This window comes from Odocoileus virginianus, chromosome 20 (genome assembly GCF_023699985.2).
Source record: "Odocoileus virginianus isolate 20LAN1187 ecotype Illinois chromosome 20, Ovbor_1.2, whole genome shotgun sequence".
Lineage (NCBI taxonomy): Eukaryota > Metazoa > Chordata > Mammalia > Artiodactyla > Cervidae > Odocoileus > Odocoileus virginianus.
This window is the reverse complement of record NC_069693.1, coordinates 10,489,650-10,727,715: the sequence shown is the minus strand read 5'-3', so window position 1 is coordinate 10,727,715 and position 238,066 is coordinate 10,489,650. Positions and strand designations below refer to the sequence as shown.

General features: G+C 53.9%; 6 protein-coding genes and 1 non-coding gene across 34 annotated transcripts; 6 read left to right on the top strand and 1 right to left on the bottom strand.

Moving 5' to 3' along the window:
• The first annotated feature begins 1,460 nt into the window (after positions 1-1,460).
• On the top strand, positions 1,461-16,707 carry DEDD2 (death effector domain containing 2). The gene is made up of 5 exons (XM_020871147.2): positions 1,461-1,594; positions 2,199-2,565; positions 4,380-4,502; positions 7,568-7,708; positions 15,494-16,707. Exons 2-5 carry the CDS (start codon positions 2,238-2,240, stop codon positions 15,883-15,885), a joined length of 984 nt encoding a protein of 327 aa, XP_020726806.1. The 5' UTR covers positions 1,461-1,594; positions 2,199-2,237; the 3' UTR covers positions 15,886-16,707.
• A 16,066-nt stretch (positions 16,708-32,773) lies between these two features.
• On the top strand, positions 32,774-32,876 carry LOC139030147 (U6 spliceosomal RNA). The gene has a single exon (XR_011482453.1). It is a non-coding gene; the product is annotated as a U6 spliceosomal RNA (small nuclear RNA).
• Positions 32,877-39,131: 6,255 nt separating this feature from the next.
• On the top strand, positions 39,132-119,428 carry POU2F2 (POU class 2 homeobox 2). Of its 21 annotated transcripts, XM_070450783.1 has the most exons (18): positions 39,132-39,236; positions 57,883-57,943; positions 93,539-93,604; positions 93,721-93,755; positions 93,890-93,946; positions 96,697-96,879; positions 97,129-97,398; positions 108,868-108,973; positions 109,067-109,158; positions 111,126-111,287; positions 111,543-111,684; positions 111,767-111,915; positions 111,998-112,174; positions 113,344-113,410; positions 113,890-114,018; positions 114,718-114,919; positions 115,051-115,124; positions 115,376-119,428. In XM_070450783.1, exons 3-18 carry the CDS (start codon positions 93,547-93,549, stop codon positions 115,708-115,710), a joined length of 2,238 nt encoding a protein of 745 aa, XP_070306884.1. In that variant the 5' UTR covers positions 39,132-39,236; positions 57,883-57,943; positions 93,539-93,546; the 3' UTR covers positions 115,711-119,428. The 21 variants fall into 21 exon arrangements, with proteins under 21 accessions (XP_070306884.1, XP_070306887.1, XP_070306883.1 ...); XM_070450786.1 differs by lacking the exons at positions 39,132-39,236; positions 57,883-57,943 and adding an exon at positions 83,373-83,396; XM_070450782.1 differs by lacking the exons at positions 39,132-39,236; positions 57,883-57,943 and adding an exon at positions 83,960-84,061 and having other exon boundaries at positions 96,763-96,879.
• A 4,775-nt stretch (positions 119,429-124,203) lies between these two features.
• ZNF574 (zinc finger protein 574) lies at positions 124,204-129,722 on the bottom strand. 6 transcript variants are annotated; one of them, XM_020871179.2, is made up of 2 exons: positions 129,549-129,722; positions 124,204-127,164 (listed from the first exon to the last, which is right to left on the bottom strand). In XM_020871179.2, the coding sequence occupies exon 2, from the start codon at positions 127,142-127,144 to the stop codon at positions 124,454-124,456; it is 2,691 nt and encodes an 896-aa protein (XP_020726838.2). In that variant the 5' UTR covers positions 127,145-127,164; positions 129,549-129,722; the 3' UTR covers positions 124,204-124,453. The 6 variants fall into 6 exon arrangements, with proteins under 6 accessions (XP_020726838.2, XP_020726839.2, XP_020726834.2 ...); XM_020871180.2 differs by having other exon boundaries at positions 129,660-129,709; XM_020871175.2 differs by lacking the exon at positions 129,549-129,722 and adding an exon at positions 129,404-129,483.
• A 5,428-nt stretch (positions 129,723-135,150) lies between these two features.
• On the top strand, positions 135,151-197,538 carry GRIK5 (glutamate ionotropic receptor kainate type subunit 5). 2 transcript variants are annotated; one of them, XM_070450777.1, is made up of 20 exons: positions 135,151-136,272; positions 139,914-140,042; positions 140,349-140,513; positions 143,176-143,273; positions 143,367-143,532; positions 146,205-146,383; positions 148,351-148,404; positions 148,484-148,645; positions 150,404-150,556; positions 150,849-150,953; positions 151,087-151,194; positions 161,580-161,783; positions 177,040-177,156; positions 177,322-177,431; positions 177,830-178,003; positions 188,257-188,422; positions 188,967-189,192; positions 191,778-191,906; positions 192,009-192,130; positions 196,540-197,538. In XM_070450777.1, exons 2-20 carry the CDS (start codon positions 139,964-139,966, stop codon positions 196,960-196,962), a joined length of 2,940 nt encoding a protein of 979 aa, XP_070306878.1. In that variant the 5' UTR covers positions 135,151-136,272; positions 139,914-139,963; the 3' UTR covers positions 196,963-197,538. The 2 variants fall into 2 exon arrangements, with proteins under 2 accessions (XP_070306878.1, XP_070306879.1); XM_070450778.1 differs by having other exon boundaries at positions 135,153-136,272; positions 177,043-177,156.
• A 4,062-nt stretch (positions 197,539-201,600) lies between these two features.
• ATP1A3 (ATPase Na+/K+ transporting subunit alpha 3) lies at positions 201,601-221,881 on the top strand. Of its 2 annotated transcripts, none has more exons than XM_070450776.1 (23): positions 201,601-201,780; positions 205,787-205,876; positions 205,992-206,051; positions 206,189-206,392; positions 207,807-207,920; positions 208,034-208,168; positions 208,718-208,835; positions 208,966-209,234; positions 210,641-210,839; positions 210,922-211,031; positions 211,118-211,252; positions 213,401-213,593; positions 213,835-214,010; positions 214,098-214,234; positions 214,865-215,015; positions 215,134-215,302; positions 218,048-218,202; positions 218,281-218,404; positions 219,546-219,691; positions 220,251-220,381; positions 220,814-220,915; positions 221,143-221,234; positions 221,488-221,881. In XM_070450776.1, the coding sequence occupies exons 1-23, from the start codon at positions 201,775-201,777 to the stop codon at positions 221,514-221,516; spliced, it is 3,045 nt and encodes a 1,014-aa protein (XP_070306877.1). In that variant the 5' UTR covers positions 201,601-201,774; the 3' UTR covers positions 221,517-221,881. The 2 variants fall into 2 exon arrangements, with proteins under 2 accessions (XP_070306877.1, XP_070306876.1); XM_070450775.1 differs by having other exon boundaries at positions 205,748-205,876.
• A 3,832-nt stretch (positions 221,882-225,713) lies between these two features.
• Positions 225,714-228,680, top strand: RABAC1 (Rab acceptor 1). The gene is made up of 5 exons (XM_020871124.2): positions 225,714-225,908; positions 226,186-226,398; positions 226,715-226,812; positions 228,252-228,353; positions 228,436-228,680. The coding sequence occupies exons 1-5, from the start codon at positions 225,853-225,855 to the stop codon at positions 228,522-228,524; spliced, it is 558 nt and encodes a 185-aa protein (XP_020726783.2). The 5' UTR covers positions 225,714-225,852; the 3' UTR covers positions 228,525-228,680.
• Positions 228,681-238,066: the final 9,386 nt, after the last annotated feature.

The following is a 238,066-nucleotide window of genomic DNA, read 5'->3' as shown; positions in this document are numbered from 1 at the left end:
CTCTGTGGGCCTCACTTTTACTCCTTAATAAAATGGGCTTGAATCACAACTACCTCAAAGGCTGTTGAGGGGGTTGGATGAAATCAATCAGGTAGAAATACTCAACACAGGGCCTGAGACAACGCGGATGCTCACTGTAGACCATCTAACCTGGACATAGTCCTTCCCAGTTTGTAAAATTGCTTTCCCTTCCCTCCCACTCTTCGGTCAATTTAATGATATTCACTTATTGGACGCCTACTGTGTGTCTGGTCCAGGACTGGGTTTCAAGAGGTGACAATTGCCATAAAAGAGGGGATTCCCTGGTGATTCAGAGGGTAAAGAGTCTGCCTGCAATGCGGGAGACCTGAGTTCGATCCCTGGGTTGGCAAGATCCCGTGGAGAAGAAAATGACAACCCACTCCAGTGTTCTTGCCTGGAAAATCCCATTGACAGAGGATCCTGTCAGGTTACAGTCCATAGGGTGGCAAAGAGCCATAAGAGAGAAGGGAAGGAACTCTTCCGAGGTCACAGCTACAGTCAGTGCCAGGCAGGACCCAGGAGTCCCAAGGGGATGGGAACCAGTCCCAGAACCTGTCCCAAGACACTTGAAGGGCCTCACCTTGAGTCACCCAAGTGGGGAGGGGGAAGGATGGCCACAACGCCCAGGGCTCTGCCGCAGGGTTGGGGGGTGGGGTGGTAGTGCTTAGACATGCAGCCTTGACACCAACTCTCTTGATAGAGACCTGCTTTTGCCAGACTGAAATTGGTAGGTGCAGATTAGAGAGGAGAGTATTGAGAGTTCCCTGTGACCTTGGAGGTCAGAGATTTTAAAGGGTTATGGGGGCAGGGCGTTAGAGTTCCTGGAGGGGATTCTGACTGTAATGGGGGAGTCATGACGGACACCATCTGGAGGTGCACAATCAAGATGTAAGGGCCTATTGCAATCAAGGAGGAGGTATTGGTTCCTAAAATGAGATGGGGAGTCCTGGTCTTGATTGAGGAAGGAATTTATAGATGGGGAATTTCTGTTCGATGAGGTGGGATTCCAGTCAGGATCATGAGCTGGCACAGATGGGGCATAGGTTGCCAGTAGAAGTAAGGGGCAGTCTAATGGAGGGAAGTCCAAGTCCTGATCATAAGGGGTCTTGGCACTACCCAGAGCCAGGACGGTCGTGATTATGATCCTTTGCCACGGGCAGGTGAAAGCAGTGGTAACGTGGGCTTCTAGGTCGTGATTAGGAGGGGTTGTAGTCCATGACGAGTAGTTTCAGCAGGTCGTGATGTGGGGCAACAAGGACACTGGGGCTCGAGTCATAGACCGAAGCGACCCTGCAAAAGGATACCACCAGCTCCAGCCCAGATGCGGCGCCACTCTCGCTCTGCGCAGGCGCAGCACAGGCCTGCCAGACACTACAGTTGGGGGCGGGCCCAGGGGAGGGGCTTGGAAGCTCACTCTGCGCTTGCGCCCAAGGGGCGTGGCGGTCGCACCTGCGTGAGTTGGGCGGAGGAGGAGGGGCGAGGTGACGCAGGCGTAATAATAGAGAAGGTGCCAGAAAGATCCAAAACAAGTGGCTGCGGCCGTCGCCTGGGAGTCGTGAGACGCCGGAATTCGGTAAGGCTATAGAGAGGCCTACAAGCGACTAGTGGTGGGTAGACGGGACCACCTGGGTGCTGGGGAGAGGGAGGTAGCGCCCTTCCAGGGCAAGGGGGTCGGATTCGGACAGCGCCACCTGTGTGGAGCGAAGGGCGGCTTTGATCGGTCTCATTGTAGGGGACAGAGGGTCACTTTCGGGCGGTACCACTCAGGTTGAGCTGTATGGCCGATCGGACAGTACCTCTGGACGGAGCCAAGGAACATGTCCGGACAGTATTGCCCACAAAGGGCGATTGGCGGGGTGCCCTGCGTTGGGCCCCCAGGCTTGTTCCGACTGAGTCACTTGATCGGGTGGGAGGCTTGTTCGGAACATTACCACCGGGGCCCTCGGGTTTGGCCAGTCCGAGTGGTAGGAGGATGAGCGGGGTCTGGCGTCTGGACCTGTTACTAGGGGACCTCGGGCGATACCATTCTCTTGTGGCAGAAGGGGGAGGCTCCAAGGGCTGGGACGTGAATGTGGCCCTGCCCGGCGGGACGCGGCTAGGGACACGCACTGGCGGGGGTTGAGGTCTGGGTCCCCGCGTCGCTGACCGCTGCCTCCTGCTCGCTGTGTGGGTTCTAGGCCCTGGTTCTGAGCTTGTTCTGCCCCGCTCCCCCGGGTATGGCGCTGTCCGGGTCGACCCCGGCCCCGAGCTGGGAGGAGGATGAGTGTCTGGACTACTACGGGATGCTATCGCTTCACCGTATGTTCGAGGTGGTGGGCGGGCAGCTGACCGAGTGCGAGCTGGAGCTGCTAGCCTTCCTGCTGGACGAGGTCCCCGGTGCCCCAGGCGGCCTGGCCCACGCCCGCAGTGGCCTGGAGCTGCTGCTGGAGCTGGAGCGCCGCGGGCAATGCGACGAGAGCAACCTGAGGCTGCTGGGGCAACTCCTGCGCCTACTGTCCCGCCACGACTTGCTGCCGCACCTGGCGCGCAAGCGGCGTCGGCCAGGTATGGTGGGAATGGGAGGGCGAGCGACTTCCGCTGGGGAGAGGGCCTTGCCTTCGCTGGGCCTCCCCGGTGCCTGATATGAAGAGAACCGTATCAGAGAGTATGTGTCTCATCGCACTCTTTCCTCCTCCCAGGGTATCAATGAGAAACACAAGAGGGAGGAGGCATGGCTTTGGGAGGGGTGAGCTTGTGAAATTTGGCCACGTCAGTAGTGATGTTTGTGGCTACTGTTGATGGAGGGCTTACTTCATGCCGGGCATAGCAGTAAGACGTACTTCATGTGTACTATCACCTTATGATCTCCCCTCCCGAGTAATCCTAAGAGGAAGTCCTGTCACTGTCCCCACTGTACAGAGAAAGCACAGTAGGTTCAGAGAAGTTAAGCAGCTTGCCCACATGTAACAGTTGAATCCTGTGTGTCCCTGGGAAATAGGGAATAAGAAGTACAGCTTGATGAGACTGACAAGGTGTTTGTTCCCCGAGACTTTCATTTAGTGGGGGTATCAGACTATAGAGGGCTTCCCTGGTGGCTCAGTGGTAAAGAATCCGCCTGCCAATGCAGGAGACACAGATTCGATATTCCTGGCTCAGGAATATCCCCTGAAGAAGGAAATGGCAACCCACTTTAGTATTCTTGTCTGGGGAATCCATGGACAGAGAAGCCTGGAGGGCCACAGTCCACGGGGTCACACAAGAGTTGGAAGTGACCAGTGACTAAGTGATATCAGACTATGAGACAGTGAATGACTATTATTACTGTTATTTTAGTATATGAATATGATTTTATTTGAATGATTTACTTTTAGATGTGGTTATGAAAAGTCTGAAACAGAGTAGTGAAGCAGAGAGAGTAGGAAGTGTGGAATGTTTCAGGGTGAAAGGTGGCCCCCTTAAGTTTTTATAACCAGTTAAGTCCTTTCTGAGAAGGTGACATTTGAACTGAGGCTGCTGTACTGCCCGAGTGTCTAGATCTCAAGAGGAAAACATTCCAGGAATAGGGAAAAACAGACTGTCTAGTCCTCAGGTAGGACTGAGTTTGGCACTATCAGAGGCCAATGTGTCAGCAGCAGAGATCGAAGTAAGGGCAGAGAGTAGGTGAGAAGCGGTGTCACACAGGAGCTTGCAGATAACATAGCTGGAAAGTGGGAGCTAGGATTCAAATGCTGCTAGTGTATCTCTAGAGTTAATGCCCTTAACCCTTGGAAGGACTCCTAGAGCAGTCCCAAGCAGGTGAGGAGTCCCTTGTGTGCTGAGGCTGTGAGCTGTTTAGCCCTTGGCTGGGTTACTAGAGGTGCTGTGGCTAGTTTGGGGAGGGTGTTTGTGAGCTTCCCTGTCCAGGGTAAGTCCATGGGGTTTGGATAACCAGGAGAAGGGTATCCTTAGGGCAGAACTGACAGCATTTTGGGAAAAATGTGTCTGAAGGTCAGGCTCTGAAAGAGAAGATTTGGGGAGCTTGCAGGGGCCTGCCTACTCCTTGGGGCCTCAGGGAGACCCGGGGTGGTTGGGGGTGGGGAGTGGTAGGCAGCATTGCCTGAATCCTGACCGTAACTCAGCTTACAGAATAGCTCTGACAGTTGGTGCTGCTGTAGGTGTGGATTGGGTGGCCCCAGGAGGTGATGAGTCTTATTTCCTGGGAGGCAGTTACTGGGCTGGAGGTGTTTGAGGAGTGGCTGTCTGGGCTTTGACCTCTGGGGAACTCGGGCACCCTGTGGGGCAGGCTTTCATCTTTGGGGGGAGGGGTGAGACTTGGAGGCTGGGCCTGGGAGAGGCTGGAGGGTTCGAATACTTTTTTCCGTCCCCTGCCCCATCCCCAGTGTCTCCAGAGCGCTACAGCTATGGCTCATCCGACTCTTCTTCGAGGAGGTTGGAGGGCAGCTGCCGTCGCCGTCGCCAGTCAAGCAGTTCGTCGAATGCTGAGCAGGGTCAGTGGGAGACAGGTGGGTGTCCCTCTCTGGCCCTTCTGAACTCTCATGAACCTACCTCATCCTGACCCATCAAGAAAGGAGCCTGAGGGGTGATTTTGTCTGTCTCTCTTTTAAATGTATATATTTATTTTATTTTTGGTTGTGCCTGGTCCTCACTGCTGCACTCGGGCCTTCTCTAGTGGCGAGTGCGGACTACTCTCTAATCGGGGTGTGTAGGCTTCTCATCGCGGTGGCTTCTCTTGTTGCAGAGCATGGACTCCAGGGTGCATGGGCTTCAGTGGGTGCAGCTCACGGGCTCTAGAGCACAGTCTCAATAGTTGTGGTGCATGGGCTTAGTTGCCTCAAGGCCTGTGGGATCTTCCCAGATCAGGGATTGAAGCACTGTCCCCTACATTGTCAGACGGATTGTTAGCCAGTGGACCACCAGGGAAGTCCCAGTTCGGTCTCATTTTTGCTTTGTGTTTGTATGTTTATTGCTGCCAAAGCCTGGGTCCAGAAGCAACCTGTGCAATTGTTTCTTGTGGTTTTATGTCATTTAAATGGCATCACATTGTAGGTGTTATCCTTCACATGTCTGTCTTTATTGGATGTGTTTCTGAGATTTATTCATGTTGGGTTTCTAACTGGTTTTGTTACATTGCCGTGGCAGTGAATTTATTTATTCTCCTCCCCTCTCCCCAGTTTTTAATCATTCAAATGTAGTTTCAAACATACAGAGAAGTTGAAAGATTAGTACAGTGAACTTGTTCATATCTTTCACCTCGATTCAGTAATTTTAACGTTTTGCCAGTTTTATGTGTGTGTGTGTGTATGTAACTCTGGGGTTTTTTACTGAACTCTTTGAAAGTAAATTATAGGCATCAGGACACTTTACCCCTAAATTAGCAGGCATCTCCTGAGAATCAGGAGATTGTCTGATACCACTTCAAGACCATTATCATACCTGAGAAAGGGCATGAGCACTAATCCTCTGGTATCCTAATGATCGTGTTTCAGATCTTCTCAATGCTGTCTGGACTTTCAGGATCCACTCATAGATGTGTTGCTGTGCACTCAGTTATTAGTCACCTTAATCTCTACTATAGAACCCCCCCACCCCCGTCACAGTGTACCGATTTCTTTAGTTCCCCATGACATTGACCAGACCACTTATTTTTTAGTGTCCTGATTGTTTCTGGATGTATCTGATGATTTCCTGAGAGTATCTTTTAACTTATCCCTCTGTCCTCTATATTTTGGGAATGATGTTTAGAGAGTTTGTTAGATTCAGGTTATGTGGATTTGGCCAGGATTTTCCTTGGTTGATGCCGTCAGCTTCACATTGGAGCACATGAGGAGGCCTGATTTTCTTGTTGTGAGCGAGCAAGTTTGTTCACCTGTTTATCTGCTGGATTTTCCCTTTGTACAGAGGTGTTTTTCCCTTCGTGGTTAGTAGATAGTCTGTGGGATGACATTTTCACCTATCCTGTTCCCCAGCAGCATCCCCAGTGGGTTTAGCAGCCATTGGAAATCTTTGCCTGAACCAGTTGTTATACTGGTGTTCTCACAGTGATGATTTTCGGATTCTCTGCTGTGTCTGTTACCTGGCATTTTCTCAAGAGAAGTTTTACTTTTCTCTTTGCTTCCATCCATCCCTCCCTCTCTTTTTTAAGTGAGGAGTGTCACCATGGATTCATGTATTCTTGTGTGTTTAATGTGTTAGAATCAGTTATTCTTGCTGATGTTCAAATTGGCTAGCTCCTTTTTGATGTCTGCCTCATTCTTTGAGTGCCTCTTGCTTTGTAGGTAGGACTGCAGGATGTCCTGGGTTCCCTCATATTTTCCTTCCCCAGCCCTGGAATCAACTGTTTGCAGAAGCCTTGCTTCTCTTAGAGGCAATGGTATTTAGATTCCAAGATTCAGGGGCTGAGTAGGCGCATTGTTTCTAGGCTCTTACAATGAACCAAACTAGAAACTGTGCCTTTAAATAAAAATTCACGTTAGTATTTTCAGTTCAAAATTAACATTACAAGGACCTTTTTTGTTTTGTTTTGTTTTCCTGACTGCACTGCTCAAGCTTGTGGGGATTTTAGTTCCCTGACTAGGAATTGAACCTGCATCATTGGCAGTGAAATCACAGAGTCCTAACCACTGGACTGCCAAGGAAGTCCTTACAAGGATGTTTTTAACTCGCGCTGATAATCTTGGTTTTGGTAACATTAAGACATGGACTTATTTGCTTTATTTTGCAACAATAATAAAACAATTTCAAACTTACAAAGTGCTAACCATGTCTGTTGAATGAAACAAGATTTTTTTTGTGTGATTTTTAATTGTTTTCAGAGTATATCCTACTAAGAGTTTATGGTCAGAATATTCTTCCTAGTTACTTAAAATCCTTTTCTCCTGCTGTGTGTTGCCTATTCTATATATGTGTAGATTCATTTATTTCTGTTTAATTTTATGCTTTATTTTGCTTCCTTAATTTTTTGAGTATGTCATAAAACAGTTACATGATTCCAAAGTCATATCTAAAGTATGCAGAAAAGATGTTCTTAGAAGTATCATTTCTTTTGTTGTCTCTTTCCCTCCCAGTAGATAATCAATTTCATTTCCTGTAGAGCCTAACTGTATTTCATCTTGCAGAAATAGCAAATAATGTATACATTCTTATTTCCTCTCCCTTTTTTATACAGAATGTAGCAAAATGTAGATACTTGCTTTCTTTCACTAAGCAGTCTATTTGGAAACTACTGTATGCACTTTTTGTCAGGCATTTACATTGTTTTCAGTTTACATGGTTATAACCTATAAACAAAGCTCCAGGCTACTGTAGCTGTTGTCTTGCCTTTTTCCTGGTGTGAGTAGTCAGGGTTTCTCTAGAGTCACACCTGAGGGTTGAACTGCCAGGTGGGGTGTGCTCACCTGTCCTACATGATGCTCACTTGTCCATACTCTCCATCTTCTGGTCCAGGAAGCAGAGGGGCTCACCCAGGGTCTCCCAGCCCAGAGTCCAGAGTTGAGTGCTTCCTTGGGCTCCCATCTTGGTGCTCCACCTGTCATCTGGTCCTCAGCCTACCTCATCTTTCTCTCCTCAGGTTCTCCCCTAACGAAGCGGCAGCGGCGGAGTCGGGGTCGTCCCAGTGGTGGTGCCAGACGGCGGCGCAGGGCGGGTACCACCGCCCCCCAGCAGCAGCAGGAGCCAGCCCGGCCCACCTCAGAAGGCAAAGTGACCTGTGGTAGGTGTCTGTATGTGCCTCGGGGTGCGCATGTGCAGTGTAGAGCTGGAGGGGGTAAAGCAGCCCCCTGTCTGACACCCGGGGGTGGGCAGCAGCTCGGGCACCTATTCAGCACAGCAAAATTCTTGCCCTTTCTGTAGCCGTCTTGGTGGTCTACCTCCCACCCATAGTCAAAGGATTATGTTGTGTGGAGCCTTCTCCAGGAGGCCTTTCCTGACAACCCCTTACCTTCATTTTCATTTTTTTTTGGAAGAGCCAGGCAGAGCCTCAGAGGTTGGGCCTGGCAGGCCTCAGAGCAGATGGGAGTTAGACTTTATACTAGAGGTCAAGTTTTTCCAAGGGATTTTTTTCTTTTAGCGTGGCAGTGAAGTGAACTCTGATTCCATCTAGAAAATCAGTCAGTAAATGAGTTACACTTTGCACAGTGTTTAGCACAGTGCTGGACAGGTAGCACATGCTCTGTCAGGTGCATGGAAAATAAATGCAACAGAGTGGAATCAGGGACCTGAGTGGAGGGGCTTCAGGTCTAACACGGATGGGGCTGAGGTCTGGCCTGGGCTAGTGGCGTGGGAGAGGCGAGAAGTAGGGGAAGCTACGGAAATAAACCACAGGGGTGACTGGACCTGCCGACCGGGGTTGGGTGGGGTAGGGTAGGGACTCTGCTGTGCAGACTCATGAAGACCTTCCCGTTGGAAAGTTCTCACTGGTCGCAAGGGGAGGACTCACTCTCTCACACTCCCACACGCTGCTCTGGTACCCCTTCCTCTAAGTGGGACAAGGCGTGGTCACAGAGGGTATCAGCTAGTGAGAGGCTCAGGCTGGACTGGGTGGGGGTGGGATCACAGGCGGGAAGATTGAGGGGGAGTGGCAGCAGCTCTGCATTCCCCAGGAGACCTCAGCCTCCTGGGAGGGCCTTCTTCCTTACCTGCAGAGCCTCCACCCCTCAGAGCGCATGCTCTGCCTCTTCCCAGTGCCCATTTCGGCCCCCCAGGCCCTGGACAGCAAAGCCGCCCCATAGCTGAGGCTGCAGATACCTGTCCTGGGCGCTATCGGGAGGAGCAGACCAGTAGTACCAGCCGTGACCGCAGACAGCCCCCACTCGAGGGGGTGGCTGCTTGGTGTGACTCTTCCCTAGTCAGGTGGTATTAGGGCCCCTCCTGGCTGGGGGCCCAGAGAGCCTCTGCCTCCTGGGGGAGTAGGCCAAGCTGAGGCCAGGGAGGGGTCCTGCTGGTGGAGGCTTCAGCGTCTCGGTGGAGGGTGGGGAGGTGGTTAACCTGGGTGTGGCCGGTTCCTGATGTGGGGATGAGTGAGCAGGTCTGACTGCTGACTCACCAGGCCGGGTGGGGCTGGCGTGAGGCTCTCCCCTGTGGGGCCCAGGTTTTCTCCCCGAAAATGGAGATGGCTTAGTCCTGGGGTCGGAAGGAGGCTCCTCCAGACCTGAGGAAGGGGGGCCCCTTCTCACCTGTGCTACCCATGGGGTTGGACCCCCCCCAGTCAATTGCGCTCCGCTGAGGGATAGAATCAAACTGAACTCCTGAGGGCCCCAGAGTGTGAGGAGTGGGACCTGGGGGATCCTGGACTCAGACACGGGACCTCTGAGTTTCCTCATCCCTCTCAGGCATCCACTGTGCTCTGTGCTGAGTGTGCTGCTCCTGGACCTTGAGTCCTCAAGACAGCCCCGAAGTAGAGATGTCATCCGCCATCGTGTGGAGTGGGCGGGCTGGGCCAAAGCTTGGGTTTGTCCATTTGGTTGTCGCACACGTGTTTATAGAGCACTGTGACTGTGTGCTCACATCCCACAGACGGGACGGGAGGCCCTGCCCTCATGGGGCTTGTATTCTGGTGGGAGGAGAAAGCTAAGAGAAGGAAGAGAGAGACTGACGATATCAGCTGTGGAGAGAAACCAGCAGGGGCAGGGCGCAGAGAATGATGGAAAATGCAGTTCTGGGTGGATTTTCAGGGTAGGGTGGTCTAGGAATGCCTCTCAGAAGACAGGGAGAGAGGTAGGAGGATGTGGATGGCTGAGGAAGGGTGTTTCAGGCTGAGGGGACAGCGGGAGCAAAGTCCCGAGTGTGGACATGTCAGGGGTGGAGTGGAAGCTGGCGAGCCTGGAGCAGGGGGGTGTGCAGGGGCGGTCAGGAGGCCAGGGCAGGAGAGTGACCAGGGTCCTGTCCTGCAGAGCCCGTGAGCCTCAGGCCAGGGCTTTGCGTCTTTTAAATGATGGGAAGCAATTGGAGGGCTTGAATGACAGGCTTTGCTTTGCTTCCCTCCCACCCCCCACCCCCAACTGTTTGCTCCTCCCCCCATCTGTTTCTGGATAAGAAACGGAAGCAGACAGACTAGCATTAAGAACCTCGACCCTCGGCTCCCCAGCACCCAACCCCTGCCACTCTCAGGTCGTGATTTCATTAGCCACGTTGTTTTGGAGTCAGTTCCAGGTGTCCTGTTGTTTCACGGGTAGATTTTTCAGTGTGTATCTCGAGAAGATAAGAATTGAGTTCCTTGGTGGCCCAGTGGTTAGGACTCAGACTTGGCGCTTTCTCTGCGGTGGCCCAGGCTCAATCTCTGGTCAGGAAACTAAGATCCTGCAACCTGTGCAGCTCAGCACCTGCCCCCCACCTTCCCCCTGCCAAAAAAAAAACCTCAGAAAAAGCCTGTAACTTCTTACTCTCAAATGTCTTCTCGGTGCCTAAATGTCTAATTTGTCTAGATATTGGTGCTCTTGAGTCTCTTCTAGTCTTATCCAGTCCACTCCCCCAACCCCCGTCTTGTTTCTCCCCCACCCGCCTTGCATTCTATATGTTGAAGGGAGTTGTGTGGTTGTGTTTCCCAAAGACTGGATTTTGCCGATTACATTCTGCGATAGGGTTGACTGACCATGTTCCTCTGTTGTTTGTTTTTCCTAAAAATTGATAGTTGGGCTTGGAGAGGCCTGATCAGATTCTGGTTTGGTGTTTTTTTAAAAAAAATTTTGGCTGTGCTGTTTGACTTGCAGGATCTTAGTTCCCCGACCAGGGATCAAATCCCCCGCCCTCAGCAGTGAACGCACAGAGTCCTAAACATTGTCTCTTTTTTTTTTTTCAAGTGCACTTCCTAGGTATGGTGCGCTCTTCCTTCAGGAAGCAGGCAGAGGTTGTCACTGCCTCGGTGGCCGTGTGTACTCACTGTCCCTCCCTGTCCATTAGTCCAGGACAAGTTGAAGGACTTCTGCCTATGCCTTGGGGAAGAACCTGGAGCCGAGGCGGGGCGAGCTGTCGTCCAGAGGAGGTGCTGGCATTGGGGAGCAGAGTCTGTCCCTTAGTGCTGGCTGGCGGCTGCTCTTCACTGGGCACCCATCCTGTTGCTCCCCAGCCTTTTCTGTTAGTAACTCCCAGAGGGGAGACCTGAGTGAGAGTCGTTCCTGGCCTCCAGCCACATGCAGCACAGGGTCTGGCATGCATGGTGGCTCACCTGCTCTCCCGGGGCCTGTGTCCCTCAAACCTTCCCTGATTCCCCACTGGAAAGCCCCTCCCATTCCCCTCTGGGGCCCATTCTGCCCCAGGAGAGAGACTGATGAGGTGTGGGGTAGGGGAGCCAAGGGGGTGCTGGCGCCCACCTGAGTGCAGGAGGCAGGAGCAGCTCTCTTCTCCAAGAAAACCTGGCACCGGCCTCCACCCGGGGGGGAGGCAGCATTTCCTATCAGTGGAGAGGGACTGCAGACAAAAGCTCGGTATTCCTGGCTATTAAGCTGCCTCCCGCCTTCCCCAAGTGCTCCCTGGCTCTGTTCCTGACGCCCCTGCTGCTTGGTTCCCTGAGGCCACTTCCTTCCTGCTGCTTGCAGAGGATTCATTACCTGCCAGGCACTGACCTCAGTCTGCCCTTTACCTGCATCCAGCCTTGTCATCCTCACAGTGGCCCCATGAGAACAGATGCTGAGTGAGGCGGTTTTATGGAGGAGGCCACCGAGGTGCGGAGACATGCAGTCAGCTCGGAAGACCCCAGACTTGCTGCCTCCCTGGCCTGCCAGGGCGCAGTCAGTCTGGCCCCTCTAGGTGTCCCCTTGTGCCCTTCTCCAGTATGACCTGGCCATGCTGGCCCCCGGCCTGTGAGTGCCCTGAGTTCATGCTCTGCCTCTGGGCTTTGACACTGATCTCTCTTCTGGGAGAGTTGCTGTTCTCTCTTCACCGCTTGCTTGCCTCGACCTCCTTGTCCTCCTTCACGTTGCACCTCCAGTGTCATTTCCTGGAGAGGTTTTCTCTGATGATTTCGATCTAAATTACAGCTCGCGCTCTATAATTTTCTCTCCTGACCCTTGGAATGTCTTTTAATTATAGACTTCTGAGTATGGTTGTGTGAGAGGCAGCACACAGTTTACGGATTGTTGAGAGCTTGGGCTCTGGAGGTAAGCGTCTAGGTTGGAATTCCAGCTCTGCCATTTCCTGCCTGTGTGGCCTGGGGCAGGTGACTCACCCTTTCTGCCTTAGTTTCCTCATCTACAAAAAGGGGACAGCAGCACAGCCTCATAAGGTTGCAGGCATCATCAAAAGGGTCAACAGGTGTGAATGGTGCAGTAAGTACTAAGTGTCACCTGTGTGCTGTAGGCTTCCCAGGTGGTGCAGTGGTAAAGAATCTGCCAGGCAGTGCAGGAGACGCAAGAGATGCGGGTTCGATCCCTGGGTTGGGAAAATCCCCTGGAGTAGAAATGGCAATCTGCTGCAGTATTCTTGCCGGGAAAATTTCATGGACCGAGGAGGCTGGCGGGCTACGGTTAATGGGGTTGTGAAGAGTCAGACATGACGGATCACAGCACAGCACACAGGGTGTGACGCACAGAGTGCTCCTTGGTTGCGGCTCACAGGTCTTCCAGTCCCACGTGTGTCTCCCCAGCGCTCCTGGCACTTAGTAAATATCTGTCAAACGGAAGAATGGATGGGACATGCGGGTCCCCCTGGTCCAGTCCTCCTTCCACCCCACCATGCCCGGTGGGCTGTGTGAGTAGACAGGCTCCACCACAGGTCTAGTAGCCGGCTGTGCTGAGGAGAAATATAAGCTGGGCAGCCGCAGGCCCCAGTGCAGGTGAGCCAGGCCTTGGTGGCTGAGGGGCATTCTGGGCAGAGGAGATGGCCAGGTCATTCTGTGAGTAAGGCTTGTGCTGGGAGCACTTCCCTTGTGACTGAGGGCAGGGTATGGGAGGATGGAGCTGGGATTGAAGGAGGAGACGAGGGAGGACATTGGCTCGGGCCCAGGTGAGAGGGCGCAAGGCCTAGGCAGGGGCCGTGGGGTAGAGAGGGGAGTGTCGAAATCACAGTTCCTGTTTTTGGGGTGCCTTCTGTGCCTAGGCTCTGGGTCGAATGCTTCATGCGTTGCCTAATTTGATCCTCATGACCCCGTCGTGCAGCAGGGACCTCTTGTTTGTCTGTTTATGTTTTTCAGATGGGGAAACTGAGGCTCAGAGAGGTGAGGTCACATGCCCAAGGCCCCACAGCTAGAGAGTGGCAGAGCCGGGACTCGCCTCAAGGTCTGTCATTCTCCGCCACCTGGCTCTGTGCCTCTGCTGCTGAGCACCCCCGTGTGGCCTTGGACAGGTGCTGCTCCCCCCAGTCCCCTGCTTCCCAGCTCACGCCTGTTGAGGGTCTGGTCAGACGCTCAGAAGCGTTAAGGATGTGGGCCCAGAGGTCTTGACTGATCCTAGGATGGAGGGAGCCAGTCCTGAGTGTTGTGGGAAGTCCTGGGGGCCGAGGCTGAGCAGGTTTTTCTGGGCCTCGAGCAGAGAGGGTGAGCTTCCCCTTGAGGCAGAAAGAGGAAGCGTTTGGGGTTTGGGGTGGGAGGAGGAAGTGGGTGGTGCTGAGAAGTTGCCTGGGGAAGTGGGGACCTGCCTGCTGCTTTCTGCTCTGCGGCTGACACAGTCTTTGAAAGGTGAAAGGAGTCAGGGGCCTGACACTCCCCTCTCAGAGTTTCAGCGGCCTCATCTGTCAAAGAGGGTGAACGTGCCCCCGCATCCGAGTTGCTGGTGGCTGCTATTCTGTAGCACCCACTGGTGGACAGTCATCTGAACTCTCCCCAGGAGGGACATTCCCCTGGTTTAGGCAAGACCCTGGGCTGAAGAGAGGTGGTGACTCATTCCAGGTCACATAGCTAGTGCCTGAAGGCTCTTGGGGTGGGATCAGCTTCAGGTCAAGGATCCATTGACCTGAAGCTGCTGTCTGGGGCATGGGAGGGTCACTGCCATCTGACCCTCACACTGTTACGCACTGCCATCCCCTGCCCGTGGGACCTTGGACAGGTCACTTCTCCTTGCTTCATTTGTTGTTCAGTTGCTAAGTCATGTCTGACTCTTTGAGACCCCATGAACTGCAGCAGGCCAGGCTTCCCTGTTCTTCACCATCTCCTGGAGTTTGCTCAAACTCATGTCCATGAAGTAAGTGATGCCATCCCACCGTCTCATCCTCTGTTGTCCCCCTGTTGTCCCCTTTTTCTCATCTGCCTTCATTTCCTTATCTGTACATTGGGGTGCTACTAGGGCCTGCCTCACAGGGTCGTTTGAGGATTAAATGAGTTTATGAGTGCTGCTTGTCATTTCCAGCTTACAGCTGGTCCTAGGGCAGCCCATGTTGTATCAGTAGTCAGCAGTCAGATTCACAGGTAGGGAGTTCAGTCATCCCACTGAACTGAGTGGAAGTGATACGCCTGAGGTCACATTTACAGGGATGGCCTTGGAAGTCTCATGTCCCACCCCCTGCCCAGAGCTGCCACCTCATTTGGGTAGATGTGGACAGGGTTATAAGTGACAGACACACCTCAGACTGGCTTAAGCAGAAAGGAAATTGATCAGAGCTGAAAATCCAGGTGCTCCACGCACACCTGATGAACTCAGGAGTCTTTTCCTGTCTGTGCCTGGCCTTGTGTAGGTTTCATTCTCCCCGTTCCTGGTGGCAGAAGAGCCCCCAGCAGGCCTGGGCTCAGAGCCCACCTTCTGGGCAGCCTTTGTGGAATGAGAGCGCCTGCTTCCAGTAGAGCCAGCCCAGTTCAGCCTTGAGTCTCCTGGGCCTGGTGCCTTCCTGGTGGGTGGGGGGCTGAGGATATGGTTGGCCCCACATGACTCTCACTGTTTCGGGGCAGAAGAGGGGGACGGCTGGTTACCTAAAAGCCAATCCATTCATTCATGTGTTGGTTCTTTCACAAATGGGTATTGAGTACCTACCATATGCCACGGGGCTACCTGTACAAGTGAACAAGAAACAAAAGTCCCTTCAGGGAGCTCACACTGTGGAGAGATAGGTGATTAGCTTGCCAGTGAATAAAAGCTCGGGGTGGGTTAGAAGATGCTAAGTGCCGGGGGAAGAAATGGAGCAGAAATGGAATGGGGCCTGGGAAGTGCAGAGACCTGGGGGCGATGGTAAATTGGATGGTCAGAGTAGGATCATTGGGAAGGCGGCATTTGAATCTGAAGGAAATGAGAGAGTAAGTTCTGCAGGCACTGGGGAGAGACCATCCCTAGCTGGAGGATGGGAGGGCCAGGGCCAGGCGGAACCTGCCAGGTGTTGTGGGGAGGAGCATGGAGTTGGTGAGGCTGGAGGGCACGTGAGGGGAAGCACAGGGCCAGCAGGTCAGGAGGTAACAAGTCAGACCACAAGAGAGAAGCCGAGTGAGGGTGTCAGCCGTACTTGGGTGTGGTTACCGGAAGGAGGAAGGATGTGGGGCTGGTGCAGTGCAACTCACGCTGAGGGGCAGTGGGGAAGGGAGGGTGGGTGGCGGTCCCCTTGCTGGGTGTCGGCCCTTCCCTGACCAGCCCCTCCTTCTCCGCAGACATCCGGCTCAGGGTGAGAGCAGAGTACTGTGAGCACGGGCCAGCCTTGGAGCAGGGCGTGGCCTCGCGGCGGCCCCAAGCACTGGCCCGGCAGTTGGATGTGTTTGGGCAGGCCACCGCGGTGCTGCGCTCCCGGGACCTGGGCTCCGTGGTGTGTGACATCAAGTTCTCTGAGCTCTCCTACCTGGACGCCTTCTGGGGCGACTACCTGAGCGGTGCCCTGCTGCAGGCCCTGCGGGGCGTGTTCCTGACTGAGGCGCTGCGTGAGGCGGTGGGCCGGGAGGCCGTCCGCCTGCTGGTCAGTGTGGACGAGGCCGACTACGAGGCTGGCCGGCGCCGCCTGCTACTGATGGAGGAGGAGGGGGGACGGCGCTCGCCCGAGGCCTCCTGATCCTGGATGCGGCAGGACTGACCCTGCCTCCTCGCCTCTCGGCCACCTTCTCCCTGGGAGGATGTCGACCATCTCTGCCCCTAGAGGACTGTCACTCCAGCGGTGCCGAGGACTGCGACAGACACCAGGCCCCTCGCTAGACCCTCCCACAGGATGTGGGCTCTGAGGCCTAAACCACTTCCAGCTGAGTTTCCTTCCCAGCCTTCCCCCATCCCCTACCCCACCCTTAGGTGTGTTTCTTCAGCTTCAGGAGGCCAGGGGCTCAGGCATGCAGATCTGAAAGGAAGGCAGGTATAGCCCCGCACTCACCAAAGGCCCCTTGCACATTGTCTCCCAACCCTGGGCTGTGTGTGTGCATCCACACTACCCTCTCTGAAACCACCCCTGGGCGCCTGCCCTGGCGTGCTCCACTTACTTTGGCCTTCGGGCTTCTCTCTCAGGATCTCCGATTATACGGCCCCTCAGCCCTGAGCTTCAGCCACACCAGTGGGCACTGGAGCTGAGGTGCACCTGGGGCCTGCTCACCTTGCCCACACATCTCTACAGCCAGCTGGGGCTCCACCCAGCTTCCACCCACCAACCTGGCCTCCACTCTCTCCTGCTCCCTGGAGCTGGACACAGACTTGTACACAGATCTGTGCCCAGAGTGTCACATGTGTGTTGCAGCCACATCAGACCAAATGTGCTGTTTCCTAGGAGGCCAGGCCGAGGATCCAGCTTCCTTCTTAGAAAGGGGGGAGGCAAAGGCTTGGGGCTATTGGGCAAGGCCTTGTACCAGTGGCACCAATAAAACTGCCCTGGACAGGGCACAGGTGGGCACCAGAGCTGTACTCTTTCTTCATGGGCTGGAAGAAGGAGCTGGTGAGAGCCAGGGGCGGGTATCAGTCCTGGAGTTCCTGGCCTGGTGTTGGGCTGGAGGGTGGGCAGGATGCTGGACCATCACGTGCTGGCTGCTGGCCCAGGCTTGCCCTCCTCTTGGCTTCAGTTTCCTCATCTATCAAAGGAGGAGATACTCACACGCTTCGCTCATGTATGTTCTGGGGAGTGCTGGCATTTTTAACCCTCAGTGAGGTGGGCCAGCTTCTTATCTCCCAGTGCCAACAGAGTTCAAGGGTTTTGGAAACCAAAGGGCTCAGCAGCCGGTGCTCTCTGCCTAGAAAGCGTCTCCAAGTGGCTCTCCACCCCTCACACCTTCTGGGCAGTTATCTTAAAACCTGGATCTCTTCTTCCTCCTGAGGCCAAGCATTTCTTCCTGGTATCCTATGGCTACAGCTGAGGTTGTGGCCTCTTGCTCTTTACCCACTCCTTGTTTAAGACAGTAGGAACTCAAGTTTCTTACACAATATCCAGGGTTTTCCTTCTTGGGGGAGAAGAGGCCCAGGGCTGGGGATGGGGTGGGCAGGGGTTCCAAACTGCTGGCTTTTCTTGGGGGAAAGGATGCGCTACCTATACCTGAAAGTCCCTTGGACTGCAGGGAGATCAAATCCTAAAGGAAATCAGTCCTGAATATTCATTGGAAGGACTGATGCTGAAGCTGAAGCTCCAATACTTTGGCCACCTGATGCGAAGCATTGACTCACTGGAAAGACCCTGATGGTGGGAAAGGTTGAAGGCAGGAAGAGAAGGGGATGGCATAGGATGAGATGGTTGGATGGCATCACCACCTGGATGGACATGAGTTTGAGCAAGCTCTGGGCGTGAAGGACAGGGAAACCTGGCGTGCTGCATTCCACGGGTGGGAAAGAGTTGGGACATGACTGAGAGACTGGACTGAACTGAAAACCTGCACCTGGGAACCTGTCCTGGACCCCTGACCTGTGAGGGATACAGTGGCAAGTCCAGGAGTTGAATCCTGCCCAGGAGTCAAGACGTGGTCCATCCCAGACTGTCTCCATTTATCTTCTCTGGGCACCTAAATAAGATCTATTTAATACTTTGCACTCTGTGTAAGGTAGGGATTTTACCCCCATTTTTGACAAGAAATGGGTTCAGAGAGTGAAAGTGACTTGCCTGAGGAGTAGAGAAGTACTGAGATGGAAAACAGCTCTCTCCTTGCCGATGCAGGCAGGTTGGGGAGGCAAGTTTGGGCTTCCACGAGCTTTCCCTTTCCCTTAGCTAGAGGGCTCTTGACTGGGGTGGGAATAGGCTTTGTTTTCACGACCTTTCGAGGTTTGGGGCCCCTGTGGTAGTCGGGTGGGAGCTGCTGTTTGTCCTCGCCTCCCCTGAGCTAAATTTTCGGCATTTCACCTCTCCCTAAGGCCCCGAGGAGTCTCCCTTCCCACCCCCAATTTAGGAATGGTGGGCCCCACCCCATACTGGACAAGATTCAGGCCCTGGCCCTGCCCCAACCTCTACTCCCAGACCCACTTCAGTTCGTTGTTAAAGCTCAGCCCCGATCCATTCGTTAGGCCATCCCTACAGGCCCCGCCTCGTTATTTAGGCCCCGCCCACTCCACTTTTTTCAGGGGAGCCGTTGGGAGGGAGGTCCGTATTTTGTGGCACGTGCACACAAGAAGTAAGTGAGCCTGACCTCGAGGCCACGCGAGCCTGAGGACTCTGGAGCCTGCGCAGGCGCAGTGCATGCCGGGAGTCCATGGTGGCGGGAACCTCGAGGCAGTGTCTCGCGCTTCCAGAACGTCCCTGAGCGCTGGCCTGGGCTTGCTGGAACCCGCGTCTGGTGTTTCCCAGAGTCCTGAGGCTGAGAAGTGGGTCAGACTCAGGTTCTGAGAACAACCCTGGTAGTTCAGAGAGCTTCGGAATTCTAGAAAGATTCTTTGGAGCAGGACGTAGACAGGCTGCAGTCAAGGGAAATAGGGGCCTGTGGGGGCTCAGAGGAAGGCGGGCCATGATTTCACAGAGGAGATGAACGGGGAGCTGGCTCTTTAAGGACGAGTAGGAGTTCAGCAGACTGACAGAGAAGGGCCATTTCAGGGAGAGCCCGTTCCTCGAGGAGGCCTTAGGGAACGTTCCTGAATGGGATGTGAAGAGACAGAGTCAAAGGTAAGTGGCAATGCAGCCCCACCCTCTTTCGGTCAGCAGTCATCTGCTACCACAGTGCCGGCAGACACCCAGGGGCCCCGACGGTGACCCCAACGGTGTGAGGTGGTTAGGGAGGCAAAGACGTCTTGGTGTGCCTGGAGCTGGGCCTCACATGTTCCCCGAGTCCTAAGGGGGCCCGGCCCTGGGACTGACTGACCCCTGCTGGGGACCCTGAGAGGACTCTAGCCCCAGGGTGCTGGCTCTGTACCCCTCCTGTTCTGGTGGGGGAGCCAGACAGGACACCGTGGGTCAGAGCCCAGAGTGGCCAGTGACTCAGATGACCCTTGGTGGAGGGACCCAGGAAGGCTTCATGGATTAGGAAGCTCCCTGTTCATTTGATTAAAAGTTACCAGGACTTCCCTGGTGGTCCAGCAGCTAAGATTTCAGGTTCCCAATGCAGGGGGCCCAAATTCCATCCCTGGTCAGGGAACTAGATCCCACATACCACAACTAAAGATCCCACATGCTACAACTAAAATCCAGTGCAGTCAAATAAATAAAATGTTTTAAAAAAAACTACTGCCACCACCACCAAGATACTTTTTAATTGTGAAATATAACATTCAGAAAAGTGCATACAACATAAATGTACAGTTAATAAGCTGTTGTAAAACACCTTGAGAAGACATCCATTAGCAGCACCCCAGTAGTCCCCACCCCCTCCTGATCACATCCCTCCTGTTTCCCTAGCTAGGAATATTATTCTGGCTCTTACAGTAATAATTCCCTGCTTTTCTTTAAGTTTTTAGCTTTGTGTCACTCAATGAAATAGTTAATTTTCTTATTTTTAACTTGACATAAATAGAATTGAACAATTATATGTCCTGTTGTCTTTGGTTTCTTTTGTTCAATGTTGTGTTTGTGATATTCTTCCATGTTTTGTTTATTTGTAGTTGACTCATCTTTATTGCTGTGTAGTATTCATTGTGAGCTTCCCAGGTGGCTCAGTGGTAAAGAATCTGCCTACCAATTCAGGAGATGAGGGTTTGATCCCTGGGTCAGGAAGATCCCCTGGAGGAGGGCATGACAACCCACTCCAGTATTCTTGCTTGGGAATTCCTGTGGATAGAGGAGCCTGGCGGGCTATAGTCCATGGGGTCAAAAAGAGTTGTATACAACTTAGTGACTAAATAGCTGCAGCAGTATTCGCTGGATGATTATCCCACAGGTAGTTCTTGCATTGCACTGTGGGTGAACATTGGGTTTTTAGCAGTTTGGAGCTGTAATAAATAATGCTGCTGTGAACATCTTTACAGTTCTTTTTTTTTTTTTTTTTTTGGTGAACAAATGCTTGCATTTCTGTTGGGATATACTTAGAAGAATTGGAGAATTCCTGGGTATGGACAAGGGGTTGGTTGATACTGCCTATTAGTTTCCTCTGACTGCTGTAACAAAGTATCACAAGCCTAGTGGACTAAATGTAACTGTGTTCTCTCACAGTTCCCGAGGCAAGAAGTCTAACAGTCAAGGTGTTGGCAGGTCCATACTCCCTCTGGAGTCTCTAGGTGAGAATTTGTTCCATGCCTCCTCCAGCTTCTGGTGGTTTCCAGCATCCCTTGGTTTGTGGCTGCATTACTGCAATTTCTGCCTCTGTAGTTACACTGCCCCCTGTTCTGTCAGTGTTAAATCCCTCTTTGCCTCTCTCTTATAAGGATACATGTGATTGCAGTTAGGACTCATGAGAATAATCCAGAATACCAGAATAGTCTATCTCAAAACCTTTAATCACGTTAACAAAGTCCTTTTTGCCACATAAAATAACATTCACACGCTCCAGGGATTAAGCCACAGACCTTTTTTCCTTTCTTTCTTTTTTTTTTTTTTAAATTTTGTGGCCCTGCTGAGAGACATGCAGGATCTTAGTTCCCTGAGCAGGGTTCGAACCTGTTTCTCCTGCAGTGAAAGGGCAGAGTCCTGGGACTTTCCTGGTGGCCCAGTGGTTAAGAACCCACCTGCAAACACAGGGGACATGGGTTCAGTCTTTGGTCTGGGAAAATTCTACATGTCTCAAGGCAACTAAGCCTGTGTGCCATAACTGCTTATCTCACACTCTTCGCCCAAGAACTGCGACTGCTGAAGTCGGGAAGCCTAGAGCCCGTGCTCCACAACAAGAGAAGCCACTGCACTGAAACTAGAGTGTAGCTCCCACTCGCTGCAACTAGAGAAAGCCCAGGCATAGCAAAGAAGACCCAACACAGCCAAAAAAATAAGGGCAGATTCCTAACCACTGAACAACAAGGGAATTCCCTTGAGGGATGTTTTTCAGCCTGCTACACTAAAAAACTTCTTTTCTAATCTGTTTATAGCAATTTACTATCCCACCAGCACAGAGTTAGAATGGATTGCTTCACATCTTTGCCAATAACTGGTACTATCAGATACTGAAAAAAAATTTTAATTTATTAATTTTTAATTGGAGGATAATTGCTTTACAATATTGTATTGTATCAGGAGAAGGAAGTGGCAACCCACTCCAGTACTCTTGCCTGCAAAATCTGATGGACGGAGGAGCCTGGTAGGCAACAGTCCATAGGGTCAAAAAGAGTCGGACATGACTGAGCGACTTCACTTTCACTTTTCACTTATGCATTGGAGAAGGAAATGGCAACCCACTCCAGTGCTCTTGCCTGGAAAATCCCAGGGACAGGGGAGCCTGGTGGGCTGCCGTCTATGGAGTTACACAGTCGGACACGACTGAAGCGACTTAGCAGCAGCAGCATTGTATTGTATAGACAGTATATCAACATGAATCAGTCATAGGTATACATATGTTCCCTCTTGAACCTCCCTCCCACCTGTCAGACACTTTGAACTTTGCTAATCTGACAGACATGTGGTAGTATGTCATTGTGGTTATCTTTCTCCTCCCTGATAATTAATTTCTGCTTATTCTTGAATGAGGAGTAGTAGATATTTGGGTGCATAGAATGGGCTATTCCAGACAGGTGGAATATCGTGTATGAAAGTCTCAGTAGTCATTTGCTTAAATTGAGTAAGAGGTTGCTTTTTTTTTTTCCTAAGCATTAAATTATTAAAAGCAAAAAAGTATGCAGAGAGATAAATGGAACAGAATCAAAGATAAATAAGATGGTCCAGTATGAGGCTCTGACTGGGCTGGTCAGAAAGAGGAACCAGGAAGGGGTCTGGCCAGATGGCAGAAAACAGAGGGATCAAGGGAGCGGAGCTGTCTCTGTGAACTGATGCTACAGGTGTGATGACAGCAGAGGCCTGCCAGACCTGGAAGGCAGGTGCTGGGATCAGAGCCCAGGGTACTGGATTTTGAACATGGAAGACAGTACTGTAGCTCAAACCAGGGATTTTTGAATTTATTTTTTAATTGAAGTGTAGTTGATTTACAGTATCATTTTAACTTCTGCTATATAGCAAATGGTTCAGTTATACATATATATACATTCTTTTTTATGTTCTTTTCTATTATGGTGTAACAGAATATTGAATAGAGTTCCCTGTGCTATACAGTAGGACCTTGTTGCTTATCCATTCTATATATAATAGTTTTCATCTGCTAATCTCAGACTCCCAGTCCTCCCCATATGTCTTTGAGTCTGCTTCTGTAAAACCAGGGGCTTTTAATTTGGGATCCAGAGAGACCTGTGTTACTATCGTGGCTCTGTCCCTTTATTAAATGTCACCCATGACTTTTCTCCTTCCCTCATCCCCGAAGTCATTCAACAGTCATTTACCAACATGTACTTCTGTTGTAGGGCAATACCAAAGAATGTTCAAACTACCGTACAATTATGCTCATTTCACATGCTAGTAAGGTTATGCTCAAAATCCTTCAAGCTAGGCTTCAGCAGTGCGTGAACTGAGAACTTCCAGATGTATGAGCTGGGCTTAGAAAAGGCAGAGGAACCAGATATCAAATTGTCAGCATTCGTTGGATCAAAGAGAAAGCAAGGAAATTCCAGAAAAACATCTACTTCTGCTTCATTGACTCTGCTAAAGCCTTTGTGTGGATCATAACAAACTGAAAATTTCTTAAAGCAATGGGAATACCATACCACATTACCTGCCTCTTGGGAAACTTGTATGCAGGTCAAGAAGCAACAGTTAGAACCTTACATGGAAAAAGTGACTGGTTCAAATTGGGAAAGGAGTAAGACAAGGCTGTATATTGTTACCCTGCTTATTTAACTTCTGTGCAGAGTACATCATTCGAAATGCCAGGCTGGATGAATCACAGGCTGGAATCAAGACTGTCAGGAGAAATATCAACAACCTCAGATATGCAGATGATATGACTCTAATGGCAGAAAGTGAAGAGGAACTAAAGAGTCTCTTGATGAGGGTGAAAGAGGACAGTGAAAAAACTGGCTTAAAACGAAGCATTCAAAAAACTATGCATTCATGGCATCGGGTCCCATAAGTTCATGGTAAATAGAAAGGGGAGAAGTGGAAACAGGGACAGATTTTCTTTTCTTGGGCTCCAAAATCACTGTGGATGGTGACTGCAGCCATGAAATTAAAAGATACTTACTCTTTGGAAGGAAAGCTGTGACAAACCTAGACAGCATATTAAAAATCAGACATCACTTTGCTGACAAAGGTACATGTATTCAAAGCTATGGTTTTTCCAGTAGTCATGTATGGATGTGAGAGTTGGATCATAAAGAAGGCTGAGTGTCGAAGAATCGATGCTTTTGAACTGTGGAGTTGGAGAAGACTCTTGATAGTCCCTTGGACTACAAGGAGATCAAACTAGTCAATCCTAAAGGAAATCAACCATGAATATTCATTGGAAGGACTGAATGTTGAGACTGAAGCGCCAATACTTTCGCTACCTTATGTGAAGAGCCGATTCACTGTAAAAGACCTTGATGCTAGGAAAGATTGAGGGCAAAAGGAGAAGGAGGTGGCAGAGGATAAGATGGTTAGATAGCATCATTTACTTGATGTATGTGAATGTGAGCAAGCTCTGGGAGATAGTGAAGGACAGGAAAGCCTAGCATGCTGCAGTTCATGGGGTCGCAAAGAGTTGGACACGACTGAGCAAATGAACAACAACTTCTGTTGTAGCTACTACAGGATGGGTCAGATCCTGTCCCTTTGTTGACATGCTCTGGCTTTGTGGGGGGTGTGATCACTGAGGGCATTTACTTTTCTTTTTAATGATTTAAAACATTTATTTATTTATTTGGCTGCATCAAGTCTTAGTTGTGTCATGCAAGATCTTTCGTGGAGGGGCACAGACTGTGATTGTCGGGGGCAGACGTCCATGGCTTCCAAGCCTGGGCTATGGAGCACAGGGACTCAGTAGTTGCATTGTGCAGGCTTAGCTGCCCCATGACGTGTGGGGTCTTAGTTCCCTGACCTACGTCCCCTGCATTGCAAAAGCAATTCGTAACCACTGGGCCACCAGGGAAGTCCCAAGGGCATCTGAAAGGGACATTCAAGGGGCCATGGGAACTCAGATGAGGCAGACACTGACTCTAATCTGGCTTCACAGAACCCAAGCTTCCTTGGGCCTTATGTCATCGGGTTCTACCACCCTCTGTTCCACCTCCTCATTGACATCTGTGGACTCCTCGGTTCCTTCTCCTTCCTGAAGACTATAGCACATCATCACAGACCTCCTTTCCACCCCAGTTCCTGCCGTTCTGCTGGGATCCTTAACCTCTGTGTGATGACCCATCCTTCTAATTATCTGGTCTCTTGGTCTCTCCCACCTCATCCTCAGTGACCTTCTTCCCACGCCAGCCACCACTCCCATGACCACACCTTGGCCTTAGTCATTACCCGGAAGTGCAGGGCACATAGTGAGCGTTTGCCATGCACTTATACCACATGCCAGGCACTGTGCCAAATGGTTTACATGTTTACTCCTCACGAAAACCTGTAGGGTTGGTATTTGAAAGATGAGGATACATGCTCAGAAAGGTGAAGTCACTTATCTGGGTGACACATTTAGTAAAGGGCTGAGCCAAGATTGTATTACTAACACAGAACTCTCTGGGTCCCAAATTAAAAATCCCTGGGTATTAACCACAACCCTGTTCTGTCTTCCATGTTCAAAATCCAGTACTCTGGGCTCTGATCCCAGCACCTGCCTTCCAGGTCTGGCAGGGCTCCACTGCCATCACACCTGTAGCACTGACTCATAGAGAGAGCACCACTGCCTTGATCCCTCTGTTTCCTGCCAGTTGGCCAGATACCTCCTGGCTCCTCTCCCTTCTCTGCTCAGCCAGGACCTCACATTGGACCATCTGATTTCTCTGGCTAGCTCTCTAGCTGTCGGGCCCCAGAGGGAAACAGAGGGCTCCTACAGCTGGGATTTTGAAGATAATTTAACGAAGGAACTTTTGCAGAGAGTGTGGGTCAGGTTGAGAGAACCAACAAGGGAGGTGAAGGCAGTAGGACGTTGGGACCCCTCTGTGGTCTGCAGGGTTGAAGAAAGGAAATGACATTACTGGAGTATGGTGAGACTGTGGAACATACCTGAATGCTGTGGAGGGTACGGCCACTCCCAGAACCACGGTTCTGATCCAGAGCTGGGAGCAGGAGATGAAATATCCAGAACAGTGCTCCTCCCCGCCACCGCCCCACTCTCTAATGTCCTGCTGGTGCTGTACCTGAAGGACCCAGTTAGAAGTCAGGGGGTAAGGGACCCCAGATAATGCCGTCCATATGGGCCAAGAAGGGTGGAGGTGGACCTGGAGGGGGCAAAGGGGAAATGGCCAGCATGCTCTTGATTCTCATATGCCCTGGCCTCTGCCTCATCTATCAGCATGCCCCTACCCTTGGTTTGAGATTGGGTCAGAGGAGAATGGTGGCACATCCAGTGGTTAAGAACCTGCCTTCTGATGCAGGGGACACGGGTTCAGTCCCTCGTCTGAGAAGATTCCACATGCTGTGCAGCAGTAAGCTTGTGCGCCACAAGCACGGAGCTGAGCTCTGGAGCTCATGCACCGCACCTCGCGCCCCCTCTCCACCTCGAGAGAGCCTGGGAGCAGCAACAAAGACTGCAGCCAAGAAAAAAAAGAATGGTGACAAGTTATACATACAGGTGCCACTCTGACTTCTTGGTCAGCCTCCTCTCTCAGTCGCCACTCTCCCATGAGCATCCCCCAGCACTCCCCTTTCAGTCTCAACACATAAAAGTAAGGCTAATCAGTCATGCATTTCCTTTAGCTTCCTATATACACCTACAGGAATTCACACCCAGATTTACTTCACTTCTCCATGCTCTGTGCAAGTGCAGCCTCTCCACCCATGCATCACCTGTCATCATGACTCCCAGAATATCACTCCATCGTTCTTCCCTTCTCAGCTTCAACAGTCCCTCCTTCCCTCTCCTCCTTCTTAGCTATAAATATGTGCAAATTTTTACCATGTAAAAAAAACGAACTGAAAACCTCTCCCTCCCTTTATTTGTGCTCCCTCTAGTGCCTGTCCTTTGTGTTTCTCTTCATCCCACCCAGAATTATTCTTCTTTTTAAAAATATGTATTTGGCTGCTTCGTGTCCTAGTTGCAGTATGAGGGAGTCGTAGTTTCAGCATGTGAACTCTTAGTTGCGGCAGGTGGGATCTAGTTCCCTGACCAGGGATTGAACCTGGGTCCCCTGCAATGGGAGCCTTAACCACTGGACCACCAGGGAAGTCCCCTGCTAAATTTCTTAAAAGAACAAATGTGAGTTAGGGTTCTTTGGCTATAAACAGTAGAGACTGACTTGCTAATTTAAGCAAACAAGGAATTTTTTAGAAGGAAATGAAGGTGACACACACAATGGAGGAAAGACGGAAAAAACAGGCTTTGGAAAAGACTGGAACCAGGGCAGGGGCAGGAATCAAGAAAGCAGGAAAGAATGGCTGAATGATTCAGCTCCAACCAGGTTCAGGCATCCTGTCACGTCAGCTCACAATTCAAAATCCGGGGAGAGCTTCTGATTGGTACAATTTGAGTCATGTGGCCCTCTTTGGCCTGTGGAGGGCTGGGCACCCTGACGGACACAGCCTCATGAAATCCTATCCCGTAGGCCATGGCTGGTTACTCAGAGAAAAATCAGGGAGCTGTTGTAACCAATGGGGAAATGGATGCTGGGCAGGCAGAATTGACAGATGTCCACTGCTCACCAGCCCCAGCTTTCACCTCCCATTTGAGTCTCCACTCATGGAAACCATTTGCACTAAGCGTGTTAATGACCTTCTCTTGCCAAACCCAAGGACATTTTTCAGTTTTTATCTGCAGTTTTTAATTCCTTGACCAATGCTTCTCTTTTGAAAATTTTTCCTCCCTTGGCTTCAGCATAAGAAATCAACCCGAAACTTAGCTTCTCAAAAGAACAAACATTTGAGGACTTCCCTGGTGGTCCAGTGGTTAAGAATCTGCCTTGCAATGCAGGGATGTGGGTTTGATCCCTGGTTGGGGATCCACATGTCTAGTGGTAGCTACTGAGCCCACATGCTGTAGAGCCCATGCTCTGTAACAAGATAAGCCTGTGAACCACAACTGGAGAAGCCCCGGGGCACTGCAAGAAAGACCCAGCACAGCTCCCCACCACCAAAAAAAAAAAAAAAAAAAAAAAAAAAGCCCCAAGCATTTATTATCTCATAGTTTGAGCAGGTCAGAAATCCATGAACAACCTAGCTGAAGGGTTGTTGTCTCTTCTGAAGGCTTGGGTTGTGTGAGTGTGGATGGATAGTGTGACCTAGGAGAGAAGGGGAAAAATAAAGACATGCACACATGCCAGGAAGCTGTGCATGCTAAGTCGCTTCAGTCATGTCCGACTCTTTGCAACCCCTTGGACTGTAGCTTGCCAGGCTCTTCTGTCCATGGGATTCTCCAGGCAAGAGTACTGAAGTGGGTTGCCATGCTCTTCTCCAGGGGATCTTCCTGACCCAGAGATCAAACCTGCATTTCTTATGTCTTCTGCCTTGGCAGGTGGGTTCTTTATCATTAGCTCCACCTGGGAAGCCCACAAGGAAGCTGTGGTCCTCTTTTTTTTGGGGGGGGGGGCTTGCAGGCTTTTAGTTCCCCAATCAGGGATTGAACCCCAGGCCCTCAGCAGTGAGAACAGAGAGTCCTAACCACTGGACCACCAAGGAATTCCCAGTGTGATCTTTTTTTGTAGCCTAATCTTGGAAGTGACACCCCATCACTTCTGCCATATTCTATTTATTAGAAGTGAATCAGGGGACTTCCTTGGTGGTCCAGTGGTTAAGACTCTGCACTCCCAAGGGTCCCATGTCTAATGCCTGGTCAGGGAACTAGATCCCACATAACAAAAGTAAGAGTTAGTATGCCACAACTAAAGATCCTGCATGCTGCAAAAAAGATAGAAGATCCTGTGTGCCACAGATAAGACCCAGAACAGCCAAATAAACAAATGAAAATAAATATTAAATGAGAAGAAGTGAGTCATTAGGTCCATCTCACACTCACAGGGAAAGGATCACGGAAGTGCATGAACACCAGGAGGTGGGGGTCACTGGGGGCCTCTTGGGGGCTGCCTACCGTAGTTCCCCTGGTGCCTCAGATGGTAGAGAACCCACTTGTGATGCAGGAGATGCAGGTTCGATCCCTGGGTTGGGAAGATCCCCTGGAGAAGGGAATGGCTACCCACTCAGTATTCTTGCCTGGAGAGTTCCATCCACAGAGTAGTCAGGCGGGCTACAGTCCAGGGGTGGGGGACGCAAAGAGACGGACACAACCTTCACTTTTCACTGTAGCTTTCACGATGTAATGGTTCTCCTTCCTTCCCAACAGCTTTTCTAGTCCAGGTAGGGGTTCCTCTTACTCTGCCCACCTTTGAAATATGGCTCTTCCCCTGGGCTCCTTCCTTGGTCCATAGCTCTCTCAGTCTACATATTCTTCCTGAGAGGTATCATCCATCCTCATGAGTTCAGCTATCACTTGTCTGCTGCCGATGCCCAAATCTTCAGTGCCGACCTGTCTCTGTGATACGGCACGTAAATATATTCTAATATTGGCTGCAGAGCCAACACAGACTCATATCCCATGAGCACCTCAGACATAGGGAGTTCCGTAAGAACTTGATTGAATAAGTTCCGTGCCACCTTCCATTTTCTCCCCAGTCAGCAAAGGGACCTCCACACACTCAGGCATCTAGCTGAAGAGTGTGGCCCTGGCACCATCTCCCCCTCACCCTCACATCAAACACGAAGCCTGGCTGATTTGGTTTACTTCAGGGTTTTTCCAGCCTGTGCCCTCTTCTGTGTCCTTGGTACTATTGTCGTAATACCAGCTTTTAGCACCTCTCGCCTGGGCTATTGCAACAACTTCCTGATTTTTCAGGCTTCTTCCTGCTTATGGTTGCCCCCTCTGAAAAACGCAAAGCTGCCCTTGAAACAAACTCCGTGGCCTCTGAGATCAAAAGATGCTTAATGCCCAGGCCCCCTCCAGGCTTTCCAACAGCCATCTTTCCTTCACAGCTCGTGCTTTAGTGATAGCCCTGACTGCCTGCACACGGCCTGCTCTGCTTCGTGTGTCTTTTTGTTGTTGTTGTTGTTCATACTGCCTCTCTGAGTTTAACGCCACCTCCAATTCAGGAGAACAATTTCCCCTTGAAAACTGAAGAGAATTTGAACTCTTTAAAAAAATATATTTATTTATTTTTTATTTGTCTGAGCTGGGTCTTAGTTGCAACATGTGAACTTTTACATTACATGGAATCTGATTCCCTGACCAGGGATCAAACCTGGGTCCCCTGCTTTGGGAACACGGAGTCTTAGTCACTGGACCACCAGGGAATTCCCAAGAATTTGAGCTCTTGGGGGCAGGAATTATATTCTCTCCCGCTTTGCGTCCCTAGCAGCTTCCATGGAAGTCACATATAGGCCCCTCACCTTGTGTATTGAATGAAAGAATGTATAAACTGGAGATGTACAGTTGCATAGGATATGGGAGCTGGCTCTTCAGGTCTAGTAGGTTAGCCAGTGGGGGGAAGAGTTGGAAGGACATTCTTTTTTTTTTTTTAATATTTATTTATTTGACTGCACCAGATAATTTTTAATATATTTTAAAAAATTAATTAACTAGTTATTTTTGGCCGTGCTAGGTCTTCATCGCTGCTTACAGGTTTTCTCTAGTTGCAGCGAGCAGGGGCTGCTCTCTGCTGCTTTCTAGGTGTGGTGCTTGGGCTTCTCACTGTGGTGGCTTCTTGTGTTGAGGAGCACAGGCTCAGCAGTTGTGGTGTGTGGGCTCAGTTGCTCTGTGGCATGTGGGGTCTTCCCAGACCAGGGATCAAACCGATGTCCCCTGCATTGGCCAGTGAACTCTTAACCCCTGGACCACCAGGGAAACCCTTTGCCACATCTTAGTTTCAAAGGTCTTTGATTTTTGTTGTGGCATCTGGGCTCTCTTAGCTGTGGTGTGCAGGGTCTTTTTCTTTGCATGTGTGTGTGTGTGTGTGTGTGTATAAACATGTATATTTGACTGCATGGGATCTTAATTGTGGCACATAGGATCTTTGTTGCATTATGCAGGATCTTCCATTGTGGCGCACGGACTCTAGTTGTGGTACATGGGCTCAGTATTTGCGGCCCTTGGGCTTAGTTGCTCCAAAGCCTGTGGGAACTTAGTTCCCGGGGATCGAACCCGTGTCCTGTGCACTGCAAGGTGGATCCTTAATCACTGGACCAAGGAAGCTCTGGGAAGGGCATTCTAGTCACAGGGAACTGCAGGACCAAGGTCGAGAGGTGAGAGGAGGCAGGTTCAAGGAGTGGTGGTGGTCTGCTGTGGTTGATAGGATATGTGGTAGGAACTAGAAGGGGACAGGAGCCAGATATTGCAAAGGTCGTGGAAAGCTGGCTAAGGGGGTTGGCTTTTGTCCTGTTTTCAACGGGGAGCCCTGAAAGAGTCTGACTCAGGGAGCGGTTTCATCAGAGCCATGTTGTAGAAAGATCACCCCCGGGGTCAGACCGGACACTGGGAGACCAGGTAGGAAGTGGTGCTCCAAACTGAGCAGGAGAGTGGAGGCCTGAGCCGGGACACTTGGGAAAAGGAAGAGCAGGGGAGACGGATTTGAGAAATACCAGGTTGAAGTCTATGAAGCTGCTCATTTGTAAGAAAAAGCTGATGGATGATTGGTAATTTTCATGTGGTTCATCTTTTTCTTCTTTTTAGATTTACTTTTAATTGGAGGATAATTGCTTTACAATGCTGTGCTGGTTTCTGCTGTGCAGCAAGGTAAATCAGCCATAAGTACACATATGTTCCCTCCCTCTTGAGCCTCTCTCAACCCCCATGTTTTTTTTAAAGTTATTTTATTTTTTTCAGTTGGTTAATACATTGTATTTATTTATTTTATATTGGAGTCTAGTTGATTAACAATGTTGTGTTAGTTTCAGGTGTACAGTGAAGTGATTCAGTTATACATATCCATGTATCTATTCTTTTTCAAATTCTTTCCCCATTTAGGTTATTGTAGAATATTGAACAGTGTTCCCTGTGCTATACAGTAGATCCCTGTTGGTTATCTGTTTTAAATATGGCAGTGTGTACATGTCAGTCCCAAACTCCCAATCTATCCCTCCCCTGCCCCCTCAGTTTATCTTAATATTAAGGAGGTAAGTGAATCAAATTGGATTTTGAGTCTGATTTGGATATGAGCATGAGGAAGAGACTGTCAGACCTGGGGGACATTTTTCTTGATTTGGTTGCCAGATTGGATGGAGGTGCTAATACGGGGAGAGGGAATCCAGGTGTGTGTGTGTGTGCATGTGTGTGTGGGGGGGCATGATAGGGAAGAAGCATTTCAGCTTGGACTTGTTGATTTTGAGGTGCCTTTGGGACCCCCAGGAGGTGGCTTGATATGAAGCTTAGGAGAGAGCAATAAGCTGGGGACAAATTTGGGGTTACAAGCAGAGAGAAGACAGTTTCTGGGAGAAGAGCCCGGACAGCAGGAAAACCAAAGGAGTGGACTTTCTTAGCTGTGAAGAGGAGGATTTTTAAAAGATAGTTGTGTGCTGCAGAGAAGGCAAATCCCCTAGGATTGAAAAGCGCCTGTTGGATTTAGCAAGGAGGAGGCGGTTTGCGAGGGGGGACACTGATGGGAATGACCTGGACTGGGCAGAGATGAGGACCTGGCCTGGGCACTGTCCCTTCATCCTCAGTAATGCATGGCTCCAGCCACCAGGGGGCAGTGGCCACACAGAATCCAGGTTGGAGGGATCCACTGGGACCCGCAAGCTTGCGGAGAGATGTGGACTGTGGGCACAGATAGTGGGGGGGTGCTGCTGGCCCACTGCGAGGGCTGTTGCCTGGTAGGGAGGGACGTTCCCACGTGAAGGAAGCAGGGAAGAAGTTCCAGAAGGGCAGGGGAAGGAACCCTTTTTTTGTGGGGTGGCCACAGGCAGATTACTAATTCCCAGTTCTGTCTTGCATGCAGTGGGTCTCTGGGGGTGCAGGTGGGGTTTATTCCACCTGGCACACCGGGGGTCATGGGGCTTGCGTTTTGGACTCTAATTCTCTCTACCCTCATTACTTGATGGTCCTGCTTTGCATTCTGTGTTTGAGACACACTGAACTTTTTTTCGGTTCTCACCTGCTTCCATGTGAAAGTCCTGCTTCCATGGAAATGTCTTACCCCCACCCCCATCCTTAAGGTCTTATCTCAGTCATCACCTCTTCCTGGAAGCCCCCCTCCACTGCCCCTTCTTCATCTTTTTGGTTCCTCCAGAGCACAGTTCTCACTATCTTCAGCCTTAATATTCTGGTGCATAATTTTTTGTTTATGTATGTACTTTTGGTCAGCTTTTTTGCAGTATAGTTTTTTTTTTGGCCACACTGTGTGGCATGTGGAACTTCTCTGACCAGGGGATGAATCTGTGTCCCCTGCAATGGAAGCATAGAATTTTAACCACTGGTGCTCGCTTCAGCAGCACATACTAAAATTGGAATGATACAGAGAAGATTAGCATGGCCCTTGCGCAAGGATGACATGCAAATTCGTGAAGCATTCCATATTTTAAAAAAAAAAGAATTTTAACCACTGGACTGCCTGGGAAGTCTTACTGCAGTATAAATACAATAAAGTGTTAAGTCGCTCAGTTGTGTCCAACTCTTTGCAACCCCATCGACTGGACTAGAGCCTATCAGGTTCCTCTATCCATGGAATTCTCAGGCAAGAATACTGGAGTGGGCTGCCATTCCCTTTGCCAGGAAATCTTCCCTACCCAGGGATAAAACCCTGGTCTCCTGCATTTTAGGCAGATTCCTTACTGTCTGAGCCACCAGGGAAGCCCCCAGAATATGGGAGCGGGTGACAATAACATTTACCAATTTCAAGTTTACAGTGTGATGGGTCTTCACACACACAGGGCAGAGTCATATAACTACCACCACACTCATGATGCCAAACCTTCTCATGACCCCCTAAAGTTCCCTCCTGTCCCTTTGCTACAGTCTCTCCTCGCAGTCCAAGCTCTTTTCCACCATGGAGCTGCCTTCCTGTCACTACAGTTTCACTCTGTCTAGAATTTTGTGTAAATGGAATCTTACTGCATTTAGTCTCCTGTGACAAGCCTTGTTCACTTTGCTTTTCGGGTTCATCTGTGCTACTGTGTGTATCAGTAGCCACGTATTTTTTGTCTGTTTCTGCCCCAGACCAGGGTCTCTATGAGCGTCATGTCCATGCCTTCACACCACCCTCCAGCTGCTCCTCCACCTGCCTTGGCCATTTCAAGCCAGCAGGCTCTCTCTCCTTGCCCCTTTCTAAGCTTCTTCCCCCTGCCTGGCTCCTGGTTCCCCACACCTGCCTGCTGGTCTTTGGACGCCTCTGTACCCCTGAGCCTGGGCCTCCTTGAGTCCACCAGCTCCTCCTGCCATCATCTCCAGGACCTGTCTGCTGCAGCTGCCTCCACACCTCAGGCTGGCTCTGGGTACCTTTCTCTGTGCCCCGGGAGCCCTTCTCTCTGAGCTCCTCTGAGCTGCCCCATCCTAGAACACTGCATTATTTAATTTCTCTTTCCTCCTGTCTTCTGCTTCCTGCCATCCCCTTTGTGCCCCACTCAAACATTTTCCCATGGGGACTGTGGGGGAATCTCTAAATTTTGTACAGGCCAGAAAAACCTCTATCTCTCTGGTTTCCTTCCCTCTCCTTCTTCCCTCCATCTCCCATTTCCTTTCTCCTCTCCCCAGTCTGTGTCCCTCTTCTTGATGCCCTCAGCCTGCTCACTTCTGTCTTGTCTCCCGTTCGTCCCACTTCCCTCCTTTCTCCTCTGGCCTCCCCTCCATTCTCATCCATCAACTGCTGTCCTAGTGTTCCCCCTTCCTCGTCCACTGTCTCCCATCTGCTTCTGTCCTCAGGGCCTCCTTCCTTCCTTCCCTAGGTCCCATTCCACTTCCACTTCTCTTTTCCCTCCCTTCTTTTTTTTGACTGTGCTGTGTAGCATCAGTTCAGTTCAGTTCAGTCGCTCAGTCATGTTCAACTCTTTGCGACCCCGTGAACCACAGCACTCCAGGCCTCTCTGTCTATCACTAACTCCCGGAGTCCACCTAAACCCATGTCCATCAAGTCGGTGATGCCATCCAACCATCTCATCCTCTGTCGTCCTCTTCTCCTCCTGCCCTCAATCTTTCCAAGCATCAGGGTCTTTTCAAATGAGTCAGCTCTTCGCATCAGGTGGCCAAAGTATTGGAGTTTCAGCTTCAAAATCAGTCCTACCAATGAACACTCAGGACTGATCTCCTTTAGGATGGACTGGTTGGATCTCCTTGCAGTCCAAGGGATTCTCAAGAGTCTTCTACAACACCACAGTTCAAAAGCATCAATTCTTCAGCACTCAGCTTTCTTTACAGTCCAACTTTCACATCCATACATAACTACTGGAAAAACCATAGCCTTGACTAGACAGGCAGCATAGGGGATCTTAGTTCCCCAACTAGGAATTGAACCCATGCCCCTGCAGTGGAAGCGTGGAGTCCTAACCACTAGACTGCTAGGGAAGCCCCCCCCCCCCACTGTCTGCTTCTTCTTGTACCACTTCCCTCCTCCTTCTCCCAGCTTTCTTCCCTTTCCCTGTGCTCCCATTTTCCATATCTTACCCCCTTTACCCTCAGGGGTATAAGGGAGATCCAAGACTTGTGACCCAGACACAAAGATACACACACATGCGTGCGCACACACAGGTGGCCACAGATGCATGAATAGATACGTTGCATTAATGAGCATGTGCCTCTGTCCAGAGGTACATTCTGATACTCAGACACAATGACAAGTACCAACAGCTTACAACGTAGTGCATTTAGTATACACCAGGTACTGTTATTTTTACACGTTTTTGTAATATGAATGAACAGGCCAAGGAGGGGTGAGAGCTAAGCATCCAAGTTGACTCACCCAGGAAGGGCCACATGCATGCACATCTGTACCTGGATGTGGCCCTCATTCAGACCCACATGCACACACTCCTCAGAGGAATCCAGAACTTCTGGAATTGCGGTTCTTTCAGAAGAAAAACGCGCACACATTTTCCCAGCGTTGTGTGCCATGCCCTGCATGCATCTTTGCATGTGCCTGGTGGCTGCCTCAACCCGCCACCAGGATGACTCAGGATGGGGTGGAGCCCTCGAGAGCATTTAGGACCACCTGCACTCAAGGCTCTCCTCCTGGCTGAGGCATGTCAGCTTCTGCTTAGGGTGGATATTCTGGATAATCAGGGGTTATGACTCAGCTTACCACCCAGCAGCCTGTCCAGCAAGCATCTGAAAGGGTCCCCATGTAACAGATCTGTGTTTCTGGGCCCTCAACACAGGGCCTTGTGTCTTTAGTGTGTATTCATCAGTCGCTAGTCCAGGGGACCTTCCCAGTTCAGGGATCGAACCCAGATCTCCCGCATGGCAGGCAGATTCTTTACCATCTGAGCCACCAGGGAAGCCCATATCCATCATACACATAAGTATCGCAGACTTGGTCATTCTTGGGAGGGATGAGCCCCCACCACGTGCATCCTTTTAGGATGCTGGGGGCAAGGCAGAGCACAGCCTGTCCTTGTCCTTGGCCCCAGCCCTGGCCCGGAACCTCCCTTCCAGCAGTCGCCCTCTGTCTTTTGTACACACACCAGGGTCAGTCGGGTATGTTCATTGCAGGTTCCTTCTTGCTCCTTCCAGGGTGGGCAGTTCCTGTGTTGTCATTGTTGTTGTTGAGTTGCTCCGTTGTGTCCGACTCTTTTGCAACCCCATGGACTGTAGCCGTCCAGGCTCCTCCTCTGTCCATGGGATTTCCCAGGCAAGAGTACTGGAGAAGATTGCCATTTCCTCCTCCAGGGGATCTTCCCAACCCAGGGGTGGAACCTGCATCTCCTGCATTGATCGGCAGGGGGATTCTTTAAGACTGAGCCACCTGGGAAGCCCATGTTGCCATTACACACATCCTTTTGGGGGGTTTCCTTCTTACTAGTGGGACCCATGTGCCTTGGTATGCAAGTCGAGTGGGGGTTTCTTATAGTAACCTGTGATATGCTGTGGGATGCCAAAACCTGCTTGTGGGCGTCTACCATGTTCACACTAGGGAGGCCCATTGACTCCTGTGCCTGCTTTATAGGCCGGGGCCATCTGGTACCCCTGCATTCATCTGTGCTGTGCATACGCTGTGTGGGCTCTGATAAGCTGCTTGGTAGGTGGTTCCCTGTCCTTGATGCTCATGCCTTGTAGGTCTTGTGTGCCTAGTCTGTGTGCAGGTGCGGCCCGCAGTTTCCTGTATTTGCGTCCTGAACAGGTAGTGTGGGGGCTGGGGGCCTCTGCTGTGAGTGGGTATTAAGTCTCTCATGCAGGGGCTGTGAGAGTCACTGTACCTACTTGGTATGCGGGGGGGGGGGGGGCGTATTTCTTGCATTTGTTTGTGTTGTACACACAGAGTGGGTCCCAAGAGACTGCTGCACACGGGGCGGGGGGTTGGGGGGCCATAGGTAGTTCCGTGTCTGTTAAGCGCGCTGCGCAGTCCCGCGTACTTACTTTGTACGCCCGCGGGGTAGGTGTTTCCTGTATTTATTTCTGTTACGCACTGGCAGTGTAGGTCCCGGGAGCCCTCTCGGTACACGTGGGCAGTTGGTGATTCTCCTGTTTCTCTCACTCACCCTACGCGAGGGTCCTGTGTGCCCATTCGGTCCGCGCGGGGCAGCCGGACGGGTAACAAAGCGTCGGGCGGCAGCTGAGCCCAGATCGCGCGGCGCGCGCCCGCGCTCTCCTCCCCCAAACCGCCTCCCGGCCTGGGTACCACTCGCAGCGCCATCCTCCTCTCGGCGCCGCAGCGCCCCCACCGGCCGGGGCCGGCAGACACGTGTCCTCCTCAGACCGTGCGCAGGCTGGCCCAGGGCCCAGGGTGCCCTCCTCCTCAACCTCCCCAGCCTTACTGTGTCCCGCACAGCGGAGATGTTCAGTGACCAGACCCTGCCCTCCTTGCTCCCCTCCCCAACCTGCTCTCTCCCCTTGCTGCTCCCTTGCCACGCTCCTGGTCTCTGTTCTCACCGAAGCCTGCACCTTTCTGCTTTCCCTAGGCTCTGTCTCTTTGTCCCCGCCCCCCACCTTTTCCAGTTCCCATTCTCTCTTTCGGACTCTCCATTTATCTCTTGGTGTCTCTGTCGTGGATCTCCCTGAGGATCTCTGCTCACCAGGGAGCTAGTTCCAGTATCTGTCTGTTCCCATCCATCATTTCTCTCTCTGTCTCTTTAATGTCTCCTCCATCTCTTGCAGTCTCTGTGTATGTTTCTGTCTGTATCTGTGTTTCTCTGCATCACCACTTTGACTCTTTCAGTCTGTCTTTGCTTTCCATCTCTCACTGCCTGTATTTCTTCTTGTTCCTTTTTCTTTCTTGGTCTCTGTGTCTCCTTTTGCACATTTCTGTCTTTCTGTCTCTTAGGTACCCTCTCAGAATCCTGGTTTCTGTCTGCATCTCACTAGCCCCCTGCCCCTCTCTCTCTGCTCCCCTCTCTCTGTCTCTGTCCCCGTCTCTTTCTTTTGGTCTCTGTCAGTGTCTTTCTGGTATTGCCTCTCTGCTCTGTCTTCATATCTCTGACTCTGGATGTCTGTCTTATCTCTGTGTCCATCTCTCCATGCCTGTCTCTCTCTGTGTGTCTTCCTATCTCTGTATCTCTCCAACTTCTGTCTTGCCTCTTCCTCTTTCTCTGAGTGTGGCTCTTTCTTCTCTGATTCTTGCATGTCTCTCTCTCTTATCTGTGTCTCTGACTCTATATGACTATTCATATCTGCTGTCTGTGCGTCTGCTTCTTTGTGGCTATTTTTCTGGCTCTTCATCTCGCTTTGTCTCTGCCTGGATCTCTTCTCTTTATCTCTTTGTCTCTGAGTGTCTCTGGTCCTTAGTGCCTCTCTCTGCTTTCATGTTCCCATCTGCTCTCCCCACTTCTCTCCCCCCTCCCCATGCCTGTGTCTCCATGTCTCTCTGCATCTCTGGCATCCCTGCCTCCACATCCCCTGTACTCCCGTCCTTTCCCTTTCCTCCCTGTGTTCTGTGTCTCTGGTGTCTCTCTGAGTCTCTGGCTCTTCGGGCCTCTCCCTGCCCTTGAGTCCCCTCCTGCTTCTCACCCCCCTCTGTCTCTGTGTTCATATGTTTCTGTGTCTCTCTGTGTCTCTCTGTGTCTCTCTGACTCTGTGACTCTGTCTCTGGGCATCTCTTTGTCTCTATGAGTCTTTCCCTGCCTGAGTCCTCTGTGCTCCCTGCCTTATTCCCTCTCCCTTTCCCCCCCCTTTCTCTGTCTCTGGATGTCTCTGCGTCTCAGGGTGTCTCTGTGAATCTCTGAGCCTCAGGGTGTCTTCCTGCTCTTGCATCCACCTCTCTTTCCCTGCCCCCCCTTTCCCCTCTGTCTCTTTCTCTGTGTCTCTGTGTATCTCTGTGTGTCTCTGTAGGTCTCTGTTGGCTTCTTGTCTCTGTGTCCCCCTCTACTCCCCGCCCCACTCTCCTCTCTCTGTTACTACATCTCTGTTTCAGCCTGTCTCTGTGTGTCTCTGCGTGTCTCTGTGTCTCTGAGTCTCGGGCTTCTCCCTGCCTCCGTGTCCCCTGCGCTCCCCGCCCTCTCCCTCTCCCTCTCTCCCCCCTCGCTCTCTCGCTCGCGCTCTCTCTCTGAGCATCCTTGGGCCCGGGGTTGCCATGGGGACAAGGTGGGAGCCGGGGATGGCGCGCGCCTGGGCTCGCGCCGGCAGCTCAGGCGAGGAGCAGCGGCCAGAGCAGCGCCAGCAGCAGGCAGCGAGCGGGCGCGGGAGCGGGAGCGGGAGCGGGGGTAGCGTTGGCGGCGGCGGCTCCTCCTCGGCCATCCCCTCGGAGCCGTGCAGCTGACGCGCATGGCGAAGACAGCGGCGCCTACCGATGGGAGCAGCGGTAAGGCAAGGCGGCGCGGCGCAGCCGGGCGGGCGGGCGGCGGGCAGCCTCCTCCTCTCCCCAGCTCGCCTGCGCGCCGCCCGCCCGCCCTCCCTTCCTCCCTCTCCCCTCGCAGCCCCTGCCTGCCCGCCCGCGCCGCGCTCTCCCTTCCATTTAAAAATCTTTAAAACTTTGCATATTAATATCTGCGCTTTGCATAATCTGACCCGCGCTTTATTGATTGCAAGAAGCTTAATGCAGCCGGCTCGGCCTATTGCAGAGAGCTCTCCGGGCGGGAGCCGGGCGGGCGCCGCTCGCACCGCACCGCGCTCCGGCTGCCCACCGCCGCTGCGGCCCCGGCCCTCTCGCCTCCCTCCCGGCGCCCGGCGTCGGGGCTTTGCCCCCTGGCTGGGTATCTTTATTATTTGGGGGCGAGGTGTGTGTGTGTGTGGTGGGGGTCGACGTACTGTCTGGCAGCTTGGGAACCGAAGGGGAGATGTGCGTGGTGAGGGGGTGGGGAGGGATGGGAAGAAATGGGGACGAAGAGGAGGTGAAGAGGGAGAGAAAAAAGGGGAGAAGGGGCAAGAAAGAAGGGGAAAGGAGAGGCGTGGAAGAGGCGGCCGTAGAGAGAGGAGAGAGCAGTCGGCTGAGGACGGAGCTGAAAGGACGGAGGAGCCGAGCGGAGACAGAGAAGAGAAAGGAGGGAGGCAGAGGAGCGCAGACTAGAGAAAGAGCGACCTGCCCGGAGCCGGTGGAGGAGACCGGGCGGTGGGCGCTTTCATCGCTGCCGCCCCCAGGCCAAAAAATAAGGAAAAAGAAGAGAAAAAATAACACCAATAAAAAGACGAAAATAAAACACACTGCGGCTGGGGCCATCATATACAAAGAGGAGAGAGCGCAGAGAGGAGAGACAAGGCGGCATGGGTGCCCGGCCGGCTTGGGCGCTTTGGACAGGCTCCCCGGGCTGGGCGGGATCCCCATTTTGGACCCTGTATCTGGGGAAGGGGCGACTGTGGAGAAAATGAGGCGCGAGGGGGTCATGGCTGGTGGCGGTGCCGCCTGTTGTCGTTTTCCCTTTGCTAGGGGTGTGGGGGCCGCTGTAGTGTGATGGTGGTGAGGATGTCTGGTGGTGATGCTGTCTGAAGCTCGCAAGCAAGCAGGGCGCGTGGGGGGGCGAGGTAAGAGGGCAGGGGGAAGCAGGAAGGGCTGGGGGTGGGAATGAGGGCAAGAAACGGGGTGCCTCAGACTGCCGGAAGGGTGGGAGCTGAGATGGGGAGCAGCTGGGATGGGATTCTGAGAGGTGGTGGCGTTTCTGGCCCGAGAGGTGGGCGGCGGGGCTCCAGGGCCCGGGAGCGACGCTGGGGAGCCGGGTGCGCCCCTCAGCTCTCTGGGCAAAGTCTGTAACTTGGGGAACCCCCTGGGCTGTCTCCTCCTGCTTCTCTGCTCCCTACTCTTTTCTTCCTCTTGTGTCCTTCCTTGGGCTCCTTTTTCTCCATCTCCTTTGCTGGTTTCTCTTTCTCCTGTTTTCCAGTCTCTCTGTCTCTTCCTTCTCTCCATAAAAACTATCCCCCACCCACTCAGGTTTTCTTTCTTTTTTTTCATCTTCCCTTTCTCCACCCCTCCCTTTCTTTTTCCGTCTTTCTCGTTTCCCCCTTTCTCCTTTTCTCACATTCCTCCTCCCTGCCACTCATTTCCCCTGTTACCCTGTCCCTTCTGCCCCCTCCCTCAGTTTCATTTATTCTTCACTTTTGTATCATTTGCCCTGAACAGCATGACAGGGAAAGGGTCTCTGTGCAGAGACAGGACTCCCCCAAGTTCCCACCAGAGCCTAACCCCTATTCCACATCCCTGTTTATTCCTACCCTCTTTTTTCCCAGCTGGGGGCCTAGGTCTGCCCTGGGGAGGGGGGCTACAGAGCCACCCTCCTGTTTCCCTGGCCTCCTGGAGAAGTCCCGGTAGATGCTCACTGGGGCCATGGGAGGGGGAGGGGAAGACTTTGAGTGAGGGCTCAGGGCTCTGGACTCAGCCCCACTGAGAGAGAAGGGTGTGGACGAAGGAGAGAATGACACGAATCGCTAGTGGGAGTGGAAAGGGGAGGCAGTCGGGGCGGGGGTCCATCTGAGAGGGTCCTCAGAGCTCTTGCGCCCCAGGTTAAAGATCTAAAGAGAAAGCCTCTGGCCTGCCAACCACTCCCTGCTTTCTCCCTCCATCCTGGGGCCTGCGGAGTTCGGGAGTAGGTCTTGGATTTCAAAAAAACCCCAATGAGATGCTTAACTCAGTAGATTTTAGTCTCTTACCATCCTGCCAGGGGAATTTGCCCCCTCCCTCAGGGCAGGAAGGGATAGCGTGGCGTCAGTGGGTGGTGGGGGAGCTGGTGTGTAGAGTCAGACCATGGCGGCTGTGTGCGTGTGTACATGGCTTGCGTGCATTGCAAGAGGCGTGCTGGACAGACTGACTGTGTGCAGGGCTTAGAAGCCTTGGCAAAGTGAAGAACCAAAGGGGTAGAATTGTGACACGTGTGTCCAGTGAGGGGCCGGGTACGGGGGCTTCCCATTGTGGGTGAAGCGCGTGCAGGAAGGAGTCGGTGCGGGTATTTATCCTGTGAGGTCCTTCCCTTGTCTCGATGTTCATGGAGCCCTGGCTGCGTGTGCACTTGGGAGGCACTCTCTGGCTCCGTGCAAGGCGGCCGTCAGCGCGTGTGCAGGTCTGTGTGCCAAGTCCGGCATCAGCGGTGGGTGCATCCATCTGGATGGGCAGCGTGGTTGGCATAGAGACTCTGCGTGCAGGTACTAGGTCTGACTGTGGTGTGTGCCCCGAGAATACACATGAAATAAAGTCACATATGTGAAAGTACCGTGTCGACACAACTGTTATTACTGTTGTGGTGGTTATTCTCCTTAGGTGTCTCTGGGTCTCTGTGACCTGGGTCAGAGGGAGGCTGGGTTTGTGAAGCCGAGTCCGGGTGCAGTGATGAGAAATGTGCTCAGAGGTTGCGGGCGTAGGGGTGAGCTTAACAGCATGCTTGCACAGCAACCTTGAAGCTGGGTTCAAGAAAACAAAACAAGAAGATTCCCCCCTCCCTGAAGTCTGCCAGCCCACAGAAACCTTCCCTGGCTCCTCCGTGGTAATAAAGCGTCGTCCCATGTCAGGGGGTGGCAGGCTGGCCAGGAGGGAAGCAGATCAAGGCCACGGGCAGCATCTTCAGTTGCTGGTAATGTGATTCCGCATCTCCTTCCTGATTCCTGGGTGATGGTGGACAGAGGCCCATCCATGTCCATCGGGAAGGTCCAGATCCCCGGTCCTCTAGGCTGCTGGCCCACCCTGTGGCTGGTGGCAGTGCCATCCTTGGGGGTCTTAGTCGCCCTCACTTCTGTCTGTCAGTCTTTGCAGGGAAAATGGAGGGTGTCTGTTTCAGGGACCATGATATGAAAAGAACGCAGCCCCAGTGTGTGTGTGTGTGTGTGAGTGTGTATGTGTGTGCACGTGCACCCACACCCATGCTGAGTGTGTGATGGAGGTTAGCTTGTACATCTTTAACAGCATGCTAGCCAGATTTTTTTCCCAGCAGATCCATCAGTGGTCACCCCAGGACACCTGCATTCTGGTTCACACACTCTTGCTCCTTGCATGCAGGGGCCACAGGCCAGAGGCCCTTCCCCCACCATTGAGACAGCCACACCAGGAGCCCCAAGCTCAGCACCCCTTGGGTAGAGCCTGTCACAGCCCTGGTGGTGTTCCTAGTGTGTAGGCACATGACCCTGGACGGGGAAACAGATGGGCATGCCAGAGGCTACTTGGACTTCTATGCAGACCAGGAAGCAGTTTCCCCATCTAGCAAGTTCTGGTTAATTTCCAGTATTTTTTTCAGGATTGAAATGGTTGAAAATCCTGGGTGTGGGGAATTGTTGGGAGGAGAGAGTTAGGTGTGGGGGTCTCCTCAGACTGGGGTCTGTTCTTCTAAATATACAGTACTCATTGTTATTCCCATGGGCCCAGCACCTCCTGATCTAATTATAATAATAATAATATTGGCGATGATGATGCCCCTTCCATCCACCTAGCTCATAGGGCAGCCCTGATGGTGCCTCTTTCACAGATGAGGGTTTGAGGTCCATACGGTTCTCTCAGCCTATGAGTAACCAAGCAGTGCTAGGACTGAGGTCTTTGGGCTCCTGGTACCAAGCCTGGCCTGTGTCTGGAGGTTTGTCTGTCCCTCTCCCCGTAGCTGTCCCAGCGCTGTTCCTTTTCTCTGGCTCAGCCCCTTCCCCCCTTCCTCCCTCCCCCCGAGATGTCCGTCCAGAGGCCCGTATCCCAGGGCCTGTCAGGTGGATGGATGCCTTATGGGTCTCAGCACGGGCTTGGAGGGCCTGGGCTTCGCATTGTGTCCTGAAGAGAAAGCCAGCAAATGAGAGAGGTCGAGAGCCCACTCTGTGGCTGACAGTTTGGCGCTGGGCCTCTTCAAAGGCAGGATTACTGATGAGCTTCCATCCCCTCCACAACCTCTGCTGGTGAGCCCCGTGCTGCACAGCCAACTGGAAAGCCGGCGGTGGGCTTGGGAGGCAGGACCCCCTTCCCTCACTCACCATAGCCCCACCTTCTTTAGCTCCTCGGGACAGGCAGTTTCCCCAGCTCTGGAGGCTGGGGGTGGTGGCCCCACGTCCCAGGTCCCTGAATTCAATAGGCATTTATTGAGTGGTGTGAGTCACCCCCGGGAATGAAGTACAGTTAGTTTCCTGAGGAAGTCAGGCGATGGTAGCATGATCACTCCTTACCTGAAAATGATTGTCACAGGCTCTGAAGTGAAACCAGGCTTACACAAGATTCCGGGGTGCTGGGAGCACAAAGGGAGCTTCTGGGTCCTGGGGAATCTGGAGGAGGGAGGTGCTGGTTTAAACAGGGAAGTGGGTCTTTGAGGATCCTCAGGCGCTGAGGAAGGGGCAGAGTAGGAGGACGGAAAGATGGGTGAGGGAAAGCGGGGAAGAAGCGCCTCAGTTGGGGGCATGGCCCTTAGAGCAGAGATGTGCTTGGTGCTCCGGCCCACCTATGGAGGTTCTGAGAAGTTTGGACTTGGTCTCTCTGTGGTCCTGGGGAGCTACCACGTGTGTGGTCTGGCACACCCATGTGCATCTCGCGACAGTGTGCCTTGGACAACATGGAATGCTGTGCGAGTGTGAGTGAGCGCTCATGTGCGCTCATACACACACACACAGCCCTTCATCCTGGCGTCCGTTCGGACACACTCTCCTTCAAAGGAGCTGGAATGTGGTACTTTAGTCGTCATCCCCAGGACCCTATACTGTTGAAGGCTGTGGCCCACAAACGTGAGTGTCAGTGCAGGCCGGGGACCCTCCCCCACCGGGGTGTGGACTCATGTGGCATTCACAGACTTAATCCGCCGCAGTGAGGCCAGGGAGGCAGCATCTGTCACTTTCACAAACACAGGCAACGGAGTCTGGGAGAGACACACTCCAGTTGCTCACAACCGCCTGAAAAGCAGACGCCTGTACCATGCCTACCACCATGGCCGAGACAGAAATAGCCCCTCATGGCCCCCCTGCCCCAAGGCCAGACCTGTACACCTAGTGCCCCCTGCATTCAAGCATGCACACATGTGCACATGCACACACATACGTGTGAAGCACGTCCCAACATCCTAATTCCCCACAGGCACTATCACACACTCAGATACTCCTTGACTTTAAGCACAGCTGCTGACACTCTAACCCCTTATTCACACGCGCGCGCGCGCACACACACACACACACACATGCACATACAGTCCTTTTGACTTAAAGCACAGCTGTAGCCACCCCACCAGCCATACACACATGCCTCCAAGCGGACTCACACACACACATGCTCAAACACACAGGCTTGAGACCCACCAGAACCACTGTGGCCAGCGGTCATTGAAGGATGACCGCCTGAGCGTCGTGCCGAGGGGAGGGGGTCATCCCAAGGCCTGGGCTGAGGGGCACACGACAGGGGACCTCGGAATCCCTTGGGGAAAGGGTCAGGCAGACCCTGAAAGGGCTCCGTGGGTTTGGACGGTTCTGCCAGGTAAGGGAGACTCAACGAACACAGGCCAGAGGCGGGAGCCGACTAATGGCCGAGGCCGCCGATGGCCGAGCTGGCTGGTCAGTGAGGAGGGAGGCTCGACAATTGATGTGACTCGGGGATGGACAAATGGTGGCGCATTTGGCTGGGGCTGGCTGTGGGGCCAGGGACCAGTGACTGGGGGGGCCCTTCTCACCTCAGTGGGGAGAGGGCTGGAGCTGGCTGGATTGCGGCAGGATGCGTTTCCCAGCCCGGCTTGGCCAGCATCCTGCCTGGTGTGCGTGTCTCGGGGTCTTTGTATGTGTGAATGTGCGCGTGTGCATATGGATGTGTGTATATGTCAGTGTGCACCTGTCTTCATAGAACTTTGTGTCCTGGGGACTCTCGTGTGTATCTTTGTGTGTGTACTTGCATGTGTGTGTATATATAAACACGCCCACCAACAAGGTGTTCAGGGACCCTTCTTATTGCGCCCCGTGTACCTTTGTGCTCACATGTGCATGTGTGTATTGAGTGTGTAAGAATGTTTCTTTTTGTGAGATGCTATGCACTCTTGTGTGCTTGTGGGTTTTGTGTGTGTGTGTGTGTTGTGTGAAGGCTGGGGTGAGGGAGAAGGGGTGTCTCTGGACTCTGGCTGTCCAGCATCCGGTGGCCTGCAAGGCCGTCTTTGTGCGTCCGTCAGAGCCTGTCTGGGCGTCAGCGGGTGTGGGCTTGTGTGCCTGCCTGCTCCAGAGTCCGAATACCCGTGCGTCCACAACAGCAGCTCCCTCTGCGCATGGCTGTGGGTGGGGTGGGTCAGGCTGGACGAGGGGGACAGCCCCCTGAATCTGTGTCTCATCCCTCCGGAGCAGGTCACACGACCCCGCTGGGGCCTGGCTGGGACCCAGCGGCTCTGCGCTTGGTGCAGACCACCCCTCCTCCTCCTCTCCCCCTTGACCTTTGAGCACAGCAGCCCCAAATACATATTTATCAGAGGGGCTATGGGGACCAGCCCCGCCCCCACCACTCCCCTCAGGGCCCAGCCTGCCTGGCTGCAGAGAAATTAACCTTGTGACACAGGAGCTCGCGGACACCCCGGCCCCTCCCCCCCGCACGGCACACATGAGCACGGGTGGGTGTGAGTGACAAGGTGGAGAAGAGAATAGGTCCTCGTCCAGGCTGGAAAGGCAGCCGCAGCCGGGGGAAGGGAGGTAGGGAGGTGCATAGGTGTACACATGTCCGTGTCAGTCCTCACACACACACACACACACACACACACACACACACTCAAAACTACAGAGTATAGTTGGAGACTTTGAGATTTTGAAACACATCTACATGTAGACACATGCAGTGGTTCTAAAATAGACACACACACAGATTCTCATGTCCACGATAGATTCATGCACCTGTGGGTCCCCAGACCCAGTTACAGATACCCTCGGTCAGAGATTCTCTTAGGAAATGCGCAGCTACTAAAGCCTCCGGATTCATGCAGACATTTCTGTCCACGTCTCCGGACACCAGATATAGAAACAAGGATAGGCACGCACTCACACACAGGTGTGATACTCCAGACAGCCACACAGGCACATGGGCACCGAGATATCACAGGGCAAGATAGATACTGGAACGCCAGGGTGCTCCTCACGTGGAGAGTGTTTCCAGCAGCAAAGGTGCAGACACAGATAGTAACTGTGGCCGCACCCCAGTCCACATGCCCATGGGAGCACACAGGCCACGTTCAGATGTCCCGGGGGAAGCCACATGCAGTGACCAGAAGGGATGTGGCCTGAGTCGTTGCACACACACAGCCCCCCCCTGTAGACTTGTCACCTTCCAGCAAAATGGACATAGGTAGATGCTCAGGTCTGAAAACATTCAGGGGATGAGTTTATTTGTCACATGGGAACTGGGCCCGACATGAGCCAGGCCCGTCTTAGAAGTTGGAAAACTGACTTATAAGGCAGACCTGGGCTGTGCTCTTGGAGAGCTCTTGGGGCCAACTGGATGGCCACTGGTTGGACCTCTGTGTGTAGGTAGTTATAAACAGAGACAATGTCTTGGAAGGAGAGGAACAAGGGGCCGGGGAAGGGGTCATGAGAGAACCCAGTTTAGATTGGTGGGTCAGCTGTTCCACCTCTGCGGAAGTGACATTTAAGCTGAGTGTCAGACATGACACATCGATTCTAAATGTGCGCTCACAACCCTCTCCAAACTCTCTGAGGCTGCACAGGCATGGATCGTGCAGGACCCAGAGGCCCCACCCCACTCCTCTGTGCCTTAGTGACCCTCTAGAAAACTCCTCTGGTGGGAAATGGGGTCCCCCTGGCTGGGGCCCAGATGTCCAGGCTCTGACAGCTGCCAGGGAGGGTCCGGGGGCTTCACTGAGGTGGTGACGTGGAGAATGGGGGCAGGGTCTGGAGAAAAAGGGGCGGCGGGGAGCTGTTCAGGCAGGGCACTTCCAAGGGACTCCCCTCGTGGCCCAGTGGTTAAGACTGTGTCCCTGGTGGCTCAGACAATAAAGAATCTGCCTGCAGTGCAGAAGACTCGGATTCAATACCCGGGTCGGGAGCATCCCCTGGAGAAGGGAATGGCTATCCACTCCAGTTTTCTTGCCTGGAAAATTGCGTGGACTGAGGAGCCTCGTGGGCTACAGTCCATGGGGTTGCAGAGTCAGCCATGACTGAGCGACTAACACTAACACTTTCCACTGCAGGCGGCGCAGGTTTGATCCCTGGTTGGGGAACTAAGATCCCATGTACTGCATAGCGCGGCCAGAAAAACAAATAAGTAAAAATAAAGAAACAAACAGAGGCATTCCTTGTGCACAAGCATGGAGGTGTGAGCAAGTGTGGACGTCACTGGACCTGCGGGTGTGTAGGGGCAAGAAACACGGCTTGACACCACTGGGAACAGCTAGGAGGCTCGGATTTATTCCTGGCGCACCGCACAGACAGAAGGGTTTTGAGGAGGGACTTGACAGGATGTGAGCTGGGTACTAAGTCAGGGATCTCAGAGTCTGCTGCGGAGGAGGGATGGGAGGAGGACGGGGAGGCCCTGGAGGGAGTGAACTCCTGCCCTGCTGGTCCATGCTGGGAACCCGGGACAAGACCTGACCGGGGGAGGGGGCTGCCATGTCTGCCTTCCCCTTGCTCCAGCCCCTTCTCTCTCCCACTGGACAGAGTTGAACAAGCTACAACTTGCTCCCACAGGGAGATTTGCTGAGGGGTAGAAGTCAGGGGTTACAGTTCCTCTTAGTAACCATTGACACCCTGCTGTTTTCTGAGGCCTCCTATGGCTGGGCCTGAGCTGGGTGCCAAGGGGCGTGGATGAGCCAGTCCCTCCCGTGACTCACCCACTCCAGTGTTCTTGCCTGGGGTGGCACAGAGTCGGACACGACTGAAGCGACTTAGCAGCAGCAGCAGCAGCTCCTGTGACCCAGAGGAGTCCCCAGGTAGCGGAGTTCAACCCTTGAAGGCCTTGTCCAGGACTAGGGGTTCACTGAAGGCATCTGGAGCTTGTTCTTAGAGAATGAATGGGTCATACATGGTTTACAGGGAAGCGATGAGGATGGAGCTTGGTTTTTGAAGGTGAGACCAACTTTCAGAGAGGCCAAGTGACTTACCCACAGTGTTTTGACCACCATTATCTTCTGCTCCATAGAATCTGCCACAGTGAGGGAAAGCCTGTCATTCCCCCATCACACTTAGAGCATCCTCTTTAGCCCGGAAGCCCTGCAGGAACAGGAACCCACCTGCTTGTTCAGTTTCCACTCCTTTCCTCCTGCCTCCAGAGGCTCAGGCCACTCTGGCCTTCCTCAAACACATCGACCTTGTTCCTACCTTGGGGCCTTTGCCCCTGCTGTTTCTTTTGCCAGGAAAGCTCTTGCCTCCAACACTTCATTCAGGCTGCTGCTGCTCAAAACCCACCTTCCCCGACTGGTCTTTCCTGACTTTGCAGTCTAAAATGATATCATCTTGTAACCCACTCCTTCACCTGCTTTATTGTCTTTCTTAGCTCCGAAGTATGTATTCTCATCTATTGTGTCCCTTTCTCCACTAAAAGGTCAACATTGTGAGGGTGGGGACATGGTCTTGCTTGCAGCTGTATCCCCCGCCCCGCCCCCGGCCTGGAACGATGCTCAGCACACTGTAGGTGCTCAGAGGATGTTTGTCAGGTGAATAGGAGTTGGGCCCTTGTCATCCTATTGCCCAGCATAATGGTGGAGCTGGATGTTGGAGGTGCTGAGCAAGGGTGGAGGGATCTCACCTTCTGGGAGAGAGAGAGGGGGCACACCTACCAGTGTAGGGGCATCAGCAAGCCAGGCCACCTCCTGCCTGAGCCTCGATGCAGCCGGACTCCAGGCTCCTCATCCGGGGCCTATCCACTCCACTCCATCTTCCTGACAGTGCTCTCCTCGCAGTAGCCAGTGCATCCTTGCCACCCGCCCCGCCCTGACATCATCACCCCTGCTTTCCCCCCTACTGTTTCTCTTCCCCCACTCCCAGGCCCTGGCTCCTCCCCCCAACCCCGCCACCACAGGAAAAGCAGACCCCAGACTGTGGGGTCGCACACACCCCGCTTTGACTCCCAACCATGGCTGTGGGCAAATCACATCATTCCTTTTAAATCTCAACTTTCCTCGTCGGCAAAATAAGGTTTTTGTGGGGATCAAGAGTGATCTGGTGTGTGATGATGATGCTAATAATAGCTGCTATTTATTGAGGACCCTGCCAGGTGTTTGGCATTGTGCTCAGCGCTTTGAACATTTCTTTCTTCATTAAAAAAAAAAAAAAAACAGAGGAAAAAAAATGGAGCCCGGCTTGTCCCCAGAGTGTCAGGCTTGGTGCATGCGACTGTGAAACACAGAGGTGGACACAGCCGTGTGCACAGAGCTTGCTGCCCTTCTGTGTGTGAGCACACATCCCTGAGCTACACCCCGGGCTCACACTCCTGCGCGGCCCCTTTCAGCCGAAGCCTCGAGGGACAGTTTGGAGGCCTCTGAGGAAGCAGCTCTCACAGATGAGAGAGCAGCCGGGCCACCCCCAATTCCTCTTCACTATCTCAGTCAGTGGGAACTTCCATTGTTCACATCCGGATTGCAAGGCTTGGCACAGGGTCTAACCTAGAACTGGCCTCAGGAAATGTTTACTGAATGAATGAATGAATGAACAAAGGAATATCTTTTTTGGCCACGCCAGTCGGTATGTGGGAATCTCAGTTCCCCCATAGGGGATTGAACTCGTGCCCCCTGCAGTGGAAGCACAGAGTGTTAGCCACTGGACCACCAGGGAAGTCACCAGAGGAACATACTGAGCCAGGTGTCTTCACTGCATTTGTTCACCCCAAGTCAGAGTACCAGGACACACCTTCCTTCTTCCCGCTTCCCACTGCATTCATGCCCTCACCCTGCACATTCTACTCATACACATCACTTGTGGCTGATAATCGTAGTATCATTTCCACCATTCACTTGCCCCTTTCTCTGTCAGCTCTCTCCTAAGTTCATTATTAGCATGGTCTTGTTGACTTCTCTCACTGGCTTTGTGAGGCAGGGGTTATTATTATTTTCATTTTGTGTTTGAGTAAACTGAGGCTTCCCCACCTGCAATGCAGGAGACCCCGGTTCGATTCCTGGGTCAGAAAGATCCACTGGAGAAGGGATCGGCTACCCACTCCAGTATTCTTGGGCTTCCCTTGTGGCTCAGCTGGTGAAGAATCCACCTGTAATGTGGGAGACCTGGATTCGATCCCTGGGTTGGGAAGATCCCCTGGAGAAGGGAAAGGCTACCCAACTCCAGTATTCTGGCCTGGAGGGTTCCATGAACTATATAGTCCATGGGGTCACAAAGAGTTGGACACGACTGAGCAACTTTCACTTTCCCTTTCCAACTGAGGCTCAGAGAGGTGAAGTGACTTGCACAAGGTCACACAGGTTTTGGACCACCATGCTCTTCTGCTCTGTAGAATTGCATACCCTTGCACTAGTCCTTGGCCTGCATGCACATTTAATCTTTCAGGTTTTTCTCATCTCAGAGGTGGGATAGTGCGACCCAGGAGCCAGCTTTGGTCCTAGCTCCGTCACAAGCAGCTGTGTGATGATTTGAAAATCTGTTCCCTCCCTCTGGACCTTGGCTTCCCCTCCAACCGTCCCCCCTGCCTGTGATCCCTCAGTCAGATTCCTGAAGCAGGGACAGGGCACGGAATTCGGCTTGGTCCTACCAAATGCTGGAGCAAGTATTTCTGTACTGGGCAGATTTCAGATTCATTCATGTTCTGAGGGGCTCTGGGCTTGGCTGGGCTTGGACACAGGGGGAGCTTATGCTGGGACATAAGCCAACCAGCCAAGCCTAGCTAGGAGAGGGAAGGGGCTCAGAGAAACATCACCCATTGTGTGTTTGCTGAGAACCTCGCCACAGTCCCACCAATGCAGGACTCGTTAGCCCCACCTTTTGCTGTTGTAAGCAAAAGTCAACTCATGTGACGCATGTTCACTGTGAAAAAGTAGAAAATGCAGATACTCAAAGAGATGAAAGAAACCCCATCACGATCATCTAGATACATGAGGAAAAAAAAGTTTTTTGATGCCTATCTTTCTAGATAGCTTTTTCTCAAACGGGAGTATGTCTACGAGTTTACCCAAAGATGGCCCAGCCCTGAAGAATCTGCCTGCAATGCAGGAGACACAGGAGCCTCAGGTTCGATTCCTGGGTTAGGAAGATCCCCTGGAGAAGGGAGTGGCTACTCACTGCAGTATTCTTGCCTGGAGAATCCTCATGGACAAAGGAGCCTGGTGGGCTACAGTCCATATGGGTCTCAAAGAGTCAGATATGACCAAGCATGAGCACAATTTCACCCAAAGAATATATTAAGATTCAGAAACCTGGAACCAGATTCAGAATTTTGACTTCTGGGAATTCCCTGGCAGTCCAGTTGTTAGGACTCTGTGCTTTCACTGCTGGGGTCCAGGAATAGAACCCAGGTTTGATCCCTAGTCGGGGAACTAAGGTCCTGCAAGCTGTGTGGGGCAGCCAAAAAAAAAAAAAAAAAAGAATTCTGCCTTCTGCTCTAAACCTTTTTCTTTAGGGTAGAAAAAGTGTGTGTGTGTGTATTTCATAAAAATGAAACCGTCACCTACATACCAGTTTGTAATCTGTCTTTTATTCCTTTCTAACAATGGATTATGAATGTCGCTCCCTTGTCAATGAATTTATTTCAAGCATATTTTCTACAACTCTGCAGCCCTCCTTTATCAGGCTGTTACACCATCACGTATTGTCCCAGTCCCCAGTCGTCAGATATCTAGGTTGTCTCCTGGCATTTCCTATTATAATTATCACCAGTTTGCAGAACAGGACATTGAGACTCAGAGGAGAAGTCCCTCCCATGTGTGAGAAGCTAAAGTACAAGCCCAGGGGACCTGGGGGTGGCCTGGGGGGCTGGGGACGGTTCCCAGCCTCACGAGCCTGAGGAGCCCTGACCAGAGGAGAGGCCCCCACATACGGGACTTTCCTGTGGTCCAGCTGCCAGTGGTTAGGAATCCACCTTCCAATGTGGGGGACGTGGGTTCGATCCCTGGTTGGGGAACTAAGATCCCACATGCCACAGAGTGGCTAAGCCTGCATGCCACAGTGAAGACCCAGCACAGTCAAGGGTAAATAAATCATTCTTGTTTTTTTTAAAAGAAGCCCCTGCAGAGAAGACACATGGCTTATCAGAGGGGTGGCGGGTAGGGGCGCCTGAGCAGGAGACTGCCCTCTCTTAGGCCCCCAGACCCGGCCCACTGCCCATCCGGCCTCCCCCAGCCCTCTCCCTGCCTTCCTCCCCGAGCCCACTCGCCTCCTGCTCCATCCTTGCCAGCTTATCGATAGGTTAAGTGGTCAGGTCAGCGATATTGACCATTTGATTAGGACCTTGTCAGATCAATCCCTGGCTCATCTCACGGGCCTCCTCACCGGCCCACACACCCGCCTTGCTGCCGTGCTGGGAGCCGGTGGCTGCGGAAGGCTCCCCCTGCCCCCACGTGGCACCCCAGAACCCGGAGCCCTCAGGCAAGTTCAAAGAAGGTGAGAGCCAGCGCTGGCCTCCCGGCGTTGTATCCTTGTCCTGCCAGGTCAGGAGCTCCCAGTGTGTCTCCAGGTCTGCCTCTGCCCTGCCCGCCCCACCCCTGCCTCCTGGGCCTGTGCAGAGCCTCTCCTGGTCCCCATCCAGGCGCTGGGTTCCTGTACGCCCTACTTGTATGCACCCTCTTGCTTGCAGTCATTGGATCTTGCTTGCCCTGTGTCCTTCACCCCTCAGAGTCTGGTCAGACTGAGCTATCCAACCCCGCTCTTGGCTGTGTGACCCCGGGCAAGTGGCTTCACCTCTCTGAGTTTCCATTTCCTCATCTGTATCGTGAGAATGATACTCACCAAACGGTTGAGACTGCAAGATCACACCCGCAGAGCAGCTAACCACACCTGACACGTAGCTAGCACCCAGGAAATCCCGGTTGCTCTCACTCAGGGCCGCTCCGCTGGACTAATCCGAGCTGATGTGTTTGTAGGGGACAATGGTTCTACTGCATGTTCCTCAGCGAAAATGTTTGTGGACAGTCTTCTGTGAGGCCAGTGGGCACTGTCATCCTCACTTGTCTAAGCTCAGGTCATACTCTGGCCTGGGCAGTGTTGGGGACCCCCAGAGAAGCCAGACCCCAGCCTGCCTGCAGGAGAGTCATCCTGGCTTCAAGGAGAGCTGAGGGGCCAGGACTTCCTTTCCTTCTCCTGTGAACATCAGACACTTCCTTCCCCTTGTCTGTGGTGCAGCTCCAAGGAATAGACAACTCTGGAATCAGAGAAGTCACGGTCCTAGTCCTGGCTCCTTAGCGTTCTCTGCCAGGCCACTACAGGCCACCTGCTTTTCCCCTCTGTTCCTCAAAGTTCCCGTCTGTGAAATGGGGAGAAGGCATCTTCTACACAGCTCCCATTCCTATCTTCCAGGCTCAAGGCCCTGCTGGGAATATGGCTGCAATTCCCACAGGGCTGCCTGCCTCTCCTGAGGGGAGAGGCTGTTTACCTGGGAGAGGGGCCTGTCAGGCAGGGGATGGGGGCATGGGGCCCAGGGAGATGCCACAGGAGGAGAATTGAGGCAGACAGGCTGGGGTGGGGAGGGGGGCACTGCTGGAGGGAAATCCTAACTAGAGGTGCTGCCTTGAGGGGAGACCCCAGCCCGAAGGCGCCGTCTGACTCTGGGCCTCTGAGAGGCCCGGGGATTCCCCCGCCCGCCCGCCATCACTTACACCAATATTGACGGTTAATGCCGTGTCGCCACCGTGTTCAACACTCAGCGCGGCTAATTGTTTTGACTGGGAATCGGCAAGGCGATTAAACGCCATCGATTTTGCCCTGCGCGCTGCATCGATTTTTAAATTTCCTATTGATCCCAGCCCTAAATCTCCTTAACCAAGACCTCACGGTGGAGATGACAGCCGCTGATTAGCTCTGGGGGCGGGGGCGGGGGTGGGGAGCAGCCCCTGAGTGGGGGGAGAAACCCTAGCCCCTCCCTCCCCACAGGGATGGAGGGTCCTGGTCCCCTCTGCCCCGAAAGATGGGGGCCCAGATGGAGAGAGGGGGAGGGGGAGGAGTTGGTCAGACCCCTTGTTCCTTTGACACCCCTTTATTCATTCCCATTTGGGCTTTTTCCTGGTCTCTCTGCTTGTGTCTCCTTCCACTCCTCACCTCTGTGTGTCTGGGTCTCCCCAACTCTTTCCCTTCTATCTATCCATCTATCTCAGTTCATCGTTTTCACCTTCTGAACTCCAGTCCTGCCTTCACCAATCCCTTGTGTCCTTGACTGGTCCTGGGCCTCAGTTTCCCCATCTGTACCGGCAGACTTGCCATGAGATAGCCACATAGCCTGCCAGACATCCAGGCCCATGGTCATCTTTCCCGTCCCCCTGAAGCTCCCCCTCTGGAGACACACAGGTGTTAGGTGGATGTGGGCCTCCTGGCTCTGTGAACCCCCTACCCAGAGCTCTCCCTCTATGAGCCCCAACTTCTGAAGTTGCCCACTGTCCACTCATGGGGACCCACCTGGGAGGAAGGTCTCCCTGAAACCCTGTCTCCTTCCCCCTGTCCTACAGTCCCCACCCCTTCTCTGACCACCTGCAACGAGGGTGGTCTTTGTGCAGGTTCAAGCAACTTTTTCAAGAAGACCACTTTCCCAGAAGGCAGGAAACCTGGGTTTCAGTAGAAGGCATGCAGGCCTGACCTTTATAACCAGCTCCGCCCCTCACTCAGCTCTGCAGGATCCTGGGAAAGTCGTCTGCTCACAGCCTCGCCTGCCCCATCTGTAAAGTGGGGTTGACATCAGCCGTCGCTTTGCCTTCCTGCAGGGCTGCAGAGAGGCTCAGCCAGCACTCCTTGGAGAGGGTCTCCCCGTTTCCTCTATCTTCCTATCTCTTAGGCAGCAGGCAGTGGGACTTTCCCTGAAGACAGACAGCATCATGTCCCTCCCTCCAGCTGTGTGGACTGGGTGCTGCCGGCTGCAGCCCCAGTCATCTTTCCCAGCTCTCTCACTGAAGCCTGGGGGACCGAAGGCCTGACATTCTCTTTCCTCCCGCCCAGCCCCTCCACCTGGCTAAAGTGGGTTTGTTGCCAGGCTTGGCTCGGAGGCCACATCCCCCCTGAGTCTTCCCTGACCTCCACTAGGATTCCTCCCTGCAACCTCTGCTTACACCAGTGTGTGGGCATTGGCTTTTTTTTTCCCCCCTTAAATTGGGGTATAATTGCTTTGGCTTCCCTGATGGCTCAGTGGTAAAGAACTTGCCTGCCAATGCAGGAGACACAGGAGATTCGAGTTCCATCCCTGGGTCGGGAAGATCCCCTGGAGGAGGAAATGGCAACCACCTACAGTACTCTTGCCTGAGAAATCCCATGGATAGAGGAGCCTGGTGGGTTACAGTCCATAGGTTCGCAAGGAGTTGGACACTGAGCTACTAAACAACAGTTATTGCTTTACAATTGTTGTGTTAGTTTCTGCTCCACAGCAAAGTGAATCAGCTATATACATACATACATTCATCCCCTCCCTCTTGGACCTCCCCCACCATCCCACCCATCTAGGTCATCACAGAGCCCTGAGCTGAACTCCCCGCTCTATACAGCAGCTTCCCACTGGTTGTTTTTCCATAGCAGTGTACACACGTCAGTCCAAGTCTCCCAGTTCACCCCACCCTTCCACCCCTCTCCATGTCCCTATGTCTGTATTCGTTCCCTATGTCTGCGTCTCTGTTCCTACCCTGAAGATAGGTTCATCTGCGCTATTTTTCTAGATTCCACATATGTGTGTTAATATACGATGTTTATTTTTCTCTTCCTGACTTACTTCAGTCTCTGGCATCAGCTATTCATTTGGTCTCCCTGAGTAAACAGGGCAGAGACCTGGTTTGATCCATCTCCGCATCTCCCACACTTGATCCAGAGCCCAGCTCAGACGAGCCTCCGTATCTGCTGATTGTTGTTTGTTGTTTAGTTGCTCAGTTGTGTCCGACTCTTTGCAACCCCATGGACTGTACCCTGCCAGCCTCCTCTGTCCATGGGAGTTTTTTTCCCAGGCAAGAATACTGGTGTGGGTTGCCATTTCCTTCTCTAGGGGATCTTCCCAACCCAGGGATTGTATCCGGGTCTCCTGCTTGACAGGTGGATTCTTTACCACTGAGCTATCTGGGAAGCCCATCTGCTGATTAGCCACATGAATAAATGAATGAACAAATATACCAGTCAGAAGCATCATTGTGGGTTTTATTTTCATCTCCCCACAGCACGTAGGCACCTTTCACATTCCTTTCACATTCCTCATTTCACACCCTTTCACATTCCTCCTTTGTCCCTCCCTGCAGTTGTGGTTGTTTTTTTTTAGTATTTATTTGCTATTTATTTTTGGCTGCACTGGGTCTTTGTTGCTACTCGGGCTTTTCTTTAGTTTCGGTGAACAAGGACTTCTCTCCAGTTGTGGGGCTCAGGCTTCCCATTTCAGTGGCTTCTCTTGTAGGACACAGGCTCTAGGTTGCAAGGGCCTCGGTAGTTGCAGTTCACAGGCTTAATAGTTGTGGCACACGGGCTTAGTTGCCCCACAGCAGGTGGGATCTTCCTGGACCAGGAAAGGAACCCATGCTTCCTGCGCTAGGGGGTGGATTCTGTACCACTGAGCCACCAGGGAAACTGCCCACAGTCCTTTGAGACACATAGTTAGTCAATTAGTTACTCCCTCCTGCCATCCATCCATTCACTGAAATCATCCATCATGTCCTTCCTGAGTATCCCACATTTGCCAGGCCCTCTGTCAAGGGCTGAAGGTGTAAGACACAGTCCTTGCCCATTAAGGAGGCTCCAGTCTGATGGGAAAAACAGATAATCAACAAGGGAAGGCATCAGAATGCCCATTCATGAGAGGGGGACTCTGAGGCTCAAAACCCGGAAATGCAGATAGCCAGTGGCTGTCAGGACCTGAGTCTACAGTCACTGACTTGTGACTCCTGATGGTGTGACAAGAGCAGGGTCCCTCTGCCCCAGGAGGGCCCCCTCCTGCTCGAGGTGGTGACGCTTCTCAAATTCCCCAGCATGCTGACTTCCTTCTCCTCTCTCTCCAGGTTCTCTACTGAACCGGGTTGGTGGCCTGAATGTATTAGCTTCGCTGCTTCTGCCCAAGAGGTAAGGGCTGCGGCTCCCGGATCTCTGCTAACCGCAGAGTCTTGTCTCCTCTTGGAAGCCCTGGCTTTCCCACCCTTGTCCCCGGCCCACCCGTGGGGCACTGCCCTTCCTCTTCCTGCCTCCGTGCTCCACGTGGTCAGTCTGAGTGATGTGTGTTTTCATCCTCTCTGCATCCTGCGGCTTCCTGGACAGACCCCTGGTTCTAGACATTGGCGACCGTGGGAATTTCAACCGATGAGGGTCGGGGCTCAGGAGGGGGCGGGGGTAGCTTGGTGGCTCAGATCACAGCTTGGGGTCAGGCCCTCCTGTGTTGGAATCTCTTTCTATCCCTTAACTGCGAGTGGCTTGGGAGAGCCACAGTCAGAGCCTCATCTGTAAAGGGGCATAGTAACAGAACCCATTGGACATGCTGTCCTGAGGATGGAAGCCTAGGAAGGCCATTCAGATTCCAGTTCTGGAACCAGGGAGCACTTGCCCTGCCGGCAGCCAGCTGTGCGAGCCTCAGTTTCCCTGTCTGTCAAAAGAGAGTGATAATAGCACCCCCTCCCCACCCCACCCCCAAACACACACATGAGGAAGTGAGGACGAAAGAAGTTAACTCAAAAGCAGGAGGTTTCAGGAAGCAGAGACTTGAGATAACTCCTCGAAGCTTCTCTGGACAAGTTGGGATTTGTGAGGTGCCTCCTTGGATACCACTGAGACCCCGAGCTGGAAGCAGGGGTTCTCCAGCCACTCAACTTGCAGGAAGCAGAGGCTCTGGGCTGCAGCTCTGGGGTTTGCTCCACCAGCCTGGTGAGGCCTCAGCAGTGTGTGTCTGAGGAGGGATAGGGACAGGGCCTCTGAACGGGGACCCGCTCCATGCTGCCCCAACCAGAGAAGTTTAACTTACACATCTCAGGACCCCAGGGAGGCCTCTGTTTGCTCTCGTAGGCTCCTTGCTCTTGGTGGTGGGGTGGGATCACAGTCTGACTTTAAGAAACAGAGAAAGCTGTAGCCCGGGTTTGGCGATCTGGGGGGTGGGGGCCATGCCAGACTGGACAGTACATCGGCAGGAGCTGGGGTGCTGCTTTGCAGCTCCGCTGACTGTCCCCCGGTAGAAACGTGCCCTCTATTTGTCAACTTTTTGGATTTCTCGAGAGAAGCCAGAAGTCCAGACTGTTATGTGAAATCTCTCAATTTTTAAATATTGGTAACTCTCCACATTTCAAAAATCTCCTAGTGGTTCAAACCACATGTTTCAGGCAACATGGATTTCCAGTTTTGCAACATTTAGTTAGACTTTCTCCCAGGAAAACGCATCCCTACATCTACTCAATTGTGCTCTGACCTCAGGATGCTCACAGACCGCCCCCCCTACCCCTCGCCCCAGAGCTCATCCATGGACCCCATTCTAGCTGGTAAGGAATGTAGGAGTCTGAACTACTTTCTCCAAGAACCAGAAGTGTAGCTTTCCCAGGAACTGCTATATCTTCTGCTGCTCTTGATGTTGAAAAGAAGGTCAAGAAGCTTCCAGGCTGCAGAATTCATCTGGGGGCTGGAGGCTGGCTTTGAGGAATGCCTGAAAGTTGGGCTAAAGTAACAGAGATATTTAAAAAGAATTATGTGTCAAAGTTGGTGGAGGTTACAGTTGGGGCTGTGATTTTAGTTCTTTGTGTTCAAATAAATGTTTGTTAAATAGTCAGGGTTTCACGAACAGACACATGACAGATTGGATAACACGTGTCAGAGAGCTGTTATAGTCTAATGGGGAAACTGATATTTATCTGGGGTCATCTCTATGCCAGGGCCTGTTCTGGGCACTGACTGCCACCCTGTGAAGTGGGCGTGAGTCACCTGTTGTGAAAGAAGGAAACTGAGCCACAGGCCAGGGATGCCACTGACCTCAGGTTACCTAAGGTTACTATGATAACCATGATAGTCTGAATGTCTACCTGAGCTTGAAGCCCTCATTCTTCCATTTCACCAACACCCACCCCAGGTTTGGAATCTCCTCGAGGTGGCCAGTCTTTGTGCTTCAGGGATGAATTTGATTTGTGGGATGGGGTGCAGAGTGGGATACCCGAAGTCTTATTTGGAACCACTTTGATCAATTTGGGGCTTCCCTGGTGGCTCAGATGGTAAAAAATCTGCCTTCAATGCAGGATACCTGGGTTCAGTCCCTGGATCAGGAAGATTCCCTGGAGAAGGGAATGGCTACTTACTCCAGTATTCTTGTCTGGAGAATCCCATGGACAGAGGAGCCTGGCAGGCTACAGTCCATGTGGTCCAAAGAGTTGGACACGACTGAGTGACTAATACTTTCATTTTTCACTTTTCTGATCAATTTAGCAGTGCTGATACTAATAACGGATAATACTGTGACTGCTTGTCAGTGTTTTGATAGAAACTAGAGACAATTATACAGTAGAGATGTTTTTGCTGACGGAGTCTGTAAACTAAAGCAGACTTAAAGGCTGTTGCCAAATTACCTGAGTGGTTTGAAGATAACTTCACCCCCTCAGAGAGATGTTTGAAGGGAGCCACACCCTTTTAAGTCTATAATTTTGTTACAAAACAATTACAGCAAATGGTGTTCCCATCCCCCATTGTTTCTTGGGAGGTGACTAGTTCCCTCCTCAATGCCCCAGAAGGAACTGTAGCGCTGGGTCAGCCTCTGGTGCCCACGCAGCTCCCCCTCCTTCACTCCCTCTGGCCCTTCCTCTGGCTTTCCTCCCATCCCAGCCAGGGCCTTGTCTCCACTCTTGTTTGGGCTCACCTTTCCACGCTTCCATCTAGGGCTCCCCGAACCCCCTGACCTGGCCAGGCCCCCCACCCTATTCTTCCTTCTTGCCCATTGTCCCTGCATCTAATCATATATTCTGTGTAGTGTTTCTCTGCTTTAAGCTTCATGGAGGCGACAAGAGAGATGTCTCTACTTATCCAACACGTTGACACCCAGCCCTTAGCATAGTGTAAGTATTCAGTTAAGTATTCGTTGAGGGGACTTCCCTGGTGGTCTAGCGGTTACACTCCACGCTTCTACTGCAGGAGGCACGGGTGCAATCCTTGGTTAGTAACTAAGATCCTACATGCCTCATGGTGTGGCAAAAAAAAAAAAAGGTATTTTTTGCATGAATAAATGAGTGAGAACATAGACATTTAAACCCACATCCATCCATTTATTCCTTCAGCCACCATCTCCTGGGGGTTCTTGTGTGCTGAGCCTTGAGCTGTGATCAGGTAACGATGCAGAGGGGAGGCAGCCCTGTGTGGCCGCTGGGGGGCTTCCTGGCTGGTGTGCAGCGGGGTGGAGATAGGCCCAAATGCTACTGACCTGAACCTGGGGCTCAGGGAGGGGCTGGACCCTGAAAGAAGGGGGAGTCTTTGGCAGGAGGAGGTGGGAAGGCGTCTTCTGAGGGTCTTGGAAGATGAAGGGGATGTTACAGCCCAGGTTCGGGGTGGTCATTCATGGAGACCATGGATGCTGGCTTGATCTGAGTCCCCGTGGACGTCTGAGGCAGGAGCAAGGCTGTGGCCCCACCTTGTCTCCCTCCCTCCTGTCCTTCCATCCTTCCACAAAAAGACACGGTGGCCTTTGGTGCGGACCCGGGCCCTGGGGGCCCAGAGATGACTCTGGCCTGAGCGCCAGGGCCCACCTGGAGTGCCCACACATCCCACAGGGGCCCAGAGTGCCCCGGAAACTGGAGCTTAGTGGTGGGTGAAAGGCCTCTGGTGCTGGTCTGGTGGGGTGACTAGGATGGAACCCAGGATTGCATCAGGAGGAAGACGTTGAGCTGCTTGGTGGGCAGGTCCTCTCTGGAGGGAGTGGGTGTGGTCTGGGACACTCAGGGATCAGAAATGCCAGCCCGCGTGGCCACGCAGGTGTTCTGAGAGCCGAGGAGCCAGAAGATGGGGCTGGGAACTTGCTCTGATCCCTCAGGCCCGGCTAGCACCCAGGGAGGAGGCTCTGGCTCCAGCAATAGGGTGTGTGCTGTTGCAGATGTGGCCTGGGGGTTGGGGGCTGGGCCAGGCTGGAGCTTCAAGGCCCCGGCTGCCTGGATGCTGCTGCTTGGCCGGCCCCCCGCTGGTGCACAGGGCGTGGCTGGGTTGTGCTGGTGTAGGCAGGCCGGCCCGGCTATGGGTGATGGTGCTCCTTGTCGAGTGTGGAGTTGGGTTCCCCCAGGGGGGCTGCTGTTTGTCACTGTTGGGTGCTGTGAAGCAACAAGAGGTCCCGTTGATGCCTCTGCTGTCCCTGGGTGGGTAGAGACGGCCGTCACCCACCCAGGACTGTGAGTATTTCAGATGAGGCCTCACAGACGCCGAGGAGGTGAGAGTGGCTGGCCCTCTTAGCAGTTTTGGGGACCGATGAGTGACTGACGTCCCTGACAGTCCCAGAGCAAATGGAGGCTGGAGTGCCTGCCGTTCAGCAAGCATGGAGCCCCTGAACTGAGGGCACACCCCTGACCCTGACTGCATACCGAGGGCACTGCTGAGGGCGCGGTGGCAGCAGGCCGGCCGCAGAGTCTGAGCCCAGGCGCTGCCGCGAGCGCCTGCCCCTCCATGGTCTCTGCTTGTCTCTGGTTTCCCTTCTCCCCTCTTCCTCGCCCTGGGGCTCCACCTCGGTCTCCCTCTTCTTTTTTCCTTGTCTTGGTCTCCATCCATGTCTGGTCTCTCCATCCCACCCCAGTGGCCTCCTTTTCCTCTGTGCCCGGATTGGTTTCCAGTCTTGAGTGCAGGGTGCGTATAGGTCCCTGTATAGCTTTCTGTCTGCAGCGAGAACCACGGCGGGGATGTGGACCTGCTGCGGGGGGAGAGGGGCCAAGAAGAGAGAAGGAGAAAAGGTACATGAAGGAGAAGCAACACAGGAGGGGCGCCCCCAACTCCAGGACAGCTTCTGAGGCCCCTGCAGGGCCAGCAGCCCTCCTCCTCCTCCCCTTGGGGCGTGTGTGGACGGGAGGGCGGGCTGCGGGGGTCATCCGAGAAAGGGGGGTCCAGGCATATGCCAGAGAAGAGCAGAGTGGGAGAGAGAGACTCGGGGAGGCTCAGAGTGTACCCCACGACAGGGAAAGGCCTGGAGAGAAGGGGCAGTGAGGAGCAGGTAAAGAGCCATGGAGACAGCAGGAAAGCCACCGGGGTAGCAGAGTCAGAGACAGAAAGAAAACCGAGCGCGTGCGCGTGTGAGAGGGACAGCGCGCTGCTGAGGCCGCCAGGCTCGAGGGGAGGGGGCAGCAAGAAAGACGGGGCCGAGGCCCGCGGGAGAAGGTAGCAGAGCCGTGGGGCAGGACGGACATGCTTCGTGGCCAGCCTGCTGAGCCCCAAGTGTAAGGGACCCACCTGAGGACCCTGTGCGTGTGACAGGGAGGACCCAGTGACAGCGGGCAGGGGGAGGTACTGCCGCCACGCGCTCCGTGGTGCCGAGCCCAGGCTGCCCTGGGCCCTCCCTGCTGCTGCCCCCAGCCCTCCGTCCATTCGGCCTTCCCCACCCCAGTGCCTCCATCCCTGGGTTTTGGTTCTGTTGTGTTCTGGCCTACATGGAGCCCAGAGGGCCGTGGTCACAGAGAGTGCTGGGGGACCCTAGACTTCTGACCTGGGCGAGGGGGAGCGGTGTGTGTGAGAGAGAGAAAGAGACAGAGAGCTGGAGTCGCTCCGGGCTTGGTCGCCCCGGGCTCAGCTCCAGCTGTCTGTCTGTCTGTCTCTCCTGCATCACCTTCCCCCCACCTGCAGCTGCGTGTGTGTCTCTGGAGTCCCTCTCACCAGCTGTCTCTCACTTGCCCTGTCTCCTCTGCCTGTCCCTCTGTCTTTTCTCTCTGTCTCTCGGCCTCATCTCAGGCGCTTCCTGGCTTTATGTTCTTCTCTGTGGTTGGCTCCCGTTCTCCCTCTCTCTGTCCCTCTGTTCTCTAGCTCTCCCTGTTCTCCTTGCGACTCGGTCCCTGGCTTTTCGGTTCTGTGGTGCTCTGGCCCTCTGTCTCTCTCGCACGCGTCTCTCGCTCTGTCTCTGCGTGTCTCTCCATCGGGTCCTCCCGCCCACCCTCCCCGGCTCCCTTCTCTGCCTCTGCCTCCTGTGTCTGAGTCTGTCTCTTCTGGTCCCTTTCATCTCCCGTCTCTGCGTCTGTCTCTCGCACTCTCTGCGGGTCTCTCTCGTCCCTCGTCTCTGCGGGTCTCTGGCCGTCCATCCCTGCCTCTGTGTGTGTCTCTCACTCCCCCTCCCTTCCCCCCTTTTTTTTCTGTTTCTAACACCCACACTCACATCTACCTCAGGAGTAATTGCTTTTGTCTGGGTTGGACTGGACTTGTGGTGGGGGGAGGATGGGGGGAGCGGTGGTGCTGGGGGGGTTGGGAGGGACGGAGGTCGCTTGATGGAGTTGAGGTGGCCTCCGCCAGAGCAGGGGGTGCTGAGGAGCAGAGGTCCGGCCACCCAAGGGGCCTGGGGGAGGGGGCCCTGGGCCCATGCTGGTACGGGCCTGGGGCTTCTGACGGGGAAGCGAAGAAGGCAGACAGGTCCTCACGTTCGGACTTGGAGACAATGTAGTGACAAAACAGGCTGGCCAGCATTGCAGTGGCAGTCTCGGCCTCGAGCCCTCCCCCATTCAGATACCCACACTTCCCGCACCCCCGAAACGCCATCATGTGCCTCGAGTCACCATGACACACATGGGGACACACCCAGAGCCTCCAGCCCACTCGAGGAAACACACGCAGCCGCTGGCACGCAGGGACACGCCAAGTCACGTAGACACACAGGAAGCACACTGGGTCTCTGACACTCACAAAAAGGAAACCGCCAACACGCCAGAGACAAGCGCAACTACAGCCACCCACCAACAGAGGCACAGAGCCCACACGCACGGACACGGAGGGCTCAGCTCCGGGCCCCAGACGCTCACAGAACCACCCGTGCCCAGACGTGCTCAGCAGGGGCTTGAGCACACACGCCAACTCCCACGGGTTTCCTAGAACCAGGAACACGAAGGCACCACGGTACTGGGCCCCAGGGGTCACTGAGATGCCCCCGGGCACACACTCACACTTCCGGTGGGGACAGGCATACACACACTTACATATTTGGGAACACTCAGATGGAGGGAACTCTGGCGGAAGCACACACACACAGAGCCACCGTGTCCCCTGGGACACACCCACCGCCTCGTGGTCACACAGGGTGACTCAGTGGCTGAGACGCGGGGACACACAGTCCTGAAGCCCCATCACTGAGCCAGAGGACTCACAGACTCACCTCTCCAGGCACGCTGGGGATGCACGCACGCCCTACACATACGGCCACTTGGCCACTGCAGCCTCCCCTGGAATCTCCTGTCAGATGTCTCACAAGCCCTCCCCCGCACCCCATGGTGCAGGCCAGGCCTTGGGGCGAGGCCAAGGTGGAGCTGCCCACAGAGACCCCAGGAGGGAGCAGCCAGGACTCTGTGGGTGGGCAACAGACTGCCCGGGGGCAGCCTCACTGTTCTTGGCATTCACTCACCCAAGCTTACCCCAGCACCCGCCACCCCATGGGCTCCGGACAATGCCTCCCCAGCTCCCAGGTGCCCGCTGCCCACCTCCCAGAGGTCCATCCTTCTTGTACCTTCAGAGGGTTCCATCTCCCTGAACTGCTCCCAACTGAGCTGGGACCTGCTTTATCCCGGGGCTCTGTCCCTCCATCTCTCCCAGCCCCCTGACCTGCCAGTGGGACCCCCGTCCCCATCTGCTGCCCTGCCCACCCCCATACTCACCCCCTCTCCTGGCTGTACAGGCTCTCCCCCTCCCGCTGTAGGGTGCTGGCACCAGGTAGGGGGCCTGGCCCCTCAGAGGCGTGGGTAAGGGGTCCATGGGGGTGGGGGGTCTGGGTGCGGCTCTGGGAAAGGGAAGCAAGGCAAGCGGGGGAGAGAGGGAGAGGCAGAGGCAGGCAGCCAGCCAGCCGGCTTTATATCCCTGCCGTATTGATCTACCATGTCACAGACCCGGTCGATAGCCAGCCGAGAAGGAGAGGGAGAGAAGGGAGGGGAGGTTTGGGGGAGGGCAGTGGGACCCCTATAGTCCTCGGCCCATGTGGACCCTTCCTGGCAGGCTGTGGGGGGTCTGTTCCAGCTGTCCCCTCCCCAAAAGGGGCCGGTTGTGTCCTCCCCGTCTCCCTCTCGAGTGCGGCCCTCTTTCCCTGAAAGCCACCTTGGTAGAAGACTTTCAGCACAGGAGATCGGCACATTTCTTTCTGTCTCTGGCGGCTCTTGGTCTCTCTCGTGGGCATGGGGAATGGGGATTTGGCAATGGGGGGCTCAGGGCTGTTCATTGTCTCAGCTCCCCTTGGCCCTGGGTTGGGCTGGGCAGGTGGGAGGCCCAGAGACAGTGTGGGCTTAGGACAAGGATGGGCGGGACTACAGATCTTCCTGCTTTGCTGTGTGACCTTGGGCACGCCAGAGAACCTCTCTGAACACCGTCTTCTGAAGCCATCTTTAGCACAGGAGGGCTCCATCCTCATTGGTTTTCTGCCCTTTTTGACTTGAAGTTCCACTTCGAATCTGTACTAGGCCAGCGCTAGAGACAGACAGTGTTTAGAATGTCTTTCTCCTGATCCCCCCACCCCAGGGGCCTGAGAGAGGAGAAAACAGCCTCTTGCTCTCCTCAGCCTCCTCTTCCCTCTGAAGAAAGTGCTTCCACCTGCCCCCGACCCCATCTAAGGTTCCCCTGATGGGGCGGGAAGGGAGGGGTGTCTCCCTAGACAGGAAGCGGAGAAGAGGGGCAGCTCCATCTAACAGGACAGCGCTGAGAACCCTGGGCTGTGCCTACCTTCCGGATCCAGCCCTGCCTCTGCCTCCTTTCCGGGCCTCAGTTTCCCCCCCAGCCCCAAGCTTCAGGGTTCTGCATGGCTCTGGGATCCACAGGGGTTGGCGCTGCCGGGAAGCAGGGCCACCCGGAGGGTGAGACCAAGGCCAGAGGGGTGCCTGCCGCCCCGCCCTCCACCAGGAGGGCCTGGGTCCCAGGTGCGGCCCCCCAGCCTCCAGCTCCCCAGGGCTCTGGTTCTTTGTCTGTTCAGACCCTCCTCCCCTCCCAGCCCAGCCTCCCTGAGAGGTTGAGGAATCACCTTAGCCTTGACCCGAGGGGGCGGGCAGCAGAGGGGCAGGCAGGCCCCACCCCGCCTCCTGCCCAGGGCCATCCCCACAGCCTCCTTCCTGCTTCCCCGAGTTCCAGGCTGCCGCCCCCCCCAAGCGACAGTCCGCTGCTCCTTTGTTAGGGAGGGGGAGGGGAGAGAGCTTAGCTGAGGGGACGTGGCTTGACCCTCGACCTCTCCCCTTCCCTCCTCCCATCCGGGTCCCCAGGGGCTCAGAGCCCCCTTGACGGACAGTTCTGACCATCAGCCAAATGGCTCTGGGAGTGAGCAGGGGGCCAGGTAGGGGGGAGGGGAGGAAGGCCTGGTTAGGGTCCTGAGCCCCCTAGAGGGGAGGTGTCATGTCATGGGCTGGGGGGAGGCCCTTCGGAAGAGGAGCAGGGGCACCCATATCTTGGGGGGGGCCTGATTTGACTGGGGGCCGTGGAAGCAAAGCAGGGCTCAGCCCAGGGACAGCAGCTTTGGACACCCTATGGGTAGGGGCCTGGCCGGGCAGATGCCCCCACCCCACCCCCACCCGGCCTGCAGCTTTGGGAGTGCAGAGAGGTTTTTTTTTTTTTTAAATTAAAAGAAAAAAAAAATAACAGGAGCAAGAGAAGCTGGGGGAAAAATATATAAGAAAAAATATAATAAGAACTAAGCGGTGGCTGCAGGAGAGAGAAAGGGCAGGAGGCAGGGAGGGGGGCGCAGGGGGGAGGGCGGCTCAGGCCCTGGTCGCTGCGGAGGCCCGGCCGCCGGCCTCGCGCCGAGCCCTCCGCGTCCCCCCTGCCGGCCCCCTCCAGCCCCGATCGATCCAGTTTCTTGGCAATAAAGCATTTTTATTGTCAGCTGCCCTGAATGCCAAATGTGAGCCTGGTCCTGCTCCCCCCTCAACCCGCTTCCTTGCCACCCCTCCCCCAACCCTCCTCCACCCCATCTCCCGCCACCCCCCCCACCGCAGAATCCGCCTCGTCCATCACCACGACCCCCTCCTCTTCCTCCTGGTCCGTGTCAGCTGCAGTCCTGTACATGCTCAATAATCCACCAAGCCCCCTCCCCAGCTCAGCCGCTGGGCATCCCTCCCTGACCCCAAACCCAAAGGGGAGCAGAAAGGTGGGCTCAGGTAGAGTGGTCTGGGGGGCACGGGGATGGACAGGAGGCTGTCGGGGCGGACAGGTGGGGAGCTGGTGGCCACAGGTTGAGGGAGCCATGGGCAGAAGTCCGAGCAGCAGAGGGCAGGGGACGGCCGAGAACAGGTGGGGGACAGGCCCGGCCCCTCAGGCTCCTGCCCCCCTGTCGCGCCATTGTGGTCCTCCAGGGTCAGCTCTGCTCCCTCCACACTGAACCTGGGCCCCTGTCCCTCCAGCCCCTGCCTCTGTGGACTGGGGAAACAGGCTGGGCTTGGAATCCCTGGCACACACAGCCGCCTCGGCCCCTTCAGGCTCTGGGGACAGCGCCACACACCCCACAGGACCACGGTGTGAGGGCCAGAGGAGCGGGTGTCAGCGAAGCAATTTGCAGAAGGCCCCAGCGGCCCCACCCCGGCCGCCCTTCCTCCTCCTGCTCTCCGTTCTCTCTTTGTCCCTCTCTCCGCTTTCCCCATCTCTGTCTCTGTCTCTGCATCTCTCTGTCTCTGACTCCCTTTTCTGTCACCTCTCCCCCCGGGGATGTAAGCAACCACATTCTTCTCGGTTCCACCCTTCCAGTCTGGCGGCTCCCCCGCACCCCTCTTACTCTGCCTGGCTCCCTGCTTTTACCTTTCTTGTCCCACCCGACCCCTGTGTCCCCCTCTCATTTCAGTCTGTCTTGGGTTACCTCCCTTCCCACGGCTGAGAAAAGAAACAGAGGCCCAGGTCCTGGAGAGGCAGCAGAAGGCCGGGGCAACAGGGCTCAGCCCTCTCTCTTTCTCTTTGCGGGCAGGCTGGCCCTGTCTACACCTGCAGTGATGGAGCTGGAGAACCCAGTTCTCCAGAGACGGGCTGCAGAGACGGCCTGGGCTTCAGTTACTTGCCTGCTCTGAACCTTGGTTTGCCCGTGCTGCAAAGGCCTGGAGTTCTCTGGGGAGGGGGCAGGGTGGGGGACCGAATCCTTCCACTGGGGGGGATGGTCACCCCTCCATGCAGGTGCCCCCACGATGGCATCTCAAGACTGCAAGCCTGCTCTCTCCCTTCTCCTGGCAGCTGGGGAACGTGAGCTGAAGAGAACCCGGGATGCCAGGCTTTTCACTCTTGGTCTGGGCAGGGGGTCGTCCGCACCAGGGTGGCGCTTTAGGGAGCAGTGCAGGGCATGACCCCCAGCCCACCTCCCCTGTCAACTCTGGCAATCAGGGGCTGCCTCACTTGTCCCCAGATCAGGGTCTTCGCCCGGATGGGGTTCCGGAGATATGTGTGAAGCCAGTGAGGAAGGACCTGCACCATGTATAGGCCAGAGGAGAGAAGGAGGGAGGGAAAGGAGATGGCTGGGAGGTGGGGCCGAGCGGGGGCTAGGGCTGCAGGAGGCAGGGAAAGAGCAAAGGGATTCAGACACCTGTGGGTTGAATCCATGGGAAGGCGGGGACTCGGGAGGACTCTGAGACGACCCCCGTCTCCTTGCCAAGCCTCCACCCTCCACTGAGGGCTCGGTGACCCGCCCTTCATCGCATCCCTACATTAGGGCGCTGCTTACATTCCCCCGACTCTGACCCCGGGGTCTTACAGCGACCCCATTTGCCAAGGGGAGGAAGGAGCTCACTGTCAGTCCCTCTGGCACGTGGTACCAGGCAGTTTGGTGTAAAGGGTGATGGATGTGCACGTGTACCTCCTCACATGTCATGTGCTTGCTTATGCCTAAAACACCTCTTACTTTTCACCATGATGAGTTATTTGGTATTATCTTCAGATGCTAGTTTCCCGACTAGTAAAGAACCTCCCTAACAGAAGAGAGGAAGATCCCCATGAGGGAGGCCGGGCCCCCTGGGCTGGAGCCGGCCTGGGCCCTGGGATGGAGATGAGGTTTACAGGTGACTGAGGTGTGAAGGCCCGGGAAACCTGGAAGGAGTGGGGGGGTGGTCTGGGGGTGGAGGGTGGAGAAGGGCAGATCAAAAGGCCCTCTCCACCGTTTCCTGGTTCCCGCCTCCACAGCCAGCGCAGACTTGGGAGTCCAGTTCCAGATGCCCCTCCTTTGAGAGAACCTTTCTGGTGACCTTGTCCCCACTGGCCTCTCATCATTTCCCAAATCTGCCCCCAGGCTTTGCTCACGTGGAAGAGCAACACAGTAACAGCTGCTCATGGACCATGTACTGCGTGCTACACACCTGGCCTTCAGGCTCTTGCCGGATCCCTATCAGATGGGGCATGATCATTATTCCCATTTTGTGGATGGGGACACTGAGGCTCAGGGAAGGAAAGTGGCTCACCCAAGATCACCAGCCAGTGAGTGGCAGAGCCAGGACTGCCATTTAGACCCTCTCCATTGGTCCAACCCCACAAATGTTGGTCAAGAACTCACTGCAGGGACCTCCCTGCCCCAGTGGTTAGGATTTCATGCTTCCACGGCAGGGGCCATTGGTTCAACCCCTGGTCAGGGAACTAAAGTTCCACGTTCCCACATGCCCTGCAGTTGAGGCAAACAAAAAACAAAAAACAAAAAACACTGTGAGGGGGTCAAGTTTTGTTGGAGATGTGTGGGAAACCTAACGGCCTTGATGTGAGGGGCTCAAGTCCCAGCTCTGCCATGGACTTGCTGTGACACCGTGGGAAGGTGGTTTCTCCTCTCTGAACTTGGCTTTCCTCCTCTGGGTCAGAGCCACCATCTCGTAAGAGCCAGAGAACGAGGAGCTGTAAAATGCCTGGCAGATAAGGTTACTTGACAAATGGCCATGCCCTCCTCTCTTGTTCTTCTCCAATCCTGGCCCATCCTCTAGGTTCTGGCTCTTTCAAGCTTTTATATTTGAAGGGTATTTTCCCAGGTGGCTCAGCGATAAAGAATCTACCTGCCAAGCAGGAGATGTGGGTTTGATCCCTGGGTTGGAAAGATTCCCTGGAGAAGGAAATGGCAACCCACTCCAGTATTCTTGCCTGGGAGGTCCCACAGACAGAGGAGTCTGGCAGGCTACAGTCCACAGGGTCACAAAAGAGTCAGACACGACTTAGAGACTAAACAACATCTCATGCCCAATTTTGTCCCTTTTTTTTCCCCAAAACACTGTCAATATTTTTTGTTTCTTGGAATCCTCACCACTACCCTCTAAGGGAGGCATTATATATATATATATATACGTATATATACATACACAAAAAGTATATATAACTTTTTTTTTGGCTACATTGCACAGCATATCGGGGTCTTAGTTTCCTGACCAGGGACTGAGCCCTTGCCCCCTGTAGTAGAAGCACAGAGTCTTAACTGCTGAACCACCAGGGAAGTCCTGGGAGGCATTATTGTATTAATTTGACAGAAGGAGAAACTGAGGCTCAGAAGACTCAAGTCCTCTGCCTCAGGTCCTCTTCCCCATAAACGATTCTTTTGTCTGAGCACTTTCTCTGTGCCAGGCCCTTGCAGATAAAGAAGTAAACAAGACTGGCACAGCTGATGTCCACAGAGTCGACAAACAAAGAGAGAAGGCAGATCTTTAACTGTAAATATTGGTTAAATGCAAAAGCAGAAATTGTGATAAAGTCCCCTAAAGGAGGGACAGGAATAGGGAGCCCACACAGAGAGGGCAGGACGTTTAAGCTGAGCCTTGAAAGATGAATAGGATTTAACCAGGCAGAGAGCATTCGAGGAAGAGAGACCAGCACATGCAAAGGGCCTGGGGTCAGAAAGAGCTTGGTTTGAGGAGCACAGAGGAGGTGGTGAGGCTTAAAGCGGGATAGGAGAAGGGGAGAGTGGTGGGGGGAGAGGGGAGAGTGTTCAGCAGAGGCCGGATCACACAGGACTCTAGGCTGAACTAAGGGGCTTGTTTTCTGGTTTAGGTTTTGGTTTTTGTTTTGGCCGCCATGCATGGCTTGCGGGATCATAGTTCTCTGACCAGGGACTGAACTCACATCCTTGACAGTGAAAGCACGGAGTCCTAACCCCTGGCCCGCCAGAGAATTCCTGGATTAAGAGGTTTGGGGCTTATTCCCCAAAGGAGAGAGGTCTCTGAAAAGCCTGAAGCAAGGGGGCAACCCAGCCTGATTTAATTTCAGAAGACCCTTTCTGGGTGCAAGGGGGCAGATGAGACTATCAGGGTCCAGTGTGGATGCCCAGAGGCCAGCAGGAAGGAGGCTGCTGATGTCACCGGGGCCAGAGATGGTGGTGGCCCGGGCAAGTGGAGCAATGGGGAGAACCTTTGAAACTGTGCCGATGGCAAGGCTCAGAGAGGTGGGGTTGCTGACCTGAGGTCACACAGCTGGTCGGGCAGAGTGACGGTCTGATGCAGCACACACATGAGATTTCCTCTCACCAGACAGGCGCTGCTTTCCTCTGGGGAAGCCTCTCGGAGGCAGAGACCTTGAGTGTATCCGTTTGATGTTCTCCACACACACCTCAAAGTGCCTGGTGTCTTGGGCACTGATGGGGAGTCCAAGGTTAGAAAGAGGTCATCCATGGAAGTGAGTGAGAGGGCTTCCCTGGGGAGACTCCAGGAAGGAGGTGAGCAGGGAGTGAGCAGGTCTGAAGATGTGTGAGCCTGGAGAATGGACCAGGGCCCAGAGACATGGTTCAGTGTGCAGCCCAGACTCACTGTGACTCAAGGTGGGTCACCAGTGCGACAACTTTTAGGGAATGGCTCATAATTGGCAGGAGGCCCTCCTGGGCCAGGGATGGGAGGCATGTAACTGTCTCATGTGGCCAACCCAGGTCCAAGTCCAGTGTTTCCTGCCACACTAAAGGAAAGAGCTGGCAGGGGTCTGGGGAGGAAGGGGAGTCCACCTGCCTGGATGCTGTTCCTGGTTCCATCTGGGGGACCCCAGGCACATGATTCAACTTGGCAGAGCATCAGTTCTTTCATCTGTAAAATGGGCATGGTGACAATGGTTTCTCCTAGGAGAGCGTGGAGGAGATTCAATGAGAAGATGTATGGAAAGTGCTTCTAACTGTAGTTCAGGGTTTCACCTCGAATCGTCTAAAACAGAACTCTTGATTCCCTGTCCCTGAGCTCTTCTAGGAACTGTCCTCCACCTCAGCAAATGGTTGCTGTGTGTGTGTGCTCAGTCACTTATGTCTGACTCTTTGTGACCCCAAGGACTGTAGCCTGCCAGGCTTTTCTGTCCATTGGGATTCTCCAGGCAAGAATACTGGAGTGGATTGCCACGCCCTCCTCCAGGTATCAAACTTGTGTCTCTCCGTCTCCTTATTGGCAGGCGGATTATTTACCACTAGCACCACCTGGAAAGCCAGTAACCCGGTAAATGATTATTACACAAAAAACCCTTCTCTCAAGATCCTTCACTTGAAGCGTCCAGAGCTTGAAGTTTGCTTCCATGATGGCAGGGAATATGTTTCGTACGGTCTGGGTCAACCTGATTCCATTGAGTTAAAATGTTTGTGAAGCAGGGCCCTCTGAAGATGCTGCCCAGAGACCACACAGTTCTGGAAGAGGCACAGAGAGGTTGAGTGGTTTGCATGAAGTCACACAGCAAGGACTCAGCAGGCTCCACAGAGTCTGAGAGAGGCCAGGCCACTTCTCATTTTTGAGCCTCCCAGGATGCTGAGAATGAAAGAAAGCCAAAATGGAGTTACAGGCTGGGCTCTAAGCAACAACAACAACAAAGTGCCACACCAACTGGTATTTCCAAGGTCATTTCAGGATTTATTAGAACAAAATTCAGCGCGTCCTACGGCTGATGTGGTTTGGCAGTGGCACCCAACTGTAAAATCAAAAATACTCATCTCGGTTAATGAGGCCCTTCGTGAATATAATACCTGGGCCAGGTGACACCCCTGCCCCCCACCCATGCCTCCCTGAGTTCTGCAGCTGGGACCTGACCACTTGTTCCATGACTTCAAAGTTGACACATTTTCCATCATCCTCAGTTGCTTTTTTGCAGAGATACAGGAGGCCTAGGACTTCCCGGATTTTCGAGGGGAGAAACACGCACACGATCACACAGGCAGCGTGCCTGGTGGTAAGGAGAGCCAGGCTCTGGGACTGACCTGCCAGCTCCAGTCCACCTCAGGGTGTGCCTCTGAAAAGCGGGGGGTAATAACAGCACCTGCTTTATTGGATCTCTGGGAAGATGCCAAGAGAGGACACACAGAGCCCGTGGCCTCGTGCAACAAGTGCCTCTGGGTAGCTGCTCTGATAACTTATGATAATCGTGGGACCCTGAAGAGGCGGGGTGTGGGGGGAGGGGAGAGCAGCAGGAGGTTGAGAATGCTCAGGTGCGTGGCCAAGGCTGACTGTCCTGGTGTCCTCGGCTCTCTCGAGCTTCCCTGGTGGCGCAGTCAGTAAAGAATCTGCGAATCTGCCCGCAACGTGGGAGACCCAGGTTCGATCCCTGGGTTGAGAAGATCCCCTGGGGAAGAAAATGACAACCCACTTTGGTATTCTTGCCTGGGAAATCCCGTGGACAGAGGAGCCTGGCGGGCTATAGTCCGTGGGATCACAAAGAGTTGGACACGACTGAGCAACTAAACCACCAACCAACTCTCTCTCTCTTTTTTAAATATTCTTTTTATTTGGCTGCACCAAGTCTTCATTGCGGCATGTGGGATCTTTGATCTTTGTTGTGGCATACAGAACCTTTAGTTGTGACACGCAGACTTCTTAGTTGCGGCATGTGGGATCTAGTTCCCTGACCAGGGATTGAACTTGGGTCCCCTGCATTGGGAACTCAGAGTTATAGCCACTGGACCACCAGGGAAATCACTCTGTGTCCCCAGTTCTAGGCACAGGGTCTGGCACAGTGGGCCATCCGTGAGGGTGTAGGATTGAATTGTCTTGAAGAAACTTTGGCTAGGTTGAACGAAGGGGTGGGAACCCCAGGGAGGAGAGGGGAGCTTACGGGAGGCCATGGCCTTTGGCTTCTTCTCCGCTCCTCGTGAGGCCGCGTGGGCGCTCCTGTGGGCCTCCTTTTGCGTGGTGCCCCTTAACTCCTGCAGCAGACAGAGCCTCCTCGGTGGCAGGCACAGGGCACACAGCAGTGCTCACGTCAGGCGCGAGCCACTGTGACTTGTCACAGCTCTAATCTGTTTGGTGAGTGGTGGTTTTACGTGAAGACATAATAATGTGTCCACATAATTTATTAAATATAAATTAAATAAACGAGCAAATAAAGAATGGAAGAGGGCTCTGCCCATCTCAGTGATGGGAGAAAGCCATGAACCATGGGTTATGATTAATGCCATTTTGTGCACCTGAGGCCCTTTTAAATAGGAGGGTGAAACCGAACAGAACAGACCTGCTCCCTGTCCTCCCAGCGTGAACATTCAAGTGGGCGGAGATGGATGATAAACAAGCACATGTACACACAGAAACTCAAATGTCAGTGACAAGTGCTGGAAGGAAATGCTACCTGGTGAAAGATGGAGAGTGATGAGGAGGGGAAAGGCTGTGTGGGTTGGGATGATCAAAAAGACTTCTCTGTGGAGAGGATGTGTCAGTGGACTGCTGGAATAAGCGAGGGTGTGCTCCACCACCATACTTGGGCAAAGACGGCACCAGCCAGCAGGAAGAGAGAGAGCAAAGGTCCTGAGGCACATGGGAGCTTCAGCCTGGAGGACGTGAGCGAATGGCAAGGAGTGACAGGTGTGTGTGCCTGCATGCTCAGTCGCTTCAGTCGTATCTGACTCCTTGTGACCCATGGACTGTAGCCCACCAGGCTCCTCTGTTCCATGGGATTCTCCAGGCAAGAGCACTGGAGTGGTTTGCCATGTCCTCCTTCAGGGGATCTTCGCAATCCAAGAATTGAACCCACATCTCTTATGTCTCTTGCATTGGCAGGCAGGTTCCTTACCACTAGCGCCACCTGGGAAGGCCTGGGGAGCAATGGAAGGTGATGTGTTAGAGGCGAGCAGGAGCCAGGTCGCAAAGTGGCCAATTAGGATAACGGGTCTGGAAGCTGTCTTCGTTGGCCAGCCTCCCTGAGGCTTCCCAGGCTTTGGACTTTAGTACCCTGGACAGCAGCCTTGGCCCCTTGGAGCTCTAGCAGCCTGGGGCGCACCCTACCGAATCTGGCCTTTTATTAACACCTGCTTCTGGGCAGTGAACTGGGGGTGCAGAGCAGACGATACCAAAATGAGTGGGAATTGGCTCCTGCCTGCAGGAAGCACAGTTATGTGAGAGAGTCATCAGTGTACAGTTGAATCAATCTTTATCAAGTGAACATCTGTGGGATCGCCACCTAGGTCTGTATACAGGAGGCAGCCAGAGCTCAAGATCCGCCCCCCACCCTGTCCCTCCCTCCCTGCTGGAGGTGACCACTTTCCTCACTGTGGGGGATAATCAGTCCTTTGTTTCACTTTATAGTTTGCTACCTGTAACTCGTAGTCTAATGTTAATTCAAAAATGAATACAATCTCATTATAAAAACCAAAACCATAACAGAAAAGGTTAAAACCTTATTTGAGGGACTTCCCTGGTGGTCCAGTGGTTAAGACTCCACCTTCCAATGTAGGGTATGGGGGTTCCATCCCTGGTTGGGGATCTAAAATCCCACATAAAACCCCCCAAAACATAAAAAGAAGCAATATTGTAACAAATTCAGTAAAAACTTTGAAAATGGTCCATATAAAAAAAAATCTTTAAAAAATCCCTTTTGAGTCCATTCTGCTTTCCCAGGGGGCTTCCCAGGCTGCTCAGTAGTAAAGAACCTGTCTGCCAACACAGGAGACACAAAAGACGTGGGTTCGATCCCTGGTTCAGGAAGATCCCTTGGAGGAGGAAATGGCAACCCACTCTAGTATTCTTGCCTGGAGAATCCCATGGACACAGGAGCCTGGTGGGCTACAGTTCGTGGGGTTGTAAAGAATCAGACAGGACTGAGCATGCACACATGCGCGCACACACACATGCACTTTCCCACTTCTGGTCCACCCACCAGAGGTAGTTGTCATTAGCTGATTAGTTACTCTTTGGGCCTTTTCTCTGCATTTGTCAATACCTGCACACCCATAGAAAATACATAGAGGTTTTGCTATGTGTTTTACATCAATAATATTACTTTGTGTAAATCATTCTGCAGCTTGCCTTTGCATTCAGCAGAGTCTTGGAGAACTTTCCATGTCCATATTCATAGATCAGTTCCATCATCTCTCATGATCACATACTCTTCCTGAGCATGAATATGCTACACTTTATTTAGCTACTGTCATATGGTAGCATTCTGTGTTATTTCTGATTTTCTCTATTTCAAACTTTGGTGTGATAAACCCTTTGTGAACTTTTTGAACTCCTTGTGCATGGTAGTCAGTATTATATTTAAGATTAACCATAACAGGGTCCTACTGTATTGCACAAGGAACCATTAAAAACAAAAGAAAAAAGATTAATGAAGTTCCTGTCAGCCCATGTTGTGTGCATGCTCAGTCGTGTCTGACTCTGTTGTCCCACGGACTGTAACCCGCCAGGCTCCTCTGTCCATGGGATTTCCCAGGCAAGAATACTGGAGTGGTTTGCCATTTCCTTCTCCAGAGGATCTTCCTGACCCAGGGATCCAAACTTGGGTCTCGTGCATCTCCTGCTTTGACAGGTGAATTCTTTACCACTGATCAGCCCATGTCACTGCCCTCATTTCAAAGATAAGGATCCTCAGAGGTTCAGAGAGGTGAAATCACCTGCCCAGGGTCAACAGCAAGTGAATGGAAAAACCAGTTTCCATGCTTTCAAGTGTTTAACTCCCAGATCAGTGCTTGCATGCTAAGTTGCTTCAGCAGTGTCCAACTCTTTGTGACCCCATGGACTGTAGCTTGCCAGGTGGATGTAGCCTGCCAGGCTCCTCTGTCCATGAGATTCTCCAGGCAAGAATCCTGGAGTGGGTTGCCATTTCCTTCTCCAGGGTATCTTTCCGACCCAGGGATCAAACCCGCATCTCTTATGTCTCCTGCACTGGCAGGCAGGTTCTTTACCACTAGCGCCACCTGGGAAGCGCTAGTGCATACATCCAGCTCTATAAAGTGTCACAGTCTACAGGGCAGATGTCCTCATTCAACGGGGCTTATTTGCAGACCAGTGCTGGACTCCATTCTACAAAAATGAATGAAACCCCACCCTGCCCTCCAGCCCTGCGCTGTGAGGGCAGCCTCATTGGGAAGTAATTTCAATGCAGTACGATTAGTGCTAAGCCCAAGATGCCTGAACTATGGGAAGACAGGCCATCACTATTAAATAGGCCTCCTGTGGAGTCAGAGACAGCTTCCAGAGAGGAGAGATTTGAGCCGAGGCTATAGAGGGCAGTAGAATTTGCCCAGCAAACACAGGAAGCTCAGAGGATGGGTACATAGGGAACCCCAAGTTGCCGAACCCAGAGGAAGAAGGTGAGCTCTGAAGGCAATTTGCCCGTGGAGATTGGCAGAGGCCCATGTCCACTTGAGCTTGGAAAGCCAGCCCTGGATTTCATTCTGTGGGCTGTGGGAGTCTGGAAGGATCCATTCATTCAACAAATAGGATCTAAGCACATGGTGTGTCCCTTTCAGAAGGGCATACTGCAGAAGAGAAGACCAAAAAAAGCACCTGCTTTCAGAGAGCTTACATTTCAGAGGGGGAAACAGTAAGGCAAGGTGACAGTGCCTGAGTTCCAGAGAGCACTACAAAGAAAACAAAACTGGCCACTGACTCAAGGGACATGAGTCTGAGCAAACGCCGGGAGAAAGTGATGGACAGGGAAGCCTGGCATGCTGCAGTCCATCGGATCGCAGAGTCGGACACTACTTAGTGACTGAACAATAACTGGAGTGGAGGGTGGCTGAGGGAGGGCTTCTGGGAGGAGGTGGCCTTTGAGTTAAGTCCTAAAGGGTCAGAGGAAAGGGACAAGATGGGGAACAGCATTCTAGGGGAGGTGTCGGCAAGGTCAGAGGCCCCAAGTAGGGACAGACTCGGCTTTCTCTGGTGTGGCAGGCACACAGTGCTCTCGTTAGAAGTGAAGTTCCGCGGGTGCCTGGAGGCCATCCATGGTGAGGGGGCTGGGCTTTCCTGGGGGCAGCAGCGGGTTACTGGAGGGTTTCCGGACCACTCCGAGGGCCCTTGCATTTCAGCCTTTGGACAGCTCCCTGGGCTGGAAGGAAGGAAAGCGCCATCAGCCTGCAGAGTCAGTGCTGGTGCTGGTGCTGGTGAGCAGGAGGTCTGGGCTGTAGTCTGCAGCCTGGGGTGGGCGGGGGCACCTGTGCCCAGGGCAGAGCCTCTTCAGGTCAGGCCCAGAGCCAGGCACCTGCCTCTTCGGATGTCCTGGTGGCTCTGTTCCGGGACAGCCTACAGCCTGGGACACGTACAAGCCCAAGTGAGGAGCCGCGGACAGCAGTCTAGGCGCAGGCTTTGGGGTCGGAGAGACTCAAGGTCCACCCAGGCTAGCTGTGTGAATGTGGCTGCTAGTGGAGCCATCGGTCCATCTTGCCTGTTCTTGTCCCTTTCAAGCCACAGAATGTTAACAGCTGGAAGAAGTCTTAGAGTGCTCCTCCAGCCCACCTCCCACTTTTAGGTGGGGAAACGGAGGCCCAGAGAGTGCGGGGGGCTGGCCTTGGGCCACCAGATGGTCAGGTTCAGAATGGGGACCTGTTGGTTTTCTGACTTTTATCTTCTTTGGGCCGTACCATGATGCTTCCTGATTTCTTTTTGTGTGTGGTGAATTCCTGGGATTTCTGGTGGGTCTGGGAAACTGGTGGTGGGCAGGAGATGCATGAGGAGTGTTTGTGTCGATGTGAATTTATTCAGCATCTGATGGCTTCCTGTTCCATAGACCTTGATGATCTCCCCCCACCCCCAATCCCCAGCACTGACCTAAGCATCTTCCCCAAATCTGCTCCCCTTCCCACTGTCCATCAGTGATGGCCTGAGCACCCACCCATCCACCCTGCTCAGCTGCCTGCTTGCAAGTCCACCAAAGTCCTCAAGACTCTCACTCAAACTCATACTCTCATCTGCATCCTCATGGCCCCATTCTCTCCTGTTGTCTAGACCACTGTCCCAGCCTCTCCTCTGGTCATCTTCTTCAGCTTCTACCCACCAGCCTGGTCTCACACCAGTCCCCAGTGGACCTCACTTATACAGACTCTTCCTGCTCAGAATCTTTCCACCTACAACATCAAATCCAGCCTTGTCTATGTCTTGGGATTCATCTTTGACTAGCATTTATTGCATACTTTCTGAGTCAGTTATGGAATATCAGAAAACTTCCATCAAATCCAGTCTTCCCCTTGGACTATGAACTCCCTGAGGGCAGATTTCAGATCTAGTTCTCTTCTAGGTCCTCAGCCCCCAGCTCACAGCTTGGCTGTAAGGGACATGTAGGAAAAGTTTGGGGGCTTCCCAGGTGGCACAGTGGTAAAGAATCTACCTTCCAATGCCTGAGACATGGGTTCGATCCCTGGGTTGGGAAGATCCCCTGGAGAAGGAAATGGCAATCCACTCCAGTATTCTTGCCTGGAAAATTCCATGGACAGACTAACCTGGAGGGCCATGGGGTCACAGAAAGACTTGGACATGACTTAGAATTAAATAACATCAAACAAACATCACTGATTATACTGCAGGTAAATGGTCTCAGTCTGGGGTTGGCAAACTATGGCCCACAGTCCAGATCTGACTTACTGTCTGTTTCTGTGCATCTCTGAGGGCATGGCTGAGGATGAAGGAGGTGTGTAAACAGGAAACGAAAGCTTGAGCCCGGAAGTCAGGAAGAGTTGGACAGGCAGTGCCTGGGGAGGGGGGTTTTGATTCCAGAGTATTGGAGGCCTTATTGGGAGGATTGCATGGCCCTGCAGCAGGACCAGCCAGACATACTTTGGTCTGTGTCTGTCTGCCACCCCTCATCCTGCTTTCCTCTGTGTCTGGGTCCCTAAGTCAGCTTTCCCTGACTGTTCCCCCACCCTGACCCGCCTCACCATGCAGAGGCGGCCCTCCTTGGGCTCTGCTGAAGGCAGAATGCTGAGATGCAAAGAGAGGTTAATGTCGATGAATCTCAGACCTGAGCTCACCTTCTGACTCAGCTGTCAACTCATAGGCAACCCGGTCTCCTTGTCTCCTGCCAGCCTGGGGCCCTCTCTGAGCTCCTACATGCTAGAGCCCCAGAAATGAGGCAGCACTTCAGGGAAACCCTGCTCGGGTCCCCACACAGAGCAGGGACATGGATGGGGGACCCCACACAGAGCAGGGACACAGGCGGGGGCTGAGCGAAGAGGTCGCAAGACACAGCGGGATGCAGAAAGAGGCTGGGGAGCCAAGCCACAGAGAGGGTCCCCAGGGGCGGCCAAGAGGAAGAGGCCATGGTTGGGGGCCCTGAGGGGTGAAGAATCTCGCTCTGCTGTCCCCGGTGGGCTGGCTGCTCCCCCCATCACTCCCCGCCGGGCCCCCAGGGGACCTCGCTCTAATAATGTATTTGATCGACTCGCCGGCCGCGTACAAGCGATTATTGTCTTGTCGGGAGTCAAACGTATCGATCCGGTGAGAAATATGAGCGGAGCAATGGGGCCCGCGTGTCAGTTACCAGCCCCGCTGGCCCTGGGGAGCCCCCTGCGTCTCCTTTAATTACCGCTCAGCCCTGAGCCCAGCCTGGTCTCCCCTGCACCGCCTCCCTCCCAGGCTCCCTGCACCCTCAGCGGCCCCCACTGCTCCCCAGCTCCCAGGCCCTACCTGCCTGGCTCAGCTTGGTCTGAGGCCTCTTCTCCAGCTAAACGGCCACGATCTCCCATGCCTGGGCCTCCCCATTCCTGGCTGCCAGGCCCTGCCCACCCAGCATGCCCCTAATTCAGCCCCTTTGTCCTCTCCTGGGCAGGTGGAACTCTCATGCCCATTCTTCTTCAAGATGCCTCGATTCTAGCTCAGGGACTCAATTCTGGCCTGCCAGAGGCGATAATAGTGGAGTCAGTTTGAGAGGCAAGAGGTGTGGGGTGATTTCACTCACCACGGGTAGGTGGGCATGAAAGGCTGTCGCCAGCTCCACCTCTCAGCCGCAGGCCTGGGAGGGCAGCACTGGAAACAGGGGGGTGCATCTCTCCCTGCTCTGAGTTACCACCCGGAGCTCCCTCTTGACAAGGATGCTGTTGACTGTGGAGCATAGGGGGGTGTTTTGGTGAGGTTTTGCTCCCTCTATAAAGTCCTTATTACCCTCATTTCCAAGTCTTCCAAAACATAAATCCTAAGTAAAAAGAGTTTAGTGGGCAAATGCAGCTTCAAGACAAGGCTCCAGTGCCATCATCCACCAGATGCCTGACCCGCCTGTAGAGAAATCCTGCCATCTGAGACAGAGAGAGAGGTAAAGAGGTGGGCCCGGAGGCAGGAGGTCTGAGGTGAAGCCGGCGGATGCTGCAGGGCCTCCTAATCTGCTCAGAGGAATGGCCTTCACAATACGGAATGTTATGAGTGTAGTTGGTGGGGCCACTGTCCCCTCTGTGCAGATATAAGGACCACCATCATTCTCCTGGAGTGGGCCTGCCTGCCTGGGCGTGTCTGGGCCGCACAGGGCCTGTGTACAGGCAGAAAGGCACTCTTGAAGGTCTGCCTGTGTGTCGTAACCTGCGTGAGTGTGCTTGGGTGTGAACGTGGGCATACACGGCTGGGAAGTATGCCTAGGTACACTTGTATAGACGTGCCCCTGTGCCTGCATGACAGAGCAGAGGGTTCTGTGCACACGCGGGTAGTGTTAGTAGGGAGCGTTGTCAGGGCCTGGGCACCAAGGAGTGTTTCCATGTGTCTGGATGTGCACACGTGTGTGTGATGTGCTGGGGTCCCTGTGTAGAAACACTTGAGTGTGTGTATATGAGTCCAGCCGTCCGTGTGCGCGCGCGTGCTCTGGCGGGGGGGGCGGGTCCCCTCAGCGTAGGGGCACAGCGAGTCCCGCAGGGCCCGGAGCGAGCAGGTGGGCTGTTTGGAGGCACCAGGCGGCCCGGCAGCCTCGGACCGCGCGCGGGGAGGAGGAAGAGGGCAGCGGGCTCGGCCGCGCCTTTGTCTGCGCCGCCGCGCGCGGGGAGTCCTGCGCCTTTGTGTGACCCTCGCAGGTGTGCGCGCGGGGGCGGGCGGGGGAAGGGGAGGGGCGGGGGGCGGGGCGCCTCCTCCGCACCGGCCCCGCCCTCTGGCCCATTGGCTGTGCGCTGCCGCCCTCTGGCGGGCAGGGAGGGAAGCGTTGGACCGCGAGCGCCGCACCGCGAAGGGGCCAGTCCGTGGCCCTGGGACCCGGTACTTCCGTCCACCCCAACCATCTCCGGCGCCCGCTTTGCCCCTTGGTGGACCTCCTGCCGCTCCAGGGCAAGGCCCGGCCCTGCCGCCAGCCCTACCACTACCCACGGGTACCTCTTCTCCCAGTGGTGGCCGCGGACGCCTCACCTGCGGGCAGAGGCGCGACTGGGTTCCCCGCTGGCCACAGTCTGCGAAAGCTTCCTCCTGCCCTGCTTCTTGGCGTCAACGCTTCTTGCCTCTGAGCCCTTAGAGAGGCCACCTCACTTCTCTGGTCCTCAGTCTTTGTCTGTAAAATGGGGGCAAATAGCACCTTCAGAGATGATGCCTGTCAGGTGTGACAGGCAGGGCCTAGCATTGGGAAAGGCCCGCCCCAAACTCCTAGCCAGTGTTTTACTGTCGGTGTTTTGGGTCCACCTTCTCTCCCAGACCCACAAGCCCTGCTCCAGATGTGCCGGCCGGGTGGAGGCGGCAGAGGGGCTGGGGGCACCTCCAGGGGGCATAGCTGCAGAGTCAGTTCTTCCAGCCTCCCTGCGTTGTACCCCCCCAACCCCCACTTCCCCAGCACACACACACATGATTTGGGGTCCGCTGCCGGCTGGGGTGGGCCTTCGGGCACGGGTATTTTCCCTTCCGAAGGGGGCGGACCCTGCGGTTTCCTCCCTGGTGACTTCCGGCAGCGAGGGCTTGGCCCCCAGAGAGGGCGGGGAGATGACACAGTTGTTCCCCAAGCCCTGCGGGGCGGGCAGCATGGTTCACTCCAGCATGGGGGCTCCAGGTAAGGGGCCGGGGCGCACAGGCAGCGCCCTGGGGTCGTCCTGGCTGGGCCTGCCCTTCCTCTCCGGCTGCTCCTCTGCTCTCCGACTCTGCCTCAGCAGCTGCCCCTCTCCCCATCCCGCGTCCCCACCCGCAGCTCCTCTTTCCTCTCCCCTTTCGCATCAGCCCTGGGGGGCTTCAGACCTCTTCTGCCTTCCTCTGCCGCTCCACGTCCCGAGGGGTCCTGGGGAGGAGGATGGAGCTGGGTGTTGGTCTCCGGCTCTCAAACAGAGGACCAGTGGGTGGGCAACCTGAGTGATCCTGGGAGAGGACTGCCTGGGGGCTGGACCTCCCAGTGTGTGCGTCTGTGTTCGCGCGTGAAAACAGTGGTTCTGAGCTTTCTATATATGACTGTCAGGTTTGCGTGTGCGAGGGGCTGTGTGTGTGGCACTGTGGGGATAGCCTTGGCAAGGCTCTCTTGATTCACTTCCTCACTTCATTCGCCTCCGATGTCCCCTTCTCAGGTGGCCTCCCCTGCCTTCCCCATCTAAACGGGTGGCACTCTCGAGCCCCTCACCCTGTTCTGTCTTTTCTTCATGGTACTCATCACCCCTGAAAATTTATGATATGTTTGTGTGTTTATGAACCGCCTCCCCCACCAAGTGTCAGCGGACTGAGCCAACATTGTCCGCCAAGGGCTGTACAAAGTGATTTGTACATGTTGACTCATTTGGCATAACGTGTCCATCTCTGCATAATGATGGTTAGCTCTAGGCGGTGCGCATGGGAGAGTTAACTGAGGTAATACAGTAATAGCGGGGCCTAGACCACGGCCAGTGTCCATACTTCAAGGGTGTTTTGTTTGCGGCCCTATAGTTCTGACCGTGGGGATGTGTCCCATTTGTGGGTGTCTGTGGGGCTGACTCTTGGTTTGGCCTGCATCTGTGTGCATCAGCGTTTGCGGGTGTCCTGTGATCCGTCATCGACACGTATATACGGAGCAGTTCTGTGCTGGATGTTGGAAATACTGCTGAAGAAGGCAGTTCTGGGTCTGTCTTCCTGGAGTGCCCAGTTCCGTAGCGGAGACAGACCTGTCACCAGACATGGGAGGAAGCACAGGCAGAGGGTTGAGAGCTGGGATGCAGGAGGCACAGGGCACTGGGCGAGCCCAGAAGACTTGCCCAGTTCGGCTAATGGGGCATCAGGAAGGACTTCCTGGAGGAGGGCATGTCTGGTCTGAGATGAAGGATGAGTGGGTATGAGTAGGCAAGGGAGGCAAGGAGGGGGCTGAGGTAGAAGGAAGGTTACTTGCAGGATGCTGTGTGATGTGATGATTTACTGAGGTGACTGTGTGTGCAACTATGGATGTATGTGTGTGTATGTTTGCGCATGTGCACATGTGTGTACAGTGCAGACACAGCGACGCAGGGCATCTGCACAGGATAATGTGTGCATACTATCTCTTCCCTGTCTGGGGAGAATGGCAGCTTTATCAGGCACTGGGTTAGACCCTTTACTTGGCATTTCTCAGAGAATTGCCCTGCCTGGGCTCCCCAGCCTGGATATGAATTAACACATGTATGGTCTTGAGCAGGTCATGCCTCCTGCTCGGTCTTTGGCTCCACATCTCTGGACGGGGTTCTGGGTTGCACCCCGGCTGTCTCCCAGGAGGAGGGGACTCTGGGAGTGTGAGTAGGTGCGCATGTGTGTATGTCTATCTGAGTGACCTGTGTGTGTGTACACATCTCTGTATGTCTGTCTAGTGACTGTGTGTGTGTGTGCATTTGAGTCTACCTTTATGTCTGAGTGACTCTGGGTGTGTGTGTGTGCATATCTTGTGTAAGTACATCTTTGTCTATATGAGAGACCCGGATGTGTGTGTATATGCACATCTGTATCTCTCTGTGTGTCTGAGAGACTCTGAATGTGTGTGTACCTGTCTGTATGTGTGTCTGAGTGACTCTGGGTGTGTGTGTGTACCTGTTTGTATGTGTGAATGACTCTGGGTGTGTGAGTGTGTACCTGTGTGTGTGTCTCAGTGACTCTGGTGTGTGTGTACCTGTATGTGTGTCTGAGTGACTCTGGGGGTGTGTGTGTGTACCTGTGTGTGTGTCTGAGTGACTCTGGGTGTGTGAGTGTGTACCTATTTGTATGTCTGAGTGACTCTGGGGGTATGTGTGTACCTGTGTGTGTGTCTCAGTGACTCTGGGTGTGTGAGTGTGTACCTGTATGTGTGTCTGAGTGACTCTGGGGGTGAGTGTATACCTGTATGTGTGTCTGAGTGACTCTGGTGTGTGTGTGTACCTGTGTGTGTGTGTCTGAGTGACTCTGGGTGTGTGAGTGTGTACCTGTGTGTGTGTCTGAGTGACTCTGGTGTGTGTGTGTGTACCTGTATGTGTGTCTGAGTGACTCTGGGGGTGAGTGTGTACCTGTATGTGTGTCTGAGTGACTCTGGTGTGTGTGTGTACCTGTGTATGTGTGTCTGAGTGACTCTGGTGTGTGTGTGTGTACCTGTATGTGTGTCTGAGTGACTCTGGGTGTGTGTGTGTGTGTACCTGTATGTGTGTCTGAGTGACTGGTGTGTGTGTGTACCTGTATGTGTGTCTGAGTGACTCTGGGTGTGTGAGTGTGTACCTGTGTGTATGTCTGAGTGACTCTGGGGGTATGTGTGTACCTGTATGTGTGTCTGAGTGACTCTGGGTGTGTGAGTGTGTACCTGTGTGTATGTCTGAGTGACTCTGGGGGTATGTGTGTACCTGTATGTGTGTCTGAGTGACTCTGGGGGTGAGTGTGTACCTGTGTGTGTGTCTGAGTGACTCTGGGGGTGAGTGTGTACCTGTATGTGTGTCTGAGTGACTCTGGGTGTGTGAGTGTGTACCTGTGTGTGTGTCTGAGTGACTCTGGTGTGTAAATGTGTACCTGTATGTGTGTCTGACTGACTCTGGGGGTGTGTGTGTGTACCTGTTTGTATGTCTGAGTGACTCTGGGGGTATGTGTGTACCTGTGTGTGTGTCTGAGTGACTCTGGGGGTGTGTGTGTACCTGTATGTGTGTCTGAGTGACTCTGGGTGTGTGAGTGTGTAACTGTGTGTCTGAATGAATCTGAGTGAGTGTGCACAGCTTGTCTATGTACATCTTGGTGTGTCTTATCTCAATGACCTGGGTGTGAGTGTGTACCTGTCTGTGTCACTCTGTGTGTGTGTATGTGTGTGTACGTCTGGTGTGTGTCTATCTGAGTGACCTGGGTGTGTATGTGTGTATGCACATCTGTGTCTATCTGTACATCTGTCTGTGAGTGACTCTGGGATGTGCGTGTGTGCGTGTTTGGGGGTGACTCGGTGTGCAAGTGTGTGTACAGGCAGGTGTGCCCACACATGTCTGGGTGTGCGTTTTGCATATCTGCTGGTGTCATTGTGTCTGGGCTCGCATCTCCATCTGCACACATTCCCGTCTGGGATCTGCGCACCTGTCCCCATGTGCGTTTGCATGGTCTCGGTCCGTGTCGGGGCCCCGCCTGGCTGAGGCTGTGGTGTGTGCGCTCCGTGGCAGCTCCTGGCAGCACAGCTGCGGGGCCACCGCTCTTGTTGTGTCTGCATCCTCCCCCCTGACACCCAGGAGTGTTTCACTCCCTGGAGGCCGCCCCAAGGACAGCTGTGGGGTGTGGGTGTGAAACGCTGCTCCCGGGGAGGCCGGGCTGGGCCAGTGGGCGCGCAGAGGTTCCCGGCAGCACTGACCCAGCCCACAGGGGCTCCCAGGCCCCAGCCTTGCTTGAAGTGGGCTTTGGAGGCCGGGGACCCAGGGGACAGGCCAAGCGGGGCCGGGAGGGGTGAGGGGCAGCCCTTGGGCCCTCTATATTTAGCCCCGTTTTCGGTAAGTGCTAACGAGAAGCTGGCCCAAGTCTGCTAAAACCGGCTGGGGGAAATGCAGAGGAGAAGTGAAAGTCCGCGGAGGGAGGGGCGGGGGAGGGTGAAGGGGACCCAGGGTCCCAGGCCTGGGGCAGTCGGGCAAGCGGGTGTGAGCCCAGGGGCGGGGCAGCCCTGGGCGGGTCTGACCCACGGGTGGTGGGACTCGAGGGGCCCGCTGGGTCCTACAGGGCTTTTTCCTGACTGTTCCTCTGAAAAGTCGCACGCTGCCTGCGATGGGAGGAGGGAGGGGTGACCCTAAGCAGCCACCCAGACTTTCTGTGCAGGTGAATGAGGCTTTGACAGGGTACTTCTGAAGGTGTGTGTGTGGGGGGGGACGTTAGAGCACAAATTAAAGTCACCTGGAAGGGGGCTTGAAAAAATTAGGACACTTAGGTTTCACCTTGTGCCATAACACTGTGCCAGAGTGTTATGGGGTGGGATTGGGCATGAGTCTTCGTCTAGAGTTGAGAGAGAGAGGGAGCGAGAGAGCCTGCAGGATGGGGTCTCAGCCAGCCTCTCCCCAGGGTCACCATACCCTGAGTCCCCATGAAGACATCACTGAAGCTTTGGGTCCATGGTGTAAATGGAGTCCCCCCAGTTCATCCCTGGTGGGGATGGTTTGATGAGACCCTCCTCCTGGGTGGGGCTCGAGGAAGGAAGAGGAGAGGGGAGGACAGAGGCCTGGGCAACGGGCAGCTCTGGCCATCTTGCTGTCAGCCCAGTTGATGCTGCAGGGGTGTGTGGGCTGTGTGGGAGCTGGGGGCGGGGGCAGGATTGGGGAAACAGTGGTAGAAAGTTCCCCTCAAACCACGTTTGCCTCTGCAGCCACCATTCCTACAGAGGGGAGGTGACCTTAAAGGTTTAAGGTCAGGTGGGAGCCCCTGGGGGACTGGGGCTGAGGGTCGAAGATCAGGTGACCACAGAGAGAGGATCCTTTCCTGCGTTCGTTCATTCCAAAGACAGAGTCCCAGACTGTGCAGTGGTGACTCCAGTCTGGGCCCTGAGGAGCCCACCATCTAGGGTAGAGGTCACTGCCCAGGCCAGGCGGTCAGGGGATATTGGGGGTAGGGGGAGCCCAGACAAGAGAGGCACTGACCACCTGGGCAGTCCAGGAGGCCCTCACAGAGGAGGTGACGTGGAGCTGGGGCCTTAAAGAGGAGCAGGAGTTTGCTAGTCAAGAAGGAAAGGGTTGTCCCAGGTGGGAGGGGAGCAGAGGCAAATGCCCGGAGGAGAGAGAGCAGGGCTGCCCTTGTTCATCCCACCCACGCGTCCTGTTGAGGACCCCAGATGAGTCAGCCCTGCCCCAGGGCTTCCTAGCCTGATGGGGGAGACATGCTGGGGCCCAGCTGGCTGCAGCCTTTAGGACGGTGACGGGGAGGTGGAGCCAGGGTGGAAGGAAGAGGGCAGAGACCCCCCGTCTGAAGTCATCAGGGTGGTGACTTCAAGGAGAACGGAGCCTGTGCTGGGTCCTGAAGGATGAGCAGGAGGTCGCCAGGCAGACAGAGTGGGAACAGCATTCCAGGCCGAGGGACCAGCCCATGCCAAGGCTGACAGAGAGACAGCAGGACAGAGGCAGGAACAAGTAAGAGACGGAGGGAGCCGCAGGGAGGGACAGACATTCATAACCTGGGCTGCCAAGCTGGGTGATGCTGGGGACCCAGCAGTGAGTCAGCCCGGGCCTGTCCGCTGATCAGTGGGGAAGGACAAGGGCACAGGTGACCACAGCCCTGCGGGCTCCAGGCTGGATTGGTGAGGAGAGGCTGCCTTAGTTGGCTAGGGCTGCCATAGCAAAGTACCCCCAGATGGGGTGGCTTACACGATAGAAATTATTTTTCTCAAAATTCTGGAGGCTGGAAGTCCAAGGTCAAGGTGTCAGCGGGGTTAGTTTCTTCCGAGGCCTCCCTCCTTGGCTTGGGGTGGACGTCGGCTCCCCGGGTCCTCACCTGGTCTTCCCTCTGTGCCTGTCCACATCCCAGTCTCGTCGTCTTACTGGGGACACCAGTCATACTGGATCAGGGCCTAGTCTGAGGCCCTGATCTGTACGTAGGGCCCGATCTCATTTTGGCTTCGTTACCTCTATAAAGATCCTGTCTCCAAAGACGGTCTCAGTCTGAGTTACTGGGGGTTAGGCATCCAAGAGAGGATGTCAAGGGCTACAGCTCAGCATACAGCAGAGGCCGAGGATGAGTGTGGGCCCTCTGGGGTGGAGGTGGGGCCCGAAGCCGCCCCGGTCTGTGATCAGGAGGGGCGTTCACCAGCGAGGTGGGGACTGTAGGGCCTGGACCCCTGCCCCCCGCCCCTCGTCAAGCAGAGGGCGATGCCAGCATGACTGAAGAGAAAGGTGCATGAGTGCTGAGAGATGGGTAGCGGAGGGTGACGAGGGTCACACCCTGATGGCCAGGATGGGGAGCCTGGGCTTTTCTTAGGAGGCGGGGAACCGTGGAAGGGGTCATGGCCAGGGAAGGGGCTCCTGGTGGCAGCATGGTCACTGGCTGGAAGGAGGGGCTGTGGAGGCGGCCGGGGCATGGCTTTCCAGAATGCTGGCAGGGATGTAGGGCCACTCTAGGGTTTGGTTGCCTGCAGCAGGGCCAAGGGCTAGGAGATTTGTTTATTTGGCTTTAAAATGTTATTTATTCTTTATCTGGCTGTGCTGGGTCTTCGTCACTGCACAGGCTTGTCTCTAGTTTCGGTGAGCAGGGGCCACTCTCCAGGTGCCATGTGCAGGCTTCTCATTTCAGTGGCCTCGCTTGTGGTGGAGCGCAGGCTCTAGGGGACTCAGGCCTCGGTAGTTAGGGCTCCCAGGATCTAGAGCTCAGGCTCAGTTGTCGTGGCACACGAACTCAGCTGCCCCTCGGCATGTGGAATCTTCTTGGACCAGGGATTGAACTTGTGTCTCCTACAGGTGACAGGATTTTTGGCAGGTGGATTCTTTGCCACTGAGCAACCAAAGAAGCTGAGTCTGGGAGTTTTAGAGCCAGGATCAGGCAGGACTCCTGCTTCTTGATGCCCCAGAGTCAGGAGGCTGGGGGACTCCTTCCTTGGCTTCCTTTGTGACCTCCTGGGTCTCGGGGTCCTTAACCACTCATTGCCCCTTCCCCAGTGCCCGGAAACAGGGCCTGAACTCCGGGAGCATCTGGGCACCTGCTCCCCACCCCAACCTCGGAAGCTTACGGCTTAGTAGGACTATGTGCTGGCTGATTATTATTAGCTTGTTTTATTTTTTTTTGTGTGTGTCAAAACATAACATATAGTAAAACGCTCAGGTTTTAAGTGTACAGTTTGATGAATTTTTGCGTATGTACAGACCACCACCCCAAACCACCAAACAGATCACCTCCCAGGACATTTCTAACCCTCTGAAGGCTTCTTCACACCCTTTTCAGGTCAGCACCCCTCAAAAGGTGCCCACTAATCTGACCTTAATCACTTGAGGTCATCGTTCCTGTTTCTGAATCTCCCTTAATTGGAGTCCTGCTGTCTGTCCACTTCTGTGTCTCACGTCTTTCCCTTGGCAGCAGGTTTGCAAGATTCAGTGTGTGTGATGCAGGAGCTGGTTCTTTTCTAGGCTGTGGGGTATTTCGCTGTACGGATGTACCAATGTGTTTATTCGTCCCTGGTTAACGGGCCCTTGAGCTGTTTCCAGTGGGGGAGGGGGGAGCCATTAGGAAAGGGCTGCTGCCCGGAACACATGTGCCCGGGGTGGTGGTGGGCAGGACACTCCTTCCTCTTAGGTGAATGCTGGCAGAGGATGTGCTGGGAAGTGGCACCTCTCTTAAGTTTCCTGAATTGTGCTTGGATGGATTTACACCCGCGTCAGCAGTGTGTGCCCTGGCCTTTTCCCTTTTTTTTCCCTTTGTCGGCGCCCGGCCTTCGTTGCTGCGCGGGCTGCTCTCTAGTTGTAGCGCACAGGCTTCTCATTGCGGTGGCTTCTCTGGTTGCGGAGCACGGGCTCGAGAGCCCAGGCATCAGTAGCTGTGGTGCCTGGGCTTAGTTGCTCCGAGGTGTGTGGGATCTTCCTGGATCACGGATCAAACCCGCGTCCCCTGCACTGGCAGGCGGATTCTTTACCACTGAGCCACAAGGGAAGCCCTGAGCTGGTTTTTTAATCAGGAATTTCAAATCAGAGTGGCATTCCTTGTCTAGTGACCCTCAGTTGCAAAATATCTGGACTTCTTTTTCAGTTGCAGAGGCTCTTTCAGGTCTCTCTTTTCTAGCTGGCCACCTTTAACTATCTTGGACGCAGAGCACGCTAGCGTTGGATGGCTCCTTTGATAGAACGGGGTTTTGGTGGGGATTTGGAGTGAGTTGTGAGATGTTCGGGTCAGAGTCAGGGTCGGGAGTAAGGTATGAGGCCAAGCAGGGAGTCCAGGTTAGATGAAGGACTTGGGCCATCTGGATGAGAGCTGGGGATCAGTGTGGGTAAGAAAAGTGAGAATGGGTCAGTCAGAAACCCAGACTAGGAGTCTAGGACCAGGGAGGGCTGGGTTTGAATGGCTCTCAGGGTGAGCCTGGGTTGGAGTCACTGTGGAGATGAGGTGGAGGGGATCAGAACGGGTTCATCAGACTGTAACGGTACTGATTAGAAGCGGGAGCCCCAGAGTCACGAGGACCCCCGTCTGACCAGAGTGCCTCTGCTGTCTCACGGGGCTCTTGGGGAGCTGCCGTCTGCCTGGAACCTCAGTTTTCTCCCCTGTAAAATGGGGGTAATACTGGCACCAGCTGCCAACGTGAGCTCTGAGTCATATCTTGCGCTGTGCTGGCAGCACTCACCGTCCCGTGACCAGAATCGGAGCGTTGAGAGCATGGGGTTGTTTCCCTTGCTCCAGGTCCCCTGTTTGCCACCCCCTTCCATTTCCTGGGCCTGCGGGACTGTAGGGTGGGATGGGTTTGGTAGGGTGGGGGCTCCAGGTTGGATTAAGGGCTGCAGTCCCAGGTAAGGCTGCAGTCTAGGGTTAGGTCTGAGGACGAGGTCAGGGCAGAAGCAGATGGGGTTGGAGTTGGAGTCACAGAGATGAGAGAGGGGCCGCCCAGCCTGAAAGGGAGGCGGAGGGGGGAGTGGACGGGAAAGTGGTGGGCCGGGGAGGGGGCCTGGGGCGCTGAATCACACCGGAGATCTGAGGACTCGCTCCCGGGGGATGCTGCCGTCCCTCACACCTCCCAGGCCCTACTCAGAGTGGAAAACATGCCTCACCGAAACCTGGTGGGGCAGGATGGGCGCCTGGGCGGCCGCTGCGAGGAGGCCCAACGCTGAGTCGCTCCTTCGGAGCATCACCAGCCTCCCCCAACCCCGGGCGGCCAGAGCCTCCCCAGGACCAAGGGCCAACCCCACCTTCCGCCCTGCCCCAGGTCTCTCGGGGGATTGGAGGTGACCCTCCCTGTGCCACCTTTCAGAGGGGCCAAGAGGCTCCTCTCCTGTCCTACTGGTGGAGGGCAGGGGCCTGGAGCAGAGGGCATGTCTCCCAGAAAGAGACACTTGCAAGGTGGCAGGGAGCGTTGGGGTATGGGGGGAGAGGCTGGGTGGTGCTGGGGGAGCGGCCCCAGAGCCCTACTGGCTTCCGCACCCTTACCCCACTGGCATCCCTCATCTGTCCTCAGAAATAAGAATGTCTAAGCCCCTGGAGGCCGAGAAGCAAGGTCTGGACTCCCCGTCAGAGCACACAGGTAAGTGGGGAACGGGGCAGGGAGGGCAGAGGTTACCACGGGCGGAAGCAGGGGCACGGTGGGGGTTTTAGGGTCAGGGGCTGGTGACAACTCACCCGTCGTCCCTCTCATTACAGACACTGAAAGAAATGGACCAGACACTAACCATCAGGTCAGAAGGCAGCAAATGGGTAGCGGGGAGAGGGGCAGAAGGGAGCAGAGCAGAGCTCTGTGGGGCAGGGGCAGGGTGTCAGAAGTTGCTTCATCTCACTGTTCCCATCGCCCACCCCCACTTGCTCTTTGCAGAACCCCCAGAATAAGACCTCCCCGTTCTCCGTGTCCCCGACTGGCCCCAGCACCAAGGTAAGCCCCGGTCAGAGCAGCCAGGGTGACCGCTCAGGTATGACATTTGGTAGAGGGTCCCGGATGCCTGCTGTGGGCCCGGGGCCTGGCACCTTGGTGACGGGACTCCTCCCGCCCCTTCTCACCCTCAGGCTCCCGCCCCAGGCCTGTGACTCACCAGGGCTCCTTCCCCTTCCCTGGGGGGGTGGGGGTGGCCAGGGAAATCCCCCCCAGAGCCCCAGGGCGATGAACAACAGGAAGCTGAGGGCCCCGCCCCCATCCCAACTTCCCTGACCGAGCAGGGGCCCGCCCCACCCCCACCCCCCAAGGTGCACACTCAGGGCCAGGCCAGGAGTGGGGGGCAGGTAGGCGGGTCCAGCCACGGTGCTGCAGGGGAGGACCGCAGGGAGGCCGGCAGTGGCCAGCTGGAGCAAACCCCACATCCAGACGGGGCCTGCTGCTGGGCACAGCTGGGCTTCAGGGGGTGTCTGGTGCCCGGGTCTCCACCCTCCAAGTCTGGTGGTGGTGGCCGGCCGATCCAGAGGCCTGAAGATGGTGCAGGGGCAGAGGGGGCCCGGGCAGGACTCCTGACCCTGACCAGTGGTGGTCGGAGGACAGGGTGGGAGATGCTTTGAGACTGTGGGAAAGTCACCCTCCCACTCTGGGCTCCTTAGTCTCCTCTAACCCGGCAGTGGGGGCGGGCAGATTGGGGGACCTCTTGACAGGTGTCCGGTTCAGAGTGCGCAGACATGACCCAGGGAGAGGGCCCCTGACTCTGACCAGCTTCACTCTGATCTCAAGCTGGGCTCTGGCCTCTGCCCTCAGAGCCAAGAACATCCATCGCGCCCCTCCCCGCCCCCAGCCCTGCCCCACCCTCATCTGAATGCCCCACAGCAGCCCTGCTTCTCCCCTAGGAGACCAGTGGGGGCCAGGGGAGCAAAGGTCCTCGCTCCCTTCCGCACCAGGTCTCCGTCCACATCTGGTCTGCACTCCCTGCGCTTGCTACTCCATCCCACCGCATCCATTCTGTGTCAGTCTTTCCCTCAGGATGTCAGACAGGTGCACTCTCCACCCTGTATAATTATTTACATCACAATTTTGTTAAATCGGTTCAATTAAAAAAAATTTTATTATGGAAAATGTGAAACAGATACAAAAGTAGAAGGAAGACCATAATGAAAACAAACCTCCAGGTAACCTGTCACTCTGCTTCAACAATGATCAACTCATGAACTGGCTTGCTTTCTCAACAGCTAAAATAAAACTTTTTTTTAATGGAAATTTCATGAATGGAAAACCAGAATCACTTGCCATGGAAATAAAGACAATGACTATTAAAATTACCCAGAGACTCTTGCCTGGTGTAAGGTCTAAACCTGAGACCAGTTCTTTATTTGTTAGAAAGGAAGGTGAGCCAGGGTTGGAAGGTATTAGAGACATCCTTGCACCTAATGAAAACTTTTCTCAGAAGACCGAGAGAGAAGGAAACAGCCCCAAGAAGCCTAGTTTTTAAAAAACCTTTCATTAAAATATGACACACACTTAGATCCTTGGCATACAACTCTGGATTTTCACAAACTGAACACCTGTGTCATCAGCATCAGATCGAAAAACAGAAGATGACCAGACTTCCAGAAGTCCCTTAATTTCCCCAGGAGGGCAGCCATGGCCCTGGCTTCTAGTTCCGCTGTTTCACACTGCATCCGCAATCCCCTTAGACTCTCTGACACTTGGATCCCACCCCCGGGGCATGGCACTCACTCTCTGTTATTTGGCCTTTCCCCGGCCTCTGTCTGTCTGTCAACTTCAGTCTGTGTCGCAAACGCCATGCACGCTCCTGCCAAGTCACTGTGTTGCCTTGCACAGGTCGCTTTCCCTCTATGGCCCTCCTTTTGCAAGACGTTATTGGGACATTGGGCTGAAGGATGATACCTAATATTCCCCTCTGGGCCCGACAGTGAGACCCATCAAGCCACACACCCCCACCCCATGTGTCTTTTACCAACAGACTTCTCAGGCCAGCCCACCATTGTCTGGCTTTTTGTGTGGGAGGGGAAGAAGGCAGGGACCTAGAGACCACTGTAAGCTGGTCTGTCACACGTGGTGGATGCAGATGCATCTGTATACTCCATAGAGAGATGAGGAGGGGCTCAGCGGACTCTGGGGTGGAGGCTGACAGCTGGCAGACCTGAACCACATCTGACCTGCAAACACCCTTTGCTGACCCTGCCGTTTCTTAGGATTTTACTGGTAGGAGCAGAATGGGCTGGTTAGGCCCCCTCAGGCAGGCGGGCCTGCTCTTTCCAGCCCACTCTGTCCACACCTGCCCAAATCACCCACTTTGCGTCATCTGCCTGTTTCCTTAGGCTTTACTTGGTGACCCATATTCTAAGGCGGTGATTTTTCTCTAATACCTTAAGACCCTTTCTTCCAACAAAGTCTTGTTCCACTGGACAGACAAGAGATGTACTTTGCGCTAAAGCAGATGAGGGATATGCTACCCAGAACCCTTGTGTCCCCCAGGCATCATTTCCCATTTGACACATAGGGAACTGACCCCCAAGAGGGTAAAAGTACTCTCCAAAGGTGACCCCCTCCTGTTGGGAATTTGGGTGCAGAAGGTGTGTTAACCTTTCTGACCGATGTGGAAACAGGCTAAACTGAGCGGTTAGCAGGCCCCTGCAGACCTCGCCCCCGCCCCCCAGTCTGCTCCTCTCCGTGCGAGTGCCGGGCTGGCGTTGCCACACACGTGCCCTCTTTTTGGTTCGCAGGTGGGCATTCTCTCTGGCCTCCACTTAACATTCTGGGGTCCCGGACCCTGCCTCTCTCCCCCCCAGATCAAGGCTGAAGACCCCAGCGGCGACTCAGCCCCAGCAGCACCCCCGCCTCCGCAGCCGGCTCAGCCACACTTGCCCCAGGCCCAACTCATGTTGACTGGCAGCCAGCTAGCCGGAGTAAGTACTGGGGCGCACAGGGACGGAGGACGATGTGGGGGGTGAGGGGAAACAGGCCAGCCGCTTCCCATCTGTTACAGGACCCACGGTGGCCTGGGGTATCCCGCCAGTCCCACGGTCACTCTGTCCACGCCTGCCTCTTCTGCCTGGTAACCCGCTTGGCTCAAGGCGCCAACTAACCCCTCTCTGCCTTCTCTGCTCCTCCCACGCTCCTCCTCCGGCCCCGCCCCGGCCCCGCCCCCCCCGCAGCTCACGGCCCTGATGCCGGCTCAGCAGCAGCTCCTCCTGCAGCAAGCGCAGGCCCAGCTCCTGGCCGCCGCCGTGCAGCAGTCCAGCGCCGCCGCCGCCGCCGCCGCCTCCACCTCCTCCTCCTCTTCCTCCTCCTCCTCCTCCTCGACCTCGCAGCCCCCAGCCTCCTCCTCCTCCGGGGGAGGCGACCTGCCACCACCACAGTCTGCCAGCCAGCCCCCGGGAACCCCACAGCTCACCCTGTCCCAGCCCATCCAACTCACAGCACAGGTAAGGGCGGCCCCCAGGGGAGCACCCTCCCCCGGCCGAGGACCCGAGACTGTGCAGGAGGCTGGCTGGTCCCCGGGTACCATTTACCATTCTGACCCCAGCCACCGGCCAGGCAGTCCCCTGGCAACCCTAGGAAGCTTTGGGACACTCTGCCACCCATCATTGGGGTGTAGAGCGAGGCTTGGAGGGAGGACACCCTCCACGTGATGGGAGTGCCTGACTCCCCAATTTCTGTGCACCTCGCTGAGGGGGCCCAGCCACCTGGGAGGCTGACACGTCATCCTCAGTTTACAGCAGAGGAAACCAGGGGTCACCTCAGTGAGCAGGACCTGTGTGTGGGCCATGAATGAAAGGCTGAGACTTAGAATCAGTGTCCCCACATCATGTCCCCTGGCTCATCCAGTGAGACCCTCTTTCAGAAAGAGGTCCGTGATGTATGGGTCAGGAAATGCCGCGTTCTCTCTCCCAATTCTACAGACTTCCAGTCTACGTGGAATCATGCATGAGGGGCCATATTAGCGTCTAGGCCTGGCATAACAAAGTATCACAAATGGGGTGGCTTAAAACAACCAAAATGCATCATGTCAGACCAGAAGTCCAAAATCAAGGTGTCAGCAGAGCTGGGCTCCCTGTGAAGGCTCTAGGGGGAATCCCTCTTTGCTTCTTCCAGCTTCTGGTGGTGTGGGAAATGGCTGACTTTCTCATAGATGGATGACTCCAATCTCTGCCCCCGTCATTGCGTGGCCATCTTCTCTGTGCATTTCAGTCTCTGTGTCCACGTTTCCTCTCCTTGTAAAAGGACAGCAGTCATTGAATTAGGGCCCACCCTAATAAGCTCATTTTAACTTGGTCATATCTGCCAAGACCTCGTTTTCAAACCAGGTCGTAGTTACAGGCACCAGGGGTTAGAATTCCCACCATATCTTTTTAGGGAGCACAATCCAACGGGGGCAGTGGCCAGTTCAACTGTTGGCAGTGGCCCGCAGACTTCCCGTAAGGATGGCTGACAGGCACTGAGTAGCAGCCAGGCAGGCCTCCTCTTTTGACAGGCTGCTCTCTGGTGCACCCTTCCTTCCGCACCTGCCGTGTCCCCCACCTGTGCTGTTCACCTTGTTTCCATATAGCATTTGAGTCTGTGACCCGTATTGTAGGACAGCCAAGGGCCTTAGGAAACCTTAAACCAAGGGACCCTGTGTAACTGCCCACAGCCCTGAGTTTCTCACAGTGACTCTTCCTGGGATCCTCCTCTCTCCCCGCCCCTTCCCAAGGAATCCCCCAGGTGGCCTGTGCTGTCTGCACCAGGGAGCTGTCCAGCACCCACGAGGCTGTTCCCTTGGCAGCAGTTAGCCTCTGATGGACCGGCTCCACTGCTGGCCGGCACTCTTATTTGGGGCTGTCCTTAATACGGAGCGCCTTTCTGCCTTCTTAGCGCTTCCTGCCACTGGCTTCTCAGCAACACAGAGCAATCTGGCCTCACTGTTCTATAGTGACTTTCCCAAACAGATCCTCCCAATGCCTGGCTCGCCACTGTTGCCCCATGTAGTCTGTTGGACATGGCCTTGGTACCAGGCATTGTGCTAACGCGACCGCCTTGAACCCACAGACCCTCATCATGCCTGAGGCTCTGGGGGAGTGAAGTGACTTCACCTGCCTCAGGTCATACTGTGAGCTCAAGGGACATTGCCAGCCCAGGAGTCCAGAGCTGTAACCACATGATCTGGGGCTGCTGCCCCTCTCTGGCACCCCTCCCTCCCCAGCCACCAGAGACCCTTGTGATTTGCCTTGCAGCACATACCTCTCTTCACTGGGCAGTGCTGAGGCTCAGGGCTCCTCACTAGGCTCCTCCAATCTCTGTCCTCCTTTCTACCTGGAAGTCAGCCCCCTCTCTTTATCTGGTCAGCTCCTCCTCTTCCTTTAAGTTCCAGCTCAGGAGCCTGTGCCTCCAGGAAGTCTTCCATGACTTCTTTCTCTCGCTGGTTTGATTTTCTGCTTTCTGATCACCAAAGGCTGTGTGAAAATAGGCCCTCGAAAATCTCTGTTGAAGGAACACAGACTATAGGGAGGGCAGAGGGACAGGGCAGCCTAGTGCAGACCCAGCCAGGCCATCAGCCCCAGGAGCAGCAGATGCTCCTGTTCAGCCAGCGCCTCCAGACTCTCCACGGACCCCAGGAGCAGCAGGCTGGCCCTCTGCCACCCGCTGTCCTGCCCGCACCCTGATTCTCCAGGCCTCCTCCTGCCCAGCCCTCTCCTCTCACTTTGCCTGCCCCAGCTTCCCCCAGTTCTGATCTTCATCTGTCCCCTGCGAGTGCCAAGCTGAGCTGAGGTGGTTTCCTGGGAGTTCCATCACCCTGTGATCTCACTTCCCCAGCAGACAAATGTTTATCCCGGGCAGCACAGGAGCAGGGAACCGAGCTGCCTGTGCCCAGGCCGCGGTGGGCACCACGTCCTCCTGTGCTCACTGCCCCGCTGCAGTCACAGCCAGCCTGGCCCGGGCTTGACTCTCTTCCCAGCCTGTGTCTTGTGCATCCCGGGGCCAGTTAACTTCTCACCCCTGCTCAGCTCCGTCCTGCCCTCACTTCACAGATATTTCCCTGTGTCGAGCCATGGCGGGAAGCAGGCATGACTCACACAGAGCCTTGTCCCCCAAGGGGCTCCCAGTCTCGTAGGGAAACAGACACACCAACAAGCCACCAAGAAATGTTTGAGAAGTTCTAAGAAAGTTAAAGGGCTTCCAGGTGGCACCAGTGGTAAAGAACCTGCCTGCCAGTGCAGGAGACCTAAGAGACGCGGGTTCAATCCCTGGGTCATCAAGACCCCATAGAGTAGGGAATGGCAAGCCACTCCAGTATTCTTGCCTGGAGAAACCCATGGACAGAGGAGCCTGGTGGGCTACAGTCCATAGGGTCCCACAGAGTTGGACACGACTGAAGTGACTTAGCACACATGCAGGCAAGAAAGGCAAAAGTCCTTTCATAGTCCTGTCACTTTGAAATTGTATATAAAGTTCAAAGAGAAAGTCCAGCTTCTGTCCCTGTAATGCCAGCTTCCAAAAAGTAATGTCGGTCAGCTTGGCAGGAACCTTCCTTGCATTTTCCTATCTTGAACAGATGAAGAGGTGATTATAATACCATTTTACCACTGCCTTTTTTTTTTTTGGCTGCACCACATGTCTTGTGGAATCTCAGTTCCCTGACCAGGCATTGAACCCGAGCCCTTGGCAGTGAAAGCAGAGAGTCCTAAGCATTGGACCACCACAGAATTCCCTCTAATACAATCTTACACTCTGTGCAGTCAGCACTGGGCACAGTGCTTTCTACCGAGGGGGCTTCACAGATATTTACTGAATCAATGAGGGATGTTTTGCTGCAGCTTTTCAATCAAGGGTAGGGAAGACATCTCTCCAGGGGAGTCATTCAGAATGCCTGGGGTATGAGAGGCATTGATTGAACATTTATATTCACTGCTAAAACATCATTTTGTGTCTGGAGAGCCTGGGGAGTTGGGGGATGTCCCCATTTCATCTTACGGCCGCAGCAAATAGAGCTCAATAAGATCTTTTAGGCAGGTAGGACCTAGTGAAGAAAGGTGACTGGGAGAAACCTGCTGGGAGTGGTGGGACACAGGAAAAGAAAAGCGGCTGTGCCTGAGGGAATCAGGGCAGGCTTCCCGGTAGAGGTGCCATCTGAACCAAGGTGGGACAGGTAGGAGTTTGCCAGGTGGTTGAGTGGGGGAAAGGGTTCCAGGCATGGGAATGGCAAATGCAAAGTGAGAGAGTAGGGCAGGTTTGGGGAGGCAGTGGGTGGGCGCGAATAAAGGATGAGGTGGGAGGAGGTGTCAGTGCAGCCACAGCCCCCCTCTAGGCAGTTTAAGAGTAAGAGGGAGTATTTGGCTCAGGCCACTGAAAAGGCCCAGCCTAGAACATCAGACCCGGCCCCAGGGACCTGTCTTCCTTTTCACTCCGAGGCAGGCCCAGTGGATACCAGCACTTCTAGCCTTGCAGCCACCGTGCCCAGGGAGATAAAATACACCCATTGTCCAGAGTCATTGTCTCCTGACCCCTGAGAAGGTGGGCTCAGTCCCACCTGGACTACGTGACATGAGAGTGGGAAGGGCAGGACCCCAGGAGGAGATGAGTCCTGCCACTAGAGAAGAGTTGGGGGATGCCAGGTGAGCCCAGGCACCCATCTGGAGGTGTTCAACCATATACCCACAGGCCCCAGAGCCCAGGAGCCAGGCTGAGGCTCACCGGTCACTCCAGGACTCATGGGCTGGGAATCTGTTGTGGTTTGTCTGTCCTGGAATTTTAGCATGAGGTAACATGGAATGTTGGGCTCTGATGGTAAAGAAACTTTCTGCCAGTGCAATCGATGTGGGTTCAATCCTTGGGTCAGGAAGATCCCCTGGAGAAGGGAATGGCAACCCACTCTAGTATTCTTGCCTGGAGAATCCCATGGAGCCTGGCAGGCTACAGTCCATGGGCTCTCAAAGAGTCCAGCACAACTTGGTGACTAACAACAACAGCATGGAATGTTATATGCAATTGGCACGTAGGTGTTTTTCCTCCCTGTTAACTGGTTCTCTGTTCCACCGTATTCTGCCCCAGTCGCTGCTCCACGTGGCAGGGCCAACCTCTGGGGGATGGGAGTATACACAGACAGGCCACCTCTGTCCACCTGCAACTGCAGCCTTTAGAGCTTCCCCCAGTGGAGGGGACTGGAGGAATCATAGTCATTTATTCATTCAGCTAACACTTACTGAGCACCTTGTGTATGCCAGGCTCTCGTTCATGGCCCCGAGGGGACAACTGGGAGCAAGGCAGAGGGGGCTGCCCTTGAGGACGTTATTATGTTCTAGTGGAGAGACAGACAGTAAACAAGTCAACAAAACAGCAAAACAAGACGGTTTTAGCGTAAGTGTAATGAAGAAAATGAAACAGGGTGCTGCCCTAGAGGAGGAAGCCACTTTTTTTTTTTTTTTTTTTGGGCAGTGCTGCACAGCACACTGGGTCGGGGATCGAACTCTTATTTATTGATTTTAACACCAAAAGCATTTTGTATTGGGGTATAGCCGATTAACAGTGTTGTGATAGTTTCAGGTGAACAGCGAAGGGACTCAGCCATACATATACATGTATCCATTCTTCCCTGAGTTGCGGGAGGAAGTCACTTTCAATGGGTGGTCAGGAAAAGCTTCACTGAGAAGGTGGCCTTTGAGAACCAAGGCCTGAATGAGTCAGGCATGAAGGCAGTAGGAGAGCTTAGGAAAGGGCAATAGCAGGTACAAAGGTCCTGAGATAGAAACCAGCTTGACTTGTTCAGGGCACAGAGGAAGGTGAAATGTGTGAAACAGAGTGAGTGGGAGACAAGGGGGAGGTGAGGGGCTGTGGCAGAGGCAGGCAGGACTGGCTTTTGCAGCGTCTCGTAGGCAAGATCAAAGAGTTGGGAAGGTGTGCTGGGTGTGATGGGAGGCAGTGGGGGCTGCTAAAGCAGGTTAGGAGTGTGCCCCGACTGACCCTTTACAAAGCTCCTTCCAGCTGCTGTGGGTAGAATGGATTAGAAGCGAGGAGCCGAGTGGGAAGCCCTTGCAGGCATCCCTGAAGGCGATGGGAGTGAAGGTGGGGTCCAGCATGCTATCTTGTATGGATTCTGTAGGTCAAGGGTGACTCCTGGGACTCTGGCTTCAGTGACTGGGTGGTGGCGAGGTGGTTTCCTGAGCTGGGGAAGGCAGGGGAGGAACAGGGTGTTTTGGAGGGCGGGGCTGGGGAACCAGGAGTTTCACTTTGGACAAGGTAGGGTTCAGAGAGTCTGTTAATCACCCAAAAGTAGAGACATCAAATAGGCAGATGGATATTGGAGGCTGAAGCTTGGTGGAAGATCTGGGCGGGAGCTGAAAGTTGTCAGTTTCCAGGAAGAGGATGGACCCATGGGGCTCCTGCCCTCGAGAGCGCATGGGGTGACATGAGGCGGGTGACGTGAGGGTGCAGTGCCAGCAAATGCTTGTGTTGGGGGAGTATGTTCTGGTTTTTGAGATGCTTTGAGAATAATAATATTACTCAGGCCTCAAAACAACCCAGTGAAGAGTTAGACATTATTACTCTCATTTTATAGATGAAAGAGCAATCCAGGTGGTGCTAGTGGTAAAGAACCCACCTGCCAGTGCGGGAGACATAAGAGACACGGGCTCGACCCCTGAGTCAGGAAGATTCCCTGGAGAAGGAAATGGCAACCCACTCCAGTATTCTTGCCTGGAGAAGCCCATGGACAGAGGAGCCTGGTGGGCTACAGTCCATAGGGTCTCAAAGAGTCAGATACGACTGAAGCGACTTAGCATGTGTGTACACATAGGTGAAAAAACTGAGGCCCCGAGAGAAATGACTCAGTAAAAATGACTGCTGTTGAAGGAGAGCCCCTTGAGTGAATCAGGGATCAGGCTAAATGTTCTATATGCATTGTCTCATTTAGTTCTTTAACAGCCCCATGAGATAAGAGGTGTCATTTGAAGAAATTGAGGCTTAAAGAGGGTAAAGAACTGCCCGTGGTCTCAGGTGTGTAAAGGACAGCCAGGTGTCTGGCTGGCTCCAGAGCCCAGGTATTCCAGGACACCATGCATTGTTACCCTAGACAGTCCAGCCCAGAGAGAGAGTTGGCTTACCCCCGAGGCACTCAGGAATTCACTGGTGGCGCAGTGCTTAAGGGGCTTCCCTGGTGGCTCAGTGGTCAAAGGATCTTCCTGCCAATGTAGGAGATACAGGTTTGATCCCTGGGTTGGGAAGATCTCCTGGAGAAGGAAATGGCAACCCACTCCCGTTATTCTTGCCGGGAAGATTCCATGGACAGAGGAACCTTGGGGTCTCAGAGTTGGACATGACTGAGCCACTGTGCATGCACACACGTCAGTGATTAGGACTATGTGCTCTCACTGCCAAGGGCCCGAGTTTGAACCCGGGTTGGAGAACTAAGATCCCACAAGCTGTGAAGAGTGCCCCCGCCCTAAAAAATGAAGAAGCAGGCACAACATCCAAGACTCAAATCATCATGGATCTCAGATGAAAGGGACCCTTGAACCCCCCAGGTGACCTTCCTACCCATTGTGGGAACTCTCTCCATACTGTTCTGAGCAGGTGGGGGTGCAGTGTCACCCAGGCGGCCCCCAGGACGGATGCTCTCTGCCCCCTCAAAGTGGCCCCTTCCACTGCTGGGTTTTCACACAGTCACTGCAATGTACTTTACACGGTTCCCAGCCCCCATCCCTTCCCATCCTCTGCACTCTGGACCTCACTTCAGGTTCTTCATGTCCTGGCAGCACACAGTGTCCAGAACAGGTTGTAATTTGCCCTATCAGGGAGGGTAAGCCAATGTACACATGTGCGCTGACACCTTCCCCTTGGGGCGGCTGTCGGTGTGTGTGGAGGCCAGTCTTGGGGGGCAGGGGGGTCGGCCTGTGCGGTGGAGTGAGGCGCTGCACCTGCTGGGCTCGGCCCGGGTGCCTCTAGTTCCTTCTCAAGGCTGCCTCCTCCCCACCAAGTGGAACCAGCCCAGTGGGCGATTACACTGCAGTTCACCCATAGGTCATATAACCGCCCTGTCTCAGTCTTTCTGCCCCCAGACTGCGGCCAAGATCCTGCCTGTGGCAAAACCCAGTCGTTTGGCACCCAGACACCATCAGTCCTAAGATTTATCTTATGCATTCGCTGAAAATTCGTGTATCACCTGTACCGCCCTGCTCTGGGGCGGGGGGTGATCATATGACAGCGATGAGCAAGAATGTGGCCCTTTCCTCAGCTTTGATAGGCTGTGTTAGCCCTCTGTTCTGGTTTTTCTCGAAGGTTAGGGACAGAGCAGATGATCCACTAATATCCCAGCGGGGGTCCAGCAGGCATGCCTCTGATCACTCTAACTGTTTCACGGCCTGTTTCGGTCCTAACACGCCCCCAAGTGGCTTCAGATGGCGAGCCGGTTCAGATGGCGCTAGGTTGTGGAGATATGGCGCCCCCTACTGGCTCCCTTGGTCTTGCGGCAGCTCACTGCTCTTCCCAGAATCTCCTCTCTCTTTTTTCCCACATACTGATGTATGTACGTATGTATTCATTTGGCTGTGCCAGGTCTTAATTGCAGCAGGCAGGATCTTTAGTTGCCACATGTGAACTCCCTGGTCAGGTAACAAAGATCTCAAAAGCTTTGTGGCAGCTAAAAAAAAAATAAATTCGATGGCAAGTTGTAGAGGCTTTATTTTTTTGTTTGTTTTGACTGCCGCGCAGCTTGCAAGTTCTTCAGTCCCGACCAGGGGTCGAACCCAGGCCCCAGCAGTGAAAGTGCAGAATTCTGACCAGATTGCCAGGGAATTCCCTCTATTAATATTTTAGAACAAGAATCTGGGCTCCACAGACCATCCCAATGGGGGTCTGTGGATAGAATTCAGGGGTGAGAGTCCATGAACTTGGACGGGAAGATGTTATGTCTCGGTTGTCACTGTCCTCTCACTGAAAACGTAGTAGTTCCTTCCAGTATGCATAAAGGCAGCAGAACACAGTAGCGTTGGGAGGGCTTGGACGTTGTCGCCCATGGAATGCACGGGTATTCCCATATTGTACTACAGTTGTTGCCGATCTTTTCAAATATAATTTTCAATCATTGCTTTGAAATTACAGTAGTCATCCAGCTCATTGCTTGCTCCTATTTAATGGGTTAACAAAAAAGCCCATTGATTACTGTTTATCACAGTCAAAAATATATTTGATGATTGTATTTTAATATAAGTAATTTGCTTTGAAGCTCTATATATTGTATGTTGCACGTTTGTTTGTTTTTTTAATTCTGAGAAGAGGGGGTGGGTTTTGGCAGATGTTGAAGAATTCAGAGCACAAAAGTGTGTAGAAAAAAATTTGAAAAAAAAAAATTTGGTGGGGGACTTCGCTGGCAGTCTAGTGGTTAGGACTTTGTGCTTCTACTCCAGGGGTCACAGGTTCGATCTCTGGTTGGGGAATTAAGAACCTGCTAGCTGTGACACTCGGCCAAAACAAAGATACGAAAAAATTTTTGGTAGAGCTTGTGGATAGACTGGATGGATAAGGGAGAGGAAGGGAGGAAGAATCAGAGCTGATCCCCCAGTTCGTGGTCTGAGTAGTGGTGGGTGGAGGACTGGTTAAGGTTCTCATGCAACTCCTCACTGTGAGACCCACACAAATGGCGACGCATTTCCCCATCTTTTCCCTCTCCCTGCTGATTCAGAAAGAAATTTGCAGACCTCTCTTTCAGCCTTCTGGAGATAAAAGGGGGTTTCTCCTGAGAGTCACACGCCCAGGGAGACAAGAGTTAGCAAATCTTTTTATTCTTATTTATTTATTTTAATCAATAAGCTGAGAGTTATACAAAATCAGAACAATGCTACTGACAAGATTATCTCTGGCCTTACTTTTTGGATTCAGTTCAGTGGACACTTAATGGCTTTCCAGGCTCTACTAAGGGTGAGATGGTGGTGTTTAGTCACTCAGTCGTGTCCAACTCTTTGCGAGCCCATGGACTGTAGCCCGCCAGGTTCCTTTGTCCCAGGGATTTCTCAGGCAAGAATACTGGAGTAGGTTGCCATTTCCTTCCCCAGGAGATCTTCCTGAACCAGGGGTTGAACCCAGGTCTCCTGCATTCCAGGCGGATTCTTTACTGCCGAGCCACCGCGGGTGCTGAGGGTTAGGGATACAAGTAGAATAAGACATGACCTCTACCTTCTAGAGTTTCAGTGTAGTGGAGGAAATGAGGTCACAGGCACATGCACTGCATTCTGAGAAATGCAGCATAGAGCAAGGTGGGAACAGTTTTGTGGGGCCAAAGTTTATATAACTTTCAGGGCCTTTTAAGGAAAAGAGGACAGGGAGTTCTCTGGTGTCCCAGTGGCTAGGCTTCCAGGCTTTCACTGCCGTGAGCCTGGGTTCATTCCCTTGTTGGGGAACTGAGATCCCATGAGCCACACGATGTGGCCAAAACAATAATAAATAAATATAAAATGAAAACTACTGAAAGTACACAGATCGTAAGTATACAGCTCAATGAGACTCACAAACTGAGCACACCCATTTAACAGGTACCCAGATCAAGAAGTTGAGTATGGCCAGGCCTCTAGAAGCCCCTGAGGATCTCTTTTGGTCTGTGAAAGTGTTAGTGGCTCAGTTGTGTTCAGCTCTTTGTGATCCCATGGACTGTAGCCTGTCAGGCTCCTCTGTCCATCAGATTCTCCAGGCAAGAATACTGGAGTTGGTTGCCATTCCCTTCTTCAGGGGATCTTCCTGACCTAGGGATCGAACCTGGGTCTCCTGCACTGCAGGCAGATTCTATATGCTCTGAGCCACACATGCAAATGGAATTTAAAAATCCAGGTGTAGCCAAGGTTGGTTCCTCCTGAGGACTGGAAAAAAGGATTTGTTCTGGGCCTCTCTCCTTGGCTTGCAGATGACCACCTTCTCCCTGCATCTCTTCATGTCATCTTCCCTCTATCCATGTTTGTCTTTGTCTGCAAATTTCCCCGGATTATATGGATACTAGTCATATTGGATCAGTGCCCACCCTAATGACCTCATTTTAACATGATCATCTGCAAAGACTATTTTCAAATAACATCACCCCTCTGGGGTTCTGGGGAGGTTAGGATTCCAACGTATCTTTTTTTCAGAGGGTAAGGGGGGAACGACACAATTCAACTCATAACAATGCCAAAGAGTTTTCCTAAGTGATTGTACCAATTTAATCAGCCACTTGTTGTTCATTTGCTAAGTTGTGTCCAGCTCTTTGCAACTCCATGGACTGCAGCACGCCAGGCTTCCCTGTCCTTCTCTATCTCCTGGAGCTTGCTCAAACTCATGTCTACTGAGTTCGTGATGCCATCCAACCAATCCAACCATCTCATCCTCTGTTGAACCCCCTTCTTCTCGTGCCTTCAAGCTTTCCCAGCATCAGGGTCTTTTCTAATCAGTCGACTCTTCGCATCAGGTGGCCAAAGCTTCACCTTCATCATCAGTCCTTCCAATGAACATTCAGGTTGATTTCCTTTAGAATTAACTGGTTTGATCTCCTTGGAGTCCAAGGGACTCTCAAGAGTCTGGTCACTAGGGGCTGGAGTATTTTAAAGCTAATTTCAGACATGATATCATATGCCTTGGGAGTGTTTTAAAAGGAAGGAAGACTTGGTCTGATTTACATTTTTAAGCGATTCTATCTGTTCTGTGGGAATATAAGACAAGGCAAATAGCCCATCAAGAAAGAAAAGGTAAATAAAGAGTGAGCTTTCCTGTGATGACACAGGTAGGATGCTCAGGCCTTCCAGGTGCCCTCAGCTCAGGGGTGTGTCCAGCGACCTGCGCTCCATCCCTTGATGACTGGTGCCATCCGGTCCTGTGGAGCACCACTTGGGGTTTGGGGGATGCCGAGGGAGGAACTGGGCCAGGACTCAGGCTGTCTTTCTGTCCGCCCTCCTCCGTGCCAGGACATCCAGCAGCTCCTTCAGCTCCAGCAGCTGGTGCTTGTGCCAGGTCACCACCTCCAGCCACCTGCTCAGTTCCTGCTGCCGCAGGCCCAGCAGAGTCAGCCAGGTAAGACCCCCTATCCTGGGCGGCCTCCCCCGACACCTCCACATGACTCCCGATGCCCCCCCTCACCCCGTGTGGTCCCTCTTGTCTCCCCAGGCCTGCTACCGACGCCAAATCTATTCCAGCTACCTCAGCAAACCCAGGGAGCTCTTCTGACCTCCCAGCCCCGGGCAGGGCTGCCCACACAGGTGAGTGGTCTGCTGAGTGCTTCAGGGTGGGGTGAAAGGTGTGAAGTTGGAGGAGTGAGGGTCTGCTTCCCATTTGGCCCACCCACAGCCATGGGGGCCAGGGTGGGGGTCGGGAGCCTCGGGCCCAGCGCTGTTCTGCCACTGATTTGCTGTCGGACCCTAGGCAAGCTGCTCTCTCTGTCTGAGTTGGCTTGCTCCTCCACAGAATAAGGGAAGTCAACCAGACCAGTGGCTCTTAACCCTTGCAGGCACATGGGTTCCTTGGAGAACCTGATGGAAAATTTGAGTCTGACCTCCCACTACCCCCAAAAAGGCACACGTGCACAAACACAAAATTTCAGGGGGTTCACAAGCCTTTAGATCACAAATGCTTCAGATCTCCTCCAGCACTCCAGTGGGGTGGGGGGTGGGGTTCCCTGAGGAAGGCGTCTGTTGGTTCATGTCCCCTTCCCAGACCACAGACTGCAAACGGTGGCCCACACTCACTGAAAAATTGAGTTAGTTGTCAGCAAAATTCCCAGATTCCCAGCTTCTTTTGACAAAGCAGAAGCTATGGGAAGGCTGGATCTGCATTCAGAGGGTCTGAGCACAGGCCCCTTCCCGCATGGTGTGAGCTCTCCAGGCTGTCTCGTCCCCATGGCCTTTCTTTTAGTTTGCTGCCTGCGTCTAAACTTTGATCATGCGTGCATGCTCAGTTGCTTCCGTCATGTCTGACTGTGCAACCCTGTGGACTGTAGCCTGCCAGGCTTTTCTGTCCATGGGTTCTCCAGGCAAGAATACTGGAGTGGATTGACATGCCCTCCTCCAGGGAATTTTCCCAACCCAGGGATCGAACTCGCTGTGTCTCCTGTGTCTTCTACATCTTAGGCGGGTTCTTTAACACTGAGCCACCCTGGAAGCCCCCAACTTTGATAATACTCTTTCATACTCTTTCATAATTACAATTTCAGAGTTCCCTCCTACCTATTTTTCAAAACAGCCCTTTCAAAAAATATATAAACTATTTCAGAAAACCTGAAAAGTTTAGATACTAATACAGGGCTTCGTTACAATACTAGAATCCAAAATGCTCAGAAAATCAAGTTGCTCTTGTAATGTGGCCACTGGAAGTGATTTGGCTGCAAAACCTGTCTTAACCTGAATTGAGGCAGCGTATGACTTCTTTATCCCTCTTGTGTGATGTTCACCCTTAGCTGACAGCTGTTGATATGTCTGAATATAGGGTAATGCCTTGACCCTAATTGAGGGAGAGTTTACCTTATCTGTGATATATGCCCCATGCAGACTTTCTAAAACCTGAAAAATTTCTGAATTCTAAAACACATTTGGCCCTGAGGTTTTTGGATAATGGATCAAGGACTTGTGTGTCCAACATCCCTGCACCCACCACCTGTTTAGATGTTTCATTTTTAGGGAAATGAAGCATTCCAGAGAGAACTGTTGCTTCCTTGTAAATTCCCCTAGTGTTCCTCCCTATTTTTTTTTTTTAATTTTTAGTTTATTTGCAGCCTAGTCATTTTTAATCTGATTCTCCCAACAACCCCATGGGGTAGGTAGAGTAGCCATGATTGTTCCCATTCCGCGGAGGGAGAAACTGAGACCCAGGGAGATTAAGAAATTTGCCTGAGTCCCCAGCAACTGGATAGCGGAGCCAGTCCTTGATTTCCTGCCGGAGAGGAGGCTACAACAGTGAACCCCCATGGAAAGAGCCTTTGGAGGAAGGAGATGGCTGCTCCTTATGGGAGTCTGCAGGCCGGGAGGGGATGTGCAGAGAATTTGGGGCAGTGAGAGCGCCCTTGTGGGGCAGCAGAGGTCAGCTTCTGAGTGGGGAGGAGCCACCTGGGGGCGGTGGTGGGGAGTCTGCAGGGAGAGTCTGAACGGCAGGGAGGGAGGGGGACTGAGCAGCCAAGGCTGAGCCCCATCCTGGTCCTCGGCCGTGCATCCCACCCACCTGCCCACCCCACCAGGCCGTGACCCGCCCCACGCTGCCCGACCCGCACCTCTCACACCCGCAGCCCCCCAAATGCTTGGAGCCACCATCCCATCCCGAGGAGCCCAGTGATCTGGAGGAGCTGGAGCAGTTCGCTCGCACCTTCAAGCAACGCCGCATCAAGCTGGGTTTCACACAGGTCTGAGGCCGCCCGCCAGGATAGGCGGTGGGCGTGGGATGACAGGGCGGCGGGACCCTCTGGTGGCGGGAGGGGTGGGGCCTCGTTATCTGGTGGGCAGAGTAGAGGGCGTGGCCAGGTGGCGGGCGGAGTGAGGGGCAGGGATTGTAGCTGCCTAGTGGGTGGGGTGAAGAGGAGGGTAGAATCATCTAATGGGCGGGGCTGAGCCTTCTGCCCGGCCCTGACCGGCATCCCATCCCCGCCCCACCGGCCCAGGGTGATGTGGGCCTGGCCATGGGCAAGCTCTATGGCAACGACTTCAGCCAGACGACCATTTCCCGCTTCGAGGCCCTCAACCTGAGCTTCAAGAACATGTGCAAACTCAAGCCCCTCCTGGAGAAGTGGCTCAACGATGCAGGTGGGACTTGGGCTGGGGTTCCCGCGCGGGCGGCAGGCCAGGGAAGGCACCCTCTCATGCCCCCATCTCCTCCCGGACACAGAGACTATGTCTGTGGACTCAAGCCTGCCCAGCCCCAACCAGCTGAGCAGCCCCAGCCTAGGTTTCGACGGGCTCCCCGGCCGGAGACGCAAGAAGAGGACCAGCATCGAGACAAACGTCCGCTTCGCCTTAGAGAAGAGTTTTCTAGCGGTGAGGTCCCAGCCCCCGCCCCGGGCGGCCCCGAGGGCTGGCGACAGGATGCTCCCGGGGCTGACGAGTTCTCTTTCCGCAGAACCAGAAGCCTACCTCAGAGGAGATCCTGCTGATCGCAGAGCAGCTGCACATGGAGAAGGAAGTAATCCGCGTCTGGTTCTGCAACCGGCGCCAGAAGGAGAAACGCATCAACCCCTGCAGCGCGGCCCCCATGCTGCCCAGTCCGGGCAAGCCGGCCAGCTACAGCCCCCACCTGGTACCAAGAGCCCCACGCGGGGAGGAGGGGTCTCCGAGCTCTGGCACACTCTCACCCCTTGGCGGGCACCTCCTGTGAAGCATAACCTACCTGGTTGTCCACAGTGTTCCCAGAATGGGTGGAGGCAGGGAGAGCCACCCTTGGGGACAGGCTGTTACATGGGTGGAGCACAGTCACACAGGGCACACTGTTCTGACGGAGATACAGGCACCGCCCGCACACACTGGCGTGGCCACACACAGAACTGTCCCCAGGTGCAGCCACCCAGGGATGGCGCAAGGTGGAGATCTCCCCTCACACAGACTGACAACCACTCAGACCCTGGCAGGGGCGTCAGTACAGCCCTGGTTGTGCACGGGACATCCCTTTTTCCCACCTAGTGTGGAAGGGGTTGTGACACTACCGAGAGGGGCAAGGGGCCCAGAGGAGCCCCCACCCAGGGATGTGAAGGAAGGAGGGACCATCTGAGCTGAGTCGTGAGGACAAGAGAGAGTGAGCCAGCCACGTGGTGGACAGGCAAAGGGATCTATGTGCACAAAGGCCTAGAAGCCAGAGTGTGCTGAGCCCAGTTCGAGGAACTCCAGTGCAATTTAGTGTGGTTGGAGCTGGAATGTTTATGAATGAGTGTCGGGGAGGGGTGAAGGATAGGCAGGGGCCAGATACCAAGTCCAGTGCTGAAGAAGCTTTAACCTGAACCACAGGCGGTGAGGCACTCAAGATGAGTTTGGAGCCTTAGAGGGACTGGCTAACATTTAGAGTGAGGCTTCTGGGATTAGGATGAGACTGGAGGCAGGGAGGCTAAGAAGGAGACTGGTGGATGGTCCCCCCAAAATCAAGCAATATAATATCTCAACACTGTGATGCAGAGATACACCTTATGCTCCTAACCACCCACACCCCACCATGTGAATGTACAGAGACATGCATGCTTCAGACCTGCAGTGGGGCAGCGTCGGAGGAGAGGCAGGGAATGACTGCCTCCTGTCGGTGGCCTAGGATCACCTAGGGCAAATGTGACGAAAGCTGATGGAAAGCCCCTGGCATGATAGAAACACAGCCTTGCAACCACAGCCCCTTTCCCCACCCTGGAGGCACAGGTGCAGGGGTGGTACCCACAGGAAGCACAAGGAAGCTGCTGGAAGACAGTGCCTTCTCTCCTCTCTCCCCAGGTCACACCACAAGGGGGCGCTGGGACCCTGCCATTGTCCCAAGCTTCCAGCAGTCTGAGCACAACAGGTCAGAGGGGGCAGTGGGCAGTGACAGGGTGCTGGGAGAACGCAGGGCAGGCTCGAGCCTGAGGTCCTCAAGGGCATGTTGTCTCAGGGCATCTATGGGCCTCGAGACTGAGCCTGGAGGTGGGGGGTGGGGAAGAGGGCAGACTCACCCCTACCTGCCAGAGCAGCTCAGGCTTCATCTGCTCCATAATTTCATATGAGAAAAGCAGGAGGCTGATAAAGGTGATGTGTCTGGGTTCTGTTTCTGTCATTTAGAAACTGTGAACTTCAGAAGCAACCTTACCTCTCTGAGTCTCAGTTATAAAATTATTATGAATGTATCATATATACAGAAGCTATATCCATAAATATAGACATAACAAAAGTGTGTATGCAGATACACACCTTTGTACCCAAAGCCCTCCTTTGTTCCTTCCTGGGGTGCGTGCGTACTAAGTTGCTTCAGTCGTGTCCAACTCTTTGTGACCTCATGGACTGTAGCCCGCCAGGTTCCTCTGTCCATGGGATTTCCCAGGCAAGAATACTGGAGTGGGTTGCCCTGCCCTCCTCCAAGGGATCTTCCCGACCCAGAGAACGAACCGGCGTCTCTTAGGTCTCCTGCATTGGCAGGTGGGTTCTTCACCACTAGCGCCACCTGGGAAGCCCCCTTCCTGGGGGTAGGGCATGTGTAACACCATATATAAAAATAATACAAAAACAAACACCAATTGTCCCTCCTCAGGTTAAGAAATAGTAAGTGGAAGTTTATAAAGTAGTAAGGGTGTGCCTGGTTCTAGGTCTAAACTCTTATATAATGAGTGTTGACTTCACACCCATTTTATAAGATAGATTCTGTTATCTTCCCCATTTTCCAGATGAGGGAACTGAAGGCCAGAGAGGTGAAGGTACTCACCCAAGGGCACAACTGCGATGTTGCAAAGCTGGGAATTTCCTGGGTGTCTGACCAGAGTCTACGCTCTGGGCTATCTCAGCCTCGGGGTGCACAGCTGCACCCCCTTCCTGGCTCCGAGAGGGAGCCATAGGGGTCTGTCCTCTGGGCACCCCTGGTTCTTTGTACAGAGGGGCCCGGAGGTGAGATTCAGGGCTGGATAAGCAGGGTGTGAGCACACTCTGGGCTCAGGGCAGAGGCCCGGCGGGTGGCTGCTGCTCGTGCTGGGATTGCTGTCACCATGCAGAGGCTGTGGGACAGAAGGGCGGGAGGCCTAACTGTGCTCTGACCAAGGAGAGGTTGCGGGACTGGGCAGGTGTCGACCTCAGTGGAGGAGGAGTGGAAGCTGAAGTCTCCATCTCTTTGTTTCTTTCTGGCAGTTACTACCTTATCCTCAGCTGTGGGGACACTCCACCCCAGCCGGACAGGTGGAGGGGGTGGGGCCGGGGGCGGGGCCGCGCCCCCCATCAATTCCATCCCCTCTGTCACCCCCCCACCCCCGGCCACCACCAACAGCACAAATCCCAGCCCTCAAGGCAGCCACTCGGCTATCGGCTTGTCGGGCCTGAGCCCCAGCACGGGGTAAGTGGGCAGCGGCAGGTAGGAGGCTGCGGGAGAAGCAGGGTCGCTGCTGCTTCCAGGGTGGGGAACTGTGCCCCCGATCCTGCGGGAGGGTCTCTGCCCCGCTAATGCCTCTGCTTTGCCTCTTGCAGAAGCACAATGGTGGGGTTGAGCTCCGGGCTGAGTCCAGCCCTCATGAGCAACAACCCTTTGGCCACTATCCAAGGTGCGTGCTGCCTTAGGTCACTCCCATTGTCACCAGCCCCGTCCCCCGGGGCCTGGAGCCCCCCCATTGCTGCTCCAGCCATGCCATCCTGCCCTCGCTCACTGCATCGCTCATCTCTTCATACCCATCTCGCCTCTGGGGAAGGCCTGAGGGGTGCTGACGGGGTCTGTGGGCTGGATGGGAGGACAGAGGGCACCGCGGGCGGGATGCTGGGAGGCACGCCCAGCCCAGCCTCTCTCTCTCCCTCCCAGCCCTGGCCTCTGGTGGAACCCTGCCCCTTACCAGCCTTGACAGCAGCGGGAACCTGGTGCTGGGGGCCGCTGGCGCAGCCCCAGGGAGCCCAGGCCTGGTGACCTCACCACTCTTCTTGAACCACGCTGGGCTGCCCCTGCTCAGCGCCCCGCCTGGCGTGGGTCTGGTTTCGGCAGCCGCTGCGGCCGTGGCGGCCTCCATCTCCAGCAAGTCTCCTGGCCTCTCCTCGTCCTCCTCCTCGTCCTCCTCCTCGTCCTCCTCCACCTGCAGTGAGACGGCAGCACAGACCCCTGGAGGCCCAGGGGGACCCGAGGTAGGGTCCAAGCCCGAGTGAGGGCCCGCCATGCCTCCCCTCCGACTCCTCTGACCCCCCTGCCTCTGTCCCCCGCCTGGGAAGTGGGCGAGGAGGCCGGCGGTGGGGGCACCGAGGGTCCTCGGAGCAGGAGTGACAAGGGAGGAAAGACCAAAAAATAAAAAAATAAAAAGCAAAAGACCAACCAACAAACCAAAAAGAAAAAAAAGAAAGAAAAGAAATCAACCAACAGAAAAAAGAAAACCAAAAATAATCACAAAGAAACCAGCTGCCCCAAAGGAACCAGAGATGAAAAACAAACATTAAAAACAAAAACCAAAAAACAAAAAGTTCCTCACCAAACCGAACAAACCAAATACCAGTCTGGAGCCAGACCTCAATGTGCTCACCCTCACTGCTACGACACCAAATAGGAACCCAGCCAGGGGCGTCACAGCCTCAGCAGGGCGGACCTTACTCGACCCCTGGCTGTAGGGCCAGGGCTCCCCTCTGCGGGGGGCGGGGGGTGGCCAGAGAAGGAAAAAGAGAATGTGCCAGCCTCCCAGCCTGTACCCCCTGCCCTGGGCCAGCCAAGACAGGGCAGAGCCTGCGGTGGAGGGGGTGGGCTCAGAACTACCCACCAAATATTCTTTTCCAGATGGTGAAAGAGAAAGGGCCTGAACAACCTTACACCAAATATTCAGTAGCTTCATCCAAAGGATGTACAGAATTTTTAGCGTTGTGCTCAACAGAATGTGTCCCTGTTGTGTGTCCCCCCCCCTCTCCTGGCCCCTAGCTCTCCCCGCCCGGGCAGGGGGTCTCGCTTTAACCTCCTCCCTCCCCCACCCAGGGGAGAGTTCAAGGCAAGGCCTGGGATGACTTTTCAGCCCTTTTACCTCCCCCGCCCTTTCCCTTTGAAGGGTGGGCTAGGCCATTTTGCCAAGCTCTAGCTCTCACATGTTCCCCCTACCCCCCCCCCCACCCCCCGCCCACCCGTCACCTCACCCTCCTCTGCTCAGGAACCTCCCACTATCCCTGGTCCAAGGGAAGGAGGAAGTTTCAGACAAGAGAGGAGAAGGTGAGGGCATTCAAGTTGTCTTTTTTTCCATCCTCGTCTGTCAGTTTCCCTTAAAGAAAAAAAAAATTTCATATTCCAGTGCCTATCCGTGGGATCCTTCACGTTCTTTGACATTTTTGACCAGAAACCAAAAAGAAAAATCACCTCGCTCTTCCCACCCTGTGCCCCTCCGATACTGGCAGATGCCTCTTCCTCCCCCCTCCACCCCACATGCACACACGCACGCACCCCAGTGGTGGGGTTCCTCCAGATGGCGTCCCCATCAGGGTCCGTGTGGTAGGGACAGTGCCATGGCCCGTGGTCCCCATCCGAGAGGGCGCTGTGGTGACCACCACTCCCACAAGACCTCCCTTGAGTCTTGGCTGGACCCCAGGTTTGCCCAGCCCCGGACGCATCTCAATGGACAGAGGAGAGACGCTGCTGGGAGCCACGTTGCCCTCCTGCTATTGGGGAGGCCAACAAAGTTTTGAACCAAAAAAAAAAAAACAAAACAAAAAACCAAACAAACAATAAATTAAAACTAGGAAAAAAGAAAGAATTTATAGATATATATATATTTAAGGGAAAGAAGATGAGGACTCTTCAACGAATAAGAAGGAGCCGCAAGGTGGAGCCAGGCCCCTGCACCAGTGGTCCAGGCCTTTGGTCCCCAAGGCGGATGGAAGGATGGATGCTTCTTTCTCTTCACAAATACCTCATGGACGTCGTCTTCGGGAAAGCTGGAGGGGGGCGGCTGGGGCCAGGCCTGCCCCTCAGCCAGGGCGGATGGAAGCGGGTGGGCAGGGCTGAGAGAGGGTGTCAGGGACGGGGGTGAAGAGCCCCAAGCTCCCTGCCTCCCCCCCCCCAATCAACTGAAAAAGCTTTAAAAAAACAAAACAGGAAAAAAGAAATGAGAAAGCAAAAAAGAATGGACGAAGGAAAACTAACAAACTTTCGGGTGGTTTGATTCCTCCTTTTGAGTTCTTCTGTCTTCTTCAGTCTGTCCTCTCTCCCATCTCCTCCTTTCTCTCATCTGTCCCTCCCTCTTCTTCCCCTCCTCTCTCACCTCTCTCCATCTCCTGTTTCTGTGTCTCTCCTCAAACCAAAGTGTTGCTGTGAAGGACGCGAGCCATTGAAATCAGAGTGGCCCCCGCCCCTGGCTGGGCAGGCGCAGAGGGAGGAGAGAGCCCCAGGAGTCTGGCGGGGCTGCCCAACACTCCCAGGAGAGGCAGACGGAGCCTCGGATGCCACCCTGGGCCCCGAGGCCTCAGCGTTCTCACTTTCTTTCTTGTCTCCCTTCTCCCACCTGGGAAATGAAACTTTCCGGCTGGGCCACGGAGGCAGCAGAGACTCAGCTGTTTCAGGGGTCTCGGGGTGCCTTGTCTGGGAAGTGGTGGAGTGGTTGCTCCTCCCACCCTGGCACCGATGGGACCTGGCAAGCCGTCAACCCATCCTCGCCAGAATGTAAGCATCTCCGCTGAACCTACTCCCCGCCCTTACCCTACCTCTGAGTTTGTCCGTTTTTATTTCCTGAAGAGAAGGGACTGGCTAGCGGGCCTGGGCCCTAGCCCAAGGGTGGAGACGGGGCCACGGGCTCATGAACGGATAGGAAGGACGTTTGAGCAGAGCCAAGTGAAAGGAATTGCAACCAAAAACCCCTCCGAGAAGACAGGCAGCATGGAAGGCATGGTGGAGATGACTCAAAAAACTATGATTCTAGACCAAAAAATAGAAAAAAAAGAAAAAGAAAAAAAAAAAAAGAAAGAAAAAAAAAAGGAAAAAAAAAAAGGAAAGAAAATCCAGGACTCACCACCACCCACTTCATCCTGCTTCCTCCCCATCAAGTCCTGCGACCCGGACTGCTGCTCCTCCTCCACCCCAGTACCCAGTAGGAAGCAGGCAGAGAGGAGAGGAGGAAGCAGGGGGCAGGGATGGGCCTATGCCCTGACATTGGTGGAGGGACCCCCGTGCAGCCAGGGTGGTGGGGACCCTCCCCATCCAACCCCCATTATCTGGGAAAAGAAAAAACAAAAAGAAAATTCCTGGGAGGGGGAAAAAATAACCAAATCCCAAGCTTTAACTACAGCTGTGAAACCAAATATTGGGAAGGGGGTGGGAGGGAGGGAGGGGCAAGTGTGCCCCAGGTCTCCCCCCTGGGCCCCCCTCCCCCGAGGACTCGAGATAAGGCACCAAATACCTCATAGAACTTTAATGTTAAAAAATGGAAACCAAATATCGTTGGCTGGGGGCCAGCCAGGGCAAGGGGCTGGGGGGCTGAGGGAGCCAGGGTTAGGAAGGTGATGGGGGAATTCATGCCCCCCACCTCCCTCTGCCCCTTCCACTCCAGCCTCCCCCGTCTCGACTCCGGGAAACAAAACTATCTCATCGTTTTTATTTTGTGGTCTGTACAGAGCCTGTGTCCGTGTGTCTGTGTGCGAGCGAGAGAGTTGGGGGGCTGGGGAACTTTATGTGGGGTTGGGGAAGGAGACCCCAGGCCAGGTTCTGGGCTAGGGGAGATGTCTGAGGTGGGGGGCCAGGGGCCTGGGCTAGGAAAAAGGATGAGTGGACTGGAGAAAGTGGGAGCCCTCAATTTCTCCTCCCCAACCCTGAGCTCCTTACTCAAGGGAGGGACAGAGACTGGGTCTACCTAACGGTGGACCTTTTAATTGTGCCAAAAAAAAAAAAAAATGCCAGTAACTAGAACACCTCTCTCTGGTCTCTTCTGGGAGGGTGGGGGCTGGAAGTGGGAGGAAGGACTACAGGAGGGTAAGTGGGGTCAGTGGCGATGAAGAACCCAAGGCTCTGTATGAACTGGGGCTACGACCAGGAGGAGGGGTAAGGCTCTGAGTTTCCCGCATGTCTCCTCCCTGGGGAAGGCCAAGAGAGGGTCTCCAAGCCCTGCACCCTGGGAAGATGGGGTATGGGACTAGCCATGTGGTGAGGGCACCTCTTGAACTGGCTAGATCTCCTCCCCTACCCAAATCCCAGGGTGCCTCTCTCCCTTTAGCCCAGGGTAGGGAGAGCTGAGTGAGAGAGAGAGTGAGACAGACTGAGTAAGACTGAGACACGCGGGCCCCCACTGGCCTCCGAGTGGGAAAGGCAAGTGCGAGAGATAAAGGCCTCCAAGAGAAAAAAGAAACAAACCAAAGATTTAACCATTAAAAAAAAAAAAAAACCCACAGACAACTCCGCTACCTTTTTATACGTTGGAAAAAAAAGTGAAAAAAATTAAAAAATTAAAATTAAAAAAAAAATAAACAAAAACTCCAAGCCGCAGTTCCTTCATGCGGTTTGAACTTTGACCTCAGCAGTCTCCAAAGCAAGATGACGATGAGAAAGGGGAACAAAAGAAAGAAAAAATAATGTATATTTTTAAGTATTTGTCCTTGAGATGTTACCTCCTTGTTAAACAAACACAAAAAGGAGAGCAAAATCCAGAGAGAAGCGTTGCTGGGACGGAGACAACTATTTACTATGTCTGTGACCCCTCCCCTCTGCTTCCCCTTCCTCTCCTTTCCTCTGTCCCTGCTGTCCCTCCCCCAACCTGTCCCCCCAAGCCCAGGGGCTCAGTATTTATTTATTTATATGATTGCAGGGTGACTGGGGGCCTCTCTCGGCAACTTGTGGAGAGGCCCTTTGGATCATGGTAGGGTGGGGAAGGGGCAAGGGGTCTGGAGAAAAGCAGGAGCCTGATCTTTGGTCAGTTCCTCTCTGCCGGCTCCCTTCTGGCTTCTCATGGCACTGCTGCCACCTTCACCTCCCAAATCCAAGGCTTCACGAGGGCAAGGAGACCATCCCACCTTGTGAAGATGAAACTGGTTCAGCCCTTTCTGGGGTGGGTGTCTCTCCCCTTTGAAAGACCAGGTTCGAATGGGGAGGGGAAGAGGTGGCGAGTAGTGGGCAAGGGAGACCAGGGAGTCGTACCCAGACATGGAGCAGGCCCTGGAGGAGACCTGCCTCTCCTCCATTCTCCCCAAGTTAGCCCCCTTTCAGTTCTGTTTGTCCCCTGTGTTGGTAGCCCCTCCCCTCCCCCCCAACTCCCCCTCCCCCCGCCCGTCTCTTCTCGTGGTAGCGGGTTAGCGTTTCAGTGTTCTTAACTCCAATCTGCTTGTTCATTGTACAATGTGCTTCTTTTAAGGCCCCATTTTTGTAACTTGAGTGTGTCATTCATCTGAACAACATCAAAAAATAAAAAATGAAAAACTGTACAGAGAGAAACATTGCCTGCTGTCCTTGGTCTCCTATCTTGGGAAAGGTGGTGGGGAAGTCAGGGTGTGGGGGTAGGCGTGGGTGTGCCCGGGAGGGGAAGGCTTTACGGCTGTTGAATGTTCAGAAGTAAGGCCTGAGCAATTTTTTTTCCACCAATTAAAAAAACAAGTCTGGGATCTTAGAATGAATTCAAATTCCTGAACTTAAATCTCACTTCTGGGGACCTCCCTTGCAATCCATGGTTAAGACTCCATGTTTCCACTGTAGGGTGCTCGGTTTCGATCCCTGGTCGGGGAACTAAGATCCCACGTGCCCATGTGACACAAACAAAAGAAATAAATCTCTTAGGCCATTTTATAGATATGTGTGACCTTCAGTATGTGACCTTCAATGTCAGCATCTGTAACACAGGGACAATATGTAGGATAAATGAGTACTATGAGAAAATCAGGAAGCCAGAGAGCAGTTCCCTACTTCCATCCACAGAGGACTTAAGAGACCATTTAAAGAGTTGACTTTGAAGTTGTCTGGTGAAACAAGATACACACCTGACTTCTTTTTCAGAATGACATTAGTGCTCTCACTCAAATTTCCGTGCTTGTCATTCGGCAGGAACTGTTTCACACACCAGACCATGGGTTGAGCCCCAAGATCTCACTGCTGAAAGTCATCAGTGGGTCGTCTCACTGTCGTCAGGTCTTCCTGTCATCACTTTACCCTCTGAAGTGTGCCTGACACAGAGGTGCTGGGATTCTGTAAACTCAATAGCAAGGGACAGGGGAACAGAAGAAAGGAAAAGAGTAGGAGAGGGTTTGATCATTTTGAAAGAGGACAAGTATTAGCACTTTGGGAATTCCCTGATGGTCCAGCGGTTAGGACTCTATGCTCTGTGCTTCCACTGGAGGGAGGCACAGGTCCCATCCCTGGTAAGGGAACTAGAATCCTGCAGGCAACATTGTGCAGCCAAAAAACAAAAAATTATCAGCACCGCACTGTTTTGGCAAGACAGAAAAGTGCTTCTCCAATTCTCAAGCCAAGTCAGTAGACAGTGGCATGTTGGGCTGGAAGACACGTCTTTTGTTCCAGTCCTCTGCCTGTAGGGGGATGCAGTCAGAACCATAGACCTAAAAGGACTCTCTCTCCCAGGCCAGTCTGTGACAATCACAGATGGCACATGCAAGAGCACTCGAGCTGAACTTGGCGGCATCCACTTGTGGCCCTGTAAATGTGCTCAACTGTTCCAAGCAGCCTCCCCTGTACGGTCATACTTGGGCCTCACACATCTTGAAGAACATGTTGTCACTAGAGGACCACCATTCTGTTCCCCTGAGTGCTCTGCTTAAGCAGCTTCTACATCTAACTAAAAAAATCTAGCAACGCAAGGTTCTTTGTAGAGTCTTCAAGTCACCACCACCAAAACTGCTGTGTTCAAAATGCAGATTCCTAGGTCTCATTGAGACAAGCTGCTGGATCCAAATTTCTGGGGAAATTCCCAAACATAAAGAGCCTTTGCCTGTCCAATTCAAACTCCAGCATCCAACAAGGGTTTGATTAGTGCATCTTCTTTAGGACCATGGTCCAACTGAAGACTGGAAATTTCAGTGGGGTGAACAATGACTTGTTTACATAAACATGTTTGTGCACATAAACTTTTCTCAATGAGGGAATCTTAAAAAGTTTTCACTAGAGGCTCTAGAAAGGAACCACAATAGAGGAAGGGTGATCCCTGCCCCCCCACACTGTCACAGAGCTTGCTTCTCTGCTGAAAGCATCTTTATTGTGGAGCCAACCAGAACTCTCAGGGTTTTTCCCTCCATTCCTGTCCCTTGATTCAGCCTGATTTTTATCTGGTTTTGCAAAGAGAAATCCTTTAATTTGTTCTAAGTATTTATTTGACATAACTTTCTCGATGTTACAGCTCTTCTTGAAAGCAAGCAGTTTGAGAATGAATCTTTACTTGTGGATTAAGGGGCTCTGGCATGCTGGGCTAAGGTGGTTCGAGTCCTTTCTGTAGGGTATGAGGTTATTAAAAGATGAAGCCCACGATCAACACACTCTGGTAGAAAACAATGGCTTAACAGATAAGTGCTGTTCTTCATTAGGAGCTTTCAAGATATCAAAAGGCTGAGCGCTTTACCATTTAAAAAAATGAAGCCTAAGCCTAAGCCCCAGTGCCCAGAGGGCTACAGGATTGCTGAAGGTAGTCTATCAAGAGCAAGGGAGAGGCAGAGGGGGCAGCTCTCAGGCCTCCCTTTCCACTGGTCTCAATGCAAAGAGCTTCCCTTTACCTCTCATTCACTAGGGTTCCAATACTAATCCTAACAAAAAGACTGGAGTAACCCTGGGGGTGGGGCTGTTAAGTTTTCTTGGTGTGGCTCTTAGAGACAAAGACTAGCATAGAAGCCAGGCACTTCCAGTCACACACTCACCATCTCTCTCCTCCACCGCCCTCCTCCTCAAGGATATAGAAGGCAGCAGAACTTAAGAGGAAAGCAGAGGTGATTAAGTCAAATGAAACTATGCTGAAATTCAAGCTCTGCCCTGTGTGGGCTGAATGACCTTGGGTAAGTCTCTTCACTACTTTTGACTTCAGATTCCTTTCCTACAAAATGTTCTCTTCACGGGACCAGGGTGAAGATTTCAAAAAACGTAGGAAAACACTTGAGACAAATTAGGCATTCAGACATCAGCCAGCCACCCCAACCACCTCTCCCACCACAACAAGCAACTGTTAGCTAACTCCAGGTGGGTGTCAGAGCACCTTCCTACCCCCAGAAACTGTTCACCTTCTCCAGCCCCACAGCTGGATCTTGTCCCAGAAGCTACCTCCTCTACTGCCCGAGATCATAACTTTCCAACACGTGCATTTGCCTTCAGGGGTCCATGGTGAGAACACCAGATGGCCTTGGAGGAGACCACTCACATCAGGCCAGAGTAGGGGTGACAGGGTGGTAAGAACCACCTGAAGACTTTTTCCTAAATGTTCCTGCCCCCCAGCAGAAACAGCTTCAGGTTTTTCCATGGGGCTGTGGGGACCTCTAGTGGTCAGAGAACCACACTGCCCCTACCTATGACCAGAGGCAAGTCCCTGCTCCGAGAGCCCACTGACTCCACGTCCTCCTCTGCGTTCCCGTTTACTGAGCTCCACTGCTTGCCAGGCTCTGCTGTAGGCACTGGGGATGCAACCATGACAAGTCAGACCCAAGAACCTGGGGGCTCACAGTTCTCAAGTTCCACCATCCCACACTGTCAGGCCAGACAATAGCACGTAAATGTCCAACTCAGTCTTTATTGACTGTTTTACCTTGGGGCCACCAGTGCTAACAGGTGTGGGGGGGGGGCACCTTTATTCACGTCAAGGACCCTAGAGCACCCCCTCAGAAGACAATAAATCCAGTTACAGAACTTACATGGCAGTTGGGAGGAGTGGAAAGGGACACAGTATGTACAGAGACCTAAGGGGATGGTGGAGCTTCAGCAACCGGGCCTGGTGGTGCTGAAGAGGGAAACAAGGTGCGGTCAGCCAGTGATCTGGACCCCCTCGGCCTCAGCCAGAGGGTAGATCTCAATGGCCTCCACCAGGGGCAGAGCCTCCACTGCAGTCTCCATCACAGCCAGGCCGACGGCGGCCTCGGCCTCGGCCAGCTGCTGCCGCACAGCTGCCTGGTGCTGCTGCTGGTGGGTCTTGCGGTGCTTCCACAGGTTGGAGAAGGAGCGGTAGCTCTTGCCACAGTCGGGGCACGAGTAGGGCCGCTCGCCCGTGTGGATGCGGCGATGCTCTGCCAAGCGCATGGAGATGGCAAAGGCCTTGCCACACACTTCACAGGCGAACGGCCGCTCCCCGGTGTGCAGGCGGCGGTGGTCCTTCAGGTGGGTACTCTGACGGAAGGCCTTGCCACAGTCCGGGCACGGGTACGGCCGCTCGCCCGTGTGGATTCGCCGGTGCACCTGCAGTGACGTCTCCGTGCTGAAGAGCTTCTTGCACTCGCTGCACTCCAGGCCACGTCGACGCGTGGGGGCCGCAGGCGCGGCGGGGGCCGTGCTCCCGAGGGCTGTCGGGGAGGCAACGGGTGTGCGCGCAGCCCGCGGGGCCCGAGGGGCCGGGGGCTCCTTAGCCAGGACCTCCCCCGGCCCAGCCGCCGCGTGGGCGGCCTCGTGCGCCTGCAGACGAGCGGCCGAGCCCACCTTCTTGCCACACGTGCCGCACTCGAAGCGCCGCGGGGCCTGGGCGGCTGCAGCTGCACATCGGTGCTCCCGCAGCCGCAGGGAGGAGGGGAAGGCAGCGCCACAGGACGAGCAGCGGTGGGGCTGGCGCCCGGCGTGGGCCACCAGCTGGTGCACCTCCAGCAGCCGGCGCAGCAGGAAGGAGCGGGGGCACTCGCGACACTTGTAGGGGTACTCACCCGTGTGGTGGTAGCGGTGCATGAGCAGGCGGTAGGGCCGGTGAAAGCGCACCCCACACTCCTGGCAGCGGTACGGGAAGTGCTGGGCGTGCACCAGGCGGTGCTGCCTCAGCGTGGAGCTCTGGGTGAAGGCCTTGCCGCAGTCCCCGCAGCGGTAGGGCCGCTCCCCTGTGTGCGTGAGGCGGTGGCGGGCCAGGTTGGCGGGAGAGTTGAAGGGCTTGGAGCAGTCCGGGCAGGGGAACGGCCGCTCGCCTGTGTGCGTGCGCAGGTGGTTACGCACATGCGACTTCTTCTTGAACATCTTGCCGCAGATGCTACACTTATGGCGCCGTTCCAGCCGGTGCACAAATCGCTGGTGCCGGGTCAGCTGCAGCGCCTTGCCAAACTCGCGACTGCATAGGAGGCAGCGGTAAGTGCCTGGGGCGGCAGGCTCAGCTGAGCTCTCCTCGGCCACGGGGGGCTCCGGGGCCTCTGGCTCTCCAGTCTCTGCTGGGGCTGGCTCAGGGAAGCCAAGGACGGGCTCCTCCGGGGGGACTGGTGTTGTGGGCAGAGGGACACCACCAACCCCGTGGGTACGCCGGTGATAAAGGAATTTGGTGAGGTTGACAAAGGTCTTTCCACACGGACACGAATGCAGAGGATTGGGGGTGTGGGCTCGCCGGTGGGCCAGGAGGAGGGCCTCCGTGCCAAAGGCCAGGCCACAGTCCACGCACAGGAAATGAGACTCACTGCTGTGGTCTCCAAGGTGCTGGTCCAGACTGGAAGGGCTGGGGAAGACACGACTGCACAGGGGGCACTTGAAGACACCCTCCCGGTGACTCCGCAGGTGCTGCTGTAGCTGGTGAGGTGAGAGAAAGAGCTGGTCACAGGCTGAGCAAAAGAGCTCCTGGGTGGCTGTCCCGCCTGGCTCTCCGCTGTTGTTCCTCCGTGCCCTGCGCCCCCGGCGGTCGCGCCCAAGGGCTTCCCCGTTGCGCAGCTCATAACTGTGGTCAGAGGACGGCACAGGCTCAGGCTGAGACACAGGCACCTCCGCCGGTGCTGGGGTCAGAGCCTCCGGCTGCAAGGCGGGCTCCTCAGACTCCGGGGCGGGAGCAGGGAAGTGGGTGGCCTGATGCTCCAGGAAGTCGGCTGGCAGCTGGAAGAGCTGCGAGCACTCTGAGCACTTGTAGAGGAGCAGCTCCACCTCGGTCACCACCTCAGTGGTGGTGGCAGCGGCAGAGGGGACAGCTGCCCCTTCCCCGCCCTCTTCTGCTTTGCGGTACGAGTGCTCCACAGCCACGCGGGTCTGGCCCACGGGGGACCCCACGACAACTGGGGACCCCAGGACAACTGGAGTCGGAGGCTTGGTGGGAGTGGCCCGGAGGTGCGTCTGCCGGTGGTTCAGCCAGAGCTCCTGGCTGGCAAAGAGAGCCTTGCAATCCACACACTCATAGTGGATGGTGCTGGAGCTCAGGGCCGGCGCCTTGGGTGGCGGCTCAGCTGGCACGGCCTCCTGGGGCGCCATCATCTTCAGGTGCAGCTCCTGGTGCTCCAGGAGCTGGCTGGGTGACATGAGCAGCTGCCCACACTCCAAGCACTGGTACTGGCTCTCCTGGACGAGGGTCTGATAGAGGCCCGTGCCAGAAGCTGCCTCTGTGGCCACAGTGACTCCGGGTTCAGCCACACCCACCAGCTCGAAGTGCTGCTGGGGCACGTGGGAGTTCTGATGCACGAGCACCTCCTCCAGGGATCCATAGAGCTGGTTGCACTCAGAGCAGACATAGCGGTGCTCAATGTACAGGACCGTTTCCTCTGACTCTTCAGTCATGACGGCGGCAACACCCTGGGCTGGGAGATGTGGGGACAAATCATATGTAAGTCACTGCTTCTTCAGTCCCACCCAGGGACAATTCTTTCCCTTTATCATTCCTCTACCAAAACCCGAGATTAATTTCCCCCTCTCACGTTTTGCTTCCATATTTCTACCCCCACCCCACTCCCTAACAACCCTTCCTCTCCTGAACACACAAGAACACCAAGCACAAAGCTTTTCCCACAGTCCCTTCCCAGTCAATCTACCTGAATCTCATCTCTGAATCTACTCCCATTAAATTCCCACCACCAGATCCTTGCAACCGGTCGAATCCCTCATTCTCCTGCCCCACAGCTGGCCCAAGGCCCCCACCTACCACACAGGAACCTCTTCAGTCAGTATTTCCTCTACTGACTCCTTATCAACACACTACTCCATCCCTACCCCAGGTGCCCAGGAGAGTCCTCACACAGGCCTGGAGCACCTACTGCTCACAGCTCGCTCCTTCTCTGCTTCCACCCCAACCACTCAAACTGTCCCAATGCCTGGCCACCTTCAGCACCTTTTCATGGTTCAACCCCCCTCCTCTGCACATAGCCCATCACCCACTAACGTTCTCCCTCTGGTGCCCAGGTTCCTCACATCAATAAACTTCTCACATTGGCCTAACCCATCTCCACACCCAGACCCTGCCCACCTTAACCACTTTCCCACGATTCCCAGGTCCCTCTCTTCAAATTACTTAACTCCCTCTACACATTAAGGCTCTCTCCCACAACCCTAATAGCCTACCCAGAACTTCTAGACTCATCTTCACAAAAGACAGCCAGAACTTTCTTCACACTTAGACCCCTTCCACCACCCTAACTCACGTCTCCAGAGCACTCAGACACTCTTTGCATTAATCATCTACCTCTTCTGTGCACTGAGACCTCATCTACAATTCTAAGTCCCTCTGTGGTACCCACCCCCCTCTTCATACTAACTTAAGCCCCCCTCTTCATAGACAACCATCCTGGACAATAGAGGCATTCCCAGAACCTCTCTCCACATATTCTTCTTCGCAAAAAAGACTCTTCCCACCCTAACTTATCCTTGGGATACCCAGATCCTTTAAAAAAGACCCACCCTCACCCTAATCCATTCCAGGGACAGACCCCCCCCCATACATTACTAATCTAACCTTTTCTTCCTTGCAGAAAGACCCCCTTCCTCCCACCTTAACCCATTCTAGGGACACCCAGACACCCTTCTTCTTATCAATCGAAGCCCCTCTTATCTGCAGTAAGACCCAACCCCACCCTAACCCACTCCAGGGATGCTCAGATCCCCTCTTGATACCCAAATTCCTCTTTTCTACAAAAAGATCCCACACATACTCTATCCAATCCAAGAATATCCAGACTACCCTTCATAATGGCTTAGATTCCTTTCCCACATACTCCTCCCACTGTCCAAATCTCATTAAGAATACCTAAACCCTGCATCAGCATCCTAAACCTGACAGCCAGCCAGATCCTCCTTCCTAACACCCAAGCCCCTCTCATCAGCCTATTAACCCTGGGTCTACCCAGACCCCCTGCCCCACCCTAGACACACAGATAGCTCTCACCACCCTAAAATCCTCCGGGGACCCCCAATTCCTACTCTTCACCTTGACCTAATACCTGGTACTTTCTAAAAAGACTACTTCTCAAGTTATTCTATAAACACGAAGACCACAGTTTCATATAACATAAAACTTCCTTTACACAGAGACCCATTCTCAAGTCTCTCAACCCAAGAGTGCCCAACGCTCCCCGCTCGCCCTCCCTCCCCACATACTTTAGTTTAACTCTTCACATTAATGGAACTAATCCCCATGCTTCACACTGGGACCTCCACCTCGCCCTGAACTCTGAATTTCCCCTCTAGGCATATCCATTTCCTGGTGTCTTTTCACACTGAAAACCTAACTCACGGGCCTAACTCTCCAAGCATAACTAGATTTTCGCTTTACGTCAACTTAACCACCTCTGTTCTCACGGCCGGAACCCCTCCCCGGGCACCCAGCTGTCCTCTAACAGTCCAGCCTTCGTCCTGGGTTGTCCCACCGCCAAGCCCTTAAGCGCGTACTCCCTGGAGCCTTAGAGACCCTCCCGGGGACACTCGAACTCCTCCCTTCCCACCCAACTCTCGCCAGCGCCCAGCCCGAGCCCCGTCCCTCCTCACTCAGCCCTTCCCACGACTCTCGCCCCCTTCCCACCCGCCGCCCCGGCCCGGTCTCCCGCGCACCCCGAGGGCCGTTGGTACCGCTCCGCCCCATCTCCCGGTGCGCGCCCCCCCTCCGGTCCTCAGTGCGCAGGCGAGGTGGCGAGAGAAGGCCGCGCGGGCAGGGTGGGGAGCCCGGCCGGCCCTTCACTCGTACGCTCGCACGTACCCGCCTCCGCCGTCTCGCACGCCCCGGGACCGGACCCGGACCCGGACCCCGGCTGCAGCTCCCCTTGCGCGGCCACCCTGGCGCTGCGCCCTCTCTAGCTCCCGCCGTCACCTCTCGCCTGCTCCGCAGCCTCGCTCTCGCCCCCGATCGCCCGCAGCAACGCCCCTCCCACCTTCCTCCTTGGCCGCCGCGCGGATGGCCGAGTGCGCCCAATCATCGTCCGTCTGGCCTCTGCCATTCGGCCAATCGACGCTCACGTCTCCGAGCCCTGGACCAATAGTATCGGGCGTTGGTCTCCCTCCGCAGTACCCAACCAATCCTCCAGCGACGTTTTCTCACTAGCCCGCCCCCGACTGATAGTACCCGCCTCCTTACGCCCTCTGAAGGATGTTCCTCCTCCACCTCCTCCTCGACCCCTCTTGACGGCTAGAGAAGGGAGGGCGGCGCGATGACGTCAGGCGGCGGAGCGACGCTTCTGGCGCCATCTTGGGGCCGCTGGGCGGGAGGCGGGTTGTTCTCCAAGGGGAAAGTAGGGGAAATTGAGGCACAGACACCAGGAGGGGGGCGAAGGCGGGGGAGCTGAGGCTTAGGAATCCCTGAAGAGCGAAGGGAGAGAATGAAGCTTTGGTCAGTGCGAAGGGGACGCTGTAACACCAATTGTATGGAAGGAGAAAAAGGGGAAATCAAGGCTCTAGACTTACTTTGTTAGATAAGAATAAAGGCAGAAAGAAGGAAGGGCAGAAAAACCGAGGGACCTTTGAGGGAAGGGGAGAGGAAGAAATGTCGGAGGAAAAGCACGGATAGGGAATCTGAGCGAGCAAGGGAGATCTGAAGGATAAGGGAGGAAATGGAAGTTGGAGGGAGAAACAGTAAACAGGAGAGGCATTTGTTTCCTATCGTGAATATTTAATAAGCGGCTGCAATATGCCAAGTCAAGGTTAATCTTTGTAGGGATAGAGAAGGAACAGGAAAAGTCTGTGCCCTTCTGGATTTTAATTTCTGAGACTATAAAAGTATCAGATTCCAGGCTTCCCTGGTGGCTCATCCAGTGGTTAAGAATCCGCCTGCCAGTGCAGGAGACACCCGTTGCATTCCTGATCTGAGAATGTCCTACATGCATCGGGGCAGGTAGGCCAGAGGACAACAACTGTTGAGCCTGTGCTCTGCCCCAAGAGAAGCCACCACAAAAAGAAGCCTGTGTACTGCAAATAAAGAGTAGCCCCTGCTCCCGACACCTAGAGAAAGCCCACGTATAGCAAGGCCAAGTGCAGTCAAAAATAAATATTTTAAGAGACTACAAGTACACAAGTAGCTGTAGACAGCCAGGGACAGTAGTTGTAAAGAAAATAAAGCAGGGGGACAGAGGACATGGACTGATCTTGGGTGGCAGGGAGGTGCTCTCTCTGAGGTCACTGAGGAACGTGGGGAGGGAGCCAGGAAGGAAACTGCTTGTGGGGTTGGGGAAAGTACCTAGATGGATCCTCATTTTTCCCGAACTCCATTCAACTCAGCCTGTGGTCTAGGAGAATTTCAAAGTAAACCCAAGTCCAGGACAATGATGTTTCTGCCTTCATTATCAAGGCTTTCAGAGCCAGGACAGAGGATGTGGCAATGGGAATCTCCTGGGCCCCTTCTCTCCCTGCCATGGTACCCCTAGGCTTCCTCTATTCCAGGCCGGAGGTCTGAATTCCTACCTTTTGGGAAATCTGGCCCCCATTCCACCTCGCATACTGAAGAGTCACTAAGGTCTCATGCCAGGCCAGCTAGCTCTGGCAGTTTCATTTGAAGAAAGATGTGTAGGGGGTAGATGACCTGAAAGACAGCCAGGGTGAGAACCTGAAGGTGGTGACCCTGTAATGTCTGAACTGTATTCCACTTTCTTCTAGGGTGCTCTTTTTCCAGGCTGATGGCCCAGAAGCTCAGGAAGGCTGGAATCCCCATATGTTTGAGGGGCTCTGGCCTACTCATATCCCCTTCTGGATGGCCCTCAGGGTCTTGGAAGCAAGTTGCTCACCTCCCTGCACTGTGGTGCATTGCCAGAGCTACTCTATTCCCCAAGGACAGGAGGGGACCTGCAAGAGATTCAACTGTTCTAGTTGCTCCCCCTCCCCCCATTGCTAAATGTCCATCAACAGATGAATGGGTAAAGAAGATGTGGTATATATACACAATGGAATACTACTCAGCCATAAAAAATGAAATAATGTCATTTTGCAACAATATGTATGGAATTAGAGTTTATCATAGTGAACTAAGAGGAAGGCAATTGCCATATGATATAACTTATACATAGAATCTAAAACATGACACAATTGAAGATATCCAGTGAAGCAAACAGGCTCACAGATACAGAGAACAGACCTGTGGTTGCCAAGCAGGTGGGGTAGGGGAGTGAAAGATTGGGAGCTTGGAATTAGCAGATAAAAACTATTATATATAGGATGGATGAACAACAAAGACCTACTGTATAGCACAGGGAATTCTATTCAATATCCTGTGATAGACCATAATGGAAAAGAATATGAGGGGACTTCCCTGGTGGTCCAGTGGTTAAGAATCTGCCTTCCAATGCAGGGGATGCAGGTTCAATCTGTGGTCAGGGAGTTAAGATCCCACACACCTTGAGGCATCTAAGCCCGTGCACCACAACTATAGAGTCCGTGCGCTGCAAGCGAAAGATCCTGCATGCTGCAACTAAAACCCAACACAACATAGCCAAATATGTAATAATAAGATAAATATTAATATTAACGCATATATATGTATGTCTGAATCACTTTGCTGTACAGCAAAAATTAACATTGTAAATCAACTATAATAAAAATTTTTTAAATTTAAATCAAAAAAGTTGTGTAAGAGTTATCTTTATTAGAATCTCAAGTACTTCCTTTTTTAAGCAATTTCTTTTGGCCATGCAGCATACAGGAGCTTAGTTTCCAAACTAGGGATAGAACTCATACCCCATGCATTGGAAGCATTGAGTCTTAACCACTAGACAACCAGGGAAGTCCCTATGCTCAGTGCTTTCCATGCATTTTCCAACATAATCCTCTCAATAACTCTAGAAAGGAGGGAGGAACTAATGCTCTCACTCTACAGAGAAAATGAGGCTCAGAGAAATTTAACATGTCTCATCAGTAGGAAGAGACACAACCAGGATTCTAACCCAGGAGTTCACTCCAAGATGTACACACTCTTAGCTCTCACTCAGGTGGGATATCCAGAACATCATACCAAATGGATGAATGCATTACATGTGTGCTAAGTCACTTCAGTCGTGTCTGACTCTGCCACCCTATGGAGAAGGCTCTCAATGGCCTACTTTGAGCCTGTCCCCATCTCTGAACCGATCCCTGTGGCCGGGACGATGTGGTTCTTTGATCCTGGGTCAGAAATCAATCAGTTCTGGGAACCATGTGGTTCTCTGAGGGAAAGTTCAAGTTCTGCCATGGGGATGGGCACTGGGCAGGTGTAAACACGACGCTGCCCGCCTCCCAGCCTGGAGATACATGCATGTATAAGGAGAAAGAAAAGGGAAGAAAGAGAGCCGGTAAATGCAACAGAGGAACGGTGTTTGGGGTGTAGAGTGTAGAGGGAAACTTGGCTGTGGATTCAGGGTAGAAGGGATGTTGGATGAACCCTAGGTGGTTGTTGTTTAGTCACTAAGTCGTATCAGACTCTTTTGTGATCCTATGGACTGTAGCCCACTCGGCTCCTCTGTCCATGGGATTTCCCAGGCAAGATACTGGAGTGGGTTGCCATGCACCTCCTCCAGGGGATCTTCCCGAACCAGGAATCGAACCAACGTCTCACATCTCCTGCATTGGCAGGTGAGTTCTTTACCACTAGTGCCATCTGGGAAGTCCAGATGAATGCATTATTGCCTTCAGGGTGAAATCACCAGGGGCAGGAACCAGATAACCTGGAAGCTAGACTTAGCCTTTGGGGCTCCATGCTTTTGGGCAGATTCTCACTCTTGCAGAGGCCTCCTTTCCCCACTTGAAAACAGAAGGGTCCAGCTTGACTTATCTTTCTGCTTATACCTTCAGCTTGGAATCCCCGGTTTATCTGGATTGACTAGGTCCCTTCACTTCAGATGATGCAGGAGTAAGCTGAGGCCTGCATCAGTTTTTCTGGAGGTGGTGGCATGGGACTAGGGCATCTGGGACAGGATCAGCTTAGAGAGAATATCATTCTGTGCTGGGGTCTGTGTATAAGCAACGGTCTAGAGGCCACTGTAAATCTGGGCTTTCAGACCTAGCTGGAGCTGAGAGTAGGTGTTGTGGGTTCCTTAAATCACGTGAGGAGGGGTATGCAAAGTCAGAGGCAAAAGGGGAGTGGTCTGGGGTGACCGGAGAAGAGACCTATAGAAACCGAACAAGTCCTTCAGGGTCAAATACACATGTCAGGTGTCTGCTGGGCCACCCCACATGGCAGCTGCAGAGGGACTTCTGTGCCAGGCCAGTGTGAGGGTTGCCACGTGCCGACTGTGTGCCTTCTCGCGAGGCATGCGGTCACGTGTGCTGGGGGCTGCACGTGAGTGTGTTAGTGTCTCCTCCCCATCACGAGCATTGGGGGTGGTGGTGAGTCACGGACTCAGCCTTCAGCGCCAACTGTCATGTTCCTTCCCCCCAAATTTCACCCCCCACCCAGCCGTGCACCACCCACCCCCACCCCGAGATCGGTGTCTCTGCTTCTCTCTGCCATCCCCCTGCCCTGCTCAGCTCTCTCCCAGAGGGAGGGAGTCTCCCACTTCTGTGGGTTCTGCCCTCTAGCTCCCTGCCCTTTCCCATTGCCTCCATGCTCGGGTGGGTGACTCTCCTTCCCACCCACTCAGGTCCCCGGGATTTCTCTGCTTTATGGAGAATTCCCCTACTCACCACCCACCCCTGCATCTCCATGGGGGCTATTACTATTTCTAGGGGCTACTCCCTTTCCCCACAGGCCCACTGCTCCTGCCTCAGCGGGTCTTTTGTGTCTTCGTTCTGCCTTTCTGGGTTTCCTGGTATCTGGGGGACTCCCTCCAGGTCCAGGACCCTCTCCCCCTTTCCCTGGCCCTCCTCCCAGTCTCCGTGACGTGCATCCTTGTTCCAGTTTCTGTAGGCCTCTTCTCCGGTCACCCCAGACCACTCCCCAAGCCTTCTGCGCCCGAGGGCCTCAGTCCGCAAGCTTCCCTCTGTCCCCATCTTCACGAGGGGCTCTCTGGGTCCACCAGCTGCCCTTGTCTCTGAGGTGCTTAGCTCGTCTCTGTGGTCTGCTCCCTTGTCTTGACGGCCCTTTCTTTACGCTGGGCTTCTTCCTGTCCTTGTCCTTGTGGGTGTTGTGGACCCTGGGCCACCTCTGTGGCTCTTGATGGCTGTCTTGCCGTTTCTCTGCATTTTTCTTCATCTCCGTAGCCCTCTCCCTCAGCTGCACGGCCTTCTCCCCAGGTCTCCCTGCCTCTCAGCCTCTGTCTCCTGTGGGTGCCTGTGCCCAAGGGCTGCCTGGGCAGGGCGGTGGCATGGTGTGGTGGAGGAGGTGGCCCGAGGGGTGGGCCCTCTGTCCAATGCAGCGCCTTGCCCTCATCAGCATTCTCCTCGCGGGGGCCCCCCAGCCCGGACCAACGGGCTCCCCCTCCCCCGGCTCCCCTCCCTCGGATCTCTCCCTCTCTCTGTCTTCCTCTCTCTCTATCTCCGCCTGCCTCCCTCCCGGCCTCCTGCCCGCCCTCCTCCCTGTCTCCCTCCCTCCCTCCTCTCTCCCCCCGCCCCCCTGCGCTCCAGGACCCAGCGCGGGCGGCAGGCGGGCAGGCTGGCAGGCAGGCGGCGGCCCTCGGAGGGGAGAAGTGGCGGCGGCGGCGGCGGCGGCGGCGGGGAGGGAGGCCCAGCTGGGAGCCCGGAGCCGGCGGCTGCTCCTCGCAGGGGACCAGGAGTCCGTGGCCAGGCCCTCCCGCCGAGGCCCTGCGCTGGGCGCCCCCGGGACACCCCACCCTCCTCCGCCTTCCTCTTCCACCTGCTCCTCTCCATCCTCCCCTCCCTCCTCCTCTCCCTCTTCTCCATCTCTCCACCTCTCCTACCCGGCCTGTCGTCGTCGTCGGCTCTTCTCGGGGTCTCCCAGCACCCCATCCTCCCCCAGCCCCTCCACTTGTCTGCCTCTCCCCGCCCCCAGCATGCTTTCCCGGCGCGGGCTGAGGGCTTGAGGACTCCAGGCCCCAGCCTCCTCATCCAGAGCCAGCCGGGGCTCCAGGGGGGAGGGGGGAAGGGGTGGCCCCCTCCCCCCCACCCAGCCCTCCCCTCCCCCACCTCTCCTGATGGCCGGCTTCCTTGTCGCCACCCAGTCCTCGCCCCCCGTGGCCCCCCCAGGCCGGCCCGGCTAGGGGAGGGGGCGGGGGCCCTTGCCTGGGCCGGCTTCCCCCTCCCCCGGCTCTGCCTGTGCCCCCTCCCTTGCGTTTTCACCTTCCTCCCTCCTTCCCCCTCTCCTCTCTCCCCTTCCCTCCTCCATTTTCTCCTTTCCCCTTCCTCCCCTCCCTGGCCCGCCCTCTTCTCTTCCACCTGTCCTTCCTCCATGTCCCCCGGGGAGCCCCCTGTTTGGGATTAGTTGGGGGCCACCGCCGGAGGCGGGGGAGGGGGCCCTGTGGACTGCCCTCTCCCCCGGCCCCAGCCACACCGCCCAGCACCGGAGCATCTCCCCCTTGTCGATCCGATCCTCGGGCCTCGAGGGAGCCCAGCCCTCCGTCCCACCAGGATCCGTGAGTGTCTGCAGGGTGCGGGCTGGGCCTGGGCCTGGAAAGCTGGGCTCACTGCTGGCTGGTGGGGGGCCCACATCCCCCTGATCGCCCCCGACCGGCAGACACCCTCCCCCACCAAGGGCCTGCCCTGCACCCTCCATCTCCCCATCTCCTTTCCCCTCAGCCTTTCCTCACCCCTTCTTCTCATTACCCAGCTCAGCCATGCCCCCCAGCCCCCCAGCTGCTGGGCTTCTGAGGGTCTGGTTTGGCTCTGACTTGCGATCTCACTCCGCCTCCGGGACTCCTGGCTGGTCTCCGCCCCTGCTCTCCAGCCTCGGTCCACGGTGACCGGCTCTGCTCTCTCACTCTGTTTCTGTGTCTCTCTCCTTTCCCCTGAGCCTCATCCTCTCCACCTCCCGTGGGCCCCATCCCAGCCGGTCTCTGTCTCCTGGAAGTGTCTTTTTCCATTTTTGAATCTCCTATTTCATGTGTCTCTTGGACCTCTCTCTGACTCTGTCCAACTTCTTTCTCTTTGCGGTGAGCCCAGCCCTTTCTTGGTGTGTCTCTATGGATCTCCCCGTCTCCCTCCCTTCCCTCTGTCTCCCAAAACTCTCCTGTCTCCTCTCTGTCTGGGAGGATCCTGTGCCTGGTCTCAGCCTCTCCCCACTGCCCTCTGTCCACTGTTCACTTTGCCTGGGCCTCTGCTCACCTGTCTGCCTCTCTCTCCACCTCTGGGCTTGGAGGCCGTCTTCCTTCTCTTACTTTCTGCTTTCTTCCTCTAGATCCACTCCTCATCCTGTCTCCTCCATCCCTCACTCCTTAGCCACTGCCCTGCTTCGTGGCCCACTTTATCTTTCCCATGGTGATCTCCTGGGCCCCCTATTCTCTCTTCCCCTTCTGCGTCCCCCTGCCTGGCTTCTGGTTCCCACTCCTCCCCTTGCCTTGGGGCTTGCAGTCTGTAGGGTTGACCTGCTTCCAAGATGCTCCCCTGTGTGGATGGATGGATGGATGGATGGATGGATGCTCCTGAGTGTGGGTGCTTGTCCCCTGCCTGTGCCCCTCCAGGTCACTCACTCTTCTTCCCTCCCTCAGCTTCCCTCCTTGACTCTCCTTTCTCCTCTCTCCATGTTGGGGAGTCTGTGTCTCAATCTTGTGTCTGTCTCTCCTGCTTGGTCTTTCCTCTTCTCCAGAGAAGCTGTGTGGCTCATAGACCTTTTCTCTCCATCTTTCTCTTTCTGACTAGCCCTCCTTGTCAGAGTTTGGTGATTTCTCTCCTCCCTTCCCTTCTTGTTTCTGTTCATCTTTTCTCTCTATCCCTCACCCCATTTGCCCTCTCTCCTTTGCAATATTTCTCACTTGCCCACTTGTCTGTTTTCCTCTCCTGGCAGGGCCCATTCCGCTCACTCAGCTGCTGTGTTTCCATCTTTATCTGGCTCTGCTTAAGTCTCTGGGCCTGATTCCCTGCCCTCCTCTCTCTGTGCGCTCTCCCTCTTGTCTCTGTCCCCTCTGGTGTCTCACTTCTAGGTGATGTCTGTGTGTCCTTCTCTCTCATTGAGCCCCACTTACTTCCCTTTGGTTTGCCTGTCTTTCTGTCTGTGCCTTCCTGTGCCTCTGTGTCCATCTGCTGCCCCAGCCCAGTCCCTGGACTGTCTCTTTCAGCTCCCACCTGTGTCTGCCACCTGCTGGTCCCTGCCCTTCTGGCCCCTGTCTCTTTCTTGGTCTTTATGTTTCTAGTCTCTTCCCTGATTTGTCCCAGAAGCCCCTGGAGCTCAGGATGACCCCTCACTCACGCCGCTCTCCTAGCCCCGCCCTCCACACCCCTGTCCCTGTGAGTTCTCCTTCTGGGTTCGCCCTGCTTCCTTCCATCCTGCACCCTTGACAGGGCTTCACTTGTGATGCAGATTACAGTCCAGAGGCCCCAGGCGGTCCAGCAGGCCCTCCTACCCCCAGCCTGTCTTTCCCAGAGGTCCTGAGAGAGAGGGACCTGTTCAAGGTCACCTGGGAGGTGGCCGCAGAGCAGGGACCTGGGGGGTCTCCGGCGGCCCTGGCCTAGGTTTTTCTGGCTACAAGGGATGATGTGAAGTGTTGCCGTGTGCTTCTGCCTCCTCCATTGGTGGGTCTCATTCTGCCATCTCTGCAGCCTAAGCCCTCCTCCCATGGGAATGAGTGGCGTGTGGGGAGCCCCCCAGGCTCACATCACCCCACTCCAGGCCTCTCAGGAACCCTCTCCCATGGAAACCCAAGTGTCCCTTCCCATGGGGCCCTGCCCTTGACCAGGGGGAGCCATGCAGTTGGCCAGACTCATCCCTGCCCAGTGGTCCCCCTGCAGAAGGCAAGGGCACTGGGAGCAGTTGTGGGAAGCAAAGACTCACTGCCTTCCGCTAGTCTTCAGCTCCCTAGAGCAGGGTGGGGGGGGCCATAGTTTGGCATGCGATTCAGCAGATAGGGCCCCCTGCTTTATTCACTCCTTCCATCCAGCTTTCTGGTGGCATCTTGAGTAGATTTGTGTCTTCTCTCCATTCTGTCTTCATGTTCTATTCTGTGTCCCTCCTGTTGTGTCTTTTTTTTTTTTTTTTTGTCACACTGCTTGGCATGTGGAATCTTAGTTCCCCTACCAGGGATTGAACCTGCACCCCTTACACTGGGAGCGTGGAGTCCTAACCACTGGACCACCAGGGAAGTCCCCTTCTGTGTCTTGATTTCCCTCTCTTCTACCTGCCCACTCTCCTCCTCTCCCTGCTCTCCCCTTTCTCTCTCTGTCTCCATGTCTCCCTGTCTTCTGTCTCCTTCTTTCTCTTTCCTAGTCCTGTCCTCTTCTCCCTACAACTCTTCTTCTCTGTTTCTCTCCATTGTTTCTCCCAATTCTCTTGTCTTCGTATCATCTTTCTGTTCCCTTATATTTTGGCCTATTTTCCCTTTCTCCTTTCCTGAGTCTTTTCATATCTCTGCCACCCCCAGCCTCTCTTCTCTCTGTCTGTTTTTGTCTTTCTCTCTCATTACCCCCTTTTTTTTTCCTTTTTTCTTTTTTAGCCCCTTAGGTGCCTTGGATCTTCCCATCTGTCTCCATCTGTGTGTCTCCATGTGTCTTTCTCTTCCCAAGTTTCTTAACTCCCGGATACTTTCCCCTCCAGACCCCGGATGTCCAGACTTCTCTCCCCGTGGGATTGTGGGAACCAGGGACGTCAGGAAGGTGGCAAGTGAGGCCTGGGATGGGGTTGCCTAGCAACCACTGCATCCTCTCCAGCCGGTTTCTGTTGCCTAGTAACAGCTGCCTGCCCAGAGACAGGGGCGGAACTGGGTGGGGGGTGGCACTTCCTGGTTTCCTATGGGGTGGAGATAGTCCCTGGAATCTGCTCTTACCTGAGATCCTTTTCATATCTCCCTCCCATTTGGGTAGCTGTGAACATCCTCCATCAGTGCTTCTCCCCCTCGGTGCTGGGGTGCTGTGAGCTTTGCCCCCCCTCCCCACTGCTAGTCTCCTCTGAGTCTTGGTGCCCCCAGCGATGCCTTCAGTACTGTCAGCTCTAATGAGGGCAGGGCCCTTCAGAGCTCAGCAACTGTGTCCCAGGCTTTGTGGTCACCACCCCATCCGGCAGTCCACAGAGGGGCTCAGAAGCCCTCATTTCGGCAATTTCCCTGTGGGCGGGGGGGTCTCCCTGCAGGTGGCGAGTGGGGGCCGCGGCAGCTGCGTCCCCATGAGGAGGGGAGGAAGATGCCGGCTGAGCTGCTGCTGCTGCTGATTGTTGCCTTCGCCAGCCCCAGCTGCCAGGTGCTCTCATCACTGCGCATGGGTGAGGCCCTAGAGCCCCCTCCGCCCCGCCTCCCCACAGACCCCCCCATTGGGCCCTGGGGCTCTTCTCTGATCATGCCGGCCCCTCAGGAACCAGGGATCTGGGCCGCAGTCTGGCAGCCCCTGCCCAGCTCCTTCCTCCCCCTGAGCCTAGGAGTCGGGGTCCCAGGTCTCTCCAACCTCAGATTCAGGAGTCTGGACCCCTTCACCCCACCTGCAGCCCTGCCTCAGAGCCAAGGGGTCCGGGAACCCAGCCCCTCCTCCCTCAGGACCGGGAGCACAGTCCCCAACTCCTGTGTTCCCTCAGCTGCCATCCTGGACGACCAGACCGTGTGTGGCCGCGGCGAACGTCTGGCCCTGGCCCTGGCCCGGGAGCAGATCAACGGGATCATCGAGGTCCCAGCCAAGGCCCGCGTGGAAGTGGACATCTTTGAGCTGCAGCGGGACAGCCAGTACGAGACCACGGACACCAGTGAGCAGGGCCCCGGGGGGCGGGGGAGAGGCAGGCTGGGCTGCTGCCTCCATCCCTCCCTCAGCCTGCCTTGTTCTCGTCTGGCCTCCTCTGCCCCTTCCTTCATGGCTGCACTGCCTCCTCCTCCCCAGAGATGGCGCTGCTGAGTGTGTGGGGCAGCAGGGAGAGCTGGGTGCTGCCCTGGAGGACCCGAGGGCCTCATTTGAAAGACAAGCTTCATGACTGATTGGGGATGCTTAGCCCCCAGAGCTAAGTAACGAGGGGCCCAGCCAGTAGGGCTGGGGGCCTCAGGGGCAGGGACAGCGCAGGTGTTCTGGAGAAGGCTAACCTGAAACTGAGCTCTGAAACATGAGCAGGATCTAGAACGAGAGGCATTGCTCAAGATCCAGCCTGTGAAACACAAGCAGCCCTCTAGTAGGGGGTGCATGAGTCTACTGAATACTCACAGACTGAGCGAATGTCCCTTGAACAGACGTGCTGGGAACACAGACTTATGGGAGATGTGGCCTTCAAACGAGTTTTAGACAGATTTCTTCCCTGCAGACCTTGTCAGAGCCTTTATTTTGTTCATGTTTGTTTCAGATCTTTGAGAGGCCCAAGGGGGTCCAGTGATGCCTAGACTCTTTTGGCTGGAGTAGCACAGAACGGAAATTGAGAGACTGGGTTGGAGGGTGTGGAGGCAGATGGTGTTCCAGGCACGTGCCGGTAGTCTGGAGCTGGGGCAGAGGGGAGGACTGAGTGTTTGGAGCCAAGGAACATGATGTAGGGTTGTACTCAGCCTGACCACCTGGGCTCAGGACTTGTTTGCAGGGATCGTGAGAGACTAGAGTGTAGCTGGGTGATGGGAGGTGAGGCTGGGCAGGTTGACAGGTCAGCTTGAGCAGGCTGAAAGATGCCATCTTCACGTGCAGGCAGTGGGGAGTCATTGATGGGTTTGGAGCAGGGAGCTGGTGAAAGTGGAAATTAGAGGCTAGATTTGGATGGCTCATGAGGAGGCTGGTGAGTGCCTGAGTTGACACCCCTAGGTAGGACAGGGGAGGAGGGGTTGAAGAGAGAGGGAAAGATGTGAGAAAATTTGAGTACAGAAATGAGACAGGACTTGGTGACTCGACCATTAGGAGAAAGATCAAAGCTGAGGATCATTTCCAGGGATGTGGTGTGTGTAAATGGTGACCCCGCTCCCCTCACCAACACAAGGCACGTAGGTAGGAAGTTTGGAGGAAAATGAAATGTTTAGTTACGATGCTCTCTGTTAGGTGGCAGAAACCCAACTCAGGCTGACTTAAGAAAAACAACTTATCAGGTCATGTCGCTAAAGGCCCTGATGCTGGGAAAGATTGAGGGCAAAAGGAGAAGGGGGCGGCAGAGGATGAGACGGTTAGATGGCATCACCGACTCAATGGACATGAATCTGAGCAAACCTCGGGGAGATAGTAGAGGACAAGGGAGCCTGCCATGGTGCAGTCCACGGGATTGCAAAGAGTCAGACACGACTTGGTGACTGAACAACAGCAAAATGACCTAAAGATTAATTTGGGGCTTGCTTGGATCCAGGTCCTCGAATGATATCCCTGGATTGTTTCTGGCATGCAGATACTCAAGTGATGTTCCAGGAAGCTCTGCGTCTTCCTCTCTGGGTCCTACTTTCCTCTCAGTTGGTTTTGTTTTCAGGAATGCCCTCCCCAGCTGGTGTCAGGATGGCCACAACTGGTCAAAACTTTACATCTCTCCAGTTTAGCAAAGCCAGGGATAATTTTAGCAGGGGACCTGGGGAAGGCTCTCAATGGCCTAGTTTGAGCCCGTCCCCATCTCAGAACCGATCCCTGTGGCCAGGACAATGCGGTTCTTTGATCCTGGGTCAGGAATCAATCAGTTCTGGGAACCATGTGCTTCCTTGAGAGAAAGTTCATGTTCTGCCATGGGGATGGGCACGGTGCAGGTGAAAACAAGACTCGGCCTGCCTCCCAGCCTAGAGACGCACACGTGTATAAGGAGAAAGAAAAGGGAAGAAAGAGAGCCAGTAAATGCAACAGAGGAAAAGTGTTTGGGGTGTAGAGCATAGAGGGAGCCTCGGCTGTCAGTTCGGGGTAGAAGGGGTGTTGGATGACCCCCCCACCATGCACTACAGCCCCCAGCGTCCTCTTTCCATGGGATTCTCCAGGCAAGAATACTAGAGCAGGGTACCATTTCCTCCTCCAGGGGATCTTCCTGATCCAGGGATGGGACGTGCGTCTCCTGTGTCTCCTGCACTGGCAGGTGGATTGATTCTTTTAACCACTGAGCTGCCTGGGAAGCCCAGTATCCTAGGTTTTGTGTGGTTAAAAAGGTTGACAAAGACAAAGGCTGAGAAACCAGACCCTGGATTTGCAGCCAGAAGGAGGTCCTTGGTGTCCTCTTGCCCTCTTTGTTTCTCTCTTGCTCTGACCTGGCCGTCCGTTGGCCTGTCTCCCTGTCTCCCTGTGTCTCGTGGCCCCTCTGTTTTTTTTCCCCTGCGATGGGCCTGGTCAGGGATCGGGCCTCCGGGTCCGGCACGGGGAGAAGGATCAGGCAGCCCTATGCGGAGTGTCGGGTTCTCTCCCAGGCCAGGGAAGGGTCCCCAAGGGTGGGGTCAGCAAAGAGGAAGCAAGTGCCTGAATCTGCGGTCTCTTCCTGCCCCTCGCAGTGTGTCAGATCCTGCCCAAGGGGGTTGTGTCTGTCCTGGGACCCTCCTCCAGCCCCGCGTCTGCCTCCACCGTGAGCCATATCTGTGGAGAGAAGGAGGTGAGAGGGGAGCCTGGGGTGGGGGGCAGGTCCCTGGAGGCTGAGGGCTGGGGAGGGGGAGCAGGATGGAAGCACAAGTTCTTCTCTGTTTAGATCCCCCACATCAAGGTGGGTCCTGAGGAGACACCCCGCCTTCAGTACCTCCGCTTCGCGTCCGTCAGCTTGTACCCCAGTAACGAGGACGTCAGTCTGGCCGTCTCCCGGATCCTCAAGTCCTTCAACTACCCCTCGGCCAGCCTCATCTGCGCCAAGGCCGAGTGTGAGGGAGGAGAACGGTTTTTTATTTCATTTTTACTTCTTTGATTTTGTTGGCCGTGCCTTGCGGCTTGAGGGATCTTAGTTCCCCGACCAGGGGTCAAACCTGGGCCCTTGGCGGTGAGAATGCGGAGCCCTAACCACTGGACTGCCAGGGAATTCCCACGAGGGAGGAGAGCAGGAGGCTTTGTTTTCTGTTTCCCCAAACTGCTCTTCCCAAGAGATCTAATCTCTCACAGTCATTTTTGCCCCCTAGTTGTAAGGTCTGGGGGAGTCAGACACAGTCTCTCCTTGTCCCTGCATCCCTTTCCCTTTAGGAACCCGATTTCTGGTTCCATAGGCCACCCCCCTTCTCACTTCCCCACCCCAAAGGGACCATTTAATGCACAGATAATCACTAAGCATGACTCCGAGCAGGCCCCTGCTAGGTCTCGGCGTTTCCTCAGTGAGTAGTGCTAGGCTCGATCCCCGATTTCCTGGAGCTCCAGGGCCACTGGGCCTCACAGCGGGCGAGCAGTTGTGATTCAGAGTGATGCGAGCTCTCAGGAGTTAAGCGGGGGGGTGATCCTACCCTGGTCTGAGAGCCTCAGTGTCCACCTCCCAGAGGAAGGGACCTCTATGCTGGACCTGAAGGGTGGGGATGAGTTGAGGTGGGAGAGGAGGGAAGGCGTGGGTCCTGAGTAGAAAGCAAGGCAGAGGCAAGGCCCAGGGAGGCTCAAAGATGCCCCCCATGCAGAAGTGATGAAGCAGGACCCGGAGATGGGGCTCCATCGCTCCGGGCCTTGTGTTTTATCCTGAAGACGATGTGCTAAGTCGCTCAGTCATGTCCAACTCTTTTGTGACCCCATGGACTGTAGCACGCCGGGCTTCTCTGTCCATGGGATTTCCAAGGCAAAAATACTAGAGTGGGTTGCCATTTCCTCCTCCAAGGGATCTTCCCCACCCAGGGATGGAAGACAGATGTATCTCCTGTGTCTCCTGCATTGCAGGTGGACTCTTTACCCATTGAGACATCAGGGAAGCCCAGTGATGGAGGGTGGGGCAAGGACCGCACCAGGCGGGTGTGTTGCAGGAAGAGCTCTCTGGGCCCTTTGGCTGCGGTGTAGACAGCAGACTCGGAGAGCGACAGGAGATGTGGCAGGGAGAGCCCCCAGAGGTGGCGAGGGATGATCTTGGTTAGGGCTCAGGTGATGGCAGGGGCTGGAGGGGCCAGAATGGATCAGAGGAGCATCGTGAGGGAAGGGCAGAGGGGTCATGGACGGTGACCAGGTCCTGCCCGAGTTGGAAGGGACGGTCAGTTCTGGGGCATGCAGTGGGTTTGAGGTGTCCTTGAGACAGTCAAGTGGGGACATCTAGGGGGCTGGTGGGGCTGGTGGGCCTGTGGTTGTGCAGCTGGAGAGAGAGAGGACCGCGCTCAGTCACCTCCAGGAAGAAGTCCTCTTTCATAAGGTATTTCCTGCACACTTGCCATGGTCCAGACGTTCTTCTTGGTCTTAGGGATGAGGCTGTGCGTGAGCCAGGCCAGGGGTCCTTGCCCTTGTCAGAGCTAATAAGAGGAGCCAGGCGGTGAACATAGAGAAGACGTGGTCCAGTCAGCAGTGTTGAGTCCTGTGGACAGGAATTTCCCTGGCAGTCCAGTGGTTAAGACTCAAGTTTCCAATGCAGGGGCTGTGGGTTCGATCCCTGGTTGGGGAACAGCCAAAAAAAAATATGTATATATGTGTGTGTGTATATATAAAGTCTTATGATAAATAGAGGAAGATGACAGGAACTGGGAGAGCTGGGGCAGGGGGTGGTATTTCAAATGGGCTGGTGGGCTTGGGCCTTGTTGAGGAGGTGACATTTGAGTAGAGATCTGAAGGTGGTGAGGGACGGAGCCGAGTGGGGATCTGGAGAAGAGCGTTCCAGGCGGAGGGGACAGCAGGCGCGGAGGCCACCAGGCATGTGTGTGTGTGTGTGTGTGCGCGCGCGCGCGCGTGTGTGTGAACGAGGAGGCCAGCATGGCTGAGAGTGAGTGAGAGGAGATGAGGTCAGGGAGATGAGGCGCATGGGCAGATGGAGTGGGGCCTTGGGGGCGTTGAGGACTTTGGCCTTCACTCTAAACAAATGAGAAGGCGTCGGAGGGTTTGGAACAGACGGGGACACACCTGCTTACAGCAGTTCTGGCTGCTGCCCCGGGAACAGGCTCTCCCGGGGGTGTGGGGCAGTGCGGCCGTCGTAACAGGCAGGAGATGGCAGCGGCCTGGGCCAGGGCGGTGATGGTGGCTCGGTGCCACAGGGTATGCTTTGAAACTCGAGCCTGGGTGGATTGGGCGCTGATGTGAGACGGAGAGGAAGCCAGGCTGCCATCAAAGGTTTTGGCCTGAGTGCCTGGCCGGCTGGAGTTTGTGCACTGACCCCGAGAGACTGGTGGTTTGGCGAGAAGAGCAGATTGCGGCTCTGCACGTGTGAAGTGTGCGTGCCTGTGACGCAGCCCCTTGGGGGCAGAAAGGTGGCAGGAGACAGGCATGCGGAGGTCAGGGGAGGTCCTGGCCCAGCGCCCCAAGAGAGCCAGCTGTGCTCTGGACAGCTGCCCCGCGTCCTCTCCCCAGCTACCCCATGCCAGGGAGCAGGGAGTGGCCACTCCCATCCAGGCGCACGGAGAGGCTCTAACACAGGGCCCCTTCCGTCCCTCAGGCCTGCTGCGATTGGAGGAGCTGGTGCGCGGCTTCCTCATCTCCAAAGAGACGCTCTCTGTGAGGATGCTGGATGATAGCCGGGACCCCACGCCACTGCTCAAGGAGATCCGTGACGACAAAGTGTCTACCATCATCATCGACGCCAACGCATCCATCTCCCACCTCATTCTCCGTAAGGTGGGTCTCTCCCTGCCCTGTCTCTGATTCCCTGCAGGGTCAGGAGCAGAAACATGGGGTGACAGAGCAAGTTCGATGAGGCCCACGGGCCTCAGTGGTTGCGTGGCAGTCCGGAGTCCCGCTTCCCACGTGCAAACACTAACCAGGAAGTTCTGTCTCTTCCCGCTTGCACCCCTGGTTGAATCCTGGACAGTTACCTCCCCTTTTTGGGAATACTTCCTACCTCATTGGACTGCCATGAGGGTAAATAAGGGAATGGTGGGGAGGCACCCGGATGGCCCCTGGCCCAGAGTGGATGTTAGCGTACTGGGAGTGCACTGCGGTCTTTACTGAGTGCTTGTCCTACTCTGTGTTGGGGCATTTGCGTGTCTTCTTTAATTTGACTCTCGGGAATTCCCTGGTGGTCCAGTGGTTAAGGTTCCACACTTCCACTGTAGGGAACATGGGTTCCATCCCTAGTCGGAGAACTAGTATTGCACAAGATGCACGGCTCAGCCAAAAAAAAATATTGTATATGCTTCCTAGGTGGCACTAGTGGTAAAGAAGCCCCCCGCCCCGGCAGTGCAGGAGATGTAAGAAACGCAGGTTCAATCCCTGGGTCAGGAAGATCCCCTGGAGGAGGGCATGGCAACCCAGTCCAGCATTCTTGCTTGGAGAATCCCATGAACAGAGGAGCCTGATGGGCTACAGTCCATGGGGTCACAAGGAGATGAACATGACTGAAGGGACTCAGCATAGAGCACAGTATATATATGTGTATTTGGCTCTCATCCCACTCTGCAGGGCAAGTATGATACCACTTTGTGAATAAAGAAGCAGGGACTTGCGGGGAGAGATGGACTGGCTCGAGGCCACCCAGGATAGGCCAGTCCCGGGACCTTCTCCTCCCACCCCAGGGCCCTCCAAGTGCCACCCACCAGTGACCCACATTCATTAATCATTCATTGTTCCCAGCTCTTAATTTTCCTTATAATCTAATCTGTATTATTTATTTTTCTCCAGCTTTTAAAAAATTAAAACCATATGTCATTGCTGAGTGTAGCTTCTAGGAAGAAGTGTGACAGAATCCACGGGGCTCTTGAGGCAGGCGTCTGAGAGAAAAGACTCTGGGTTCTCAAGGCAGGCAGGGCAGCCCTGGGCCAGGGTCCCAGCCGCTCCTGTGTGAGCGGGTGACCAGTGATCACCTTCCTTTCTGGCCCGCACTTTCCCATCCCGGAAGGGGCTGTAACACGTGCTCACAGCTTCTGCCACGCAGGCTATGCAGGCTGGTGCCATTTCCTGTTCTAATGATCCGAGTGGCACAGAACTGGGAGCTGCAGACCTAAGATGTCTTCTAGCTTTGTTCTTAAGGACTGTGAGAATGTGAATCTTGAGAGTTTTTTTTTTTTTCTAAATTTTTTTCTTTTTTGGTCATGCTGCGGGCAGGTGGGCTATTAGTTCCCACCCCACACCCGCCCCCCCTCCAGGGATCGAACCTGTGCCCCTTGCAGTAGAAGCTCAGAGTCCTGACCACTGAACCTCCAGGGAATTCCCCCAAATCTTGAGATTTAAATGCACGTCCTTTCATGGAAAAGTGCTTTTAAAAATGGCAAGGCGTAGTTTTTCTGACCTGTGACCCGGCTGAGCCCTACACATTGGCAGCCCCAAACTTGGCTTTGGGGCAACCTGGGGGTTAAAGTTAAGGTTACTGCCACCCTTTTTCTGAGGTGTTCCTTTGGCTGTCTCCAGAAAGTAGTCTTCTAAGTGACCTAAAGAGAAAGGTGGGCACTTGAGGGCGTCATTCTCCCTCCGACAAAATCTTCATCCCACCTGGGGCGCCAGCCACCCTGTGGGATGGGAGGAACCGAGGTCTCCCTGTCTCCATGCATCTCCTTTTTCCCTGTCTCTCTCTGTCCCTGGGTGTCTCTCACTGTTTCCCACGGGGTGTCTCTCGGCTTCTCCCCATTTCTGCCTCCTCTGTTCTCCAGGCCTCAGAGCTGGGAATGACTTCAGCGTTTTATAAGTACATCCTCACCACCATGGTGCGTACCCCCTGCAGCCCCCACCCGCCTCTGCCCCAGGTGGGCCTGCCCCAGCCTCATGCCCTCTTCTCGGCCCCAGGACTTCCCCATCCTGCACTTGGACGGGGTCGTGGAGGACTCCTCCAATATCCTGGGCTTCTCCATGTTCAACACCTCGCACCCCTTCTATCCCGAGTTCGTGCGCAGCCTCAACATGTCCTGGAGGGAGAACTGTGAAGCCAGCACTTACCCCGGCCCTGCGGTGAGCTCGCGCCCTCCTCCTAGCACACAGACACTTTGGGGCCCCTTCAGGCTTCGGCCGATTGTGCTCAGGACCCCCTGGTACACCTCTTGCTTTCTGAGTCCAGGAGGCCTCGTGGTGCAGCCCTGGGGTTAAGTCTGACCCATTTCTTCCTCTCCACCTGCTCCAGCCACACCTCCAGGTGCCCTAGCACATGCACACCCCAGGGCCTTTGCACTTGCTCTTCCTGCTGCTCTGCATGTACATCCTCAGGGAGCTAGTGATTCGCTCATCACCAAGTTACTGCTCAAATGCCCCCCTATTTTAAAAATGGCCAACTACCCACTATTTGCAATGCGAGAGACCCAGGTTCCATCCCTGGGTCGGGAAGATCCCCTGGAGAAGGAAATGGCAACCCACTCCAGTATTCTTGCCTGGAGAATTCCATGGACAGAGGAGCCTGGTGGGCTACAGTCCGTGGGGTCACAGAGAGTTGAACACGGACACGGCTGAGAGACTAACAAACATCCAGGGTTTAACCCCCTCCCCTGCTGGGTTTTTCTCCACAGCACCTGTCTTTGCTTATCTAATCACCCCGTGGCTTGCTCTGTATTGTGCTTAGATATATTTATAGAGATTTAGGTTGTAAGTTCCATGAGGGCAGGGGTTTTCTGTCTGTTTTGTTCTTTATTGTATCCCCACACCTAAAACCACCTGGCTCAGGATAGATGTCCAAAAACATGTGTTGAATAAATGCAGACATACAAAAAATGCATACTTAATGTGTATTTGTTCACAGACATCTAGTCAGACACCAGGGTACCAAGAAGACACACCTTCGTGCACAGAAACTTACACAGACACCAAGCCACGCGTCCAGACGTGTGCGTGCAGGGCCCTCACGCACGTACAAGGACAGATGCGCATCTGTCCGCACCCTGCACCTACCGACACCACACGGCTACTCAGACTGTCACACCCAGCCCGCTGAGACACGTTCTCCCACGTTCTCCAAGACACACGTCCCGAATTCACAGACACAGCTCAGCAGCCTGTGCGTGTCGAGCCCTTGCTGAGTGCCAGGCGCTGTTCTGAGCTCTTTGCATGCGTTCTCTCCCTGGAATCCCACATAAGCACTCAGAGGCAGAGTTAACTGTTACCTTTACTTTTATCAGGGAGGAAGCGGAGATTTGGGGAGGGGTGTGGACTCAGCTCTCTGCAGGAAATATTAATAGCAGAGCCAGGCCTCTAGCGGAGTCATCTGCCACCCGGCCCCGGGCTCATAACCCTTATGCCCTCCTGTTTCCTGCACATGACGCCCCTCCCCCCATGTATAGACAAATATGCACGTTTGTCCAGCCCCGCCCACATAAGTGTGTCCCTGGACACAGGGTCTGTGGCTCTCTCCCTTCCCCTCCTCCGTGACCCCATGTCAACCACACGGACGCATGGATTTCTGTGCCCATGAACCTCCCCACTATGGGGGTGACAGCTGGCCGTCCAGGCAAACCCTCTTGGATGTGCCCTTCCCAAGACACATGCCCCACAGGAAAAGCCGCCCTGACAAAGGCTCGGGCAGCCTGCTTGCCCTTCCCCCTGCCATCTCCGACCCCCGAGAAACCCCTCCTCGCTCCTGACCTCATGATTTTACATTGCTGGAGAGAGAAATGTCTGAAGGCTTGGGGTAAACACCACGGAGCTTCGGGCCTCCCTTGGCTGAACTCCGTCTTTCCCATTCGTTCCCCATCTCTGCCCCCCACCCCACCGTCCACCCCCCAGCTGTCGGCTGCCCTGATGTTTGACGCCGTGCACGTGGTGGTGAGCGCCGTCCGGGAGCTGAACCGCAGCCAGGAGATCGGCGTGAAGCCGCTGGCCTGTACGTCGGCCAACATTTGGCCCCACGGGACCAGCCTCATGAACTACCTGCGCATGGTGAGCGCGGAGCGGGGCGGGCCGAGGGGGTGCGGCAGCCTGCCTGGGCGCGCGGGGCCACTCACTGTGTCTCCCCCGCGCCCGCGCCCCCTGCACCTCCGACCCCCTCCCCCGCCTCCTTGCTCTCTCTGGGCCTGGCCTTCCTCGGTCTGTGCTGTTCTCGCCCGCTCCTCTCCTTTTGCCGGCACGTGGTCGTGCCTGTTCACCTGTGGTCCCTCCTGGCCCTTCTCCCTCTCTCTGTGTCTCCTCCCTCCGGGCCCGCCCTCCCTCTGCCCTCCTCCCGCCCTGCTAGGTAGAGTATGACGGGCTGACCGGGCGGGTGGAGTTCAACAGCAAAGGGCAGAGGACCAACTACACGCTGCGCATCTTGGAGAAGTCTCGGCAGGGCCACCGGGAGGTGAGCTTCCCCAGGGCGATGCCGGGGGCCTTGGTGGGGTGGGGGGCGAGGGCAGGGCAGGGCCCGAGGGCTGAGGTGTCCTCGGGGGTGGGGGGCGGACCTGCCTGTGCTGACAGCGCCCTCTCTGCCTCAGATCGGGGTGTGGTACTCTAACCGGACGCTGGCCATGAACGCCACCACCCTGGACATCAACCTGTCGCAGACGCTGGCCAACAAGACTCTGGTGGTTACGACCATCCTGGTGAGTGGCCCTCGTGGGGGTGGGCCGTGGATGCAGCGGCCTTTGCTGAGTGGTGCCCTGGCCCGGTCCTAGTGAGGAGGCGGGAGGCATTGCCAGGGCTGGCCCAAAACCCAGAACAGGGGAGATGTCACCCGGGCACCTGACGACCCCTGACTGTGGACAAGATGTCACCCACCTAATTGCTGCTGGAGCCTCAGCAGGCACAGACTCTGACCTCAGAGCCAGGTCCAGCCTTGGGAGCTGCCAGCCTGCCGATGCCTGGCAGAGACGGGAACTGCTGTCAGCGTGAGCATTCCACTGGCACCGCAGGCAGGGCCTTGCATGGCGCCCGGCCCAGGGTGGGCCCCCGTGAATCACCATCGCGGGAGAGGTCATTCTGTCACATTTGCCCTCGGAGCATATTGACACACGCCACCTTATTTAACATCCATCTTGAAGAGGCTCAGAGAGGTTAAGCGACTTGGCCAGGACACACAGCAAGTACAAGGCATGGCCAAAAGGGATGCCACGTCTCTGAATCTCCGCAGCCTGGGTCTTAAGCACTGTGCTCTGAAGGGCCAGTCCTCTCCATCCTGAGCCCTGGCACGATCATGGTCCTGTAGCCCCTGGGGTGCCTGTCCTATGTCTTACCAGGTCAGAGACCAAGCAGCCTTTGTGTGTCAGTGAGGATTTATGAACCTGCTCTCACATCAGGCACCGTGCTAGGCCCTGGCAGGTGTCACTCTTTAAACCTCTCAGCTGCTCCTATCTCTCTCCTTTTGATGGTCAGGAAGCAGTTTACAAGGTGGGTCCTGGCTGGAGCTGAGGGACATACTTGGAACCCCTATCCTGTCCCCTGCACCCTCTGCCTCCTGCCAGGAGGTCAGGGAGGGGAGATGCTCAGGACCTGGGGAGCAGGAGGGTGCCCCAAGCCGCTGGGCTTCAGAGCAGCTGGGTCCCTGCCCGGGTAGCGTCCATTGTCTCGGGGGAGCCCCCCGGTCACTGTGAGCCGATAGCTGTGGACGCTGAGCTTGGGAGGATTACATGGGTTCCGCAGGACGGCAGAGGCCCCTAAAGCAGCGCGTCGCACGCTGAGCCATTCCCTCGGTCCCTGGGGAACTCCTGACCTAGTGTGGGCCTCGTGTTCCTCTGGAGAAGGGCCAGTGAGCCTGCTGGGGAGGGACAGATGGCCTGCAGACGGGAAACCAGACACTTCCTAACAGCCTCACCGAGGGGCCCTGAGGGCCAGGCCAGTTCTGGGTAGGGAGCAGGGGCGGACGTCAGGGCGGGGATGTCAGGAGAGCACAGCCATGACCCGAGGGGCTTCCGGCCTCTTCCCGCACTTGTCTCCCCTTTTCCCCAGGGCCCCTGGGCCCATGTTGCCCTCTTCCTAACCTTCATTTTTCTTGTGATAGAGTCATTTATTCTCTCATTCATTCTACAAATATTTACTGAAGCTGCACCAGATGTGATATAAATCCCGGAGGCGCTGGGATGAGTCACAGGTGGTCTCGTGGTCTCTCTGTCCTCGAGTGGCCCCGGGAAGGGGATCCCAGTCTGATGAAGGAGGTGGACCTGGACGCAATCATTCCCAGCCAGGATGATAAGCGGGCCCCACAGAAAGGAGGGGCTGCCTGAACTTTCAAAAGCCTGAGGAAGGAAGGCTTCACAGAGGAGGTGGCATTAGATGGGGCTTTAGAAGCTGTGTAGGAGTTGGGTGCACAGAGGAGGGGGCCTGGCCTCCCAGGCAGCGGGAACTCCCAGGAGGAGGGGCCTCAGGAAGTGTTGGCCAGGTTGGATGTGGAGGCAGCAGCCTCAGTGTGCCCCTTCGTTCACCAACTTTCTCAGACTCATGTTTCTGGGCAGGGCCTGTGTCAGGCACTTGGCGACACAGACATGAGTCAACCTGGGCACCGGCAGGAGGGGCACGAAGTTGTCAGGACCTGTCTTATTTTCCAATCTGGTCCCCAGGGCTTGGGATGGTGCCTGGCTCCCAGCGAACACGGAGTGGTGAGCACTGTGACAGGTGGGGACTAGCCTCTGAAGAGCTTAGTCATGCTCATTCTGTACCTTGGAGGGGTTGCTCTGCTGGCTCAGTGGTCAAGAATCCGCCTGTAATGGACAAGACGCAGGTTTGATCCCTGGGTTGGGAAGATCCCCTTGAGGAGGGCAAAGCAACTCACTCCAGGTTTCTTGCCTGGAGAATCCCATGGACAGAGGAGCCTGGTGGGCTACAGTTCATGGGGTCGCAAAGAGTCCGATGTAACTGAAGTGTCTGGCATGTATCTTGGAGACTGTTAAGCCGGAAGGGACCGGGCCAGATCTAGGTGTTTGCAAAAGCTGGGCCCTGAGGGAGAGATGCAGGAGAGAGATGCTCCAGGTCAGATGGGAGGATGAGGCTCGAGCTGGGCTGGGGCTGTGGGGAGGGAGGGACCTGATGTGGGGTGCTGATGGGCTGGGCTGAGGGAAGGAGCAGGAGGAGGTCCTCGATGGGGTGGAGGCTGGGGTTACCCCTGGTGTGGGGCCCACGCGTCTGGAGCTGAGAGATCAGGCTGGTGCCAAGACTGAAAGAGGTCCCACAGGGAAGCTGGGGGTGTGGGACAGGCCCCAGGGATGATGCCGTGCTGGGCCCTCCCAGAGCGTTTTCTCCTTTCCTGGCGTTCCTCTTCATTAAGGCATGACATCTTATCTTGCTTTTTGGTTCTTCTGGGGTCAGACAGACCTCACTTGCATTCCTGACTTCACCTGGACCTCAGTGTTCAACTCTCTAGGTTCCATACCTTCATCTGTAAATGAGTCTAATAGTCCCACCTTGAAAGGCTGTGGGAGGATTGCGTGAGATCAGAGGACTCCCCTGGCAGTGTCCTTCTGGCAAAGTGTGCTGAGCATGTGGGAATCCATTTTTTCTCCTGACCTGGTATCCTCAATAAGAATAGCAACTGAGACTTCCCTGGTGGTTCAGTGGTTACGACTCCAAACTTCCATGGCAGGGGGCATGGGTTCAATCCCTAGTCAGGGAACTAAGATCCTAGCTCAGACAAGCCACATGGCATGGCTCCCTCCCAACAAAAGAGTATAGCAATCATCATGGCCAGAGTCTTTGAGCTGTGTGCTGAGCCCTTTGCTGGTGTTACTCAGTGTTCATGGCAGTCCTGAGGCTGGTACCATGGTGACTCCCAATTTTCAGACAAAAATAAGGCACAGGAGGGTTAGGGGACATGAGTGGCCCAACTGGAAGATGTGTTTCTACCTTGAACCACAACACGTCGATTTCTGCTTCTTTCCCAGCCTTCACTTCTGTTCTAGACCTGGCCCAGCTGTCTGTACACTTGGTGACTAGGGTGGGTCTCTTCTTTCTGTTCTCAGCTTCCTCCTGTAAAATGAGGGAATTAAGATATTCATGACAGAGTGAAGGGTGGTGGACTAGATCAAGGTTCTTTAAACTGAGCTCCAGCAAGTTGTGGATATGGAGTTGGGTCCTGGCTTCATGAAAAGGTCGAGGCAAGCAGCTTATGAAGTTTCCAGAACCCATCCTACTTTAACATTTTTGGTTTTCGTTTCAAGGGAATTTTTCCCTAACATGCATACAGAAACTTTCACAAATCATGAGTGTACTGATCACTGAATTTTCGATAACTGAGCACACTTGTGGGAGCAGCCTTCCATATGCCCCTTCAGGTCTATAACGCCTGCCACGGTCTCAACTTTTATCACCACATAGTAGATTTGCCTGCTTTGAACTTCAGATAAATGGCATCATATTCTATATTCTCTCTTGTGCATACGTTTGTGAGATTCACCAACTTTGCTGCAAGTGGTTTAGTCTCGTGGTACAGTCGCAAAGTCACGTCCGACTCATTGCGACCCTATGGACTGTAGCCCGCCAGGCTCCTCTGTCCATGGGATTCTCCAGGCAAGAATACTGGAGTGGGTTGCCATTTCCTTTTCCAGGGGATCTTCCTGGACCAGGGATGGAACAATGTCTCCTGCTTGGCATGCAGATTCTTTACCGCTGAACCACCAGGGAAGCCTTTAGTCGTGTTACATGTTGTGTTACATGAACGAACCTCGACTTATTTACCCACCAAACTGATGGGTGTTGGAGCTGTTTCTAGTTCTTTTGCTGTTGTGACTAGTCTTGCTGTGGATACTCTGTCGCATGCCTCTTGGTGAGCGGATAGGCATTCCTGTCGAGTGTACAGGCAGGAGAAGAGTTGTTGGGGTTTGCAGCCTCTGCAGATACTGACAAAGCATCTTCCTAAGCCATGGTACCCATCTTCATTCCCACCCATGGTGTATGAAGGATTCCAGTCGGTACTCACTTCTGCCAGTTCTGAGTGCAGAAAGGCGCCGACCCTATTGTGGTTTTCGTGTACATTTCCTTAATGGTCAGGGAAGTGGACCACTTTTCATTTATTGCCTATTTGGAATCTCCTTTTGGGACGTTCCTGCTCAAAGCTTTCTGTATATTCAGAAATTTGAGATATCTGATCTTTTTATTGATTTGTAATGTATTTGTGTATTCTGGATATAAGTTCTTTGTCAGAATATGCATTGCAGAGAACTTCTCCCACTTTGTGACTTTCCTTTTCACTTTCAGAGGTTTGTTTTTTCTTTTTTTCAGCTGCACTTGTGTGGCTTTTGGAACCTTAGTTCCCTGGCCAGAGATCAAACCCTTGTCAGTGAAAGCGTGGAGTCCTAACCACTCGACCACCAGGGAATTCCCCTCATTGGTATCTTTTGAGGAAAAGATTTTTAATTTTCCTAAAGTCCACTTTATCCATTTTTTCCCCTTTCTGTTTAATGCTTTTAGAGTTTAAGAATTCTAGGGACTTCCCTGGTGGTCCAGTGATTAAGACCCTGCATTTCCACTGTAGGGGGCATAGGTTTGATCCCTGGTTGGGGAACTAAGATCCAACATGTGGTAAAGCATGGACAAAAAAAAAAAAAGAATTGTCTGCCTACCCCAAGATCATAAAGCTAGTTTCCTATATGTTTCTTTGTAATAATTTTGTCTTTTACATTTAGATCTACAGTCCGCCTAGAATTTATTTTTATGTATCATGTGAGGAGGGGGTGGTCAGAATACTTTTTTTCCATATGGATGTTTTATTGAAAGGCATCATTTATCAAAATGTTCATTCTTTCTCTTTTCTCTACAGTCTTACCCTTATCATAAATCATGCATGTTTGCATGGTAAGTCACTTCAGTTGTGTCCAACTCTGTGTGACCCTATGGACTGTAACCTGCCAGGCTCCTCTGTCCATGAGATTCTCTAGGCAAGAATGCTGGAATGGGTTGCCATGCCTTCCTCTAGGGCATCTTCCCAACCCAGGGATTGAACCCACGACTCTTACGTCTCCTGCATTGGCAGGCAGGTTACCACGAGCGCCACCTAAATCAAGTATACATTTACCTGTGGATGTACAAATTCTTCATTCTACTGTTTGTCTGTCTTTGCTCTACTACCACATTGTCTTAAAACACCACAGCTTTAAGTTGTGTTAAAGCTATGGTAAAGCCTTCAGCTTTCATATTCTACTTTAGGATTGCTTTGGTTCTTTTGATCTTTTGCATTTTCATATACATTTACATATCATCTTTAAGATGTTTTCAATATTTTAAAATTAAAAATGTTAAACTGGGGGTGGGACAGAAGTTAATTAAATAGAATTAAATAGCATTCAATTTAATTCTCCATTAAATTGAATTCAAGGCTTGCAGGGTGGGTAAGGAGTGAAAAAAATCTGTCTCTTTCCCTCTCCAGTCCCCATTTTTTCCCCATCCTCCCAGAAATATCTGAGCATATACAAGCACATCCCCACTCTTGCCTTCACAAAGAATAGCATATTGTACACGTTGTTCTGTAGCTTGTTTTTTTCCTCTTAATATATCTTATAGAACTTGTTATTTCAGTAGTTGCCTGGGATTCTTTGATGACATCAATAATCTTTTTAACCTGTTCCAAATTAGGCTGTTTCAGTCTTTGTTCCCGCTACAAGAAACGCTGCCATGACTCCCCTGGACCTACATTTTTGTGTGCAGGTGCATAGCCACTCATTGGATGAATTCTTAGAATCAGACTTAGCAACATCCCACTGTCTCCAATGCTGGGTTTTCTGCAGAAGATTGTTTTTTGAAGGAGTCTGAAAACCTTGGATTAGAGGCTCCTCCAAGCCCCCAGCTCTGATGGTCCGGGACTGCAGGTTGAATGCTAGATCACTGTTTTCTGATCTTGAGTTCTGTTCCCAGGCCTCAGCCGTTATTTTTGACTCTGTCAGTTCCCACCCTGATCCTGAGGCTTTGAACCCAAATCTACAGCCCCAGATGCTTCAGTCTTGAATTGGGAGATTGACCTGATGGAAGGAACGAGGGCTTTGGGGACTACAGCAGTGGGTTTCAAATCCAACCTCTGCGCCATCTCCCTTTCTCACTGCCCTGCTTCAGTTATGTGACCTTGGGCAAGACACTTGACTTCTCTGAGCTTCAGTTTCCTCCTGTGTATGTCAAGAGGTCTGTACTGGAGCCTTCTAGCTCTAACACTTGCTTGTGTAGAGAATTCCTAATTTCTAATTCTCTGGCTTCGATACCTGGCCTTCCCTTCCCTCACCCCCATCTTTGTATCTGGCTACTCACAGGTCTGCTCTCTGATTCTGTCCACTTGAGTTTAGTCTGGCGCAGAGCTTAAGAGCAGAGCTGTGGACTCAGCCTGACTTGTCCATCTCAACCACTTACTACTTCACTTCTAGGGACCTGTGTCCTCATCTCTCAAATAGAGGTAATAATACCGACCTCCTACGCTGACAGAATAGCTGTCATACAGCAAGCCCACAAGAAATGCTAGCTGCTGCTGCTATTATTAGCATTATCTCATCCCTACTCTCAGCACAAGTTTGGATTTAGAAATGTGGCGAGAGAAAAGTACTGACTTCCCTCCATCCCATCTCCCCTCAGCTCAGGGACTTTGCTGGGGTCCAGGAATCCAGTCTGTAGTACCTTATAGGTACCTTCCAGTACCTATCGGGCTTCTCTGGTGATTCAGATGGTAAAGAGTCTGCCTGCAATGCAGAAGACACAGGTTCGATCCCCACTTAGGGAAGATCCCCTGGAGAAGGGAATGGCTACCCACTCCCGTATTCTTGCCTGGAGAATCCCATGGACAGAGGAGCCTGGTGGGCTATAGTCCTTGGGGTCAAGAAGAGTCAGACATGACTGAGTGACTAACACTATAGTACCTACCACTGTATAGCAAACTGCCCCCAAACCTGGAGGCTTCCAGTAGTAATGATTATTATTTCTCACAATGCTATGGGTCAACTGAACAGTTTTGTTTTTCTAATGTGGGCTACAGACCACGGGGTCACAAAGAGTCGAACACACTGTTTTTCTAATGTGGCCGCAACATGCAGCTTGTGGGATATTAGTTCCCCGACCAGGAATTGGGCCAACACCCTTGGTGGTGAAAACACAGAATCCTAAGCACTTGACCCCCAGGGGAGTCCTTAAAAGTGATGTATTGATTTACTTAACTATTTTTGACTGCATCTTGAGGCTTGTGGCATCTTTGTTCCCCAACCAGGGATAGAACCCAGGCCCTTGGCAGGGAGAGCATGGAGCCCTAACCATGGGACCACCAGGAATTCCCTGAGCGGTTCTGCTGCACTCACTGCAATTTCGTGCCGCTGGTGTCGAGGCTGGGCTATTGGCCAGCACACCTCGGCCCATGCATCCTCACTCATCCTTCAGCAGGCTGGCCCAGGCTTCCTTACGCTGAGGTCCCAGGAGGTCTGTCTGAGGACCCAGGCACTGAAAGTCCCACAGCACTACTTCCACCACACTCTGTTGGCCAAAGCAAGTCTTGAGGCCAGCTCAGACCCAAGAAGTGAGGAAATCCACTCTACCTCTTGACGGGAGGAGCTGCAAAATACTGTGCGTCTACCCCAGGGCTCAGTAATTCTGTATTCAATGAGAGGCAGCAGGATGACCTCTGTGAACCTCAGTTTCTTTTTTTAAATTCATTCATTCATTAATTTTTGGCTGTGCTGGGTCTTCACTGCTGCACACACGTGGGCTTTCTCTAGCTGCAGCGAGCCGGGGCTACTCTCTAGTTGCAGAGCACAGGCTTCTGATTGCGGTGGCTTTTCTTGTTACAGAGCACAGGTTCTAGAGTGCAGGCTCAGCAGTTGCAGAGCACAGGCTTAGCTGCCCCAGGGCATGTGGGATCTTCCTGGACCAGGGCTCGAACCCTAGTCCCCTGCATTGGCAGGTGGATTCCTGACCATTAGACCACCAGGGAAGTCCAGGCCCTAGTTTCCACATGTGTAAAGTGAGTCTAAGAATACCACCTATGTAAGGTCACTGTGAGGAAATAAAGTGATAAAATCCAGAGAACACACTCAGCGCAGGAGCTGGTACTCAGCAGGTGTTCAGTCCATATGGTAACCAGTGTGGATATTATTGGCCAAGGTTCTTCTGGCTGGTTCCTATGTCATAACTCCTTATATTCCTAAGTCCAAGGTGACACTGTACAACCATCTAGACAATAACTGCAAAGATAAATTTCCCTTTTGTTACCATCATCTTCCTATACCTCATCTTACTAACACTTGGAATATTCTCTCTGCTTTTGCCTCATTTGGCACAATAAGAGTCAGAAAAGTCTGCTCAAACCCCTCAGAAATAAGCATCAGCGTAGCAAAACAGCTGTAGCCAGAGATTGCAAACTGTTAGGTGTTTGTTTAGCCTGCCAAGCATTAAAAAAAAAAGATGGTATTAGAATTTGGATTGTTGCTAACCTTTATAATCAGGAGATTTTACAAAACAACCTGGGTTTCCAAATTCTCTTAACATTGCACCATCTGGCTTCTCAGGCCTGACACTCTCATGACAGTGTTGGGCTGGAGCTAAATCCTGGTGGGGCAGATCCTCTTGAATCCCTTGGTGGCTCAGGAAGTCAGTTTAGTGGGTCGCTATCGACTGTGTAGAAAAATGAAACAGAGCAGGACAGAAAATATCAGGATATTTTGCCATGGTTGTAAGAAGGACTGCTTTGTGGAACTAAGTGTAGTGATGCACGTGCAGCTGCAGTCACACAGGCATATATGTGTATGACTTGGATTATAAGTAATATATCTCAAGGGGCTTCCCACGTGGCACTAGTGGTAAAGAACCCGCCAGCAATGCAGGAGATGCAAGAGATGTGGGTTCCATCCTTGGGTCGGGAAGATCCCTGGAGGAGGGCATGGCAACGCACATGGCAACAACAACACAAGTATGCTTGCCTGGAGAATCCCATGGACAGAGGAGCCTGGCGGGCTACAGTCCATGGGCTCGCAATGACTGAGCACACATGCACGCCATGCAGACTAATTCACTCAGGTTACCTGCCTTCCTCATAGTCATTTGAGCTTGCTTTTTTTTTTAAAATTGGCTGTGCTGCTTGGCTTATCGAATCTTATTTCCCTGACTAGGTATTGAACCTAGGGCTATAGCAGTGAAGGTGCTGAGTCCTAACCACTGCCAGGGAAGTTCCCATTTGAACTTGAGTGAATGTTAACTTGGCTAGTGGAGATCAAACCAGCCCCCTGGGATCTGCTAGGGGCTTGCAGTTTCCCTGTGCTTTTTCCTTGGCTCTAAGTATTTATGTTTTTTGGTAGCTATTTATATTTTTTTGAGGTATAGTTGATCTATAGTGTTGTTAGTTTCAGGTCTCCAATCTGGTGATCACGTTTATATATTCTTTTTTTTCAGATTCTTTTCCCTTATAGGTTATTACAAAAAAGAGTTTAGTTCCCTGGGCTGCACAGTAGGTCCTTGTTGATTATCGATTTGTGGTGCTGGAGAAGACTCTTTAGAGTCCCTTGGACTGCAAGGAAATCAAATCAGTCAATACTAAGGGAAATCAACCCTGAATATTTACTGGACGGACTGATGCTGAAGCTGAAACTCCAATACTTTGGTCACCTGATAGGAAGAGCTGACTCATTGGAAAAGACCCTGCCCTGATGCTGGGAAAGACTGAAGGCCAAAGGAGAAGGGGGCGATAAAGGCTGAGATGGTTGGATGGCATTACCGACTCAGTAACAGAATCTGAGCAAACTCTGGGAGACAGTGAAGGTCGCAGGAGCCTGGAGTACTGGTCCATGGGGTGGCAAAGAATTGGACACCACTTAGCGTCTAAACAACAACAATATGTTAATCCCAACCTCCTAATTTATCCCACCCCTCCCCAACCCTGCCCTGCCTGTGAGCGTTAGTAAACAGGGGATGTAGGTAGGCCAGGACTCTGTCATCCCTGCTCTGTGAGCAGGTTCTGGATCTAGCTGCCCAGCGTGGACTCTGGGACCCAGATGTCCCCTCGATGCCCAGTCTCTGACCCCGCCCCTCTTCTCTCCTGCTTCCCCAGGAAAACCCGTATGTCATGCGCCGGCCCAACTTCCAGGCTCTGTCCGGGAACGAGCGCTTCGAGGGCTTCTGCGTGGACATGCTGCGGGAGCTGGCCGAGCTGCTGCGCTTCCGGTACCGCCTGCGCTTGGTGGAGGACGGGCTGTACGGGGCGCCCGAACCCAACGGCTCCTGGACGGGCATGGTGGGCGAGCTCATCAACCGGGTACGGCGGGGCTGGGGCTGCGGAAGGGGCGTGGGCCGGGTGAGGAGGGAGGGCGGGCAGCCAGTGGGGCCTCAGGTCCAGCCTGGCATGTACACTAGGCACCAGCCCATGATGTGCTGTGCCCCTGTGGCTGGTGAGCACCACGGGGCTGGCACAGATGGCAAGGGGACTATGCATCACTTCCGGTGTCAAAGGCCGTCACGTCACTTCCTGTGTCTAGCCTCTGGATGCTTCCCTCATGCCGCCTCGGCTTTGTCTTTGCTCAAAGCTCAGACGGGAAAGAATCTACCCGCAATGTGGGAGATCCGGGTTCAATCCCTGGGGTGGGAAGATCCCCTGGAGAAGGGAATGGCTACCCACTCCAGTATTCTTGCCTGGAAAATCCCACGGACAGAGGCTACAGTCCATGGGGTTGCGAAGAGTCGGACATGATTGAGCGACTAACAAAGACTTGAGTGAATGATGGAGACGGTGGAGTGGGAACTGGAGGAACTGGACAACTGGGGGAGGTGGAGGAAGCTTCCTGTGGGAGGCGGAGCTAGGAGGGGCAGCCGGGGACTGCACCTCAGGTGCACTGCGCCCAGGCACCTGCCAGGAGCTGGACTTTGGGTTTGCCCATTGCTCTCGCAAGTCCACTCTTCCAGTAGATGTTTATTGAACATCTAGTGTGTGCCTTGCACCTTGCTAGGCATAGGGTATAGTGATGAGCCTAGAGGACCTGGACCCTGCTTCCAAGAGCTCAGGGCCCCATTGGGATGCAGAAAAACAAATGACCACAAGACAGAGGCTTCCGGGCTTCAAGAGGGAAAACTCAGAGGAGGGACCTACAGGATCCTGACCCAGCCGGGGATCCAGGGAGGGCTTTCTGGAAGAGGTGACATCCCAGCAGATTCCCAAAGAGTGTGAAATAGTCAGCTGGGTGAAGTGGGGTTTGGGAGGAGGAGAACTTACTGGGAGGAGAAGAAATGGCATTTACAAACAGCTGGGTGGGGTGTGTGTAAGAGAGAGAGGGATGTATCAGAAGAGCAGCTGGACCCTGAGTGTAGGCAGGATGTGAGGGCAGGTGGGAGGTGGTAGGCGAGGGTGCAGTGGAAAGACTATTTTGGAGTCAGGCCAACCCTGGTACGAGTGCTGTGGTGAGTCATTTCTCTCCTCTAAACCTCAGTTTCCCCTTCCTAGGGTGGGGGCTAATGATAGCTGACAGGTCTGTAATGAGGGTTACAGACACATCACACATGTTGCTGGTCATATGTAGTTCCTGAGTTCCTCTTTGTTTCTGGTTGCCCTGCGAGGCTTGAAAGATCTTGGTTCCTCAACCAGGGATTGGACGCAGGGCCCCAGCAGTGAAGGTGTGGAGTCCTAATCACTGGACCACCAGGGAAGTACTGGAACCACCCTGTAGTTCCTTTTCCTTCCAGGCACTAGAAGCGGCATGGGCAAATGCCCAGAAAAGACAAACAGGGCCCTGGCTTAGGGCACGCCCAGGGCAGGTGTGTGGAGCAGGGACCTGTGGCCGTAAACAGTCAGGGTGGCCTTGACATTGGACTTGGCGGAGGGCATTGGAGGCTCTCACTTTCCTGCCTCTCTCATCCAGAATTCACTGCATGTGAGCCCCTGACTGTCACCAGGGTAAACTCAAAAAGGCCACTTTGCTTGACAAGGACGTTGATCCCTTAGGGCGCTGATTTTCAAAAGTTGTTTTGACTGCAGAACCTTTTTTCCAATTGAAAGGGCCCTCAGAACCCTGGACAAAACAGCTGCTCTGGTGGAGAAGGAGGTGGGGGTGTCCCCTGGGGTCCTGATGACTCAGTCTCACCCCGACCCCGGCCAATTCCAACTGGCAGGCCCGAGGCACTGTTCTGCAGGCAGTCAGCCAGTTGAAAGCTTCAGCCCTGGGTGAGTTTAAGAGTCTGAAGCTAGGACCTGAGGAGCCCAGAGGCAGAAGCTGGTGCCTTAATGTCCACCTCACTGACAGCCTTACCTGTGACCTCATCGCCATAGCCGGTCCCCAGTCATGTAAGCTCAGAACTGTTTGTTCATCAGGGCCCCCAGAAATAAGATTCCAGGAGAGTAACAACCCCCGCCCCAAACAAAGTCACCGTCAACTGGACGCCTGTCCATTCATCAAGGAAGAAGTCTATTTATAACCGTATGACCTTGGGCAAGAGTTTAACTCCCTGTGCCTTAGGACTTGGTGTGAAGGTGCCTGAGGTGAGTGGAGCAGGACTGGGAGCTTTGCTGATTGGTGGCTGCTAATCAGAAAAGTTTATGCTCCTGGGTCCTGGGTCTTGTTTGAATCTCTGCGGAGCATTTGTTGTGTGACCTTGGGTGACTTATTTAACCTCTGTGTAAAACCGAAGAAATAACAGATGCTGGCACATAGGGTCGTTGTGAGTGTAAAATGAATTAATCCGTGTAGGGGCTTGGAACAGGGCCCCCCAAGCAGTGGGTGCTGTGTGCCTGAACTCTCTATCGTTGTTAGTGTTATTCCTGTCAGTACAGACATCCATTCATGCATTCATCTGCCCTCCAGCCAGCTAGCATTTATTGAGTGCCTGCTGTATACCAGTAGGAAAAATCCCCTGATGTTGGCAAAGACTGAAGGCAAAAGGAGAAGAAGGAGGCAGAGAATGAGATGGTTAGATAGCATCATTGTCTCTGTGGACGTGAACTTGAGTGGGAGATAGTGGGGGACAGGGAAGCCTGGTGGGCTGCAGTCCACGGGGTTGCAAAGAGTCAGACACGACTTAGCAACTGAACAACAACAGCAACTGGATACCAGGTGCTCTGGTACACCTTGGGGATTCAGTGGCCTGGCTTTGCTCTTAGGGTTCAAGACTTTGGTCCTCAGCTGGCGGCCCGTGGGATGCACCCCCTGCACACAAAGGGTTGAGCTGGCTCAAATGAGGAGACAGTCATGGGGTGGGGAGAGGCAGGGGCTGCCAGAGGGTCTGTGGGGAGGCTGGAGAGGGCCCAGACTTGGTGACTGCCTGGGATGAGGGACGGAGGAGAGAGGACGTGAGCGCTCCTCTTGTTTCTGATTTGGGCAACTGGGCACCCGCGGTGACATTTAGGGAAAGAACACTGGAGGAGGAGCAGGCTGACTGTGCAAAGGATGGGCAGGGTTTGGCCTCGCTGAGGCTCGTCTGCCTGCTGTGGAAGGCCAAGTACGCTGAGCCTCACACAGACACGCCCCACTGTCCTCCCGGCGGCAGCAGCTGACGTTAGTGAACCTCACACCATGTGCCCGGAACTTTGCAAGTGTCGCTTCTTCTAACAATCCTTTCTGGCCCAGACGATCACTTCCCTCCTGCCAATGTGAGATCAGGGGCTCAGCAGTGAAGGGACCGGCCCCCAACATGCAGATGGGTGTGTCTGACCTGAGGCCTGTGTCCTTTCCAGACACCCAGCGGGTCCTTAGGAAGCCTGGAGTGGCCAGGGTGATGCTCATGCTGTGCCAGGCCCTTGTCCGAACTTTATGAACTTAACACAACCCTTGACTCCTCACGGCCACCCCTTTGAGGAAGGCCTGGTGTTAGCTCAGATTTCTGTAATGAGCAGAGAGAGGCACTCAGATACCATGCCCAGGGCACATGGCTGGTGACAGGCAGAGCCAGGGCTGGCACTCCGGCAGGCCGGCCCAGAGCTGATGATTGACTTCCAGAGGGAAGACAGCCCGGGGCACCAGCAGCCCCCCAACCACCCCCGGGCCAGGTGCAGGGCTCAGACGCCAGGCTCCAATTATGGTCCATTTATCACGCTGCAAACTCAGCCCCGCCCCTCTCACCCACCTCCTCTGGGCTTCCCATCTCTCTCCATTCCAGTTTGTCCTCTAGTAGGATCTTTTTAGGGGCTTTCCTGGAGGCTCAAGTGGTAAAAAATCTGCCTGCAATGCAGGAGACATGGGTTTAATCCCTGGGTTGGGAAGATCCCCTGGAGGAGGAAATAGCAATCCACTCCAGTATTCTTGCCTGGAGAATCCCATGGACAGAGGAGCCTGGTGGGCTATAGTCCAGGAGGTGGCAAAGAGTCAGACACAACTGAGTGAATAACACACATTAGTTGTCACCTCCCCAGGCCTGCAGGCTAAACTCTGTGCACTTCGGTCTGGCGCTTAAGAGATCAGGAAGCGGATTTCCAGGTGGAAATTAGCAGGCAGGAGGTGTGTGGGGGCACCCTTAGAAACCTGCCTTGTAAGGTGGCGTGAGGGAAAGAATCCATCTGCCAGTGCAGGAGATGCAGGAGACCCAGGTTCCACCCTGGGTGGGGAAGATCCCTTGAAGGAAGGCATGGCAACCCACTCCAGTATTCATGCCTGGAGAATCGTATGGACAGAGCCTGGTGGGAATTTGGGTGCGTTTCTTTTGTTTGTTTTTCTTTTTGACCTCTCTACGTGGCTTGAGGATCCTAGTTCCCCCAACAGGGATGGAACCTGGGCCCCGTGAGTGAAAGCACTTCATTCCCAACCACTGGACACCAAGGAATTCCTTTATTTTTTTTTCTCTTTTGGATTTTGTTTTTATTGTGTTGTGGAGCCACTGGAAGGTTTTAAGCAGGGAAGATGCCATGATCTAATTTCTTTATTCTTTTTTTTATTGAGGTGAAGTTCATATAAAATTAACCATTTTAAAGTATACAGTTCAGTGGCATTTAGTATATTCACAATATTGTATAACATTTGCCTCTCTACTTTCAAGACATTTTCATGACCCCCAAAGAAAACCCAAACCCAATAGCAGTCACTGCCATTTCCCCCTTTCTTCAGCTCCTGGCAGTTACCACTCTGCTCTCTGTCTCCATGATTTACTTATTCTAGACAATTGGTGTAAATGGAACCAGCCAATACGTGGCCTTTTCAGTCTGGCTTCTTTCACACAGCACAGTGTGCTCGAGGGTCATCCACATTATAGCGTGATGAGTACTGTCTTCCTTTTTAAAAAAGTATTATTATTATTCTAGAGGAGGGCATGGCAACCCACTCCAGTATTCTTGCCTGGAAAATCCCATGGATGGAGGAGCCTAGCTGGCTACAGTCCATGGGGTCGCAAAGAGTCTGACACCGCTGAGCTACTGAGCACACACACCCACATGTTATTACTATTACACATTGTTATTATTATTAGGTTACCCCATGCAGCATGTGGGATCTTAGTTCCCTGACCAGGGATGGAACCTGCACCCCCTGCATTGCAAGTGTGGAGTCTTACCCGCTGTACCACCAGGAAAGTCCCCTGCCTTCCTTTTTGAGGCTGAATAATATTCCATTACATGGATATAGGGCCTTGACTTAATTTCAAAAGCATTTAAAAATGATTACTCTTGTCAGGACTTCCCAGGTGTTGTTAGTGGTAAAGAACCCGCCTGCCGATGCAGGAGACATAAAAGACGCAGGTTCGATCCCTGGGTCAGGAAGATCCCCTGGAGGAGGGCATGGCAACCCACTTCAATATTCCTGCCTGGAGAATCCCATGGACAGAGGAGCCTGGCGGGCTACAGTCTACAGGGTGGCAAAGAATTGGATGTGACTGAATGACTGAGCATGCATGCAGTGGTGGCTGAGAAATAACTGTAGTGGTCCAAGAGTAGAGACAGGATGGTCCATTTCAGAGGTCACTGGAAGGTGTGGAAGAGAAGATGCTGCCTTGTGCTGGAGTCAAGTGTACCGCCAGGTGTGTGCCAGGGGCCAAGAAGAGTCAAGTAACTGCAGGGTTTGGCTAAACAGCTGGGCAAAACTGGTAAAGCCAGTTTCCATGGTGGGGAGGATATAGGAGGGGCCGTCTCTGAGTGGGAAGGAAAAGAGTTATCTCAGGGTGTGGATCGTTGAAGAATACCTACTTGAAATTCAAGTGGAGACAAAAGGATTTCCTTGTGTGACTGAGCATGAATTATTTAACTTGTCCCCTACTGATGGATATTTGGATGGTTTCCAGTTTTTGCAGGCATGGACAATGCTACCATCAGCTGGGCCTGTGGATTGGTGGGGGTGTTCCTGAGGGATGAATTCCAAGCAGTGGGTCAAAGGGTATGAATATTTTTTAAGTGCATACTGCCAAATGGCCCTTCAAAAAGGTTCCACCAATTTATATTCCCACCCAAAGTGCATGAGAATGTCAAATTTCCCACACTCTTGCCAACAATGGGTATTATCAATCTTTTAAAAAAATCTTTGCCAACCCGAAAGGCTAAAAATAATCTTAGCGTTTTAACCTAAACACAATGTCACACGGCTGCACATTAACCCCCATGTGGATGTACTGTAATTTATTGAAGCGTTTTTTAGTTGTTTCCAACTAAAACTTAATTTATTGAAGTTGTTTTTTATCTGTTTGTGCTGTTATAAACAACTATAAGCAAACGTCTTCATGCACAAAAGCTTAGCTTGCATTGTAGCTGGTTAGAATTGACTCTCAATAGAATTACCAGGTGAAAGAGGAAAACCCTTTGTATGGCTTTTGTTATATACTGTGGAACTGCTTTCTGGAAAGACTGTACCAGGTTCTTTCTTTCCTTTTTTTGGCTGTGCCAAATGGCATAAAATATCTTAGTTCACTGTGTACACACGTGGTCAGTCATTAAATTGTGTCTGACTCTTTGTGACCCCATGGGCTGTAGCCCACCAGGCTCCTCTGTCCCTAGGATTTCCCTGGCAAGAATACTGGAGTGGGTTGCCATTTCCTGGACCACCAAGGAAATCCCTTCTTTTCTCTTTTTCTAAGCCCAGTTTCTATTAACACCAACTCTGTCTCAGCACTGAGGATTTGATGGGTTTTTAGATTTTCAGACAACCTCCAGTCATTTTCATAGATGGCAAGGCATTTTGAATTTTCCTGCTTTGACTGGTGTACCACCATAAGGGTTCTGTGGCCACGTGGTCGATGGAGTCTGAGCCCAAGTTCCACTCAGGAGGGGCCTGATGGGTCTGTGGACTCGCTCTGTGTTTCCCAGGTCTGGGTTGTATAATTGGAACAGATGTCTGTGGCAGCTGGCAGAATCCCACGCTGGTTTTCTGACCCGTGGAGTCAGGATCATTGTTATAGAAAGAGCCAGTGGAAGCCCCCAGAATGCCTCACGTTTCCCAGGATGGAAACCCAAAAGCAATTCTACCGCCTTTGGAGGAATTGCAGAGATTAGTGCCACCATTAATGGCTCAAAAGAAGCTGGGGTAGTGATCTCATCTTTGCTTAGCTGGCCTGTTTGGGAACTTCCCTAGCGGTCCAGTGGCTAAGACTGTGCTTCCAATGCTGGGGGCATGGGTTTGATCCCTGGTCAGGGAACTAAGATCCTGCATGCCACAAGGCACGGCCAAAAAGCAAATAGACAAGAAACAGCTGACCTGTTTGGCTTGTGTGGAAGGCAGATGGATCTCGGAGAATGACTGTGGATTACCGTAAATGCAGTCAGGTGGTGACTGCGATTGCAGTTGCTGGCCCAAATGAAGTGTCTTGACTGGAGCACGTCAGCACAGCCCTTGGCAGCTGTTGTGAGCTACTGACTGACCTGGCAAATGCTTTTGTCTCCATACCCCTTTCCAAGGACCACCAGAAGCCAGGAGTACAAACCTTCGGTCTTGCTGAAGGCTGACCTGAATTCTCTTGCTTTCTGCCATCATCTAGACCACTGAGAACCCGGTCCCTGGATACAGTGTTGCACTCGTCCATCCTGTTGGCAACATTCTGCTGATCCGATCTTAAGAGCAGGAACTAGCATTTAGTAAGGAAGTTGGCAGTAAACCCACTGCTGATATCAGTCAGTTATGGTCCAATCTGAAGACAAAACAGCACCAGTTACTTGAACAGAATCATGGTACTCAGTTGTGTCTGACTCTACAACCCTACGGACTGCAGCACGCCAGGCTCCCCTGTCCTCCACTATCTCCTGCAGTTTATTCAAACTCATGTCCATTGAGTCGGTGATGCTGTCTAACCATCTCATCCTCTCCCGCCCTCTTCTCCTTTTGCCTTCAGTCTTTCCCAGCATCAGAGTCTTCACTAATGAGTTGTCTCTTCGTGTCAGGTGGCCAAAGTATTGGCGCTTCAGCTTCAGCTTCAGTCCTTCCAGTGAATACTCAGGGTTGGTTTCCTTTAGGATTGACTGGTTTGATCTCCTTGCAGAATCATATCGGCTATTTTTTGTATTTTTTTTTTTTTTGGTCACAGTGTGCATGCAGGATCTTAGTTCCCTGACCAGGGTTGGACCTGTTCCTCCTGCAGTGGAGGCTCTGAGTGCCAAAACTGTGCACCTCTGATGAACCCATGTGCGAGGATACAAAGCCAACCAAAACTCAGACCGGGACTCGAACCTACGGTCCCTTTTTATTTTTTTAATATTTATTTATTTGGCTGTGTCGGGTCTTAGCTGTGGCTTGAAGCATCTTCACTGCCTCATACGGGATCTTTTGTTGCAGCATACGGACTCTCTAGTTGTGGTTCTCCGGCTCCAGAGCTCGCAGGCAGCCTCAGTAGTTGCGGTGCATGGGCATCGTCACTCTGCAGCTTGTAGGATCTCAGCTCCCCTGCCAAGGATTGAACCCGAGTTCTCTGCACTGCAACGTGGATCCTTAACCACTGGACCACCAGGAAAGTTCTCAATCCACTGTCTCTTAATTAGAATCACTCACCCGGTGTCTGAACTTGGGTTCTTTGAGTCTCAGCACAGAAGGAATTCAGGGAGAGGCAAAGTGATAGGCAGGAAGTAGAATTACTAATATTCTACTTGCTTGCGTGGGGTGCAAGTGGGCAGGTGAGAGGGCTGTGCCTCAAGGATCAAGTCGACTGCATTTTGGGCTTCCCTGGTGGCTCAGAAGGTAAAGAATCTGCCTGCAATGCAGGAGACCTAGGTTCGATCCCTGGGTTGGGAAGATTCCCTGGAAAAGGAAATGGCTACCCACTCCAGTATTTTTGGCTGGGAAATCCCATGGACAGAGGAGCCTGGTGGGCTACTGTCTGTGGGGTTACAAAGAGGACACAACTGAGTAATTTATACCCTTATAAGTTGACTGAACACTAACACTTATAATCAAAGGAAAGTGGAGGAGGGGGAAGGACCGACTTTTTCCTGTTTCTTCCAGTTGATGTCAGGCTTACATCACTAGTTTCTCTTTTCTTTTGGATAGGAGAGTGTTTGACCCTATGAGGTCAAACTAGGACTGTCACAGAGCTTATTGAAATCAACAGAAGGGCGGTAACATGTCCTAAAATATGTTGAGTCATCTCAGGTTCCATGTAATGACGGTCTCCTGCTTTGAAATGTCAACCATTCCCTTAAATCTCTGTCCTTAATCCTAAGGATCATTATTTTGCTGATCTTGACCAGCACAATGCAAGCTTCATTTTTTTTTTCTTTCACTTAATGACCTGGGACATATCTCATGCTTTTACTCATGACTTTGTAGTTAAGCAAACCTGCTTCATCCCAGGATGTTGTAATAGCTTTCTTGAGTGACCCTTACTTAGAGTAGGGCTTCCCCGGTGGCTCAGATGGTAAAGAGTCTGCCTGCAGTGCGGGAGACCTGGGTTTGATCCCTGGGTTGGGAAGATCCCCTGGAGAAGGAAATGGCAACCCACTCCAGTGTTCTGGCCTGGAAAATCCCATGGACAGAGGAGCCTTGTAGGCTACAGTCCATGGGATCACAAAGAGTTGGACATGACTAAGTGACTTCACTTTCACTTTACCTTAGGATGGTCTCTCTAAGTTCCTTAGGTTCTCCTCTCTACAATCCCCTACTGTGACTTCTACAGCCATCTGTGTTAACTATCTATTTTTATCCCTGTCAGTCTTTTTAATTTTATTTTTAAATATTTATTTATTTGGCCGCATCAGGTCTTAGTTAGAACATGTGATATCTTCATTGAATCTCATGGGATCTTTCCTTGTGATGCCTGGACTTTCTCGTTGTGAGGTGCGGGCTTAGTTGCCCCAGGGTATGTGGGGCATACCTCACAGGGATCGAACCCATGTCCCCTGCAATGCCTGGTAGATTCTTAACCCCTGGGGCCATCAGGGAAGTCCCATCCATATCAGTCTTAGCCATTGGACCACCAGCAATCTTTCCTCCTATCAGCTATTGGAACAGAGAGAATTTAATATAGCTCTTTGTTGGGCTTCCCTGGTGGTCCAGTGGTTAAGAATCTGCCTGCTAGTGCAGGGGACATGGATTCGATCCCTGTTCTGGGAAGATCCTATATGCTGCAAGGCAGCTGAGCCTGTGTGCCACAACTACAGAAAGTCCTTGTGCAGCAACAAAGACCCAGCATAGCCAAAAATAGACAAATCTTTTTTTTTTTTTTTTTTTTTTAGACAAATCTTTTTAAAAAAGAATTGTTAGCTTGGGAAAGCCCTGGCAGTCCAGCAGTTGAGACTCCATGCTTCCTCTGCTCAGCATCCGGGCAGATCCTGCAGGCTTCACAGTGCAGCCAAAAAAAACCCCACAAAGAACTGTTAGCTAGATGTAAAGTTGTTAGAGGGCTTCCCTGTTGTCTCAGTGGGAAAGAATCCTCCTGCCAATGCAAAGACAGGGGATTCTATCCCTGGGTTGGGAAGATCCCCTGGAGAAGGGAATGGCAACCCACTCCAGTGTTCCTGCCTGGAGAATCCCACGAACAGAGGAGCCTGGTGGGCTACAGTCCATGGGGCTGCAAAAGAGTTGGGACATGATTTAACAACTAAATAACAAAGTGAAAGTTGTGAACCTGCTCACCAAAAGAGTGAAAAAGGAAACTAAGTGATCCTGAAGGTAGCAGCTTCAGGAAGCACCCACCACCCTGAGGGCTAAGGGGAAAGGAGAAGTTGGAAAGACTGAAACTTAGAAACTCAAGAGGCCCAATAGAGCTGAGCCTCAGACCTTTGAGGTGGAGTTGCTGTTGGTCTGGTATTGTGGATGTTTGGTGGGATTTTTGGATTTGAGTGGCAACTCATCCCTGGGTTTCACTTGTGTGTGCTGCTTCAGTCCTTTTACCAAACAATTCATAAGACTTTCATTTTGAGGGAGGCCCAGAGTACAAAGACTCTGCAGCAGGTGCTGGCTTCATGCAATCTGACCTGACTGACACCCAGATCTGATGACCCGGCAGATCTAGGGATGTGCAGAGTGCTGGTGGCAAATAGGGATGCAGGCAGCAGGAGGGCACTCACTTCAGACCGCCGGGGTTTTGAAGCAAATCAGGCTCTTTCTGCAGATACTATTTTTTCAGTTTGAGAAACTGCTCATTACTGGGCTCCCATAGAGATTGAACACCTGCCCATGGATAGTGACCATGTGACCTGAGCACTCGTGTGATCTGAGTATTGTCGTTTTTGCCCAGTCAGGGTCCTACCAGGAAACAGGTCACTCCAGATATCTGAATGAAGAGAAGTGTTCACTAGGAATGAAGTTGCTAACTAGGTAACTGAGAGGGTAAAAGTTGAAGTCCGAGGCCAACTTTTTCTTTAAGGGGCCGGATGTAAATAGTCCCGCTTCCAGGTCATCCTGTCACTAGTCAACTCTTCTTTTGTCTGGAAAGCAATTGCCGATGATCCCTAAACGAGTGAGGCTGGCTGGGTTCCAATAAAACTTTATTCACAAAATTGGGCAGATGCACTAGACCTGGCTGTGGTTCACACACCCTTGCTCTCAGGCACAGAGGTAGCAAGTCAGGAAGCCACGCTGTCTCAAGTTCTGAAGGAACGGACAGGAGCTGACACTATTGGAAACTTTGAGGAAGGGCTCTGTGAGGCTTCTTCTGCGAGTGCTTGTGGTTGTTCTTAGTCGCTAAGTCATGTCACGCTAAGTCACGCTAAGACTTTTTTGTGACCCCATGGACTGTAGCTCACCAGGCTCCTCTGTCCATGGGATTCTCCGGGCAAGAATGCTGGAGTGGGTTGCCATTGCCTTACCCAGGGGATCTTCCCGACCCAGGGATCAAATCCCTGTCTCCTGCATTGGCAGGCGGATTCTTTAGCACTGAGCCATCGGGGAAGTCCACTGCGAGTGCTAGGAAGCTGCAGACTGGATTTGTCTGCTGTCCTGGGAAGAACTGAGGCTGCCTTTGGTGCAGAAAGAAGGCCGGAAAGCAGAGAGCCCCCTGGAAAGTGCGTGTTACCCTCCTTCCTCCAGCCCTGCAGCCTTCCTCTGGCGCCCCCTCCTGGCAGAGCCTGACAGGGAGCCGACGGCACAGCACAGGTGGTTTGCAGCTGGAGCACAAGGCTGGTTGGGGGCAGCCCGACAGTCACAAGTGGTTGGTTTTTAGGCATTTAGACAACCCCCGACCGTCATTTCTACAGGTAGCTTATCATTCGGCTTCTTCCTGACTTCATCCCAGAGGTGAAACTGTCAGGATCCCCTTGGGGAGGGAAGTCTTCTCGAAGAAATGGGTGTCTCTTTTGGGAAATGAAGAGGCGGGGAGGAGGAGGTGGAAAGGGAGGGGGAGTTTTAAGACTCTGAGAGGAATCTAGAAGGAACTTTCAGCCTTTAAGGATCTGTCTGTCCTCTGTTCAGAATGAAACCTGAATCTGACCACCACCACTTTGCCCTCCCCCAGCATCTCCGTGGACACCTTTAGTCAGCTTTCTCCCTGCCCATCTCACCCCTATGCCCGCTTCCACTCTTGCCCCTGTAGTCTGTTCTCAAGGCAAGCAGATCAGTCACCTCCTGCTCATACCCTCTGATGTGATGTCCTTCACTGTCCTTGGAGCAGAATTGGCTGCCTTACCCTGGCCTGCAAGTCCCTGCTGGGCTTTGGTCCCCACTCCACTGAATTTCCTACCCCTTGCTTTCTTTTTCTTTTTTTTAATATTTAATTATTTGGCTGCACCAGCTCTTAGTTGCGACACACAGGATCTTCAGTCTCAGTTGTGACAAGACCAGGGGTCGATCCCAGGTCCCTGCTTTGGGAGCACAGAGTCTTAGCCACTGGACCACCAGGGAAGTCCCCTACCCCTCCCCTTCTGCTCCAGCCACCCTGGACACTGTCTTGGGTGCAGTGGGGAAGCCACCCCTAGGTTTTAAACAGGTGATTCTCACTTTGGATTGGGGGTGTTGTTAGCAGAGGTGAGGGTGTGTGGCAGTGAGGAGGCTAATGGACTATCATGGAGGACTTTTGCCAAGACAGACCTTCTGGGGTGTGTAAAATATAATAAAGATTCCTATATTTGTTGGCATTGTTCCTGACAATTCACATATTAGTCATAAGAGGGGCAAATGCATGAGAAAGGAGAAAATTGGAATTCCCTGGTGGTCCAGTGGTAAGGACTCGGTGCTTTTACTGCTGGGGGCACAGGTTCAATCCCTGGTCACAGAACTGAGAATCTGCAAGTTGTGGGCCAAAAAAAACCAAAAAAACCCAGACGGAACCACTCCTTACTCTCAACATCCAGAAATTCCCGAGGGTGGGCTGTGAATCCCATGTGTTCTGGGCCCTTGCCACACGTCGAAGCCTCTGGCTTCACCATCTCTGCTCCCAAGTCTTGCTGGGGCCGTGTCGTCTGTCCTCCACCTTACGGGAATCGTGTCACCTGCGTCATCTCCCCCTACTCTTGGCTTGTCTTTCGGGTCTGTCCTCTTTCCCTGACGTTGAGCTAGCTTTCAGATTGGTCTTTTCTCCCCTGATCGTGGATTTCATGTGGGCCCCACGTGATTGCCCTGTGACCCTGGTTCTGTTTTCAGCCTGTGCCACCTCTCTCCTTCGAGGCCTGAGCCCTCTCTCCTTACCCCAGTTCTGTCCCAGCCTCTCTTCCCTCCTGTGCTCTCAAACTCAGCCCCTCGGAGGTGGTGAGTTTGTCCCTCTTCCCAGGCCAGTGATCTAGGACCTTGACTCTTCTGTTTCAGCCCCAGGGTCGAAGGTCTGTGCTTGAATTGGGAGTCAGTGCTGGCCCCAGTTGAGGCCGTGGGGACGGAGCCGGTATTCCTGGAAGAGGCATCCTGGGAGCCCGGTCCCAACCCAGGAGACGTCTCGCCCACACTTACTGCCCCTATTTTACAGAGAAGCAAACTGAGGCTCTGACACATGGAAGCCCCTGTCCCCGGTCACCTGGGTCAGAGCCGGGCTCCCCCCTCCCGCACCCGGCCTGTCCCGGCTCCCTGCCTTCTCTGTCGTGTGTGTGTGCACGTGAGGCCACATGTTCAGGTGTGTGCGCTGTGCCTCTAGGGGATGCCCCCCACATCACCGCTTCACCCTGCACTCGTGTGCTGCGCATGTGTCTGCCTGCCTGAGTCCACCACGCGTGGATTTGGCTTGGTGCGCACGTGTTGCTGCTGGTGTAGACTTGACCGCGTACAGTGCTCACATGTGCAGTGTGTGTGTGTGTGTGTCTGGGGTGTGTATATGTGTGTGTGAAGTGCCAGGTTTTTTCCCAGCCTGGGTCCTGCCCACAGCTAATGACTGGCTGATGTCCACCTGGGCAAGAGCAAGATGGTCTCTTTGGATCAGGCATCCCAGTGTGCCAGCCAGACCTCCCAACACACCCTTTTCTCCACCCCCTACCCTTCACCACGTCAGACCTGGACTCCAGCTACCCACTGCTCCCTGACTCAAGACCACATACAGATCCTCTCGAGGTCATTCTCTCTACGGAGCTGGGCATCATCCTGTGTCTCAGGATGCCTGCGTCCACACACCTGGGTCCCTAGCACCTGCTGGGGGCAAGAGAGTGGAGGTCACGCCTCTGTGTTATGGTCCGCAGCTGCTGTGCCTTTATTCCCTAGTGCCTTGGCCTCTCTGAGACTCAGTCTCCCCAGCTGTAAAATGGGGCTAGTAGTGGCCCCCAGCGAGATGTTGAGAAGATCATACAAGAAAAACCCTATAAAGTGGCATCTAGCTTGGAGCCTGGCATGTAGTAAGCTTGATAAATCTTACTTGTTGTTAATTGTTCATACTGAAGAGAAACCAAGACTCCTGGAGGGTCCTGAGTGGGTCAGTGTCCAGGTATCTTGACTCCAATCTCAGGACCCTGGTGTGGTGGGAGTGGTGGGGGGGGTCAGTGGTAGGTTTTATAAAGCAGGGTCTTAAATGATGAGCTTGACGTGGGGGAGGGGAGCGGGAGAGATTGGATGAGGCAGGGCAGCTGGGAGGAAGGAGGACATGAGATGACAGAGGTCCAGTAGGGGCCCAGGGTGCACTCCCGGAGCCGGTCTGGTCCCCTGGCTCCTCCTGCCGTCCTCCTCTCTCTGTCTCTGTCTCTCGGCTTCTGACACTACAAATCGCTCCCTGGATACAGTTCTCTCTGATTGCCCATCTGTCTCCCCGGCCCACCCCTCCGCCCCCGCGCCCCGCCTCCCCTCCAGCAGAAGGCAGACCTGGCTGTGGCCGCGTTCACCATCACAGCCGAGCGGGAGAAGGTCATCGACTTCTCCAAACCCTTCATGACCCTGGGGATCAGCATCCTCTACCGGGTGCATATGGTACGGTTGCCCTGGAGACGCGGCTGGGGGTGGCGGGGTGGCATTGAGGCCCAAGGGAGGCAGGGGCTGTGGGCTGGACCTTCCTGCCCTGGTGGGGCCTGTGGGCCCCGGGGCTTTGGGAGGGGTTGGCAGGGGGGACTCTGCTCTCACTCCCTCTCCCACCAGGGCCGCAAGCCTGGCTACTTTTCCTTCCTGGACCCTTTCTCTCCGGCTGTGTGGCTCTTCATGCTTCTTGCCTATCTGGCCGTCAGTTGCGTGCTGTTCCTGGCCGCCAGGTAAGTCCACTACCTGCTGCCTGGGAGGGAGGGGGCGGGGAGGAGGCAGGAGCCGGGGTCTCCGCGGCTGCCCTTTCTGTCTGTCCTGATTGTCTCGGCCTCCATTCGGAGTCTTGGGTTCCCTGCAGCCGCCCTCCTTTCTCCCTTTCTGGCCCGGTCTCTGTGTTTCCTCCCTGTGTCTCTGACTTTGGCTCCGGGATCCTCTGCAGGCCTGTCCCCTTCTCGTTCTTCTGTCCCCTTCCTCTCTGGCCTGCTCTGTCTCTGTCTGTGTGCGTGTCTCCCTGTCCATCTGTGTCTCTCTGCCTCTCCACGTGTGTCCTCCCATCTCTTCTGATCACGGTGGCCCTCTTTCTCTCCTGTTTTCTCTCTTTCTTCCCACCCACTGTGTCTCTCCACAGGCTGAGCCCCTACGAGTGGTACAACCCGCACCCGTGCCTGCGGGCGCGCCCCCACATCCTGGAGAACCAGTACACGCTGGGCAACAGCCTCTGGTTCCCCGTGGGGGGCTTCATGCAGCAGGGCTCGGAGATCATGCCCCGGGCGCTGTCCACGCGCTGCGTCAGCGGAGTCTGGTGAGAGGCTGTCTGCCCGTCCCAACCGGGGTTGGTAGGGTGTGGGGGGGACCCTCCTGAGACCTGGGCCCATTCCTGTTCCCCACGCCAGCCATGTGACGGGATGCAGGGTAGGGGGAGCTGAGCCCCAGCTCTGCCTCTCACGGGCTGTACCCTCTCTGTGCCTCAGTCTCCTCATCTGAGAAATGGGAGTGAAAATGCCCACGTCTCAGGTTGAAAGGATCCATGGAGGTGATGATGGGAAAGAGCTTCTGCTGACCGGAGGGGTTATAATCAGGACAGCAAGGGCATTGTAGTCGCTGTCTGAGACATTGCCTCAGGCAAACAGAGACTAGAATCCTTGAGCCACGACAGCCTTCACTGTCCGCAGGCCAAGGCTGAGGCCCAGTCAGAGACAGCTGCTCCCTCAGAGCCCCGTGGGGACCCAGTACCTTGAACAGAACTTACTTTGCCCCCGAGACAAGCTCTGAGAAGCTTCATGCCTGAGAGAGCAGACATTGACGACCAGTGGTGTCTTGCTCATAGCTTTACATTTTTTGAATTGGTTGGCATTTAAAAATTGGGCAAATTCACTTACAAATTCAGATTTCTTTCTTTCTAAACGAAAAATAGAAAAATATTTAATTAAATTGGTTTATTTGTTGGCCACGTGGCGTGTAGAATCTTAATTCCCCAGATTCTATAGGGATCGAAGCCATGCCCCCTGCACTGGGAGCTCGGATGTTCTTAACCACTGGACTATCAGGGTATTCCCAGACTTCTTTCTTTTTCTGTTTTGTTTTGGCTATGCCACATGACTTGCGGGAATGTTTCCCAAGCAGGGATTGAACCCAGGGCCTCGGCAGTGAGAGCCCGCTGTCCTAACCACGGGGCCACCAGGGAACTCCCCAAATTCAGATTTCTGACTTTTCTCAAAGATCTGGGAGATCTGGTATTGCTCAGCTGGCATTCCCACTTGGTGGCGATATCTGTTCCATTGGCCGCAGGCCCCTCTGCCTCCTTCGGTCACTTTCTGGCCTTGCTTCCGTAAGCACTCATGTTTGCCACCCTGTCTTTGATTTATTTAGCCCCATGGTATGTGGGACCTTACTTCTCCAACCAGGGATTGAACCTGTGCCCCCTCTATTAGGAGTGCAGAGTCTTAACCACTGGACCACCAGGGAAGTCCCCATCCTGTCTTTTAAATAGAAGATGGGCTTGGTTGCAGCTCATGTAACTCTTCTAAGCTCCTTTTCCTCCTTGGAACCACAGAAAGCCAAGGAGCATGCCTAGAACAAGGAACATGCTCGCAGTTTTATGGATTGGAAGACAGAGACCCAGAGAGAGGAAGTGGCTTGCTAGAGAGAATGCATTTGGCTAGAGGCAGGGCGGGGCTGAGCCAGCTTCCCACCCCAGTGCCCCCCACCCCCCAGTCCCTGGGTGCTGCCGGAGCCTGGCTCTGCTCCCCAGGCCCTTGGTGACCTCTCCAGGGCAACCCAAGGCGTCGGGCCCCGTCCCTGTCAGTTACAGTCAGTGCATCAATAGTCATTCAGCACAAAGTGCTTCTGAGCCCTTTGCATGTGCCACGTACTCAGGTGAGAAATTAAGAGGAGAAGGAGCTGAGAATAAATGAGTAAACAGATAAATAAACACAAGGGCGTCATATTTTATGCCAGGAATGTATCCCAATGATATTGTCTGATTCAAAACTTGTTCATTCAAGACCAACCATAATGGTGGCAGGTTTTTCTCTCAACTAGGTGCAACTAACTACCATCTGGCAGTTATTTACAATTTGCTTGGCCCACTGGCTTTGAAACTTCTGAATCTTAATGATTTCTTTTAAACCTTTTGGAATTGGCATCACTTCAGGAGTTACACCCTGCCTTCCTTTCCTGTTGCTATTGCAACAAATTACCACAAATTTAGTGATTTAAAAACAATGTAAATTTATTCTCTTACAGCTCTGGAGGTCAGATGTGCAAGATAGATATCACTGGGCTAAAGTCAAGGTGTTGGCAGGGCCAATTCTGAAGCCTCTAGGGGAGAATCCATTTCCTTGCCTTTTCCAGCTTTTAGAAGCTGCCTGCATTCCTGGGCTCCTGGCCCCTTTCACCAGCTTCAGAGCCAGCAGCACAGCATCTTCAAATCTCTCTGTGACTCTGACCTCCTTCTTCCCCTTATAAGGACCCTTTTGATTCCATGGGCCCACCTGGATACTCCAGGTCAATATCTCAATCTCAGGATGCTTAACTTTGTTCTATCTTCAAAGATCCTTTTTAAGAAAAAAAAAAATATTTATTTATTTGGCTGCACTGGGTCTTAGTTCCGGCACTCAGAATCTTTGATCTTCATTGTGACATGCAGGGTCTTTAGCTGCAGCATGCTAACTCCTAGTTACGGCATATGGAATCTAGCTTCCTGACCAAGGACCGAATCTGGGCCCCCTGCACGGGGAGTGCAGAGTCTTAGCCACTGAACCACCAGGGAAGTCCCGTGTAAAGAGCCTCTTACTCTGTGAAGGAACATACAAGTTCCAGGGATGTTCATGTAGACAGACGTCTTAGGGGCAAGGCTTTCTTCTGCCTACCACACATCCTAAGTGAATTTTATTAGCATTTTAAATATAACGATGTATCAGAAGTACATAGGCTGAGCTGTTGAAGAACCAACAGGGTTCAGTGAAAGAACAGTGGAGAATGAAGGTGCTTAGGAAAGCACCTCTGAGGAGGTGACATCTAGGCTGAGCCCTAAAGGTGCAGACAGAGGCAGGCCTGCCAAGGAGAGGGAGGCGCCTCCCAGCCGGGCGGGAGCGGGCGGCGTGTGTGAGGAGGTGGCTGCAGGGCAGGCAGGGACCCGCCGTGACGAATCTGGCCGAGTCCCCGGGTCAGGTGGGGGACCAGTGACCACCTCTCTGTAGCCCATCCTTTCTGCTCCTCAGTCAGGGACCGTCCTCCGCAGCTGGGTGTTCTATGCCCCTGGGATGTGATTGCCACAGGAGCAGCAGCAGCCCACCCAGAGCCCGCCTCTTGGGTCCCTCGTCTCCTGTTCACCCGGGCCACAGCCTCCTGCAGCCACACCCAAGGGCACATCATCATTTGGGACACTTCTGCCTTGATTCTTTATCATTTTTGGCCATGCCCCGTGACCTGTGAGGTCTTAGTTCCCCAAACAGGGATTGAACTCGCATCCCTTGCACTGGAATCCCCAAGTCTTAACCACTGGACCAGCAGGGAGGCCCCATTTCTGCTTTGAAAATCAGTATTTCCGAGTTCAGACTCTGACCCCAGCCCTGTCCCTCCTGGGCTCCCCCAGTCACTTCCTTGAAGTCGGTCCTTAGACCTGCTTTGCCATTGTCAGCTTCTCAGGCCGGGTCACCCTCTCCTCACGCCCTCCTGGTAAAGACAGCCCCCAGACCTCAGGTCTCGTTCTGCTCCCTTCCCCACACTCCACCAGAGTCACATAGGCCCCCTTTATTGATATGGCCAGCACAGCCTGTTAACCATCCTCTTTCTAGAAACTCTTTGCTCCTAGGCTGCTGTGTCTTCCTGGCTCCCTCCTACCTCTTTGGATCCTCTCTTCCATTTCAACATGGCTTTCTTTGGCCCTTGCTCTCTCTCACTCCACACCAGTGAGTCTTCAGTGCTCACAGACTCAATGCGCTCTTGAAACATACACACACACACACACACACACACACACACACACACTACTTTATTTATTTGTTTATTTTGATCACGCCACACAGTGTGTGGGATCTCAATCCCTGACCGGGGATTGAATGCAGGCCACAGCAGTGAAAATGCAGACTCCTAACCACTAGCGTGTGCACGTGCTAAGTTACTTCAGTCCTGTCTGACTCTTTGTGACCCTGTGGATTGTAGCCCATCAGGCTCCTCTGTCCATGGGATTCTCCAGGCAAGAATACTGGAATGGGTTTCCATGCCATTCTCCAGGGAATCTTCCCAACCCAGGGATCAAACCCATGTCTCTTAAGTCTCCTGCATTGGCAGGTGGGTTCTTTACCACTAGTGCCACCGGGGAAGCCCCCCTAACCACTAGACCACTAGGGAACTCCTTCAATGCCTTCTTTAAAAAAAAATGATTTTATTTATTTGCGGTTGTGCTGGGTCTTCGTTGCTGCGTGGCCTTTCCTCTGGTTGTGGCGAGTGGAGGCTACTCTCTAGCTGAAGTGTACAAGCTTCGCATTGCAGTGGCCTCTCTTGTTGCGGAGCCCGGGCCCTAGGGCGCTTGGGCTTCAGTTGTTGCAGCTCATAGGCTCTGCAGCACAGGATCAATAGTTGTGGTACACAAGCTCAGTTGCTCTGTGGCATGTGGGGTCTTCCCGAATCAGGGATCAAACTCATGTCTTCTGCATGGGCAGGCAGATTCTTTACCACTTAGCCACCAAGGAGCCCAGTGCCCTGTTTTTTTTTAACAAATATTTGGTAACATCTCTTTTCTGCCCTAATGAAATTCAAAGGTTTCAAATACATCAGCCTACACACATGATTCAGAACAAATCAATATAATGCCCTGATTTCAATACAAAGGAGAAAAGGGGAAGTGATTGATGATAAAACAGTAGGAGAGCAATACCTAAATGCTTGGGCGGGACTGTGCTCCAAGACAGATTGCAGTGGTCAGGTAGTGGATACCATTGCAATTATGAGAAGACAGGCCGTTTAATAGAATGATGTCAACACCTGAGGCGTGAGCTTTGAAATCATTGGCAGATAAGTATATCTGTACAAATACAAATCACCATGAATGTGAGACTCATCAACGCAGCTGGTCCAAATGTCTTCACATAGTGACTCAAATACCACAAGCAGGGCTGGCTGCTGTCAGAGACGCAGTTTCCCCAAATCGTGAACAGTTCTTGGCAAGGTTTCAAACAAAACAACATCCAGCTTTGTTCCTCAATCTAAACAATAGGTACCTTTCTAGAAATGTTGGTTTCTATTCTAGCCATGCCAAAAATATTTTTGTTTTTATGTCCGTGCATGCTCAGTCATGTCCAACTCTTTGCAACCCCAAGGCCCGTCGCCCACCAGGCTTCTCTGTCCATGGGATTCTCCAGGCAGGAATACTGGGGTGGGTTGCCATTTCATTCTCCAGGAGATCTTCTTGACCCAGGTATCAAATCTGAGTCTCCTGTGTTGGCAAGCAGATTCTTAACCACTAGCGCCACCTGGGAAGCCCTGGTTTTTATGTATCAAGGAGTTAAGGGTCAGATAATCATGTATGGGATTTTCCATGTTTAGACTGGGCTGCCTGGTCAACACCTGTCCCCACCCACTGACATCAGGACCCCACACAATCACTTTGGTCACCAGAGTGCCCCATACCTCACCAAGCACTTTCCTTAAACAACCCCGGGGCCACTCCCTGCCCAGGAACCACCACTCTGTATACCCCTGGCTTCCCTTCCCAAGTCCTCAACTGCAGATCCCTTCATGAGCCCAACAGGCATCCTCAAGCTCAGCTTGCCCAAAACGGAGCTCAAGTCCTTACTCCCAAATTGGTCCCCAGGCTCAGTCTTGGTGAATGGTCCCATCACCCCCACCATTGCCACCACCCGTCTGCCATGCTGTCCCTGGGGTCTCGGGGGTACCTGGGGTGTACCAGGCACTGAATAGTTTCGTCTTGAGTGAATGACAGCATTGACCCGTGGGGTAGGTTTGAAGAGACTTCCAGAGAGCTTATGGCAGACCCTGGAACTTTGTGTGAGTTAAGTTTGGGTTGCTTTTGGAAAAGGCGTATTATTCATCCGTTTATCCTACACTCCACCCGCATCCCAGCGCCTAGCACAGGAGTGTGCATGCATGCTCAGCAGAGGACAGCTGCTCTTTTCATCATTATCCGCTGGAGGAGGGGGTGGTCTGGAAGGACCTCTCGGCATCTTTCCTGACTTCAGGCCCCACAGATCTGTATCTGTACTTCGGCAGGGAGCCTAGCCCCTCTCATCTGCCTGGGGGGAGGACCGAGGGCCAGGCCAAGACAGGTGACTGCCTTTGGGTCTAGAGCCAGGCCAGTGGGTACTTCTTTTCCCAAGTCCGTCCTGAGTCACCAGGACCACAGAAGCACACACGTGCATGGCACTTGGCCTGTGTTGTAACTCAGTCTTAGCACAGCCCTGTGAGGAGCAGCCTACAATCATCATCATCATTATTACTGTTATTATAAATGCTGTGATTTTGGCCACACTCTGAGGCTCATGGGATCTTAGTTCCTCCACCAGGGACTGAACCCACCCACTTGATATTGAAAGCACAGAGTCCTAACCACTGGCCTGTGAGGGAATTCCTATGGGGGCCTACGATTATATTTAACCTCACGGGTGAATCTGTGGTCTCACAGCTCATCAGTGATGGAGCCAAGATTTGGGGATTTTCCAGGGACCTTGATTTCTACTCTATTTCCACTGTGGTCAGTGAATATTCTCTGTAGGATTTTAATCCTTTGTCATTTATTGAGACTTGTTTTATGACTCTGCATAGAGTCTATCCTGGTAAATGTTCTACATGCACTGGCATAGAATGTGTGTTTTGCTGTCGGTGGGTGCAGTGTTTTGTAAATGGCAATTAGGACCAGTAGGTTACTCTTGTCTTCATGTCTTCTATATGCTTACTGACTTTCTGTTTACTGATTCTATCAATTACTGAGAGAAGAGTGTTGAGATCACTACTTGTAATTGTGGAGAAACTTTAAGTTTCTCTTTTCAGTTCTATCAGGTTTTGCTTCATGAATTTTGAAGCCGTATAATTAGGTGCATCAATGTTTGGGACTGTTGTGTCCTTTTGATGAACTGACCCCTTTGCTATTATGTAGCTCAGTTGGTAAAGAATCTGCCTGCAATGCAGGAGACCTGGGTTCGATTCCTGGGTTGGGAAGATCCGCTGGAGAACGGATAGGCTACCCACTCCAGTATTCTTGGGCTTCCCTTGTGGATCAGCTGGTAAAGAACCCACCTGCAATGCAGGAGACCTGGGTTCAATCCCTGGGTTGGGAAGATCCCCTGGAGAAGGGAAAGGCTACCCACTACAGTATTCTGGACTAGAAAATCCCATGGACTATATAGTCCATGGGGTCTCAGAGTCGGACACAACTAAGTCACTTTCACTTTCACTTCCTCTTTATTCCTGATAAATTCCTTGTTTTGGGGTTACCTTTTTTGGTATTCATATAGCCATCCCAGCTTTTTTAAAAAAGTACTTATTTATTTGGCTGCACTGCATCTTAGTTGCAGCATGTGGGATCTAGTTCCCTGATCAGGGATCGAACCAGGGCTCCCTGTTCAATCACTGTAGCACGGAGTCTTAGCCGCTGGACCAACCAGGGCCATCCCCAACTTTTTTAGTGTAGTGTTTCATAGTATGTCTTTTCCCCATCCTTTTTGTTGTCAGCTTACCTATGCTATTATATTTAAAGTGGTTTTCTTATACATAGCACATACTTAGGCCTTGGACCAGGGATTGGCAAACTTTTTTTTAGTATTGGGCCAAATTATAAATATTTCAGTCTTTGCTGGTCATATGGTATCTGTTGCATCTACTTAACCCTGATTGTGGTACAAAAGCAGCCTTGATTGAATGAGTGTGGTTGTGTTCCAATTAAACTTTTTTTTTTGGCTGCACAGCGGGGCATGTGGGATCTTAGTTCCCCAACCAGGGATCCAACCCACTCCCCATTCCCCCCACATTGGAAGCTCAGAGTCCTAACTGCTGGATCACCAGGGAATTCCCCCAATAAAACTTTATGGACATTGACAGTGAAATTTGAATTTTATGTGTCGCATGTCATGAGCTGTTACTCTTCCTTCAGTTTCTTTTTAAGCATTTAAAAATGTGAAAGCCCCTCTTAGCCTGTGGGATGCACAAAAACAGTAAGTCAGATCTGGCCTTTGGGCCATAGTTTGCCAACCCCAGGCTGAGACCATTTACCTGCAGTATAATTATTGGTATTTGTTTGATGTTGTTTAATTGCTAAGTCATTTATTTTTTCGACCCCATGGACTGTAGCCCGCCAGGCTTCTCTGTCCATGGGATTTCCCAGGCAGGAATACTAGAGTGGGTTGCCATTTCCTTCTCCAGGGGATCTTCCTGACCCAGAGATGAAACCTGGGTCTCCATGTCTCCTGCATTGCAGGTGGATTCTTCACCACTGAGCCACCTGGAAAACTCATAAAACCCAGCATTTACTTATAAAAATTAGTTGCATTCATTCAGAAAAAATTCAGACTTTATAAACTTGATGTAAAATGTTACTAGCTATTTCTAAAACAAGAAATAACTAATAACATGTGTGTATCTATGTTTGTCTTACTTGGGGTTTATTGAGATTCTTGGATCTGTAAGCTTATAATTTTCACTAACTTTGAAAAATTTTGGACATTAATTTTTCACATATTTTTTCTGTTACCCCCTTACTCTCTTCTCTCTCTGGGACTCCGGTCACAGATGTAAGACCAGTTGGTATTATTCCTCAGGCCACCAAGGCTCTGTGCTCATTGTCAGTCATTTTTTCCCTCTTTGTGTTTCATTTTTTGTGTTTGTGTGTTTCTTTTGAATAGATTCTTTTGCTGTCTTCAAAATCTGTTTTCTTTTCTGTGCAGTGTTTAATCTGTGTAGATCCTTCCAATAAAAATTTCATTTTAAATGTTGTATATTTCATACACAGATATCTGTTCCTTACTTCCATTTCCCTCTGCAATATGTTCATGTTTTTCTTTACATCCTTGATCATTCTGAATGTCTTTGTGATAGCTGTTTAATGTCCTTGCCTGCTAATTCCATCATCTCTGCCAATTCTAGTTCGGCTTCCATTGAGCAACTTTTTCCTAGTTGTAAGTCACAGTTTCCTGCATGTTTGTTTATCTGGTATTTTTTTATTGGATGACAGACATTGTGGATTTTATGTTGTTTACATGGTTGCATGTATTAAAGAATCTTGGGGTTTGTTTTTTTTTTTTCCTGCAAGACAGTTACTTGTGGATTCTTTTGAGCCTTTTCAGGCCTGTTTTTAAGCTCTTTTAGGGTAGGTCTAGCATAACATATTCTTGGGCTAACTTAACTCTAATTGTAATGTGTTATCCTTTTGGATCTCTACTGAATGTCTTATGCATTCAAAGAAATCTCTCTACTCTGGTTAGAAGGAGCTCAAAACATTCCCATCCCTGTATGAGCCCTGGAAATTGCTCTCCCTTTGAAAGTCGTTCTTATCTAACCCCTTGGAGTTTTATCCAGTGCATACATAGACTGACATTCAGCCAAAGATTCAAAAGAGAAAGCTATGCAGATTACTAGAACTCTGAGCATTCTGCTTCTTCCTCTTGGGCATTCTGTCTCATGAATGCCAGCCATCTTGGCCTTCTTGATCTCTGATCTCCATCTCTACAGCTCAGTGAGTTTGCCAGACTCTGGGTTTTCCTTCCTGGCACAGCCGTCTATAAATTAAGTCCAGCTGGGTAATGGCAAGCAAGTCTTACTTAATTATTCCTCTTTCCTCAGGGATCCTGGTGCTGTGATGCCTGTGGTCCTTTGTCTAAGGTCATTTCCTATACCCTGTCCAGTTTTCTATTAATAGTTCACAGTGAGAGGGTATTTCCAGACCGTCTTATTTTCTTGTGTTTCTGGGAGCAGAAGTCTCTGGAAAGAAAGTGTTAGTCGCTCAGTTGTGTCCAACTCTTTGTGACGCCATGGACTGTAGCCCGCCAGGCTCCTCTGTCCATGGGATTCTCCAGGCAAGAATACTGGAGTAGGTAGCCATTTCCTTCTCCAGGGGATCTTTCCGACCAGGGATTAAATCTGGGTCTCCTGCATTGCAGATGGATTCTTTACTGTTTGAGCTACCAGGAAGTGCCTGGAAGTAATACCTAAACCCAGAGAGGGGACTTCCCTGGTGGTCCAGTGGTTTCAACTCTGTGCTCCCAATGCCGGGGACCCTTGTTCAATCCCTGCTCAGAGAACTAGATCCCACATCCTCCACTAAGACCTGGCGCAGCCAAATAAATAAATAAAAATCTTTTTAAAAATGTAAACCCAGGGATCTGGCTCCAGATTCTATGATCCCAGCCCCTCCCAACTCTTTGTGACGCCATGGACGGTAGCCCACCAGGCTCTTCTGTCCATGGGATTCTGTGACCCCAGTCAGCAGTCAGCCTTCTAGATGCTGGGGTCGCTGAGCCGGAGCACCGCCAGTGGGGTGCATGGCCACGGGGGTGAGGTGGCAGGGGTGGCGCCAGCCCGCAGCTCACCCCTCCCACCCCTCAGGTGGGCCTTCACCTTGATCATCATCTCCTCCTACACGGCCAACCTGGCCGCCTTCCTCACCGTGCAGCGCATGGAGGTGCCCGTGGAGTCGGCCGACGACCTGGCAGACCAGACCAACATCGAGTACGGCACCATCCACGCTGGCTCCACCATGACCTTCTTTCAGGTGGGGCCCCGGGGCTACCCTGGCTTGGTGTGGGTCACCGCCACGCACAGCGGCTCAGGGCAGGGGAGGGCATTGCTCAGAAGGTCCCCGCAGGGCCTGGAGGAGGAGCGCTGTCCTGTGTGGCCTGGATGGAGTCTCTCTGAAGCCAGCTGGGCCCTGGGGACTTAATGGGGGTGCAGCCTCTGCTCCCAGCTTCTCTGGATATACTCTGGGAACACTGGGAAGACAGGCTGGGCGTCAAGATGCACCAAGACCCACGGGTGGGAGAGAGAAAAGGGTTAGAAAACAGGCCATGCCCCCTCTTTCCCATGCCTTCCTTCCTCGGGTTCCTTGCTGGGCTGGTGGGTGTGGGGATGGTTTGGACCTGGCCTTGAGCAATCTGTCTGTCTTGTTTCTCTCTGTCCTTGCCTCTGCCTTCCTTTGATCTCCTCGCTCTCTCCGCTTGAGGGAGACCTCCTGGAGGGCAGAGGACCAGGCTCGGGGGAAAGGCAGGAGTGGGAGGACCCTCAGCCGTCCTCCTCCCCTCTGTGCCCCCTCTGCGCAGAATTCACGGTACCAGACGTACCAGCGGATGTGGAACTACATGCAGTCGAAGCAGCCCAGCGTGTTTGTCAAGAGCACAGAGGAGGGCATCGCCCGCGTCCTCAACTCCCGCTACGCCTTCCTGCTCGAGTCCACCATGAACGAGTACCACCGGCGCCTCAACTGCAACCTCACCCAGATCGGGGGCCTCCTCGACACCAAGGGCTACGGCATCGGCATGCCGCTGGGTATGGCGGCCCTGGGGCCCCGGGCGGCCGGAACCAAGCCGTGTGAGCAGGCCACGGGGTGGGCCAGACCCTCCCTGAGCAGGCTGGGTGTGCTGTGTGTAGGCTTCTGCCTGTGTGACCTGGGGCAGCTGTTGCCACCTTCCTGAGTCTTTGCGCCCTACACCTGGATAAACAGGCCTAGGAGCCATCACTCCAGTCCAGCAGGGCGGCAGGGAGAACTCTGTGAGGCTTGCCACCTTCTCCCGTTGGCCCCAGGGCCCCTCCAGGGGGAGGCTGTGGTTTTGCTGACATTGCATTCTCTGCACCAAACCCACAGCCTGGCTCAGCGCAGGTGCTCTGGAAATGACAGTGGATGTTGTTGGATGGGTGGAAGGGAGGGAGAGAGGGAGGGAGGAAGAATGATGGATGGATCTGCCAGGGAGACCTGGACGTGTTTTTCCAGGGCTGGTGCTGGAAACTCACCACCAGTTGGGTCACCCAATTTTGGCTTTAAGCCTACCTATATCCTGATGATTGCTGCATTACTTACCTGTGACTACATAACAAACGAGCCCAAATCTTAGCAGCCTTGCAATGAGGTCAGTGATGTTATCGGGGAAACCTTGGCACTTGGTGCTCTGAGAGACAGGATCTGGAGTCACACCAACCTGGATTACAATTCCAATTTCCTCCCTGACTCAGGCGACAATGTCATCTGCCTCCTTCAGATAACAAGGGTGGTAACACCTACCTCGGGCTCCCCTGGTGGCTCAGGGGTAAAAAAATCTGCCTGCCAATGCAGGAGATGCGGGTTCAGTCCCTGAGTAGGGAAGATGCCCTGGAGAAGGAAATGGCAACCCGCTCCAGTATTCTTGCCGGGAAAATCCCTCGGACGGGGGAGCCTGGCAGGTTATAGTCTGTGGTGTCGCAAAGGGTCGGACACAACTTAGCAACTGAACAGCAACAGTACATGCCTCACGGGATCACTGTGAGACCTGAATACCTTTCTGTAGACCAGTGGTCTAGCACATAGTAGGTGTCTGCTAAATACCCATCACCACACTTGCCCTAGTTTCTGGCACCTGGAAGATGCTCAAGAATCATCATAGTGGGGACTCCCCTGGTGGTTCAGTGGTTAATACTTCACCTTCCAATGCGGGGCACAGGTTTGATCCCTGGTTGGGAAGCTCAGATGCCTTACAGCCAAAACCCCAAAACATAAAACAGAAGCAACATTGTAACAGATTCAATAAAGACCTTAAAAATGGTCCACAGAAGAAATATTTTTTAAAAAAGAATTATAATTAGTAGAGGGTAGGATGTGGGTGGGACCCAAGGATGGTTTAAGGGAAGGATCTGAGGGCAGGGAGGAAAGAGGTGGTTGAGGTTTGGGGCCAGTCAGAGGAGAGGTGTGGCTGGGGACTCATTCATGTGGCAGGTCTGATGCCCTACTGTGTGATAGGACTGTGCTGGGTACTCAGAGGCCACAGCGGGGAGCTAGCTGCTCAGCCCCCACCTGAGCTGTCTACTGTGGCAAAAAATGGCAGTCACTTAACACATAGCCTTATAAGGTGATGTCATGTGGTCACAACTGCTCTGAAATAAATTAGGGGAAGAGATGGACAGGGAGTGGGGTGCTTGTTGTGTTTTTTTTTTTAATTTGGCTGCACCACGTGGCTTGCCATTTCTTAGTTCACCAACCAGTGACTGAACCCAGGCCCCCCGTAGTGAAAGCACAGCGTCCTAACCACTGGACTGCTGGGGAATTCCCTGGCATTTTAAATAGAGTTAGAGAAGACCCTTCTGAGGCACAGTGTGAGCTGCACCTTGAGTGAAGTAAGGAACACTCCAGGCAGAAGCCAAGGGCCTAAGAGAGCCCCAGGTGGCAGGACCAGTGAATGCAGGATCTTGTTGAACCTGTGAACATTTTTTTTTTTCTAGCTGCAAACAGAAGTCATTGGAGAGTTTTAAGCACTAGAGAGGTGTGATCTATGACTGTGTTTCTGAAATTGTCTCTCTGGCTGCTGTGTTGAGAAGAGCTTCAGTGGGGAGTAAGGGTGGGGGCCACAAGGAGGGGAGTGGTGGTGTTCAGTCGCTCAGTTGTGTCTGACTCTCTGCAATCCCATGACTGCAGCACGCCAGGCTTCACTGTCCTTCACTGTCTCCTGGAGTCTGCTCAAACCCATGTCCATTGAGTTGATGATGCCATCCAACCATCTCATCCTCTGTCGCCCCCTTCTCCTCCTGCCCTCAGTCTTGCTCAGCATCAGGGTCTTTTTCAGTGAGCCGACTCTTCCCATCAGGTGGCCAAAGTATTGGAGCCTCAGCTTCAGCATCAGTCCTTCCAATGACTATTCAGGGTTGATTTCCTTTAGGATTGACTGGTTTGATCTCCTTGCTGTCCAAGGAGGGGGAAATGCTGACAAATGTGACAAGTTGGGGGCTTGGCCCAGGGGTGGTTAAGGGGAGGTGGCGAGCAGTAGTCAGATAGAGAGTGGACAGGGAAGATGCTGGGCATGCGGCAGAGCCGGGAGGAGAGGAGCTGGGCCTTGGCGGGCAGGGCTCCAGGGTCCTGATGACCCGCCCCCGCCGTGTGCCCGGTCCAGGCTCCCCGTTCCGGGATGAGATCACGCTGGCCATCCTTCAGCTTCAGGAGAACAACCGGCTGGAGATCCTGAAGCGCAAGTGGTGGGAGGGGGGCCGCTGCCCCAAGGAGGAGGACCACCGAGCCAAAGGTCAGCCGCCCCCGCATGCCCTGCCCTTCCCGAAGGCCCCTCACTGGCCCCCTCCTCCCCCGCCCTCAAGGCCCGACCCCTGGCTCTCCCCCTCCACCCCAGGCTTGGGCATGGAGAACATCGGGGGCATTTTTGTCGTGCTCATCTGCGGCCTCATCATCGCTGTCTTCGTGGCGGTCATGGAGTTCATATGGTCCACGCGGAGGTCGGCAGAGTCGGAAGAGGTAAGGAGGCTGAGGAAGGGTGTGCGGGGAGAAGTGGGACCCTGGGGGTGGGGGGGGGCCGTGAAGACTGTGGCGTTGGGAGCCATTCCTGGAGGAATGCTGGGGAAGGGGTGGGAGCCAGGGAGGGGAGAGAGATCTTCCAGGGGTCCCAGAGCTCCAGAAAGAGGTGAGAGCAGGGACTTTGCTGGTGGTCCAGTGGTTAGGACTGGTGTTCTCAAGGCAGAGGGTCCCGGTTCAATCCCTGGTCAGGGAACTAAGATCCCACAAGCTGCAGTGCAGCCAATTTAAAAAAAAAAAAGAGAGAGGCGAGGGCAGAAGGAAGATGAGAGAGGGTCCACGGACACGACGAAGGATAGAGGGGGAAGAGGGCACAGGCAGCCGTGAGGATGCGGGGGAAGGAGTGAGGAGGGGCACCGAGAGAAGGCTCCCTGGAGAGAACGAGGTGGTACATAAGGAAGAAATAGCAGCAGAGACAACGGGGCAAGGAGAATGCAGCTGTATGCGGCAGCAAGGAAGCAGGCGTGCTGGCCGCTCTCACGCCCTGTGTGCGCGGGCTGCCCACCCACACTCCACCGCTAACCCCGCTGCCCGCCCCCTCGCTGCTCCTCTGAGATTCCCACCTTCCCCGCCTTCTGCCAGCCTCCAGCCCCTCCTCCCCCTCCTCCCTGTGAGCCCTTGACCTTGCTTCTGCTCGCCTGAGAAAAGCAGAGGAGTCCGAGAGCCTGCCAGCCCTCACCTCCACATGCCGCCACCCGCCTGCCTTCCCCACGCGCCCTTTAGTTATTCCAAATGAGTGTCCACGCTCCTCCTCGTTAACACTCCCTCCACCTGTGCCCTGTTCCCGCCTCCCATCTCGCCTTCCCAAGGACATTCCTCGACCTTCCCTCCTTCCCTCCAGCATCATCAGTTTTCATCTCTCTATCAGATCAAGCCGGGTGGCAGACAGATACACTATCGTTTCTCCCATCTTCAAGGAATCCTCTCTTTCCACCCCGATTCCCCTCCTGGTCACCAGCCCGTTTCTTCCCTTCTGTGGTAGCCTCGACAGGGTGTTTCCAGTTTCTGTCCTTCCATTCATTGTTGGACACACTCCCATCCACCTTCTGTCCCCGCCCCTCTGCCAAAGCCAGTCTCGCCATCCACGACCTTCACATCTGAAATCCAGTGCCTGAGTCTCCAGCCTCATCACGGTGAGGTAGCCCTGGGCTCCCACACAGCTGGTCACCATCTCCTCAGCCCTCTCTGGTCCCTGTTCCTGTGTCATCTTCCTCCTACCTCTCTGACATTCTCCTTGGGGGGCCCTAGGGCTCGGGCCTTGGACTTCTCTTCCTCCCCTTCCTCGGTGATCTCTTCCAGCCAAATGGTTTGCAAGACTGTATGCTGATGACTCCTGCATTATTCATCTTTTGCCACGTAACAAGCTATCCCCCATTTTAGCAACTTCCAACAGCAAACTGATACCAGTTCACAGTTTCCACAGCTCAGGAATCTGGGAGCGGCTCAGCTGGGTGGTCTTGGCAGCTCAGTGTCTCTGCTGAGGTCACGGGCATGATGTCATGGGGAGTTGCTGTTGTCTGGGGGCTTCCCAGGTGGCGCTAGTGGTAAAGAACCTGCCTTCTAATCCAGGATACATAAGAGATGCGGGTTCGATTCCTGGGTCAGGAAGATCCCCTGGAGGAGGTGGCATGGCAACCCACTCCAGTATTCTTGCCTGGAGAATCCCATGAACAGAGGAGCCTGGCGGCTGCAGTCCATAGGCTCACACAGAGTTGGACACGGCTGAAGTGACAGCACACGCTCACAGAGGCCCCACTGGGGCTAGAGGATCTACTTCTAGGATGGCTCCCTGCCTCACAATGTACTTGGGGTTTTAATTTATGGGAGTGACTGGGTGATGACACGGAGAAGCCAGTGCCAGGGAAAGAAGAATTTATTACTTATATCACCTAACAAGATTGCCACCGCCCCCGACCACCAGCACCACTAGTGCCACAGGAAAGCACCAGCTTTGGTCAGGAAGCAGAAGAAGGGAGAGAGAAACCTAGAGCAGAGGCTTTATTGGGAAAGGCAAGACAAGTGGGGAAACTTAGTACTTAGTACTCGGCCATGTGAATGCCGTTAGCAGGTGGGCTAGAGGGGTGGTCTCTACTCATCTGGTACCTGCCCTGGGTTGTTTTAGGGTTTGGTGTGTGAGTCAGATAAAGGGGGAGTATAGATTCAGAACTGGTTGGGTTTTCGTATGAAAGGCAGGTTTCCAACCCTTCGCTGTCCCTAAGAATCGGCTAGCTCTGGGAGGGCGGTCTCTCCCTGGCTAGCAAGATGTTTAAGAAGTCAAAACATCCTGAGATAGAATAAAAATACACTCATTCACATGGCCGCGGGCAGGAGGCCTCAGTTCTTACTCAGCGACTTCTCCATAGGGCTGCTTGAGTGTCCTCAGGCCGTGGCAGCCGACTTGCCCCAGAGCAAGGGCTCCAAGAGAGAGCCGAAATGTCACCGACCTAGCCTTATTCTGTGGATCACACAGGGACCCTCCTACAAAGGCAAAGGGGATTACACAAGGGTGTGAGCATCCCGGGGCAGGATCTTGGAGGCTGACTACCATAGCCCCCAGGTGTGTATCCTTTCCAGGGACCTCACCCTGAACCCACGGTTTGTAAATTCAGCTCCCTGTTCTCCGCCTGGCTGTCCACCAGGCGGTGCGTGACGTCGCGTGGCCAAAACGGAGCTCCTGCCCGCCCATCAGGCAAGGCCGTCGTTCCCCTCCCTCTTTCTCACACCCTCTTCCTGATCTCAGCAAAAACTGTTGGCTCCACCTTTGAAACACACCCAGAATTCAAACTCTTCTCACCTCCTTGGCCACCACAACACCGGTCCAGTCACTACCATCTCTTGCCTGGTGATCAGAGTGGTTCCCTAGGGGGCTCCCTGCTCTTGCCCTTGGCCTCCCTGCAGTCTTCTCAGCACAGCTCCAGAGTGATCTGGTGAAGGCACAGCGGTCCTATGTCTAAAACTCTTCTGACTCAGTTGTTGTTCTGTTGTTGTTCAGTCGCTTAGTCGTGTCCGACTCTTTTCGACCCCATGGACTGCAGCACGCCAGGCTTGCCTGTCCTTCACCATCTCCTGGAGCTTGCTCAAACTCATGTCCATTGAGTCGGTGATGCCATCCAACCATCTCGTCCTCTCTCATCCCCTTCTCCTGCCTTCAGTCTTTCCCAGCATCAGGGTCTTTTCCAGTGAGTCGGCTCATCTGACTTAGAGTGAAAGCCAAATGCTTACCGTGGACTCTGGGCCTTAAACAAGCCAGCCCCCACGGCTCCTCTGACCTCCTCTCCTCCCATGCCCCCTTGCCACCCTGCCCTGGCCACCCTGCCCTGCTCCAGGTTCTTCCAGAACCTCCGCACCTGTATCCAGCTGAAATGTCTGCCCTCCCTCCTACCAGGTCCCATGCAGCTCATCCCCGCCCTGCCTTTGTCTACTTGCAGGTCCTCTTCTCAACGAATCTCCCCTAAGGTCTCATCTCAACATTTAACCTTGCTCCCCACCCACACCCCCCATCTCTTTTCCAAATTTAATTTTTCTCGAAAGCACTCATCACCATCGAACATACTATGTCTTTACGTTTTGTCTCTGCGTGCTGGAAGATAACCTCCAGGAGGGCAGGGGCTCCCATCTGTTCTCTGCTGTGGCCCTAATGCTCCCAGACAGTGCCTGGGACACCGTAGGTGGTCTGCCAGTATGTTGTGAAAGTGTTAGTCACTCAGTTGTGTCCGACTCTTTGCGACCCCATGGGCTGTAGCTTTCCAGGCTCCTCTCTCCATGGGGTTTTCCAGGCAAGAATACTGGAGTAAGTAGCCATTCCCTTCTCCAGGGGATCTTCCCCACCCAGGGATCAAACCTGGGTCTCCTGCTATGCAGGCAGATTGTTTAGCATCTGAGCCACCAGTAGGCAGTCAGTACCGCGCAGAGGAATCAGTGACAGGATGGAGAACAAGTAGGAGGGAAGGAATAGACGCAGTTAGAAACTCTGGAGTGAAAAGACAGGAGTTGAGGGACGGGAAGAGAGGGGCACGGCTCGGAGGTGAAGGGCCGATTTAAGAACAAATCCAGAGAATAAGGGAGAAGGGAAAGAGAAGTGGAGGACAGACAGGGGTTGAGAGGTGAGAAGAAGGAAGAGCACGGGGAGAGAAGGGACCTGCGAGGGAAGAGACTGGGGAGTGAGGAGAGGATGGAAGGAAGGGAGACGATGAGAGCTCAGGTGGGAAAGAGAAAGAGGTGAACACAGCGGTGGGGCGGGGAGAGCAGGAGGATGTGAAGAGCGTTGCCTAGAGGACCAGAAGGGTGGAGAGGGAGGAGGCGCGGCCGCAAGGAGGGCGCAGACCATGACCGCCGCCCCGCGCCGCCCCCAGGTGTCGGTGTGCCAGGAGATGCTGCAGGAGCTGCGGCACGCGGTGTCCTGCCGCAAGACGTCGCGTTCCCGCCGGCGCCGGCGGCCCGGCGGCCCCAGCCGGGCCCTGCTGTCGCTGCGCGCCGTCCGCGAGATGCGCCTTAGCAACGGCAAGCTCTACTCCGCTGGCGCGGATACGGGCAGCGCGCACGGGGGCCCCCAGCGCCTCCTGGACGATCCGGGGCCGCCAGGCGGGGCCCGGCCCGCCGCCCCCACGCCCTGCACCCACGTGCGCGTCTGCCAGGAGTGCCGGCGCATCCAGGCGCTGCGGGCGTCCGGGGCCGGCGCGCCCCCGCGTGGCCTGGGCGCCCCCGCCGAAGCCACCAGCCCGCCCCGGCCCCGGCCCGGCCCCGCCGGCCCCCGCGAGCTGGCCGAGCACGAGTGACCACGGGCGGGCGCCCGGACTGACGCAGGGGCCGGGCCCACCCCAGGCCCCGGTCACCCTCGCTTCCCCAGTGGGCGAGGGACAGGACTTGCGCCCGCCGCGCGCCGGACGCCGCGATTTTGCCTTGGGTTCCCGGTGAAGTCCGAGGCTCGGTTCCAGAGCCCGCCTGCGCCCCCTACTGGACTCGCCGGAGGGAGCCACAGACTCCCTCACGCCGCCCCCGACTGCGGACAAAGAGGAGCGCGGGGACCGAGGACTCCGGGGGCCGGGACTGCCGGGGTCGTTCCCTGAAGCGGAAAGCAGTCCGCGGGGAGAACCCCATCCTGGGACTGCTTAGGCTCCCCAAGACTTGACGCAGCCCTCCCCACTTCTGGAGAAGTGGGAAGCCTCTGGGCAGATGGGTGTCCCCTGGCGCCCCTTGACTCTTCTCTTTCTCTCTTTTTTTTGGGGAGAAACCTCCGAATTTCTATGAGACCCCCACAGGGAAGGGGTCAGTTGGGCCCCCATCCCTCCCCCCTGCCACAGCCCAGTCCCTGTTGGAATAAAAAAAAGAACAAAACCCCAAAGCTGGGGATACGCGGGTCTCATTTCCTGGGGGAGTGAGGGCACCGAAGAGTTGGGCTTCCCCTCCCCACCCCCCAGGGAGACTGTTGAGAACCACAGTCTGGATGGGCACCCATGCACTCTTTCGATTCTCTGCCCTGCCCACAGACAGCAGGTCAGCGCAGGTCCGGGCAGCTGGCCCTTCTCCACTGACCTTCTCCCAGGACAGAAGGAGGCAGCTCTCCCTGGGACAGATGGAGAGGTGCAGGGATCTGGAGAGGCGGAGACACCAGGAAAAGGAGACGTAGAATGACAGAAACCAGATGGGGCTGGGGGAGGGGAGGGCGAGTGAACAGTTCAGTGTGGTGGTGCCCCGGCTAGCCCGGACAGTGACAGGTGTGTGCCTGGGCCAGGGTGATTTGTTGGCTTTGTAATCATGTGCAAGTGTACCTCCCTGAGACCGCCTTCAGTTGTCTGTGACCCTGATCCTGTGTTTCTGCTGAAAACGTTAACTCCCCAGCCCCCAAGAGAAGAAGTGAGAAATCCCAGTGGAGGGGGAGGTAGGGGGGCGGGAGGCCGAAGGGCCTCTGGAGCCGGGGAAAAGGGTGGGTCTGCTTTCTGTCCCCGCCCTCCCCCGCCCCGCTGGAGGTTTCTGTGGAAACTGCCGCTGAGAAAGGACGAGTGAAGGTCACACAGCCGGAGCCAAAACGAGGCCGAGTGGAAGGGGGAGAGGTGGAGAGAAAGAGATGGGACAGGAATGGGGAAGAGACAGAAATGGAGTAGCGATGGGGCGAGATCACGGAGGGGAGCAGAGAGGGATAGGGAAATAGGCCAAAGAGGAAGACACAGGGAGACAAGCCATAATGAGGTGGGAGAAGGGAGACAGAATGGGAGAGAGGAGGGGTGGACAGAGAAAACAGAAGTTAAGAGACCGGGGGAGTTGGGGCTGAAAGAGGCAGAGACTGAAGTGGAGCAGAGAGGGGTGAGAAACAAGCCTTGGGAACCTAGATGCAGACGTTAGGGGGCCCGAGCAGTGGAAATGCCCGAGATCGAGCGAGGGAGAGGAGCGAGGCTGGGCCCCGCCCCTCGGGCAGGCGGCCCAGAGCTCGGGAGCTGTCCGTTCAGCACCGGCCTGGCGCGCAGCATCGCCCTGTCTCCCCGACAGGACCTGCCAGCCTTCGCAGTGCTTGGGCACGCCGCATCCGGGGGACCCCGCCTGGCACACAGCACCCCGTCTCAACCTGGCCTCTTCCGTGTCTCAGACACTTGCCACATGTGTGCCCTTCAGAGGCAGGTGTGGGGCGAGCTTGTGTCTCAGGATGTTTCTTGTTTCCACATCTCTTATAGACTAAATCAATGTCTCTGCCCTTGAGCGGGAATGTCAGTCTGTCAAGGTGATAGAATATGGCTGCAGACATTTTTGGTCTCTCCCATTCTCTGTCCCAATACCAAGCATCAGGTCTCCCACTTCTGAGTCTCCCCCACCTGCATTTCTGCTGTCTCTTCAGTCTTTATCTCTGTCTCCCACAGTTTGCCAAACATGTCCGCCTGGCTCTCTATGTCCCTGTGTCGCTCTGTCATCTTCACTAAGTAATGCAGTTGATCTGTCTCCTCCATCTGTTTCCTCATTTCTGTCTTTGCCAGTCTGTCTGTCTTTGTCCATCTTTCTGTTTTTCCTTTCCTGTTTGCATCTCTCTGGTTCTGAACTCTGTGTCCATTCCTCCCCTTAGTCTTTCCTTCTGTCTCTCTTGCTGAGTTCCCTTGTCCCCGTCCATCCCTGTGACCTTCGTAAATCTTCCTCCTCCCCCACCCAACTTCCGCAAAGCCTCACGCTGGGAATACTATGCACAGTCATCAGTCTCCCCAAACTGAGGAGGGAGTGCATGAGGGGGGACATGAGCCTGTCTGGGGTGCAGTCTCCCCCAGTCCAGCTGGTGAGCAGGAGAGAAGGCCAAAAATCTCCTGGGATTCTGAAACCCCCCAGGCTTCTCCATCCCCCCAATCTCTCTGCCATGGTCCAGGCTCATCCCTGCAGGATCAGGTGGAGAGGAAAAAGATAATATGTTGACAGAGCCTCCCTCCTTCCCTCCCATCCTCCTCCTGGAAGGGGACAGAGTTCTGCAGAGGGGCCAACTACCAGGGCTAGAAGACGTGCCCCCCCCCACCAGTCTCCATGGAGACAGGCCAGATCTGTAAGCCCAGCCTCCTTTGCTGCATATGCTGCCTCCCTGTTACTATGGCAACAAAGGACAGCAGGGAAGGATGGGGACGGGTCAGAGTACAGGATTGGGCTGAGGCTCTGGGTACTGGAGGAATGAAGGAACCCACCTTCCTGCCCCCTTTTACTCTTTGGCCCAGTCTCCCTGTCCTGTGGTTCTGTGGTTTTGAATCTCCCATTTTTTGTGTATCACTCCAGCCTTCAGCCTTTCACACATATCAATGACCTGGTCCTTAACCTTCATGCCCCTTGCCTGTCCCCCACATCTTGACTTCCATAGGTGGGAGGATACCCACATTCTGAAAAAGCTACAGAGACAGGCTCTGCTCTCTCTGCCCTTTCTGCCATTCCCAGAGTCTGGGAGTGTTCCTCATAGAGCCGAGAGGTGGGGGTGGGAGGCTGTAACTCCTCAGGCTCCAGTGGGTGGCCGATGGGGTGTTGTGTATTGTGGCAGGCCTGGGGTGTGGGTGCTCGCTGTGCATCTGTGTGTGTGTGTATCAATATATACCGAGCTGGGATGTGCACAGCGTGGGAGTGTGGGCATTGGGGGTGTTACACTGAAGCTACAATACAACTGTATAAGACAGCACTGCAATACATGATGAGTGTAGTGTGTGAGGTGTGTGGGATGGTGTTGCGTGATCTGTGTCTGTGAATTATTGTGCTGTGCATGAGTCTGTGTGCACCCTTTGTCTGTCATTCACAATTAGCAATACTTTGAAAGTTTTGCATGGAGAGTCTTTGCATATGCCCAGATATATTGGGGAGGAGTGTGTGTGATGTGTGACTACACAGCAGAGTCCACAAAGGTTCAAGTGGTGTCTGGGGCAGTGTGAGGCCTGTGTCTGTTTGACAGTGCTGAGTGTGGATGTGTACTGGGCCCATAGATTATATGTTTGCTGGTCTCTGTGTGAGATGGTTTAAGGCCAGCTATGATGGAGCATGTGACGTGTGTGTCTGTGAGGTGGTGTTTTAAGGGTGTGTGTTCCTCTGCATGGCATTTTATGACTGTGATTCTGTTGTGGTGTGATGGGGTGTGCAGTGTGTGTGTTATGTGTGTTTTCCTTGCTATGTGTTTGTGAGTCTCTGGGCTTGTTTTGATGGGGTACTGTAGGATGTGTAGGAGGTGATAAGCTGGTGTGTGATGGAATGTGATTGTGAAACTGGTGGTGTGTGGTGGGTGGTGTTGGTGGGTGTCCCCAGCATCTGTGCTCTCTGGGTGACGGTCAGGTGTGAGTCCGATGCTTGGTGGAATTATCTGGCTGTGATGAGTCTCCTGTGTACCTATGCAGTTGTGTCTCGTTGGATAACTGCCATGCCATAGTGGGTAGGGGGCGGTCACACAGTGAGGGGGCCTCAGAGCCCCGCCCCCTCTGCAGCGTCCCTGCTCATTGCGGGGTATCTTTCTCGCCTCTTGGGTTCCCTCCACCTACCCCTCCTGAACAGCACCCCAGTCTCCAGGGCTCCCCCTGCTTCATTGCAGAGAAGGGTGCTCTGGCCTTCCTGCCTTATTGCAGTGGTTTACGGGGCTTCCCCCCACCCGGGGTTCACCTTCCACAGCGCCCCCTCCCTTTGGTGGCACACAATGAGGGGGGGTTCCGGGGCTCTCCCCCCTCAGCGCCCCCTCCTTGGAGGCTACACCCCATACTGCGGGGGTTTCCACGTCCCTCATTGCGGGGGGGGGGGGCTCTCCGGGTTCTCATCCTCCCGCAGCGCTCCCCCTTCGCCGCCGAGCCGCCACTTTGCGGAGGCTGGGGGGCGGGGAGAACAGCTGCAGTACCGGGGGCGTGGCCGCGGGCCATCCATCAGGGCGGCGGCGCCTCTGATTGGCCGGCGCCGGGCCCCACCGCGGGCGCGGGCATATGAGGAGGCGGAGGCGGCGGCGGGCGCCGCAGACTCTGTGCGGTAGGGCTGACCGCCGGACCCACACGCGGACCGAGGCGCGGGCGCTGCAGAGGCCCCCAGCCCGAGCCCGCGCCTGAACCCACCCTGAGGCCCCCTGCCCCGGCCCCTGCCCCGCCCGCGTGCCCCTGTCCCCCGGAGCCGCCAAGATGGGGGTAGGTGCTCAGGCCAGCCAGGCGATGCCTGTGTGTGTGTGTGTGTGTGCGTGTGTCTGCGTGTGTGACATTGTGGGTCCAGTGACATTGGGTGCCTGCGGAGAGCGGGGGCGAGGACTCTAAGACCTCTGCTCTCTGGGACCTGGGTGCAGGACCCTGGGAGCCGGCTGACCCGGCCCGTCCGTGTGGTTGTGTCGCTGGTTGAGTGTGTGCGCGGGCAGCCTGGGTCGGCGGGAGCCTGTGGCGCATGTTGGCATGTCCTTTGTGTGCGGGTTCCGCGGGGCACGGACCGGCCTTCGGCCTCTCTGTCTGACCTGGTGTGGTTCCCTGCTCAGCCGAAGATGTGCGTGTGCGTGTGTGCATTCCTGGTTCTGTCAGGCCTGGCAACACCGTTCGCCTGCGATTGTGTGGCCCGGGTCGTGTCCGAATGCCTGCACCCTTGTCTGGGTGTGTCTGAACGCCGGTGTTTGTGTCTGGGGGTGTTGAAGACTGTCTGCTTCCGTGGCCAGGCGGGGATAGGTCTAGACTATGAGATGCACACCCGATGACCTCCCTTTCTCCTTCCAGGCCCGCATGGGGGTGCTCCGCACTGCGGAGCAGCCTGGGTCTGCAGCGTGTGTCTACCTTCTAATCTGGGGGAGCAGATCTGGGGGCTGGGGGGTAGCAGGAGAGCCACAGCAAGGAGAATGAGTGCCTGGCTGAGGGCTGTGTGTGCAAATGCGTGTTGTGGGGTATTGTGCATGCCCGGCTTTGCCCTTTCCTCTGTGTCCGTGTGTCCTTGTCTGTGAGTTTCTCCAGCAGATGCCGCCTCTTTCCCTGGCTGACCACCTGACCCCCCAGCTGCAGCCCTGGATCCCTCCCCGAGTGTCTGGGGCGGGGCCAGAGGGAGGGGGTGGGGGGAAGGAGGCTGGTGGGCTGGGCTGGGTGGGATGAAGAGAGAGGGGGTTGGGATAGGAAAGGGAATATGAGGGATGGGGAGAAAGATGGCGGATGAAGGCTGTTGGGTCCAGGGACGGAGGTGGGGGATGGGGCTGCAGATCAGAGGATGGGGGTGGGCAAGGGGAGAAGGGAAGAAGAATTGGATGGGGAGAGGACTGGGAGAGAGAAGAGGCGGGTGGGAGTCAGTGATGGCTTCCAGGTAAGTGGAAATGGAAGGGAAGCCGTGGGCAGAGTGGAAGAGAGGACTGAGGCTAAATGCCGTAGATAAGAAATTGGGGACGGGTCTTAGGAAAAGATGTGGGACAGGAGAAGTGAGCGCTTTAGACATGGGAGACAGAGACTTGGAAAGACAGAGAGAAATGAGTGGACACAGAGAGAGATGCTCTGAAAAAGACAAAGAGACAGAGAGACAAAGAGACATAGACACAAAGAGACAGAGAAAAGAGATATAGAGACAAAGAAAGAGACAGACACAGGCAGAAGGATATGGAAAGATAGAGAGATACAGACAAGGAGAGACATGGAGACAGAGAAACTGAGGCTGAGATGAGGAGACCCAAGGGCAGACATATGCCATCCAGAGACAACCAGAGGCAGCCTGAATGACAGGAACAGGGGACAGAGGGCACAAGGGGAGGTCGACAGAGACGCTGAGATGCGGCCTCAGACACCTTGAAAGGGGGAGGGAGGGGTGGGCTGAGGGGCAGAGCCTGCCTGAGTTCGGCTGGCTTCCGAGGCTGGCAGCATGGAAAATGGTGAGGAGCTGCAGAGGCGGGCTGCAGCGGCCAGACAGGCGTGTCCCCCACCCTCCGAGGTGCTCCCGCCCCGCAGTGCGCCCATCTGGGCCTCCTGCCTTGACTGGGAAAGCCTCGGCTCCCCCTCCAACAGATGGAAGCCCGCCCCCAAGGGAGTCTGGTCATGGCAAGGGCAAGCAGGAGCCAAGGCTCGCCTGCCAGGGACCGGGGTATCCCAGCCCCTCCTCCCTCAGATCCAGGAGTCCAGGCCCCCAGCCCCTCCTCCCTCAGATCCAGGGGTCCAAACCCCCAGCCCCTCCTCCCTCAGACTCAGGAGTCCAGGCTCCAGTCTCTCCTCTCTCAGATGGAGGAGTCTGGAGCTCCACCCCTGGGTCTCACAGCGACCCAAGCATCAGCTCCCTGGCCTTCCCTAAGGCCTCAGGGGTGAGCAGCTAGTTTTCTTCCCACCTCCCTCCAGTCCCCCTGTCTCCTCTCTTGCCTGCCCCTCATTTCTCTAACTTGCGTCCACGACCTTGTATCTCCACTCTCTCCGTCCTTGGGTCTGCCTCTTGCAAAGGCTGAGACCCTTCCTGAAGCGGGGATGGAGGAGGGTCCTCCCTGCCCCTCGAATCTCCATGCTCTGTGTCAGACGCAGCGCAGCTGCAGGGCTGGCCCATGGCCAAGCCACCCTCCTGCCCCCTGAAACCCAGGCTCCCAGGTCTCTAAGATGCAGTAGCCCCCCGGGCTCAGCCTCCGGGTCTGGGGGCAGAGAGCAGGCAGCTCAACCCTCTACAAGGTCACGAGGGGATTAGCGCTGAGCTGCGCTGAGCCTGAGATCCCAGCTTGGCTCTGGGCCCGTAAGATCTGTCAGCGGTTCCCACCCCTCCTGCCAGCCTCCAAGGATGCTGCCTTCCCCATGAGCCCAAGCCCCCAGACTGGAACTTCCATCGCCCCCCCCACACTACATCCAGTTCACGCCAGGCCTGGGGGACTTGTGCCTCTTGCTCTTCTGCATCCGAAATCCCAGCCAGCAGCTAGTCTGTCCTTCAGAGGCCTAAACATACCCACCCCCGTCCAAACACGTTCATGGCTCCTGCCAGCCCCCAGGAGAGAAGCTAGGCCCACAGCTTGTCAGTCAAGCCCCTCAGGACCAACTGCACATTCAGCCAGGCCACCATCCCTGAGCCCAACAGGCGACCTCCTGGGCATTTGTCCCAACTGGGTCCTCTGAAAGAGACATCCATGGAGTTGGGAGAAGAGACCCAAGAGAAGAGCCAGGAAGAAAAGACAGGGAGAGACCTGGGGGAGTTATATGGGGGAGACCTGGGGCTGGAAGCACAGAGATGCCAAGAAAGATGGGAGAGAGAGAGATACGGGGGTAGAGAGGAAGATGGCAGAGGGAGATCATGAGAGACAGACAGACAGACAAGACGGTTGAAACAGTAGAGATAGGGAGAGGCATACCGAGCATAACAGAAAGGGAGGTACCTTGAGAGATGAAGACAGAGAGAAGAGATAAGGGTGGACGGAAAATACTGACACTCAGAGATACTCTAAGAGCCCCACACACCAACTTGGAAAGAGATAGAAGCCCAGGGAGCACACAGAGAGACGGACTCAGCCAGACTCAGGGAGAGAGTGCAAGAGACGGGGATGGATATTGTATGAGATGGAAAACATAAAGAGCCGGAGATCAGAGAGAGACAAAAGTCTCAGAGAGACTCGCGTCAAGCTGCAGACACAGAGGATGTGAAGTGATGGGAGACTGCGATCAGAGAGATGGAGATCCCCACAGTTGGAGAGATGGAGAGGTACAGTGGCAGAAGGAGACAGAGAGAGACAGAGGGGGATAAGACACAGTCTCAAACAGAGGCCTGGAGAGACAGATCAAGAGAGACAGACCAACAGACATAGCGAGAGACAGACACTTGGGGGGTGGGGTGGGGGGCTTGGGCAAGCCCAGGGAGAGGGAGAAAGAGACAGAAAGACACACAGAGACAAAAAAGGTGGACACAGAAGGGGAGAGACCTAGAGACAGACAGAGAGAGAGGCATAGACAGACCCAGATGGAGACTCGCTGGCACAGAGATCCAAGGACCCTGAGATGGGGGGGGTGGGGGCGTTGGGAGGGGCTGGGGGGTTGGAAGCAATAGGAGGAGACAAGCCTCGGGAGTTCTGAGAGACACCCAGGCTACAGGGCGGGGGACAGACGGACCCCCCAGAGCAGGGCCAGCCCGGAGACGCAGCTGCACAGCCGCAGGGCGCTGCCCCCTGTAACCCCTTCTCGCCCGCAGTCTGGTGGTTCTGACAGCTATCGTGTCGCCACCTCGCAGGACAAGAAAGATGACAAGGGCTCGCCCAAGAAGAGCAAGGGCACCAAAGACCGCCGGGACCTGGATGACCTCAAGAAAGAGGTGGCGATGGTGAGTCCCACCCTCTGCGCCCGCCCGGAGCAGGCCCCTCCCCCAACGACTCCCCCCCCCCCCCCCGCCAGGCCTCCACGCTCACCCGATGTCCCCCAAAACTCCTGTTCTTCAGACAGAGCACAAGATGTCCGTGGAAGAGGTCTGCCGGAAATACAACACCGACTGTGTGCAGGTACGGCCGGGCTGGTGGGACAGGGGTCCCCGGGGTGGGGGGGAGGTGTGACCCCCCCAAGGCCTGAGGGTGCTCTGTAGTGTTGGGGGTGCCAGGGTTTCTCCGGGAGGGTCCTAAGTGAGTCCTGTGTCCCCCAGGGTCTGACCCACAGCAAAGCCCAGGAGATCCTGGCCCGAGATGGGCCCAACGCACTCACACCGCCGCCGACCACCCCAGAGTGGGTCAAGTTCTGCCGCCAGCTCTTCGGGGGCTTCTCGATCCTGCTGTGGATTGGGGCCATCCTCTGCTTCCTGGCCTATGGCATCCAGGCGGGCACAGAGGATGACCCTTCTGGCGACAACGTGAGTGCCCTCCACCCGGCCCCACCCAGGAGCTCGTCCCCGTAGAGACATAGAGGCATGTCTCACTTCTCCCCTTGGACTTTTCAAAGCCCTGCCTTCGACTTCTTCCCATCTAACTTTCACAATCACCCAGTGAGAGAACCAGAGATGCAAGGAGGAAAATGGGTTCAAAAAGGACAAGTATGGGACTTCCCTGTTGGTCCAGCGGTTAGGGCTTGGTGCTTCCAATGTAGGGGGCCTGGGTTCGATTCCTGGTCAGGAACTAAGATCCTGCAAGCCACATGGTACAGTTAAAAAAAAAAAAAGGCCAAGTTGCTTGTTCAAGGTCACACAGTAGGAAGTATGAGCTGGGGCTCCATCCCAAAGCTGTGTGACATCACTGGCCTTGAGGATAGACACTAGCAGGTGGTCATGGCCTGAAAGATGCTCACTGAGTGGGCTCACATAGAGACCTAGGCACACCCACGTGCTGATTTATCAGGTCCTGTTCACTCAGCACAGGGGACACACACACTCACGGTCCCATGATGCTCATAAACATAGCCCTGTGTTCTGAGTACATGGCGATCCTTGTACGCACACACCCATGCATGCACATGTACACACTAGTGCAGAGAGTCAGTGCAGGCAGTCACACGAACACATAGATTCAAGCACAGCCACCTAGTTCAGACACACAGGCACAGACACAGTCACGGACTGATAGACAGACAGACAGACACAAGCACCCAAACACACAGTCGCAGGCATAACCTGGTGGCAGACAGAGAGGTGTGAGAGTCAAGCACAGACAGGATTCTCAGAAATTAAAACCTAAACAGGTGAACCGACCCAGAGTCTCAGACCTATGCAGACCAACAAACGGAGACAGAGACAGAGATCCACCTAGAGAAAGTCAAACAGAAACAGTCTCATCCATTTAAAGTCAGGCATTCAGTCAGACAGACAGGCACGTTGACCTTAACACAGACAGACACATGAACAATAGCATACCCACCGATTCTCTGACACCGGCTGAAAGACCCACAAAATAGAGAGATGGACAGACCAGAGGCTCAGACACGCTTTTGCTCAGAAAGAGGGATTCAAGGGAATTCCCTGGTGGTCCAGTGGTTAGGACCCCGTGCTTTCACTGCCGAGGGCCTGGGTTTGATCCTTGGTCAGGGAACTAAGATCCCATAAGCTGTGTGGCAAGGCCAATAAATAAATAGAACCAACATTTTAAAAAGAGAGAAAGACTCAAACATGGACAGCCAGAGAGACACAGACCCTCAAATAGATATAACCTGAGGTCAGACATACAATTGCAGAAGCCCACTGACTCACAAGCTTTCTCCCCAGACTGCACACATCTCAAGGTAGGGCCGGTGAGGAGTTGCTGTGGCGCGGGCTGTGACCTTGTGTCTCCCCACAGCTGTACCTGGGCATCGTGCTGGCGGCCGTGGTCATCATCACCGGCTGCTTCTCCTACTACCAGGAAGCCAAGAGCTCCAAGATCATGGAATCCTTCAAGAACATGGTTCCCCAGGTGAGGGGTGCCCAGGAAGGGGCCTGGTGGGGTGTGGACAGCTGCCGAGGCTGTGCCCAGTGACCTCAGGCAGAGAGCGTCAGGGAGGTAACGCCTCTCCATCCCACCTGCAGCAAGCCCTGGTCATCCGGGAAGGTGAGAAGATGCAGGTGAACGCTGAGGAGGTGGTGGTTGGGGACCTGGTGGAGATCAAGGGTGGAGACCGAGTTCCAGCCGACCTGCGCATCATCTCAGCCCACGGCTGCAAGGTGGGCGTGGGGCCCAGCTCTGCCCTTCCTGGAGCAGCCCAGGAGTCCAGGCCCCCAGTCCCTCCTCCCTCAGACCCAGGGGTCCAGGCCCCCAGCCCCTCCTCCCTCAGACCCAGGAGTCCAGACCCGCAGTCCCTCCTCCCTCAGACCCAGGGGTCCAGGCCCCCAGCCCCTCCTCCCTCAGACCCTGGATCCAGGCTCCCAGTCCCTCCTCCCTCAGACCCTGGATCCAGGCCCCCAGTCCCTCCTCCCTCAGACCCAGGGGTCCAGGCCCCCTCCTCCTCCCTCGGACCTACAAGTACCTTTGACCTTGCCTAGAAGTTGCATCCTCCCACCTTCAAGAGCCCAATCTCTGTCCTCCAGACACAGACACCCAGACTTCTAGGTCTCTAGCTGTGACCTCCACAGACACAGGTTTCCTTTATTAATGAGATTTCTGCCTCATTAACAAAACAAATGAACAAACAAAAATCTTGAAAACTCCTCTGAGCAAATGCCAGTTGAGCCCAGGCCCGAGGTTGAGCCCTGTCTCCTGTGCCCCCACCCTAGGTGGACAACTCCTCCCTGACCGGCGAATCAGAGCCCCAGACCCGCTCCCCCGATTGCACGCACGACAACCCCCTGGAGACCCGGAACATCACCTTCTTTTCCACCAACTGCGTGGAAGGTGAGACAGTCGGGGCGGGGCGGGTACCCGGGTGGGGCCGGACTGGTCCAGACAGATAGACGTGCCTCCGGGGCTCGGGAGTCCCACTGCACCTCGCTGAGCCTCAGGCCTGAACCCTCTGGCCCCACAGGCACGGCTCGGGGCGTGGTGGTGGCCACGGGTGACCGCACTGTCATGGGCCGCATTGCGACTCTGGCTTCGGGGCTGGAGGTGGGCAAGACGCCCATCGCCATCGAGATCGAGCACTTCATCCAGCTCATCACCGGCGTGGCCGTCTTCCTGGGTGTCTCCTTCTTCATCCTGTCCCTCATTCTTGGATACACCTGGCTCGAGGCTGTCATCTTCCTCATCGGCATCATCGTGGCCAATGTCCCAGAGGGCCTTCTGGCCACTGTCACCGTAAGGCCCAGACCCCTGGGTCTGAGGGAGGAGGGGGCTGGGGACCCGATGGCAAGGATCTTTTCTTTAAAAAAGTTTTTTATTTGGCTGCACTGGGTCTTAGTTGCTGCATGCAGAACCCTTAGGCAATGATCTTATTTTATTTACTTATTTATTTTTTGGCTGCCCCACACAGCCTGTGAGATCTTAGTGCCCCGACCAGGAGTGGAACCTGTGCCTCTTGCATTAGAAGGTGAATTCTTAGCCACTCAAGTCCAATGGAAATGATCTTGATTGCAACTTGGGGGGGCAAATTGCAATCAAGACATCAAGGGCCAAATCCTCCCAGACGTTGAATAAGGAGGGTCCTGGGACTCAGAGGGCCTCCTGAACAAAATAAACCAACAGGGATTTCCCTGGCTGTCCAGTGGTTAGGACTCTCTGCTTTCACTGCCAGGGGCCTGGATTTGATCCCTGGTCGGGGAACTAAGATCCCACAAGCTAACCACCCTATCATTTTTGAAGTTAACTTACAAAATTAGGAAGCACACTCTCATGGTAAAAAGTCGAAAGAATACATTAAAATAGTTAAAGAGTAAAAGAAGTCTGGACCCACTACCTAGCCTAGCCATCAACCCCCCTTCAGAAGCAGGCTCACTGCACTGTTCCCAGCAGAGGTGGGCATATTCCCACATATGTAGTAACTGTTTTCAGGGTACACAGAAGGGACCATTCTAGGAATACTATTCTGCTCCTTGATTCTTTTAGAATCAATAGATCCTGCAAACTTTTCCATATTAGCATATTCAAAGCTACTCTAGGTCAAGGCCTTTTATTGACCTACACGGTACACACAAGAGTTGCACATATGAACATACAACCTGATGAGCTGGAGTCAGCTGAAGACACTCTAGGTCAGCTGCCCCCAGATGGAGTTCCCCAGAAACCCTCTCAAGACCTTGTTCAGCCCCTCCCCCACAACGCCAGGATTACCCCTAGGATAGCCTGGTTTCAAACAGTAGTTTTTGTACTTCACGTCAGTGGAATCATTCATCAGCAACTCTTGTTTCTGCCTCTTCTTTGCTGAATGTTAGTTTTGAGCTTCACCCATGTGGTTGTAGGCAGTGATCTCTTATCCTTTTTCATCACCGTATAGTATTCCCATCTTTTATTTCTCCATTTTTCACTTCTGTTGTTAGGGAACATTTTGGTTGTTTCTGTTTGGGACTATTATGTCATTGCTGTGAACATTCTAGTATATTTTGGGGGGTGCGTCTGAGCCCGTTTCTATGGGTCTGTGCCTTGGGTGGAGTCTCTGGGTGATTCTTTACCCAGGATTCTCTTTGGGCTATGCAGTCAGGTTGTTGCCAGCCCAGCCCTGCCACCTGACTCTACCTGTAACTCACCTGTCCTTGCACATGCTGCAGGTGTGTCTGACACTGACTGCCAAGCGCATGGCTCGGAAGAACTGCCTTGTGAAAAACCTAGAGGCTGTAGAGACCCTGGGCTCCACGTCCACCATCTGCTCAGACAAGACAGGGACCCTCACCCAGAACCGCATGACAGTCGCCCACATGTGGTTTGACAACCAGATCCACGAGGCCGACACCACTGAGGACCAGTCAGGTGAGGGTGGAGCCCAGACAGGACTAAGGGTGCTTGGACCCCCCCCCCAGGTGTCCCTTGCCCTGACTGGTGGATTTTTCAGGGACTTCATTTGACAAGAGCTCGCATACCTGGGTGGCCCTGTCCCACATTGCTGGACTCTGCAACCGTGCTGTCTTCAAGGGGGGTCAGGACAATGTCCCCGTGCTCAAGGTGGGTCCCACCTCCCACTGGCCTCAGCCCGGCTGCTGCCCACCCCACGCTTCTCTGCTCTGACAGCCCTCTCTCCTGCCCTACAGAGGGATGTGGCCGGGGATGCCTCCGAATCTGCTCTGCTCAAGTGCATCGAATTGTCCTCTGGCTCTGTGAAGCTGATGCGTGAACGTAATAAGAAAGTGGCTGAGATCCCCTTCAACTCCACTAACAAATACCAGGTACCCTGGGGCTCTCCACTTTCTCTGTGATGCTGAAAAAGCAGTCAGCTCTGCCCTACTGCCCTCCTGCTTTGGGCAAGCTATTAACTTTCCCAGAGCCTCAGTTTACCCATCTGTAAAATGGGACTGATAGTGGAGAGAGGAACAGAGATGGGAGTGAGAGCAAGGTCTCTGAGAGTGGGAGGCAAAGGAGTAAAGATTTCCTTGTAGCAGAGTGGGAACAAGCCAGAGATCTCTTTCATTCATTCAGTAGATATATTTTTAAGCAGCCACCATATGTCTGAGATGCTTGTGTTAGGTGCTGGAGAGACATAACAGCAGTGAGTGAAACAGTGAAGTTCCTCCTCTTGTGGAACTTATGCTCTTGTGCCAGGAGACAGACAATGACAGAGGCATGAGGACTTGAGAAAATTTGGAATATGTCAGCCAGTCACCATGCTGAGGGAGGAAGCCCTGCAGGTATCTGGGGGGCAGTGGGCATAGTATGTGCAAAGGTCCTGAGGCAGGAATGTGTTGAGGTATCTATCTGAACAATAGTCAGGGGGTGTGGAGCCAGAAAGCATGGTGGGAGATGAGGACTGTGTGTGCTGGGCCAGGTCCCGTCAGGCCTCATGAGCTGTGGACACAACTTGAGTGTGACCCTGGGGGGAACGTGAGCTAAGGAGCAGGGTAGAGATGGGACCTGACTCACATTTTTCAAAGCTGCTTTATGGAGATCTAGTTCATACACCATCATAGATCACCCACATAAAGTACATAATTCAAGAATTTTAGTATAGTCACACATAGTATATAGTACAGTATAATATATACAGCATAGTATAGCTAGCATCTACTCAGTCAGTTTTAGAGAATTTCCATCATCTCAAAAAATACCCTCACACACAAAAAAAAATACCCTCACACTCTCTGGCTTTGTTCCCCTACCTCTCCCATCTCCCCAAGCCCTAAGCAACTACTAATCTACGTCCTGTCTCTGTGCCCTTGCTTATTCTCGACACTTCATGTAAACACAATCCTACAATATGTGTTTTTGAGTGTCTGAGTTCTCTCACTCAGCATCATGTTTTCCAGGCTCAGGGCTTCCCTGCTGGCTCAGACAGTAAAGAATCCGCCTGCACCGTGGGAGACCTGGGTTTGATCCCTGGGTTGGGAAGATCCCCTGGAGAAGGAATGACTTACCCACTTCAGTATTCTGGCCTAGAGAATTCAATGGACTGTAGGGTCCATGGGGTCACAGAGTCGGACACGACCGAGTGACTTTTACTTCCCTTTCCTTCCATATTGTAGCACGTATCAGTACTCCATTCCTTTATATGGCTGAATAACTTTGCATTGTATAGCGAGATCACATTTTGTTGATCCATTCATGTATCAACGGACATCTGGGTTATTTGCACCCTTTGGCTACTATGAATAATGCTGCTGTGAACATCCGTCTACAAGTTTCTGTGTGGACATCGTCTGCATGCCTCCTGGGTATATACCCGGGGATTGCCAGCTTACGTTGTAACTCTATGTTTAAGCTTTGTGGGGATAGCCAGGCTGTTTTCCAAAGTGGCTGCACCACTTTTCACTGACTCTCATATTTTAAAGTCTCCTTCTGCCTACAATGAGGGGGAAATAAAAATACAGTGGGGAGGGGAAGACAGACTCAGGGACTCGATGTGGGGGTGCTGCTGTGACATTTCATATGAGAGATGCTGGTGGCTGAATGGGAAGGCAGGGAGATGAGAAGAGTTCAGAATCTTGAGTACTTCAGAGGTGAGCTGAACAGATTTGGTGATGGGGTCTAGTGTGAGATGAGAGATCATTGGGCGAGGCAGAGAGGAATGCACGTATCCTCAGGACCCTTGAGATTTCTGTGAGAGAGACACAGAGGAGAAGAAATATTCATCAGACAAAGAGACAGAAACGGACAGGGATGAGCAGAGATCTCTGTGAGAGAGTCCGAGAAACAGATGACAATCTCTCAGGCAGAGAGATCCAGGCAGTGCCCTCTGGGGAGCCCGGCGGTGGTCCGTCCTGGCATCCGTGGCATCCTGGCACCCGAGGGGGTGGCAGGGAGTCCTCTTCCCCCCGGCTGGGCGCAGGTAGCTTCCAGTCCCTGGGAGGCTCAGGCACGGCCACCCTCGGCTTTGTTCGCAGCTTTCCATCCATGAGACCGAGGACCCCAGTGACAACCGGTACCTGCTGGTGATGAAGGGCGCCCCCGAGCGCATCCTGGACCGCTGCTCCACCATCCTGCTGCACGGCAAGGAGCAGCCGCTGGATGAGGAGATGAAGGAGGCCTTCCAGAATGCCTACCTTGAGCTCGGCGGCCTGGGCGAGCGCGTGCTTGGTGGGCACCCGGGGTGGGGCCAAGTTGGGGCGGGGACCGGAGGGTGCTGCCCAGAGCCTGGCTCAGAATAGGATCTCCCAGAATGCACCATGATTGAATGAATGACAGGGGAAGCCATCTTTCAGAAATGAGTGTGGACTGACTCTGGCCAGCTGGGGAGTTTGATTGCTGCCATGGGAGCTGTGGGAAGGAGGCAGGGAGGACTGAGGCTGGAGCGCCCGTTCCTTTCTCCCCTCACCAGGTTTCTGCCACTACTACCTGCCCGAGGAGCAGTTCCCCAAGGGCTTTGCCTTCGACTGCGATGATGTGAACTTCACCACCGACAACCTCTGCTTCGTGGGCCTCATGTCCATGATTGACCCTCCCCGAGCAGCTGTCCCCGACGCGGTGGGCAAGTGCCGCAGTGCAGGCATCAAGGTGTGGCCCGAGGGGCAGCGGGGGAGGCAGGGCCAGGGCTCCAGGGGCCAGCGGTGAGGCTGGACCATTTGCACACAATGTCTGCAGGTCATCATGGTCACCGGCGATCACCCCATCACGGCCAAGGCCATTGCCAAGGGCGTGGGCATCATCTCTGAGGGCAATGAGACTGTGGAGGACATTGCTGCCCGGCTCAACATTCCCGTCAGCCAGGTCAACCCCCGGTGAGCCCCACCTAGCCCGACTCAGGCCCCTCTGGGATGGTGGGTCCCCTTCCTCCTGGGTCTCCTCTGTTGACTCAGCATCTGGGCCCCATTCCACTTCTATCTTAATGATGAGCAGCCTGGTGCTCCAGCTGCGTGAGGCTGGCAAGGGGTAGGCTCACATCCCAGCTTGGCCACGCATGAGCTCTGTGACCTTGGGCGAGTCATTTAGCCTCTCTGAGCCCCAGTTTCCTCCTCTCTAAAATGGGCTGCTAGTAATTCCCATCTGAGAGGATTCTATGATATCCCTCATTCCTGTGTCCATCAGTCTCTCTTCCTGCCTGTCTTTATGTCTTTGTCTCTCTCATCTGTTCTGACTCCCTTAGCTTTCCCATCCTCACGTCTCTCTCTGGGTCTGTTTCCATTTCCTGGTTGTCTGCATATCTCTGTTCCTCTAAGTCCAGGGTCCCAAAGTTCTTCCTGAGGTCTGCCCTCCGTCCCTCCCGCAGCCCCTCCTGTGCCATCTCCCTTCATCTCTGATCCCACCACCACCACCCCTGCAAAGCCCTTTGTCCCTCTCTCAGAGCTTGGTCCGTCCTCTCCTGTCTGTGGGTCTGTCCGCGTGTCCTGACCACTCTCTACTCTCCCCAGGGACGCCAAGGCCTGCGTGATCCACGGCACTGACCTCAAGGACTTCACCTCCGAGCAAATCGATGAGATCCTGCAGAACCACACCGAGATTGTCTTCGCCCGCACCTCCCCCCAGCAGAAGCTCATCATCGTGGAGGGCTGCCAGAGACAGGTGGGCTGGGCTGGGGCCCCTTAGGGGGAGGGGGCTGGGGGCCTGGACTCCAGGGTCCATGGTGAGAAGAGGGCGCTGCCAGGCCTCCAGGCGCCATGCTCACCCTCTCCCCTTCCAGGGAGCCATCGTGGCCGTGACCGGGGATGGCGTGAACGACTCCCCCGCCCTGAAGAAGGCCGACATCGGGGTGGCCATGGGCATCGCTGGCTCTGACGTCTCCAAACAGGCAGCCGACATGATTCTTCTGGACGACAACTTTGCCTCCATCGTCACGGGTGTGGAGGAGGGTGAGTGAGTCAGCCCAGGTGGCCCTGGAGACTGGGGTCCCTGCGTGAAACCGGAGAAGGGCGAGGGGAACAGGCCAGGGCTGCAGCGGGTGCACGACGGGGAGACCGCGGAATCCCACCAGGCCCCCTGAGCAGCCTGAGCTTGTCCTTTTCAGTTTTCTTCCCCCGACACTGCGTGGGCAGGACTGAGCTGATACACTTCAGGGTCCCTGTGTTGCCCAGCGAGAGCCAGTCTGTTGGGCAAGGCAGAGGTGGAAGTATTTAAAAAATACTCAGTACCCCCCCAAAAAAAAAAAAAATACTCAGAAGTACAACCTCAGGGAGGCAGAGGGTCCAGCAGAGGGGCCCTGAGGAGGCCCCTCCCTCAGCCTGCAGTCGGGAGCCAAGAAGCTTCCCCAAGTATGCAGAAGACACTGTCCAAGTCCCCAGGGCCATGTTGGAGTTTTCACACAGAGAAATGCCAGCGAAGGGAGTTGCAGGCAGAGGCAAGGCTGTGTAGGGGCGCTGGCGGGTGAGGCCAGGCCACCAAGAGCCCAGACCTCAGGGTCCCCTGGGCACCACTTCCTGATGGGTCTGGATGTGGCCTCAGATGGGGCTGGTTCACGTTCAGTTTTATTCTGATCATCCAAGTAATTCATGATAATTTTAGAAAACGCAGAAAAGCATTAAGAAGCACATTAGCATCATCCACAACCTCACCGTCCAGAAATATTCACTGTTCACACTGTGGTGCATTTTCTTCCAGTCTCTCTCTCACATTTCAAATGTGCCCAGTGTAAAAAATAACTCGTTATAAGCAAGAGTTCAAACAGTAGAGCTGAGGCCTACAGCCTCAGGTTAAATGCCCTGAGCCCTTATCTCCTGTGGCCCAGAGGACACACGGTTAACCCTTTCTCATCGCCCCCCAAAACATCTTCCACGCATGTGCAGAGCACACACTCATGGGTGCCTAGTTCATGCCTTCCAGACACTTCTTGGGCTCCTACCTTGTGCATCACGCTGGGGGCTGGAGAATCAGCTGTGAGCAAAGCAGACATGGTCCCTGCCCTCCAGGAACTGGGGGGCCTTCCCCAAGTTAACAAATTATAACATAACAAACATAATTACAGGGACTTGCCTGGAAGTCCAGTACTTAAGACTCCACGCTTCCAATGCAGGAGGCACAGATTCTATCCGTGGTCAGAGAGCTAAGATCCCACATTTCATGCAGCACAGCCAAAAAAAAAAAATAAATAAACCAAAAATAAACAAAACAAACAAAAAAACAAATAATTACTTATTGTGACAGGTCTTAAGAAGAAAACCAGCAGGGTGCTATGATAGGTGATAACAGGGGTCCTACCTTTTTAAAAAAAATTTTTGGCTGCACTGCATGGAGTTGGGGATCCTAGTTCCCCCACTAGGGATTGAACTCGCACCTCCTGTGTTGGAACCACGGAGTCCTAACCACTGGACCTCCAGGGAAGTCCCAGCAGGGGTCCTACCTAGATAAGCAGGGGCAAGGAAGGCCTCTCTGTAGTGAAAGAAGAAGCACAGTTTAACCTTCAGTAGAGGGAGGTCCAGATACACCCACAAGCAGAGCAAGTGGCACAGCGAACCCCCACGTCACACCGCCCAGCTCAGTACACACACTGGGTTATGTTGAAGGTCACTTAAATCATCACCCATAAATATTTAGGGTGAGACCCCAGTAGTTTGTGGAGAGCCACACATGGCAGGGATAGGCAACAGCAGGTGTGACCAGGTGCCTTATTATTTACACAAAGGTGATCATACCATCTATACCACCTCCCACAGAACAGCCTGCCTTTCTGTGCCTTTTTAAAAAATAAGTATGGCAATTCCTATATATATTTTTTGCTGTGCTGTTTGGCTTGTAAGATCTTAATTCTCCATCCAGGGATCAAACTTACGCCCCTGCAGTGGAAGCAGGGAGTCTTAACCAATAGGCCACCAGGGAAGTCCCTCTTTTTTGGCTATTATAATGCTATGGTGGGGCTTCCCTGATAAAGATAATGATAAAGTCGGTAAAGAATCTGCCTGCAATGCAGGAGACCCCGGTTTGATTTCTGGGTTGAGAAGATCTGCTGGAGAAGGGATAGGCTACCCACTCCAGTATTCTTGGGGTTCCCTTCTGGCTCAGCTGGTAAAGAATCCTCCTGCAATGCAGGAGATGGGTTTAATCCCTGGGTTGGGAAGATCTCCTGGAGAAGGGAAAGGCTACCCACTCCAGTATTCTACCTGGAAAATTCCATGAACTCTATAGTCCATGAGGTCGCAAAGAGTTGGACACAACTGAGCGACTTTCAATGCTGTGGTGAACATTCTTGTACTGGCTTTTTGGCAGACATAAACACTCATCCTATAAACCTATGATGAGGATTGCTGGGTCAATAAGGCAGGGATGCTTAACTTTAACAAAAGCTACTGGGAACTCTCTGGTGGTCCAGTGGTTAAGACTCTGCACTTTTGCTGCTGGGGGCACAGGTTCAATCACTGGTCGGGGCAACTAAGATCCTGCAAGCCACGCGGCATGGCCAAAAAAGGAAAAGAAAAGAAACTGCTACACAGTCTTCCTAAGTGGTTGTATTTTGAGAATGTTTGAACAGAGGCAACCTGATCGGATGTCTGAATGGAAAGGCGGGTGGTGAGGGGATGGATTAGGAAGGACTGGGTAGGGAAGGGACAGCGGGACTAGGGCGCCCTGGCGTGGGTGCTGAGGTCTGAGCCCACCCCTGCCAACAGGCCGCCTGATTTTCGACAATCTGAAGAAGTCCATTGCCTACACCCTGACCAGCAACATCCCGGAGATCACGCCCTTCCTCCTGTTCATCATGGCCAACATCCCACTGCCTCTGGGCACCATCACCATCCTCTGCATCGACCTGGGCACCGACATGGTAAGCCCCGGCCACCCCCAGACTCCGGGAGGGCCAGGTCCCCCCCACCACCCTGATTCACCGGCTTCTCCCACCCAGGTCCCTGCCATCTCATTGGCATACGAGGCTGCAGAGAGTGACATCATGAAGAGACAGCCCAGGAACCCACGCACCGATAAGCTGGTCAATGAGAGACTCATCAGCATGGCCTACGGACAGATCGGTGAGGACCTGGGGCCCCTGCCTGGCTTACGGCTGAATGCCCAGTGCCTGGCCCACCTGGGCGCTCGGGAACCTCGTGTTGAATGAGTGGAGTGAAAAGCAGGACATGCTGCCATAGGTCTAGTCATGGCAGTACCAGCACGAACTGGAAAAGAATTTCCAGACACAGAGCATTTCAGAAGGGAGTGAATGTATTAACAGCAAGGAGCAGAGATAATGAAGATACTGCAAATGTAGTGGGTGGGGGAGAGTCAGTGCTTTTCATGGGTTAGTAGCCAGTTTTTTAGCCTCACAATGAAGAAAACTCCTGCTAGAAGGGTGGCATTAGGTGACTGGTTAGGGTGCTAGAGGGTGAGTACCGGGGTGGGCATTTTTACCTGATATGGGGTCAGGAAGCTGGCCAGGAAGGATCGCAGTGTGGGGGCGTTGGCAACAGTTACAGTGGGGTTCAGTCAGTTCTAGAGGTGACATTGGTTCTGGACTCCCCTTCTGTGGCCTTGGTGTGGGACTCCACAAGTTTGGAAGGAGTGACTTAGAGATGGGGGGTGGTCACTGAGGTGGGGCAGGCACGGGTGGAGGAAAGGCCTCCCAGGGGGGCATGTGGGATGCTGAGTGGCAGGTCAGGGCTGGCCCCAGGAGGACCACGCCACTGCTCCACCCCCCAGCATGCTGGGAAGGACCTGTCAGCCTGTGAGCTCTCTGAGGACAGGGGCGAGCCCCATCCTTTGTGCCTCCTCCTCCGTCGGCTGCTGGAGGTGAGGCGTGCAGAGCTTTACTGGTGTCCCAGCAGAGGCTTGGTGGTGGTGGTCAGAGGCCTGGGAAAGTCATTCCTGCATAGGGGGTCCTCAGGGGTTTCCTGGTGGCCAAGTGGCCCGGGTCAAGTGGGAGGGAGCCTCCAGATTCTCCATCTCTGGGGAGCCCCCTCCCTAAGTCTGCTGCTCCAGGGAGCCCATTTCAGGTGCTCACCACCAGGTGGCGCTCTCAGATCGTCCTCTGGGAGCGAAGCCAGGAGGATGCTCAGGCCAGGGGACCAAGCGGCTCACCAGACTCCTGTGCGGGTCTCAAGGGGCCCCAGAGGTGCCCTGGGCTGGCTGCCCGCCCCGACCTGAGCCTCACCTCATCTCCCTACTCTCCTCCTCCAGGAATGATCCAGGCTCTTGGTGGCTTCTTCTCCTACTTCGTGATCCTGGCAGAAAATGGCTTCTTGCCTGGCAACCTGGTGGGCATCCGGCTGAACTGGGATGACCGCACGGTTAACGACCTGGAGGACAGTTACGGACAGCAGTGGGTGCGTAGGGCTGGGTCCCACAGCGTGGCCGTGGGCCTCCCAGGAGGGGTCTCTGCCCACAGCATCCTGGGCCATGGTGAGCTGTCCTATCCATGCACGGGTGGCTTCCTGTGATGGCCCCTCTGCCCTCGGGATCATCAAGACCCTCCCCCAGACACAAGGGGTCTCCTGGCACTCTTTCCCCAACCCATCGTAGTCCTGTCCCCTGGCCAGGCTCTCTGCCCTGCCAGGCAGGAAGCCTTTGTGACCCCCTTCCCAGTCTCTGTCTTCCCTTCAAAGCCCAGGCAGTGTCCCCCCAGGAGGCCCCCAGGGTCTCTGGTCCACAACTAAGGTCACCAGCGCACTCTCTCCTTCCTTGTCTGTTTCCTGACTCTTCCTGAGGGGCTCTGAGCTACAGAGGGCAGACGTGCCCCCCCAGGGCACCCCATCTGGACAGAGTCCCCACTTTGCCTTGGGGACCTACACAGGGGTACACGCAAGGAGCACATGGGCAAGGAGTGGGGGCTGGGACTGCGGCCACACTGACCGCTGACAAACACGTGCATCGTCACCCTCACAGACCTACGAGCAGAGGAAGGTGGTGGAGTTCACGTGCCACACGGCTTTCTTCGTGAGCATAGTGGTTGTGCAGTGGGCTGACCTGATCATCTGCAAGACCCGGAGGAACTCTGTCTTCCAGCAGGGCATGAAGTGAGGGTCGTGGTCGCTGTGGCTGCTTTCTGTCCTGCCCCACATCTGTCTGTTCTGGTTTTGCCTCTGAGTTGATTTTCTCTCCAGTGGTCACATCTATCTTGGATTCCCTGTCTGCCTCTGTGTGTGTGTGTGTGTGTGTGTGTGTGTGTGTGCGCGCGCGTGCGCGCACCCGCGCACTGCTGGGATCTTCCTGGGCCTCTCTCCAGATCTGTCTTACCTTTTTATACCCCTGCCTGTCTGTGTGTCTCTGTCTTCATATTTCACTGTCACCATCTCCCTGGACTCGTCTGTGCCTCGCTGCCTCTTTCTGTCTCCATCCGTGTGTCTCCCTGTCTGTCTCTCTCCCTCTGCCCGTGGGGGTACCTCTCTGTCTATGGGGTGGGGATGCCGGGTGGGCTTCACTGGGTCCAGCCCTGACTGTGCCTGCAGGAACAAGATCCTGATCTTCGGCTTGTTTGAGGAGACAGCCCTGGCGGCCTTCCTGTCCTACTGCCCAGGCATGGACGTGGCCCTTCGCATGTACCCTCTCAAGTGAGTGCCTTTCCCCCTCCAGGTACCACCTGCTCCAGGGTCCTCCCAGGAGCCTTTGCGGTGGAACACCCTCACGGGGTGGGGGGCTTTGTAGACCCAAGCCCAGAGCCATGGCCCGGGCACCCGTCACCTTGGGTACGAAGGATCAGGGAGGCAGTGCGCTGGGCCTGGCCCCTCCTTTCCAACGTGTTGCCCGGCGCTGACTCGCTCCTCTCGCTTCTCCGCAGGCCCAGCTGGTGGTTCTGTGCCTTCCCCTACAGTTTCCTCATCTTCGTCTACGACGAAATCCGCAAACTCATCCTGCGCAGGAACCCCGGGGGTGAGGGGCTAACCGGGGTAGAGGTGGGAGGCGGTGGGGGGAATGGGACCGGGCAGCTGGAGCGGGAGGCGGGAGAGCGCCGCCTGGTGACGATGCTAACCGCACTCTGTCTTCCCCCTCCTCCCCTCCCCTCCGTACCCCCTCCTCCCTTCCGCGCTGTCTCTCCATCCCCTCCTCTCCGGGCCTTCTCCTTCCGGTTCTTTTCCTGTGTCTCTGCCCCTTTGGGCTTCTTTGTGTCGCTGTCTCTCTCCAGGTTGGGTGGAGAAGGAAACCTACTACTGACCTCAGCCCCACCACGTCTCCCGTCTCTTCCCTGCCCCCGCGAGCCCAGGACCGCGCACTCCAGTCCCCCTCGTTTTGTATTCTGGGGGGAGGGGCCCTCTCTCCCCGTGGCCCCGCCCCCTCAAGCGATCTCCCGCCTCCCTCGCCCACGCCCCGCCCCCTGACTGGCTTCGCGCCCCGCCCCCGCCCCAGCGCCCCGCCCCCTGCCTCTCCCCGCCCTCTCTCTTTTGTGTGTGTCTGTTCCTCTCCTCCTCACCCCTGCCTCCCAGACCCCTCCCTGGACTCTTTTTTACTCCCCGTCGCCCCCTGGCTGATGCCGTCTCTGGTTCTGGACGATTATCAAATATATCAGTGGGGAGAGAGAAGCCATGTGTCGCGCTTTGCTTTGTTGGGGGACGGGGAGCGGGGTGTGTGTGGGCGGGACAGCGTTCCCTGTGCTGGCGCCCTTGACTGGGTGATTCACAGAAGCCCAGAAATTTAGCCTGGCATGAACTTGGGAGTCATGGAATCTCAAAACCATCCAATCATGGAGTTTTAGACCCAACAAGGGTTAGTGTGAGAACACTGTGAATTCGCCAGGTGACGGGATCCTGGGATCAGAACACGGGAGAGGGAGTCGGACTCTGAATCCTCTCATACTGGAGAGGACCCTGGGTGGCCATGATGATATAATGGTTCACTGAGCTCCCACTCTGTGCTCTGCCCTCTTCTAAACATTCTACCTGTATTAGTTCACTTAATCCTCACAAGGCACAGAGAGGGAAAGTGACTGGCTCAAGGTCACACAGCTGCGAGGTGACAAATCTGGGATCTGAACCTAGGATGTCCAAGCTCTAAGTCACCATGTTCTTCTCTCTTTTTGTTGAGATAAGCTTCCATATAGTGACTTGCACAGATCTCAAAGGCATAGCTCAATGATTTAAATAATTACATTGATGTAGCCACCATCCATATTGAGCTATAGAACATTTACATCTACCCAGAAAGTTCCTTCATGACCCCTTCCCAATCAGCAGCCACAGGCAACCACTGATCTGCTTTCTGTCACCATCTTTTGGTTGTGCCTGTTCTTGGACTCTGTAGAATTAAATCTTCTGGTGTGCTGCTGCAGGTCCTTCTTATCCTCAACATCAGGTCTATGAGGGTCATCCATGGTATCTCAGGTATCGGTAGCCAACACTTTTTCATTGCAGGGTTTCCCACTGTGTGACTATTATGCTATTTGTCAATCCATCCTCCTGTTGATGGATTTGTTGTTTCCCTTTTGGGAGCCTCTAGGAACATTCTAGTAACATCCTTTGATGACACATGTTGACATCTCTGTTGGGTACATGCCTAGAAATGGAATTGCTGATTGGGGATAGACTGTGTTTACCTTTCACAGAAATAGCCAGCCCTTTCCAAAGCTCTGGTATCATCAACATTGCCACAATGTATCGAAGTTCCAGTTGCTCCACATCCTTGTCAACACTTGCTATTGTCAGTCTTTTGAATTTTAGCCCTTCCGGTTGGGCAGCCCTACCACTTCCCTTGAGAAGGCCTTTCTAACAGAGCTGGCAGTGAGAGGAGGGCCTGGGGCTGGTCCTTGGCCTACCTGCCTCCTAGCTCAAATGTCTGGGATGCTGAGAGTCCACATGAGTGTGAGTGTGTGTGCATGCCCACTGCACAAGACGGTGCTGAGGAAGAGTGCCTTAATCTGAAGGGGAAGACAGTCAGAGGATAGGGGCCATGACCAGACACCACCTGTGATGCCCAGGGCAGAGCCTGGTCCTGATAAGTGTTGTGAGCCTGGACCTCCCTTAGGGGGGCCAGAGACCTCCTTTATTCATCAGGTACAAAGTGAGGAATACTCCCATAGACAGGTGAGAAATCTGAGGCCCAGAGAGGGCAGGGACTTCCTTGAGATCACACAGCAGATACACAACCCAGGTTTCCGATTGTCTATCTTCCTACTCTCCCAGCTCCATTTCTTCCAGGGATCCAAGAGGCAGGAAGGAGGCCTCAGGCTGGAGGGACCCCCTTATCTCTGGCCATCCCCCTAATTCATGGCTCACTTGCCATAGGCAATATCTCTGCCTTAGGGCTTCCTCCCACAATCCCTGTTTCAAGGGGCTCCTCCCTCCCATTGCCCTTATGCCAAGTCCTCCCTGCCCCACTCAGAAGGTCCCTCCCCACAATGTCCTTGCCTCTCGACCCCACCGTCCACAGCTCATGCCTTTTGACACCTCCAGGCCTTTGCTTGTTATGTGCTCTGTTCTGAGCAAGTACTCACAGGAACACAAACATGAGTTATGAGTGAAATTACTTTTATTTGTGTTCTATGAGCTCTCACAACAAAAGTTAAATCCCATTTCCCCAAGGTTGGCCCTGGAAGAAGGCAGCTGGGTCTCTGCTTCCAACCCTCTGCTCCTCAAGACTCATCTTCCTTTTGGGGGCTCTTCCGGTTACCTCCACTGCTCCCATTACTTTGAAATCAGGGGGCTGCTCCCCCATTAATGCTCTGGATTAACTGTGGACTCACAGGAAACCCCCTACTCCAATTTCCTGAAGCCCAGCTTGACCCAAGTGGGAAACCTGAACAAGCTCCTACTAAAAGCCTGGGGTTGACAGAGGAAAAGTGAAAATGTTAGTTGCTCACTAGACGCCATAGCCTGCAAGGCTCCTCTGTCCATGGAATTCTCCAGGCAAGAAAACTAGAGTGGGTAGCCATTCCCATCTCCAGGAGATCTTCCCGACCCAGGGATCGAACCCGGGTCTCCCGCATTGCAGGCAGATTCTTTACCGTCTGAGCCACCAAATATCTCATTGGGTATTTTCCTTTAGCCCCACCCAGCCTCGGAAAATGAGGTTCTCAGTCTGCGTAAGGAAGCCCAGGCTTCCTGAAACTTCTACACCTTTCTTGAGGCCATTCTGGTGCTCCCCTTAGAACTCTGGCTGGTTTTCTACAACTCACCCCGCAGCAGGGGCGAAGACTGAGAGTGTTAAGATTTTGGGAACCAGGGGAAAGAAAGGCTCATATCTCAGACACCAGCCACTCTTTGGAACATCCAAGGGGCCAGTGAGAAGGCTGGGACTTCCCTGGTGATACAGTACTTAAGAATCCACCTTCAAATGCCTGGGACCTGGGTTTGATCCCTGGTCTGGGAACCAAGATCCCACATGTCACAAAGCAACTAAGCACCACGTATTGTAACTAAGAGTTGATGTAGCCCAAAATAAATAAAATTTTTAAAATTTTTGGAGAAAGCTGAACTCTAGAAATAAGTATAACAGCCATGATAATGTAGTGGCAATAGCATGGACTACTGTTTATCAAACAGTTGTGAAATATCAAGACTCTTTCAAGCACTTTACATGAATCATTCAACCCAATCTCAATCCCACGAGTGTGGTAACCTCTAGGATCTTTACTGTCCAGATGAAAACACTGAGGTTCAGGGAGGTGATGAGGTCAGCACAGCTTGAAGTTTGACCTCTGACCCCAGAATCCCAGCTCCTTTAGTTATGACATCTACATCTTTAAAAAATTCTCATCCCTTCAATAAAACTGAATGAAAAAGTGAAAAAAAAATCTCAGCCTTTTCCCACACTTCCCTCCACCCTAACTAAAGCAGGGGCATGCCTAGATTCCTAATCCTAATTGATTCTACCTTGGGAGCCCAAGGGTGGGGGTGGAGCTTTGCTCCCCACCTTAGACACCCCCTCTAGCAACCATGGCCCCATCACTAGCCTCTTAAAGAAGGAAGGAATAGACTCCCACGAATTCTTTACAGTCTCGCTATTCAAAATGTGGGCCATGGAACAGAAGCATCAACATCACCTAGAAACTTGTTAGAAACGCGGATGAAGGGTCTCGCCCTAGATCTGCTGAATCAGAACATCTGAGTGTTTTATCAAGTGTTTTTTTATACCTCCTAGAGACAGAATGACAGCTCTACACGGTCCCCATTATAGCCTGCACGGGGGAGTACACAGCGTCTTCTTGCCTTTAGAGCTCGCCTAACGCCCTGACTCCTGACCGCCCACCTTCCCCGACTGCACGCGTCCTAATTCGGAAACTACAACTCCCACAATGCTCAGAGGGGCGCTGGGTTATTTTACACGACTACAACTCCCAAAGTGCGTCACGAGTCACACCACCATCATGGTGCCCATTCTCGCCGGCACCATCAGGACTACAACTCCCACAATGCTCGACAGCAGAACTACCGTTCCCCAGCGGCTCCATAACGACTACACGTCCGCTCCAGCTCTGCTGGGTGAGGCCGGGCTCGGGCGGGGCCCGCGGGGGCTGCAGGGCCCTGGGCTCCTTAGTTCTTCCCCAGACAACACAGACATGGCGACCGAGAAGGATCTGCAGAGGGATGCCGAGGCGGAAGGACTGAGCGCCGCGTGAGCAACCAAGACCCGGGAGTCCTGGTCCCCCGACCCCTCCTCCCTGGGGGTCCTAGGAATCCCGGTGTCTAGACATAAGAGTTTGGGCCGCTGTTGTCCTCTTCGAGGACTCTGGAGTCTGGGCCCTCAGCCCCTATCTCCCCTGAGATCTAGGAGCCTGGGACCATTATCCACCCCAGAACCCCGGAGTCCGGCCCCTCTCGGTCCTCTTCTTGCTGAAGGGTCCGGACTCCATCCCGGTCGTCGATCGCTGACGTGGCCCCTCACCCACCAGGACCCTGCTGCCGAAACTGATTCCATCTGGCGCGGGCCGTGAGTGGCTGGAGCGACGCCGTGCGACCATCCGGTCCTGGGGCTCCTTCGTGGACCAGCGGCGCTTCTCGCGGCCCCGCAACCTGGGCGAGCTGTGCCAGCGCCTCGTACGCAACGTGGAGTACTACCAGAGCAACTATGTGTTCGTGTTTCTGGGTCTCATCCTGTACTGTGTGTGAGTGCCTCTGGGGCCCGTCCGCGCCCCCGTCCCCACCCCCACCAGGCTGCGTGGCCCGCGCTGGCCGACCCCGCCCTCAGCATCCGGCCCCACCTCTCACTGCCCAGGCCCCGTTCCCGTGGGATAGTTCTGCCGGAAGTTTTCACCGAAGGGCCAGGTCCCTAGTGCCCCCCATCAGCCTGGCCAGGATTCAGTGTGACCAAATGTGACCTAGGCTTTCCCGGCCCCAAGCAGATCCCCTGCCATCCGCCGGTGGGAAGGTCAGGGCCTCCTTGTCTGGCTCCCTGACGCATGGCTCCCTGCCCGCTTCCAGGGCGACGTCTCCCATGCTGCTGGTGGCTCTGGCTGTCTTCTTTGGCGCCTGCTACATCCTCTATCTGCGCACGCTGCAGTCCAAGTTTGTGCTGTTCGGTGAGAAATCCCTTGCCCAGACTCTTCACATCCTGGTCTCTTGGAACGCAAACATTTTGACATCAAACCCAGGTCCTTTTGAACCCACGTCTGCCCAAGACTCTATCTACACTAGGTTCCTCCAAATTCGGTCCCTTAAAGTCTCAGACACACCTGATGCTCCCACCCACTCTCAGCCCCCCAAAATTGCTATCCCCCAAGTGCAGAAGATACCCCAGAACCCACCTCCGCCTGAATCCTCAAAACCTCCTCCTTCCCTCTCCCTCCTGCCTAAACCTCCTGCCAAAAACGTCAGCTGCACGTACCCACATCGGCCACCAGGTGGCGACTTCCCACTGGCCTATATCCTTGCTCCCCCTTTCCTGCTTCCTGGGGTAGAAGTGGAAATCTTGGGATTTCTCAGAGGGGGAAGCTGAGCCTTGTGGCTCAGGTGGTCCAAGACTGGCACCGGAAACGCCGCTGAGAAGAAAGACAGGCCTGGGGACTTCCCTGGTGGTTCAATGGTTAAGACCATGCTTCCAACGCAGGGGGCGTGGGTTCCATCCCCTGTCAGGGAACTAAGTCACACATTATGTGCAGTGCTGGCAGAGGGTTTAGAAATAACAGACGGCCCTGAGTTCCCAACTAGGAGATGCTCAAGGGCTTTGGAGTGGGGATACAGGGGAATTGGGCTCAAATGGACAGGTAGACCTAAGATAGAATGCTTCAGAAGCCTGCTGGTCATGTACACGACAAAGGTGGGCTGGGTGGAGGGGCGCGTCGGGCTAGCCCAGGGCATGGAGGGAGCGCTTGGAGCATAGACACGACTTGGCTTCAGCCACTGCTGCCACCAGTACCTGCAGATCCGACCTTCCAATCCACCACGAGAAGCCAGACATCTGTACAGCCACCCCTTGGTGTCCATAGGGGATTGTTCCAGGAGCCCCCATGTGGATGGCAAAGTCCACTGATGTTCAAGTCCCTTATGAAAAATGATGTAGTACAATGATCCACGGGTTTCCATCCTTGGATACAGAGGGCCGGCCTATTGTTATGTGAAATTATCCAGTTTTTCCGGCAGCCACAAACCGAATTCTGGTGGAATAATGTGCAGACTCAAAAGACACATCCCCAGGTCAGACTTGGCTCTTGGGCTGCCAGTCAGAGGTTCCAGATCTGTGCGAGGGCAGGTTGGAGCAGGAGAACTATAGTCAGGAGAAGGAGGCTGGGAGCTTCCAGCAGAAGTGGGGTTGAAGGGCAGAGGGCAGGGGGCTGAGGAAGGCACTCTGTGTTGCCGTGGTCAGTAGGTGGGGCCAAGGGCTGGAGGGCCTTGGCACAAGTTTAGAGTAGACCCTGAGGCTCCCGGAGCTTGCAAGACCAGAGTTTTGGGGGAGCATCAGGGGTTACTCTGGGAGGAGGCACGAGTCGGAACAGCTGCCCCAGTGCCCTCTGCCCCGCAGGCCGTGAGGTGAGCCCTGCCCATCAGTATGCCCTGGCTGGGGGCGTCTCCTTTCCCTTCTTCTGGCTGGCTGGCGCGGGCTCCGCCGTCTTCTGGGTCCTGGGTGAGTACAGGGTCTGGGCAGCGCTGTGGGCGGTGGGGGCCAGGTGAGGCCACCAGGCCCTGAACTGCCCATTTTCCTGCAGGAGCCACTCTCGTAGTCATCGGCTCCCACGCCGCCTTCCACCAGATGGAGGCTGTGGACGGGGAGGAGCTGCAGATGGAACCCGTGTGATGTGGCTTCGCAGGCCTGCCAGCCTCCCAAGCCAGCTGCCCCTGTTCACCCCAGTCCCACTCAGCTCTGCAACTCCGGCCAAAGGCCCCTTTCCCACGTCAAGACCAGGGAGAGACTCCAGCTTTGGGAATAAAACTGTTAAAGTTGTTCAGCAAATATTCTCCCGAGGTCTTCTGTGGGTCTGTGCTGGTGATGCTGGGGTCCTGCAGAGACCAAGAAGGTGGGGGTGGGCCGTGGACACAGGTTGGGGTGGGAAGTGTACAATAAGCCAGATAAATAGCAAATATGATAGGATGGTCAGTGGTGACAAGTTCTAAGGAGGAGAAAAGAGTATGTCGGGGCCCCTGAGATCACCCCCATGTTTCATGATTTGCTAGAAGGACTCAGGACTCGGGCACCAGCCGTATTCACAGCTGTGATTTATTATCGTGAAAGGTTATGAAGCAAAATGTCGCATAGTTGTGTCCGACACTTTGTGACCCCATGGACTGTAGCCCACTAGGCTCCTCTGTCCATGGAATTCTCCAGGCAAGAACACCGCAGTGGGTTGCCATGCCCTTCTCCAGGGGATCGTCCCAATCCAGGGATCGAACCTAGTTCTCCTGCATTACAGGCACTGTTACCTATGAAGCAAAATCAACGAAGAAAAAAGGCACGTGGGGCGAAGTCCAGAAGAAACCACAAGCTTCCCAGAGCCCTCTCCCAGTGCGGTCACCAGATTGAGTGCAGTCGCCACAACAGTGAAATGCTGTCTGCAGAGAAGTTCATCACAGACTCAGTACCCAGAAAGAAAGCAGGTCTTCAGCATAAACAACGTGGTTTGCACAAACAGTGTAGACACAAGAGCCATTCTTTCAGGGAGCAGCAAGGGCCCTGCTGGAATCCAGGTTCCCAGAGGCCAGACAGGGGCCACTACACAAGCAAAGCCTCTCTAAGGATCGCCATCTTCATGGTAACTCTTCATAGAGGAAGTTCTGGAAATGAGTTATAGGTTTAAGAAGCTTCCCTGAAGTGATGTTCAGTGAAGACTTAAATTGAGTGAGGCAGACTTCCCTGGTGGTTCCAGCGATTAAGAATCTGCCTGCCAATGCAGGGAGCATGGGTTTGATCCCTATGCCAGGAAGATTCCACATGTTGCGGGCCAGCTAAGCCCATGCGCCACAGCTCCTGAGCCCACGCACCTAGAGCCCCCACTCTGAAATGAGAGAAGCCCCCCGCCCCCGCCCCATGCACAGCAAAGAAGACCGAGCACAGCCAAACAATTTAAATACATAAATCATGTTAAAAAAAATTGAATGAGGGAGGGAATTCCCTGGTGGTCCAGTGGTTAGGACTCCTTGCTTTCACTGCCAGGGACCCAGGGTCAGTCCCTGGTCAGGGAATTAAGATCCCATAAGCCATGTGGTGTGGAAAAAAAATTTTTTTTGAAAAAGGACCTATTAGCTTTCAGACTTAGATATTGGTGGCTAATCACCTTTAGTTTGTGAAGTGAGTGAAAGTCACTCAGGTGTGTCTGACACTTTGCGACCCCACGGACTGTATAGTCCATGGATTCTCTGGGCCAGAATACTGGAGTGGGTAGCCTTTTCCTTCTCCAGGAGATCTTCCCAACCCAGGGATTAAACCCAGGTATCCTGCATTGCAGGTGGGTTCTTTACCAATTGAGCTATCAGGGAAGCCCCTGAATAATAATAAATTGAGAGCGGGAGCAGCCACAGATCCCTCCCTCCCAGAGGGAGAACGTTCTGGTGAGAGGAAATAGTAGGTGCAAATGCCAGGAGACAGCAGTGGGCCTGGAGGTCTGAGGAACAGCGAGGAGCCCCGTGTGGCTGGAGCAGATGGGGCGGGTGGACGGGAGAACTGCCCTCCCTTTGGTGGGGAGGGACGTTGGCTTTCCTGAGTGAGGTGAGAGAGACGCACTTGGCTCTTCGCTGTAACGTGAAGGCCGCTGTGGTACAACCACGGACTAAGAAGAAAGGCACGTGGCAGGGAAAGCAGTTGGCAGGTGAGACGACAGAGAGGTGACAGGCAGGGCTGAAGAGCTACTTCAGAGGGGCGGGTCTAGGAGGGCTCTCTCAGGAGGCGGCATTCCCGGCATTCCGTGCGCTCTGAGGGACCCAGAGCCGGCCACAGGAAGAGCCGCGGGCGAAGCGGCCTGGCAGAGGCACAGTGCCCCACACAGCCAGCTGAGTCTGGCCTCCCCGGCCTCCGGTCTCGTCAAAACTCACTAGTTCAGTATTCTTTTCAGCGAGTGTTTATTAGAGGGCCCACCGAGTGCACAGTGGCCACAGGACTGGAAAAGGCCAGTTTTCACTCCAATCCCGAAGAAAGGCAGTGCCAAAGAAGGCTCAGACTACCGCACGACTGCACTCATCTCACACTCTAGTAAAGCAATGCTCAAAATTCTCCAAGCCAAGCTTCAGCAATACATGAACTTCCAGATGTTCAAGCTGATTTTAGAAAAGGCAGAAGAACCAGAGATCAAATTGCCAACATTTGCTGGATCATCGAGAAAGCAAGAGAGCTCCAGAAAAACATCTATTTCTGCTTTATTGACTATGCTAAAGCCTTTGACTGTGTGGATCACAATAAACTGTGAAAAATTCTGAAAGAGATGGGAATACCAGACCACCTGACCTGCCCCTTGAGAAACCTGTATGCAGGTCAGGAAGCAACAGTTAGAACTGGACATGGAACAATGACTGATTCCAAATAGGAAAAGGTGTACGTCAAGGCTGTATGTTGTCACCCTGCTTATTTAACTTATATGCAGAGGACATCATGAGAAACGCTGGGACGGTTGAAGCACAAGCTGGAATCAAGATTGCCAGGAGAAATTTCAATAACCTCAGATATGCAGATGACACCACCCTTATGGCAGAAAGTGAAGAAGAACTAAAGAGCCTCTTGATGAAAATGAAAGAGGAGAGTGAAAAAGTTGGCTTAAAGCTCAACATTCAGAAAACTAAGATCATGGCATCCAGTCCCATCACTTCTTGGCAAATAGATGGGGAAATAGTGGAAAGAGTGGCTGACTTTATTTTTTTGGGCTTCAGAATCACTGCAGATGTTGACTGCAGCCATGAAATTAAAAGACGCTTACTCCTTGGAAGGAAAGTTATGACCAACCTAGACAGCATATTAAAAAGCAGAGACATTACTTTGTCAACAAAGGTCCATCTAGTCAAGGCTATGGTTTTTCCAGTAGTCACGTATGGATGTGAGAGTTGGACTATAAAGAAAGCTGAGTGCTGAAGAATTGACGCTTTTGAACTGTGGTTTGGAGAAGACTCTTGAGAGTCCCTTGTACTGCAAGGAGATCCAAGCAGTCCATCCTAAAGGAGATTAGTCCTGGGTGTTCATTGGAAGGACTGATATTGAAGCTAAAACTCCAGTATTTTGGCCACCTGATGCGAAGGGGTGACTCATTGGAAAAGACCCTGATTTTGGGAAAGATTGAAGGCAGGAGGAGAAGGGGACAACAGAGGATGACATGATTAAATGGCATCACTGAATCAATGGACATGAGTTTGGGTAAACTCAGGGAGTTGGTGATGGACAGGGAGGCCTGGCGTGCTGCGGTTCTTGGGGTCGCAAAGAGTTGGACACGACTGAGTGACTGAACTGAACTGAGTGCCCAGTATCGTTCCGGAATTCCATCACATATGGTGGCCATCAGCCATGTATGGCAGGCTTTCCTGGTGGCTCAGACGGTAAAGCGTCTGCCTGCGATGCAGGAGACCTGCGTTCGGTCCCTAGGTCGGGAAGATCCCCTGGAGAAGGAAATGGCAACCCACTCCAGTATCCTTGCCCGGGAAATCCCATGGACAGAGGAGCCTGGCACACTAGTCTTGTGGGGCTGCAAAAGAGTCAGACACAACTGAGTGACTTCTTAGCCATATATGGTTACTAGCTACTTGAAACATGGCTGATCTGGATTGAGACGTGCTGTGAGTATAAAATACACACCAGATTTCAAAGACTTAGTCGGAAAAGAGCGTAAAATATCTCATTAATAATTTTTATATTGGTTATGTGTTGGAAGGATAATCTGTTGGATGTTGCTGTTGTTTAGTTGCTAAATCATGTCCAACTCTTGTGACCCCCATAGAATATAGCCCACCAGGCTCTTCTATCTGTGGGATTCTCCAGGTAAGAATACTAGAGTGGGTTGCCATTTCCTTCTCCAGGGGATCTTCCCAACCCAGGGTTCTAACTGGAGTCTCTTGCATTGCAGGCAGATTCTTTACCACTAAGCCGCCTGGGAAGCTGGTGGATATGTTGGGTACCTGTTGGATATGCTAGGGTTGGATATGTTAGGGTAAATTAGTATTTTCACTTTTTTCTTTACTTTTTAAAATGTCAGGGAATTTGCTGGTGGTCTAGTGGTTAGGACTTGGCACTTTCACTATGGGCACCAGGGTTCGATTCCTGGTTAGGGAACTAAGATCCTGCATGCCGCACAGCACGGCCAAAAAAATGTGATTAGGTAAATAATATAACATTACATCTGTAGCTGCTATCCTGTTTCTACTAGACATGGTGGCTTAAAAACAACAGCACCACCATTGAAGAAAGAACAGCACCACAATTGAGGCCCTGCCTTCTTGGAACTCACATTCATGGACCAAACAACCAACCAATAGGAAGCTCTCAGACAGCCAAGCCTACGAAACAGGAGACTGGATGTGACTACAGGGTAACTGTGGAAGGCAGGGGTCCACTAGAGTGGAGGGGCAGGGACTTGCAGGCAGTGAGGAGGCGCTTGCCCCTCAGAGGTCTCCGGGAAGAGTGTTCTGGCTCGAGGGAATTGCAAAAGTGCAAAGGCCTTGAGGCAGGACTTGCTCAATGACATGGCACTGCAGTGGCTGGGGTGAAGGGAGTGATAAAGGGGTGACCCTGCGGAGGATGTCAGGGGCCAGATCAGGCAGGACCTGGGAGCCACGCGGAGCTTTTGAACTATAGCTTAAGGCAATGTGAAACTATGGAAGGCTTTTGAGCAAGGAAGGGAGAAGGTCAGGTATGAATGTCAGGAATATCCCCAAGCAACTTCCCTTGGAGGTCTAGTGGTTAAGACACTGTGCTTCCTCTGCAGGGGCACAGGTTCAATCCCTAGTGGGGAATTAAGATCCCACAAGCCGCGCAGTGTGGCAAAACAAAAACAAAAACAAAAACAAACCACTATCCTTTCGGGTCCTGTGGGAGATGGGCTGGAGGCAGTAAGATCGTGTAGAATGAACCAAGCTGGGGAAGATGAGGCAGGGACTATGAAATGGAAAGGACAGACAGGAAAAGAAGATTCAGGAAGATGAAGGTGGGGGCTTGGTGACTGGCCTGTGTGGGAGGGTGCAGGCCAGGGGAACCCCCAGGCTTTCTGCAAAATGGGGAGACCGGGGGCTCGTGTGTCCGGGTTCACAGCGTTCCCAGGCACCAGGGGCGCAGTTCCAGTGGTTGCCACCAGAGGGCGGAAAAGCGCTTCCTCCAGCCCTTCTCCCGGGAGGGCGCCGGGGATGGGTTCCTCCTGGCAGAGGAGACCTGGAGTGTCTGCGGCTGCGGGTCAGGCTCCTGGGTCTGCTCAGAGGCCAAGTTCCCAGCTTGAGGATGGCTGAAGGTGTTGAGTTTGTTAATCCAGATGCCAGTATTCCCAGGGGAGCCTGCCATCAGGGTGGGTGGTCACTCTGCCGTTTCCATCGCTGGGCCTGGAGTGAATGTGGTCAGACTGCCTCGTTTGAAGGTGACTGAGGCCCAAGTCCCGAGGACCTGGGACTGAGGTCACTGGGGCGAGGCGTCAAAGCCCGGGTCTGGGAGTGGGAGGCTGGGACTGGGGCCAGAGGCCTAATCTGGCGGTGAGTGACTCCAGGTCCCTAATTCTGATATTGAGACGAGCAGCTTCCACGGGGTTGTTCATGAGTAGGGGGTCACTTCCCTATCTATCCCTTCCTGAACTGGAGTTGAAAAGTTTGTTTTGGGGTAACAGAAACTGGGGGACTTGGTGTCTCACCAAGAACCAAAAGTCTGGTTGTCTATTTTGGTGATGGAGGTTGGGGTTCCAGCTGGCTGGTCGGGGTGACAGATTGAGGCTCTGGCTGTCAATTTCATGACTGAAGAGCCCGTTGGCTCAGGTTTGGGGTGACAGGGATAGTGGACCTACTTGTCCAGTGTAGAGTGACAGAATCAGGGAGTGCTTGCCCTTCACCTGGGGTATCAGACTGGGCATCTGAGTCTTGTTTGGGGTGACAGCTTGGAGTCCAGTCCCTGATTTGGGGTAATAGAAGTTGGGGTGCTCAGTTCCTCAGTCGTGTCTGACTCTTTGTGACCCTGTGGACTGTAGCCTGCCAGGCTCCTCTGTCATGGGATTCTCCAGGCAAGAATCCTGGAATGGGTAGTGGGTTGCCACCTCCTTCTCCAGGGGATCTTCCTGACCCGGGGATCTTCCTGACTCACGAATCAAACCCAGGTCTCTTGAATTACCAGGTAGATTCTTTACCACTAGCACCACCTGAGAAGCCCCGGAAATTGAGGATCTGTTGTCAAGTTGGAGGTCATTTATCTGGCTTGAGGTGACAGACTGGGAGTCCTGGTGACACTGGGAGTCCAGGGCCCTAGTCTGGGATGACAAGGTAGGGGGCCCCCTGTACTGGGGCCCCCCTGATGGGGATCTGGTTGTTTCCTTGAGGTGGCAGAGACAGGGAATACTGTCTGGCTGGTGGTGACAGAGCCTGGGGGTGCCCTTGTGTACTTTAGGACACCAGGGATTGCGGGGCTCTTTGCCCGGTGTGAAGTGACAGCAAATGAGAGATTTTTTTTTAAAACAACATTTGCCTTTTTTTCCGGCTCTGTCACTTGGCTTGTGGAATCTCAGTCCCCCAATCAGGGCTTGAACCCCCAGGCCATGGCAGTGAAAGCGCTGAATCCTAACCACTAGACTACCTGGGAACTCCCCAGGAGATCTTTTTTTTTTTTTTTTTTTTTTAGTTTGAAGAATGTCTGCTTGTCTAGTTTGAGATTAAAAACATTGAATCTAGTTCTCAAGTTTTTCTCTTTTTTGACACACTGCAAGCTGCATGTAGGATCTTAGTTCCCCAACCAGGGATTGAACCTGCGCCCTCAGCAGTGGAGGTGTGGAGTCCTAACCACTGGACTTCCAGGGAAGTCCCTAGTTCTTAAAGTTTAAGTGACAGGTCTGGGACTCTTATCTGGTTGGGAGTGACAGAGAACAGAGTTGTGGGAGGTGTTAGGCACTGGGGTTCTTGTCAAGGTTGGGGTAATGGGGACTAGTCTAGCCTGGGGTGACAGACTGAGGGTCTTATTGTCTAGTTTTTGGTGACCAAGACTGGGCTCCGGAGTTTCTTTAGGGGTGTTAGAGTTGAGGTCTAGTCTTTTTGAGGGTGACAGAATGGTAGTCTAGCTGTTAGGCTGAGACGCCAAAATTCTAAGGTTTGGGATAGCAGGTTGAAGATTCCATTTCTAGTTTGGAGCACTAGGAACTGGGGTCTGGTGGGCTCCATTGGGGTGTCTGAGACTTGTGGTCTGATTATCTCTTTTGGGGTTCGAGACACAAGGCTGGTTGTCTGGCTCAGGGTTATAGAGGCCAAAGGCCTGGTTATCTAGTTTAGGGTGATGACGCTGGGCATAGGGGTGTTAGTTTGGGTGAAAGACATTGGGGTGACCACCTGGATAGTATGAAGAGGCAGACACCACAGGTCTGGTTGCCTTGTTGGGATGACAGACCAACTGGACTCCTGTCTGTCTTGAGAGGCAGAGACCAGGATTACCATCATCATGAGATTTCAGAGGACTGTGGGGTTTCTTTGTCTAATGTGAAGTGCCAGAGCCTGGGGGTCCAGATGTCTGGCTTGGGACATCAGAAGTGGGGGTTCGGGGACTTCCCTGGTGGCCCAGTGGCTGAGACTCTGCCTGCCAATGCAGGGGACATGGGTCGGATCCCTGGTCTGGGAAGATCCCACAGGCTGCAGGGCAGCTAAGCCAGTGCACCACAGTTACTGAGTCTGTGCGCTCAGGAGCCTGTGCTCCGCAAGAGAAACCACTGCAGTGGGAAGCCTGTGCATCACAACTAGAGAAAGTCCTTGCTCACCAAAACTAGAGAAAGCCCACACAGCGCAAGCAATGAAGACCCAGGGCAGCCAGAAGAGGGAAAAAAAAAAAAAGAAATGGGGATTCATGTATTTAGACTGAGGTGTCAGAGACCAGAGGTTCTGGGATTCAGAACCTGGTTTAGGGCGATGGAGACTTGGAGGTTAGTTGCCTAGTTTGGAGATTAGGGATCAGTTGTTCATTTGGGGATGAAATGATTGTGACTTCAGGGTTGCGTTTAGGGTGACGTAGAATGCAAGTTTGCTTGTTTATTTTGGCAAAAGTGAGACCAGGGTTCTGGTTGACCAGTTGAGGATGACAGACTGGAGTTTGATATGAAGGCTGCAGAGGCTGGGCGCCAGGTCTCTAGTTGGAGGTGACATTTTATGTATCCAGGTGCCTGGCATGGAGTGACAGAGCCTAGAGGTACCCTTGTCTTGTTTAGGGGGGACAGAGACTAGGTCCCAGGGCATATTTGGGGTATCAGAGACTGAGGGTTTGATTTTACCCTTTTGTGGGGAAAAAACTGGATTCCAGGGACATTCAGTTGACAGAATCTGGAGGTCTGCTTGCCTACTTTTGTGGGACAGAACTTAGGGTTCTGGTTCTATATGGAGTGATAGACTGGAATCTGGTTGTTGAGGGTCAAATTGGGGGTTCCAAGGAATATTTGGGGGGTTGGCTATGGATCTGTTATCTAGTTTTGGGGATCATAATCTTGGGCTCCAAGGTGTATTTTGGGGTGAGAGACCAGGGGCATGGCTGTGTGGCTTTGGGGAGACAGAGTCCATGGTCCCAGGGTATATTGGGGGTGATAGAAAGGTTGTCTAGTTTGGGGGATCAGAGACTGGGGTCCCAGGGTATATTTGAGGAGACAGAGAATGGGGTCTGGTTGTCTCATTTGTTAGGACAGTGACTGGGATCTCAGAGGGTATTTTGGGTGGCCAAGGTTGAAGTCTGTCTAATTTTGAGGAATAAACACTGAGGGCCCAGAGCATATTTGGGGTGACCGAGGTTGGGGTCTGGGTCTAATTTCACATGACAGTGACTGAGGTCCCAGGGAGCATCTGGGGTGACAAAGCCTGGGATATGATTGTCTGTGTTGTGGGACTGAAGGACTGGCATCCAGGGTGTTTTGGGGGTAACTGTCTTGTTTTCTAATCTGGGATGATGACTGGCAACTTTTGTCTAGTTTGGGTTGACAGTGATCAGGGTTCAGTTGTCCATTTGGGAGAGATGGGTACTGGGATCAACTGTCTAGTTTGAGGTGATGAGACCAGGTATCAAAGGTAACATACATGGGGGGACAGCATCTCTCCCTTCCAGGTGACAGAGACTGCTTGTCCCTGGATCTGGAGCCAATTCACATGAACAACGGCACTAGTGGTAAAGAACCCACCCGCCAACGCAGCAGACCTAAAAGACGCAAGGTTGATCCCTGGGTCGGG

Coding starts and splice junctions, on each gene's coding strand:
- GRIK5 (XM_070450777.1), top strand. CDS start 139,964: ATGCCGGCTGAGCTGCTGCTGCTGCTGATTGTTGCCTTCGCCAGCCCC. Junction 140,514..143,175: donor GTACGAGACCACGGACACCA/GTGAGCAGGGCC, acceptor TGCCCCTCGCAG/TGTGTCAGATCCTGCCCAAG. Junction 177,432..177,829: donor GTGCTGTTCCTGGCCGCCAG/GTAAGTCCACTA, acceptor GTCTCTCCACAG/GCTGAGCCCCTACGAGTGGT.
- ZNF574 (XM_020871175.2), bottom strand. CDS start 129,434: ATGGGGCGGAGCGGTACCAACGGCCCTCGGG. Junction 127,165..129,403: donor CGGTACCAACGGCCCTCGGG/GTGCGCGGGAGA, acceptor CACATCTCCCAG/CCCAGGGTGTTGCCGCCGTC.
- ATP1A3 (XM_070450775.1), top strand. Junction 208,836..208,965: donor TTCCACCAACTGCGTGGAAG/GTGAGACAGTCG, acceptor CTGGCCCCACAG/GCACGGCTCGGGGCGTGGTG. Junction 210,840..210,921: donor CACCACTGAGGACCAGTCAG/GTGAGGGTGGAG, acceptor TGGATTTTTCAG/GGACTTCATTTGACAAGAGC.
- POU2F2 (XM_070450780.1), top strand. CDS start 83,995: ATGACACAGTTGTTCCCCAAGCCCTGCGGGGCGGGCAGCATGGTTCAC. Junction 109,159..111,125: donor GGGCAGGGCTGCCCACACAG/GTGAGTGGTCTG, acceptor CCACCCCACCAG/GCCGTGACCCGCCCCACGCT. Junction 112,175..113,343: donor CCAGCTACAGCCCCCACCTG/GTACCAAGAGCC, acceptor CTCTCTCCCCAG/GTCACACCACAAGGGGGCGC.
- RABAC1 (XM_020871124.2), top strand. CDS start 225,853: ATGGCGACCGAGAAGGATCTGCAGAGGGATGCCGAGGCGGAAGGACTG. Junction 226,399..226,714: donor GGTCTCATCCTGTACTGTGT/GTGAGTGCCTCT, acceptor GCCCGCTTCCAG/GGCGACGTCTCCCATGCTGC. Junction 228,354..228,435: donor CGCCGTCTTCTGGGTCCTGG/GTGAGTACAGGG, acceptor ATTTTCCTGCAG/GAGCCACTCTCGTAGTCATC.
- DEDD2 (XM_020871147.2), top strand. CDS start 2,238: ATGGCGCTGTCCGGGTCGACCCCGGCCCCGAGCTGGGAGGAGGATGAG. Junction 2,566..4,379: donor GCGCAAGCGGCGTCGGCCAG/GTATGGTGGGAA, acceptor CCCCATCCCCAG/TGTCTCCAGAGCGCTACAGC. Junction 7,709..15,493: donor AGAAGGCAAAGTGACCTGTG/GTAGGTGTCTGT, acceptor CCTTCTCCGCAG/ACATCCGGCTCAGGGTGAGA.